Raw genomic sequence first — 259,938 nt, forward strand, 5'->3', positions numbered from 1 at the left:
GAGATGACAGACAAATTCAAAAAGTGCAGTACAATCCTGGGAGAGTCTATCAAGTACAACAGCATGATAAGGTAAGTGACCTAAATGTAGGCGCCTATAAGTGGAAAACCTACTATATAAAACATATATTGAAAAGAGTATCCACTGTTGATGAGAGTGCAAGTAATAGCATCAAATGTAAAGTGCAAGTGCATGCTATATAATATAAGCAAAAGAAAAAATAGCAACTCTCCAATGTGGATCTTTTAAATATATATATGTTCATTCAGCCAGATACAGCAAACAGTAGTGATGAGCGGCAGGTGCCATATTCGATTTCGACGAAATTCGTGAATATTCGATAGAATATTCGTTTTATATTCGTCGAAATCGAATATTCGTCATTATTCTTGTTATCGCGATTAATATGCGATTTAAATAATCGCGTATTGCGATTGTAACTTAAAGGCTACTCTCCTATTGAAATAGCAATGCGATTAATTCAAGTTATAATAATCGAATTTCGATTTTAACTTAAAGGCTACTCTCCTATTGAAATAGCAATGCGATTAATTCAAGTTATAATAATCGAATTTCGATTTTAACTTAGCACTGCTATATTCCATATTCGTTAATTCTAGCCTAATATGGAATATAGCAGTGCTAAGTTAAAATCGAAATTCGATTATTATAACTTGAATTAATTGAATTGCGATTTCAACTTGGACCTGGTTTACTATGGTTGGCTTGGTAGAATTAGCGAATATGACGAATATATTCGTTATATTCCACAAAACGAAGATAACGAAGTATTCTGCATCTTCGTTTTAGCTACCTATTCGTCAACTTCGCTAATTCTAGCAATCATATAGGAAAGTTTACTATAGAGACAGCTAAGTTTAATTTGCTATGCGATTATATGACTGCTTTTAAAAAAAAAAAAAAAAAATAGAATAATTATAATACCTGATAATTATTATAATTATTCTATTTATAAAAAAAAAAGCAAAGTAATATAATCGCATAGCGAATTAAACTTAGCTGTCTCTATAGTAAACTTTACTATATGATTGCTAGAATTAGCGAAGTTGATGAATAGGTAGCTAAAACGAAGATACAGAATACTTCGTTATCTTCGTTTTGTGGAATATGACGAATACATTCGTTATATTCGTTTTGTGAAATATGACGAATACATTCGTCATATTCGCAAATTCTACCAAGCCAACTATAGTAAACCAGGTCCAAGTTGAAATCGCAATTCTATTAATTCAAGTTATAATAATCGAATTTCAATTTTAACTTAGCACTGCTATATTACATATTAGGCTAGAATTAACGAATATGGAATATAGCAGTGCTAAGTTAAAATCGAAATTCGATTATTATAACTTGAATTAATCGCATTGCTATTTCAATAGGAGATTAGCCTTTAAGTTACAATCGCAATACGCGATTATTTAAATCGCATATTAATCGCGATAACAAGAATAATGACGAATATTCGATTTCGACGAATATAAAACGAATATTCTATCGAATATTCGCGAATTTCGTCGAAATCGAATATGGCACCTGCTGCTCTAAAGGCACTGGTTCAGGGCAATCTACCTGCGGAGGATTATTGCACCCAATTCAGAAGGTGGTGTGTCCCCTCAGGATGGAACGAACCAGCCCTGAAGAGTCAGTTCAGGTCAGGTCTGTCTGATAATTTAAAGGATCTTCTGGTCAGTTATCAACTTCCAGAGACCTTAGAGGAGATGATGACCCTTGTTGTCCGACTTGACCGACGGGTTAGAGAGAGACGACAGGAACGACAGTTCTCTTCCCAGATGGTGGTCCAGCCAGAGGCCTATCCCAGAGACAATGCTGAGGTCTCCACCGAGGAACCCATGCAGGTTGGCATGACCCGAGGGAATCTTCGCCGCAGACGTGGAGAATGCTTTTACTGTGGAGATCCTGACCATTGGATCAACCAGTGTCCTAAGAAGATCCTTTCTGTCAAGTCTCCTAAGGCAAGGCAACCTAAAGACCAGGTACACCCTGATTTTTCTAAATGTAAGCTTTTGGTACCCATTACGATTTCTCTGGGGGTAGATAAATGGCCGGGTAAGGCCTTTATTGATTCTGACTCAGCGGCCAGCTTTATTGACTCTGAGTACACTGTAAGATTGGGTATTCCAATGTTTGCTTTACCAACTCCTATCCATGTCATGGCTATTGATGCTACCTCAGAGATTTCTCTAACCGTGGGTGTGTGCCACTCACAGAGATGTTCCCTTTTTGTCCTGGAGAACCTATCGGTTGAGGTGGTACTAGGGTTGCCTTGGCTCCGACTACATAACCCCACTATAGATTGGTCCAAGGGGGGAGTTGGTGAGATGGGGGCCTAAGTGTGACTCATGCTTGTCCGTGGTACAGGCTGGGGTCTCAGTAAAATCTGATACTTTACCCACTGTTATTAGGGAATATTCTGATGTATTCTCATCACCAACCCCGGAGGTTCATAGACCTTATGATTGTACTATAGAGCTAGTAGAGGGGGCCAAGTTTCCTAAGGGGCGAATTTATAATCTTTCTAAGCCCGAACGCAAGGCCATGGAAGATTATATTAAGGAGAGCCTTGGTAAAGGGCATATTAGACCTTCTGTCTCTCCTATGGGGGCAGGGTTTTTCTTCGTTAAGAAAAATGATGGTGGTCTTAGGCCAGTATCGATTACCGGAGATTAAATAAAATCACTGTCCAGAATAGATACTCCCTCCCATTGATTCCGGATTTATTTAAGCAGGTTCTGGGGGCAACCTGGTTTTCCAAGATTGACCTGAAAGGGGCATACAATCTAATCCGAATCAAGGAGGGAGACGAATGGAAGACGGCGTTCAATTCTCCGACAGGACACTTTGAATATCAGGTGATGCCTTTTGGACTCAGCAATGCCCCAGCTGTGTTCCAAAACTTCATGAATGACATTCTTAGAGAGTTCTTAGGTAAATTTGTTATTGTCTATCTTGACGACATTTTGATATTCTCTCCTGACTTCGAATCCCATGTGCCTCATGTTAAACAAGTATTAGAGGTGTTGAGGGAGAATCAGCTATCCGCTAAGCAAGAGAAATGTGTCTTTGGTGTACAGGAGATTCTGTTTCTAGGGCATGTTCTGACTCCTCACGCCTTCAAGATGGATCCTGGTAAGGTACTAGCAATTAAGGAATGGGTAAGACCTTCATCCTTAAAGGCCTTACAACGGTTCTTAGGTTTCGCCAATTACTATCGTAAATTTATTATGAATTTTTCCATAATTGCTAAACCGTTGGCCGACCTTACTATGAAAGGGGCTGATTTGGACAATTGGTCTACTGAGGCCATTTCTTCATTTGAAAAATTTAAAAACGCATTCAGTAGCGCTCCTATTCTGATCCAGCCTGATCAGGAGAGACCTTTTATTGTGAAGGTGGATGCCTCCAAGGACGGCGCAGGAGCAGTCCTTTCACAAGGTCCTGCTAGCCTCACTAACCTGAGTCCATGTGCCTTCTTCTCCAGGAAATTCTTTCCCACTGAGAGAAACTACAACATAGGAAATAGGGAGCTGCTGGCCATTAAATGGGCATTTGAGGAGTGGAGGCATTTTCTGGAGGGGGCAAGGCATTGTGTAACTGTTGTCACTGACCATAATAAACCTTATGTTTCTCGAGTCTGCTAAGAGGTTGAATCCCCGTCAAGCCAGATGGGCTCTGTTTTTTACTCGTTTTGATTTTTCCATTACGTTCAGGCCGGGAAGTAAAAAATGTGAAGGCGGACGCATTATCTCTGAGCTTTCATGCTTTTCAACCTACTGAGGTACCATCTGAATCCATCCTACCAGCAAAAATCTTCATAGCAGCTCTAACCCAGGATCTCTCGGCTCGCATTAGGTCTGAACAACATCTGGCACCGGTATCCACCCCAACAGATAAGTTGTTTGTTCCCGTACAATTTCGTCTCCAGCTGTTGGGTGAGTGTCACGATTAGTGCTTTTGTGGACATCCGAGTGTTGAGGGCACTAAGGATCTGGTTTCTAGATCTTATTGGTGGCCCACTCTAACTAGGGATGTCAAGTTCTACGTGTCAGCCTGTGAGGTTTGTGCCAGGTCCAAGACACCTAGGACTCGCCCTGATGGTAACCTACGACCCCTACCCATTCCCAGTAGACCCTGGTCCCATATCTTGATGGACTTTATAACTGACCTACCGCCGGCGGAGGGTAATACTGTAGTTTGGGTAGTGGTCGATAGGTTTAGCAAGATGGTCCATTTCAATCCCCTGTCTAAACTCCCGAATGCCAAAACCCTGGCATCTATTTTTGTGAAAGAAATTGTTCGATTGCATGGTATCCCAGAAAATATTGTTTCTGACAGGGGTGTGCAGTTTGTGTCCAAATTCTGGAGGGCCTTCTGTCAAAAATGTCAAATTTCATTGTCTTTTTCCTCTGCCTACCACCCTGAGAGTAATGGGCAGACTGAACGCCTTAATCAGTCTGTGGAATAATTCTTGAGGTTGTATGTTGCTGATGACCAGCAATTATGGGTGAAATTTCTTCCATTGGCTGAATTTGCTTTAAATAACTGTGTCAATTCTTCTGCTGAGGTTTCACCTTTCTTTTGTAACCATGGTTTCCATCCCCGTTTTCATTCTGGGTCATCCGTCTCCTCCTCTAACCCTGAGGCAGATAGGCTCTCCTCTGAACTGTGCACAGTTTGTGCCCGGGTTCAATCGAACTTAGAAAAGGCTCAAAGTTCTCAGAAACTCAAGGCCGATAGGAGACGTTCAAGGGGGGTGAATTTTCAGGTTGGGGATAAGGTATGGTTGTCCTCCAAGAATCTCTCTCTTGAGGTAGATTCTAAAAAGTTTGCTCCTCGTTTTATTGGACCATATAAGATCACGGAGGTGATTAACCCGGTATCATTTAGGTTGGAGCTACCCAAGTCATTCCACATTCATAATGTGTTCCATAAATCTCTACTTAAAAAATATTTTGAACCGGTAGTACCATCGAAAGCCTCGCCTCTGCCGGTTCTTGTTAATGATGCTGTTGAGTATGTGGTGTCTAAAATAGTGGATGTCAGGAAGGTGCGTAATTACTTGCAGTACCTGATTCACTGGAAGGGGTATGGACCTGAAGAGAGATCTTGGGTATCTGCCAGGGAGGTTCATGCTCCTAGACTTGTTCGAAAATTTCATTTAGAACACCCTGAAAGGCCATCGCCTGAAGACTTGGGTCCAGTGGCCCCTCGTAAAAGGGGGGTACTGTAACCGGGTGCCGAAGGCGCACTCGGTCTCTCATCAGCCGCAGACCTGCTGCTTAGCTTTGGAAGCGAGGATCTGTGTTTGACCTCGTTCCCAGGGCAGCTTTGCTAGCTGGGAGGCTCCCTGCTCCTAGGTCTGCCTTGAGCACCGAGCTGATCCCTCGGTGCTCGACTGGTCGGTCTGTCGGTCATGTGATGCTGGCCACGTCACATGATCCTCACTCCCCACTATAAATACAGGCAGCCTGCTGGCCACAGTTTGCCTGTTAATTTAGGTTCCTGGCAGTTGTTGGATACCTGTGTACTTACCTGATCCTGTTCCCTGACGATCCTTTGCCTGCTCCTCCTGTACTGTGCATCCTTCCTGGTATATTGACCTCGGCTTCCACCTGACTATTCTTTGCGGACTCCTTTGGTACTTCTCGAGTCTCCTGGTATTTATGACCCCGGCTTCTCCTGACCTTTCTTTGCTTATCCCTCTGTACTGCGTTGTCCTCTTGGTTTTGACCCGGTCCGTTCACTATTATTTGTCTTGTCTGTCCTTCCCGCACGTATTCTAAGTTAGGGACTGCCGTCCAGTTGTCCCCTGTCATAAGGACTCGTGAGGCAAGTAGGCAGGGCCAGGGGTGAGGGTGGAGCGCAGTGGTCACTATCCTCCCCCCTGTGTGTGTGTGTACGTGACCATTACAGTAGCTTACCTCTGAGTAGGCTCCACTACTGGTTTGGGCTCACGATAACTGATGAAAATAACTGATCAAATTACTGAAGTGTGAACTTGGCCTTAGTGTTAAAAAGAGATGCTGTCTTTCTGTGGGTTTTTCAAAAGTTGAGAGGTATGCAGATGCAGTACAGTAGTATTCATACTCAATCTCCGACATTGTAAAATGGAAACTAAAACACATCCAGGATAAAGAGGCTAAAGCAGTGTGTTACATGTAGCAGTCCTCAGCCTATTCAGAACCAAGGCATTATGCAATACATTTTAACTTATTTCATGAAAGTAATCCACAAACTCCCATTGGCCCCTCCCACTACACTGCCATCCACATATACTCCATTTATGTCACAGATGCCCCCAAAAAAGTATTTAGGCCAGTTGCCAAAGATGTGCCTTAGAGTGTTTCACGAAGCATGTGCAATACCCCAGAAAGGTACTTGGAAACAGTTCTGGCTGTGCAATGTTATATAATGTTATGTTGGCGCTAGAGTTCGACACATCACGGATCGGGTTGACAGATTACTGGGAGGGGCTGGAGAAGATTCAGCGGTCATGGTCCATATCGGAACCAATGACAAAGTTAGAGGTAGGTGGAGAGTCCTTAAAAATGATTTCAGGGATTTAGGTCAAAAGCTTAGGGCAAGGATCTCAAAGGTAGTATTTTCCGAAATACTGCCTGTACCATGAGCCACACAAGAAAGGCAGTGGGAGATTAGGGAGATTAACAAGTGGCTCAAGAACTGGTGTAGGAAGGAGGGGTTTGGGTTCCTGGAGAACTGGGCCGACTTCTCTATCGGCTACAGGCTCTATCGTAGGGGCGGGCTGCACCTCAATGGGGAAGGGGCAGCTGTGCTGGGGAGAAAGATGGTTAGAAGGTTGGAGGAGTGTTTAAACTAGGGACTGGGGGGGAAGGAAATTACAATATAGGAGGGGAAGATAGTGCAGATAGAGACCGGGGGCAAGGTAGTTGGACTGGGGGAGGAATGGAAGGAGGGACTAGAACAGTTCAGAGGGAAAGGTGTAGGGTAAAAAATATACATAAACCTCTCAAATGTATGTATACTAATGCCAGAAGCCTGACTAGTAAAACTGGGGAGCTGGAATTAGTAATGTGTGAGGAGAACTATGACAGTGGGAATAACTGAGACATGGCTGGATGATAGCTATGACAGGGCAGTTAATGTACAAGGTTACAGTCTGTTTAGAAAGGATCGTCAAAACCGGAGAGGGGGAGGGGTTTGCCTTTATGTAAAGTCTTGTCTAAAGCCCACACTCCGTGAAGATATAAATGAGGGCCATGAACATGTAAAGTCACTGTGGGTAGAGATATATGGAGCTAAAAACAACAATAAATTACTAATAGGAGTTTACTATAAACCACCTAATATACCAGAGTCCACAAAAAAACTACTACTAAACGAGATAGACGAGGCGGCAAATCATAATGAGGTGGTTATTATGGGGGACTTCAACTACCCAGATATAGACTGGGAAACTGAAACTTGTATATCTCATAAGGGAAACAGGTTCTTGGCAATAACCAAAGACAATTACCTCTCCCAACTGGTTCAGGACTTGACTAGAGGGACGGCCATACTGGACTTAGTATTAACCAATAGGCCTGACAGAACAACAGATGTGCAGGTTGGTGGACACCTGGGAAATAGTGACCATAAAGTAATAACCTTCCAATTATCATTCAAAAGAGCGTTTCTACAGGGAGGAAAAAAATACCAAACTTCAAAAAAGCTAAATTTAGCCAACTAAGAGAGGCCATAGGCCTAACTAACTGGGACAAAGTCCTCAAAAATAAAAATACAGCCACAAAATGGGATATCTTTAAAAGCATCCTAAAATCTCATTGTGAGAGGTACATACCGTATGGGAATAAAAGGTTAAGGAACAAAAAGAAACCAATGTGGATAAATAGAACTGTAAAGAAAGCAATAAATGACAAAAAGAAAGCATATAAATCACTAAATCAGGAGGGTAGCACGGAAGCACTGAAAAACTATAAGGAAAAAATAGAACATGTAAAAAACAAATAAAAGCGTCCAAACTAGAGACCAAGAGATTAATTGCCAAAGAGAGTAAAACTAACCCTAAAATGTTCTTCAATTATATAAATTGAAATATAAATATATAAATATAAATCTGAAGGTGTCGGCCCTTTAAAGAGTAATGAGGGAGGAATCGTAGAGAGCGACGAGGAGAAAGCAAAGCTGTTAAATATTTTTTTCTCCAATGTATTTACTGAGGAAAATAAACTGTCAGATGACATGCAGAATGGAAAAATAAATTCCCCATTAAAAGTGTCCTGTCTGACCCAGGAAGAAGTACATCAGCGACTTAAAAAGATTAAAATAGACAAATCGCCAGGACCGGATGGCATACACCCCCGTATCCTAAGGGAATTAAGTAATGTCATAGCCAGACCCTTATTTCTGATATTTAGGGACTCTATACTGACACGGAATGTCCCACAGGATTGGCGCATTGGCAAATGTGGTGCCAATATTCAAAAAGGGTCCAAAAACAGAGCCTGGAAATAAGCAAATAACGCCATATCAGCATGGCTTCGTGAGGGATCGGTCATGCCAAACTAATTTAATCAGTTTCTATGAGGAGGTAAGTTCTAGACTTGACAGCGGCAAATCAATGGATGTCGTATATCTGGACTTCTCCAAAGCATTTGACACTGTACCACATAAAAGGTTAGTATATAAAATGAGAATGCTCAGACTAGGAGAAAACGTCTGTATGTGGGTAAGTAACTGGCTCAGTGATAGAAAACAGAGGGTGGTTATTAACTGTACACACTCAGATTAGGTCACTGTCACTAGTGGAGTACCTCAGGGGTCAGTATTGGGCCCTATTCTCTTCAATATATTTATTAATGATCTTGTAGAAGGCTTGCATAGTAAAGTATCAATTTTCGCAGATGACACTAAACTGTGTAAAGTAATTTACACTGAAGAGGACAGTATACTACTACAGAGCGATCTGGATAGATTGAAGGCTTAGGCAGATAAGTGGCAGATTAGGTTTAACACTGACAAATGTAAAGTTATGCACATGGGAAGGAATAATGCAAGTCACCCGTACATACTAAATGGTAAAACACTCGGTAACACTGACATGGAAAAGGATCTAGGAATTTTAATAAACAGCAAACTAAGCTGCAAAAAACAGTGTCAGGCAGCTGCTGCCAAGGCCAATAAGATAATGGGTTGCATCAGAAGGGGCATAGATGCCCGTGATAAGAACATAGTCCTACCACTTTACAAATCGCTAGTCAGACCACACATGGAGTTATGGAGTACTGTGTACAGTTCTGGGCTCCTGTAAACAAGGCAGACATAGCAGAGCTGGAGAAGGTCCACAGGAGGACAACTAAAGTAATAACTGCAACGGGGCAACTACAGTACCCTGAAAGATTATCAAAATTAGGGTTATTCACTTTAGAAAAAAGACAACTGAGGGGAGATCTAATTAATATGTATAAATATATCAGGGGTCAGTATAGAGATCTCTCCCATCATCTATTTATCCCCAGGACTGTGACGAGGGGACATCCTCTGCGTCTGGAGGAAAGAAGGTTTGTACACAAACATAGCAAAGGATTCTTTACGGTAAGAGCAGTGAGACTCTGGAACTCTCTGCCTGAGGAGGTGGTGATGGTGAGTACAATAAAGGAATTCAAGAGGGGCCTGGATGTATTTCTGGAGTGTAATAATATTACAGGCTATAGCTACTAGAGAGGGGTCGTTGATCCAGGGAGTTATTCTGATTGCCTGATTGGAATCCGGGAAGGAATTTTTTATTCCCCTAAAGTGGGGGAAATTGGCTTCTACCTCACAGGTTTTTTTTTTTTTGCCTTCCTCTGGATCAATTTGCAGGTTAACAGGCCGAACTGGATGAACAAATGTCTTTTTTCGGCCTTATGTACTATGTTACTATGTAATGCCTTTTAATGTACCAGCATATCTCTGTATGGATAAGTCAGAGTTAATGATCCTGACTCAGCCCTTCAGGAAGTTAGGTGTTGGAATTAGGTCCACCTCTTGCTCAGTCAGTGTTGTGAGTTAGCTGAGGAAGTGAGAGGCAATTAGATGTTCTCACTCCTCAGAGTACTATGCCTAAACTCCAGAGAATCACTGCCACTGAGAAATTTACAGTAAGAAAACTATCTCTACTTCCCAGGTGCAGAATCTGCAAGGTCAAGCATTGAAGTCAGTCAGTAAGGTATTTGCTGTTTAAGTCTGATAGAGACTTTACTGCAGCGAAAGGAACATTGCTAAGACACCCTTCACAATTGGACATGGCCTGACTCACTGTATCTTAATCCTGTACCGATCAGCTCGGAATTACAGCCACCATTGCAAGAATAATATTGCCAGCTGGAAAGAGTACTACTAGCTTATATCCATACATTGCTATCTGGGAATATTTGCACTGTTAACTGTTTGGAACTATGCTTTGATACTATTGGAAGTACTACAACTCCCATTCTGCACCTTAGCAAAGAGCGGCATTTCTTTTCTACAATCAACCTGGTCACTGGCTCCATTATTCACTGGACACTGCACCTACATCTCCTGCCTTGCACCTTCACCAAACCCACAATACCAAGGGCGCCCCAACTATCATCAGACAGGAGCCCCAACATCAGGGTGTGCCCGGAAGGAAGAAAGGTTGTGCCTTCCGATCACTGTCCTGGCCCTAAGGAGCATAGGTGTGAGGAGTGCCACTGTGATTGACTGTTACAGCTAGGGCCTCTACCACTCCCATCTTCCGCTCCCCTCCTCCGGGGCTTACGGCATATGGACAGGGGCTTAACTACCATAGTGGCAGACCATGCGACTGCTATGGGGCCCAGGGCAAGAGGGGGCCCAGTTGGGATCATCTCCTCTTCTACTGGGAGTGAAAATCTGGTCAGGACTTCACCTTTTAAAGAAACAACTTTTAGCAAACAAAGCAGTGGAAAAAATGGCCCAAGGGTCATTAAAACGGGTTTAGGCAAAAACCATTCTGTCCTGGGAGGGGGGGGGGGGAGCTGGTTTTATCCTTGCTATGGGGCCCTTACTTCTCTATGTACACCACTGCATATGGATCCATGTCCAGCTCAAAATGCATCTGTATTCAGTGCTTTCATCTCTTGTTAGTTATCTGTACATAACACTGTAACAACAATTCATAGGTGTGATATTTCCCACAAGGAAAATTATATCCTATTTGTCTCATATATCCCGATTCCAATTGTACTGTATGTGAATAGAAAAGAGGGTAGTGCGCATGATAGGCAGGGCTGCATGAACAAAGAGACAATGGTATGAGCAATGGCAGCTCACCTTCAGCAGCAACCTAAAATGTGATAGTCAGGGTTTTCCTCTGGTTGCCTCTTATTTTCCTAACTGGCCTCAACATTTCTGGTCCAGAGAAGAGATTGTATTGTCCCGGAGTTCCATTACCACTCCTTTTTGGCACCTTGCTACCATCTCCTCTGTGCTAATGTATAACATCTAATGTATTTCATGGTTATGTTCATGTAATTGCCTGGTCTACCAGCAGATGGCGGCAGCATTGGCAGAGATAGTTTCTCTGGAGAGAAACCTTCTGGTTACCCCCAGCCCTCTTTAGAGAGGGAGGAGTTTAGTTAGTCAGGAAGTCAGTCTACCCTACCCCCTCGTGGGTAGAGGTTGTGTAAGGAGTCTTGTCTGACTTAACCCCTGCTAGGGGAAGGCAGCAGGCCTGGTCCTGTCTCGACAGGTTCTGTTAGTCTTACGCCAGCCTTATCACTGGAGGTTGTGCACATCCAAGCTGAAGCTAGAGCTTGAGGTACTCCAAAGCCAGGACAAGAAGTTCCTAAGATTATCTAAAGTAAGAGAAAGGCTACAGCTAAACTAAGTTCAAGCAGAAGAGGAAACGTTCCTATTTACTACAGCTAGCATAGCAGAGCTGGGATTGTTGCAGAGAAGTATTTGCCTGCCAAAGTTAAGCCAATACCTGCTGATGACCAAGATATTGTTTGGAAGCTGCTTGCATTACCAATTCATGCCAAGTAAAAGCAACTGTTCAACGTTACTGCAAAGTCTGGACTCCATTTATTCTACCTATTCCCCATCCAAATTCACCTACCCCTTTTGCACTGCTTCGGACCACGCCACATCTGGGATCCACAGTTATCCAGGTAGGAACACTGTACACGTGTATATAACATCTACAGAGACTGTAGACCACCCTGCACCACTATGGCAATCCTACCCCTGGGTACCAACATTACCATCTACAAAAGGGAGCCTTGTGCTTCCGCTGCTTAACCGCAGCTGGTGTCACGTTTACTTGCTCTATAAGAAGGACATATTTCGTAGAAACCTCCTAAGGGGCAAGGATACCCCAGGCACAGCCTAGTGGTACATCGCAAGATGCAGTGGAAAAAGAAAAAAATAGAATTATAGTATTTGTACAACAAATAAAGCACCATATTGTGAAGTTCTAAATCTTTGCAGGTAGCGCTGCCTTACAGTTCCAGTTTTTACCCTTCCACTCCAATTGTACTATAGGAAGAAACATTAGAATGCTCAGAAGGATGAAATTACAGTTTGTATAGCTATCTTTATGCTGAATTTATTTAGTAGTGCATAGTGCATAGTCTCTACCCTCGGTAACTAGGAGCTGCCACAATGATTTCATTAACAGTAGCCAACAATGGATGACCTCTAGTGAGAAATAAGGAATTTCTGTAACAATGGCAGTGCTGACTTTCCACTTGTTGTTGTAAGTATAACTAATGACTGCGCTATTTATCATAGTCGTAGAAGGTTACGCTGGGAAAAATCCATGTCAAATCTGAAGCAGGTGATAATTGTATTTTAGACATGACCTTCTCTCAAAATAAAACAGACACTTGATTAATGTATATGATACTTAACTGTGTAAGTTTACAGTTAATGATTAAGTCAACCCCATTTATATGGCTTTTGTTTTTTGTTTTTATTATAATGAGTGGACACGTGTCTTTATAATGGGAAATGACAATCTCAGTACATTACCAAATTCCAGTTTTCTGTGGAACCCGGAGACTCTTTTAATTTCAGACTAATTTAAGTTACAGCTGTTTAGAATGTCACCATGTTATTTTAGCAGGTTTTCCTTCTTGTGCTCTGGTTTTATGACGTTCTGAACTTGTTTCCAGGCTGGAATTTTATATCAGTTCATTTTGGCTAAGGTTCCAATTGTTCTACAGTGCAGCAGTGTGCAGTGGACCATGTCTTCTTCTCCTCCCAGCATTCTCCAGCTCTTTTTTGATTTTTCTTCACATTGTTTATTGAACCCTCCTCTCTTCCTCTTGTACAACAAATGTACACAGTTTATTAGTGCGACATGGGTCAGACATGACAGTCTACCAAGCATCCATGGGGTCTCCATGGCAAATGTTGGAGTGAGTTCTCCGAGAGCAAGTGAAACAAATAGATCCTCTTGATTTTTGCGTAATATTAACCATTCCAAGTAGGTTTAATTCAATGTAAGGGCAGCACATTGCAAGATATCCTATTACGTTAGCCAAAATACGCACATAAAATATATATTGTGCTTGTATATTGTAAGCTCTTGTGGGCAGGGTCTTCTCTCCCTCTGTACTTGTTTGTGTCGTACTTGTTTTTGTATTATGTATATAAACATTTTTTCATATTTTAAAAGGGATTTGAAATAATGTTGCTTTAACATAAATCAAGTAAGTCAAATCTATGCTGGCTATTAGTGTTGAGCGAATTAAAGTCCACAGATTGGACTTCGATCCAAATGTCAGTATAAATTTGAATCGCCGTGAAGCTGAATTTCCTCGTGCTGCATGGTAGCGAATTGACTTAACCGGAAATAGTGTAAAAAACAACAAAAATCATACTTTCCTGATCCATTTGCTCGCAACAGGCCAGCCGCTGCCATCTTGCTTGAAGATCTCACACGACATCCCATGCGCGATAACGTATGACCGCGTCGGCCTGCGTCAAGATGTCACCACGGGCCGCGTGAGATTTCGTGCCAGATCTTTAAGCATGATGGTGGAGGGCGACCTGTTGCGAGCAAATGGACAAGGCAAGTATTATTTTTTTATTTTATTTTTTTATTTCACATTCAGATGCCGCGATCATGTATGAAATTCAGCGAAGCAGCCGAATTGAAGTTTTGAATAATTCGCTCATCTTTACTGGCTATATTTGAGTTACAATTCACTTAGTGACATAAATGAAAGTAAATCTGTAGGGTGGTGGATGAACCGGCCTATTCCTACTACCTTCATCCACCTTTCTACCTTAAAAAAGTCTTGAGAAGTGTAGAAAGCTGCTAATTATTGTGCAAATATGGCCTGCTCCATAATTTGTGACTTTTTTCGCCACAAAAGTAGTGTAAAGCCACTATTAAATCTGTCCCATATCTTTGCCTTAGACAATTTTAACTATGGTTTATACCAACCTGCGGCCCATAATGATATTCTGTGCAGCCCCAACCATCTGGACATAGCAATGCTTGTCTGTGTGTGGCTACCCACAAGTAGTTTCCATGCCAGAGAGATAAGGAGTGGCACACATTCAGGAGCAGGGATGAGTAACTACTAATGGTCCATTATGTAGCTGTCTCTGGGTCACCAATACATCAAGAGAATGGGATCACTGTTCCCTACTTGGCACTCCAGAAAAGGAAAATTTGAGTTAGAGGTGACCGTCTATGGATCTGGTTCTCTCCATTGTAGTTTATAGGAGTTGTGAAATGCTAGGAAGTCATCACAACACCCATAATTTATAATGTACGCATGGTCTCTTCCTCTCTGGAATACTGATTAGGCTATGCAATGGGACACCTCTTCTCCTGACTGGTGGGAGTCGTGTAAGTGGAGCCGCCACCTATTAAGACTTTTATGGCAAATATTTCTGATGATGATTCTTCTTTAAGTTTTATTGCGGCCCTTGAAACGGGTTCAATATAACAATGTGGCCCTCGGACCAGAAAATGTTATGCACCCCTGGTTTATTCCAATTAGACTTTTGCCTCAGTTTCTCTTGTTGTCTCACCAAAGTAACATCTTTACAAATATCTTATAGATTATAAGTATCTACTTAGTGATAAAGTAAACTATATAAAAGCATATATAAATGAATAACAAAAATGGGTTATTGTAGTGCAGGTTGCACATAGATTGACGTAGATGTTTGAGTCCTGCTGCACCCACCGAGGGTAAGCACCCTAAGGCCTCTTTCACACGGGCGTCATTTTTTTTGCCCGGATAAGAGCCGGGTGCGTTGCGGGAAAATGCGCAATTTTTTCTGCGCAAGTGCAAAACATTGTCATGCGTTGCACTCGCGTGAGAAAAATCGCGCATGTTTGGTACCCAAACCCGAACTTCTTCATAGAAGTTCGGGCTTGGGATTGATGTTCTGAAGATTGTATTATTTTCCCTTATAACATGGTTATAAGGGAAAATAATAGCATTCTGAATACAGAATGCATAGTAAACCAGCGCTAGAGGGGTTAAAAAAAAAAAAAAAAAATTTAACTCACCTTAGTCCACTTGCTCGCGAAGCTGGCATCTCCTTGTGTCTCCGCTGCTGATGAACAGGACCTGGGGTGAGCTGCTCCATTAAATACAGGTTAAGGACCTTCGATGACGTCACTCCGGTCATCACATGGTACGTCACATGATCTTTTACCATGGTGATTCACCATGGTAAAAGACCATGTGATGACCGGAGTGACGTCATCGAAGGTCCTTAAGCTCTATTTAATGGAGCAGCTCACCCCAGGTCCTGTTCATCAGCAGCGGAGACACAAGGAGATGCCAGCTTCGCGAGCAAGTGGACTAAGGTGAGTTAAATTTTTTTTTATTTTTTTTTAACCCCTCTAGCGCTGGTTTACTATGCATTCTGTATTCAGAATGCTATTATTTTCCCTTATAACCATGTTATAAGGGAAAATAATAATGATCGGGTCTCCATCCCGATGGTCTCCTAGCAACCATGCGTGCAAATCGCACGGCATCCGTACTTGCTTGCGGATGCCATCCGATTTTCACACACCCCATTCACTTCTATGGGGCCTGCGTCACGTCAAAATCGGAAAATATAGAGCATGCTGCGATTTCAACTGAACGCACAAGTGATGCGTTAAAAACATCGCTCATGTGCACAGCCCCATAGAAATGAATGGGTCAGGATTTAGTGCGGGTGCCATACGTTCGCCGCACGGATCGCACCCGAACGGAAAACTCGCCCGTGTGAAAGGGGCCTAACACCTTCACTACCAAACCATCATGTCTACTGTAAACACTAAGGCCCCAATTTATCAACAGGGGACACATTGAAGTTTGTCTTCACATTTGTCTATTTGTGTAAAAGATAATGGTCCGAGTGGCAAAAGTGGCACTCAGTCACATTCTGACTTTTTTTCACCTGCCACAGCTACAGTAGGTGAGCAGTAAACAGTGGGCAGTAAGTGCAGATGAGACAATTTTATGAGACTATTCAAAAAGGTCCAATAATAAATAAGGCCAAAAAACAACATGCTTCATAGGAACAAGCACAAAACTGCTGGATTTTTTAAACTGGCTTAGGCTACTTTCACACTAGCGTTCATGGGTCCGTTCGTGAGCTCCGTTTGAAGGAGCTCACGAGCGGACCCAAACGCCTCCGTCCAGCCCTGATGCAGTCTGAATGGACGCGGATCCGCTCAGACTGCATCAGTCTGGCGGCGTTCAGCCTCCGCTCCGCTCGCCTCCGCACGGACAGGCGGACAGCTGAACGCTGCTTGCAGCGTTCGGGTGTCCGCCTGGCCGTGCGGAGGCGTGCGGATCCGTCCAGACTTACAATGTAAGTCAATGGGAACGGATCCGCTTGAAGATGTCACCATATGGCTCAATCTTCAAGCGGATCCGTCCCCCATTGACTTTACATTGAAAGTCTGAACCGATCTGCTCAGGCTACTTGCGCACTTGCGAAATTTTTCTAAGTTATTAATGCAGACGGATCCGTACTGAACGGAGCCTCCGTCTGCATTAATATGATCGGATCCGTTCAGAACGGATCCGATCAAGCGCAAGTGTGAAAGTAGCCTTAGCAAGTCCAAAAAATAAGATTGGCCTATTAATAAAATTGTCTTACAAGAATGGCTAATTTCACAGTAGCATTAGAGGTCTCCAGGTCTCCCCCATTGACTATAATAAGATCCGGAAGAGATCCACCCACTGCTCGGCATATATGCCTGAATTTGCTTGGACAAAAATTGTTGTGTACAGCCAATGGGGCTGGCGGGCACACAGTAACATCTGGCTATGCCAGATCCCGAGATCCAGACCTATAACACAGATGTGAAAGAAGCCTAAATTGCAAGGAATTTTGCAATTTACTCCAAAAAAGACAAAATCAGTTTGATAAATCAGGGCCTAAGTTTGGTAAATTTACTCCTGTTTTTACCGCAAGGCCATGATCCCCTATCCCATTTGCGTGACGGATGCAGTATCCAACCAGGAGACCACTACAGCTGTCACTCACAGAAGAGGGGAGGGGCTGAGAAAAGATCATTGCAGAAAGCACTTCACAGCAAAGCTCCGCCTCTTTGGCACTTGCAAGAGCAGACACTGGCTGAAAAAAAATTATATTCACACTACTCCTGATAAGAAAAGCTTTACAAAAAGTATGTTTGTACTGCTCTACCAAGTTCCTACCTAGTGCTGTCAACAGTTTTGCGTGGCCAAAACTACTGACAGACTCCCTTTAAGGTCCCTTTCACACGAGCGAGTTTTCCGCGCGGGTGCAATGCGTGATGAGGAAGGCAAAAAAGAAAAACTGTGAGGCAGAAGCCAATTTTCCTCACTTAAGGGGGAAAAAATTCCTTCCTGACTCCAATCAGGCAATCAGATAACTCCCTGGATCAACGACCCCTCTCTAGTAGCTATAGCCTGTAATATTATTACACTCCAGAAATACATCCAGGCCCCTCTTGAATTCCTTTATTGTACTCACCATCACCACCTCCTCAGGCAGAGAGTTCCATAGTCTCACTGCTCTTACCGTAAAGAATCCTCTTCTATGTTTGTGTACAAACCTTCTTTCCTCAAGACGCAGAGGATGTTTTACTATGTAAAAAAACACTGTGGCCAAATGTTTGCTGTTTCTCAATAGGCTGTGGCATTTCCTTAGTGCTGTGACCCCAGTGGTGATTTTAAAGGGGTTTGTACAGAGGGGCCACATTTTTACCGTAGTGTTGAGTGCGAATATTCGAATAGCGAATATTAATCGCGAACATTGCAACTTCGATAATTCGCGAATATTACGAATATGCTGCTATATATTCGTTATATCTAATATTCGCCATTTTTTCCATCTGAACAAATGATTCTTCCCTGCTTGAAATGCTTGTGGTCAATGAGTCATTGGCCCACAAGCAAGAAGCAGGGAGGAATCATGACTTTAGATGTTGAAAAAAGACGAATATTCTAAAAAACTAATATATAGTACTATAGCGAATATATTTGTTTTGACATTTTTTAGAATATTCACCTTTTTTTTCCCCTCCAAACAGTACAGTTAAACCACTTTGGCATACTCCTCCCCACAAGCGTCCCCGTCACCATGGGAACGTCTGGTGGTTAGAATATACCATTGGATCTGAGTTAGATCGTGAAAACTCAAATCCGATGGTATATTCTAACACAAAGGCGTTCCCATGGTGATGGGGATGCTTGAAGTTAGAGTATACCAACAGGCACATACATACTGGCCCCCTGCTGCCTGGCGGCACCTGACCTCTGACAGGGCACTGTGATCCACACAATTAACCCCTCAGGTGCCGTACCTTAGGGGTTAATTGTGCGGATCACAGCACCCTGTCAGAGGTCGGGTGCCGCCGAGCAGCAGTGCCCCCCCCCCCACTATTAAAATCATTCATGGGCAGTGCGCCCTAACCCCCCCCCCTTACCAGTATTACAATCATTGGTGGCCAGTGCAGATCCCCCCCCTCCCCAGTATTAATCATTGCTGGCAGTCCGTCCTCAATCCCCCCCTCCCCAGTATTAATCATTGCTGCCCCCCCATCATTAGTGGCAGCGGCAGTTCCGATCGGAGTCCCAGCGGTGTGGTCTGTGTGGCGCATTGCTATAAGCATACGCCGCACACACCAGTGAGTTTGAGAAGAAGTAGCACCCAGCGGCCCCAGCGCAGGTAAGTACAATGCTGACTAACTGACAATGGCAGCCAGGATTTCAGTGGCGTCCTGGTTGCCATGGTAACCGATCGGAGCCCCAGCATTACACTGCTGGGACTACGATCGGAACTGCTGCTGCCACCAATGATGGGGGGGGGGACACACTGCCAGCAATGATTAATACTGGGGAGAGAGGAGGAATTGAGAGTGCACTGCCAGCAATGATTAATACTGGGGAGGGAGGGGGGATTGAGAGCGCACTGGCCACCAATGATTGTAATACTGGTGAGGGGGGTTAGGGAGCACTGCCCATGAATTATTTTAATAGTCGGGGGGGCTGGGGGGGCGCACTGCTGCCTGGCGGCACCCGACCTCTGACAGGGTGCTGTGATTCGCACAATTAACCCCTAAGGTGCGGCACCTGAGGGGTTAATTGTGTGGATCACAGTGCCCTGTCAGAGGTCAGGTGCCGCCAGGCAGCAGGGGGCCAGTATGTATGCGCCTGTCGGTATACTCTAACTTCAAGTGTCCCCATCACCATGGGAACACCTTTGTGTTAAAATATACCATCGGATTTGAGTTTTCACGATCTAACAGATCCGATGGTAACACCAGGCATTCCCATGGTGACGGGGACGTTTGTGGGGAGGAGTATGCCAAAGGGGTTTAACTGTACTGTTTGGAGAGAAAAAAAAAATTCAAAACGAATATATTCGCTATAGTGCTATATATTTGTTTTTTAGAATATTCGTCTTTTTTCAACATCTAAAGTCATGATTCCTCCCTGCTTCTTGCTTGTGGGCCAATGACTCATTGACCCACAAGTATTTTAAGCAGGGAGGAATCATTTGTTCAGATGGAAAAAATGACGAATATTCTAAAAACTAATATATAGCAGTATATTCTGTAGTGCTATATACTCGTTTTTGACCCACACACTTTTTTCCGCATAAAAATTCACATTATGCCATTTTCTTTTTATTACAATAAAACGAATATCTCGAATACGAATATTCACGAATATATGACGAATATTCTACCATATATTCGCGAAATATCGCAAATTCGAATATTGCCCCTGCAATTCAGATTCTGTGGTCCAAATGAAACATACTACATAATGCTATTATCCATCAGTATTTTTTTTATTAAAATACTGGATGCTGAATTTTGCAATGTAGGAAGCAGTACCATGGAAAGCTATTAAAGAAATCCCAGAAAATGTAACAGGTATGTGCAGGTACATAGTTATAGGGTGCACAGATAGCAGTTCCGTGTCCAAATGCCCCTTTACAAAATACCACATGGCAATATTTGTATGGCACATACCTCCCAACTTTTTGGACTGTTAAAGAGGGATACTTATAGTTGATTGTGGGAAAGATAAATTTTTCCGGTATATATATATAAACACTTTAAAGGGAACCTGTCACCTCAAAAATGCATATACACCCGCCAGCAGTACCTCATAGTAGCCTGCAGCCTGTATAATCATATATTTCATCCTGTTGTCCGATGCTGAGTAAGGTAAAAAAAACGCGGTTTTATTCTCCATCAGCGCTATAGTGCCGAGCAGCTTGAAGTCAAGGGGGCAGCAGCCTCCTTGTTTCAAGTCAAGGTGACCACGCCCCATAACTGGCCCCTCTTGCCTGAGAGTGACAGCCTGCAGTGAGGCTGTGATTCCCCAAGTCTCGCGCATGCGCATTGCGCCCGCTGAAACCCGGCTAACAGCGGCAGCAGGAGATGGGATGGCGCATTACTACAGAGCGCACCGTGCATGCGCGAGACTTGGGGGAATCGCGGCCGCACTGCAGGCTGTGACTCTCAGGCAAGAGGGGACGGTTAGGGGGGTGGTTACCTTGACTTAAAACAAGGAGGCCGCTGCCCCCGTGACTTCAAGCTGGCCGGCACTATAGCGCTGATGGAGAATAAAACAGTGGTTTTTTTAACTTACGTAGCATCGGACAACAGGATGGAACCTATGATTATTAACAGGCTGCGGGCTACTATGAGGTACTGCTGGCGGGTGTAGATGCATTTTTGAGGTGACAGTTTTCTTTAATAGTTTTTGTAGCACACAATAATGCACAAATTATCTGAATATAAAAATTTCTAAAATCCAAATTGCATCAAATAATGAGATAATATACAGATAGGAACCAGATAAAAGCTTTCTGGATCAATATTGTACATCTAATAATAATGCAATTCTATCCTCAGATCAAAAAGAGGGACATTTAAAGAGCAAAGAGGGACAGAGGGACTTGGGTAAAAAATAGGGACTGTCCCTCCAAAAGAGGGACACTTGGGAGGTCTGGTATGGGGATACGTGGCAATCTTGGCTATGACATCCATCGCACAACCAAGGATAGCTGTGTAGCATTGCAAGTATAGAACTGAATGGGGTTGCAGGTTGACTCGCAAGTTGCTGTGTCTGCGACCCTGGAATCACAAAAACATCCCACCTGCAGGATTTTTTGCAGTTCTGAGTAGAGTTGAGCGGACACCTGGATGTTCGGGTTTTACGATGTCGGCCGAACTTCACAAAAAAGATCGAGTTCAGGAGCCGAACTTGACCCCGAACCCCATTGGGTCAATGTCAATGGGGACCTGAACTTTGGAGCACTAAAATGGCTGTAAGAAAAGTCATGGAAAGGGCTAGAGGGCTGGAAATGGCAGCAAAATGTGGTTAAGAGCATGGCAAGTGCTCTGCAAACAAATGTGGATAGGGAAATTACTTTAAAAAAAAAAATGTCAAAAAAAATATGTAAAAAAAATAAATAATATCTTGATCTTGGAGGACGAGGTCCATATGGAGTAGTAGGTTGAGGATGCTGTGGATGTGGCGGTGTAGGTGGAAGCGGCGGTGGAGGAGGTAGCCTACACTGCTTTTTGGTTTTATTTTTAACTTTTTTGTTTTGTTTAAATTAGGGTACACCCCAAAACATTGGGAAATATAACCTGTGATCAGTGGCGTAACTAGAAATTACTGGGCCCCACAGAATATTTTTGAATGGGGCCCCCCTCCCCCAGTAATTTTTTCACAACCTCTTCCTTTCATGCCACCCCCATTCCTGTGACTAGTAAAGATCGCTCTCTCAGACCAGGCCCGGCAGCTGTTCCATCTATTTTGTATACTGTCACTGTATATTATTTCATTGTGTAATACTGTTGAGGGAGCCCTGACAAAATCTTTTAGTCCTCCTCCTATTATTGGAATGATTAATAAAAAATTATAGGCAATGTCACTGGGGTATTTTGGATTTGGAAACGTTAGACAGGAGGGCCCTGCTGCCGCTTTGTTAACTCTAGATAACTTCTTCCTGATCGCACGTCACCGTGACGTCCACAATCCAATTGGATATCTTCTATATCAACTTTCGATGTTCTTTTCTGCACCTACCATTTTGATCACGGTGAGTGGCGAATCAGGGTTCCACGCCGGAGAGGGAGCGTGAGAAAGGGAGATCAATGGCTGCAATGTTATCGAGCGGAAATGTGGGACAAGTTATTAAAGCAGAAGGGCCAATTAAAGACGAATTTTAGAAATTTAAGTCCCTGTCACCTATGCAGAGCAGGGGTTTTTCATCGCCAGAAATGGGTTAATGTCACCTACCAATGGAACAGATGATTTTTAAAAATTCTGGTCCCTGTCACCTATGCAGAGCAGGGGTTTATTCACAGCAAAAATTTTAAAATGTCACCCAAGAATGTAACAGAAAAATTAGTGATATTTATTAACCTGTCTATCAGTCAAAAATTGGTAAATGTCACCCAACTATGTAACAGAAAAATTAGTGAAATTTATTAAGTTGTCCACTAGGTAGAGCAGGGGTATATCACAGCCAAAAATTGGGTGAATGTCACCCAACTATGTAACAGAAAAATTAGTGAAATTTATTAAGTTGTCCACTAGGTAGAGCAGGGGTATATCACAGCCAAAAATTTGTGAATTTTACCCGAAAATGTAACAGACAAATTAGTGAAATGACATAAAATAAAATGGAAAAAATAAATAAAACACGTACAAATTCAAAAAAATATCTTGATGTATGAGGTGGAGGTCCATATGGAGTAGGAGGATGAGGAGGCAGTGGACGTAGTGGTGTAGGTGGAAGCGGCGGTGGAGGAGGATGAGGTAGCCAACACTGGTTTTTAGTTAAAATTATTATTATTATTTTTTTTTAAATTAGGGTACACCCCAAAAGAGTTCAAAATATCCATAATACAACAATGCGCTGTAGTATAACAATGGATGGGTAAGGCCGGTATACATGTCTATTCTGCACAAGGTACTGACAAGTCCTGTGGGATCCATGCCTGGTTCATTTTAATGAACGTGAGCTTGTCCACGTTGGCTGTGGACAGGCGGCTGCGCTTGTCTGTGATAACACCCTCCTGCCGTGCTAAACACACTTTCAGACAATACACTGGCTGCAGGGCGGGCCAGCACCTCCAAGGCGTAAAGGGCAAGCTCAGGCCATGTGCCCAAATTGGAGACCCAGAAGTTGAAGGGGGCAGACCCGTCATTCAGTACGTGTAGGCGTGTGCACACATACTGCTCCACACATGAAATGCTGCCTCCTGCTAAGACGTTCCATATCAGCTGGTGGTGCTGGTTTTTTTGGCGTTCTGACCAAGCTTTTCCACATTTCGGCCATGCTAACCCTGCCTTCTGAGGTGCTGGTGGTGCCCCAGCTGCTTTGGCGACCTCTTCCTCCTCCTCTGCCTTCGCCTTAGGCTTCCACTGTGCCCCCGCTGTCAGGTGGGAATGCCACCAGCAGCATGTCTACCAGCGTGCGCTTGTACTCGCGCATCTTACGATCACGCTCCAGTGACGGAATTAAGGACGTACATTGTCCTTGTAACTGGGATCCAGCAGCATGGCCACCCAGTAATCAGCGCAAGTTAAAATGTGGGCAACTCGGCGGCCGTTGCGGAGACACTGCAGCATGTAATCGCTCATGTGTGCAAGGCTGCCCAGAGGCAACGAAAAGCTGTCCTCTGTGGAAGGTGTATCGTCTGTGTCCTCTGTATCCCCCCAGCCAAGCACCAGTGATGGCCATGAGCTAATTTGGGTGCCATCCTGCTGTGAACATGGTTCCTCCTCCATATCCTCCAGAACTGTGCCCTGGCTGGACAATTGTGTACCTGGCGTTTGTAGGTGCAGGAACCCACCCTCGGAGCCACTTGTGAATGACTGGCCGGAAACCATATGAAATTATCCCTCTTCCTCCTCCTCCTCCTCCTCCTGTGCCACATCCTCTTCCATCATCGCTAGCAGCTAGGGGTGCATCAGGGGGCTTCAAATGGGACATGGGTGTAAAAAAAAACAGTCCGGCAAAACCTGCCTTCCAAAAACCGTATGGCATTCCTTTCCTTCTGCGCCCTGCCGTGTGCCCGTACAGCGGTTTACGACCACATATGGGGTGTTTCTGTAAACTACAGAATCAGGGCCATAAATATTGAGTTTGGTTTGGCTGTTAACCCTTGCTTTGTAATTGGAAAAAAAATATTAAAATGGAAAATCTGCCAAAAAAGTGAAATTTTGAAATTTTATCTCTATTTTCCATTAATTCTTGTGGAACACCTAAAGGGTTAACAAAGTTTGTAAAATCAGTTTTGAATACCTTGAGGAGTGTAGTTTATAGAATGGGGTCATTTTTGGGTGGTTTCTATTATGTAAGCTTTGCAAAGTGACTTCAGACCTGAACTGGTCCTTAAAAATTGGGTTTTTGAAAATTTCTGAAAAATTTCAAGATTTGCTTCTAAACTTCTAAGCCTTGTAACATCCCCAAAAAAAAAAAAAAAATTCCCCAAATGTTCCAAACATGAATTAGACATATAGGGAATGTCAAGTAATAACTATTTTTTGAGGTATTACTATGTATTATAGAAGTAGAAAAATTAAAACTTTGAAATTTGCTATTTTTTACAAATTTTTAGTACATTTTGTATTTTTTTATAAATAAAAATGAAATTTTTTTACTTCATTTTACCAGTGTCATGAAGTACAATATATGATGAAAAAACAATCTCAGAATGGCCTGGATAAGTCAAAGCGTTTTAAAGTTATCAGCACTTAAAGTGACACTGGTTAGATTTGCAGAAATGGCCTGGTCCTTAAGGTGAAATAGGGCTGAGTACTTAAGGGGTTAAAACCCAGAAAATTATTGCAGTATTTCAAGCTTGTATTTAACAATGACAGATGCAGCAAACGCTGCAAAATTAGGATTTTGCCCTAAATGGGTGTTTTTAATAACAGAATATGACAGCAGTATATAACGCTTGTATTTCACACTGACAGATGCAGCAAGGGCTGTAAAATTTTGTATTTTGCCCAAAAATGGCAGTATTTCAAGCTAAAATTGCAGACTGACAAATGCTGCATAGGCCCTAGATGGAGGGTATCGCCAAAAATTGGTGTTTTTTAAACCAAGATAATTATTGCAGTATTTCAAGCTTAAATTGCACACTGACAAATGCTGCAAAGGCCACAGATGTAGGGTCTTGCCAAAAATGGGGGATTTTTTTTAAACCCATATTATAATTGCAGTATTTCAAGCTTCTATTTGACTCTCACAAATGCACATATGCTGTGCTCGTGCACAGAACTTGCATAAAATGGCCGCCAACGCGCACCTAACTAACAGACGGATAAAAGTTATTTTTCTGTGTCACTGGGCTCAGGGCAGGGTAAAAAGATTGTGCACTGCACCCACAAAACAAAATCTATGTAGATCGCTTCAGATTAAAGATTCTGTCCTATTCTCTCCCTCACAGCAGCAGCATCCTATCCCTACACTAATCAGAGCAGAGTGACGTGCAGCGCTACGTGACTCCAGCTTATATAGAGGCTGGGTCACATGGTGCTCTGGCCAATCACAGCCATGCCATTAGTAGGCATAGCTGTGATGGCTTCTAAGGGCACACAAATTAAACGCTTGTTGACTGGCTGCTCTGCCGCCTTTCAAAAAGCATCATTTAATCGCTGAACACCAAACCCGAACCTGAACTTTTACTGAAAAGTTCGGGTTCGGGACCGGGGTCCAAAAATCCTAAAATTCGGGTTTGCTCAACCCTAGTTCTGAGGTCTCGGTCACAGCAATGTGCGAGTCACCTGCAGTTCCCCAGACCAGGGTACTTGCAAACTGTTCTTGTTATATAATGTTATCCAGTGTTATTTAATGCTATTTTATATGTTTGTACCTTGTAATGTACCCAGAATAGCTTTTTTTATGGAAAAGAAGAGGGTAATTACCCTGACTCAGTCTATAGAGCTGGAGGAGGAAGTGAGAGCTGTGACATGTGCTACACAACTCACAGGACTGGACCAAACTTACAGAGAATTACCTTCTCTGAAGATTATCTATTTAAGGACCTTACCATTTTTGTTTTGTATTTTGCTGATAGACTTTACTGCAGTGAGGGAAATTGCTGATACACCCTGCACAATTGGACATGGCCTGGCTGACTATATCTTTGATCTTGTTTCCTTCAGTTAGAAATTACAGCGACCATTACAAAAGTAATTTTGCCAGGCATAGGTTCTGCAGAGAAAGACTCCGGGAAGAGAGAGAAGAAAGAGTACTATAATTTCCTTCCTTACTCAAATCCATACATTGCTATCTGGGAGAATTTGCACTGTGAATTATTTGGAACTGTGTTTTAATACCGTTGGATGTACTACAACTCCCATTCTGCACTTTAGTAAAGGGAGACATTTATTTTCTACAACTGGCCTGGTTACTAACTCCAGCATAATATGCCGGACACTGCATCCTACGCCTCCTGCCTCTCACACGCTCAAAAAGCTAACACCAACTGTATCCCAACTATCATTAGGCAAGATCTCCAATATCAGGGTGGGCACGAATGGAAGAAGGGGTGCGCTCCCCCCTAATGCTGCCCTAGCCCCAACTTATAATTGGCAGAGGCCTGTTCCAGATTTTGCGCTGGGGTTCTAGAAGCTTCATCTTATACTTTTGGCTATACAGGTGAAACTCGAAAAAATTTGAATATCGTGCAAAGTTCATTTATTTCAGTAATACAACTTAAAAGGTGAAACTAACATATGAGACTCATTACAGGCAAAGCGAGATATTTCAAGCCTCTATTTGCTATAATTTGGATGATTATGGCTTACAGCTTATGAAATCCCAAAGTCACAGTTTTGAGGTACCCTTTGCTCAGAGGGTATGGATTAATTAGCTGACACTTTGAGCCTAGAATATTGAACCTTTTCACAAAATTCTAATTTTAAGCTGCATTGATACAATTCCTTTTAAGTTGCATTACTGAAATAAATGGACTTTTGCACGATATTCCAATTTTTCGAGTTTCACCTGTATATGATCATTGCATGTACTAAATTTGCAGATAGAAATGTTAGAAAAGTTACATGTCACAGATTTCAGTGGAATCTGTATCTCTATGTACAGAATACTATACATTTATTTATATATATACACTTACATATGTATTATACCTACAGACAGCACTTTACTTTTCAAACTTTGTATTATGCTGGTGTTTTATCTGTAGACTCTAGCCAGTGCTAGCTTCTATTAACCCAAGTCCTACCAAATGATCTTGCACACATACTTGTGACCTATTCTCAGCTCGTTTTATAGAGCAAATACTGACAGCTAGTGTAAAGAATGCAGGGACTAATCAGCTCTGCCTTATGTAGATGAAGGAAGGTGGGTGGGAGCTAGGACCCTGCAGCCGGCAGCTCCAGTGCCCTGCACCCTCCAGTCTTATCACAAAGCAGTGAACAGCCCTGTGTGAGTGTGTGCACTGCACAGAGTGTGTGTGGGTGCACAAGGACTCCTCCAAGATCCCCTCATCTTACACCCTGGAGATGATTCTCAGGTAAGGAACTTCAACCAGTGCATTAGTAAGGAGCATTGTGTAAACGCCTGCTGCTGCATTATCTGCACTTCTAGAAGTTACATTGTAATGATGTTTCATACTAATATGTAGCCTTCAGGTGTGCTGTGCCCAGAAATGGTACCAGTGCTTGCCTTGACTGTGCCTCCTTCCTGGCATCTTGTAACTGCACCAGTCATTGTATTGCATATCACTAGGCACTTATTGTTGAGGTCCCATTGTATGAACTTCTTTCCTCTGCCTTTGCCCCCACTTTCTGTCCTTTGGGCCCCCCCAGCCCCTACCTCATCTGATACTGAAAAGTAACAGGAGCTTATGTTATGACCCTGCTCATGTCATCCTTGCTGAAGACATTTTCTTCTTGCAGGTGTAAGAAGTTCCTGCTCCTCTATGCAGCATATCTGGCCCTTCTGGTCTCATGCCAAGACAAAGGTAAGGAGAGCTTTCCTCCACGTTGGAGACTTGAGAACAACCCTTCATTCACTGGAGACTTCTTTTTTCCCCCCTGCTTTTGAATGTCTTGTGAAATAAAGTACATTGAAACTTCAAGGAGTTTTTTAAGGATTAGGGGAGGTGATGGTGTGGGACACTGAAAGCAGTAGTGGGGGTGGGGTGACCCTCATGTGATGCCCCCCGCCCCCCCCCTGCTCTGTTCTCTTGCTGGTAAACTCACCACTTCACCTGTTTAGCCGGTTATGTTATTTGTACCTTGTTACATACAAGTTCAATATGTGTGTTAAAATGTAATTGACTTGTATGTCTATGGTGTATTTTTATGACCTTAGTAAAGTAAGTTTTGAGTTCATTTGGTGAAAAGACACCAACCTGAATTTACCATCTTGAAAGTCACCTTGATCAGAGTGATTTGGTAGGTTCTTCTATATCATTTCACTTTTGGTATATTGTTCTGCACATCAGATCCTGTTCTATTTGCAGTGCTTGAATCCATTCTCGGTGATGACACCGAGCCTATCGGCAACTACATGACATATGTTGAAGGAAACCTGTCACCAAAATATTGCAGTGCAACATGTTATAGAGCAGGAGGAGCTGAGCAGGTTGATATATAGATTAGTGGGAATAGACTCAGCAGAACTTGTCATTTACTCATACTTGCTTAGGAGTCATGTGGGCAGGCCTACGAAGTGAGAATGGCGGTCATTCTCACTGCGTAGGACTGCCCACATGACTCCCAAGCAAGTATGAGTAAATGACAAGTTCTGCTGAGTCTATTCCCACTAATCTATATATCAATCTGCTCAGCTCCTCCTGCTCTATAACATGTTGCACTGCAAGCATAACAGGAGTAGAGGTTCAAATTTTATTAACTTATCTATTAAGTTTTACTCAATCTTTCCCCATAAAACTATATACATCAATCTGCTCAGCTCTTCCCGCTCTATAACATGCTGTCTGTAGATTGCACTGCACTTTCATGGTGACTGGTTCCCTTTAAGATAGCAGCTAATAAACCATCCATAAACTCGACCTCATTTATTAGTGGCGTGTTTGGAACATGCTTATTCTTGCCTCTAAAATGCGTTAAACTTGATATTCCATTTTCATTCATAGCCAAGATCCGAGCTCGTGAAAGGCTCTCTGTAGACAGATTACAATACTTTGCTTTTTCTTTCATTATATTCCCGAGCAGTCATGGAAGAGCATGCAGTAACATCCAGTCATGGGCAATTTATTCTATCCTAGATGCCACTTATAATAAAGTCCTGTATGACCAGATTTGGGGCATGATGTTCATAGTCAACCAGTAGGGGGCACCTTGCTTGAATATTGTTGCCGAATTTAATACATGTGGGGAAAAATGAACTAAAAATGACTGCAGTGTTTATTGTCGGGTACAATCCAGGTATTCAACCCGAGAGGCCAAATGGTATCCAGTGGTTAAAGGGCATGACCGTTGTATTATATCAAGTGTAATAAGTACGGTGCATTTCATGACTGAAGGTCTAACTAGGTTTACTGTACACGTTATGTGACCAATAGGTGGCACTTTTCAACAGTCTAATGTATTTATTTGTATGCCTTTGTAACGTGATTATGGCATACAGATATTATTCTATTTAAGAGTACTTTCACACTTGCGTTTTTCTTCTCCGGCACTGAGTTCCGTCAAAAGGGCTCAATGCCGGAAAATAACTGATCAGTTATATCCCTATGCATTCTGAATGGAGAGCAATCCGTTCAGGATGCATCAAGATGTCTTCCGTTATTAGTCATTTTGACTGATCAGGCAAAAGAGAAAACCGCAGCATGCTACTGCCAAAAAAACTGAAGACTTGCCTGAATGCCGGAACCTGCATTTTTTTCCATAGGAATGTATTAGTGCCGGATCCGTCATTCAAAATACCGGAATGCCGGATCCATCCTGCGCAGACCGAAAAAAAGGTGAAAAAAAATAAAAGCAGGATCCATTTTGCAGGATGACACCGGAAAGACGGATCCGGCATTTCAATGCATTTTTCTGACTGATCAGGCATTTTTAAGACTGATCAGGATCCTGATCAGTCTTACAAATGCCATCAGTTGGCATACGTTTTGCCGGAACGGAACTGCTTGCCCGATCACTCTGCCGCAAGTGTGAAAGTAGCCTTAAGCAGGCATTTTTATACTTAAGAGTTTATAAAGTGAAATAATTTTTGGATTTCCGCTATACAATATCCTTTCTGGTTAGATATCCATAAAATATTCCAGAAACCAAGCAGCCACTATGTAGGGCAATGAAAATTCTGATTGCCTGTCTACTAGAAAGGTCCAGTTGACTCCAGGAGTGGTCTAACTTGGCTCCAAAAGTTTATCTGCCCCTGACATACAGATTACATTTTTGTTGCTCAACCTTGCTGGTTGACAAGCCATAAAATGTCTGGTGGAATTTTTGCATATAGGAAAACAATGATCTGGATTTTTTTATTTCAGCTCAATTCTTGTTTTGCCTATTGATAAGTGGCAGGAGAGATGTCTAGCGGTCTTTTAATATCATGTACATTTGGCCAAGTCAAATGCTGAGTCATTAGTTGGATGAATAATTGCACCCACCGATCCTATCGAATCAATCTGTCGAAATAATGAAGAGTATTCAGTGTGTTTTTTTATAGAACTATTTAAGGGTTGTGTCATGTTACTAGATTATTCACTTTGGCAGAACAGAAAGGATTTAGGTAATGTATGTGGGATGAAAGATGTGATCAGATTGTGTATGTGGTTTAATATTTCCTGCAGAATAGGATATAACCAGAAGCACTTTGCAGACTTAAGAATCCATGTAAACCTGACCGATAGATACAGACCATGGTTTACAGTAGGTACAATGTGAGTTGAGGTTTAGTTTTTATTATGTGGCTGTATTTTATTTTTATTGTTTCTCACACTAGTATGTATTATGCTACATTGCATATATGCTATTGTTCAGCATTAGGCTTCATTCACACATCAGTTATGTCTTGCCAGCTGTTTTATGTCTGAGCCAGACAAAACTGTGCCCATAGCTGGTTTTCCTATCTAGCATCACAACATATGCCAACTGATGCCTATCTGATTCCATAGGAAAGTATGTGATTGGTTTTATCATCAATTTCTCTCTGGTGTTTTTGTACTAAGCTGGAGGGAATTATGACAGGGACCAGATATATGTGAAGGGAACCTTAAGCTGTCCATAAACATAGGATGAAGGTTGAGCAGATTTGGCCAGTTTGGACCACCGTTTGCGAATAATACACAAACCATTGCTAGTTATGGTTAATAGCATAGCTATTGTCTGCCAAAAATCTACATGATTGGCCAAATTTGTCACCTTATGTAAGGGTACAGTCACTTGACCGTTAAAAAAAACGGCCACTAAAAAGTAAAAAATGGCCCATTTTTTAATGGCAGTTTTTTTAACAGATGTTTTCCTAGAAACAGCCGTTAAAAATGCCCCCTTCAATTGTATGGAAGCCGTCGGTCCGTGAAAACGGGCAAAATAGGACATTTCCTATTTTTTTTAACTGCTGTTATTTACAGGCCTTTTAAAAAATAGCTATGTGGATATGCCCATAGACTTCCGTTGTTCTGAAAACAGCCGCCACACAGACATTTTCCACTGTCATGTGAATGAAGCCTAAGTGCAAAGGCCCTGATTTGTCAACAGGGGACAATTTGAAGTTGGTCTTCAGATTTGTCTGTTTGTGTTAAGATAATGGAGCTAAATTTAGGAAAGTGGCACACAGTACTTGTTGAATTTAGCATAGGCAAACCATGACATTTTGACTTGGCTTCATTCACACATCCGAGTCCATGATGATATCTGTGACAAAGTGATCAGTGGTTCCTCCATGAAGATGTCCTTGAAGGGTACCTTGTTGGTTCATGTGTCTGTTTTTTGCTCTCCATGTGTCATCCATATTCCATGTCCACTGCTAGTCTGAAAATTTCCAGAGCATCTTCTACCAATAGTCTGTGAAAACCATGGACAAAACATGGATCCATGGTTTTCACGGTTCCGTAGACTAAAATGTGCTTGATGGTTGCATAATCACAGACAAAATAAGGCATGTTTCTGTGGTGTCACCACAGACACATGGTCCCTAGAAACCACTGATGTGTGATTACAAACATTAAAGTCCATAGATACGTGAATGGTCCATGGAGACCACAGACAACCCACGTCTGTGATTCACTCATATGAAAAAGAGGCCTTATTTTTACCTGCTACAGCAGGTCAGAAGTGGAGAGCAATTGACACAATTTTTTGGGATTTTCCCAATGATTAAAAAAAGGCCAAATACCAACACCCACAAACATCTGGATTTCTGAAACTGACTTAGCAGGCACAAAAATAACTATTAATAAATGTGCCTTACAATGAAAACAACAGAAAAGTTTCAATTTACTCAAAAACAAAGACAAAACCAGTTTGATAAATCCAGACTAAAGTGTCTCTCCAATCTCAGTCTGATCTGCCAGTGTAGTCTGTCTGGCATGTTGATGGATCAATAAACAGTTAATTGGCCACATTCTGGCAGATTAGTATCTCTTGTGTATGGCTATCTCTACTTTGTTTAGTTGACGATTGGGTTACGACATGGTGTACATTAACCACCAGTGGAACCATTTTAAAACCAGTGTGCTATAGATCAATGTATATATTTTGGGGCATTTTCTGTTGAAGTCAATGGTCGTTCTTATTAGTGGGCCACCAAATAGGTCACATTTACTTCTGAAAATGGTTTGCCTGATTCCAACAGAAATATTTATCAATGAATATATTAAATTATTAGACATTTAGTAACAAGCTGCTATCATTACATCATAAGCCATTCAGTTCTCGTTTTACTAAAATTTACAACACAGATTTAACCATTCATCCTCAAGATACTACCTTGCGGCTGGGTGACCTAATCCCACCAAAAGTGATGGTAAACTATTTTCAACTCTAGTAGAGGTTGCACATTTCAAGTTTTCATGCCTCCAAAACCTGTTACACTAAATAGTTGCGCCCCAGCGCCTTGTTATAGCTACATCACTGTCTGAATTATAAGCACCAGAACATTTACCATCACATAAAGAAAAGTAATGACTGCTATTTAAGTAGCCTACCGGGCTTGTAGGACGGCACACGCCTTATTGGTTTTAACAAGATTTTTACATTACCAAACAAAAAAGTTGAATGTTTGAAATTGACCTATAAAATGGTTGAACGGGAGCAAAATTGGCACGAAATGAGCAAATGATTTGCAGTACTATACCTTAATCACAGTTTATGAGTTAGCAGTGGATTTAGGGCATACAATAAGAGAAGACAAGTTTAGTGAAGCGTTCCTTCCGGACAATTGCCTGCTCTTCAGTGGAGGAGAAAGTAGCATTTATATCCCCTCCACAGTATGGGGAGGAGCGATCTCTAATGCCATCACTCGTCCTCATACAGACTCATTGTTTCTGGGCAGCAGTGTGCTGTTTAGATGGCATGATCTGTTACCCACAAATGATGATTGAGTTATTCGTCTGAGTGATTGTTTCATCCAATGAACAAGAGTTTCGCTCATTCATCAGGTGATCAGCGGCGCCTTTACACAAGCAGATTATCAGGAACAAGAGTTTATGCAAACGTCCATCCCTGATAATCTACCCAACAATTAGACAGTGTAAAAGAGCCTTTATTCATCAAACGTGTTCTCTGGAAAGAAAGGTAAAAGTGGCAAGTGGTAGAGTTTACTCATCTGGTGTATTTTGCCTTTGTCCGGTCTGTTCCTCTTGAGGGACTTTATTCTATGTTGACTGCAAATTACTTCTTATGTGCTCAATGATGAAGCCACGAAGACAGGATAGACCTCACACAGGGTGCATGGTGTTCGACTTCAAAATGATTTCAGTGCATATTGATTTACAGTAGAGTCAAGCCCTTTAATCTTTTGTATCCAGAATTATCACCGATAGTATTGTATGAAATTGCATATCCTAGATTAATAGATGTTTTAAAGAGGTTGTCCCATTACAACAAGTTATCCCCTATCCACAGGATAGGACATATGTGTCTGATTATTTGGGGTTTGACCATTGGGTCCCTGCAGATCCCAAAAACGATGGCCCATGTTTCCCCGATTTAATGGAGTGGCAAATACGCCGCCGAAAACGACAGATACACAGCATAGAAGAGCCAATCAGTAGACAAGTGAGGGTTAGTCGGTTGATTGACAGACCTTTACTACAGCCATGGATTTGGAATAGACATTCCTTTTGGCCGGTAATTGGCCAGTGCAAAAGGCTCATAACCAAGATGAGATACTGTTTGTAAACCATAATGAGATACAATATAGCATGTAGATTAAAGGGGTTGTCCAAGATTTTGATATTGATGCCCTAGCCTCAGGATAGGTCATCATTATGAGATTGATGGGGATCTGAGTAGCGGTGAGACCATGCTGCTCTTCCTAGGCCAGTGACGTCACGTTCATCGGTCACATGGCCTAGGTGCAGCTTAGTCCCATTCAAGTGAATGGAGCAGAGTTACAATACCAAGCAGAGCCACTATGCAATGGACAATGCTGTGTTTGATGACTGACTGGCTGAGGATAGGTCATCAATATTAATCACCTGGAAAACCTCTTTAATATATTCAGTAAAACAACATGAAGAGATATATACAGCTTTAAATGCAATAGGATGTTGTTAGGTGGTAAAAGTATTAAGTTGCCAAATTTTGTGTAACACTTGGTCCCGGGAATTACCGTTACCAGCTCTACTTGTAGGCATCAGTCCCGTTAAAACCCTGAATTAGCAGGAATTATGGTAATTCCAGGTAGTTATGTATTATGTCTTCCAGTTGTGCAGCTGGATAGTAAACCCAAACACATCAGAGTGTTCAAAGCCTCTGCTAATCTCATAGTCATTGTCTTTGTTCTGACCCTTGCCGTGTAATCATTTGTCCCATATTTATTAGCCACCACTGCTCTGTGCGATTGGAGAGTGGAGGTAAAGACTTTCGGAAATGATTGAGTCCACACACAGATATGCTCACTTGAGAATCTCTTTTGATGTGGTTTTTCCTTTTTTTTGTTAATCTGCAATTATCAAGCTGGATTCCTGAGTAAGCATTCCTGGAGGAGGAACAGGCTGTGACATGGCCTGTGGAGTGAAGAATGTGAAGAATTGTAAACCTGTCCCATCCATACTAAAGGGAGAAGTTTGAAATACAGATAATGGCATCATCTATTTCATCTGTCTTTGTAAAGTATGGCTTTTGTTCTGCCTGTGCTGCTTCTTATTCCCCATTCAGTGCTTTGTATTGTGGCTTCTTATTCGATGGACCCTCTTGTTCGGTATCTTGGAACCTAACAAGTGAGGGTCTGGCTGGACTGCTATTTGAGAGACCATTCCAATTTACAGCCAGAAGAGCACTGCAGATAGAATAGGAGCCTTTCTGAAGTTCAGATCGTTCAGAACGATCATTAATTAAGACATTAGATGGCAATGAGGCGTGTGGGGCAATGTCCAGCCCAAAAACTCTCTTTTAAAGAAGCTTTCTATAAACGTGTACCTTGGATCATCAAGCATGTGTCTTAGGTCTATGCAAATAAGAAAGGGGGCAACTAGACGTTTCTATTGCCTTCTTATCTAATAAGAAATAATAAAGTGAACAAGATTGACCTTTATTTTCCCTGAGAAACACTGGCTCAGGACATCTACTGTGATCTCCTGATCCTACAAAAAACAGCCATTAGGCTGTTAGAAGATACAGTAGTACTTCATTGTTGTATGTTCATTTATTTGTATGAACTAACATATTGAATAAAAGTGTTTTTTAGCGAAAATAAGCGAGTAAGTAGCATTCCAGTATGGGGACTATAATGCAGATCATGGTGTTACTGTTCTATAATGGTCAGTTTAGGTGAAAGACTCCCTTTAAATATACAATGGCACAGGCTTTAATGTACTCTTCACCCAACTCTTTGTTTGAATATTGAGCCCCATTTATCAAAGCTAACAGTAAAACTGTCTTTGTTGCCCAGAACAACCAATCAGAGCTCAGCTTTCATTTCTCAAACTGCTCTTAAAAAATAAAATCTGAGTTCTGATTGGTTGCTATGGGTAACAAAGACAATTATCGATGCTATGGTCAACAGAGAGGGTTTTACTGTTAGACAGTTTTGATAAATGTGTGGCAAGGAGATACTCACACTCCTGGCCCTGTTGTTGATGGCTTGTCATGTATAACACTGTGGTGAAGTTGAAAGATAACCCCCCCTGGAAGGTTGTCAGTTCCAGCAATTGTATGGCACCTCTTCCTGACAAATTAGTTGCTTTGGCATCTGTCCATGGAGCGGCATTAAACTGTAAATGAAGATAAAGGAAGTGTGTTATTAACAGAGAACAATGGGGATGCAAAAAAGTAATTCTCCGCCATCAACTGGGCCTTAGCCAAACCAGGATAAGAACGCAGAGACAGATGAGTCACCGAGACAGAGATCTGTTCATGCAGCTTCGATGCAAATCCATGTTCCCAGGCTTTCAGTCACATTTTTTAGTTTTATTTTTAGCCAGAGTTTTCCATTATTTGAGAAATGTGAATAAAATGTTGTCAAAATCATCTCAGATGGTAAAATGTCCTGCAGTGGTGATATACTTAGAATACATTATTTAGCTCTGATTTGGGTGTGTGCCAGGTGCCTTTCAGTTGTTCGACACTAGAAAACTCTAGCATATACAGTATGGTGAAAATTTTTGTCTTATTATCTGTAAATATATAACCCATGTTCCAAAATAGATAAGGTCTGTAGGTGTTAAAGGGGTGATCCAGTTAAAAAAAATTTAAAGCCCTAAATGCTAACCCCCCTTACAAAAAAAAATAAAACAAGACTACTCTTCAATATCACCATCATTAGTGTTGAGCGAACATGCTCGGCTGAACACCACTCAGTGTATTTAAATCTAATTTAGCCTCTATTTCTTTGCAGAATATCGCTGTACAGTGAGGGAATCCCTCAGTGTGAGTCCGCGGCTTAGGAGTCCCTGCTCTGACTCCATATATAGCTATGTCCATATATGGAGTCAGTGCTTGGGGACACCCAGTGTATTTAAATCTAATTTAGCCTGTATTTCAGAAAAGTTTCTGCTGGGATTTGAACTCACAACCTTTTGCATTAGAGGCAAGGCACTTAACCACTCAGCTATAATAGCTGCATAGCCAGTTACTTAAAAAAAAAAAAAAAAAAACCTACTGTACTGTACTTCTACTGAGACCTATACAGCGATATAGTGTAGTGGTTAAAGTTCTGGGCTGTGATGCAGAACCTATTAGTTCAAATCCTGTCACAAACTTTTTCAGAAATAGAGTTTAAATTAGATTTGTATATTTTATTTTTAGTAATTGTAAAAAATGTATGGCACAAAATAAATGTGTAATTACAAAATGTTATATAAATATATATATATATATATATATATATATATATATATAAAATCACACTTCATATATATTCTAAATATATAATATGTGTAAATATAATATGGCTAAAAACATTTATATATGTTTAAATTAAGTTTAGCCTCTATTTCTGAAAAAGGTTGTGATAGGGTTTTAACTCAGAGCTTCTGCATCACAGCCCAGAACTTTAACTACTACACTATATATAGCTGCATAACCAGTCACTTTAAAAAAATAAAAAAATATGAGACTTCTACTGTATAGGTCTCAGTAGAAGTACAGTACAGTAGAAGTCTATGGCTATGAAGCTATTATACTGAGTGGTTAAGTGCCTTGCCTCTAATACAGGAGGTCGTGAGTTTGAATCCTGACAAAAACTAAAGAGCAGGGGGTGCCTGGGGTTCTTCCTTTGTGCTCGGTAGAACACCAGAGCATTGTGAAGTGTTGCACACGAGCACTTTGGTGCTCGCTTAATACTAACCATCATCCTTTAATTAATCATAGATACTCCAACAGTCCTCTGCTCTTTGTTATAAGCAGCTGGCATGTGTCCACTGCAGCCAATCAGTGGCTTTAGTGGTCTTGTGTAATAATAATGGTATCACTACTCAGTGAGGAGAATCATGATGTCAGGAGTATGACATATGACCACCGATGATTCATTGCCTGCAGTGGTCATATACGCTGGCAGTGGGGGGGCATCGGAGAATGTATGCTGGATCGGCGGAGCATTAAAGTGGTGAGTAGTGTATTTTTTTAGTTTTATTGCATTTGTAGCTCTTTTTATTTTAAGAATTCCCAAACTTTTTTAGTGATCATTGTTTGTGTTACTAAAAAAAATTCCCTATCTGTTCCATCGGTTAAAACATTTATATCACATGCTTCAAAATTTTCAAGTATTCCATTTTTTTATGCTTCAAGCAAAGCAATAAAGATGAAATATTTCCCATGACATGAATGATTTTCCATGAATATCTTTTCACAGAAGGCGTTTTATAAATGTTCTAAAAATGGAAAAAAATCATCGAATGATCATGAAAAAATCTGTAAGTCCACAACTTCATCTTCCTCCCTATTTTAGGAAGGGGATCATTCCACACTTCCTGCACTGATGTAGACGTGTCTATTCTTGTCTGCAATGCGAACAAGAATAGGACATGTTCTATCTGGTTTGCAGTGTTGCAGAATGGACATGCTTTTACTTCCCTATAAAATGAATAGGGCTGCGTGAAAATCGCAAACATCCGCAAGCAAGTGCGGATGCGGTGCGATTTTCACACACGGTTGCGTAGGAGACGATCGAGATAGGGACCCGATCTTTATTATTTTCCCTTATAACATGGTTATAAGGGAAAATAATAGCATTCTGAATACAGAATGCATAGTACAATAGGGCTGGAGGGGTTAAAAAAAAGAAAAATAATTTAACTCACCTTAATCCACTTGTTCGCGCAGCCGGCATCTCTTCTGTCTTTTTCTGTGAGGAATAGGACCTTTGATGACGTCACTACGTTCATCACATGGCCTGTCACATGATCCATCACCATGGTAAAAGATCATGTGATGGACCATGTGATGAGCGCAGTGACGTCACCACAGGTACTTTACCCAGGTCCTGAAGAAAGAAGACAGAAGAGAAGCCGGGCTGCGCAAACAAGTGGATTAAGGTGAGTTAAATTATTTTTTATTCATTTTTTAACCCCTCCAACCCTATTGTACTATGCATTCTGTATTCAGAATGCTATTATTTTCCATTATAACCATGTTATAAGGGAAAATAATACAATCTACAGAACACCGATCCCAAACCCGAACTTCTGTGAAGAAGTTCGGGTTTGGGTACCAAACATGCCGATTTTTTTCACACACGTGCAAAACGCATTACAATATTTTGCACTCGCGCTGAAAAATCGTGCATGTTCCCGCAAAGCACCCACATCTTTTCCCGCAACGCCCGTGTGAAAACAGCTTAACTCTTCCAAATTGGTATTCATACCGATCAAGCAGAATCCAGCATTTACCAAGTAGCAGTTTAGGTAATCATTACTTGGGTCTTAGTGTGCTTCCTTAGACTTAAAGGATAACTGTCACATTTAGACCCTAGCTTCAATTTTAATATATGTAGTTACTAATAACATGATATTCAAGAATCAATTACTATTAGACTGACTTACCCCATATTTAATAAGATTCAGCCCTTAGCAACCAGTCTGCATAAAACTGCAATTTCACTATTCAGCTAAGATGGCCGCCACTGCCCTCACCCTGAGGCTAATCCCGCCTGCCCTCACTAGCCAGTAACAATAGCCCCCCAAAAGTGTCAGTAAACAGAGCCCTCCCCTTAAAGGGTTAATCTCCTGCAGCACAAAGGGGTCCTCTTACCACATGTTGCTTTCATTTATACACTGAGCAGACGGCAGATCTCCCTTCCCTGGTCTGCGCTGCTTCAACTCTGCATTCTCCAGCTCTGCTGAGTGAGGGAGCGTCTGCCAAGCGCAGGGACAGGGAGAAGTGCACACAGCCCAGGCACTGTTATCAGCTGCTGGGGAGGACCTGGCTTTAATCATTTACTTACAGTCCCTGGCTGTCAGTAATGTGACCTTGCACACTGTGTGCTCCGTCCTTCAACAGATAGACGGACCCTGCTAAGCAACCCTATTTTAAGCACAGGTAAAAGTAGGCAGTACAGGGAACAGAAATGTGGAATTAAGGGGTAATTGAATACACAGTGAAAAGTTGAAATAGGGCCACCAAGGAAATATTAATCACCACAATCCAATACTCAAAAAAAAAAAAAAATACAACAGTTATCCTTTACTATTGATATTGAAAGCCCTATAAAATGTCCACCTCATTTCTCAGTAATTCTGATTACATTACTGTTAGAGCAGCCCTTCAAAAAAAATTCCCCTTTTTTTCCACTTCAACTACAGTAATAGATGAGTCCAAATCTCTCTTGCATTTGTATTAGGTATAAAAACAGTAATCATTGGTTATTTACCAAGTATGAAGTATTTGGAACAGTTTAAAGGGACATTTTTAACTCAATTTTTAGAATTTTTGGCTGAATTTATTTTTCTATTTTGGCATTGCTGTAGCATTGCACTTATCAGTGTGATGCTGTAATTGAGTCACTCATCCCCTTCCCTGTATGGTCACAGTGAAGGTCTGACTGAGAAAGTTCAAGGCTGTATGATATGCAAAAGGTCCAGATTAAGAGGAAGTTAAAGAGTCTTGACAGGAAGTAGAATAGAGTAACGTAAAAAAAAATATATATATATATATATATATATATATATATATATAAATTGAGAAAACCATCCACACATTTATTTATTTTTTATTAAAAATGACATAGAATATTAACATAAATGTTTTGAATATGTGATACAAATTTTAGATGGAAGTGTCTCTTTAACAATATGTCTCTACATGTATCAGCAAGTATACTGTATTTTATAAAGTATTGAGAGGTCTTTAGTTCTTGCGACCCCAGATGTTTCTAGTTACTGCTTGCCTCCATATTTTATTTATCAGCTAGAACAGAAAATGCATTAAATATAATTCTACTGTTCATTTACTATATTAGCCAACAAGCTATTGATATGCAGCTTTTTTTACGACAATAAATGAAATCCTTACAAATTGGCTTTGATTCATGGAATATTTCCGGTTAGCTATCTAATTCTTGGCTCTGCTTTATTTGATAAAGGCTTGTAACATAAATGACTTTGTAGATATTTGCTTTCAGATGTTGCAACTAGGCTGTACTTGACCATTATGCCAAACTCCTGACTTCTTAAGCTGCCACACATAAGATAATAGTTGGTGCAAAACTGATGATTTTGAACACTGTGGACCATCATCATTTTAGAATGACGGTATGTCTAAACCAACATTTGTTATGGCCAACAGCAGAATATGTGATCTGTCAGACTGGATTTTTTTCAGTTGTCCAACTGAATACTTCCGATCATTTCCATTTTGTGCAAGGCCATTTGGTTATATTTTTTTAAGGCTATGTTCACATGGCATAATTTTGAAGCAGAAAAATAGGAAGCCTGATACAGAGCTAATTTCAGGAGATAGCAGACTCTGAAATCCAGGCGCCTTTTTGGTGTATTCCTTTTTTCAGCATCATTTTAAACTGTAAACGCCTGCAAAATACCTACCAGAAAGCCAACATTCATATTTGGAGTGCATTTCGGAAAAATCGGCTTCTGAAATGTTTTAAGGAAGTCAAATGAAACTTCCTGATGCGCATTTGAAAACACATGCCTCTGTAAACTGTGGTATGTATTTCTCATGGGAGGCTGTTTTCAAGCAGTATAAATCAATGCGTATTGGCCTCAAAAGATGTAGTCCAGTTTCAGGAGAAATCTGCACAACTCTCAGGATCAGCCGGCAATAAAGAACTGGTAAGTAGCAAGTACTTACCTGGCAGATCCTGGTGCTCCAGTTCTCCTAGGCAGGCTCTGTTTGCACAGAGGCAGTGGTATGCCGCTAAGCCCAGTGACTGGCTGCAGTGGTCATATGTTTACGTGACATCACCACTGCAGCCGGGTAAACAGAGCCCGGTAGGGAGAACCACAGCAATGAAGTGGGATCTACCAGGCACTTACCAGATCTATATTGCAGGTAGGTCCTGAAAGTTGTCTGCTTTCCTCCTGAAACCGGACAACCCCTTTTAATGGTCTTCCCGGTCTGCCAATTTTAGTCCGGCATATTGAAAGTCAGATCAATCATTGGAATGATCTAGTGGGCGACTGTTTGGCCACATACTGGAAACTCATACTCTTATGTTTATGGTCCGCTGTACACCCTCTTCTGGATAAAAAGCTGATAAATGGTTAAAATAATAGATGAGTCATCTATTTGCTAAACTAAGAAAACAAATTCTAGCATACTTAGCAAAGATTTCCTTTACTGATCTAATAAATGCCTGTGGGACTTGGCTAGGAAAGTATAAAGGGCATTACAATGTAGTATGCAAAAAACAGACTCTTAATTTCCTCTTGTAGTTTCCATGACAAATACCGATGTTTGAGGGACCACACACAATGACGACTAGTGCGCCGAGTTCACAAATGACTGGGCAACTTTTCATCAGTCATTTTTTCAGTTTGTATAAAGTTTATATAGCTGGTAGCTGCTGTCGTTATATTTAGAAATGTAGAATTTTTGAATCTGAGAGCTATATTGCTATGCATGACAAATGATAAATCTAGCATACTGGTTGGACTGTTACGGTAGAGCAAAAACAATATTACATTTAGGCATAAATTCATGCCATATATTTTGTGTACTATTCGCATGTATGGCGGCAAAAAGTTCTGATGTATGTCCACGGCCATAGACTTTGGTAAAAGGGTGCTCTTTTGGTATACACTTATCTGGAATCCCACAGTCCCAAATGTATTGAAAAGCATAGTCACCTCCACTACAATACAACTGTATATGATTTTTTGTATTTTTTTTAAAGCATTAGACATACAGTTGCATGCTTCTGTCTATACCTTCAATGAGACTGTTTCAAATGATCCTGCCATCTGCCAATAGAAGTTTTGGCCAACAGTCTAATGTGTGCGGGAAGCTCACGACTCTCCCCCGACAGATGATGTTAAAGGATAGAAGGATCGGGCAATGTGAATATTTTTGCCCAATCCTTTTATTCTCCTAGGAGGTAAACCATTGCCCCAGCAGCCTGGCAGCAGCTTTCTCCCCTCTCACTATTGAATATACATATGCGTTTGGCCGAACTGAACATGTGCGACAGCTATTAAATGTGTCTAGCAGTCTTTACTTTTATCTTGAAAACTCAAGGAGGTCTCTTGCATTCTGCCCATTCCATTTTCCAAAGTCCCATGAGTTATCTTCATTTGTTCCCTGATGACCTTTCAGGACAAACAGTCCTAATTGACATATAATCTGCACTAGAAACAACTCTTAGGGTGCTATTACACTGCTTGGTGTTAGACAGTGCAAACACATCCATCGGCACTCATTTGCATCATCGGCCTGATTACAATGGCTGTTGCAAACAGAATGCTATCGCAGTTGTTCCTCCCTCATTCTGTTCTCCTCATTATCGGCAGGACATCCCTGATTAGACAGAGAGATGTGCTCCCAATAATCGGGCATCTTTCTTTCTGATGAAGGATGCCCATCAGACGATGAACAAACTCGTTCATCGGTTGATTGGCTGCTCGAGTATACGAGCCAGTTATCGCAAACGAGTATTCCCCTGGACACTTGTTCCCCATAATTTTCTGATAATCGTACAACCAATTAGGCCATTAACTGTGTTAGAAGGTCAGTAATGGCATAGTGTAAAACATTCATACAGACACATCCACCTGTAGTTATCACAAATACACATTATCATTTTTAAGCTGGCCATACACATTAAAAAGCTGTTCGATCATTCGGCCAACAGCTATCGCTCTCGTCTCACTCCCGGCTTCCTCATATACGTTCACCTTGGCCGACCATGTCTGTCTATGCTATGGGGAGAGTGGAGAAAACTGCTCCAGACAGTTCTGTCAGCGGCATATCTCCCAGTAGAACAAAAGGATCTGGCAAAATGATTTTCTGACCAATCATTGGTCATATGGCGTTTATACAGATCTTTTGTTATACACACCAACTATTGGTCTGATTGGTCAGATAATTTGTTGGTGTAATACAGCCCTTACACAATGTCATCTGTCGGGGGAGAGTCAGAAGCTCCCCATACACATTAGAGTGTCAACCGAAGCCACCGTTCTTGGTGAGTTTGGCCGATAAAAGTATAATGTGTATGGCCAGCTTTAGTCTAGTGCCGTTCTTCCTTTACGTCTGTTTCAGATCATTTGACTGTCATCCTATTGAGTGGCAGATGCTAATTGAATGTAAACAGTGAGATAGTGATTTGTCACATTTGTTGTAAAAGCAGCAAGACAATGTCCTCAGATCTTAAAGCAATTATTTGCATGGGGTTTTTGCTGTGTGCTTGAGAAGAAAATCTGTCTGGTGTCCCACACATTCCTAATGTTCTTTCTTAGCTGATCTCTAAAGGCTAAAATGAAATAAAATGCATTATGGCTGAATATCCGATGTTGCCAAGTAAAAACAGTACTTGACCTCTCCACGGGGATCCAGATATTAATGTGCTACACATTTTCCCAACCACATATTCTCAAAGAATTTGAAAGGACAAACCCTGGTCAGAAGAAAAAGGTCCTGTTCTGTATTCTGCAAACAGTGGGTGTCTCAAAGCAAGATCCCTTTTGTTTTTGCTTAATGGAGTATTAAAAATGATTTCTCAACATTCTCATTATAAGCCACATGATTTCAGTTATTGACGTATACATGACAGAACGTTCTGTGTCTTTCTCATAATCAGGGCTAGTAACAGAAAACAGTTCTGCCATCTAATCCTGTGATTTAGGCCTCATGCACACACAAAACGGGGTTCCGTTGTTCCGTGATCTGTTTCCATTTTTGTTTCCGTGTGTCTTCCTTGATTTTTGGAGGATCACCAGAAATGAAGGAAAGTGAAAAAAAATCTAAGTCAAGTTTGCCTTGCAAATGATAGGAAAAAAACGGACGCGGACGTGCAGACACGGATGACAATCTTGTGTGCCTCCGTGTTTTTTTTACTGACCCATTGACTTGAATGGGTCCGCGAACCGTTGTCCGTGAAAAAAATAGGACAGGTCTTATTTTTTGGACGAACTGGAAACACGGATCACGACCGCGGATGACAAACGGTGCATTATCCGAGTTTTCAACGGCCCCATTGAAAGTAAAAACTCCCATTTGTAGGGTTGAGAGAAGTCTATATGGAAGTAAGCCTACTAAAGCCTAGATATGGTGATGATGCGTATAAGGACTGTTGATATCTTACAGATTTGCTGCTCATTGCTATAGAAGTGAATAACCCCATATCCCGACTCCCTCATACAAATACAGGATCGGCTCCGCCAAATGTGTATGTATATTCTATGGGGATAGAGCGGAGAAACCCACTGACAGACACTTCCCGGGAGAGCATAAGTATAGGGTGAAAATATTCACTTTGCTTGAACCCTTTGTCTCAATACACATTACAGTGTTGTTGACCAAACCTGCAGTTCTCAACGGTATGTTACATTTATGAACCTTTCATGTTAATAGATAGGGCTTTTCAGGATCAGAATATTGATGGTCTACTCTTAGGATAGGTCATCAGTATCAGATCATGGGGGTGTGACTCTCACCACCTGTGCCGATCAGCTGTTTGGAGAGTTGCAGAGGTGCAGGGCATTGCATGGCATTAAACTGTAATTTCTGGCACCACCCTACTAAGTAAATGGCGTGCAGGTAGACGGACCAATGTAAACAATGAAGAGGCCACATTGCTTAATCTTAAGAATAGGTCATCAATATCCTGTTCCCATTAAACATCTTTAAAGAGAACTGGAGTGGTCACCTTTCCTGACATCAGATAAATCCCAGCAGGCTTACTTGCTTCTTTTTTCATGGTATGCTTTATTTCATCATATAATCCACATCACAGGACGCATTTCGGCCCGTCCAGCCTTCCTCAACTGCAGTTGAGGAAGGCTGGATGGGTCGAAACGCGTCCTGTGATATGGATTATATAATGAAATAAAGCATACCTTGAAAACAGAAACAAGTAAGCCTGCTGGGATTTATCTGATTTTGGAACTGGGAATGATCCCTTCCGTGCAAGCGCTTTCACTAAAGAGTGGTGAGCTGTCTAATTTTGATTGACCTTTCCTGACATGTCTGTTTTTAACATTAACTGTTATATCATTCCTCTATTATTCCAACTTATGACTGAATTGCCAGCAGTTTGCAGTAAAGGTCCAACTGGGTCCAACAGTAAAGGTCCAACAGTTGGGGATGTGTCCCTGCACATTCTGACACTGGAAGCACTGATTGGATAGTGACGGACTGTGCAGGGACACCCCACCCCCCGCCCCCAAACTGGTAACACTCAGCCAGACCTTTATAGCAGACTGCTGGTAATTCATTCATAGATGTCTACTAGGGGAAAAAAAAAGGAACGGCCTAACACACAGTTATATGAAAAGATGGTCCAGAATTATTACATGCGGAATGCAAGTTACTAAAACCGACATGTCAGGCGAGGTGACCTCATATTTCTCATATACATTTGTTTTCCTGTAATGGAAATTTTTAATCAGTAACCAAGCAATTCAATAAGGCTCCGCTCTAAGGATTACAATCTGCCCATTCTAAGTCCGTCTCTGAGTCACTTATCCGTGGTGAGTGAGAGTTAAATAAAATTCTGAGGGTTCATCTCTCCCAATAAGCACCAATGTGCTAATATTCTTCATTCAGCTCCCTCGACATGATGGAAAAGGCGGACATTGTCCTTGCAATGAATGGTGCCTTTGTTTGTTTAGTTGCTGAGTACATGGCAAGTCTGTCTGGTCTCTCTCACAAAAGTTATATTAAAGCAGGTGAAATGACCCCAGTGCCTGCCCCCGGTGCTGCTAGGGCAGATTTCACGTCTTGGGAATGAGACTAAGGGTCAGGACTATGGAGTTAATATGAGGTTAGCAGATGGCATGAAATACTTGTGAAAATATTGTCGGCAAAAGCCAGAAAGTGCCGGTCTCTGGTTAATCAGCTTAAAGTGAAGCTGCTGCTTTGGAGCAACTTTAATAAATTTGTTTGGAAATTGCACGAATAGAAATTCCTCTGTCTAAAGCCTCATGCACATGACCGTTTCGGTTCACAATGAACGAGCACCGACAGTGCGCCCGCCGCCTGAGGACCTATTACCTTGAATAGGATCTGCAACCGATGGTCCGGACCGAAAAAAAATTGTGCATGCACTACTTTTAAAAAAAAATGGAGGCACTGACAGAAAACCCATGGAAGCACCTCTTATACGGCTGGTGCCATGCAGTAAACTAGCGCCAATAAGGGTGGGTTCACACTAGCATTATGGAGTCTGTTATGGCTTTCCGTTATAACGGGGTTATAACGGAACATAACGGAATCCATAAGACGGAAGGACAGATCCGTTTTGCTGCCCATAGACTTGCATTATGACAGAATGCAAAACGGACGCCTTTAATTAAAAGGCATTCCGTTTGCTCTCCGTCCTAATAGAAGTCTATGGGAATCAAAACGGATCCGTCAGGTTCCCGTTATGCAAGACGGAAAACAAAGTCCTGCGGGGAGCGCAGCGGCTCCATGAAACATCAGATGTCATAATGATGACCTACCCTCAGGATAGGTCATCATTATCTTTACCTGGATAACTTGATAACTCATTTAATGAATTTGCTGGGGAACGGCCGGAATATGAATTTTTCTAAGGGTCCTCTTACACAGCTGATGACATGCAATATTGAGCACCAATCAGCGATGTACTCATTGATTGCCGCTTCATACAGCTTGATGCTAAGTGAAAGGAGGATGGATGATCATTCATAACCTATTCACTTTTTAGATTGTCAGCAGGCTCATCCCCTGTTTACCCACACATAGTGAATTTGGGTGTCACATGAAGGATGCGATAACCCAACAAACAAACATCGTTTAACAGTCCAATTATCGGAAACAAGCTTTCATAGGAATATTTGTTCCCTATAATTGGCCCAATCCTTTGGCCAGTGTAATAGGGTCCTAAGAATTGCTACTTTTAGCCTCAGGAGTATTTTATTCGTGAGTAATTTCAGCTTCTATTCTACTAGTGTACAGTGCTTGCACTGCATTGTGGCTCCGCATTTAATTATTTCCCTTCAGTTTGTATTGGAATGTACTACATGGTTGGGAAACAGCGTCTGCATGCAACTTTAGCTAAAACTTTCCACAACAGAAGCAAAGCTATACTGCTGAAATTTAATTGCATGTTTTGGCAAGTTGTGAATCTGCTTTTACAACAATCTCTTTGCTCATGAAACAATGGCCTAAAAATGGCTGGCTGGGATGAGTCAGTGTTGGCGGTATCCTGGTCTTCTTAAACTATCTATTCAGTTCTGTTGATAGATTTTGGGTTGCCATGAGATCATGGGACAAAACAGTTTCAGAAGGTGGTTGGAAAAAAAATTTCAATGTACTCAAAAGAACTGCTAATTAGCAAATGTGTTCCACAGAATAAAGGCCTGTCTACATAATCGTTGCGAATGGTTCACTTCCGAGTGACGGTATGGGTTACTGCCTAGTCAAAATATGCAAAAAAAAAGTTATAAAATTCATCACACGGTTGGAAACCACAACACGTGTGCCGAAAGGAGTTGCACCAATGAAGACATGATGCCTCTTCGTCAATTGGGCCAGGAGGTGTTATAATTTGCATATGGCACACACTTTTGAATGGCACTCCACATCAGTTATTAAATTACAACATACCATCTTTAGAGAGCATCCATCCCTAGTAAATCAGACATACTGCCTGAGAGGGTTGATCATGCTGGGTGCAAGGACCCTTGTCTTGCAGCAATCCCTTGTGTTGTTTTGGAGAACTTAATACTTTCAATTTTGTTATGCTTATGAGGTGTTTGGTGGGCCTAGCCCCTCGGAGCACTGCTTCACCTCCGCCTTTCTGCCTTAGCCACTGCCTCTCTCCCACTGTCATAGCCAGGCATCATCACTGTTCTGATGCCTGGCCTTGAAATCTCGCACATGCATCTCAGAGAGTTTAATCAGCGCATATGTAATTCAGATCTCATGAGCGAGGGCAACCAAAGGAGATTTAAAGCGCGTGTGCAGCGACCTAGTGGTGGGGCAAAGATGAGAAGAGTGGTGGCTGGTTATGATGATGGTAGTATTACTCACAGTTCACAGTAACAATCTTCACCCTGGTTGTCCCTGTACCTTCCCTTGAGGCACTCCCTCACTTTATTGTGTTCCTGTCTGATGGTTGCCTTTGATGTTAGGTGGCAGGCAGGGTGCAAGGTATAAATGCAGGGCCAGCGGATGGATGATGGCCCATTGGTTGCAATAAATAAAGTCTTTCTGTACTAAATTGATGATGAGCATGAGAATATAGCAGCAATTGGTACAGTTCCAAAGTATATCACAGTATAGTTTTCTCCCATTATCTGTGTTAAAATGTATTACTCTCCATTTCCTTGGGGGTACTCAGTTTGAACTTCTTGTCACTAGGGAGTACTTGGTGGGAAAAGGCTCAGAACAACTGGTCTACACTAGACTTTCATGTGCGTACAGGAGGTCAAAGTGTTGCGAAACGCTTTGGTAGTTAAAAAAAAAATTGCCGCTTTGTGTGACCATCTATACTTCATTGGTGGGTTATTTATTTCACTGCTTTTTTTAATAATAGGAAAGTTTCAGAAAGATCCATAAATCAGTTATCTTTAATCAGTGTAAGAGGTTTCTTTGTCATCAAAAATCTGCAGCTGCGATGAAGACTCGGTGGGGCACTAACACCTCCTTGTCATAATCTCAGTCCTCAGGAAAATGTATTGTTTTTGCTTCCTCCTTTTCTTCTTGTCTAGAAATAATATATGAAGTCACGATGATTTCATTAGTCAATTACCTTTATAGCTTGTCAAAACAGTTCATGCCCCTTGTAAACATCCCTTGTCCTTTGGTGAACTAAAACATACCCCTGCAGCTGTGGTAACAGATCTGCCCTTGGGACCTAATGGTCATGACCAGACACATCACTCAGTCTCCTCTTTTCAAACAAATTGCGCCTGCTCTAAACTTCCAAAATTGTAGATGGAAGGTGCGGTACATTTGAATGGAGGAGACATCACATGGAGGTGATGTGTCTGGTCACATGACCCCCCATCAGCAGCCATTTTATGGACAAGACCTCTTTGTGAACAGCACAAAAGAAGACTTGGCAAACAAGGGGACACACTTAGTGAAATATATAAATTGGCACACAAATTGAACAAAGGGTATATTAGTAACTGCCATATAATCATGTTTGAAACACATTGGTCAATAGTAACCAGAAAGTGGCCAACCCCTTAAAGGGGTTATGCCATGATTGATGTAAAAATGAAAACTAGACATCATCTAATACATTGACAAAGCTATAACCAGACCTGTACTTCACACGGAACCAGAGATTTCCCAATTCATTGCTCCTGTTCTGCCAGATTTATTTCAAGCTGTGTGTCCTTTCTCAGGGAGTGTGTCCTTTTTGCTGCAGCTCATGGGGTGTGTGCTTTCTCAGGGAGTGTGTGCTTTCTGCTCTGTAACAGATTCTAACAGAAGATATGGTTGGTGGCAGTTGGTGATTTAAACTGAGCGTGTGTGACCACCTCAGCGAGGTGGACAAGAAATAAGGAAACATACAGACAGCCGGTGGCGCTATACAGATACCGTTTTATAGAATAACTCAGTGGCTATACTAAATTTTTAATTACATGCCATTACAAAAGTATTCAGATCCAGGCGCAGGTTTGAAAAATGTAGAATATGTTTTGTGGCACTACCCTTTTAAGTGGGTTATCTTGTAGTTAGGCCATAGTAAGATAAACACGGCATAGATTTATGGCTTGTCTTTTGCTACCTGACTAGTCTCTCATACATGATCTTTGCTCCTTGCATGAGATTTCTCTTGAATGTGAATGCCATCCTGGCATAGACCATGTAACGGGTGATTCATTCCCTCCTGGCATGTTTCTTAGCCAATGGCACTGCAAGATAACAAATAGCATTTTATTCTCGATTAGCTTGACGTGGGAGCGGAGAAGGAATGCTTGTTAACTTTGTTGTTTAATAAAACTGCTGAAGTAAGCATTGGCTGATTCTTGCGCACATTATCCAGCTGTAAGTGCTCACATGTTACAACTGGTCCTTCAGAAGCAAAGAGAAGTTTGATTATAAGCACCTTGTGTATATAATGTGTCATGGGGATGACTTTACCATGACATATTCTGAGTTGATTACTGACGTTCTTAAAGTCGACCTGTCAGCTTTCCTGGTGGGGCTGCTTTAGTAATTGTGTGTATTCCTAAAAAAAAAAAATTTTTGAAAGCATTATTTCTTAGTAGTCTCCTGTTACTCTGTTGCTCCTCTTGAATATGTATGACTAAATTAACAACAATGCATTACTTTACCCTTTGTCAGTGGGATGAGTTCTTGCATATACAAGCTTTGACTTGAAGACATATCAGGAGAGAAGTTGAGGTTGCTTCCAACTTTTTTTTTTTGCCCGTTGGGAAACACTGAAGTTGTATCACGGTATTAGTGACTTGCAGATAATGTTTGTTCACATGTAGCAGTGATATATTTTGGGCAGCTTTCATCTCTGGATCTTGCTCATAGTGATCAATGGTTAAACTATATGGATGAGTATAGGTACACTGGAAAAGGCCTGCAACCATAGTTTCCAAGATGAACTCTTGAGCTGGCCTTACATATCACATAAATGTCAACTGAACACACCAATTTCAGTGAGACCGGCCAACCCTCTATTGCATAGGAGGCCTCTCGACTCTCCCCCTAGTGGCAGATGTCAGAGATGAGGATTGGTGCTGGATTTCAACTGTCCAGTCCTTTTGTTCTTGGGAACATCAGCTGCTGTCAGAGGTGTTGAACATAGAGGGCTTGCGTATAGGGGGTCAGGAGAGATAGCTGCCTGTGACAGCTATCTAATGTATATGTGTGCACCTTTTAAAATTTGCTGCTCTGTTCCAGCTCTCCCTACTCATTTCCAGATCCCCTCCGTTCCAGCTCCCTTTTGTGGTCTTTCAGTCCCCATCCTATAAACATGCAGGTGGATGGGGTCACGTGTGCCACTGCAACCAATGGCTGGTCACAACGGTGACACATCATTGCAGGGTCACCTGCCCAGGACACATTACCGCTAAGGTCAGTAATTGCAGCAGCGTACATGACCCCATACTTCCAGAAGTTTACAGGATGGGGACCAGAAGGGAGCCAGAATGGAGAGGTGGGGAGCAGGTGAGCATGATTTTTTCAACAGGAATAGCAGGCAGGAGTTGAAAAAGTTAGAAAGCTGGAACCCTCAGCTTCCTTGCACATTCAGCATTCTTGTAGATTCATGTTCTGTAGAACCCTTCTAACACAACCATGTAATAGTATCTCTGGAAGCCTTTGTATAGAACACATTACTAGAAGCTGTACCGTAAGCCGTTGAACTGTTTTCTCTAAGCAGTTTGTAATCAGATCATTTCAGTCTGGTCTCTTGTTGCATTTGATCAGTCCTTCCTTTTCCCTGCACAGATAAAACTACAGTACAGTATGTGTGCTGACTCACAGCGGCTCACTGTCTTCTACAGCACCACTTCTGTTCATGTGCTTAATGGCATGGATCCACGTAGAAGTCATTTAAATGGAAGATAAAACGTGCATCTCTATGTATGTTCAGTATAAGAGTGATCACAACATTACAGCAACATTGCAGATTTTCTCCAGATTTTCCCCCATAGACATTTACAGAGGTCCCTCAAGTTACAATATTAATTGATTCCGGGGTGACCATTGTATGTTGAAACCAATCTATGGAAATCCAGTAATTGGTTCCAAAGCTCAAAAATGCCATCCCAGAATAAGACAAAGTAAGGCTACTTTCACACTAGCGTTAAAGTTTTCCGGTATTGAGTTCGGTCATAGAGGCTTCAGTTTTGTCCCCATTCATTGTCAATGGGGACAAAACTCAACTGAGCAAAACAGAATGCTCCAAAATGCATTCCGTTCCGTTTAGTTGCATTCCTAGACCGGAGAGCAAACCTCAACATGCTTTATTTTGCTTTCCGTCTTCAGAAAAAACGAATCCGTCATGACCCCCAATGCAAGTCAATAAGGATCGTTTTTTCTCTGCCACAATAGAAAACGGATCCGTCCTCCATTGACTTTTAATGGAGTTCAAAACGGATCAGTTTTGGCAATGTTGAAGAAATGTTAAAGATAATACAACCAGATCCGTTCATAACGGATGCAGATGGTTGTATTATCAGTAACGGAAGCGTTTTTGCTGGACCCTGCCGGATCCAGCAAAAACGCTGGTGTGAAAGTAGCCTAAGAAAATAAGCATATAACCAAGACATAAAGCAAGTTCTTAAGTAAAACAGACAGGAAAAGATGCTGGAAGCTGTAGATGACTTTCTATAGTGAGGGCAAGAGCTTCTTCAGAGTCTTGCATAGTTTACCAGTGTACCAGGATAATAAAATGAATTTGCCGCTTAAATGGTATCCAAAGGAGCCTCTCATCTTGGCACAAACATGGGGCAGTGCAGAACATGGACTACCACAGAGGAGTTACTAGACAACAAATAAAGGTGTTTTACCAGTGAAATGGCCATGATTGGTTGGATCGGAGTCAGAAGCTTTGTATGCTCAGTCTAGTTTCAATTTACGATGGCCCAGAAAAGACCATTGTATGTTGAAAATATTGTATCCCGGATCATTGTATAGCATATCTTCCGTTTCCCTAACCCTTTTCTGCTGGATGACTGCTGACCACCATATCCAGGAGTATGAACTGAGAGGTAGGGCTACATAGGGTTGCTTGCCTCCCATAGAGTGGAATGGAGGAAGCCATGTGACAACCTCTTATTTCACTCGTGGTGTCTCTGAGGCGGAATGGCTCTCGGGAATCTCCCACCTATTTGTGGATATACCATCTATGGATATGTCAAAAACGTCTGCGGTGAGAAAACCCCTAAATGGATAGAACAAAGCTGTTTTATTTGATCCTGAGTGGGGAAAAGGGAACATTCTTCTAAGGACAAAGAAATGCTATTCTTTGTGTGCAGGATGAAGGCTGTCTCAGGAATCAGTATACACTGAACTTTATATCCGCTCTGTCAAGAACTTTTAATTGTGAACCTGAAGACTTGGCATTGATGAAACACAGACATGTCAAGTGAAAAAAGAATAATTTTGAGTTCATAATTTTTAACTATTTGCTACTTTGTATTAGTTTTATTAGATTATTAGTTTTATTAGTGATTAAAATAATAAAAAAAAATATAGCTGCCCTCACTGTTGGCAGCTTTTTGCCCCACCGAAGACAGCACACAGGCTCCTCCTGCGGCCATTTGTCTAAAGGCCGAAGATCAGAGACAAACAATATTCATTCCTGTTCATTGCACCATGTAAACTTACCCCCGCTCACCCAACCAATGCTTGTTTGTCAGATGATCTCATATTATATGGAGCAGTAAAAATCATTGTTGTTGGCAGCACATTGCACAGTCTAAACAGGGGATGTGCTGCCGACAAATGAAAAATATGTGTAAGAACAATTGTATTAACGATCATTCATCTCCATACTCATAAGGATTGCCACATGAAAGTGGGACTTAATGAGCTCCGATCAACCCGCTGTCAACTCGAGAAGGGCTTGTTAATGGAAACTTACATGGACTGCTTTTAAAATAAAATAGACCAAGTGAGGGGGATAAAGGGAAGAAGTGCATGGATTTTTGGTGCATTTTCTTAGTTTAGGACCCCTTTAATAATGCCACAAGTTGTTGTGCTCAGCCAGAGACCGTATACGGTGCACTAAAGACTAGTGATGAGCGGCATAGGCAATATTAGTTTTCGCGATATTTTGTGAATTTTTTGCAAAATATTCGCAATAAATTCGCAAATTTTAGAATTTGTGATCTCCACTCATTATTTTCGCGATTGCACAAATCGACACTGATGATGCGCATAACATGCAACTTCACATTTTATCAGGTCTAAGTAGATATTACTGATTGGTGTGTATTGCTGTGACATCACAGCGCTATGTCTGCAGCATGTATGTATGGACAGAACTATATAACACCCTGCACTGGAACCTATCAGCTGCACTATATCACTATCTAACCTACACTGACTATCTCCCACTAATTATCTGTATTTATATATATATATATATATATATATATATATGCTAACTAACTATCTAATGTAATTGGATAAGGAATAGGATCCAGATGAAAGCACAGAGCACAGCAATGGCACTGCTCTCTCTCTCTCTCTCTCTCAGAACTGCAAAAAAGGCTGCTGGGGAGGTTCTTATATAGTAAGGGGGTAGACAACTTTCCTATTGGTTGCTAGGGATGTTGCTAAGCTCTGACAAAGACATTGCAGCCTTCTCATTGGCCCACAAGCAAGAAGGGAGGTTACTGATGAAAAAAAAAATCTAGAATATTCGTGATTATGAATATATAGTACTATATTCTCCATCTTCACAAATTCTCTAAGTGCTGATATTCGCAATAAAAATTTGCGATTAGAATATTTGCGATCAATACTACTAAAGACAGGCCAAAGATAGTATATGGTCCACTACAGATGGCCCATAGAGAGTTTATAGCCAGTGCTGTCTCTGGGCTTTATATGGAAAGCCAATGAGAATTGAAGGAGCTTTTTTCCAGCAATCACTAGGGGTCTCCCCCACATATCACGATTTAGGACTATTTCTAGTGATGGCAGAATGAAGTACTGGTCTTCCACATTCAGGCTCATCGTGGGTCCTCCACAGTCTGTAATCACTGATGCCTATGTCTAATCTGATGTCATTTTTAGCTTATGTCAATTGTCTTTGTGAAGTTATGCAGCTTGTCTTCATGGACTCACAGATAAAGATCTTCACTGTCTTACAAACGTATCTGTCTCACACTTTAATCTGTTATAATAATCTGACGTGCTGTTTAGCTGTCAAAATTGCTCAAATGTTACCTGCCTGAAGGAGAATATCATGATAAATAGGTCATTCTTGATGGCATTCCCAAACTACTTTTGTGATTGACTTTGCTGGATGGAGCTAAAGGGTGATGGAGAGCTGTCTGGTTTATTCAGTCTGCTTACTTGGCCAAGCAGGCATCAAGTATGTGCAGAGATAATCTTTCCATGTTTACCTAATTTAACTTCTGAGAGATATTTCCCCATTGAATAAAACATTGTTGGAAATGTAAATAAGTGAAGGCATCTATTATAGTGTTCTATGGGGTTACCAACCCAGGTCATGGTAGACCCTGAATGGTGTATAAGTGCAGATTGTTGCATTTCTCCCACCATTTCTACTATGCTGTCACATTAGTTCTGGCAGTAATGAAGTTCTGTCATCATATTCATGAGCCAGGCTGTAAAAGGGAATCTGTACCAGGAAATTCACAGTATTTCTGCAAAAATTGGTGGCCATGGCTTGACCGCATGCAGCCAGCTTCACCGTGGAGTTATACCGATAGCAATCTGTTGGAAAAGTTATTTTAGTCCATATGTAAAAGGGCAGTTCAGTGCACTAAGGGCAGGCCCAAGGCACTCTGTGCAGCCTTGCTCCTACAGCTTTCTCTGCCAGCTCTTTCTTCTCCTTCTCGAGAGGGCCAGGTTCCTGCATAAGCATCTCACCTGGCCCTTCTAAGCAAGGAAAGAGCGAGGTTGGCAGAGGAAGCATGAGGAGCAAGGGTGCATAGAGTGGCTTGGACCCATCCTCCGTGCGCTTAACTGCTCATTTGTATAGGGATTAAAGGTACTTTTCTCCAGAATGAGGCAACAGATCACTAAGTAAAACCTATTCTTACATTAATGCAGGGCATTGTGCCTGGAAGAGTGAATTTCCTAATGCCAGGCTGCCTTTAAACATGTGTAAGTCTATAATAAGGCTGATAGAGATATACATGTCTAGAACTCTTCCTGTTGACTGGTGTTACTGAAAATGATGCCACTGTGCCCATGTGAACCAGTCTATTATGGAGCCTTTATATCAATGTCACTTCTTTTGGTGGCCTCTAGCAGGTGCAAATGTCACAGCAGCGTTCATTATATATGGCTCGGCGTCAGTCACAACTGGCTGCACATTCTGTCTTGGTATGAAGTCTATGTTTTCATGTCAGCAGCTGATAGGAGTTTTTGTTCCTTGACTATGACATTCCTAAAATCCAACTCAAAAACCATCCCACACATATCCTGCCCATACATTTATTGTGCCCTGACAGGAACACAAAAGCTGCTATTATGTTATAGGCAACCCTTGAATCGCTATATAATTTTTATTTATTTTTTTACTATGGATCTTCATAAGAGGTTGTTGTCTTCTTATGTTAGCCGGTATACTGGGCGCGTGTACGTGGTCGAAGCCTGCTTTTGGCTGCACCTCCCATCCTGGTAAACCTATGATCCTAGTAAACAGTGTTGGTACAGTCATGTGGGCGCTAGCGGTAAAACTCACCTCTGGTCATGGATGTCTACCTTACATTGACTGATTCACTGCGAAAAGACAAAATGTGGACTCTACACAGAATAGAATTTTTCTGGTGTCAATAGTCGATGAATTTAGTAAAATTCTAATGAAATCTTATTTATGAGTCATAGTAAAATCACGGGGTTTTAGTTATACTGCACGCGTTGAACCTACAGAGATCCAAAATTACTATTTTATCAGTACTGGATACTGGATATCCAAAACTGGAGAGATTGTTGTCATTCTGAAGTTAAAGGGGACCTGTCATGAGGATTGAGGCCCCAAAACCGCCAGTAACCGGTTATCTAGGATAGTGACGGTGACAATGATGGCCTTCTATATTCTCAGGCATTCAGCATAATGCAGAAAAAAATTATTTTGAACGTTGTAGTTAACTGACCTATAAGGAGTCATGGGGGATGAGCCGCTCCTCAGACAAGTCATGCTGGCTGGTGCTCCTCTTGGCCATATAATCACAAACCAACTTCAGTGGCATCAGGGTTATGCCCAATGTGCCAATGAATCCAAGCCCAGTGCACTTTGCTTCATTGTGGATGTGCCAGATCACAGTAGATGTGTACCTACCCTGTGAGATGTCAGGCAAGCCAGGAGGTGGACCAGCCAACATGACTCTTCTGGGAAGACTCCATTACAAGTAATTTTAATAAGTTTAATAAGTTCTTTTTCTTATGGAGATATTCATATAAGAGAGAATACTCCTGTGTTACAACATGTAAGGGAAAAGACCACGATTTTGAGATCTGAGACATTATACAGAGGTACAGTAGGGGCATCTGTATGGGTGCCCTATTACAATTCTGCTCCACACAGCTGTGTGCATGAGGCTTAAACTGTATATAGTATGTAAAATTTTACAAATTAATATACTAACTCTAAATTATTAATGGCTTCTGCCATGACCTACAGTAATGTAAATAGAATCCTAGCATGTAATACATGTAATACATCTATTGCTGAATCCGGAGGAATAGTTATATAGGGTTTTTGCCAAGTTTTAGACACAGATCACTTCAAAGACACAAAAAAGGATAATACAGAATATCACCTGTGCCCTTTGCTCACCTATTACTGGTTAAATATGTATTCACAGCCAACTACAGACCCAGTGGAATACAATGGAGCACTTTAAAGTGCAGCTCTTTACCGGCATGCATGTGTACAAATGGTTTTGTGCTTCCAGTCTGGCATCTTATATTGTGCTTTTTAGGCTTTGAACTTTGTATTTGCTCATGACACACAGCTGAAGGCTTTGTCAGGGACATAGAAAGGAGCACACACTGCCAGATACCTTCATTGGCCAGATTCGTATATTGTTACCGATGATCTACCTTTCGAAACGTGTGTTGGCGTAACAGATGATAATGATGTCATTCTTTAAGCCTACGGCTTTTTCCATACTTTGTGGCTTTTTATGGCGAAGGCAAAAATTAGTCCTATTGCCTCTAATTATATTTAATGAGAAGTAGTTGATTAGCTTCCAATTTGTGCACTTATAGAGGCTCTCCAACTTATTAAAAAAGTTCCCCATGGGTCTTTTAAATGTGTTAAAATAATTAAAAAAAATAGTATACTCACTACATAATCCCCTGCTGTTTCCAGAGCTGCCGCTTGGGTCCTCACCTCTGATCTGTGTTTACAGGCTGCAATGATGACGTAGCCACATACGGCAAGTGACTTCTGTAGCCCAGTCACTGGATTCCGAGGTGTACAGCCAGTGATAAGGGAGATATATCACACTGATTTGTCTTTTTTCAATAAACAATACAAAAAAAATTAAAAATTCCCATAGCTAATTTAAAAAAAAGTTGAACAAAAAGCATATTGTACCTCCACTTACATAAAACTTATAAAAATCTCATAGAAGTGTATTAGAAATTTTCCTAGGCTCCGCCATTCTCACACTGGCTAAGCTCATGATGGCTTCTCTCACCCTGGGTTCACACCTGAGCGTTTCTGAGACGCGCGTTTTACGCGCGTATTTGTCACGCGTTTTTATGCACGTTTTTTGCAATAGTAAACGCACGTTTGACGCGCGTTTGTGTGATTGACTGCAGTGTTGTCCAATGAGTCTATGGGCCAAAACGCGCGACAAACGCCCAAAAAAAGCTCAAGAACTTGTTTATGCGTCGGGCGTTTTACAGCGAGTTCAAACGCGCTGTAAAACGCTCAAGTGTGAACCAGGGCCATAGGGAAGCATTGGTTTTCACGTGTTGAGCGTTTTACAGCGCGTTTGAACGCGCTGTAAAACGTTCAGGTGTGAACTTAGGGTCAGTGATACTTGGGAAAGCTCAAGATTATAATGTACCAAGTGCTAGTAATTTAGAGAGGCTACTCCACCTAGATACATTTTTCTGACCTAATTGTGTATCTAGGCCCCCGGCCAAGGCAAAGTGGCTTGTTAGCATTCCATCTGACACCAGCCGCGTATAGCTATACCCTACAGTTAGAAGAAGTCGATAGGAGTCAGTGCTACTATGTGTAAGTGCTATCTGAATCTTCTAAAGTAAGTTCCATTTTGGCTATGTTGGCCTAAATTGCAATCCTTTGAAAAACCACATGGCATGTTCCATGGTTTCTGATAAAAATTGACTTTTCCATTCACATGGCCGAGGACTTTTTTCCTGCACAGTTAGCACCTTTTGCGGTCATCCCTGCTCCGAGATCTTCACTGCACATGCGCCGATGGTACTGATGTTGGCGCATGTGTAAGATTTCATGGCCAGGAGCAGTGAGGATGCCTAATCCTGTCAATGTCACTGGAAGCGGAAGTGGCGACAGGGAGAGGCGGTGCCCCAAGCACCTCATTTGCTAATAACTAAAAGTAAGAATGTCCCTGTATCGGTAATACTTATGCAGAGAGAAAGGACTCATTTTAGTCATCCTAATCAACCCTAACAGACAGTATGCTTGGTTTAATGGGGTTGATCATACTGACAGATGCTCTTTAAAGGGCATCTTCAGCAGATTTGTACCTATGAAACTGGCTGACATGTTACAGCTGAAGGCATCTGTGTTGGTACCATGTTCCCATGTGCCCGCATTGCCGAGAAATATAATGTGTTAATACATGCAAATAAGCCTCTAGGAGCAACGGGGGCGTTGCTGTTACACCTAGAGGCTCTGCTCTCTCTGCAACTGTTGCACTTTGATTGACAGGAGGAGGTAGTGAAAACATCATCACACCTGGAGAGAGCAGAGCCTCTAGGTGTAACAGCAACGCCCCTATTGCTCCTAGAGGTGCATTTGCATATTTTAAAACATCCCTTTTCTCAGCAATGCAGGCACATATGAACATGGGACCAACACAGATGCCTTCAGCTGCCAAGTGCACATGTAACAGGTCAGCCAATCAGGTTTAGCAAATATAACACTAGCTACACAGAATTCCCGACCTTCGAGCCAAAATGGTCAAGACTTCCTACAGACGCTAGGACTTCGTATACCGCTAATTATTCCAGAGCCAGGTACAGGGAATGTATTCATTTACATCCAGCCCTCCCCTAGTGGAGCTTACAGTCTAATCTCCCTACCACACAGTCACTGTAGGACGCCAATTAACCTGCTAGTAACTTGTTTCTTCTCTGTGGGTGGAAAACAAAAAAAGGAATTGTTCAATAGATGTGAGCTAAAATCTAGAAAAAGAAACGGCTCGAAAAAAACTGCAAAATATTTTAAGCTGAATTTTAAAATCCACACGCTGGAAAATCTTTTTATCTCCGTGACAAAAGAAAGAAAACTTTGAGGTGTTAATTTACTTCCTCTGAACACCGCCTCCTGCCCCCACGTCTGAATGGCTGCCTTGGTGGTGTCATTTACCCTCTCCCTAATCCTTTGTGTGGTCATTCATGGCTCTGTGTGACAGATCTATGGGACCGAGCTTGTGGACTGTCTCCGAGACCCTGAATATGCAGTGTCACATCTCAATGCCCTGATGCTTTAGACTTTTCAGCGTTCCTGTCTATTTACTTATTCTGTCGCCCATCAGTGCAAAACAAATGGACTGTGCCGGCATTCCAGATGGCAAGTTGTTAGGTGGAAGATATAACCGCTGAATCCGTCGCGCACAGATCCGGTCGAGGCAGTGACTAATGGAATAGTATTACCATCCTGCATTCCTGCATTATGCTGTCAGTGCACACGTAGTGGCGCATTTATAGGTAGGAAACAGACGGGTTATAGTCCAAAGCTCAATATGAAACGCTGTAGAAAAATGCAAGGATTGTAAACAGTTGTTACCATGGCATGACACACAATTAAGGAGGACTTGTCACCTACATACCAACAACCAGTGTCTCAAGACACCTGTATTAATAGGGGGTGTTTAATATCGATGGCCTGTCCTCGGGATAAGTCATTAATAACTGATCAGTGGGGCTCCGTCAACTCCACCGATCAGCTTTTTGCAGAGGCTTCTGTGCTCTGCGAGCGCTATGGGCCTCTTCCTAGGCAAGTGATATCACGCTCATTGGTCACATGGCCTAGGCGCCGCTCAGTCCCATTCAAGTGAGACATGACTCGGATATTAAATAAGCCAGCATCCTATCTGTGGGCACCTGTTTCGGGAGGATTGCCCCTCATCAGTGCAGAGCAGTACTGGCTTAACTTAACTTAGCCTCTCACCCAGTTAAGCCAGTACTCTCTGCTCTGCACTGATGAGGGGCAATCACCCTAAAACAGCTATCTGCAGATGAGGTTCTGGCTTATTTAATATCAGAGTCATGTCTCAAGGCCTATTTAAATAGTTGAATATTGACTTATAGGATAGCTGCCTTACATCTGGTGGAATCAGAGGCAAAGCTTGTTAAGGCTGGGTTCACACCCGAGCGTTTTACAGCGCGTTCCTACGCTCTGTAAAACGATCAACAGGCAAAAACCAATAATTCCCTATGGGAATGGTTCTCACCTGAGCGTTTTACAGCGCGTACGATCGTGCTGTAAAACGCCCGACGCCCCAAGAAGTACAGGAGCTTCTTTGGGGCGTCTTGTAGCGCGTTCCCGTACATAGACTTCCGGGAACGCGCGACAATGGGCGTTCGCTTGTTCCGGAGCCGCGATTGTAAACGCGCATACAATCGCGCATACAGAGCGCTCCATCCCGTACGCTCAGGTGTGAACGCAGCATAAGAGTTCATTTGTATCCCTTTCTTCCCGGTAAATTCACAAGTGACTAAAAATTCTGCAGAAAAATCTGGTGCAGTTTTTGCGGTGTTTCCGCAGCAAAAACTGCATGAAAAACCACAACAAAACAGTACATATTACACTCTCTATTGAGACGGGTGAAACCCGCGTGAGGAATCTGCTGTATAAATTGATTTGCCGCACATAAATCGGCAACAGCAAATCAGCAGCTAATAAGTCACATGTGACCCCGGTCCTAATATAGCAGTACTTATATCTCCAAAGTGCAAAGGACTGGCCATAATTTTTATCTGAGCCCCTTTTTCCCGCTTTGCACCTGAAATGTCAGTTTGGGACTGGTCAATACGTTTCAGGTAATAAATGTACTATATTCCATGGGTGCAATCCATGTAAAAAGTGCAGGAGCCACAGTTATTACAGTCGCAAGATCAGCTTTTAGGGGCTTTATTGCTGCACAATGGGGCAGATTTATGAAAACTGGTATAAAGGGAAACTGGCTTAGTCGCCCATAGCAACCAATCAGATTCCACCTTTCATTTTTCTGAGCTCTTTTGGAAAATGAAAGAATCAATCTGATCGGTTGCTATGGGATTCTTACCTAATAGCTTCTAAAAGATGACTTTTCCTGCAGATTCACTTGATATAAAGCGGCGAAATAGAAGAATCTGCAGGGAGTGAGCGCAGGGTTTGAAGGCATGAAAAGTCTCCAGGGCTGATTGGAAGGTCAGCAGGGCAGATTTATTGGAAAAGGAAGATTTAAAGGTTAAAGAAGGTCACGAAAGATCCTAGTCAGGCTTTTTGTGCTACCGTGCACATTTCTAATTAATATATATCTAATATATTCGGAATAAAGATTTATGGTAGAAGCTTAGGAGATGGTAAAACGCCATAAAGATCTCTTCTGAACAATGAACTGCTAAAATATCAGCAACAGGTCTGGTTACGAATCGGTTCATAGGCGCAGCTTGTACATATACATGTAACCAATGCATCCTCATGGGGGTCATTGTCAACTGATGCAGTTCCTGTTGCTAGGACCTCGCATCCCTCTCCATTCTGATAACCCCCAAATAATCATTGATACTATAGAAATGGTCATTTATAACCCCACAGATCTAGTTAAAGGGGTTTTGTCACAAAGCACATTCTACATTTTTCAAACCTGCATCGGGGTCTGAATGCTTTTGTAAATGCATGTAATAAAAAATGTATTATAGCTATTGAGTTATTCAATAAAATCATATCTGTATAGCGCCACCTAATTTTTCTGTCTGCTCACTGAGATGGTAGCACATGCTCAGTTCCAACGTTCAGTTGCCCCCAGCTGCAGAAGAAAGGACATGTCCTCTCAGAAAGGCCCCCCCCCCCCCCCAGCTGGCAATGAATGGGGAGATCTCTGGATCCATGTGAGGTACGGGGCTGGTTGTAGCTTTGTTAGGCCTCATGCACACAACCGTTTTTCAGGTCCGCATTTCACTTTGTGTGCTGTCCGCATCCGTTGCGAGGCCCCGCAAAAAAAATATAGCATGTCCTATTCTTGTCCGTTTTGCGGACAAGAATAGGCATGTCTACAATGGGCCGCCCGTTCCACAAATTGCAGAAGGCACACGGGCGGCTTCCGCTTTTTGTGGAACCGCGGTTTGCGGTCCGCAAAAAACAGCTTGGTCGTGTGCATGAGGCCTTAGAAAGCAGTTTTTGTGACTTTTTTTTCCTGGCAATTCTTGCACAGTCCTTTCTGCTGCAGCTGGTCTACTCCAAAAAAATCTGTTTAAAAACTGGCACAATTTAGCTCATCTAGGGTTTCTACACTTTTTTCCCAACAAGGGGCAGGGCTTGATATAAACGGAAGGAACCACATAGGAAGGGGCAGAGCAAAAAACCCTACCTAAAGAACCAAAACACCAGTAGCAAAAAGCGCTCGAGTGTCTTGTGTTTCATATTTTCCATAGACTTTCAGCTAATATCTGGAGCTGATGGGGGTCATTTATCATTTAATATAATATATGTGGTGTGAGTGTAATGCGGTTTAGGACTCATTCAGACTACTATATGTGTTTTGCAGTCCGCAAACTTCAGAAACGCAAAACACGGATACCGGCGGTGTGCATTCCGCACATGGTAAATGAGCCTTAATAAAGGTTTAAACTCACTTTTAGCTTATAAGCATAGACCACTGTAAAAAGGATCACGAAATGTCGCAAAAATGTCGCAGTTGCCATGACTTCATGATTTCATAAATGACTCTTAATGTTTTTACTGCAAAATACTGCAAAAAATGCTGGTGCAAAAAGCCTCCAGAAAAAGAAAGCTATGTATGGAAGCGCCTTACAGATCCGTGTGATTGATTCTTTGCGCCCATAATGTGCCTCCATGTTTATATAGCTGCATAGAATTTTCCACACGAGTCTGTTCTTCAGTCCATGTCATATTTCAAGAACACAGCAATCTCACGGAGGCCCGGTGAGGCACAGATAATCGATATATACTGTAGTGCTGATGGTCCGTCCTCGCCGTGACTCAACCAGAAACAACTTCTTAGTTTTGAGGTGAAAGATGAAATTCATTGCAATGAGCAGTAAACTAATAAGTACACCCTCGGTAATAAAATATCCTAACTCTTTTCCGGAGGCCTGTATATACAGTATCAGCGTCAGCTACGCTGCCCTTTTATAGAGACGTGTTGGGTAACATTCAGTCGCCAGATAAAGCAGCCCAGGGCTCTGTCTTTCTAACAATTACTCAACATACCGGTTGGAAATACTTTGCCTTGAGAAATAGTATTTGCTACCACACCCAGCAAACAGAAGACTCCTGTCCGAAGCCTTTCTTCTCGCTGTTAATGAGTCACCACTTTAACGCCTTGATTTGCTGTCACCGGTTCACTCTCTAGATCTGTATATCTGCATTGTGCTACAGGACTGTGAAATATATTAGAAACAACACTAAAGGACTAAGGGGGTCATTTTTTTAACTGGTGTAAAGTAGAACTGGCTTAGTTGCCCATAGCAACCAATCAGATTCTTGCTTTCATTTTTCACAGCTCCTTTGGAAAATGAAAGGAGGAATCTGATTGGTTGCTATGGGCAACTAAGTCAGTTCTACTTTACACCAGTTTGATAAATGCCCCCTTAGTCCTTTAGTGTTGTTTCTATAATATTTCATAGTACTGTGACAGTGTAACTTTTTAATACTCACTTTAAGTGCAGCCTGTACTAAATACGCCACAGTATATACAGTATCTCTTTTTACAATAAAACTCAATGGAAGACTCATAGGCACTCTATGTACTGAGGTATGGTGCCAGTCTATAATATGGCATTGGCGGAACATGCCACAATTTTTACATGACCAGTTTCATTATGGTTTCAACCAATGCATAGTCTCCCCACCATTGTACCCAACCGGATAATTATAGACTGGATAATGAATGGAGAACACCTATAAAAGACTGAGGGTTAACCAAAACTCATGTAAAGAAACACTGGCTTAAATGCCCGTAGTAACCAATCAGATTGATCCTTTCATTTTCCAAAGGAGCTCTGGAAAATGAAAGGTGGAAACTGATTGGTTGCTATGGGCACCAGTTTTGATAAATCTCCCTAAGGCCTCTTTCACACTACAGTATGTCCATTTCAGTGTTTTGCGGTCCGTTTTTCACGGATCCGTTGTTCAGTTTTTTGCTTCCGTTGTGGTTCCGTTTCCATTCCGTTGTTCCGTTCCGTTTTTCCGTATGGCATATACAGTATACAGTAATTACATAGAAAAAATTGGGCTGGGCATAACATTTTCAATAGATGGTTCAGAAAAAACGGAACGGAAACGGAAGACATACGGATGCATTTCCGTATGTGTTCCGTTTTTTTTTGCGGACCCATTGACTTGAATGGAGCCACGGACCGTGATTTGCGGGCAATAATAGGACATGTTCTATTTTTCAACGGGACGGAAAAACGGAAATACGGAAAAGGAATGCATACGGAACACATTCCGTTTTTTTGCGGAACCATTGAAATGAATGGTTCCGTATACGGACCTTATACGGAACGCAAAAAACGGACCGCAAAACGGAAAAAAAAAACGGTAGTGTGAAAGAGGCCTAAGTTTTCTCTTTTTTTTTAATTCAGAAGGCATAAAAAAAATAAAAAACGGTGGTAATCCAGCCTTAAGGCCCCATAACCAAATTTTGACAGGACCGGCTGACCGTCTAATATGTATGGGGACCTCCAGACAAAGTGCTCGTTCCTTTTCTCTCCCTAACATCATCTGTTGGGGGAGCAAAGTATGGGGCACTTTTAAATTTATTGGCCAGTTCTTTTTTTCGCCACGTGTCAGTTTTTTTGCCCTCATCCGTATTCCACGGACGCTACTAAGCTGAAAATTCATTTCAAAAGCATTTCCTATTAGTGGTCAGTGAAAAACAGCCATCCATGTTGTGTCCATGATTTTCACTGACCCATAGACTTCAATGTTCAATGTATGAACAGTCACATTAAAATAAATGGGTATGTGTGCTGTCCTTGGAAAATGCAGACTGCACATGTCAGTGAAAAATGGAAATGTGAAGGAGGCTTAATACTACTACAGACGAAGCTCGGGTGCAATGCGTGATGCGAACGCATTGAGCTCGCACGGAATCTGGACCCATTCATTTCAATGGGGCTGTGTACATGTGCGTTGGTTTTAACGCATCACTTGTGCCTTGCGTGAAAATTGCAGCATGTTCTATATTCATGCAGGCTGGCCCCATAGAAGTGAATGGAGCTGCGTGAAAATCGCATAGCAAGTGCAGATGCGAGGCGTTTTTCACGGATGGTTGCTAGGAGATGTTGTTTGTAAACATTCAGTTTTTTATCACGCGAGTGCAAAACGCATTAAATCGCATTGCACCCGCGCGATAAAAACTGAACAACTGATCGCTATCGCAAAAAAAACTGAATGGACTTGCTTGCGAAATCGCACAGTTTTCACTGAACGCATCCGGACCTAATCCGGACACGATCATCTGCAAGGGGCCTCAGTGTTTTGGGCTTGGTAGCTGCTACTGTCTGCACATACAGGTTTACAACTCTGCACATACTGTACCTCAGGGCATTGCCTACCCAAGCTAATTTTTTTAATGACGTGTTAATTGGCAGTCCCAAGGTCTGGTGGCCCCAGAGGGCATGCATTTCTCAGCAGTGGCTTATTGAGATTCAGAATATGCAGACGTATCCAGCATAATCCCAAACGTATCGTCTCTGGGGCTGTTTGTTCTGGGTTCAATAGCTTCTGTTTTACAAATTTCTGGAGAAGAAAAAGAAGTGCTTTGGAGCAAACATCAGTTCCCCTCCCTGAAGTGTCTAAAGTGGCCTGCTCCTGAAGACCCTCTGTCTTCCTCCAAGAAAAGTTGCTGACAGATAAGAAACGAGAATGGAAAAAAAAAAAAGAACAGCTCCACAATCCAAATAGGAAGAGTGCAGTGTGGGTGTCAGCCTGAGCCGCCATGTCCACCAAACATCTGTGTTTGTCATCATAAATTTAAAGACAACTGGAATATCCTAAAACAAACTGAGTCTTTTCATAGGAAATAATGGTAAAAGCCTTTTAATTAGAAAGGAATTGAGTGGTAGTGACAGAGGAAGGGACGGGGACGGACATCTGCCGCTCTATTATGTACATTACACAGCTGTATTGTCTGGTACCGCGGGCCACCTTGGCAACGTTCGCTGCAGTTACTATGTGCAGGCAATTAATGTCTCTCTTCAGTGATGGAGATTGCCCAGTACATGCCAAAATACAGAGACGTATTCAGAGACAGGCCTGCTGCCCCCTCCGCAGTCCACAAAGTTTACCAGACATAACCTACAGGCCGAGACTACCGCACTTCAGTACCGTCTTACAGACCTTCTTACCCCTGGTCTTAATTATATTTTCATTCAACATATATTATATAGAATAGAAGAAATGACTAAATAAATTATCTCAGTCAGCGTTGCAGCCATTGACCCAGCGATAAGCCATGATGGAATGTACATGAGGTGGCATGGCGTGTGGCACTGCGTAGCATGGCTGCGTGGCATGGCTATAGGGGAAGCATTATCAACAGCAGTTCTCCAAATAATAAAGTGGGTTTATTAGAGCGGTTTTCCATGATTTTTTTTATATTTCTTTAACTGATGACCAGAGACGAGCGAAGTTCGATTCGGCTGCTTTGCGAATTTCACAAAACAATTTGCTTCATAATGAATTACTTTGTCATGAAGTGCATTTCTTTGTAAGTAGCGGGCACAATCACTGGGAACAGCAATCGCGCCGCCCCCCCACTGTTATTGAACCCCTAAGATGCCACGTTCAACGCTGATCGCGGCATCTGAGATTAATATTAAGGCCTTTCAGGGGTTAACCATAAAAATAAAAATTAATTGTATTTACCTTATCCTTACCTGATTTGAGCTTAAAGAGGCTGCTACGGCCATCTTGCTTGAAGATCCAGGGAGAAATCTTGCGTGGTGCGTGATGAGATCACGCTAGCTGGCGTGGTGATGTCATTCGTCACCGCGCACAAGATATCGCACGGGATCTTCCATCAAGATGGCCGTAGCGGCCTCTTCGTGCTCAAATGGATGAGGTGAGTATGATTTAATTTTTTTTTACATTTTTACTGCTATTTCAGGGAAAATTTATTAGTTACCACGAGGACATTCGGCTTTGCAGCTAATAAAATTTTCCCTGAAATTCTGATGAAAGTCCACTTCAGATACTTCGATTCGCTCAACACTACTGACGATTTATCCTCCAGCGTCAGTGTCGGACCACTACCCATCAGATACTGATGACCTATCCAGAGAAAAGGTCATCAGTTAAAAAATCCATGAAAAACCTTTTAATCATGTGGTGGTGCGGGGGATTTCTCATGCCATGTAATTCAGAATTCAGGTTTCAAAAAGTTGCAGAAGAGGGCTTTTTGCGACTTTGTGGGCTTTGTTGTGCAAAAATCTGTCACTTTTTGTGTGTGTGTTTTTTTACACCACTCACTCCCGTTTTGAAAAGTGGAAATGATTAGATGTGTTAATGAGCTGTAGGCCAGATTTAAGAAATTAGACATCGGTTGCAGTTGTATGTCTCTTTTTGGTTTTGCTTTTATGGCAATACTTTGCTTTTTGCCATTGTACTTTGTAATACTATGTTTCAGTGTGATCTCATAAAAATGTAATAGAAAACTAAGTGCTGACCCCTGATGCGATAAGGAAATTATTCTTTTGGTCAATAAAAAAAAGGACCCTCCCCTTACATGACAAAACCCCCCTCCCCTTACATGACAAAACCCCCCTCCCCTATCCTATATGGAAAGCCACCCTTTTTATTGGCACTTGTAGTTCCACAGGTTGCATAGCTGCGATTTAAGAAATAGCTAAATCACAATGGAGACAGCAATTTGTTAAAGCTACAAACTCACAAAACTGTGAGCAATATGATTGCAGATGGAGGGTATATATCAAAACTTGCAATAAAGTGAATTTTGGACTTGTCAAAGTGAAATCTAATTGTGGAAACACTGCGGCCTCTGGTGTGACCTCTAGTGGCAAAAATGAGCATTGCACTACAATGTGAAACATTGCTCTGCACGGTCTTGTACCTCCGTTATATATTATTGGTAGTTTTCTTTAGTTTGAGCACATCCTATGCTTCATTCACACGTCAGTGTTTGGTCAGTGATTTCCATCAGTGATTTTGAGCCAAAACCAGGTGCGGCTCTAAACGCAGAACAGGAGCAGATCTTTCCATTATACCTTATCTCTGTGGAGGCTCCATTCCTGGTTTTGTCTCACAATCACTGATGGAAATCACTGACCAGAACACTGACATGTGAATGATACTTTATAATGAACACGTAAATCCCTCCCTGTCCCTCTCCATACACACACGCGTATAGAAGGACTGCAGCTGTTCAGTCCATAAAGTTCATATTCAGATCAGTGTCCATAAAGTCTTTCTGCTTGTTATTTATAAGTGTTTTCTGCGGCTCGGTCTTTCCTTGGCCACGCGGGCCGCTGTATCGCATTACGGCACGGATGTAGCCGCAGCCTACACAAGCCTTCACTTGTCTGCTTGGATCTCTTACCATCGGGATACTCTTCATCTGACAAAGTCATCAGGGAAGCTCTGACTAATAGACGCATTGTTCTACTTGGTGGAAAAAACTGCAAACAGATTTGTCATGTGTCTGTTCATTTATAAAATCGTGCCCATATTTTACAAGATTTTTCTCATGTTACCTATTATAGCGCCAGCATAAGCCGCTGCGCTGTACAGGATTGCACAAGCTTTTGCACACTTATAGGAACTGCGAGAAAGTACTGACTCAAGCCTATGGCTGTAGGGCGGCGGTGATGAATAGCACGTTTCAGTGTTACTCATTATTCTTTAGAATGGTCTAGCCCCCGGTCACTGAAGCGTATGAAATAAAAGAACGGGGTCATAGGTTGCTGGGTCACGGCATTCCTGAGCAACATTTAATACTAGTCTTACAGTAGAGCAGGGGTAATCCCACTCCTTGCATAGCCTACTCAGTGACATCACTATACAGCGGGAGTATCATTTACCGGTAATTACATTGATACCAACGCAACATGGTAGTTTGTTTGGCGCCACCAACGGACGACTAGTTATTAAGTGATCTGTTGAATGGAGTATTTTAATGTACTACAGGTCAATGATAAGCCCAATTAACATATTATAATATTACAGCGCATGCCAGCAGCCTTTCTGTCTAATATCTGCCAACCAGACATACCGTATATTCCTAGCGTTAAAGGGGTGTTCCAAAAGTACAGTATTGATGGCCTATTCTCCGATCGGTGGGGGGGTCCAACTCCCGGCAACCCTGCCGACCAGCAGTTAGAATAGGCCACGCTGTTCCGGTGAGTGCCACAGCCTTCTAACAGTACAGCGCCGGATTTTGTATAGTGGCTGTGCATGGTATTGCAGCCCAGGCCCATTTAATAGAATGGGACTGAGCTGCACATAGGCCTTGTGACCGATGAACGGGACGCCACTGACCTAGGAGAGGCCGCAGTGCTCACGGGAGCACCATGGCCTCTTGAAATAGCTGATCAGCAGGGCGTCCGGGAGTCAGACCCCTACAAATCAGATATTGGTGACCTGTCCTCAGAGTAGGCTCTTAATATTGTACTCCTGGGCAACCCTTTTAAGTTTGGTAGAACTTTAAATAACATATTAAGGAATTTCATTGCAGGAAATTACCTAATTGCATAAGAATCAGTCACTTGACTTGCACAAGTGATTCTGATAATAAGGCCTATTGCACACGACCGTATGGCTTTTTCAGTGTTTTGCGGTCAATTTTTCATGGATCCGTTGTTCCGTTTTTTGTTTCCGTTGTGTTTCCGTTTCTGTTCCGTTTTTCCGTTCCGTTTTTCCGTATGGCATATACAGGATACAGTAATTACATAGATAAAATTGGGCTGGGCATAACATTTTCAATAGATGGTTCAGGAAAAAACGGAACGGAAACGGAAGACATACGGATGCATTTCCGTATGTGTTCCGTTTTTTTTGCGGATCCATTGACTTGAATGGAGCCACGGACTGTGATTTGCGGGCAATAATAGGACATGTTCTATGTTAAAACGGAACGGAAAAACGGAAATACGGAAACGGAATGCATACGGAGTACATTCCGTTTTTTTTGCGGAACCATTGAAATGAATGGTTCCGTATACGGACCGTATACGGAACGCAAAAAACGGCCAGTAAACGGGAAAAAAAAACCGGCCGTGTGCAATAGGCCTAAGCCTGCAGGGACATCTTGTATGTGCCAACAGAGGATATAGTAGCTGTTTGTAGGATCTCTGCAAGCAGTCAATTCACAGTGCACAGACTTCTGTAAATATCACATCTCTTCTGCTAGTGCTGGGCATCTCCATGGCATGTAACGTGCGAGAAGCCCTGCAGGTCTGTTCACGGAATAAATTCCTCTTTTTGAGGAAGCAATTACTATACTTTCTAGAGTGGCTTATAAAGCAGTATCCTAGTATAATATGTTAAAGGTGTATTGAACACCATTTTACAGGGTACAAATAGCTATAATCTACATAAAAAGTTGAATATCATTTTAGCTGACCATGAAAGATCTAAGAATGCCCCCAGAAAGATCATCTGGCCTTCTCCCAGTGTCAGTGAACCTGTATGGCCAGTCAAACGATTGTAGGGCTATGACCACACAGATTGCACCATGGCCGTGCTGCATTCGAGTATCTTGTGGCCGTACGGGCCACAGCAAGCTCTAATTTAATGGACACGTAGCACCTTTAATACCGAGCGGCCATTAACACATTAACAATACAGCACAGTCTCCATTAGTTTAATTAGAGCTTGCTGCAGCCTGTATGACTGTACCGTACTTAGAGCTTGCTGCAGCCTGTATGGCTGTACCTTACTTAGAGCTTGCTGCAGCCTGTATGGCTGTGCAGTACTTAGAGCTTGCTGCAGCCTGTATGGCTGTACCGTACTTAGAGCTTGCTGCAGCCTGTATGGCTGTACCGTACTTAGAGCTTGCTGCAGCCTGTATGGCTGTACCGTACTTAGAGCTTGCTGCAGCCTGTATGGCTGTACCGTACTTAGAGCTTGCTGCAGCCTGTATGGCTGTGCAGTACTTAGAGCTTGCTGCAGCCTGTATGGCTGTACCGTACTTAGAGCTTGCTGCGGTCTGTATGGCTGTACCTTACTTAGAGCTTGCTGCAGCCTGTATGGCTGTACCTTACTTAGAGCTTGCTGCAGCCTGTATGGCTGTACCGTACTTAGAGCTTGCTGCAGCCTGTATGGCTGTACCTTACTTAGAGCTTGCTGCAGCCTGTATGGCTGTGCAGTACTTAGAGCTTGCTGCAGCCTGTATGGCTGTGCAGTACTTAGAGCTTGCTGCAGCCTGTATGGCTGTGCCGTACTTAGAGCTTGCAGCAGCCTGTATGGCTGTGCCGTACTTAGAGCTTTCCGCAGCCTGTATGACTGTGCCGTACTTAGAGCTTTCTGCAGCCTGTATGGCTGTACCGTACGTAGAGCTTTCTGCAGCCTGTATGGCTGTACCGCACTTAGAACTTGCTGCAGCCTGTATGGCTGTACCGTACTTAGAGCTTGCTGCAGCCTGTATGGCTGTGCCGTACTTAGAGCTTGCTGCAGCCTGTATGGCTGTGCCGTACTTAGAGCTTGCTGCAGCCTGTATGGCTGTGCTGTACTTAGAGCTTGCTGCAGCATGTATGGCTGTGCCGTCCTTAGAGCTTGCTGCAGCCTGTATGGCTGTGCTGTACTTAGAGCTTGCTGCAGCCTGTATGGCTGTGCAGTACTTAGAGCTTGCCGCAGCCTGTATGGCTGTACCGTACTTAGAGCTTGCTGCAGCCTGTATGGCTGTGCCGTACTTAGAGCTTGCTGCAGCCTGTATGGCTGTGCCGTACTTAGAGCTTGCTGCAGCCTGTATGGCTGTGCCATCCTTAGAGCTTGCCGCAGCCTGTATGGCTGTGCCGTACTTAGAGCTTGCTGCAGCCTGTATGGCTGTGCCGTACTTAGAGCTTGCTGCAGCCTGTATGGCTGTGCCGTACTTAGAGCTTGCTGCAGCCTGTATGGCTGTGCCGTACTTAGAGCTTGCTGCAGCCTGTATGGCTGTGCCGTACTTAGAGCTTGCTGCAGCCTGTATGGCTGTGCCGTACTTAGAGCTTGCTGCAGCCTGTATGGCTGTGCCGTACTTAGAGCTTGCTGCAGCCTGTATGGCTGTGCCGTACTTAGAGCTTGCTGCAGCCTGTATGGCTGTGCTGTACTTAGAGCTTGCTGCAGCATGTATGGCTGTGCCGTCCTTAGAGCTTGCCGCAGCCTGTATGGCTGTGCCGTACTTAGAGCTTGCTGCAGCCTGTATGGCTGTGCTGTACTTAGAGCTTGCTGCAGCCTGTATGGCTGTGCCGTCCTTAGAGCTTGCCGCAGCCTGTATGGCTGTACCTTACTTAGAGCTTGCTGCAGCCTGTATGGCTGTGCCGTACTTAGAGCTTGCTGCAGCCTGTATGGCTGTGCTGTACTTAGAGCTTGCTGCAGCATGTATGGCTGTGCCGTCCTTAGAGCTTGCCGCAGCCTGTATGGCTGTGCCGTACTTAGAGCTTGCTGCAGCCTGTATGGCTGTGCTGTACTTAGAGCTTGCTGCAGCCTGTATGGCTGTGCCGTCCTTAGAGCTTGCCGCAGCCTGTATGGCTGTACCTTACTTAGAGCTTGCTGCAGCCTGTATGGCTGTGCCGTACTTAGAGCTTGCTGCAGCCTGTATGGCTGTGCCGTACTTAGAGCTTGCCGCAGCCTGTATGGCTGTGCTGTACTTAGAGCTTGCTGCAGCCTGTATGGCTGTGCAGTACTCGAGCAAGGTGTAGCTGCATTGCAAGTGCCACACTACCACTCTGTAGCAAACCCTAATGGGCATTATGTACTAAACTGTGGATGGCTGCAAGGATCGTTCCTCAGACAATCGTTCATTCAATGTTGTTCTGTTCAGTCATTATCCGACTTCTATCTAATAAGTATGGCCACCGTCAGTGTGTAGCCATACTGGACACGGCCGCTCTCACCCATCACTAATAATAATAGTAATCTTTACTTATATAATGCCAACATATTCCACAGCGTTTTACAGTCTGAGGGTTCATGTACAGACAGAATGATACTGTACGTTACATAGCAAGAAACAAGTTAACAAAGGGGCTGTCCGGGAACTTGACATCGATGGCTTATCCTCAGGACAGGCCAGCGACATCAGATCGGCGGGGATCCGACTTCTGGCAACATCAGATCCACAGGGAGATCAAATCAATTTAAATAAATGTTTATTCACTTTTATCATTAGTAAGAGTTAAAGACAGGGAAATGAGCAGCTGCTGAAGTTTCATTAACCAGTAATCTGTAGGGGGTCAGTACAATTTCAGAATGATTGATATTCTATGTGTCCAAGTAATTGATGAATGGAAAGAATGTGAAGCAAATCATTCAGCAGGAGGAGCAGGTGGCACCGAGCCAGTATGTATGGGAAAATACATGGTTTATGCTTCTCCTGGTAGTGTAGGTGGTATTCAAGCATCAGCCGCCAGCATTCACCTTCCAGGTAAACCATCTCCTCAGAGTTTAAGGTAGACTTCATTCCAGATGTTGAGTCCGAGGCTCTCAGCAATTTCCTAGCTATGCTGGGACTTCCATATGAAAGGTGTCAGAGAATGAATTCCAAAGGTATTTATGGTAAAGGACTGAAAGGTTACATTCCAGGCCTATCGCCTGTCTTTTATCTTACAGGCTGACAATTGCAGGGTGTTTGTGATGGCCTGAAGCAAATTGAAGCCAACCGACCTTTTACTTATAATCTTCCGTTTTTTGCATTTTCCCACACGCTACAAGACACTATTATGTAGCAGTTTTCGGTCTAGAATTACAAAAGATGATCAGATGTTACATGGTTGGGTGGAAAGGAGTAGTAAACTGAATGCAGCCTTAATCTGACTTTGTATATAGTTTACATCATGATGCGGGTGGGCCAGACATTAAATCTGTGTATGGCAGCTGAGGGAATTTGTATTACAAGACACATGTAACAGTTTAAAGGGCCCCACTCGTATTTCCCACTTTGAATTTTTTATGATCTAAAGAACTAAAGAAAGCCATTTTATTTTAGGATGTGTCCACATAAAATCTGTATAATACTAATGCATTGCCTGCCAAAATGTGTTCACAGAGCACAGTGTGGTGTCGTTTTTAGTCTTCAAGAGTGATTAAAAATGAATATATTGCGTTCAATGAAGGGTCTTAAAGAGACCTTCTGGGTCAAGAAAAATAAATCTCATTAACTGGGGAGAACACTTACCTGGTAACCTCCTTTTCAACTTTTTAGCAGAATCGGCAATTCATAGGCTCTTCTTCTGTCATCCAACCTGAACTCACAGCTTCTCAGACTGCCTGATGTAAACTGTTCATTTAGTAGTAAAAGACCCTTCCTGACGCCCTCAGATTGGCCACACCACTGCTTATACGAGCAGTTTTGGCCAGTCCGAGGGCAGGGCTGGGGTACAAAATGTAGAGGGTTCATTAGGTAGTCTGAAAATTGGTGCAACCATCTTGGATAATAGAATAAAAGCCTGAGAATCGTCGGATCTGCTGCTGAAAATTTGAAAAGGAGGTCACCAGGTAAGTGTTCTGTTTCTTCCCCAGTTAAAGTTCATTTTCTTCTCTTGAACCAGAGGGTCGCTTTACATATATGGAGATTACTAATTAACGGGAACCCAGGGATCATTTAAAATGGCCACATGTCCTAAAATTTGAGCAGGACTAGTTGCCACCACTTGTAGAGTTGCTTAGGGGAGGTGAGGAGCCTCACTGCAGGGCTCTACAAACGAAGGTAATGATGTGATCCCGTCTATGATATGCCATCATGGCTGAGTAGCCTGACAGGAACACCAATTTGTAGTATATGCAAGTGCCAGAGCGTAGTGTATTAGAATATTGAGGAGCTGCCCATTCATCCCCCCAGGCAGCTCTTCAAGTGTTGGCAATCAGTCTTGCTCACATTCTGGCACATTCTAGGACAAGGACTTCTAGTGCACATCTACCTAGTCGCAGTGACATATACAGCTGGTAAGAATTGCAGTGTATCATGTTCTAAGCATTTATGGTGTTAAAGGACCCCACGCAATATATGCTATTAGCAAAATGAATGTGTACAAATGGATCACTGCATATATATATAATTTAAATTCTTTATTTTATTAACATTTTTAGTCCTTTCATTCAGGTGCATGTAACAGTCCTCCGCTGCCTGACACCTCAACAATAGGCCAATTCTGGAGATAAATGATTACCGCTTAGTGAAGGTGCGAGAAGCTTGCTATTGTTAATCTATGATGAACGTTTTACACGCCCCGGCCCCTCTGTGAACTGCAAATCTCAGCCTTCATATTGACATAGCTAAGCCCTAAAGATGAAAAGCGTGTAATTTAAACAGATCCACATATCTAAAGCGGAGATTGGCCATCTATAGTGGTCTTCACCCATCTGAAGTGTTCTCCTGCTCAGTCTTAATCCTTCTTTTCACAAGTGGTGCATCTGCACTGAAGCAGCTGTCCTCCCTGTCCAAAGTTTTATATTTATTCTAGTCTGGTTGGTAGAGAACAGCATTAATCATTGATAGCGGGGGTATGGGAACATACATGCCGGCAGAGCTAATGGAAAGCAAATGTTTAACCTGGTAAGATGAAAATCCACTTTTTAAATTCAGTAGACTTGTTGATTGAGAGATATGATCAGTCACAAATTAATTTTTATTCTCCGGCTGGGACCTGTAGACTGACACCTTTTTCCTGAGGGATCGGTCATGTTAACATTCATCAGCCTCTTCCTTGCATTTCCCTGACATCTACAGTGAGAGGAAAATTGGGAGGCTCCCATACATATTAGATTGTTAGCTGATCCCAATGAAATCAGATGGGACCGGTCAACATTAAAGAGGTTTTCCCATCTCAGACAATGGAGGCATGTCGCTAGTATATGCCCCCATTGCCTGATAGGTGCACCTACACTGAGAGCGGAGCCCCGAAAGTTATGGAGGGCACACTGTGCATGCGCAGCCGCCCTACGTTCATTTCTATGGGGCCGCCGAAAATTGCTAAGCAGCTATTTATGTCGGCCCCATAAAAATGAATGGGACCGGTGGCCACGCAAGCGCAGTGTCCTCCCATTCACTACTACAGGAAGAGCACTTGGTGGTGGCCAGACCCCAGAAAACCTGAGGTCCTCCGGCCACCACCTTCCCTGCTCCCACCAGACAATGGAGGCATATCCTAGCGATATGCCCCATTGTCTGAGAGGGGAATACCCCTTTAATCTAATGTGTATGTCCAGATTTTATCTTTTTTGTATTCTTCTCCATCCCGTGAAGAGATCTATACTTACCTACTTTCGATCACTCTGTGGTTTCTGGCCTGTCTGTACTGGTCATCTTCCATATGGACAAGCTCATGTGCGCCACTGCATCTAATAACTGACCTCAGCAGCAACTTGTCCCCTAGCTGAATGCAACCCAGCAGTGACTTGTCACTTGGGGGACACGTTACCAATGAGGCCAGTAAATGGCTGCAGTGGTGCACATGGCCCCGTCCATCCAGAAGCATGAGGACCAGAAGTCCAGTGAAAGGAGCCACAGAGCCAGAATGGAGCAGCAGAAGGCTGTGTGTATAGATGTCTTCATGGGTACTGCTGATGGGGGCAGGGGGGAATAAAAAAAAAAGAAAAATCCTGAACAACCAGGGAGCATTCACATATTCGTTTTGCCATCCACAAATTGCGGATCCTCAAAACACGGGCATTCCACATTCTGCAGAAATCAGCATGTCCCGAACTTTGTAAGAAATATTTATTCTTGTCTGCAAAATGTTCATTTTTTTTCGGGGACACAGAACAGACATACATAAATGCTCCGGCTCAGCACCCCCCCCCCCCCCCCCCCAAATAAGCACTGAGACCTGTTGTTCCAGGATCCAGCTGATCGTTGGGGTGGAACTTCTTAAAGGACGCACTTCATTTAAATTAACTGTTACATTCCATAGGAGAACTGCAGTAGAAAATCTCATGTTTGTGCCTGTTCCATTATGGAAAGGGAATTCCCCACTGGGAAAATCCATACGTTCCCATCAGCAAGATCAACTTTCCTGTGTCATCAAAACCGTCATTGTACTGTAAAAGTATGCGAAAACTCTATTATTGTGGGGTTCCTTAACTGTAAATGTCTAGTCTTTGCCTTAGCAACCCGTCATCTCTAATTTAAAGAGACACACCACAGGATAGGTGATAAGTGTATGATCTCTGGCACTCCCACCATCCAGTGTCCTCTGAATGGTGTGACAGTCCCACCTATGGACTGGATATCGCTGTGTTCAAACATGGGACCCCCTCATGATCAGAAGGGTTCCATGAGTGGGGTCCCCAGCAGTTTTAGACTTATCACCTATCCTTTTCAAGCTGGTGTCCCTTTTTCGGGCATTTTTTAGGCGTTTAAGCATTTTTCAGGGCTTGTTGAGGTTTTTTTTGCCTAAAAAGATGCTGAAAAAAGAGTCTGCAGAAGCCTCAAAACTTCTTTACTGTAAGAACTGTGAGGGTCCATTCACACGTCCGCAATTTCGTTCCGCAAATTGCGGACCCATTCCTATGGGGCAGCACGATGTGCTGCCCGGACACAGAATTGCGGACCCGCACTTCCGGGTCCACAATTCTGTCCCCGAAAAAAATAGAACATGTCCTATTCTTGTCCGCAATTGCGGACAAGAATAGGCATATTCTATAGTGCCGGCAATGTGCGGTCCACAAAATGCAGAACGCACATTGCCGTTGTCCGTGTTTCGCGGATCCGCAGCTCCATGGATCCGCAAAACACGTTGCGGACGTGTGAATGGACCCTGGATCTGTGGAATAGACTTCCTCAGGACGTGGTCACAGTAGGAACAGTGGACAGTTTTATAAAGGGGTTAGATGAATTCTTGAAGTAAATTACATAAATGCTTAGGTTACATGCACACAAACGTTGTTTGTTTCTGTGTCTGTTCCGTTTTTTTTGCGGATAGGATGCAGACCCATTCATTTCAATAGGGCCACAAAAAATGCAGACAGTACACTGTGTGCTATCCGCATCCGTATGTCCGTTCCATAGCCCTGCGAAAAAAATAGAACATGTCCTATTCTTGTCCGTTTTAGGCATTATTACAATGGATCCGCAAAAGAAAAGAAAAAAAAAAGATGGCATACGGATGTCATCCGTTTTTTTTGCGGATCCCCAATTTGCGGACCGCATAACACATACGGACATACGGTCGTGTGCATGTAGCCTAATGGAATTGTGTAGAAATCTGAGTCTCACTTCCTTCTGGGATCCACGTCCCCACCTAACCCTTGGTTGAACTGTATGGACGTTTGTCTTTCTTCAACCATATTAACTCTGTAACTATGAAAGCCTGTGAGAAATATTAAACACGCCATACTGAAGTGTTTTTTTGTAGTGGCGTTTTTAGACACTGCATTTTTTGTGGGGTTTAAAATGGTTTTCTAATGATTTTTTAACTGAGTACTTTTCCCAGGTCATCAATATCTGATCGATGGAGGGAGATTTATCAAAACTGGTGTAAAGGCAAACTTTCAGAGGCACAAATCTTTCCATTTTATCTTTTCTGCGCTCATGTTCCACTCCTGGTTTCGGCTTACATACACTAGAGCAGAATCCTGACTGAAATACACTGATGTGAAAGTGACCCAAGACAACTGTTGCAATCCACTTTTCACCACTAGGTGGCAGTGATGTAGAAGATACTCTACAGTAGTCAACTTGGTCTTTAGTTTGTGAAAGCTGTGCTTTAGGATCCAGTGGGATCTTTCTTTCTCTCTCTTTCTTTCTCTTTCTCTCTTTCTCTCTTTCTTTTGTTGTTCAAAAGGTATTTTCGAGATTTTTTTTTTACTGATGAGCTGTCCTCTGGATAGGTCATCGGTATCTGATTAGTGGGGATCATACACCCGAGACCCCCATGATCAGCTGTTTGAGAAGGCACTGGTGCTTCTGTGCGGACTGCGGCCTTCTTGTAGCTCACCGCAGTACATTGTATAGCGGCTGTGCTTAGTATCGTGCTCAGCCCTATTCACTTGAATGAGGCTTAGCTGAAAGTGTCATCACTGGCCTATGAAAAGCAGAAAGAAGGCCGCAAGCATCAGTGCCTTGTCAAACATCTGATCAGTGGGGGTCTCGGGTGTATGATCCCCACTGATCAGATACCGATGAGTTAATCCAGAGGATAGGTCATCAGTATAAAAATCCTGGAAAACATGAATATTTATAGATTTTTCAGGGACCACCATCTGCTTGGTAGGGGTCGACTCCTGGTATCCCTGCCCATCAGCTGTTTGAAGATGCCATGGCTCTCCAGTGAATGCTGCTGCCTCTTCCTAGGCCAGTGACATGATGCTCATTGATCACAAACTCATATCGCCTAGTTGCGACTCAGTTCTATTCAAGTGTTTTGGGCTGAGCTCCAATACCAAACCCAGCCACTATACAAGGGATGGCGCTGTGCTTGGTATGCTGTGAGATTTCGGAGCACCACGGCCTCTTTAAACAGTTGATTGGTGGGAGTTCTGGGTGTCGGACCCCACTGGATCAGATATTGATGACCTAGCCTGAGGGCATCAATACTGAATTCCTGGAAAAAAACCTCTTAACCCCCTTAATGGTCTCTTAGTGAGGCTATAATGTATAAGGTTTATTCGCATTGAACGTTTTTTCATAAGAATGATAGTCGGGGCAGTCGTGACAGAAATTATATTATTAGGTGCAGTAGAGTCAAGTTTTCCACTTGGCATAACTTATTGTGATAATTTATATTTTACTTTTGGTTTTAGGGTGGGTTCACACGGGCGTTGCGGGAAAAGATGCGGGTGCGTTGCAGGAAAATGCCTGATTTTTTTCCACGCCAGTGCAAAGCGTTTTAATGCGTTTTGCACACGCGTGAGAAATATCGGCATGTTTGGTACCCAGACCCGAACCCGGACTTCTTCACAGAAGTTCGGGTTTGGAATCGGTGTTGTGTAGATTTTATTATTTTAATAATAATACCATAATAGTTTGCATTCTTAATACAGAACGCTAAGTAAATTAGGGACGGAGGGGATAAAAAAAAATTAAAGGACCTTTGGTGACGTCACTGCGCTCATCACATGGTCCATCACATGATCCATCACTATGGTGATGGATCATGTGATGGACCATGTGATGAGCGCAGTGACGTCACCAAAGGTCCTTTTCTCGGGCTGCGCGAGCAAGTGGATGAGGTGAGTTTAATTTTAATTTTATTTTTTTAACCCCTCCATCCCTAATTTACTTAGCATTCTGTATTAAGAATGCTATTATTTTCCCTTATAACCATGTTATAAGGGAAAATAATAAAGATCGGATCCCCATCCCGATCGTCACCGCATCCGCACTTGCTTGTGGATGCTTGCGATTTTCACGCAGCTCCATTCACTTCTATGGGGCCTGCGTTGTGTGAAAAACGCACAATATAGAGCATGCTGCGATTTTCACACAACGCACAAGTGATGCGTAAAAATCACCGCTCATGTGCACAGCCCCATTTAAATGAATGGGTCTGGATTCAGTGCGGGTGCACCCGCGTGGAAAAACGCCCGTGTGAAAGAGGCCTTACACAGGACTGCCTGTAGACATGCTACATAATCTTTACTCACAAAGTGTTCTGTCCCAAAGAGTAAAATGACAAATTCACTAAGAACTATATCTATGATCTCCCAACTCAGCTGTCTCCCCTCTCAGGAGGTGTCGTCCAGTATTATAGCTCATGCACACAAACGTGTTTTCTTTCCGCTTCCGTTCGGGGTTTTTTTGCAGACCGTATGCGGAATCATTCACTTCAATGGGGCTGTAGAAAATACAGAAGTTACTCCGTGTGCATTCCGTTTTCGTTTGTCCGCATGGCCGTTCCACAAAAAAGTAGTGCATGTCCTTTTATTGTCCGCAAATCACGGTCCGAGGCCCCATTCAAGTCAATAGGTCCGCAAAAAATACGGAACGCACACGGAACACATCCGTATGTCATCCGTATTTTGTGGATCCATACTGTAGAAATGCTATGCCCAGCCCATATTGCTCATGTGTTTGGTGATTAATAGGTTACTGTTTCTGTACACGATCCGCAAACAATGGATCAAATACCAATGTTTTGTGCAATAACGGAAAGAAAGAGGTCTTAAAAATCAGAGGGGGAAAAACTCAGATACGGAACAACGGATCAGATAGTAAAAAACGGACCTCAAAACAACAACGTTCGTGTGCATGAGCCCTTACATGAAGTAGATATGGCTGGCTGCTTGTTACTATGTCTTTTATGATGTTGCTGCACCTTATAGCACTATTCAAAGGTGCTCCAAGTAGGCTGGGCTCACACCACATTTTTGTCATACGTATACTTTTTTTTTTTTTGCAGGACTCTGCAGGTTGGGAAAGCGTAGCACACCACGTTTTTCCATCCTGCATAGTCCAGCAAAATAGCGTATTCGTTAATGTATAAGTTTTTTTTACTATGGAACTTTATGGTGACGGATGCCACAGACAGATGACATACATTAAACGTATGGCAAAAACGTTAGGCCTGCAGCTACAAGAAGCAGACCATCATGAAAGGCAGAAACAAGAAGATGGGCAATATCTACTTTGTGTAATATTGGACAACACCTCCTGGAAGATGAGAGGGAGAACTCCACAGGATAGGGGATAACTAATAGATTGGTGGGGATCCTACTCTTCGGACACCCACGAATCACGAGAACAGAGTCCCCGTACCCCCTGCAGTCAGTCTGCTGCTGTGTGAGGAGGTAATATTAAATGCATCCATATGGAGGGCCCCAAAAATAAATTTTATTGGGGGGCGCTAGGCACCCCAATCCGACACTGCCTGCAGCCCCCTAAAATGAAGAAAGCAGCTGGTCGGGCATCTGTGTGGGTGCTCCACTCATTTCTATAGGAGCCCCAGAGATAGCCGAGTACAGCGCTCACCTTTCTTCGGAACTCCCATAGAGATGAATGGAGCGGAAGCACGCATGCCCGACCGGCTACTCCATTCATTTCATGGTGGCTGCAGGGGATACGAGGCTTCTGTTCTCATGATTGGTAGGGGTCCCAGCAGTAGAACCCCCACCGAGCTAATAATTATCTTCCCTCTAATTTCTGTCATAGGGTCTGTCATTTAACTAGACAAAATCGCACGGCATGCTCGTCTATTTTGCCTGGGATTTTTACGAACCTGCAGCAGAGACCCCTAACACAGCCTTTAACTATTGTTAATGAAGCCGACCTCAAGTGGATTTTGCGGCAGGTTCGTCGTGGAGTCTCCGCACCAAAATACGTCCCATGTGGCCATACCCATACATGTCAAATGTAATACGTGGTCGCATTGAGCTTGGCAGACTCTTCACAATGGCCTTCTGCTCTGGTGGAGACAGGGAAGTCTATGATGGCTATACACCCTGGCAGGGCCTGTTGAAAGAGACTGTCCACCTGGAACAACCCCATTTAAAGGGGTTTCTGGTTTCTCTCAGAGGATAGGTCATCAATATTAAATTGTGGGGGTCCGGCACACAGCACCCTCACCGATTATCTGTTTTACGAAGCCAACAGAGCAAGAAACAACACAGGGGATGGAGCTGGAAGCAGAAAGATCTGTCCACTGTGTGGTGGTCGTATCGGCTTACTGCTCATCTCCCCTTCAAGTGAATGACTGGGCTGCAGTACACTGGCACAAGCCTCTACACCGTGGACGGCACTTTCTGCTTCTGACTCTGTCCACTGTGTTATTTCTGGTGCCAGCGGGGGTGTCAGACCTACAGTATACTAAAGATAGGTCATCAATATCTAGAAACGGAGTATCTTTCTTGAGCATCCCTCTGTAGTTAATGCGCCCATGCTGTTCCTGTATAGCGGTGTCTGCTCCGACATGCTGATTTCAGTACTATCTGGCGAGGACAGTAAAGAATAGACAATGCAACGTTTTCTTTTCTTTTTCTTTCATTATTTTTATAAGAAGAAATTTGGTCTTCTGTATTTTATATGTTTTTCTTCACATTCTGTAAATGTTTTTTTAATCCAAAGTCCAATACAAAACAAGCAGTTATTCTGCACAGCTGCTGAGATGCAGAAAGCTTCCCATTCATAGTCTTTGCAAGGCAGAACTTGTTTCATTGCAGTCATTGAGGTTTGCCTGCTGTAACATGAATGACCTTGATGGAGGATTTGGGGTTGATCTATACCTCCGCTTTCTAGCTGTCAAGCTTTAGCTGATGATGGCTCTGGTGCCCACACCCAACGTTTTAGCTTTGTTTGTGGAGCCGCAGATTCACTCAGTGGATAATAGTAGTACATTTGCCAGTGCCCCCACCTTAACTGCAGTTCTGCATATTTGTGCCTTTAATATGTATATATATTACATACATGGCATGTAAAATGACATACCATGCTTGTTTTCAGGCCTAAAATAGGTATAGGAACCTGAGCTATGGGTCCTATGGTGACTGCTCACGTTGGCCTGGGGTGGACATACCATTCAGGTCAGCAACCTCTTTTGTTTGGTTGAGGTTATTTAGTAACCATAGTGGACATAAAGGGGCGCTCTATGATGAGATATGGAATAACAAGTAGCCCCTATAGTGTTCTGCTAATACAGTCCTGATACAGCCAGTGATTGGCTGCAGCAGTCTCACGTCCTTGTATCGGGACATCATTGCTGCATAAACAGCAAGGGCCAAGTAGTGTTATGGTGTCAATGTGGTGAGAGTGCCTTTTTTTAATTTATGTACAGTATGCTGAGATGTTTTTTTTTTTTTTTTTTTTTTTTTTTTTTTATTTCATGCCATTCACCCCAGTTCCGTCGTCGGGGCTCTATGCCGGAAGAATCCTGATCAGTTTTAGCCTAATGCGTTCTGAATGGAGAGAAATCCGTTCAGGATGCATCAGGATGTCTTCAGTTCAGGACCGGAACGTTTTTTGGCCGGAGAAAATACTGCAGCATGCTGCGCTTTTTGCTCCGGCCAAAAATCCTGAAGACTTGCCGCAAGGCCGGATCCGGAATTAATGCCCATTGAAAGGCATTGATCCGGATCCGGCCTTAAGCTAAACGTCGTTTCGGCGCATTGCCGGATCCGACGTTTAGCTTTTTCTGAATGGTTACCATGGTAAAGTGTAGTGGGGAGCGGGGGAGCAGCATACTTACCATCCGTGCGGCTCCCGGGGCGCTCCAGAGTGACGTCAGGGCGCCCCAAGCGCATGGATCACGTGATCGCATGGCACGTCATCCATGCGCATGGGGCACTCTGACGTCATTCTGGAGCGCCCCGGGAGCAGCACGGACTGTAAGTATACCGCTCCCCCGCTCCCCACTACTACTCTGGCAACCAGGACTTTAATAGCGTCCTGGCTGCCATAGTAACACTGAACGCATTTTGAAGACGGATCCGTCTTCAAATGCTTTCAGTTCACTTGCATTTTTCCGGATCCGGCGTGTAATTCCGGCAAGTGGAGTACACGCCGGATCCGGACAACGCAAGTGTGAAAGAGCCCTAAGACATCATGCCTGCTTTAACAGTGAATTTTCTGGTGACAGAAGCCCTATAAAGAATGTACAAGCCCTTTAACACAAAATGGATTTATTGACATGCAGCACATTCTTTACCTGCACCTTTCCTGTTTTTGTCAGTGGGGTTTCCAGCACATGCTGCAGAAACCACATAATTCAGGTGAGCGGGAAAGGTTTTTCAGCTGCCAAAATTTCTCTTACAAATCTGCCATATGTGAACATACTCTAACCAGTTCTTTTTGCTCAGAATAAAGGGTCAGGTTGTTAGACATTCTAGATTAATGGATGGATGCTCTAACACCCCGGACCGGCGGGAGTGCCGATCCTGGCTGTTTAACAGTTTACATGCCGCGAGCAATGGCGCCCGCCGCATGTAAAGTGCTGACAGAGGCAGCGGACTTCCTCTGTCTCCCATCGGCACCCCGAAAATGCGATCATGGGGTGCCGATGTGTGTGAAGGCTACCTGGTGTCTGATGTAGGTCCCAGACCAGCCTTGAGTAATTTCCAGCGCCTCTCTGGTGCAGCCTGCTGGTCAATATCAGAATAGCGTTGCCATTAAAATGCAATGCATTATAGGGTTAGTGCATTGCATTTTAAAAGCAATCAAAAAGCTGTCTGTTATAGTCCCCTTGTGGGACTATTAAGTGGTAAAAAAAAGTTTAAAAAAAATAATTTATTCATTGAAAATACGCTTTTCAATGAAAAAAATGCAAAGAAAAAATTCTTCCCCATATGTTTGGTATTGCCGCGTCTGTAACGACCCGGACTACATAAATATCACATAAATTGTCCCCTGAGGTAAACGTCATAAAAAATAAATAAAAAAAAGACAGAATTGCTAATTTAAAGAAATATATAAAGAAAAAGAAAAAAGTTATGGGTCTTGGGAAGTTGCAAATGGCAATGCAAGTTTTTTCTTAAAAAAAGGGGGTTTATTGCAAAAAAGTAGTAAAACATAAAAAAAAAAACTATATGTAAAGATATTATGTTATTTATACCGAAAAATGAACGCCGTAAAATGTATAATATAAAAACGCAGTGGCAGTATTGCTGTTTTTCCCATCTCCCTCCCAGAAAGAGTTAATAATATTTAATCAGAAAGTTATGTGTACCCCAAAATGGCGCCATTAAAAACTACAACTTGTCCCGCAAAAAACAAGCCCTCATAAAGCTATATAGACGGAAAAATTTTATAGCTCTTGGAACGCGACGATGAAAAAAGGAAGAAAAACGCTTGGTCAGTAAGGCCCCTTTTACACGAGCCAGTATTCCGCGCGGGTGCAATGCGTCAAATGCATTCATTTCAATGGGGCTGTGTACATGTGCGTTGGTTTTCACGCATCATTTGTGCATTGCGTGAAAATCACAGCATGTTCAATATTCTGCATTTTTCATACAATGCTGACAACTATAAATGGACCTGCGTGAAAATCGCATCCGCAAGCAAGTGCGAATGGGATGCGTTTTTCACGGATGGTTGCTAAGAGATGTTGTTTGTATTCGGTTTTTTTCCACGGGCGTGCAAAATGCATCAAAACGCATTGCACCCGCGCGATAACTGAATGACTGCCTGCAAAATCACGCATTTTTCACTTTTCACTTATGGTGACTAGAACAAGCAGTTGCCACAATGTATTTTTATTCTGCCTGTTTTTATGAATTTGTATCTCTGCCACAACATCTGCATGGAACATCAAGAGTTACGTTCCGGAAACTCCTACTCAACAGCAAAGCACCATGGGAAATTGTGCTGAAACGATGGCAGCTGTGGGAGTCCTCCTCCTGTTTCATGGCTTGAAATAACTATCTTTATTTCTCATGAGAATTTGTGTTTGACCTTTTAAGGTTTACTAATAAAAAGAAGATTGTGTCTACAGTCCGTTAGGCTTTTTTGAGTTACATGGCAAAGCAATGGCAAATTGGAAGACCTTTCTGCAATCACAACTAAGTCCCTTCCACATTTCATCAGTGTGTATGGAGCCTACATGACTATCTCAACCGCAAAACCCATCACCTAATGGATGTGCAACGGATGCCGCAGCCAAGATCGCTTTGTAGCCCCAGCCTTAAAAGGGGTTGTCCCACGAAAAATATTCTACAGTTTTCAAGGCAGCACCTAGATCTGAATACTTCTGTAATTTCATGTAATTTAAAATGTATGAGTTCTTCACTGAAATCTTTCTGTATTGCACCCCCCCCCCCCCCCCAATATAAAAAAAAAAGGTGACCGCTTGAAATACTGTAGGTTTAGCAGAGCAATTTAAGCATTGAATAGGGAGATCTCTGGATCCTTGTGGAGTACAGGGCTGGTTCTAGCTTTGTCGGAAAGATGTTGTGTACTAGATGATGTCCGATTTTCATTTGTTACATTATTCATGGGGTATAACTCTTATGGTATACAGTTTGTAGCAAAATCTAAGGAAGAGCACAACTCAAGAATTTCCTTTTGAAATTTTTGGCTGACACCGTAAATACGGTCATTGCTCATGAATTTTACTATATATTCAGTGTGATACATCTACCACTATCCCAGCTGGGAGGCTGGTGACAACTTCTGTAAAAGCTGTGAGGGTGGCCATGTTGATGGTCAGCCATCTTTACCAGATGTGTCTGTTGTCATGCACAACATAAATAACCTCTTTCTTCACCACGCGCCAGCAATTCTCCTAATATTCACCTTGTAGCCCAGGATATTCGCGCCGAATGTCTGCTAAATTCCATGAAATTACATGCTGTCAAATCGCTCAGTGCCAACCACTCCCGTGACATCTAGAACTGAGACAGAAAGATAATGAGTACATGGACCTCATGGGGAGAGGAGGTTACAAGAGCAACAAAGGTTGACGGGCCATGAAGAGCTTTTGGTCATATGATAATGTAACAAGGTGGAAAGATTGATAGATGTAGAAACAATTGTGCTATTTTTTCTACTACAGATATGCAGTGCCCTATGTGTCTAACCCACCTATATCAAATATCCATAAGAGTATATGCAGTGGCGTACATAGAGAAGTAAGGGCTTCATAGCAAGGATCAAACCAGGCCCCACACACAGGACAGAAGGGTTTCTGCCTAAACCCTTTTCAATGACCCTTGGGCCATTTTTCTGCTTCATTTGCTAAAAGTTGTTCCTTTAGAGGGTAGAGTTGTTACCAAGTTTTCACCTCCAGTAGAAGAGAAGATAATCCTAAGACTGGGCCCCCTCTTGCCTTGGGCCCCATAGCAGTCACATGGTCTGTAGCTATGGTATATGCTATATATTAGTTCAAAAGGTCTGTCTGGGTGTAACCAGTTGGAGGTGTGTCCCTGCACAGTCTGACACTGGAAACACTGATTGGATAGTGTTTGACTTTGTAGGGACACAATCCCAACTGGGCCTTCACTGCAAACTACTGGAAATTCATAAAGAAACTTCTAGTAGGACTATAGAAGAACGGCAGAACATAGTTATAGGAAAATTTGCTCCAGAATTGGTATTACATGGGGAAAATGCAAGTAGATACTAAAACAGACTTGTCAGGAGAGGTGGTAGGTCCTCCTTCACATGCACTTTTAAAGGGGTTGTCCCATCTTGGACATTGGGAGCATATTGCTAGGATATGCCCCCAATGTCTGATAGGTTGGACTTGCACTTGTCCTTAGAATGGAGCCTGCAAAGTGCAGGAGGGCACCCCGCGCATGTGGGGCCAACCTCCATTTCTATGCAAGTGCTAAAAATAGCCGACCGGTGCACTCGGCTATTTTCGGAAGTCCCATAGAAATGAATGGGAAGCACACCACGCAAGAGCGGCCACTGCTCCATTCACTTCTATAGGGCTTACGGAAATAGCCGAGCCAGCGGTTGGTTATTTCCGGCAGTCCCATTGAAATGAATAGAGGGCGGCTGCACATGGGCAATGTGGGCTCAGTTCTAAGGATGGGTGCAGGTCCCAGGACTCATTGCTTAGAGCAGTTGTTTGTTAGACCACTCCTGTAGGTCTATGGCCAGCTTCATTTCAGCCTTATATACGTAGAAGACTATCAGTTCCTTTTCATGATAGGTTTGCGCTTCTAGGATTTTTGGCATATTTATGATGATAAATTGAATGTGAATACTGGATACAAAAACAGTTTTCTGCTAGCCATGTGTCGTACATGTAGATAGGTCCATGAGATTAATCATCTAATAAATAGCTGAGCAGCGATGTCACCCCCCTCAGCAAAGTACCTTGAGGGAATCAAAATATAGCCTTGGACACTCCCGACACATTCCCTTCAACACTTTTTACATATTTGGTTGAAGGATAACGTCAGGTCTCCGTCCTGCTCACAAGTTCCTGCCTGTGAAGCATGCTTTCTGAATGGTATATGTAAGACTTACTTCCAGATGTTGCTCCTCATACCTTACATACCTGAGAAAAGGAAGCAGAAATATGATAGTTGAGAAGGTTAAATATTTTACAAAAATTCCATGCACCACTACTGTCTGAGGTAGGTGTCCATGTACCCCAACTTACTGGGGCACAATTCCCTGTATGAGTGCATGGGAGTTGCCTCTTTATTTTTTCAGTCGTGTTGCTGTGAAGAACATAAGCTCTGCATGCACTAACTTAATGCTGAGCTTCTGTTAATCGGGTGCTTATACACAGCAACCGGTGTGCAGTGTAAAGCATGGTAGAGGAACAGAGAGGTAGGCCTCTTTCACATGGGCGTCATGTTTTTGGCCCGGATAAGATGCGGGTGCGTCGCGGGAAAATGCAGGATTTTTCTTCTGCGTAAGTGCAAAACATTGTAATGCGTTTAGCACGCACGTGAGAAAAATCGGCATGTTTGGTACCCAGACCCGAACCCGGACTTCTTCACAGAAGTTCAGGTTTGGGTTAGGTCTTGTGTAGATTTTATTACTTTCCCTTATAACATGGTTATAAGGGAAAATAATAGCAAAAAATTTTTTTACTTACCTTAATCCACTTGTTCGCGCAGTCGGCATCTCTTCTGTCTTCATCTTTGCTGTGCAGTAGGGATAGGACCTTTGATGACATCACTACGCTCATCACATGGTCCATCACCATGGTGATGGATCATGTGACGGACCATATGATGAGCGCAGTGACATCACCACAGGTCCTTTTCCTGTGCACAGCAAAGATGAAGACAGAAGAGAAGCCGGGCTGCGCGAACAAGTGGATTAAGGTGAGTTAAATTTTATTTTTATTTTTTTAACCCCTCCAGCCCTATTGTACTAAGCATTCTGTATTAAGGATGCTATTATTTTCCCTTATAACCATGTTATAAGGGAAAATAATAATGATCGGGTCTCCATCCCGATTGTTTCCTAGCAACCGTGCGTGAAAATTGCACCGCATCTGCACATGTTTGCGGATGCTTGCGATTTTCACGCAGCCCCATTCACTTCTGTGGGGCCTGCGTTGCGTGGAAAACGCACAAAGAGGAGCATGCTGTGATTTTGACGCAACGCACAAGTGATGAGTGAAAATCACTGCTCATCTGCACAGCCCCATAGAAATGAATGGGTCCGGATTCAGTGCGGGTGCAATGCGTTCACCTCACGCATCGCACCCGCGCCGAAATCTCGGCCGTCTGAGAGAGGCTGTAGTCTGTGATGAGTCAGGTTGATCTCAGATTAGTTAAAGGGATTGTCCCATGAAAAATATTCAACAGTTTTCAATCCAGCACCTGCATCTGAATACTTTTGTAATTGCATGTAATTAAAAATGTAGGATAGCTCTTGAGTAATTCTATAAAATGTATCTGTATAGCGCCACCTGCAGTTAGTTTTTTCTTATTTCTTTGTCCTGCTTACTGAGAAGGCCGCACATGCTCAGTTTCATCCTTCAACTGCCTCCTTAACTGTGATAGGTAGAGCTGAGACACGCCCCCCTTAGCTGCAGCAGAAAAGACACTCCCCTTGACCTGTTGGCTTGATATGAATCTAGCAGAGCAATGAGGTTGTCATTTGCTTTATACGTCTGCTTTTCATTTTTTACATTAGTCATGGGATAACCCCTTTAAAGGGATTGAACAGAGCTCACCATCCACCTCCCCTCTCATGTCGGAATGGTCAATATGTGTTACAGACAATATAATAATAAAAATGGATTGAATATGGTGCCTTTCAGGAATTTCAGGGGGCAGTGTTTTCTATAGTCTGCCATAACGAAATAAGCAGAACACCATTCTAGAGAACATAGGGACAGTAATGCATAGAGGCCTCCCGGACACACTCCCGCTGTTAAAGACTTGCATACATAATACATACTAGATGTCGGGTACTATATACTTTAGTCTCGCACTGTAAAAGGGGGGGGGGGGGGGGTCAGGAGGGTAATATTTGAAGTCAGTTTTGCTTGAGTCTGCTCCAGTAATTTAAGACAGATTTAGGCCCCATTCCCACGACCGTAATTTTGGTCCACATCCAATCCACATTTTTTACGGATTGGATGCAGAGTTGCAGACCTATACATTTCAATGTATCTCTGTTCCGCAGTTCCGTAATTAAGATAGAACATGTCCTATACTTGTCCGTTTTGCAGACAAGAATAACAAGAATGGGCATTGTTACAGTGGGTCTGCAAAAAAAAAACGATGCCACATGGACATCATCTATATGCAAACAATCCCGTGAATGCACCCTAATTAAACCTAACACTTTTTTCTAGAAATGCTGATGCAGAAAGTAAAGTTACAACATTTTTGCACAAGTTGCAAAATCCCTATTTTGCAATCTTTTGAAGCCAGAATTTTGGAGGGCAAGGTGGGATAAATTCCACCTAATATCTTATGTAACTGTGTCTTGGGATATTACATTCCTACAGCTATTGTGGCCAAACACCATCAGCAGCATGAAATCCCGACAGGGACCTCTAGAGCTAGGGTTTACCCTAAAGGGCTGCGACATTTCAGAGAAAACGTAGGAGTACTTTAGCAATGGCTTTACACCGGAAAATCGGTTTCATTTGGTAAAATATTAGAGTATGCCTCTGTTATTACATTGTTATATTGGTTATCACATCCACATATTTGCTATCTTGTGTAGGATGTCTATTGTGGTACTTGTAGTCCGCTGCGGGCATCTTCCACTGTATGCATTTTTGCTGGGGATCGCCATTAGCAACGGGCCACAAGTGCAGGATTTGCTCCCCTGTATATACATGCACAACTGCATGTGGGTTTGGGCACTTCCTGCCTGTTCAACACCATGCCATTTTTTCTGTTGGTAGGCCTCATTTACACATACACAAAAAAAATATTATGGGGGGAATTTATCAAACTAAAGTAAAGTAGAACTGGCTTAGTTGCCCATAGCAACCAGATTCCTCCTTTCATTTTGGACAGCTCCTTTCGAAAATGAAAGGAAGAATCTTATTGGTTGCTATGGGCAACTAAGACAGTTCTACTTTATACCAATTTGATAAATGACCCCCTATGACTTTTGACTACTTTACAGGGATGTAGATCTCCGGGGGCTCTATCCCTGTTTGGCACGAACGAGCTCCCGTTAGACTTCAGGGCCAAGCTTGAGTGCATCTTCACCACCTGGCCCTGTCAGTTAGTGGTGGGGGCGTGGCTTGAAGGGCAGGGAGCGGAGCCTCTGGGAGCAATGAGGTGCAATGGCACTGCCCTTGTTGCTCCTTGGGGCTCATTTGCATATTATAAAACATCCATTTTCTCAAGAATGCGGGCACCTAGGAAGATGGAACCCCAACCATGATGTTCAACTGTTAAGCGCAAATGTCTCAGGTGAGATGGTTTTATTGCGACGTATCTGATGACAGATTTAGTATTTACTTAAGAATATTTCATCAGTTCATTACTACATGAGAAGTTATGAAACCCCCTATAGATTACATTCTCTGTCAGTACTGTACATAGACGAGTGTACTGTGTCCAAATCCCATTTATTCCACTTCTTTTATATTATGCCAATTACTGTCTCGCCTGGCAGAGCCTGTCTGCACTCGAAGCCTCACAAGACCTTGTGGGTGAAGGAAAAGCTATAAAGTTGGTGATTATTTACGGCACCTGAAATATAATAAGCACTTTCATTAATGCTCATGTGGCCTCTTTGTTTCATGTGGGCAAGAAATATGCCAATTAATTCCGCTAAACGTTTTTAATGATGGATTTAACTCTTAGGCTACTGGAAGAATAGGGATTCCCCAAAGCAACGTACTATATGTTAGGCCCCGTTCACAGTTGCGTTTGAATCAGAGATCGGCTGGGGATTGGTGGAGATCCGGGTGCTTCACAGAGCGTTTTTTGTCCGGATGATTCCCGGCGTATTTGCCAGAGAGCAGCTGGACCCCATTATAGTCAATGTGGATCAGACGGTGCACGGTCCTATCCGGCAATACCAGATATGGTGATCTCTAGTAGCCTGATCTCCAGCCAGGCTACCAGAATTCAAACGCAACTGTGAACAGGGCCGAATATAGCTAACAGAGTGGCACTCAGAGGCCTGGTTGATAATTTATGAAGAGAAAAAAGACAGAATAGCATAACAAAATTCTAAAATAGTGATACTTCACCAATGCCCCCCATGTCTCTGATTCCTGCCCCCTCCCCCACCCCTTTTTTATTTTATTTTTGTACTTTGGTAAAATGTGTAAAACTAAAAATATCTCCCGGACAACCCCTTTAATTATTAGAGTAATATTTATTCCCAGTGACTGAATTTATTCCCGGTGAATGTTGATGACTCTGAGCTTAAGCCCTCAAGTGCCACTGTCAATACTGACAGCAGCATCTGTGGGGTTTGACAGAGGAAGGGGGCTCCATCTGCCCTCCAATTGAAGACCCCTCGGATAAATTGTGGAGCCTAGATTGCATACTATCACAGTTTGGGGTCTTGTGAAGGCTATCATGCGGGCTGCCTGAGAAGCCAAGCCTGAGGCACAGCCTGACAGGCAGCCACTGAAAATCCCATAGACCGCAATAGTATTCTATTGCAGTCTATGGCACAAGCGATCAGAAGTCCCCTAAGGGGACTAAACATTACAATAAAAAGTGAAAAGTTTAAAAAAATAGGAAAAAAAACTAAAATGTTAAAAATTCTAATTACCCCCTTCCCAATTTTACACATAAAAAATAAACAATTAAAAAAACATAATTGAAATCGCTCTGTCTGAAAAATGCCGGAACTTTTAAAATATAACAATATTTATCATGTGCAGTGAATTCCTTAACAGACAAAAAATTAAAATAGCCAGTTTGCTATTTTTAGTCACATTATCCACCCACTAAAAACAAATTACAAAAAGTGATGAAAAAGTCATATGTACCCTAAAATGGTACCAATACAAACTACATCTTGCCCCACAAAAAATTAGTCCTCACACAGTTCTACAGGCGGAAAAATAAAAAAAGTTATGGTTGTCAGAATATGGCAATGTAAAGTGCCAATAAAAAAGACAACTTTTCCTGCAAAAAATAAGTACGGTATGTCTTTGGAATGTGGGAGGAAACCGGAATACCTGGAGGAAACCTAAACAAACATAGAACATAACTCCATGCAGATTCAAACCTAGGACCCCAGAGCTGCATTGCTAACCACTGAGCCATTGTGCTGCCCTTAATAAAATATGAATAAGTGTAAATGAAACAACATTCAGATAATTATGTTCTGTATTAAGAGCTTGCTGTGTTTAGTGTTTTTACTCTTTTAGGTTTTCTGTACAACCCAATTGCTTATATTCTATGTCAAACAGATGTTGACTTTGCGCAATCATTTGTCATTGTGACCCCACAGAGCGCATTTTGCGGTCTATACCTGGTTGTTATTCCGGTGGGGGAGATTCACAGATGACTGCCAGCTTGTTCCAATCTTTTAACGCTTTATTTTTCTTTCTTTAATTTGTTTGTGCAGAATCAGGATGTTTCAATAAATGTTGTGGTTTGGGCTAGGAGCACATCTGCTGCATCTGGTCTTGTTGGCCTCGCTCTACACACAAGCTTGGGATGTCTGGAGCGTCCTATTTACTCTGACAGTCAACAACTGTGCAAACTGCACAAAGAGAAGCAGATCCTTTTATGAACACATCTATGTCTAGAGGAACATAATTTCTCATGGAAAGACCATTGGAGATGGCAGCACAGGATTAATAAGACCACATACATACTTCATGTTGGTGCTAGGATTTGCCGGTTGGCTGCATAACATGGCCACCCACAATGGATCAAATATGATTAACGCTGTCCACACACTCTGCGATCCTAGTATTCAGTCTGACTGTCAATATCTATGGCACTGTTCACACCATGATTTTTTTTCTCTAATTATCTCCATTTAAGTTATACGCTGAGAACACCTCCTGATGTATCCATTAAAAGTAGGCTATGACAGATGCCTAACAGTGGCACCCATAGGCTATGATGGCTTTTGTCAGTTCTGTTAAACATAAGTCATTATAGTCTGGGGGAGATAAATGCTACTGTTACCCATCGAGAGGGGTGGGTGGCCATAGACCCTACAGGGAAATTTCCTGGTGGGCCAATCACAGGGGGCTGCCCAAGCCCCCCTCAGACAGGTAGATACAGATCTAATCCTCTCAACATTAATTACTGGAGGAGCATCAGGCTCTTATGCACCTGGCCAGTGGCACAGACTCCCCCCGGATTCAACTGTATTGCTGTCCATAGGTTTGGTGTTTGGTTTTGCAGAGGCAGTCAGTTTGGAGCCATAGGGCCACGTTATTTTTTTTCCAGGGCCACTTTATGGGCTCTTTTTCACGAGCAGATGCCGTGCGTGGAATCCGCTGCGTGAAAGAATGCCAAACCCCGCTCTGGACAGCAGAGACAAGGAGCATTAACATATATCAGCCAGAGAGCGACCAAAAAGACGCTTGTTAGGTCTCCATCTTCCGAATGGAGCTGTATGACCAAGTCAGGCATGATCCCAACATGCCGATTAAACATGAATAGATTTCACCATCCATGGAAGTGGCTACCTAGGATGAGTTCTGGTTAATATGGCCTTTGGTCCAAGCATGTTGATCTCTTCTACTATTGGAAAGGCTTTCTTGTGTGCTCCAGAAGTCCCATTGAAATGAATGGGAAGCGTACTGCTTTAATTCACTACTATGGGGCTGACGGAAATAGCGAAGCCAGAAGCTTTATTCTCAAGATAGGTGCAGGTCCCAGAGGTGGGATCTGCACCTATCAGACATTGGGGGGCATATCCTAGCAATATGCCCCCAATGTATGTGATGGGCCAACCCCTTTAAGGCAGTCACCAAATAATTGAATAATTGCAAACTATACAGGGACAGGCGATTGTACTAGTGATCATTCTTCCCCCGTGCCGTTTGCATTAGTCCATGTTAAAGGGACTCTGTCACCAGTTTCTGACCCCCACTTTTAAAAATATGGTTCTGTGCATGGAGCCCTTGTGATTCCTATTGTGGTCTTATAAGCTAAATTTGCAGGCTCATTTAGTTAAAAAAAACGTTTTATCTAACCTGTCAGTCATCTTGTTAAGGTGCCCAGGGCGTTGCTCATGGCTTGAAGATGCCGCCCGCCGCCGCCGCCGTTCGTGCCCAGCTCCTCCTCTGTTCTCATCAGCGCCGCCTGAAAATACTTAGATACGCCTCCGGCTCTCCCTCACTCCCCCCTCCTTCTTTTCTAAGATCCCGCGCGTGTGCACAGGCCTGTGCCTGATGCGCCCGTGCGGACTTTTCCGTTCAGCCTCATTGAGCGAAGTGCGCATGCGCGGGCACTTCGCTCAACCTCCCGATAACGCGAACACTGCCGCACGCGCGGGATCTTAGAAAAGAAGGAGGGGGGAATGAGGGAGAGCCGGAGGCGTATCTAAGTATTTTCAGGCGGCGCTGATGAGAACAGAGGAGGAGCTGGGCACGAACGGAGGCGGCGGGCGGCATCTTCAAGCCATGAGCAACGCCCTGGGCACCTTAACAAGATGACTGACAGGTTAGATAAAACGTTTTTTTAACTAAATGAGCCTGCAGATTTAGCTTATAAGACCACAATAGGAATCACAAGGGCTCCATGGACAGAACCATATTTTTAAAAGTGGGGGTCAGAAACTGGTGACAGAGTCCCTTTAAGGGCCTTTTAAACATGCGCCAGTCAACTTCTCATAGATCAGTGCTCATTATGGCCCCACTGTGGGCTGTGAAAAGGGACCCAAAGTTCTGTTTGAGCTATTTTACGCCCTGGATAGGTTTTATTTGTGTTGCCAGAACAATTTTATTACACTCTGACAGAAGATTTTATTTTAATATCATAGGTTAACGGCTGTATTACACAGCCTGATTCTGCAGGCAATTATTGGGAGGGAAGCGTTCCTTCCCAGCAATCGCCTGCTCGGTACTATTACATGCAGAGATCTGCTCCACAGAATGAGGAGGAGCGATCGTTATGCCATCTCTCTTCCCCATGCCATCTAGTTGTTTGCCGGCAGCAGACCGTGACTAGACAGCACAATCTGCTGACGTCAAATCGTGATATTTCAGCATGCCTAAAGATTACGATTGCCCGATGAATGAGTTTGCTGAGTTTTCGTAAAATCACTGGTGAGCACCTCTAGCGCGTCCCAAGTGCTGTATTGCACATGCTCAGTAGTCCTCATATTTAGTTCTTGTCTGCCCTGCCCCCATTGCTGATGGGCAGCTTTCTCCCTATATACCATATAGAAAGAAAGCTGTCAGTTATCCCCTGGAAGACGTAGGGAGCCTATACTCATGAATATGAGGACTGTAGTGCTCAGGTCTTGCTGGGGTTTTTCACTATTGATTTATGGAAAACGATTGGCCAAAAAATAGTAATTAACCCTACGTTCTACTCAGGTTTATTGCCACCCTCAAATAGGCCAGCATAAAACTGGTGACTGATATCCTTAGAAAGAATCTAATTGACATCTGGACCCGTTCAACTAGCAAGCCCATTATATTTTGTTAATTCCTGCTCGTTTTCATGCTTTGTACATATCTGTAATTTTCCTTTAAATGTATAATAAGAAATGGTTATGGCCTTTTTGCCCTAGGTTCAATGTTGGACTGTTGAATGGATGCCCGTAGGGACATTGCCCGCATTCAGTGGGTGGAGTATAGTAAATTCTCAGCCGTAAAGAGCAGAATAAGTAAAGATTTATTGCACGTGTTCCACTTGGTAACTGTTGAATGTAAATGATCGCTTAGCTGCAATTCCAGTCCTTTCAGAATTTCATTAGTGGAACAAGACGTGGAGAATAACTTTCCTGGGAGACTTGGGAAAGAATTTTTTACTTACTGGTTCAGAGAACAGTAAAACCTAAAAAGCCTGTTTGTAGTTAAGCTTTGCTCGCTGATCTGCAACCAAACACACTCGGTGTGTTACAAATTACACGTATCTCGGAGTTAGATATGGCACAATACCTCATGCCTGGCTCCAGCTATAACGTGCCGTCTAGACTAAAATTGGCGCATTGCATTCTCCAAGGAGACATTGAACGTGATTGTAATCAATGTTGAAAAAAACTTAAAGGGACACTACCATAAAAAAAATCACATTAAGGGTCCATTCAGACGTCCGTAGTGCATTGCGGATCCGCAATAAACCCAGCCTGCACCCCCATAGTACTGCCTATTCTTGTCCGCAATTGCGGACAAGAATAGGACATGTTCTATTTTTTTCCTGAGCCGCGGACCGTAAGATCGGGGGCGCGCTCTGGAAATGCGGATGCGGAGAGCACATAGTGTGCTCTCCGTATTCATTTCGTCCCCATAGAGAATGAATAGGTCCGCACCCGTTCCGCAATTTGCAGAACGGATGTGGACCCTATACGGACGTGTGAATGGAGCCTAAAAGCCTATATACGATTTTAATTTTTTTCCCCATGTTTTTCTGGATATAATCTTTTGAAGTCACCCCATGTATTCTACTTCCTGTCCTGGCTCTTTGACTTCCTTATTTCTCAGACAGACCAGTCACTGTGACTGAAATAGAGCATCACCCATTTCACTCATCAGTACAGTGCTCTTCTGTGGACATCTTTATCTAGACCTGTCAAGAGAACAATAGAGGTGTCATACAATTATCCCAATTCTACAATCTACTACTATACTAGCAGATAACATATTCTTCCCACATCAGCAGGAAACTAAATAATGGTTTATCTATCTATATAGAAGTTTTATCTCTTTGTGTTGACTGCTAGAGAAGGAAAACATGTTGTCTTTCATTTTCAGTGGTATAGTACTGCTGAAATGGAAAAACAGCCAAAAATCCCCCAAAAATGGTTTTCTATGAATATTGGGCCAGATTTACTAATTCTAGAAATGACATAAACTTAGACATGCTGTCTAGACCTGCACCAGATTACAGGGGTTCAGGCTGTATGATAAATGTGGTTCAGGGATAGACACTTTGTTCTGACTCTGTACCAACTATTGGTAGGCTTACTTTGCACCACATTTCTGGGGGGAAATTCTGTCAATTTTGACTCTCCCATTCCATGAAGGCCTCACCTGCTTGTCAAGCAAGTCTAAATAAAGTGTAGAAATCCTACTTGTGCAAAATTGCGCCAATTTTAGATGTATAATGGACTGCTACTTCTACCATGGAGAAAGGTTAAAGAGGACCTTTCATCGGTCCAAACATTGTAAGATAATTATTAGTCTACATACAGCAGCGCCCAGGGATCCAACTGCACTTACTATTATCCCTGGGCGCCGCTCCATATACCCGCTGTGGCCCCCGGTATCTTGACTGAATTGGTTCTACTAGGCGGAGTATGCCCTGTTTCACCCTGGGCGTTCCTTCTCCCAGGCTGTGAGCTCTGCACTGCGATTGGGAGAAGGGTGAAACAGGGCAGACTCCGCCTAGTAGAACCAATTCAGTGAAGATACCGGAGGACACAGCGGGCGAACGGAGCGGCGCCCATGGAAAATAGTAAGTGCAGTGAGATCCCTGGGCGCCGTTGTATGTAGTCTGATAATTATCTTTTCAATGGACCGATGAAAGGTCCTCTTTAAGCCTGTATTACACTGGCAGATTTTCTGCCAGATGATCGCTAACCAGCATTCGTAGTAACGCTCGTTAGCGATCATCTGGCAGTGTAATACTGCTGCTGATCACCCGATGAATGCTAGTTCATCAGGCAATCGTGATCTTTCAGCATGCTTTTGCTGTCTAATCACGATCTGCTGCCGGTAAACAACTAGACAGCATGGAAACGAGCAATGGCATAACGATCTCTGCTCCCCATGCTGTGGAGAAGATCGCTGCATGTAATAGCAGCGGTCTCCTCCGTTAATAGGCAGGCGATTGCAGGGAAGGAACTCTTCCTTCCAGACAGTCGCCTGCAGAATCGGGCTGTGTAATACAGCCTTAAGTTGATCCATTTATCTTCCAGTTGTACAAAAGATTTTGTACGCTAGAATCCAACATGCTAGAATCCAAGCAGATGCTGAGGAACCCTCTTACGCATGAAATTGTTTTTGGGTCCTGTTGTCATCAGTTGGATCCACTAGCTTAGGTTAAGTCTCATGATACTGTTATAAAACGAGGGAACCTCCATTATTATATTTATTTTTTCTCCACCAGTCTTGATCTGGACCCTGACTAGGTATAAACATTGTGGCATAAAGGCAGGCAACCTCTATATTTTCCATAGCTATAGGACTGCATGTACTTTACTCCATTAGTCGTTTGTTATTGGTTAGCCTTGTCAGAAAGCGAAGAATAAGTCCTTTGTGTACCTTGACTATTCGGATTATTTCTTGCTGCCCTCTTTTGCAGCCGCCTGTTAATTTTAGTCATATGATACCACGCTGTGACTCATACACCATTGCCTACACATGTCTTATTGGTAAATCTAGCCCTGCGACTTTCTATTAATTTTCACTTGTGCCATGCGAAATGTACAGTAAACTTCTGCATATTACTCAGACCTGGAACACAAATGGGTCATTTTGTACACCCCACCATGAAAATTTGGATGTCTATTATATGAACAAAGGTATTGGCACAGTCCCATTCTAAATCCATAGGCATTGACAGGGAGTTAGTCCTTCTTTTGCAGCTAAAACAGCTTCCACTCTTGTGAGATAGGATTTCTACAAGATTTTGCAGTGTGTCTGGGGAAATTTTACCCATCCATCCAACCGTTGTGTGGTCATGATGTTGGATGGGAGGGCCTGGCTCTGCAATCTCCGTTCTAGTTAATCTCAAAGGTGTTTGATGAGGTTGAGGTCAGGGCTTTGTGCAGGCAGTCAGGTTCTACCACACCAAACTCACCCAACCATGCCTTTGTGGACCTTGCTTTGTGTACTGGAGCACAGTCATAGGCATAGTTAGGGGTGAAGACAAGTCTCTGGGAGCTTATACAAAACAGATAAAGAATAAAGAGAACCATGAATGTGAGAAATTCCAAGAAAATGTTGTTATTGGCAAATCCAGTGTGCCAATGACCTCAAGTTTGAAACACTGACCAGAGCGAGGAGATATGGACAGATTCACAGAACCAGTTTATTAAGAAAATATAAACTGAATTATTCACATTTTTGTATTCAATTCTGTCGTTATAAAGCCCCTTTTCATTTCACAGGAAACAATATTATGTTGATTTTTTTTAAATATAAAAAAAATTATGAAAAATAAATTCCATAAAATACTATTGAGATTTGCTGAAATCGGTATGCTTTCAGGGCATTTAGTCAGGTGACCTTTGAAGGGTCTGTTTTTACAATCTCTATTTGTAGAAGAGTTTCCGAAAACAAATCTGAACAAAGGGTGTCTGGGAGCCCCAGAGATTAACTGTAATCTGCACGGGAACATGATGTTCAATTTCACTGCAGCACCTCCAGAGGGGAAATGAGGCATTGCATGGTGCCTATTAAAATCAATAAAATCAATGTATTTGTGAGATACATAGATGTGCTGGGTCCTTCCGAGAGAAGGAGAGAGAGATGGTTTCTGATGTGGCTGATTGATGGATAGGGGGCGCAAATGAGAGACCTTCCTCTATTAAAAGGTTAATCTAATTTCTAAAACTTATAACTTATCCACCAGGGGAATAGCAGGACTGTGGCTCAGTGGTTAGCACTGGTGCTTTGCAGCCAGGTGTCCTAGGCTCAAATACAATCATGGACAACATGTGCATGGGGTTTGTATGTTCTCTCCGGGGTTTCCTCCGGGTACTTTGGTTTCCTCCAACACTCCAAAGACATACTGATATGAAATTTAGATTGTGAGCTCCACTGGGGTCAGTAAGTGATGACAGTGTTTGTAAGGCTACTCTCACACTTGCGTTTTGGCTTTCCGTTTGTGAGATCCGTTCAGGGCTCTCACAAGCGGTCCAAAACAGATCAGTTTTTTTTGCCCTAATGCATTCTGAATGGAAAAGGATCCGCTCAGAATGCATCAGTTTGCCTCCGGTCAGTCTCCATTCCGCTCTAGAACCGAACACCAAAACGCTGCCTGCACAGTTTGCTGTCCCCTTGACGAAACTGAGCCAAACGGATCCGTCCTGGCACATAATGTAAGTCAATGGGGACAGCAATCTGGCACAATAGAAAATGGATCCGTCTCCCATTGACTTTCAATGGAGTTCATGACGGATCCGTCTTGGCTGTGTTACAGATAATACAAACGGATCCGTTCATGACTGATGCATGCGGTTGTATTATTGTAATATATCCGTTTTTGCAGATCCATGACGGATCCACCCAAAACGCGAATGTGAAGCTATCCTAAGTCAATGGGGACGGATCTGTTTTCACTGACACAATATGGCACAATACAAAATTGATCCGTCCCCCATTGACTTTTAATGGTGTTCAAGACGGATCCATTTTGGCCATGTTAAAGATAATACAAACTGATCCGTTCTTAATGGATGCATGCGGTTGTATTATCTGAATGGATGCGTTTGTGCAGATCCATCAGGGATCCGCACCCAACGCGAGTGTGAAAGTAGACTTACATTGTTTGTCAGGACGGATCGGTTTGGCTCAGTTTCGTCAGACGGACACCAAAACGCCGCAAGCAGCGTTTTGGTGTCCGCCTCCAAAGCAGAATGGAGACTGATCAGAGCCAAACAGAGCCAAACTGATGGATTCTGAGCAGATCCTTATCCATTCAGAATGCATTAGGGCAAAACTGATCCCTTTTGGACCGCTTGTGAGAGCCCTGAACGGATCTCACAAACGGAAACCAAAACGCCAGAGTGAAAGTAGCCTAATTCATAATAATAACTAACTGATCAGTGGGGTTCCCTCCGATCCTGACACTAAAGGTCCTGTTCCCCCATCCTAGTGCAGTGGCAGGTCAATCATATATCCTGCCCCACATTCATTCTCTATGGGACCATCGCAGATAGTTGACTACAGTAATTGCCACAGACCCCCACTATCATGTTTATAGGGGATAACTTGCAATAACCAGACTTTCACTAAGAATTTCCTAACAGTCTATGTCAGTATGGTTTTCTAACAATAGTTGGGTACTAGAGAGTTCCCTCTAGAAGACATAATCGAGTACAATGTGATGTTTGTGGAGCACAATCCTACAGTCATCTGGTGGTCTAATGTCCACCTTTGTGCTAATTTCATGATCTTTTTTATTGTTGTGTTTGGTATGTTGTATGTAGGAGCTCAGCATCAAGAAACAAAAGTCTCACAGTGTTGTCAGCGTTATCTCTTCTGCCAAAAATGCACTAAATGCCGACTGATTTTTCTACTACATTCTGTGTGGTCCCAGAAGAAAGACCCCATTAATGTATTGCAAGTCTGCCTCTTCTCTCTCGTGCGCTCCGAGGCTACGCACGCTGTTGGCAGGAGATATTTGGAAACATGTCTCGGATAGAAGAACTCAGCTTGAAATTTAGAATTTTTGTCACCTTTACAAACATTCAGGTCTGTGTATATATAAAGGGGATGGCCATCTTTTTTTTTGAGGGGGAAACCATACTTACCTGCTCCCTGCCTCTGGGTCGCTTCCTGGTCTCGGCTGCCTTGTAAACATCCACTTTGATGCTGCTGCAGTGGTGACCTGCCCCCTTTGCGTCATGTGACCTGTCGACATGACACAAGGGAAGTAGGAGAGGAGGATGAGGCAGCTCTTTAGCTCAGTGTTGTGAAGTAATTTGTCCTGTGTGATTAGGACAGGCTTTGTGTGTACTAATAGGGCGGTCGCAATTTTATTTCTCCTAATGATTGCTCCCTAGACAAAACGAGCCATTATAACTAGTGATGAGAGAACTTCAGTTTTGTAAGTTCGAGTTTGGGTATGTGCTGAATTGCGTTATGGATTCCGTTACCACGGACCATAACACAATTCCATGACGGAATACATAACGTAATGGTTTTAGAGGCATTCTGTTATGCATTCCGTCATAACAGAAGTGTATGACCAGCAAAACGGATTCGTCCGGTTTCCGTTATGCAGGAGCCCGTCGTGGAATTGCATTATGGTCTGTGGTAACGGAATTCAGCACAAACTCGAACTTACAAAACTGAAGCTCATCCCTAATTATAACTAATGGAAGGTATTTGGGAATCTATTTATAATAAAGTAAAATTTTGGTGTTTTCATTTTCTTTAATTCCCAGAGAACCCCTTTAAAGGGAGTGTGTCATCAGAAAATAACCGATTGCTTAAATCAAGTTTTTATGTTAAACCTTTTTTTTGGTGATTTTTTTTTCTATATCTCTGTTCATACACTGAACAAAAATATAAATGCAACACTTTCGGTTTTGCTCCCATTTTGCATGAGCTGAACTGAAAGATCTGAAACATTTTCTACATACACAAAAGACCCATTACTCTCAAATATTGTTCACAAATCTGTCTAAATCTGTGTTAGTGAGCACTTCGCCTTTGCCGAGATAATCCATCCCACCTCACAGGTGTGGCATATCAAGGTGCTGATTAGACACCATGAATATTGCTCAGGTGTGCCTTAGACTTCCCACAATAAAAGACCACTCTGAAATGTGCAAAGTTTTGCCTTACTGGGGGGGGGGAAATTGTGTACAGATACTTACAATATGGGGCCGTGCATTATCATGGTGCAACATGAGGTGATGGCAGGGCCGGACTGGGACAAAAAATAGGCCCGGGCATTTTTGACTGAGCAGCCCAATCACATGACCCCAACAGGCCCCACCCCCTTGCAGTCTAGGGGCGGAGCCAAACCCGGAAGCACAATTGAGGGGCAGGGCCAGCCACCAGTAAGATAGGAAGGCTTCAGCCAACACACAAGCTTTGCAACAATATAGGAAGCTACAGAAAAGTCTTATAATATCCTCAGTGGATCTCAACCTCCCCATCCTCCACACCCTGTACAGGTCAGTGCCCCCGAAATTGCACTCACAGTTCTCCGGCAACTCTGGCAAATACCACCTATTCCGTACAGGGTGGGTTTACATCTGCGTTATGCCATTCCGTTATAGGTTCCGTTTCAAACGGAATATAACGGAATGGCCAGATGGAATGCAAAACGGAAACCTTTAAGGGTCCATTCACACGTCCGTTGTTTCTTTCCTGATCTGTTCCGTGTTTTTTGCGGAACAGATCTGGACCAGTTCTGCACCCATTCATTTTCAATAAGTCCTGAAAAAAAATCAGACATTGAGCTGTCCGATTTTTTTCAGGACCCATTGAAAATGAATGGGTCCAGATCTGTTCCGCAAAAAACGTAACAGATCAGGAAAGAAACAACGGACGTGTGAATGGACCCTAAGAGGCATTCCGTTTTGCTCTGTCCTAATAGAAGTTTATGAGAAAGCATAACAGATCAGTCTGGGTCCCCTTATGCAAGACGGACTTTGTTTTCCGTCTTGCATAACAGGAACCAGATGGATCCGTTTTGATTCCCATAGACTTTTAAGAGGACGGAGAGCAAACGGAAAGCCTCTTGCAGAGTCTGCACTGTATGAGAGGTAGCAGTGGCTGTGAAGGGAAAAGTTCCAGAGCACAATGACAGCCCCAGAGCCTTTCTGCTGCCTGACCAACCGTATGCTGCCACAGCGCCAGCCTGCAGGACATCAGAGAGGCCTGGGGTCCACATTATAGCACCACTACATTTACTTATTATCAAAAAGCATCATACATAACCAAGCAAAAGCCAGAATATAATAAAAGACAAAAACATTAAACTACATTTATAATAAAACAATTTAGTTACAAAAGAAGCTATTCAGTCGTCTGCTGTGCCGTCCTCTGCTTGCTTCCACTGATTATGTGCCCTCCTTTCTGTCTCTCCTCAGTGCGCAGGCGCACTGTTATGGGGGATCTGTGGATGACAGTATGACACACTGTTATGGGGGATCTGTGGATGACAGTATGACGCACTGTTATGGGGGATCTGTGGGTGACACACTGTTATGGGGGATCTGTGGGTGACGCACTGTTATGGGGGATCTGTGGATGACACACTGTTATGGGGGATCTGTGGATGACACACTGTTATGGGGGACCTGTGGATGACACACTGTTATGGGGGATCTGTGGATGACAGTATGACACACTGTTATGGGGGATCTGTGGATGACAGTATGACGCACTGTTATGGAGGATCTGTGGATGACACACTGTTATGGGGGATCTGTGGATGACGCACTGTTATGGGGGATCTGTGGATGACACACTGTTATGGGGGATCTGTGGATGACACACTGTTATGGGGGACCTGTGGATGACACACTGTTATGGGGGACCTGTGGATGACACACTGTTATGGGGGACCTGTGGATGACACACGGTTATGGGGGCATCTGTGGATGACGTACTGTTATGGGGGATCTGTGAATTACACTATTAATGGGGCATCTGTGGATGACACTATTATGGGGGCATCAGTGGATGACGCACTGTTATGGGCATCTGTGGAGGACACTCAAGTGTTATGGGCATCAGTGGATGACACACAGTTATGGGGACATCTGTGGATGATGTACTGTTATTAACAGTGCATCATCCACAGACCCCACCCCATAAGTGTCATCCACAGATATCCCCTTAATAGACTGTTAAGGGGATATCTGTGGATTGCATGGCACTGTTATGGCGGCATCTGTGGATGACACTGTTATGGGTGGCCGGGGGGATCTGTGGATGACACACATATATGACAGCGCAAGCATCTTGTGCTATATATATGTGTCATCATCCACATGATCCACAGATATCTCCCCCCCCCCCCCATAACAGTGTCCCTCCCTATTGTAAGACAGACCCCGCCGTTCCTTATGTAAGTGAGCTATTGAGCTTGTAAATAAACTTGTGCAAAGTATATGAGTAGTTAGTAAATACTCATATACTTTGCACAAGTTTATTTACAAGCTCAATAGCTCACTTACATAAGTTACTATCTAATAATCTATCAATCACTATCATCACTAACTTACTACCTTGGTCCAAGGTCCTTGGACAGTCAGTGGGCAGGTGGCAGCTGGTGGGTGGCTCCAGTCCCGCTCTTCAAGTTCAAACTAGGCGGCCGGCGGCAGCGTAACGTGACGTGACGTCACTGACTACGTAACGCTGCACGCGCATGCTCCTCCCACTTTATTAATGAAGGCAGAGCAGGCGCGTGACGTCGGAGTGAGCGACGTTACGCTGCCGGCTGCCGGAAGATGGGAGGCAGAGCACGGAGGCGGAGCACAGGAGGCGGAGCACAGGAGGCGGAGCAGTCACAGTCAGTATCTCTATGTGTCTGTGGGCTGGCAGGAGGCGGAGCAGTCACAGTGACAGGGGTGTGATTAGGCCATACCCGGCCGGCAGTCACGGCACACCCACTCGAGCCCTGAGGCGGCCCCCCTGAGGCGGCCCGGCCCACCGGGCAAATGCCCGGTCTGCCCTATGGCCAGACCGGCCCTGGGTGATGGTCGTTGATGAATGGCACAACAATGGGCCTCAGGATCTCGTCACGGTATCTGTGCATTCAAAATGCCATCAATAAAATGCACCTGTGTTCGTTGTCCATAACATACGCCTGCCCAAACCATAACCCCACCACCACCATGGGCCACTCGATCCACAACATTGACGTCAGCAAACCGCTCACCCACATGACGCCACACATGCTGTATGCCATCTGCCCTGAACAGTGAAAACCGGGACTCATCCATGAACAGAACGCCCCTCTAACGTGCCAGATGCCATCGAATGTGAGCATTTGCCCACTCAAGTTGGTTATGACGACGAACTGCAGTCAGGTCCAGACCCCGATGAGGACGACAAGCATGCAGATGAGCTTCCCTGAGACGGTTTCTGACAGTTTGTGCAGAAATTCTTTGGTTATGTAAACCAATTGTAGCTGCAGTTGTCCGGGTGGCTGTTCTCAGACGATCATGGAGGTGAACATGCTGGATGTGGAGGTCCTGGGCTGGTGTGGTTACACATGGTCTGCGGTTGTGATGCCTGTTGGATGTACTGCCAAATTCTCTGAAACGCCTTTGGAGATGGCTTATGGTAGAGAAATGAACATTCATTGCACGGGCAACAGCTCTGGTAGACCTTCCTGCAGTCAGCATGCCAATTGCACGCTCCCTCAAATGTTGTGACATCTGTGGCATTGTGCTGTGTGATCAAACTGCACATTTCCGAGTGGCCTTTTATTGTGGGCAGTCTAAGGCACACATGTGCAATATTCATGATGTCTAATCAGCACCTTGATATGCCACACCTGTGAGGTGGGATAAATTATCTCAGCAAAGGAGAAGTGTTTGAAGAAGTATTTGAGAGTAATGGGTCCTTTGTGTATGTAGAAAATGTTTCAGATCTCTGAATTCAGCTCATGCAAAATGGGAGCAAAACCAAAAGTGTTGCGTTTATATTCTTGTTCAGTGTATTTGTCCTGCAGGTTTTATACTAGTTGTCACCTAAAGCCTAAATATTTCACACACACACACACAATGGACAGGAGCTGATTGATTTCTATGGGAGAGTTTTCTAGGCATGCTCTGTGACCTGTGCAGAGATCAGGAGGGAGCAGATAAGCTGTGATATCACCTGTTGTAATTGGTAGATCCTGTGTTATCTATACAGAGGTGATATTTGTCATTGTAATCTTGCCTGTGATGATAATGCAACGGCTACTGAAAAGTTACCTGTATAAATCAGTAAGTCTCAATGTATTTTTAGGCCTAAATATAGATAGAGACATGGAAACCAGAAATTCTGAAATGTTTTTACCATAAAAACGTGAATGAAACAAAAGGTCATTTTTCAACTACACATTCCCTTTAAATTATGCTGCATAAATAGAAGGCTTTTTAGGAGGTAATCTCAATAAGACAAACCATGTGCAAATGTCCTAATAGTGTATATGGATGTCATAGAGGTATTTTCTCTGATCATGATTCTTATTCCATGAGTCAGATGATAGAATTACTCTGTAACAGCAGTTCCTACTCTACCAGACTCAAGACATGGATGACCATTCAGATCAATTGCCGCCGTGTAATAATAGATTTCGCCATCAGTAGTGGAAATGTCTGGCTGGCCATGGAGCAAATCTCTTAACCAACTGATCGCCGTCCTATATGAAAAGGGTTTTTGCTGTATAATTCAACCTTTGCAAAATTATCCCATATAAACCTTGCCTTGTTCGGCTGGGCTCCTGTGATATAGAGACCCCAGGGGTTCTTGCTGTGTACTTCCTCCAGATCTTAAGACATCTTTACAGAGTTATGTTAGTTTCTTGATTGACCTCGTTATAGAAAAATAAATTGCCTCCCGGTGATAATCACGGGCTCTTGTTTTCCATGGAGTAACAAATTCCAGTGCATTGTTCCTGGTCTGTTTAACAAGCAGGGAACCAGAGATACAGTTTGTATTTGTAATCCAGAGCTGCATTTACAACTCTGCAAGTTACAAAGTTCACATGTCCTAGCATTGATTGCTGATTGAGTGTCTGTAGAGAGCTTGTTCAGGTAATAACTGCCTTCTGGGAAATGCAAATTTTATTATTTTCTTTTTATACTGATTACCTATCCTCAGGATCTGACATCATTATTTGATCTGTGGGGATCTGACATCCGGGACCCCCACCAATCAGCTGGTTGAGGAGCCCCTGCCACTCCAGTGACACAGCCTAGGCAGGCACAGCTAAGTCCCATTCGAGTCAACAGGGCCGAGCTAAGACACCAAGCACATCCTCTATCCAATGGATGACACTGTCCTTGGTAAGTTGCGAGTATCTGATCAGAAATTGATGAGCTATTCTTAGGATATATCATCAGTATAAAACACTCTGGAAAACCCCTTTAAGATCTTGCGCTGTGTAGTGATCTGATATAGGAAACACTGCCTTTTCACTACATTGTAGAGGCTCGGCTAAGCTTTTAGGAATGTGCAAGTTAAATAATGCACTGCATATCCAGCCATATGTGGTTGGTAGATAAAAAATGTTTTAAGTACCTTTGGCACTTGTGATGAATACCACGCCTCGTGCCCGCTTGACGTCACCTACGTTGAGCTCACGAGACGCGGTATTGTCGCGGGTTATCAAAGCGTGACGTTACGCCCTCCTTAGGAGCAGGTAAGGTCAGCTTGGTACAGTTTACACAGACACCTCCTGTCCATGCAGGCACAGAGAGGCAACGAGCTGAGAGCCTTTTCACTGCCGCCGAGAAACAGCGCCTTCTCAGCCCGGGTATACTGCCACCAGCTTCTCGTTTGATATAAGCCCGGTCCGCTAACGGGATTATATAGGGTGAGAAACCAACCCGCGGCAGCTTATAACTAGGCCGAAACACGGACGTGGGGATTCGTGATCGAGATACAAGATAGCACAAGATTAAATTATATATTTAATCGCCTTAAGGGGTAGATATAACACAATATACACAGAGAATATATACAGTGGTCTGAGGCTACAGATACAGGTTATATGGGTACAACAGGGTTAAGCAGAGCAAAAGTCAGTTACCGGGTAAGATGAAAGTTCCTATGGGTTATAATGGTGGAATAGTCACGTGGGGGCACTGATGTCAGCTGGTTCCCGGTCTCTCCAAACACATTGGCATGATGTGACCCCCTTCAGAAAAGACCCCTCCCGCTGGCTTGCATGGGCTTATAACCTGTAGCCGGCCCTCCTCCCCACCCCCGCCTATGGGTAGGGTCCACCCCTACTTCTCTGGTGCTGGCAGCAAATAACCCCCAAAAAAACTTAGGGCTCATAGCCCCAGACCAGAATGCTGCAGGAAGATGGTTCCGGGCCCAATTGATCCGCCTGGGTTCCGGCTACACCTAGAGTCCAAACATGATGCTGCTATGTGGTTTCTGTGGGGAGATATGTATATCTCCCCTGCCGGGCATCCTAGCCTCAAGCCAGGACCACGTGGACGTTTGGCTTTTCCCCAGAATCGCAAAAAGATAACAAAATTATGCCTGGGACGGACGGACGGTTCATAATTCCTTATGAAATGTAGGTGCCAACATGTCTGGGAGGTATCATTGATCCTGGTCCTGGACAAGGGCTGAGCCCTCCTGCTGGGGTTTTTCCTACAAGATTAGCTTGCCTCCAAACTGGCTGATTGAGGTGTGACGTTATCCACCTGGGGCCTCCTTGAAGCCTGGACCCCTGGGGCTTCCTCCCTTGCTAGCTGAATCAGATGGCTAGGGGGTGAGAACTTATTTTGCATGTACACTGACTGTGTACATGCCAAAAGGTGAATCAAATGACAATCAGGGCTGCCAATAAATGATAATCCGTATTCCTCATAGCACTTCATAAGACCTTCCTTACACTATAGGTTAAGAACAGTATTATGGCTCTAGAAGCTACCATACCATATATCAGTGTTGTTCCTGCTTTCAGACACAGTAGTTACAGTGGCGGAAATAATTATTTGACCCCTCACTGATTTTGTAAGTTTGTCCAATGACAAAGAAATGAAAAGTCTCAGAACAGTATCATTTCAATGGTAGGTTTATTGTAACAGTGGCAGATAGCACATCAAAAGGAAAATCGAAAAAATAACTTTAAATAAAAGATAGCAACTGATTTGCATTTCATTGAGTGAAATAAGTATTTGAACCCTCTAACAAAAAAAGACTTAATACTTGGTGGAAAAACCCTTGTTTGCAAGCACAGAGGTCAAACGTTTCTTGTAATTGATGACCAAGTTTGCGCACATTTTAGGAGGAATGTTGGTCCACTCCTCTTTGCAGATCATCTCTAAATCCCTAAGGTTTCGAGGCTGTCTCTGTGCAACTCTGAGCTTGAGCTCCCTCCATAGGTTTTCGATTGGATTAAGGTCCGGAGACTGACTAGGCCACTCCATGACCTTAATGTGCTTCTTCTTGAGCCACTCCTTTGTTGCCTTTGCTGTATGTTTTGGGTCATTGTCGTGCTGGAACACCCATCCACGACCCATTTTCAGTTTCCTGGCAGAGGGAAGGAGGTTGTCGCTCAGGATTTCACGATACATGGCTCCGTCCATTTTCCCGTTTATGCGAATAAGTTGTCCTGTGCCCTTAGCAGAAAAACACCCCCAAAGCAAAATGTTTCCACCCCCATGCTTGACGGTGGGGACGGTGTTTTGGGGGTCATAGGCAGCATTTTTCTTCCTCCAAACACAGCGAGTTGAGTTAATGCCAAAGAGCTCTATTTTGGTCTCATCAGACCACAGCACCTTCTCCCAGTCACTCTCTGAATCATTCAGGTGTTCATTGGCAAACTTCAGACGGGCCTGCACATGTGCCTTCCTGAGCAGGGGGACCTTGCGAGCCCTGCAGGATTTTAATCCATTGCGGTGTAATGTGTTTCCAATGGTTTTCTTGGTGACTGTGGTCCCTGCTAATTTGAGGTCATTAACTAACTCCTCCCGTGTAGTTCTAGGATGCTTTTTCACCTTTCTCAGAACCATTGACACCCCACGAGGTGAGATCTTGCGTGGAGCCCCAGAGCGAGGTCGATTGATGGTCATTTTGTGCTCCTTCCATTTTCGAACAATCGCACCAACAGTTGTCACCTTCTCTCCCAGCTTCTTGCTAATGGTTTTGTAGCCCATTCCAGCCTTGTGCAGGTCTACAATTTTGTCTCTGACATCCTTGGACAGCTCTTTGGTCTTTCCCATGTTGGAGAGTTTGGAGTCTGCTTGATTGATTGATTCTGTGGACAGGTGTCTTTTATACAGGTGACTAGTTAAGACAGGTGTCCTTAATGAGGGTGACTAATTGAGTAGAAGTGTCTAACCACTCTGTGGGAGCCAGAACTCTTAATGGTTGGTAGGGGTTCAAATACTTATTTCACTCAATGAAATGCAAATCAGTTGCTATCTTTTATTTAAAGTTATTTTTTCGATTTTCCTTTTGATGTGCTATCTGCCACTGTTACAATAAACCTACCATTGAAATGATACTGTTCTGAGACTTTTCATTTCTTTGTCATTGGACAAACTTACAAAATCAGTGAGGGGTCAAATAATTATTTCCGCCACTGTATGTCATGGCTGTTAAATCTTAATTTGGTGCTCTAATATTTTGTATTCTGATCCTCAGGGAAAAATCTATTTAAAGGGTTTTACTCACTGCCCCCTTTCTAAATTATGTTTCCTTGCTGCTGAAATCGCTGTCCACAGGTGACCGTTTAAATGAATGTAGAACCATATAATATATTGCTCAACAGGAGCCACTTTTTTCCGCGGCTTCCCTTTCTAGCTTAAAGGGACACTGACAGGCCCAATAACCATAATTAGCTGTACATATCCATGCACAGGTCTTCTAATGTGCATTAAAAACATATAAGTATCCCCCCGTCCACATTATGAATACAGTAAACTCACGTTTTATAACCTGAACTAATCGCTGTTCTTTCTGCCCAAGGGGCGGCGTTTCAGCTTCTCTTGCGCCCAGCCAGCATCAGCCCAACCGCCGTTTTTGAAGCGCCGCCCAGCTCATCAATATTCACTTAGCAGTCCCCGACCTTCCGAGATCCGGCGCATGCCCAATAGAAAGCTATGGGTGCCGGGCGCATGCGCAGAAGCTGAAAGCGAGTCCGATGCCCATAGCTTTCTATTGGGCATGCGCCGAGCCCAGTGACGTCCGATGCTCGCTCTTCCCTCAGTCTCCAGCAAATCGCACTGGCGCAGCCCTCAGTGGGTACTGCGTCTGCGCGAGACTTCGCTCGGCCGTCAGGGAGGGGGAGGAGAGGGATGAGACGCTGTGGGCCGTTAGGGATTCAGGAGGAAGGCGTTTTGGGCACTGCAGGGGGGCGTTACTGGGCACACAAAGTGGAACATAACGCCCCTCTGGGCACCTTCAGGATTAATTAGCATAATTATAAAAGTCGTTTTTCAGCAAAACTACTGGACGGATTACAGTATAGAACAGCAAAGCCGATTCAAGGTAATCTGTGGAGCATGACTGGTTTAAAATCTGAATTTGTGTTATGAGAGGTGAGAGAATCCCTTTAATGAGTTCCAAGAGGAGAACTCCCATATGATGATGTCAATATGCCCTAACAGGACATGTAAAATGATTTTTTTTATTTTGCAGCTAGTCATATGCATAACAATAAACATAGAAAAAAAACATAAAAAATATAAAAATCTCATGACTTCCTTAAATTATTCTTCTCCTTTCCTTTGATCCCAATTTTGATCCCTTTGAAAGGCAGTAAGTAGTGTTGAGTGAACTTGTGTTTTCAAGTTTGGCGTACAAGGTCCGGGTTATCTAAGAATTCCCTTATGGATTCCGCTACCACGGACCATAAGTTATGATCCATTGTAGCGGAATCCATAACGGAATTCTAAGATAACCCGAACCTTGTACGCCAAACTTGAAAACGCAAGTTCGCTCATCCCTAGCAGTAAGACAGCTGGTTACAGCAGCATCCCCCCCACACACACAAAGATGGAACAGTTCAGCAGAAGATTAACCCTGTGTGCTCTGTAGGCTTTTTGCAAGACAGTTTGTTTCAGGAACTTGCATAAAATGATGCACACTGACGAACGGTGAGGCTGTCTATAGCTCATGTTTATTCATTTCTAGGCTGACCTGTTCCTGTAAAGATTTGGCTGTAACAATAACATGCATTTAGTGCCCAATGATAGGAATTAAATGAACCACTCAATTCAAAAGGTTATATATCCGACAACCTGACACTAGCTAAGTATCTGATATACAGTACCTCTGGATACGTCAGAGGTGAAACATCCTAATCTAGAGTTAAGATAAACATCCATCATTGAATACAAGGGCTTAGCCGAAAGTCTCTACAGATTCTGAAATTTCACTGCTCTTTGCTCTAGTAATGTCAGCTGGGAACTTGTAAAAACTTGGGAATTTCAATTACAGGCTGCAGTGACAATGGGGCAAACTGCGTCTGCTGGGAGTTGCCAAAGCATCTGGATAATTTTCTTTGTGGTTTATTTTCCCATGAAACTTGAATCTCCCAGTGCCCGGAGGAGTCGCTGATTCTGAAATGGGTCTAAGAAGTTCTAACATGTGGGATTTGTCAGAATCCGGTTTTCCACTTACTATTTCAGTCCTACCAGTGGGGATCCCTGTATCCCAAATGGCTAAATGACGTAATCATAAAGTTCTCCTGACAGCCATAATGAGTTTGAGCTGAGAACATCAGTTTTCAGTTCCTCTGAGGGTATCTCAATGCTAATAAATCTTAACATTTTGTAAACCTGGAAGAATTTATATGTTCCCATTTCCTGTGCAATTAAATCACATGACCTTCTGGGGCCACAATTACCAACCCAACATGTTACCAGTCATAACACATGTATTGTTCATATCAAGTATTCTTCATTGACAAGACCAAGTGTCAGTAATCCATGTATGAAAGATGTATGAGCCTGATACTGCAGTATGGAATTGCTGCATGATCAGATTCATGTTTCTCTGCATGCTTAAAGGGGGTTTCCAAAAAATACATAAATCATTGATCCACTGGATAGGTGATAAATTTATGGTCTCTGGGGGCCCCAAGATCATTAGAATGTGTGTTGTAATCAGCTCTCTCTCTCTCGGCACATGTGTGACCACCACTCCATTAAGACTCCTGCTCACAGCTGCATGGTGAGCAGGAAGGGGGAATTTGGGACCCACGCTCTTGTGATTAGTCCAAATGTTAGGGGCACCTAGTGATTAGACGCTTATATGATTTGCTGCGATTGTCCTTAATTTTCTGAGACAATCCTGGCAAGTTATGCCTGTCCTGTACTGGAAATGGGTGAGACTTATGAAAACCCTACCCAAAAGTGGGCATTTCTTGGGCAGGGCTTAAAGGGAACCTGTCACCGGGATTTTGGGTATAGAGCTTAGGACATGGGTTGCTAGATATCCACTAGCACATCCGCAATACCCAGTCCCCATAGCTCTGTGTGCTTTTATTGTGTATAAAAACCGATTTGAAACATATGCAAATTACCCTGAGATGAGTCAGAGCTTGAAAATATGACTCTTCTCTGGTCACACAAGTAAGATATGACTCTTTTATGTTAATTTGCATATGTATCAAATCGTTTTTTCCCACAATAAAAGCACACAGAGCTATGGGGACTGGGTATTGCGGATGTGCTAGTGGCCATCCAGCAACCCATGTCCTCAGCTCTATACCCAAAATCCCGGTGACAGGTTCCCTTTAAATGCCTAGAATTTACCAACACAGATGTTATTTAATATGCATGTGATGAGCACAAAGATGCATGGCTGGTTACAATGGAGAGCTCTGATAACTACTATACCTGTATGGAGCTAGGTACTGGAGGGATCATCACATGTCCAAAACGGATTTCTGGCCTTTGGAAGAAACAAAGGAGGGAAGGAAATTGTGCTGGAACATATAAAGTAACATATGGCTTCCTGATATTATAACTACATATTTTTTCTAAACTACTAAATTATGCAGCCACCAGTTTATAAATATGGGATAACACTGACAGATCTGCAGCTTGCTATGCTTCGGCCTTCCTCCATGCCACTGGGGGATGGCATTCCTGTGCCACTTTCTTCAGTGCACACTGTGAGACTCCCGCTCCTCCTGCCTTTTGTCTTTACTTCTACCCTACTGCAGCCGCCTTTCCCTGACTTAAAACCTTGGCAGGTAGGTGCGAGCAAACCATGTGGGCTCGCCCCAAAGATGGCACTTGTATCAGGGCCCCTCCTGTTGTTCAAAAAGTGTGACATGCTACGTGTGCCATTGCCTACATAACCACTGTTCTTCTACCACATCAAGTCATCCAGTGGCGGGTGCTATCAGAGTGACAGTGCTGCTTGGTTCTTAAAGGGTGATGTCCTCGTTGTTATTAAGGTGGAGTTCAGCCACGCAAGTGTTGCCAGAACTTCGATTGCCTGCTCTATCGTTAATTTTTTAGATTTTGTTGGTGCATTCATATTTTTGCAACGCCTTTCACTGCTCTACCCAGCTACAACCGCCACTTCCTGTGGAAGCTCTCATTTCCACCGAGAGATTTTCATAATAAATGTTGAATGAGGCAGAGCTGCAGTACCACACACAGCCTATGGACATAAGTGGTGCTTTTTCAGAAAGAAGACATGTTCTTCTACTTTCATACAACCCTTATTTATTTTATGCTTTTATATAGCGCTACTATATTCTGCAGCACTTTAGAGACATTATCGTGAAGCTGTCCCCCATGGAGCTCACAATCTAAGTTTTCCTATCAGTATGTCTTTGGAGTGTGGGAGGAAACCCACACAAACATGACGGAGATTCATACAAACTACATACAGATGTTGTCCTTGGAGGGATTGAAACCTAGGACCCTAGTGCTACAAGACACCAGTACTAACCACGAGAAGTCAGTTACCTGAACTAATGACTCGTTGCAAGAACACCCATCTTTCAGGATTTGAAGGAAATCTTTTTATGAAATCCATCCTTCAGAGCTGCAAGCATCTACTCCTATCCGCACATCTCACCTGTTGTCAGGTGCCAACTTTTTGCTGTCCTCTTTTTTTTTTTTTTTTTTATGTGATTGGCTTTTAGTCAAACCCTAAAAACAAGACCAAACACTGGGAATTCCTAACATTTGTTCCAGTCTTGTGTAGGCAAGTTTTCCCAAACTTTCATTAGAAAAAACACAAAGGGGAAGCAGGTAACTCTGACAAAGAAGAATAAAGAAAGGCAAAGTCTGTATGAACTCTGGCTGGATTCTTATCTAATGCTTTGGGAATTTCAGATCTGTCTCACCTCATGCCCAGCTCTGTAAAAGGATACTATGAATGACAGGAGTTGGAAGCCACATCTTCAAAACCAACTAAAAGAATGCAAATACAATATAACATTGAATTAGAAGTGAATATCAAATAATAACTCTCCTTTCACTTTACAGTCATGACACTTTATGGAAGGTTGTAAAATTAGCCCTTGAATGTGACTAGTGAATTGAGCAATTAAAAGTCAATCTAAATTCTCTATTCTTTTCCCCTTCAAATGGTTAAGGGCACAGCTTGAGATGCTGTGAGCAGTGGAGCAGAAGAGACCTTTGACCCACATGCTATCTCCCTCTACTAGCTATTAACTTTTACTTTAGATCTTACATAATTTTAATTTGGAATAGATTTGTAACTCCTATGGATCCCAGACCTTAGTAAATGTTTCAAGGACCCCCATTGTATGAGTTGCCACCACGTGTAGTTTGAAGCATCGATAGATTAAACAGTAAAGTAGCATTTTCATCTGAATAGAGTATTTCTTTGCAGAGTTATGATAAATATATAGCTCTTTCATGTCTTTATCTGTGCCGAGCAGAGGGATCCTCCTTACACTTGCATGCATGCTATCTCTTTGGCTTCGCAAGTAACAATCTGCCCTTTGTTGACTTTTTTTTTCCATAATTTCTGTCAAGAGTGAGGTCAATTGTAAAGTTCTGTGCAGTTGTTTCAGCTTTTCCACACTCGATGAGGGCTGGCGTCTGATAAGGAGGCTTGGTTTGGTATTTCTGTAGCCACACCTCTGCTAGTTCTGCTTCTTGTTTGAAGGGTAATGTGTAGTTTACGAGAGCTTTAGAGGACAAATCAATGTGAACAAGCATAGTTCCTGAAAGGTATCAGAGCCTCACTGCCATGGCTGTGACATGGGTCTGGGCTGTGGTTGCTGTCCTGATGGTGACTTCACCTGCACCATCACATGCACAGATGTTTAATTGGTTTGGATGGGGAGCAAAGCCAACAACTGCTTCCACCACAATTCCCACCACGAACCCTGCAGTTTTGACTACATCTGAAGCAGCTCTTCTACCTGATGCATCACCAGCTGAACAAAAAAGTCTTCCTGAAGCAGTAACCGTTACAGACCAGAAGACCTTTTATACAGATACAAATCAGATGTCACCTTCTACATTGCTGCCTGATCTCACAACTTCAGTATCTTCATCATCACAGCTAGCAGCTACAGAATCTTCACCTGCAGTGAGTAAACCTCCACAGTCTAATAAGACCTTCACCCAAGCATCTCCAAGCAAGCTGACCACACCAGCACAGCATCCCTTACCAGCCTCCTTGAAAAATCACAAGCATATGACAGAATCTTCTCTGAGAAATCCTCCTGAAGAAAACTTATTCAGCATTTTTCAGGTAGAGATAAATGGTGAGTCTGTTGTTGAGATTACAGCACCTACATCTAAGGATGTATCCACCTCTGTGTCTGAAGCTTCAACTGCTCAGAACCTGGACAAGGAGAACATTGCTGGTGTGGGGGCTGAAATCCTAAATGTTGCTGAAAATATTCGAAGCTTAATGAATGTTTGGTTAGAAAAACCTGAAAATGATTTGCACACCTCTACTGGTCCTACACCTGATCAACAAGAGATGACAAATGTGAGTACCTCAGCTGTTCAGATAAATGGGACAGATAACTTAAATCTGCCTGGTTCTAGGAAGAATGACGAAAACATGACTGAGACCCACACATACATTCATCTTTCTGGTTCCAGTAATCAGACTTTTAACATCAGTGCAAGAAATCAAGAAATGGCCAATGCAATTGCCCCGACTGTTCAGATAAGCGAAATGGACAACTTAAATCTGCCTGGCTCGGAGCAGAAAGAAGAAAGCACCATTAAGACCCACACATACAATCAGTCTTCCGGTTCCGGTAGTCAGACTTTTAACATCAGTGCAAGGAATCTTACGTCACCAGGTATTTCCTCTTTTCCAGTCTATGCAGCAGTGGACTCTCGGGCTACACCATCACCCAACAAATCTCTTTCAGGAACCACCCAAATGGGAGACCAAAATATAGAGCCATTGCTCCGCTCAGAATTAGAAGGACCATCACTGTATTCCACCCCACTGGACTCACAGACCATACACACTGGTCACGTGGGCAGCATGCGCACTGCTGCTCCGATGAGTATAACCAGCTCGCTCGCCAGTGGCCTATCCCATTATGTGCTAAATTCTTCAGAGTCATTGTTGCATACGAAAAATAATAGATCTGCTGATGTCAATCAGACAGATGAGAGAATTGGCCTTCATAAACATTCTGGGATAGTTGCCACTGCTGACAAAATTCATGCTCCTAATACACATGTAGTATATTCAGAGGGACATCATAATGCCAATACTTCTGATCATGATTTACTAACCAGCACTAAAGCTTCTACCGCTACAGCTTTTAGAAATAATCTCACAGAGACTGCTTTTCATTTGCCCATATTGACTCCATCCGATGCTCAATGCTTGCCTGTCCCCATCAACCTGCCATTCTGCCGCAAATTGGGAATTCAAACTTTTACGCTTCCAAATTATTTGAATCATACCAGTGTGTCGGAAATTCAGGCCGCTTTGCATGATTGGGAGGGGCTTCTTAAATCTCGCTGCCACCGTTACCTGGAGTGGTTTTTCTGTTTACTACTGGTTCCAAGGTGTAGTCCTTCCTCCTCAGTGTCACCACCAGGCCCATGCCGGGGGTTTTGTAAGGTTCTACAGGATGCCTGCTGGGACCTTCTGAAGGGAGCAGATCTTCCCGTGTCATGTGACTTGCTCCCTGAGGAGGATTCTGGGGTTCCATGTGTGTATATTGATTTTTCCGCAGGTTCGGAGACAATTGAAGTTTCTAATTGCTCTGAGCGGTCAGGTAAGTGACCTAATACTAGTCAGTTGTCAGCAGAAAAAGTAACTTTGGTTTTACTTTGAATAGCACCTTTAGGATGGCTTGTGAGGTTTTCTGTAAAAGTCGTCTAATTAAAATTTCAATAGTTCTAATTAAAGGCAACGACAGTATTCTGAAGACCATTAATGTTCTCACAGATGTAATTTCTGTAGATATTTTATGTTGTTCAGATTTTCCTATTGTAAGCTTCCTGTCTTGTTTCATGTACAAAACCAGATACTAAGGCTAGGGCAGAACGACAGCTTTGGTTGCATGACAAGGAGGTTGCAATGTCGCATTGTGACGTTGCATCTGATGGTTGTCAACGTGGTGACGTTGCGTCTGATGGTTGTCAACGTGGTCACATTGCATCACGTGTCCTGACGCAACTGTGAAACTACTGTTGCCAAACTTCTATACCTGCTGGATTCCTGATCCCAGGTCACAAGTCGCACATAACATTGCCATCATAGATCGCAATGTGAGTCATGTGCAACTTTGCCTCGACTGTAACCTGCTCTCAAATAGTCGCATGATGAAATGTCGCAGAAAAATCACACTATGTATTTTTTTTGTCACGTGACCTGGTGTTATCTTGGTGAAAATCATGGTGACAATTTTGAATTAGTGTTAATCAATCCAACAACATCTTCCAGCATTGCAGATACATCTATTACTGAAGGTTATTGGGTAATTCGCGGAGGGAATATAGTCTATAGCAGGGATGCCCAACCTGCAGCCCTCCAGCTGTTGCAAAACTACAACTCCAAGCATGCCCAGACAGCCTACAGTTATCAGGGCATGCTGGGAGTTGTAGTTTTGCAACAGCTGGAGGGCCACAATTTGGGCATCCCTGGTCTATGGTTAAGGCCTCTTTCACACTACAGTTTTTTGCGTTCCGTATACGGTCCGTTTTTTGCGTTCCGTATACGGTCCGTATACGGAACCATTCATTTCAATGGTTCCGCAAAAAAACGGAATGTGTTCCGTATGCATTCCGTTTCCGTATTTCCGTTTTTCCGTTCCGTTGAAAAGATAGAACATGTCCTATATTTGGCCGAGAATCACAGTCCGTGGCTCCATTCAAGTCAATGGGGCCGCAAAAAAAACGGAACACATACGGAAATGCATCCGTATGTCTTCCGTATCTGTTCAGTTTTTTGCGGAACCATCAATTGAAAATGTTATGCCCAGCCCAATTTTTAATATGAAATTACTGTATACTGTATTTGCCATACGGAAAAACGGAACGGAACAACGGAACAGAAACGGAACCACAACAGAAGCAAAAAACGGAACAACGGATCCGTGAAAAACGGAACGCAAAACACTGAATGCAACATACTGTAGTGTGAAAGAGGCCTAAGAAGAATGTGTGACGTTGGAAAAAAATATCTTTTTTCATTTATTTATTTAGAAACGAGCTGTGTCCCAGTATTGCAGTTCAGATTTATTCACTTGAATGGGCTGCAGGACCAGACACAGCCTATAAACAAGAGTGGTGCCATTTCTACGGAAAAAAAAACGCTCGCACACAACCACCTTGAAGTCTTAAGGGGTTGTCTCACTTCAGCAAATGGCATTTTCATGTGGAGAAAGTTAATACAAGGCTCTTACTAATGTATTGTTATTGTCTATATCGTCTCCTTTGCTGGCTTGATTCATTTTCCCATCACATTATACACTGCTTGTTCCATCACATTATACATTGCTGAAGTGAGACAAGCCCTTTAACTATCCACTATCAAGCTCAAATTTTAGTCCAGTATCCAAACGCATTTCATCTCTGCATTCAATTTAATAGGATGTGATACAATAGATCTTTAGGAAACATATTGATTCTCTTGAAAATAATAGAATTTGGGGTTTTAAGGTGCATTCCTCTGAAAATTTTAACTAGTCCTTGATGAATTAATAGGTCAACCCAGACACTGCGGTCAGTGAGTAGCAGCCGCCCGTCTCTTGTTAAAATTTGGTGTTCTTACTCGTGTTTGAAAGAAAAGTGCCGTATTGATATGTGTCTCCATCACTTCTGGCCCAGAGGGCCAAAATGGAAAAGGGTAGGTATAACTGTTTTAATGGTACTGATAATCGCCCTGCACATGGGCAGTATGGGCATGCTAGGCGCCCAAGCGACACACCGCCAATCCTGAACAACAGCAATGGCAGTGTACTTGTAGCAAAATTCATAAAGCTACCAAGCTGGCCAAGTCAGCTTCACCTTCTACCCAATGTCACCATTGTACTAGTGAGCATGCAGTTTGTCCATAGGTATGGGATAGGTGATAAGGACGCCCTTGACTATTCATTAACACTTTAGATGTTTCTGCCTTATGTGCATCAGAATACCAGTGATGTGATTGTGAAGGATCTCATACAGTGACATTGGGATGGACGGTAGATTAGTCAGCTGATGCTGCTCCAGTGGTTTGACCCTTCCGATAATAAGCTGGCACATGATTAAATAAGACTAAAAAGGGATTGACCTTGGGCCACGTGCATCATGTTTGCTCATGTTCTCTGCCAAAACCTCTGCTTATCTGTACAAACAGCAGGTCTTCCTGGAGGAAATCTTGTTATTTTTGTGCCTACCGATGTTGGCATGGCGGTAGTACAAAGTCATTCGTGTTTGCTTCATTTCCACAGTTCAAATTAGGTGCTAAGCGACATTTCCTCTATTGCAATGACTCTAAAAAGTAATAAGTCTGCATAAATACCAATTCCCAAATATTAAGAGGTGTGGCACTATGTAGGGCAGAGGCAGGGAATGTAAAATTCCTCTTAAGTGTGTCCATAATAACTCCGGGTCAATGAAGCAGCGTGAGCCACTGACAAGATGAGAGGTGGGTTAATGACTACTTCAGACTCACTCCAGATGGGCATTTACAGATTCCTTATCAATTGATAATAACTATTGTTTGGCGAATCAAAGTATCCTACGTGTACTTTGATCCCAATTTCAGAGAAAGTTCAATTCTCCTTGAAGCCGCATTTGCTTGTGCTTCGTGCTAACGAATCAATTTTCCCTGAAATGGTGCTAAACATTTAAAAAAATCATACTTACCTTATCCATTTGAGTGCAAAAAGGCCACCGGGGCCATCATACTTGAAGATCAAACGCTAAGTCTTCAAGCAAGATGGCTGCAGCCGCCTCCTCGCGCTCAAATGGATAAGGTAAGTATGATTTCATATTTTTTTTTTATTATTGACCCCTGAATGGCCTTAATATTAATGTCAGATGCCATGATCACCGATGAACACAGCATCTGAGGGGTTCAATGATGGGAGGTGGTCTAATCACCGTTCCCCGTCATTGCACCCGCTACTTACAAAGAAATGCTCTTCATGACGAAGTCATTCGGGAAAGCAGCTGCATTGAAATTTCAAGAACTTCGCTCATCTCTAATAATAACAACCCAGTTTTGACCCATTTTTTTCATCTCCAGCAACAGATGTGCCATAATCATGGGCGGACTGAGAACTTAAAATGGCCCTGGAAAAAAGCCTAAAAGAAGCCACATGTCCAAATTGACAAAAGGCAGGATAGCACAAGTAGGCATGGCCTGCAATACTGTAGTGCAGGACAAAATATCACCCCTCCAGAACCAAATAGGACAGTGCAGCGCAAAATAGTGCCGCCTTCACCACAGTATTCAACTGTATCACCATCCTGAGGATGGTGATGCAGTTGAGTTAAGGAGGGCACCTACAGGCTTTGGCCAGGTGCATAAGTACCTAATGCTCGTAGAATTAATGAATGCTTAGAGCATTAGATCATTATATACCCGGCCAGTGGCTAGGAGGAGGGCTTGGGCGGCCCCCTGGGCATCGGCCCACTGGGAAATTTCCATGTCCGCCCCTGGCCATAATTACCATTATTTTGTTTGGTATGGGGGGAAAAAACAACAATCAGTTTCCTGGCATAGAAACGTTCTAGTCTTTGTAGATGCTGCTTGTTATTTATAATAATAAGGAAAGAGAAGTCAGCTTCATGGATTAGTGCAGGAAGCCCTTCCTTCCTAAAAAAAAAAAAAAAAAACAGCAGCATTCACAGTATTAAAAGTCACTTAACATGCTGCTCAGGGAGAAGACTAGAATCCAGAATGATGGTCGGTCACTTCCCCCTACCCTTTCTTGAATTTCATTATAAAGTCAATGTTGTGGGCCTCTGGTGTAATTCACTCACTGTGTCCAGGAATCTTAAATTCTCACTAGCATTTGTCACCCGCGTTAATAAAACATAGCTGCGTTAGATTCAGCAGATGTGGTTACAAGCATATACCGGCCTCATGGACATGTAGCACCAAATCTAATTCTGGTGTAATTCGCTCAAAGGATGTGATATCATTACTTGGTTCCTGGGTCATCAGACACTATCACTGTAAGCTGAAACCAGATTAAAACCTATATCCTAAGAATATATAGTATTCCAGCTCTTCTTAAAATCAAAAACCTTTATTGCATATCCATAAAAACAAGAGATACAGTCCAACATCTGGGCATTTTTGAACCATGTGGGTTTCTGAATTAAAAGAGCTCCAACTGACCAGAAAATTTGTGTATGAGACTCTGAGGTCTCCTAGGATGCATATTCCTTATCTCTTCTTTCTTGCTTAAACATTTTTTTTAGATTAATGATTTTGTTTGTTTTCTCTTTACCTGAATCAAATCATTAAAAGTTCAGATATCGGTCCCCCTCAAATTTTTACAAAATTTGGGTCGAATCTGATTAGTTTAGAACTGATTCACTTATCTCTACTGTGCAAGTGTCGAAAGGTGTCCTTTATTGCCAAGCAGATGCCTTATTTTTCCAAAAATCACAGCTGTTTGAATCAGGGAGGTGGTAATGCTGTGAAGTGAAGCTCACCAGGTGTCCAAATCCCAACCTGTCCATTGTGATTGGCATCCCTGAAAATATAAACACCATCAGCAGCTGGCTTTGTGTGCTTGTGCAGTTGTATTCTACTGTTTGAGCATGGACAGTGCAGTGGGGCGTACCTGTCCTGGCTTGCAGCAATCCTCTGGCAATTCGGGCTCTTGTTGCCTATAGAGAGCACAACTGAAGCTAGGGCAAGAACATCCTGCTTTTACTGCGCATGCGCTGAGATTAAAAGAGATCTTGGCAAGACTGCTGATGCCATTCCCTGTCCTCAGAGGAGATGGGATTTGGTCTCCTCCATCACTTCTTTGACTTCAAGGAGGTTTGCATACTACAGGTGTGATTAAAGTTGTTTTTTTGGAGGGGGGAATGAGGAATCTGTTTGGGCAATAAAGGACACGTCTCGACACTTGGTGGTTCAGAGGGCAATAGCCACCTGATGCGTTCACCTTAAGTGGGTTGTACAGGATAAGAAAAAAAGGCTACTTTCTTATAAAAACAGGACCACACTTGTTGTATGTTGTAATACAGCTCATCCTCCTTCACTAGACACCACCCATGGGTAGATGTGGCACCTTTTTAGAAGAAAGCAGCCATGTTTTCTAAATGTGTCCAACTACTATAAATGGTTGGAGATCTCTTTCCTATGGTACTGGGCCTGGTTCCAGCTAGAACCTTGCAATAGTCGCCATTCCTTACTTTATAAAGTAAGTGTTGTTTCGACTGGTCTGGAACTCCTCAGTTCTCAGGCTGCTATCAGCTGCAGGCTTTATCGCGTGGAAATTGGCATTCAGTGCCAGATACTGAGCAGCACAAGATGGCAAGATGCTTTAAAATGGATTGTGTTGCAGTGCATTCCACTGATATGATCCGCTATTAATATAATAAATTTGGCTCGAAGGGTAATACTAGCCCAATTCTTCTAGTGCTGCACGCATCATTAGATATACTGTACGTACAGTCCATGTATCCTTCGCTCAAGGGGGAAGCACTTGTTCCCGCACTAAGCAGCTTTGTCTTCTCATTCCAGGCAGCTGTTTCCTCATCTTCACAGCGATTAGTTGAGTTGTCGATACAGTCTGTATGTGCGGGATGTTATGCATTGCTGACATCTGTAGACCGCTGTACTTCACAGAGCAGTATTGTAGTCTCAAATCTCTGAAATTTGCATTCTGGAGTGTGAATTCTGAGCACGCAGCCAGGGAATGATAAGGACTTTCTCAGTCACGTTAATGCATTTATGTGTTCACTATGTGATGAGATATCCTTTAGCAGATGGGCCAAAGTACAACATTTGCACAGCTTCTTCTCTTGTGTCTATGTATACAAAATTGTGCTTCTTTATTTTGAGAGTAACAATATAAATACTATTGCATTCTGTAACTAGCAAGCTCTCAATATCTGTAGGGTAATGGACCAGCTGTTGTAGATTATAGGGATGTAAGGACTCACAAGTGAGTTCCTGGACCAAAAAAAGCACAAGGCTGCAGGTCACGGTAATCGAGGGGACTTTTAATATACTTTAGATTTTATTAGAGGATTGTTATTTATGCAGTGCACTTTAGATATTGTCATTATTATTTCAATGGCCTTAACCCTTTTAAAGAGGTTTTCCGAGACTTTTATACCAATGACTTATACTCTGGATAGGTCATCAGTATCTTATCGTTGGGGGTCTGACAACCTGGAGCTCCGCGGATCAGCTGTTTGAGAAGGCATCGTTGCTCGCGGTAGCGCCATGGCCTTCTCACGGCTTAGCTGGGCGGAGCTCCAGGTTGTCGGACCCCCAACGATAAGATACTGATGACCTATCCAGAGTATAAGTCATTGGTATAAAAGTCTCGCTAGGCCATGTGAGATCACGGTTATTGGTCACATGCTTCTAGGCACAGCTCAGCTTCATTGAAATGAATGGGGACAAGATGTAGTACCAAGCACAGCCACTATACAATGACGGCGCTGTGTTTGGTTAGCTGCTACACTACTACAAGTGCCGATGCAGCCTCAAATAGCTGTTCGGCGGGGTCCCGGGTGTTGAACCAACCCAGTGATCAGATACTGATAGCTTATCCAGAGGATATCTCATCAGTAAAAAAGTCTCGGAAAAACCCTTTAGTATATGAGAAGGAAGTAGCATATATACAGGTAGTGGCATCCATATTTATTAGTTTGTCACAGTCATTTCAAAGGTGTATTCTCCAGGATATCCCATAACGGTCTGATAGGTGCTGGCCTCGGAGAATAGAGCCCATCTCATGGTTGCTCTGAATGTAAAGGTGGCCACACATGCACGGCTCTCTCCATTTACTTCTATGGGAGTTCTAAAAGAGCCAAGTATACTGTAGTTACCCATCTATTTTTGGAACTCCCATAGAATTGAATGGGGAGAGCCTTGCATTCACAGAGCATGAGATGGAACCCCACTCTTTGGGACCTGCAGCTATCAGACATATTGTAATTGGTAGATCCTGTGAATATACTGTACCATGAATGTTGAGGTGGGAATACCCCATCCCCGTGTTTAGGATATCAGTAGGGTTCCTTCACTAGATAAAAGCCAAAAGAGTAACACTTATGGTTTCCATCGTCATACCTCTTTTCAGCTGTATAGGAAAATACAGCCAACTGTATGTTTTAATACAGTGGGCCATGATAAAAACTGTATACTGCACAATATACAGCAATCAAAGGGTGACGTGTGCCACTGTATGTCTAGAGGATGGCTTACATTGGGGCCTTCCTTCAAAGGTACACCTCCTATGGGAGGATAGAACACAGTGTGCACAGAGCCATACTTTAGGTTGGTAAGTAATGAGTACTTTAGGAACACCATGTTTTCATATTTAGTGTATTGTGCCCCTGGCACAGGGGAGGGTACAGCTGTGGAAAAGTAAAATGGCCACAACCCTACTCCTACTCAAGTATTTTCCCATCAAGACCATTCCATTAAATAATAAGTGTAATTTATCTTGAGAACTTGTAAAGGGGATGAGGCTTTGTGGATGATTTACCTAGTGTTTTAGATGTCAGGAACCAATTCTCAAAACAGATGTTTTATATATGGGAAAATATTTCAGTTGGGGTAGTGCACATACCATTAGATTTAGAGGCCTGTAGGGGAAACTCTTACAGAGCTGACCCTGGGACTGTTAATTTAAAGCATATAGTATACTAGTAGAAGGACCCGGCTTTGCACGGGTATATTTAATTTATTTCATTTAATGCTTGTGTGTGTCGTTAAAAGATATCGACAGTCCCCCCTATAGCAGTGACCTCTACAGCACCCCGCCCCTTTAACAGTGAACTCTACAGTCCCCCACCCCTTAACACTGACCCCCCCACAGTGCCCCACCACTTTAAAATGGGACCTCCAAAGCAGCTCATCCCCTTAACAGTGACCTGTACAGTACCCCACTGCCTTAACAGTGACCTCCACAGCAGTTGCCCCTTTAACAGTGGCCCCTGCCCCCTTAACAGTGACCTCCACAGTGTCCGCCCCTTTAACAGTGACCTCCACAGCTGCCTGCACCCTTAACAGTAACATCCACAGCGCCCTGCCCCTTTAACAGTGACCTCCACAGTGCCCCACCTCTTTAACAGTGTCCTCCACAGCGCCCCCTTTTAACAGTGACCTCCACAGCGCCCCCCTTTAACAGTGACCTCCACAGTGCCCGCCCCTTTAACAGTGACCTTCACAGCGCCCTGCCCCTTTAATACTAGGGCTACACGACGACAGCATACTGTAGGGACATTTCCACAAAAACATTTTCAGTCTGACGAGTAAAAAAATTCAGGGTCATAATTGCAATAAGGAAGTCCCTATTGCAAAGACTCAGGACTTTCTTCTAATCACAATAATTAGCCAAAAATACATATTTTAGCTCCATACTTGTGTGCCTAGGTTGGACACTGATCTGGCGTCTTGGTGCTTCCACCATACCGCAGTAGTGGACACTGTAAGGCATCTAAACAAAGACCATTAATGATGCCAACTCCTTTCTGGATGGAAGATTAGAATAGCTTGGCACCAACGTATGAGCATAGGCAGCTGTGATAGCCTGGCTTGAGATATGTTGGCATCTCATTTAGAAATTGCTGAGTGGTTACAGTAAGAGGACGATTTGTTGTGGATGTACAGAGTCCATCTGGACCAGTAAAAGACTCTTTATGCACAGTTAAGTTGCATTTAGTTATGAGAGTCTATAAAATGTCAGCTGTCTCTCTGGCTGAGCAGTTTTCCCATGAAAGCCTTGTAAGTGGCGCATCTCCTGGGACACGCTGGAAAGAAATCTAGGAAAGATCTTGCTGGGAAAAGATGCATCTGTCCGTGTTTTCTGCTGTCTCTGCCATTCACAATTAGTATTGCTTGAGATACTGAACTATACTGTAAAGTTACTGGATACACTAATACAGTCAGTGTAACCTCAGGACAGACAGACTTAACTGCGCCAGATTTATCAGAGTGGCTGATAAATCTGTTGCAGGGAAGGATTTAAACACAAGGCAATTTCTGTACTTCATTCCACAATCAATGGATTTTTTTATTGTATTTATTTTACTCTTATATAGCACTGACATATACCACAGCCCTTCAGTGCCATTATCATCAATGGATCCGCAAAATATAGACACCTTCCGTGTGCACTATGCATTTTTCTCTCTCCCATCAATAGAAAGGACTATTTTTTTCCTTAATTTGGAAAGAATAGGACGTGTTCTATAATTTGCAGATTGGCCACAAGTTGTTTTTTTTCTGGATAACATGGGTTACAACTAGAGTTGAGCGAACACCTGGATGTTCGGGTTCGAGAAGTTCGGCCGAACATCCCGGAAATGTTCGGGTTCGGGATCCGAACCCGATCCGAACTTCGTCCCGAACCCGAACCCCATTGAAGTCAATGGGGACCCGAACTTTTCGGCACTAAAAAGGCTGTAAAACAGCCCAGGAAAGAGCTAGAGGGCTGCAAAAGGCAGCAACATGTAGGTAAATCCCCTGCAAACAAATGTGGATAGGGAAATGAATTAAAATAAAAATTAAATAAATAAAAATTAACCAAAATCAATTGGAGAGAGGTTCCATAGCAGAGAATCTGGCTTCCCGTCACCCACCACTGGAACAGTCCATTCTCAGATATTTAGGCCCCGGAACCCAGGCAGAGGAGAGAGGTCCCGTAACAGAGAATCTGGCTTCATGTCAGCAGAGAATTAGTCTGCATGTCATAGCAGAGAATGAGGCTTCACGTCAGCCACCACTGCAACAGTCCATTGGCATATATTTAGGCCCAGCACACACACAGGCAGAGGAGAGAGGTCCCGTAACAGAGAATCTGGCTTCATGTCAGCAGAGAGAGAATCAGTCTGCATGTCATAGCAGAGAATGAGGCTTCACGTCAGCCACCACTGCAACAGTCCATTGGCATATATTTAGGCCCAGCACACACACAGGCAGAGGAGAGAGGTCCCGTAACAGAGAATCTGGCTTCATGTCAGCAGAGAATCAGTCTGCATGTCATAGCAGAGAATGAGGCTTCACGTCAGCCACCACTGCAACAGTCCATTGTCATAAATTTAGGCCCAGCACTAGTGTTGAGCGGCATGTCCCATATTCGAATTCGCGAAATTTTGTGAATATTCAAAAGAATATTCGTAAAATATTCGCGATTATTCAAATTCGTTATTATTTCGCATATGCGATAATTCGAATTATCGCATAATACATATGCTATGCAAAATTCACATGTGCGCTAATGAAATCGCCTTACGAAGATTCGCAACTCAATTCAATCACTAATGTATGAATGCAATGCCCTTTGCCTCTGTTCTGGGACAAGTGTAGATATTCGCATGTGCGCTAATAAAATCGCCTTACGAAGATTCGCACCTCAATCACTTTCTAGGGAATGTGAGACTTTTGGGAATCAATCGAGATACAGTGGGGGGTGATGACAGTAGTTGACAGAGTACAGATCAATGTAATCTGTAAGGTGGAAAGTAAAATAAAAAATACGAATATTCGTAAATCGAATTTTACGAAGTTCTACGTATTCGCGAATATGGTGCTATACTATATGAATGCACAGGCCTTTGCCTCTCTGTTCTGGGGACAAGTGTAGATATTTGCATTTGCGTTAATAAAATCGCCTTACGAAGATTCGCAGCTCAATTCAATCACTAATGTATGAATGCAAAGCCCTTTGCCTCTGTTCTGGGACAAGTGTAGATATTCGCATGTGCGCTAATAAAATCGCCTTACGAAGATTCGCAACTCAATTCACTAATGTATGAATGCAAAGCCCTTTGCCTCTGTTCTGGGACGTGCCGATATTCGCATGTGCGCTAATAAAATCGCCTTACGAAGATTCGCAACTCAATTCACTAATGTATGAATGCAAAGCCCTTTGCCTCTGTTCTGGGACGTGCCGATATTCGCATGTGCGCTAATAAAATCGCCTTACGAAGATTCGCAACTCAATTCACTAATGTATGAATGCAAAGCCCTTTGCCTCTGTTCTGGGACGTGCCGATATTCGCATGTGCGCTAATAACATCGCCTTACGAAGATTCGCGCCTCAATCACTTTCTAGGCAATGTGAGTAAGATCTGAGCTGTTGGACCTTTGGGAAACAATCAATTATATGTGTACTGTAATTTTGTGGGGGGGGGAAAAAAACAAAAAACGAATATTCGTTTTTACGAATATATAGCACTATATTCGAAATATTCGCGAAATCGCGAAGTTGCGATATTCGCGAAAAAAATTTGCTTTTCGAATATTCGCGCTCAACACTACCCAGCACCCAGGCAGAGGAGAGAGGTCCCGTAACAGACAATCTGGCTTCATGTCAGCAGAGAATCAGTCTGCATGTCATAGCAGAGAATGAGGCTTCACGTCAGCCACCACTGCAACAGTCCATTGGCATATATTTAGGCCCAGCACCCAGGCAGAGGAGAGAGGTCCCGTAACAGACAATCTGGCTTCATGTCAGCAGAGAATCAGTCTTCATATCATAGCAGAGAATCAGGCTTCACGTCACCCACCACTGTAAGAGTCCATTTTCATAAATTTAGGCCCAGCACACAGGCAGAGGAGAGAGGTCCCGTAACAGAGGATCTGGCTTCATGTCAGCAGAGAATCAGTCTGCATGTCATAGCAGAGAATCAGGCTTCACGTCACCCAACATTGGAACAGTCCATTGGCATATATTTAGGCCCCGGCACCCAGACAGAGGAGAGGTTCATTCAACTTTGGGTAGCCTCGCAATATAATGGTAAAATGAAAATAAAAATAGGATTGAATGAGGAAGTGCCCTGGAGTCCAATAATATATGGTTAAGGGGAGGTAGTTAATGTCTAATCTGGACAAGGGACGGACAGATCCTGTGGGATCCATGCCTGGTTCATTTTTATGAACGTCAGCTTGTCCACATTGGCTGTAGACAGGCGGCTGCGTTTGAGGCCTAGTATTTAGGCGCTGGGTGACCGGTATGGATTTAGTGACAGAATTAGACTTGGAAATGCACAGTAGCGTGTGTGTGAAGTTATTCTGAATGACCCTATGTGCACCTTGAATATTATATACCCTTTTAGGGATAGATTTCAAATAGCTCTGATATAGCAGAAACCACTAAATTATGAAATTGCTAAATTGGGAATTGTATTTCAACCCAGAACAAGAAATGTGCTTGAACGGACACTAAATAACTCGCCCAGCTACAGCACTAACGACAGATTTAGCTGGATATGAATTTGAGGCCTAGTATTTAGGCGCTGGGTGACAGGTATGGGTTTAGTGACAGAATTAGACTTGGAAATGCACAGTAGCGGGTGTGTGAAGTTATTCTGAATGACCCTATGTGCACCTTGAATATTATATACCCTTTTAGGGATAGATTTCAAATAGCTCTGATACAGCAGAAACCACTAAATTTTTAAATTGCTAAATTGGGAATTGTATTTCAACCCAGAACAAAAAATGTGCTTTGACGGACACTAAATAACTTTCCCAGCCACAACAGGACAGCGTTAACGAGAGATTTAGCAGGATATAAATTTGAGGCCTAGTATTTAGGCGCTGGGTGACAGGTATGGGTTTAGTGCCAGAATTAGACTTGGAAATACACAGTAGCGGGTGTGTGTGAAGTTATTCTGAATGACCCAATGTGCACCTTGAATATTATATACCCTTTTAGGGATAGATTTCAAATAGCTCTGATATAGCAGAAACCACTAAATTATGAAATTGCTAAATTGGGAATTGTATTTCAACCCAGAACAAGAAATGTGCTTGAACGGACACTAAATAACTCGCCCAGCTACAGCACTAAGGACAGATTTAGCGGGATATAAATTTGAGGCCTAGTATTTAGGCGCTGGGTGACAGGTATGGGTTTAGTGCCAGAATTAGACTTGGAAATACACAGTAGCGGGTGTGTGTGAAGTTATTCTGAATGACCCAATGTGCACCTTGAATATTATATACCCTTTTAGGGATAGATTTCAAATAGCTCTGATATAGCAGAAACCACTAAATTATGAAATTGCTAAATTGGGAATTGTATTTCAACCCAGAACAAAAAATGTGCTTTGACGGACACTAAATATCTTGCCCAGCAACAACAGTACAGCGGTAACGAGAGATTTAGCAGGATATAAATTTGAGGCCTAGTATTTAGGCGCTGGGTGACAGGTATGGGTTTAGTGACAGAATTAGACTTGGAAATACACAGTAGCGGGTGTGTGTGAAGTTATTCTGAATGACCCAATGTGCACCTTGAATATTATATACCCTTTTAGGGATAGATTTCAAATAGCTCTGATATAGCAGAAACCACTAAATTATGAAATTGCTAAATTGGGAATTGTACTTCAACCCAGAACAAAAAATGTGCTTTGACGGACACTAAATAACTTTCCCAGCTACAACAGGACAGCGGTAACGAGAGATTTAGCGGGATATAAATTTGAGGCCTAGTATTTAGGCGCTGGGTGACAGGTATGGGTTTAGTGACAGAATTAGACTTGGAAATACACAGTAGCGGGTGTGTGTGAAGTTATTCTGAATGACCCTATGTGCACCTTCAATATGATCTACCCTTTTAGGGATAGATTTCAAATAGCTCTGATATAGCAGAAACCACTAAATTATGAAATTGCTAAATTGGGAATTGTATTTCAACCCAGAACAAAAAATGTGCTTTGACGGACACTAAATAACTTTCCCAGCTACAACAGGACAGCGGTAACGAGAGATTTAGCAGGATATAAATTTGAGGCCTAGTATTTAGGCGCTGGGTGACAGGTATGGGTTTAGTGACAGAATTAGACTTGAAAATACACAGTAGCGGGTGTGTGTGAAGTTATTCTGAATGACCCAATGTGCACCTTGAATATTATATACCCTTTTAGGGATAGATTTCAAATAGCTCTGATATAGCAGAAACCACTAAATTATGAAATTGCTAAATTGGGAATTGTACTTCAACCCAGAACAAAAAATGTGCTTTGACGGACACTAAATAACTTTCCCAGCTACAACAGGACAGCGGTAACGAGAGATTTAGCAGGATATAAATTTGAGGCCTAGTATTTAGGCGCTGGGTGACAGGTATGGGTTTAGTGACAGAATTAGACTTGAAAATACACAGTAGCGGGTGTGTGTGAAGTTATTCTGAATGACCCAATGTGCACCTTGAATATTATATACCCTTTTAGGGATAGATTTCAAATAGCTCTGATATAGCAGAAACCACTAAATTATGAAATTGCTAAATTGGGAATTGTACTTCAACCCAGAACAAAAAATGTGCTTTGACGGACACTAAATAACTTTCCCAGCTACAACAGGACAGCGGTAACGAGAGATTTAGCAGGATATAAATTTGAGGCCTAGTATTTAGGCGCTGGGTGACAGGTATGGGTTTAGTGACAGAATTAGACTTGAAAATACACAGTAGCGGGTGTGTGTGAAGTTATTCTGAATGACCCAATGTGCACCTTGAATATTATATACCCTTTTAGGGATAGATTTCAAATAGCTCTGATATAGCAGAAACCACTAAATTATGAAATTGCTAAATTGGGAATTGTACTTCAACCCAGAACAAAAAATGTGCTTTGACGGACACTAAATAACTTTCCCAGCTACAACAGGACAGCGGTAACGAGAGATTTAGCGGGATATAAATTTGAGGCCTAGTATTTAGGCGCTGGGTGACCGGTATGGATTTAGTGACAGAATTAGACTGGGATATGGCCAAAAAATAACCACACTATTGCTGGTTAAATGCACTTGGTGACGGGCGCAGCTTGCCCCTGATGTAGTATATGGCCAAAAAATGAACAGACTATTGCTGGTTAAATGCACTTGGTGTCACAGCTTGACCAACCACACTACTGAGGGTTAAATGCACTTGGTGACGGGCGCAGCTTGCCCCTGATGTAGTATATGGCCAAAAAATAAACAGACTATTGCTGGTTAAATGCACTTGGTGTGACAGCTTCACCCTGATGTAGGCTTTAGCCAGAAAACAACCACACCATTGAGGGTTAAATGCACTTGGTGACAGGCGCAGCTTGCCCCTGATTTTGTATATGGCCAAAAAATGAACAGACTATTGCTGGTTAAATGCACTTGGTGTGACAGCTTCACCCTGATGTAGGCTTTAGCCAAAAAACAACCACACCATTGAGGGTTAAATGCACTTGGTGACAGGCGCAGCTTGCCCCTGATTTTGTATATGGCCAAAAAATGAACAGACTATTGCTGGTTAAATGCACTTGGTGTGACAGCTTCACCCTGATGTAGGCTTTAGCCAAAAAACAACCACACCATTGAGGGTTAAATGCACTTGGTGACAGGCGCAGCTTGCCCCTGATTTTGTATATGGCCAAAAAATGAACAGACTATTGCTGGTTAAATGCACTTGGTGTGACAGCTTCACCCTGATGTAGGCTTTAGCCAAAAAACAACCACACCATTGAGGGTTAAATGCACTTGGTCGCAGCTTGTGCTGGCGCACCACAAGACACAAAATGGCCGCCGATCACCCCAGAAAAATGTGACTGACAAACGGTCTGGGCAGCCTAAAAACAGTGAGCAATTGAGGATCAGCAGCTCAATGATCCACAGCTGCAGATCGATCAGTTAATCAAGTCCTTTGGAGGAGTTAATCTGCCTAATCTCGCCCTACTGTCGCAGCCGCAACCTCTCCCTACGCTAATCAGAGCAGAGTGACGGGCGGCGCTATGTGACTCCAGCTTAAATAGAGGCTGGGTCACATGGTGCTCTGGCCAATCACAGCCATGCCAATAGTAGGCATGGCTGTGATGGCCTCTTGGGGCAAGTAGTATGACGCTTGTTGATTGGCTGCTTTGCAGCCTTTCAAAAAGCGCCAAGAAAGCGTCACAAAAGCGCCAAGAAAGCGACGAACACCGAACCCGAACCCGGACTTTTACGAAAATGTCCGGGTTCGGGTCCGTGTCACGGACACCCCAAAATTCGGTACGAACCCGAACTATACAGTTCGAGTTCGCTCATCCCTAGTTACAACCAAAATGACCACCATTCCAGCACAGATGCTGTTTCTGGTAAAAAGCAAACCCTTTTCCTAACCTCAAATAACCGTTCTTACAAGAGAAGACCAAAATGACATTTTTAGGTGCTTTTATTTTCATTTTAGGGGGAAACGCTGTGTACGAATTATATTTAAAAAGTTTATAAATATAGGAATTATTTGGATGATAAGCCAATTCAAAACCTAAAATTCGGGTATGACCTCGGTTAACTCCATTATCCCACTCCTCTTCAGGTCTAACACTTGGCAGTCCATGAAGCTGAGATATGGGGAGTTGTTTTACATGGTCTTCACACTGGATAGCTGGTGATCACTGATTCTTTCTAATTCGGGTTTTTTATAAACTTTGCTTCCACTAAAGCCATTAATTACAATCTGGGAGAGCACATATGTGTGACCTGGTTTTCTCTGAAGAACAGCCAGTTCTCAGGATAATGGCGATCCCTCCCAGTGGTTGGAACATGGTAATCAGTGTTTTTTAACCCTCAGCTTCGAACTACAATGGATTTATATGGGACTGTAGTACATGTGGTTTGGTTTGTCAAAGAAAGACTATCATCATCAGCCAATTCATAATTGGAATATACCAACCACCTATATTTTTTAGTAATTAAAACCAGATAAAAATATCAATTTTCATAGCATACATGTAGTTTGTTACTCTAGGTTTTGTACATAATTATGGGGGTGTCCATCTTGCCTCAGCCACAGGGACCACAGAAACCTGTAGTCTGGAGAGTCTATGGTAGAGTGTTGTGGGCACTCTCTGTGCCAAGGTCATTCAGGAGGGAGGGCGGTGAGCTGTGACCATCACTTCTTATCAGTGTTGTATTCTTTTATTGTCTGGATATAAGTGAAAGACAGTTGAGGCTGAGTACAGCATATGTCTTCCAATCAAGTTTGAGAAAAGTTCCATAATTTTGTTTTTGGATTGCTTAGAAATAAATAAATCTTTTTCCAATTGAACTTTGGTAGGCTGAGCTATCTTCTGTACCTGTTAAAAGTACAGCTAGGTTTTGGGGATGAAAGTTCTGGAAAACAAAATTTTTGGGAATATTGACCTTTTTTAGATACACAGTCTAAAATTGATCAAAATACACGATTTCAACAAAACGATTGTTTGTGAAGTGAAATTTAACTACGAACGATCATTTTAGCTGAAGGATGATGGACCGTTATCATCAGAAAAGAAGCCGACCATGTTTAATATTTTCGTTTGATAGTTGGACGAAAGATCTTTTGTTCAAGAAAATATTTTTTGTGGATGAAAAAATTTTCTTTGAAAGAACGTTCCCAGAAAGATCTTTCGTCCATTGCCCAGTTTCATTGAACGTGTATAAACAGGGATCAATTGTAACGGCCAATGTGGACTAGAATGTGTATGGCTCTGTCTGTGAAACGAACGTTCACCATAATGTTTGATAGTCAACTGTTAATCAACTTCAATTTAATGCGTATTGCCACCTTTTAGGTAGTGTAGATCTATGTCATGAATACTGATTGCTGTAAACTAGTTGATTTTTGTATTGCATAGCTTTGTGTTGTACATTTGCATGCCTGTATCTATTTTTATGTTCTTTGTAAAATGTGGTGTTTCAGTGGTGGTATTTCATGCGCAATACAGTTTGCTGTGAAATTGAATTCCAAAAGCAACATTTAAAAGACCATGCAACTGGCCTTTATGAATGTATTCTGTTGCGTTATCTTTTCTTGAAATTTTCTCTTCTCCTTTATGTTATTTTTACAGGCCGTGCAACTGTAGAGGTTGGTCTCTTACAACTCATCGGAGATCCACCGCCAGAACAGATCACCAAGATCTTTGGTCCTGATAAGAACCCCGGCTATGTATTTGGAGAAGAGGCCAACACAGGCCAAGTGGCCCAATACCATCTCCCCAACCCCTTATTTAGAGACTTTTCTATTCTGTTTCACATCCAACCAACAACTAACAAGGCTGGGATGCTGTTCTCTATCACTGATACCTCACAATCCATTGTCTACATTGGGGTGAAGTTGACTGAGGTCAAAGCTGGTAAGCAGCAGATTATTTTTTACTACACAGAGCCTGGATCACCAGTATCTTTCCCTGCCGCCACCTTCACTATTGGAGCACTGACTAACCTATGGACACGCTTTGCCATTGGTGTGGAGGATGAGGAAGTTGTGTTATTCATGAATTGTGATGAAGTGGAGAGGACTCGGTTTGAGAGATCTCCTGATGAGATGGAGCTGGAAGAGGGTTCTGGACTTTTTGTTGCCCAGGCTGGAGGCGCAGATCCTGATCGCTACCAGGTAAATACCTTAGCTTCTTAGGGCAAGGTTAGAAACTGATTACCTATTGAATAGTCAGTTGTGCACTTGGTAATAATGTATTAGCTGAGAAACCTGTTGGCACCTATGTAGAGAATAGAGATTCCCTGTCCCCTTTCAGTCAGATGCTGGTCACTGTAGCCAGGCTGTGATTAAGGTCACATTAAAATCTTTGGTGAACGTTTCCGGACGGCTGTTCCAGAGAACAGCCTGCCCGAGTTCATCTGATCAGGCATTGCCGGATTTTACTGATCTTCTTATTGAATGTAATGGGATCCGGCTGTTATCCGGCTTCTTTCCGGCATAAATGCCGGGCTTTGGCTGGATAAAAAACGTTGCATGCAGTGGTTTTTGGTCCGACAGCCGGCATTTGTGCTGGATCAGGCAGTTAGATCCTCTTGCCACTGATGCAAAGACGGCCTTAATGCAAAGGTGATGAGGATTATGGAAACAGCCGAGCTCTCTGTGCTGTTCATGCATATACTGAATTGTATTTTACCATCATCTGATATAACCAGGTTTTAAGTGCCTTCACCTGAAATTGGGCTATTACCAGTAATTGGAATCGCCTGGGCTCCAGTGCCAAATCTGTAACCGCCCCTCCATCCAACTGCCATGATCCATTTATAATACTATTGTCTCCTTATGTGGCCATTAAGTTTCCTCAACCACCAGGGCTTGGGTGGAACTGGTACTTTTCAAGTAGATAAGCCACAGATCTCACTCATTTGACATTCTCACCTTATATAGCCCTGCTTCATACTTAATAAAACTTGGATCTGGCCAGTGATTGTGTTATGCTCGCTAATACTGAAACCACTAGATTATTTTCAGATCAATGTTCTGTCACTTGAAAATATTGGAAATGATTGTATGTCATAATACACACACATCGTGACAGGCTGCGAGGTGGAACTTTGTCATTCACTTCACCTGTGATCTTGGATGTGACTGTAAGTGGGTACTGTGCTTCCACCTTCGCTTTCACACTCAACGCATTAGGCTACAAAGATGTTTTCAATCATACTGTATATCCAATCATATTTTTACCAAGCTAGGGATATCAAACGTGCATATGACATAGGAAGAATCGGAACCAACATTTGATTCTCAGGTTCCCCAAGGCCAAAACTCCCAGGACACCAGACTGGAGAAGCGATTCTCCTGATTCTGAATATCTCAGTGAATTATTCAATACATGAATTATGGCTGTGGGTTTTCAAATATCATTTGTTATTTTGTCCTGTTGAGAGGGCCTAGACCTTATTCACTCCTGTGGTTTGGACGGATGTCCCGTATCCCTATTGTTAGGGCGGCCCTCACAAAGGAACCTTTTGGTCCTGTTGTTTATCCGGATTATTAAATTACCATCTTGGAAAATGAATTAGAATACCTCTTTGCAGGAATGTGTAGTGGGGTCTGAATTTATACAAATAAAACGGGGGACAGTACGATTCATTACACAATTTACACAAATAAGATATAACTCATACAGGACATAGGACGATTCATAAGGCCTCTTACACAGTTTGGGAATCATGGACAGCACACATATCCATTAACTTTAACGTGTTTATCCACACATCAGTCGTTTTCCCCTGACCATGGGTCTGTGGTGACACCATAGAAGCATGCCCTATTTTTGTCCATGAAAACCACAGACACAACATGGATGCCATTCGTGGTCTGTGGTTTTTACAGAACGTTGCAAGGATATGCTCTGGAAATTTGTTTTTAGCCTAGCAGTGTCCGAGGAATACGGGTGGTACGCGGAGAGAGAAAAAATGGACACATGGACCAAACACGAATCCTTTAAGGGCATCTTCAAGGATGAACCACTGACCATCTTGTCACAGATGTGAATGATGCATGTATAAGTGTATTATGAACATATGGTGAATATGAATGCAGGCAGAAAGTTTAATCTCCCTTTAAAAAAGTTTTTAGCTTTAGCTTGTTGAGTTCACAAAATTTCTCAGGTAAAATGAATTCAGTGCTGGAAATGGAGTATTAAAATACTGTAAATACTATACACTGGTGCCTTGGATGGTGCCTTGGATGGTCTTTCGTTGTGTCTACATAGCCTCATCGATGCACTGTCCATTTTGTTTGCGTGACAGTTGAAATCTGCGACTAAGTCCTGGGGGTGTACTTAAAACAGCTCTGAGTAATATTCTTGGAATCCACTGTCTTCCATGTGTGGACAAAGCCGACATTTTGACCCTTTGGAAATTGAGGAGATGCTTAGACAAAGGCGAAATTGAGCATTGAGAAAGGGAAAATATGTGTGTGATAATTGCTGTACTGGGGAGGTTGCTGAACAGCTGAAGGGATGGCAAGTCATTTGGCTTCATGGTGGGAGAAATCCTTGCCAACAGGATAAGAGAGGTCATTATTACTGCCCCTGCAAGCTGCACAGCGCAGAGCGAGCGTGCAACTATACACGGACCTTGCGGATACAGATAGAATGGGATTTATATCCTCTGATAGGTTCAGGAAAGGGAATAATCCTTGAAAATTTACTGAGATAAAGTTCATATAAATAATGACTTTTAAAAGTCTCTCGAAAAGCTTTTATGGCAGGATCGTTTTACATCTATCTCCATAGCTAATCCACCCTGACACTGCTAGGAAGTTACTCTCCTATAATCACCAAACAGAAGGATATCCGGTCCAATAAATGTGGTTCACCTTCTCTTCCTATGCACTGTGCATGGATTTATTGCTCATTGTTTATATAGTATTACCATATTTACCTGTGCTTTATAGAATAAGCTACCCTTGTGCTCAGCGGAACTCACAAACTAGTTTCCATTACGAAGCCTAATTTGTATGATACACAAATATTTATCCTCCCCATATGCATGCCTTCCAGATTTTTACAGAGAAAGACTAACTGGGTCATTTTTCTCACTTAAAGACATACAGTAATTTTCAATTCTTCTGCAATGTCCAGTAGTCTCCCGGACTGCTGGAAATGTTGGTAAGTCTCTTGGGCACCACAGAAGCCTCCTGGAACCTAACTATAAGTAGCACTGAATATTTCACTCTATGCAGATGGAGTTCATAGGGCATTGTGCTATATTATATGGTACTTCTACGGTACTTGAGCAGCCCCTGTTATGGAGACACATAGACCACCCAGTTATTGACATTGGCATACTTACCTACTTTGTTGGTAAATTCAGGACAAATAAGGTCTGCCGCTACACTGGGAGAGACCGTCCCTTGTCCTGGGAGAGGCCGGGACAACCCAAATTTGCAGGGACTGTCTATAGAAATTTGGGTCAGTCCCTGCAAAGTCAGAACTTTTGGCAACCGTGCATTGGGTGTCATTTCAGAGACTCAGCTTTGTGAGGAGAGTGGACTGTAGCCAGACTGAAAAACAGAGGCTTTAAGAGACCTCCATGACATGCGGTAGGTTGTGGTTGAGATAAAATGGACAGTCGTTATCTGGGCCATAGTTGGGAGAGTATCAGGAAGTATAAGGGTGGTATATTTTGTGGACTGCAGGGCTTGAAATTCTGTTTTGTGGGTGTTTTCGGTCAACTCTAATTAGGAGGTCTGTGGATGATGTATTGGCAAGTAAGTTATTTTGGGGTTTAATAAACAGCAAATTTTTTGGTGGGTTATTTGAGGGGGGAACCCTAGAGTTTTGGTGTAAAGAGGCTGTGGTTCAGATGTAGACAAGGGGTAACCGGAAAAGCAACAATGGAATAGGAGGAACATTGGGGGTGTTTTATATGTAAGGCACCACCAATAAAAAGGGGTATTTCCTGTAAGCGGGGGTTGGATTATGCCCCCCCCCCCCCCAAAAAAAAATGGACCTAAAAAATCTCCCAGAAGAAAATTTGCAAAGGCTGGTAAGTATGATTAAAGGGGTTGTCTCATAATCCTTGTCCATATTCTCTATCAGAACATGTGGGGACTCCACCTTGGGTACAAATTCTCTGCAATGAGCGCTCCTTGCTCTGAAGGAGTCAACACCACCGTGCTTTACATTATCTCCCATTCATTAGAATGGGTCACATGTAGTCCCATATTTTTCCTACAGTTGTGCTAGCCTCATAATACTCAAAGGACTGCAAGCCAAACAGTAATCTTAGGACATTTGTAAGGGTTTAACATTAACGTCAACCATATCCCTACTTCTGTAGTAGTGCCATATGATGTGTATATGGTACATTTAGATGGTACTAATATAATATATGTATGTGTATAGTATGTGTGGTGTTGGGCTCAGTATTCAGAGTAATATTAATTCCTCTTAATTGAAGGGTTAAAATCTCATAGCAAGATCAGCTAAGTCAATGTTTGTATTGTAGGCCGATTTGTTGATTTTTGTTTTGTACTTGCTGTCCAAGCGTTATTAGGAAATGCGTTGTATTTTCTTAAAACTCCACATTACCGTAAATTGGCAAGAATCTGGGTTTACAGATTAGCTGGAGTGCAAATATTAAGATGTGAGTCCATGCTAGTTAAGATTTTTTCCCCCACTATGTTCCCATTACAACAGAGAATATTTTCTTCTTTACCATTATTAGGACTGGACAATAACATATCTTAAATTTTAAAAAAAATATCTATTGACTTTAGCAAGCAATTTCTAAAGGGGGCATAAAAGGTGAATGGTTTTATTTTGCTATCTCAGCGCCCCCTTGTGGTGGCTCAGCCTAATTCATGCTGATTGATTTATACATGACTGCGCTGTAACAACAGCAACAACTCGGATTGATATTCTAGCTATTTATATTGCAACGGAATGATCTTGGAGGGTTATTTAAAAGAAAATGATAATTTCTAAGAATTAAATACATATAAATATGGCAAATGATGCATTTTTTTTCCTTGTTTAGTACAACATCCATTAGTACATACAATCTTTAAGGCCATATTCACAAGTGGCAAATTTGTTTCAGAAATCAGTTCCACTGGGCTGAATGGGGTTGGTCCTGCAGCATGCATGTGGATTTCTGTAAGCCCCATTCAGATGACTAGAACAGCAGCAGAAATATCTGCAACATATCTGCTGCGTGTGACTATACCCTAACTGTAATAATCTGGAATTGGGCAAAAGTTGGTTAAAGGAACACCAAACCTAGAAATGAATGCTAAAAGTAAATAAGATATAGCATTATCCCCACTGTGTTTGACTGCAGCATTTCTGACACAAACATCCTTGTAGATATACTACAGATAAAACAAGGGTTATTCTCCCGATGATCTTCTCCATTTACAACTAATGACTGATAGATGGGGTGAGGCTTAGTCAAAGGGTGGGACTTAACAATCTTTGTGTCCTATTGTAGGCAGAGCAGAGGGGGGAGGCTCCTGCTGCAGCAAGTTATCTTACAGCCTGACACAGGACAGTGAGGGGGAGCAGGTGGGCATGACTGAGCTCCAGGGACACAGAGGGGGGGGGGAGGCTCCTGCTGCAGTAAGTTATCTTACAGCCTGACACAGGATAGTGAGGGGGAGGAGGTGGGCATGACTGAGCTCCAGGAACACAGAGGGGGGAGGTTCCTGCTGCAGCAAGTTATCTTACAGCCTGACACAGGACAGTGAGGGGGAGCAGGTGGGCATGACTGAGCTCCAGGGACGGACACAGAGGGGGGAGGTTCCTGCTGCAGCAAGTTATCTTACAGCCTGACACAGGACAGTGAGGGGGAGGAGGTGGGCATGACTGAGCTCCAGGGACACAGAGGGGGGGGGGGAGGCTCCTGCTGCAGTAAGTTATCTTACAGCCTGACACAGGATAGTGAGGGGGAGGAGGTGGGCATGACTGAGCTCCAGGAACACAGAGGGGGGAGGTTCCTGCTGCAGCAAGTTATCTTACAGCCTGACACAGGATAGTGAGGGGGAGGAGGTGGGCATGACTGAGCTCCAGGAACACAGAGGGGGGAGGTTCCTGCTGCAGCAAGTTATCTTACAGCCTGACACAGGATAGTGAGGGGGAGGAGGTGGGCATGACTGAGCTCCAGGAACACAGAGGGGGGAGGTTCCTGCTGCAGCAAGTTATCTTACAGCCTGACACAGGATAGTGGGGGGGAGGAGGTGGGCATGACTGAGCTCCAGGGACACAGAGGGGGGAGGTTCCTGCTGCAGCAAGTTATCTTACAGCCTGACACAGGATAGTGAGGGGGAGGAGGTGGGCATGACTGAGCTCCAGGGACACAGAGGGGGGAGGTTCCTGCTGCAGCAAGTTATCTTACAGCCTGACACAGGACAGTGGGGGGGGGGGGCATGACTGAGCTCTAGGGACGGACACAGAGAGGGGAGGTTCCTGCTGCAGCAAGTTATCTTACAGCCTGACACAGGACAGTGGGGGGGGGGGGGCATGACTGAGCTCCAGGGACTGACACAGAGGGGGAGGTTCCTGCTGCAGCAAGTTATCTTACAGCCTGACACAGGACAGTGAGGGGGTCTGAGTTCCTGGGACATAATTGGATTATGAGACAATAGGATCAAAGGAAAATAGCTGATTACTAGATTACTGCATTATGTTCATGTTTCATTAGTTCAGATTTTTTTTGTTTCCATTAATAGTGTCTGTCATTTTTATAAGGATAAAACGCAGGCTGCACTATTCTTTCCAGCAAATACCAGTATAACGGACCATCATTGAAGCAGAGAATCTAAAAGAATGGAGTGCTGGAAATGTCATCTGACAGACACTGATAGTCCTGGACAGAGCCCACTGAATTATAGTGGGGTCTACTACTTTCCATAGCTGTGTTCGTCATTTTGATGGGATAAATAACACTGGACGCTGCACTATTCTTCCTATCAAATATGAATATATCAGATTGAGGAACATGATGAAGCTCAAGCGACAATTGTGAACAGAGCCTTATACGACAGATCTATGTGTGGATAGATAGATAGATAGATAGATAGAGATATGTTTGTAACGTTTCTTTCATGCTACAATTTTTTTTATTTTTAGGGAGTCATTGCCGAACTAAAGATCATAAATGATCCCAGAGCGGCAGAAATGCAATGTGATGAGGATGGAGATGATTCTGATGTGGTGAGTCTATTTTTATGGTGTTTGTCTGCATTTTCGTTTCTGCATCAGTAGTAAGCCATATAGAAGATAGGTTTAAGTCAGACTCTAATATAGAGACAGAGAATTACCAAATTAAAATTATTTTTGGAATTTCTGCACGTAGCAGCAGGATCCATCACCCATAGACTATAATGGAATCTGTTTAATGAATACATCATAAAAAGTGATTGACAAGCTCATGATGTATACAGTTAATGGATGCTTTTGACAGATGCCATACTGTGGAATCCTACCATGTTTTAGAAAAAAAAAAACAGGTACTTACGGGAGAGCAACTTAATTGGACTGAGGATGCTTATAGACCATATATGCTTCTCTGGAATTCCAGAGGAGCATGTATGGCGTATAAGACTCCTCTCGCCTATTAAGGCGGTCTCCATAAAGAGAGATAGTACCCCCCTAAATCCTGACCTAGGCCTCTCACCCAGTTAAGCCAGTACTCTTTGCTCTGCACTGATGAGGGGCAATCACCCTGAAACAGCTGTCTGCAGATGAGATGCTGGCTTAGTTATTATTCAAGTCATGTCTCAAGGCCTATTTAAAGGGTTGAACATTGACTTAGAGGATATCTGGCTTACACATGGTAGCCTTAGAGGGCTTGTTAAAAGCTCATTTGCATCCCTTTTTCTTAAAAAAAACAAGGTACACCTTTTTTTTTTTTTATATAGACTTTATTGAGTGGGATAGCAAAGTCTTCCATGCTATTCCATACTTTTTTTTTTTGGCGTATACTGATGTGTACGGGCCAGACAGAGGCCAAAAGGACACTCTTCTTGGCATCTATCTGACTCATAGACCCCTGTGGACACATTTACTCTGTATATCGGTGTACAAACTACGGTAAATGTAAATAATGTGAATGGGGCCTTAGTGCTGTAGTAATAACTTACAAGACCTCATAAAGGAAAGGGGTTTTCCTACTATAGTAAGTGATTGCATATCACTAGGATTTTTCCATGCTTACGGATTGTGGAGTTCCAACTCCTAGGAACCCACTGATCGTCAGAATGAAGGTGCAGCAGCTTTGGTTCAAGACCTTTATCGATCTTTCCTGCACAGCTAAGTTCCCAGCCACCCGCTGTTTACAGAATAAGATAACGGGACCTTCCATTCCTTCCTATAGAGGTTGGGCCCCCATTGATCCTGCTGTTTTGACATATCTCAGTGCCATGGCATTAGAAGTAACAGTTCTTGAGTCTTGTTATCAGAATATTCGGGGGAGACTTCAAATAATAAATTATATTAGGAAATAGTTCTTTGATGATAAATGCCATTAGCTGAAGTGAGAAAACCCCTTTTAAGGTTTGTCTGTAAAAAAATTAAAATTCTTAAGAACAGTTTGGTACCATATTAATAATGGCATTCTAAACACCTGAATTTTTCTATTCAAGCCATGTATCAGGTCAGCTGATAGAGTTTTATAGCACTACTCACAGAATTGTAGTTTTTTCACTTATGACATTTTTATAACTGTATAGAAGACTCAAAATTTTACTCAACGGTACATTAACAATTTGCAGGCTGCTGCCATCTAGTGGTTGATGTCAGTGTTTAGTATTCTTGCCGCCATCTAGTGGTCATTTTGTAAACTTATTTCTATATTTAATGCTACAGATTTCTGGAGACTTTGGCAGTGGCATCCCAGAGAGAGAGATTGTGGAGGTAAGATGAAAGTCAAGGCACTGGACAGATACAACCATATAGCTGAAGTGAAATCTCAGCTCACATGCTTTAGAGTTTGTTTTTATCCCAGTATAATCTCAAATCAAAGGAATTATCCCACGAATAGGTGATAAATGTATGATCAATGGAGACCCCACCATTGGGACCCCAATCATTATTAGAATAGGGGTGGTTGAACCCCCATTCCAGAAGAACTTGAATGGAGTAGTGGTCACACACACATTATGCCTCTCTGCTCAATGTCTATGGGATTGATGGAGACGGCTCACTATTCGGCTACCTCCATCAGTCCTATAGTCTTTAAATGATGCGGCACTGCACATACGTGATCAGCTTGCCATTAAAATTCCTCTGGAAAGAAGGCCAGAGACCCCTTTTTTAATGTCCGGTGGGGTTCCTAACCTTGGTACCACCGGCAATCATACATTTATAATCCAGTGGATATGTGATAATGATATTTTTTGTGGGATAACCCCATAACAATAGAATTGGTCTACCATAGTCATTACCATGATCTAACAGTGGCCTAATCCAAAGCCTTGTACTGAGAGTATATGAGCATAATTTCAGTGTCTACATTCTCTGTTGTGGGGACAGATGTAGATCGACTACTTCCAGGAGTAGGAGATATCCAGCATAAGTGGTTGGCACACAAAAACTAATGATTTTCCATTATGCACATTGGGAGTGCGAAAATGAATGCAATTATAAAATGTATTTTAGGTGGTGACCAAGGCTCCAACAAGACTCAAGGAACAAGCTCCCATCACAGTACCTCCCATACAGAGACCATCTTTGGAAAAAGAGACTATTGTACAGAGAGTGAAAGTAGAAGGTCAGAAATTACAAGACCAAAGTGAATGTTATGTGCAAAACCACATCAGAGCATTTGTATCTAGAATTATATACCTCCTGCTGTAATTTACATAGAATATTAGAAGTCACCAAGGAGCTCCATGACTATATAAAAATAATCATGGAACTCCAAGGTGATGTCTAATATTCTTTATACAGTTATAGCAGAATCTCTTTAAGGCTCTGTTAAGGGGTTATGCCATGGTTAATGTAAAAAAAAATGTCTGTTCTTTACATGGATCTAGAGATCTCCCCATCTACTGCTCCAATTGCTCTTCAAGGTTCATTTGAGGTTGGCAGCTCAGGTGCATGATCTTTTTGTTACAGTTTTCTCCCTATCGCAGCTCAGGGGACATGTCCTTTATGCTGCATCAGAAAGGAGAAGGATAGACTGAAACTTCTTTTTTCATCCACTTCTGTTTTGGGCTAAAAAAACTGCATTAAATACTGCATGAAAACCAGAATGTGTGATTCCAGCCTCATGGTGCTGAAACACATTTTAAATTCATGCATTTTTACAAGAGTTTTTGGGTTGGCACTGGAGAAAGGCATGTAGAAAACTACATCTGTTCAGGAGTGAGATATATTAGGCAGCAAGTGAACACTCAGTTCTTGAAGTTGATGTTCTGGAATCAGAACAAAAGGGTAATGGGACGAACACACAGTCAGGTTTCTTGATGCAGTGTTAGAAGCCAAAACCAGGAGTGAATTCAAAAAAGTAGATAAGTTGTATCTGTATCTGCATCAGGAAACCTAACCACGTGCCTGAACCCTTAGGATTTGAGGGGCTTTGGTAAGTTCCCAATTATGATGAATCGACAACTGGGTCAGAGCATCTATAAAAAGCAGGTCTTGTGTGATGTCCTTGGTACGCAGTGGTTAGTACCTACCAAAAGTTGTTGACCAGTGACAGAGTGCCAAAGACTCATTGATGCCTGAGGAGCGTGAAGGCTAGCCTGTCTGATCTGATCTGAGAGATGAGCCACTATAGCACAAGATGCTGAACAGTACATCACAGCTTGCTGTGTAGCCACAGACTGGTTAGAGTGCCCATGACTTGGCCTACAAATATGCCAGATCTTCATTTAATCGAGCATCTGTGGGATGTGCTGGATTAACAAGTCTGGTCCATGGAGGCCTTGCATTGGAACTTCCAAGACTTTAAGTAACATCTTGCTGCCAGATACCACAGGACACTTTTAGAGGTGTTGAGGAGTCCACACTTCGACGGATCAGGTGGTTTTTATATTATGACTGATTAATCAGACATAATATTGAATTACTTCCCATGTACTGATCCTAAATTACAGCCTGATATATACTCCTGCTGAATCCATAATTCTATAGGCTTTAGAGCTGAAAACTTCCAGCATTCCTTACTTTGTCTGTATCCGCTTTAAATAAGGTCCTTTACAGTAATTTCACTGCATTACAACAGTGATGTGTCTGATGACAGCTTGGAGTATTTCCATTGACAGCCGGTAGGATTATGAATGCAGCTCTGAAGTACAATACATACTGTAACTCAGGTTTGGAATAGAAATACAAAGTTAATAATCTTCTACACAGATTATTTTTATATATAAACTACATAGTAGTATTCGAAGAAAAAAAACACCTTTAACAACTCAATATCAGTAAAAGACTGTTTTGCTCACTTATAGTGTAGTTCTGTGCTCTCAGAGACCTGTATTAATGCTATGACTTTTATTGCAGGTCAGCCAGCCCAGAACGGACAGAAAGGAGACCGAGGCGAGAAGGGTGATAGAGGTCCTGAAGGTCCAAAAGGTGGAAGTGGTACCAGTACAAGCTCAGGTGTTGTCACTAAAGGAGAAAAGGTAAGGCTGATGGTGGCTGGAATATTTGCATTGGTTTTGTCTGGAGATAAGAAGATATGGTTCTTTCAGTCAGTCTTTATGTGCTCATACCATTTACTTAAAGTGATGCTAAAATTAAAGGAATTTAAAGGAATAGGGTCCCAAGATTTCCATTCTTCCTCACCTCACGATCGAGAAGTTCAAATGGAGTGGTGGTTGAGCTTACTCCCTGTTGCTTCATATAAGACTATAGGACTAGTGGAGATAGCCATATATCACCTCTCCACTCCAACTCCTCATTCACCTCCTTCCGTGCTTGTGCATATGAAACATTAAACTTTGGAAAACTGGGAGGGCCTTATAGAATTCTGTCTCTGGCGGGAGAGAGCTTGTTACAACAGCAACCTTCCCAGCTCTGCAATACTGAATCTACAACAGAAACCTTCCTAACATCCCCTTCTGCAATATCGAATCTACAACAGAAACCTTCCCGACGTCCCCTTCTGCAATATCAAATCTACAACAGAAACCTTCCCGACGTCCCCTTCTGCAATACTGGATCTACAACAGAAACCTTCCCAACATCCTCTTCTGCAATATCGAATCTACAACAGAAACCTTCCCAACATCCCCTTATGCAGTATCGAATCTACAACGGAAACCTTCCCAACATCCCTTTCTGTAATACCGACTACAACAGAAACCTTCCCAATATCCCCTTTTGCAGTATCAGATCTACAACAGAAACTTTTCCTATACAAAGACAAGGAGCAGGAAAAGATGGATACCTACAAGTTTCTGTAAGACTTCTTATTTCAGGAGCTCCAGAATAGCTTTTCATTCTTTTAAACATGTCACCAGATTAAGGACTTATTTGCCTATGTTTTACCAATAGGTATTATGCATGTCTATTTGCATTCTGCTGTATTGTAAACAAGTAACATGACATTATAACTACTTTATTTTTACTTTTTTAGGGCCAGAAAGGAGAAGCTGGACTTAAAGTAGGTATCTCCGGTCTACATGGGATTGTTTTAAGTTTACTTATTGGTTGTCCACAAGTTAAAATCCAATTACGGTATCTTTTTACAGGGTAGTGCAGGATTTGCATATCCAGGAACAAAGGGAGACAAAGGAGACTCTGGATCCCCTGGTGTAGCCGGGCCACCTGGTCCTCCAGGGCAACCAGTATTACAGAGCAGAGAAGGCAGCACTGTACAGCAAGTTCCAGGACCTCGGGGACCTCCTGGTCCACAGGGACCTCCAGGAGCAGACGGAGAGCCTGTAAGTGACATTTTCACAAGGTCATGTAGCATGCAAAAAATAGACAATGACATATGTTTATTTAATTAACATGGTTATGAAAAGATGTATGCCATATGTTAAGTCAAGATGTGTAAAACTTACATTGATAGACACATACAGGGAATGCATCATAAATTTTTGCCACAGGTACTGTCTTGCACCAAAAATTTAGACTTTTTGCACTTTTACATCACCTTCACCACTTTTACAAAAAGTGGGAGTGACATGACAGGGAGAAAGTGGCCACGGGTGGGTTCCCTGCTTCCTGACCCATTTAACAACCCATGCACCAGAAAAATGGTGCACATTAGACCATAAATCTATGCCAGTTCCCTGACGATGGCTCAGAATAATTACCTCTTAATTCTGGGGCATTGTATGCCAGAGGGGTTTGCTATTAAGACTAGTGCAAGAAACAGCAGCCTTAAAGGGGTTGTTTCACCTGGAACATCAGTGGTATATTTCTAGCATATGTCACCAATGTTGGATAGGTGCGGGTCCCAGCTCTGAGACCCACACCTATTTCTGGAGCGGAACGCCCAAAGTTCATGAGAGAGCACAGTGCATGTGTGACTGCCCTCCGTTCATTTCTATGGGAGTGTGGAAATTATTTTGAAAGTCCCATAGAAATATGGAAATATTTTTGGAAGGCCCATAGAAATTAATGGAGAGCGCACTGCGCAAGCACAGCCAATGCTCCATTCACTTCTGTGGAACTGCTGAAAATAGCCTAGCCAGCACTTGGCTATTTTCTGCACTGCCACTAAACCACAAGTGGGCTGTTGTGTAGCTGGGGTTTAGGGTCCAAAGTTCAGTAAATGAAAATGTAACTTACCAGGAGATGAGTCCGGGGCACAGTGCACATTCCCCTGATGCGGGTGGAGATTAGGCTCAGATTCATTTCCCGGTAAGTTACATCTTCTGTTACTGAACGTAGCAGGGCCGGACAGGTTTGACATGGGCAGATATGAAACCCTAAACCCCAGCTGCACAATGGCATTGGTATTCTGCTATTTGATACAAGTTGATGGTCATAACATTAGGAAGATTGTGACTGGGTGTTCACAATATTTGAGGTTTTCTACTGTTCCTGGTGGCTGCTTTGCCTCCATATTCGGAAGAGCTGTATACAACCAGTTGTGTTACCTGGTGTGAGGTATATTACTTTTACTAGTGTTATTTCTTTACTTTGTGTATGCCAGATGTCTTACTAGGAACTAAACCCTTTGTCTGATTTCAGGGTGACCCTGGAGAAGATGGCAAAGCTGTAAGTAATTTGTATTATTACTGTATTATCACCTAGTCCTGCGCTCAGCTGACATCTGTAGTGGAATGATGTGCAGCTGATGTATTTAGCTCACAGAGCCTGGCAAGATTGTGTACAGTTGTATGCATTTCTCAACAGAGAGAAATAGCTATGGACTAGTTTGCTGCCTCTGAAAGTAAAAAAGTGTTCTCATTCCCTGACAGCAACCAAAATATCTTGAAAATGTAGACAGTTGTAGAATATACAGTGAATACGCATTATTTACTTTAAATCTCCTGGCAGTTCCTACTTATTGTGCCACCAATGTACATGAGAGAAGTCTCTGATGTGTGAGTGGCAATCTTTTGTACAAGCAGTGGAAGATAATGAATTTGCTATAATAATTCCCCTAGCAACACCAGTTGCATGTAGAATTCCAGTGAGGGAGATGCAATGGATATACCCTTTAAGCAATTTATTGAATGTACCTTGAGAAATTAAGATAGAGGTAAAAGGAAAAACCTCTCTTCAGCTCTGTGATGCATGTCTGACAAACAGGAGCAGACTACAGGAAGCAGAATGTGAGCTCACAGAAGAGGATCAGTTAAAAGATGAATTACATAATGAAATACAACCATAGATAACTTATATAAAACCAAGTATACCAGTGGCCACTAGATGGGAGCAAAGTACACTAAGGATAGTGGATAAATATAACACAGAATACAATAATATGAATTCTATTTCAGAAGCCATAGCTGGGGCAGCACATTATTTGTTCAGTATCTGTACAAGTACCAAAAAATATAAAAATAGGCAACACTTTAAAGCTTTACTTAAAAACTGTTGATGTTTTACTAACCCATATGTGCAGTGTTCTTAGCCCACAAGCCTTATGCCTTTTTGAAGCTTGGAGAAGGCCCAAGTATAGTTGGCTGAAACATTTCAGAAATGGGTCAATAACACGTCCATGTTTTTTAGATGAAGTGTTGGAGTGCTGACTATTTTGATATTTTGTATATTGATGGGTCAGGGTCTTGAGGCTTGCACCCTCAATATCAATCTGTTCCACTTCTCCTGCTCTATAAAATGCCGCCTGCAGATTGCACTGAATTTAGTGGTGACATATTTTTTATCTTTCTATTCCAAAATAAAACAGTCATGTGGCATGCATAGAACACTATTGCAAATGCTTCCATCTCCCATTATAGATGTCCCTGTGCCTTAAAAAGTGATAGCACCCACAGTTAGTTACCTATTGCATCTGCTGCAGGGCCATGTGCCACATTGTATAGTTACATAGGTTAGAGAAAGACACAGGTCCATCAAGTTCAGCCTTTCACAGATCAATTATACATTACTTGTTAATTAATAATTTGGGGAGGAATTCTCTAGAAAGGGCTCAAAGTGGAATACAATAAAAAAGGGATATTCACCCTTACTGAACCTACTTTGAGACTTTGCTAAATATCCCTCCCGCCCAGACAAACCCCATAAAATCAGTAAGAAAACAGCATATAAATCTACTGCTTCCAGGTCTGCTGATTGATCGCAATCTACTGTAAGACTTCCATTGCTTTACACTAATTAGTTACTAAAATTCTGATGTTATATAATGGATGTCCCCATGTATATCTGTATATGTTTGTTACTCACAGGGTGAAATTGGACCTCAGGGATTCCCAGGAACACCAGGAGATCCTGGTCTGAAGGGAGAAAAGGTAATTCTTCTGCAGTTACATCCACTAAAGAGGTTTTCTGGGAGTAGAATATTGATGACCCTCTGTCAGGATAGGTCATCCATATCTGATTGGTGGAGGTCTGACACCACATCAGTATCTATATAAGAGCTCTTATCATTTGTGTTGACAGCTACAGAAGGATATTGGGCTTCATTTATCAAAACTGTCTGAAGGTCCCTTTACACTGCTCAACTGAGCAGACGATTGTCAGGAAGAAAGCGTACCTTCCTGACAATCGCCAGCTCGTCAGTGCAGGTGACCTCTGCAGTGCAGATCTCATACAGCGATCTCCTCCGCAGTATGGGGAGAAGTGATCACTAATGCCACCGCTCGTCCTCATACAGAATCATTGTTTGCCGGAGCAGAGTGCTATTTAGACGGCATGATCTGCTGCCAGCAATCATCGATTTAGGTGACCACACCAATTATCTATTTTGCTCATTCATCGGGTAATCGGCGGCACCTTTACCCTGGTAGATCATCGCTAACAGGTTTTCCTACGAACACTTGTTAGAGATTATCTGTCCAATGCCCAAGCAGTTCAAAGGGGCCTTTACAGTAAAACTGTAAATCAGAACTCACCTTTCATTTCTTAAAGTGTTCTAAAAAAAAGAAGATCTGATTGATTGCTATGGGCAAATAAATGAGGCCCAATATTTTGTATTTCAGTTTTAATGGCATAGTACTGCTAAAATGAAAAAGAAAAATCAAACAATTTATCTTTAAATATTGAGTTAAAAAAATAGCCCTTTATGATGGAAGTGTCCCTTTGAGCATACGTAAATGTAGACGTATTAATAAGGTATTGCAGTGCTACATAGCAATTAAAAAGAAATATGTTTTGGAAAAGTTAGAAATACTAGAATGAGGATTTTATAAGAAAAGCTTACACATTAAGGCTACTTTCACACTAGCGTTCGTCGGTCCGCTCGTGAGCTCCGTTTGAAGGGGCTCACGAGCGGACCCGAACGCAGCCGTCCAGCCCTGATGCAGTCTGAATGGAGCGGATCCGCTCAGACTGCATCAGTCTGGCGGCGTTCAGCCTCCGCTCCGCTCGCCTCCGCACGGACAGGCGGACAGCTGAACGCTGCTTGCAGCGTTCGGGTGTCCGCCTGGCCGTGCGGAGGCGTGCGGATCCGTGCGGATCCGTCCAGACTTACAATGTAAGTCAATGGGGACGGATCCGTTTGAAGATGCCACAATATGGCTCAATCTTCAGGCGGATCCGTCCCCCATTGACTTTACATTGAAAGTCTGGACGGATCCGTACGAGGCTATTTTCACACTTAGCTGTTATATGCTAAAATAATGCAGACGGATCCGTTCTGAACGGAGCCTCCGTCTGCATTATTATGATCAGATCCGTTCAGAACGGATCCGATCGAACGCTAGTGTGAAAGTAGCCTTACATAAAATAGACATGTGGATTTGACATTTTTCTCTCAAAATTTGCTTGCCTTTTCTTTTAGGGTGATCCAGGAGTTAGTATTAGAGGTCTACCAGGACCACCAGGACCTCCAGGCCCAGCTGGCCCAGCCACCAAAATGGATAAATTGGTAAGATTGCATAAAATAAAATAAATAGAACATTTTCATAAATTAGAGTATAAAATGGACCATAGATCATCGGTGGACAGTGGAAAAATTTCTAGGAATGTTATATGATCAATTTTAACTTTAGGAAGGAAAAACTTCTGTCTACCTACCCGTGGTTTCATACACAGTGGGGGACATTTATGAAAACTGGTGCTTAGTTGCCCAAAGCAACTAAACCAGATTGATCCTTTCATTTTCCAAAGGAGCTGTGAAAAATGAAACCTGGAATCTTGTCGGTTGCTATGGGCAACTAAGCCAGTTTCCAGTTTAGAAAAATCTCCCCCAATGTTTTTTGGGTGGAAAATCTGCAGTTTTTGTGGCAGTTTTTTCAGCCAAAGCCAGAAGTGGATTCAAAGGGTAGAGAAAAGGAAGGACTTTTACTTTTAATTCAGTTCTGGTTTTGGCTGTTCAAAAACAGCAGTGATGTAAAAAAAAAAAAAGTAATGTCTGAACCCACCTTTGAGGCAACTGGACATTTCTCCAGATTAACCCAAATTAGTTTTAGTGAATAAAAAAATAATTTACTTTGATTACGATATATTGGTTGGGAAATTTGGAGGAAATACTTCATTGGAAAAATCAAACCCAGGTTTCAATCTCATCATTTTCAAGACATACCTGTCATATGCACTTTACAGGCCAAACAGGAATAAATGATACCTGAAAGGCAAAAAAAGGAAAGCTAAAAAAACAAAACCTTCTAAAAATGTACAATAAATCATAGCAGATATCGAAAAGTCTAATATACAGACGTGGACAAAATTGTTGGTACCCTTTGGTCAATGAAAGAAAAAGTCACAATGGTCACAGAAATAACTTTAATCTGACAAAAGTAATAATAAATTAAAATTCTATAAATGTTAACCAATGAAAGTCAGACATTGTTTTTCAACCATGCTTCAACAGAATTATGTAAAAAAATAAACTCATGAAACAGGCATGGACAAAAATGATGGTACCCCTAGAAAACACAGAACATAATGTGACCAAAGGGACATGTTAATTCAAGGTGTGTCCACTAATTAGCATCACAGGTGTCTACAACCTTGTAATCAGCCATTGGGCCTATATATATGGCTCCAGGTAATCACTGTGTTGTTTGGTGATATGGTGTGTACCACACTCGACATGGACCAGAGGAAGCAAAGGAAAGAGCTGTCTCAAGAGATCAGAAAGAAAATTATAGACAAGCATGTTAAAGGTAAAGGCTATAAGACCATCTCCAAGCAACTAGATGTTCCTGTGAGTACAGTTGCACATATTATTCATAAGTTTAAGATCCATGGGACTGTAGCCAACCTCCCTGGACGTGGCCGCAGGAGGAAAATTGATGACAAATCTAAGAGACGGATAATCCGAATGGTAACAAAAGAGCCTAGAAAGACTTCTAAAGAGATTCAAGGTGAACTTCATGCTCAAGGAACATCAGTGTCAGATCGCACCATCCGTCGTTGTTTGAGCCAAAGTGGACTACATGGGAGACGACCAAGGAGGACACCATTGTTGAAAACGAATCATAAAAAAGCAAGACTGGAATATGCCAAACTACATGTTGACAAGCCACAAAGCTTCTGGGAGAATGTCCTGTGGACAGATGAGACAAAAATCGAAGTTTTTGCCAAGGCACATCAGCTGTATGTTCACAGACGAAAAAATGAAGCATATCAAGAAAAGAACACTGTCCCTACTGTGAAACATGGAGGAGGCTCTGTTATGTTCTGGGGCTGCTTTGCTGCGTCTGGCACAGGGTGTCTTGAATCTGTGCAGGGTACAATGAAATCTCAAGACTATCAAGGAATTCTAGAGAGAAATGTACTAGCCAGTGTCAGAAAGCTTGGTCTCAGTCGCAGGTCATGGGTCTTGCAACAGGACAATGACCCAAAACACACCGCTAAAAACACCCAAGAATGGCTAAGAGGAAAAAATTGGACTATTCTAAAGTGGCCTTCTATGAGCCCTGACCTCAATCCTATTGAGCATCTTTGGAAGGAGCTGAAACATGCAGTCTGGAAAAGGCACCCTTCAAACCGGACACAACTGGAGCAGTTTGCTCATGAGGAGTGGGCCAAAATACCTGCTGAGAGGTGCAGATGTCTCATTGACAGTTACAGGAAGCGTTTGATTGCAGTGATTGCCTCAAAAGGTTGCGCAACAAAATATTAAGTTAGGGGTACCATCATTTTTGTCCATGCCTGTTTCATGAGTTTATTTTTTTACATAATTCTGTTGAAGCATGGTTGAAAAACAATGTCTGACTTTCATTGGTTAACATTTATAGAATTTTAATTTATTATTACTTTTGTCAGATTAAAGTTATTTCTGTGACCATTGTGACTTTTTCTTTCATTGACCAAAGGGTACCAACAATTTTGTCCACGTCTGTATATTGATGCATATTTTGTCACCCAAGCAAAAGCAAAGATGGAAGTCTGATGGCCCAAACAGTACTAAAACTGTGCCATTTGGTTCATCGTAGCATACAAAGCATACAGTAGACTCATACTGTCCACTGTATTCATGAGAGGAGTACTCCCCCTACACCCGTGCCACTATCACCAGTAACTCGTGGTCCATGTGTATGTATACATACCAGCCATTAGTCAATGGGCATTAGGAAAATTCACATTAAAGGCTACTGGACACATTCAAAGCAATCCCTTTGGGCTAAAATTCAAACTGATAAGAATATGGCTTCAATAAGTGTTTATGAGGTCAGGAGATCAGAGATAAGAGCTACACATGACTCCTTAGATGACAAGATTCAAAGAGAACAGAAAGTGACAGATTGCAACTAGACTGATTTTAACCCCTGTATCTTAGAAATGGCTGTACATTTTAAATAAAGACCAGATGAAAAATGATTTTTAGCCCAAAATGTGTAAAATGTAATAGTAAAAAAATGCCCCGTAGGTGTATATAGCCTTTAAAGGGAACCTATAACATTGAACATGCAGTTCAACTTGAATGTATCATGTTATAGAGCAGACGGAGTTCAGCAGATTCAGGTTTAGTTTTTTGGGAAAATATTTTGTATAATTTATAATCTTTTAAATCTTAATTATCGCTACTCATTCTAGGAGTCCAGTAGGAGGTCCTACTCACCATATGCACCCTACAGAAAGGCTGTCAGTCCTAAGCTTAGAATGAGCAGAGATTTCCATGAATAAAATACAGGGTTTTTAGCTCCTCCTCTATAACTACTACCTACAGATCAGAGTTCATGTTAAATGGGACAGGTTTCCTTTAACTTTGAGTCCGCTGTATTTTTTTTTACCAGTCTTTACTAGCCAAATGGTGCAATATGATTATATGCTGTTTTGGCTAATAATGTAGTGGACCTGTCTCCCAGCAATGTTGCCCTTAAAGGGCATCTGTCAGCAGATTTGTCCCTATGACACTGGCTGACTTGTTACATGTGCACTTGGCAGCTGAAGACATTGCATTGCTGAGAAAAATTATGTTTTAATATATGCAAATGAGCCTCTAGGAGCAATGGGGGCGTTGTCATTACACCTAGAAGCTCTCCTCTCTCTACAACTGCTGCGCCCTCTGCACTTTGATTGACAGGGCCAGACATGATGATGTTTACACAGCCAAGCCCTGTCAATTAAAGTGCAGGGGGTGTGGCAGTTGCAGAGAGAACAGAGGCTCTAAGTGTAATGGCAACGCCCTCGTTGCTCCTAGAAGCTCATTTGCATATATTAAAAATTCATTTTCCTCAGCAATGCGGACACATATGAACATGGGACCAACACAGATGCCTTCAGCTGCCAAGCGCACATGTAACAGGTCAGCCAGTGTCATAGGTACAGATCTGCTGACAGATGCCTTTTAAACTGAAGAGCATAGTATGACAGATCTGCTATTAAGATGTATATTCTGTTCACATGCATGATATTTAAGTGGGTAAATGTGAGATAAGCAGATGGCAGACAGTACTGGTGCAGCTTATCTCAAGACAATAGAAGTAGACAGAGCCAACTTGCCCATCTGACAACCCCATTCACATTAGACGTCAGGTCTTCTGGAATATTACTGACTTTGTACTTTTGTTTTAGACATTCATTGACATGGAAGGTTCTGGATCTGGGTCAGGTGTAGAAAACATCAGAGTAAGTCTATACTTATGTCATAGATTTGTTCATCTAGAAGACTTAAAACGTTTCTTCGTCAAATAATTACAAAACAATTTCCATACATTTTGTAGTGTATATTTTTGGTTGGAACGGTAAAATATTATACTAATTATGTTGTAGGATAATATCTCTTTAAAGGGAACCTGTTGTCTCCTTTATGCCTTAATGAGGGCAGGATTAATATTGATGGCTTGATCGTAGGATAGGCCATCAGTATCTGATTGGTGGAGATCTGACTCCCAGCTCCTCTGCCAATCAACTGTTTGAAGATATTGGCCACAGCCTCTTCCTAGGTCAGTGATGCCATGTTCATCAGTCACATGCATTGCCTAGGAGCAGATCAAGTGACTGGGCCTAGGCTTCAATACCAAGCAGAGCCATTAGACAATGTATATTGCTGTGCTCGGTAGGCTGTGAAGAGGCTGCTGTGCTGGGTGTTGGAACTGACCTATCCAAAGGATATTAAACACGTCCGTGTGTGTTTTGCGGACCCACAGATTCTTGAATCCGCAAAACACAGACATCGCCGGCACTTTATAGAAAATGCCTATTCTTGTCCGCAATTGCAGACAAGTATAGGACATGTTCTATTTTTTTCGGGATCGGAATTGCGAATCCGCACTTCCGGATCCAGGCAGCACATGGTGCTGCCCCATAGAAATGAATGGGTCCGCAATTCCGTTCCGCAAAATGCGGAATGAAATTGCAGACGTGTGAATGGACCCTAAGTGATTTTGGAGAACTTGCTGTTCATTCCTTTCAGCGTGCACCCTGAGAAGATTCATAATTATACAGGGGCTGACCGTTTATTGATCGTTTTCTTTCGAAAGTAACATTAGGGAGAAAACTGTTAATCAGCAGCAGGTGGGCAGGGAGAGCAGCAGCTCATGAATAATCGCCAAATGACCTGGACATACAGCATCACAGGAATCTCTGATGTTAGCACTGCAAGCATGGAGAGCCGCAGGTTAAGGACCACTCATACAGTACCACTCATGAGATCTATGATGTAGGGAGGTTAGTGTGAAGATAAGCTCTAGAAATTGGAAACAAACATCTTCTAATATCATTTGGAAAAGTCATATCTGAGGAATCCAGGTTAAATATAAAGTACTACATATAAGGGTGCAGACGCAGGTAGGAAAGAAGCCAAGAAGAGAATTGGCCCAAGTGCTTTATTCGGGAATGGTTGCCAGTGCATTTAATCTGGAAATGAAAACAGTTACCATGAATTATGTTGCAATGACTCATATCATATCTTTGGGTCAAATAATTCTCCAGTTTGTTACCCTACTTTCCATTTGCATTATAATTTGCCTGAGTTTATAATAAATATCTGCATTCCTGCAGTAAAAAATTAACTGTTACCAACCAAAAATATGTAGTTCCCACGTAGGAGATTAAAATGACTATGACATTTGTTTACCTTTTAACATGGATGTGCCAACTTTATGTATGCCAAAAATGTAATTAATAGAATAAATTGAATGGCCTCAGAAAGAGCCACATTTATTGTATCCACTGCACTGACCAATCTACCTAATATTGACTTTACATAGGGTGCATGTATAGGTACCATATTGGCAGCCTCCTTTACTGCTATGAGACCTCAAAAGATGGGAGCCCCAACAGACCCCTCTCCATAGACACAGCAATATCACATGGGGGCAAAAGGAGCACAGAGGAGCAAAATTAGGGATCAAGCTCTGCTGCTCTGATACAAGAGATTGAAAGAAGGATGTCCTTGGATGAGACTAGCTTTAGGTTGTGTAAATATGCCAAGAAGAAGGTCTCAATATTTTATTTTAGCTGTGCAGCTAATTAGAAGACTTGTGAGCATTTACAAATCAGTAGAGAAACACATAAAAGTGATCACAAGACAGTATAAAAGGAGGTACTTTCCTCTTCCATCCAGGCAGTTTACCATGTTATTAAGTGCCTCATCTTAAACTTCTAAAGCTAGCACTTTTAGCCATGTCTCACTTGTGTCTTCCTATTCCTTTTGCAGGGACCACCTGGTCCACCCGGGCCTCCCGGTGTACCTGGATTGCCAGGAGTACCAGGACAGTTTGGAACGAACACCACAGGAATACCTGGCCCCCCTGGCCTACCTGGTAACCCTGGACAAAATGGAATGCACGGCCCCCCTGGTCCTCCGGTAATGTTTTGAGCTGTAATAGTGTATATTATTGTATTATTTCTATAATGCAATACAAAAAAAGACAAAAGTGTCAGTGCGAAGGATAATAGAGGTACCATGCAGTAGTCATGGGTGGACAGGGTAAACTATATTACACCTGTCATTGGCAGAAAAATCTAAGGCAGTGGTGGGTTGTTCCATGTCACTGCCAGATCTCTTGTAATGCCCAATGGTCCAACATTGTTTAAACCTACGATGCATTATACCTTAGAAGTTAGTGCTCATAGTCTTGGAAAAGGTCTTTCAGAGGTCCCTGGTGATCCATGGTGTTGAATACGACAGTCTTATATACTCCTAGAATAACCTCCAAGAGCAAGAACACAAAATAAGTTGATTTGCTTTTCGTCCCTAGTCTGATTTACAACCAGAATCCAGTAGCTGCATGTTCTGAATAGTCGCTGTTTGCTTTGTATAACATAGGGACCCCCAGGAAAAGATGGAATCCCAGGGATTTCCGGACTTGCTGGTGAGAGGGTAAGTTTTTAATATAGTAATTATGTATCCTGGCAGCTCTTTGACTTATAGCACTCAACACAGATGGGGAGGGAATAAGGAGATGATGGAAAGATGAGATGTAATGCTGAGAAGAACATCACTTTTGTCACATCAGAAATTTATGGCATACTCGAAGAATTAATGCAAAAGTGAGATTTATAAATCATGGTATGTGTCAGGCAAAAGTGAAATGACAAATATTCCATCTAGTGAAACACTTTGTCCATAATTGGTGCAGAAAAAACCCGACATTTCGAGCCGTCCTGGACCTTTATCTGGAAGGATGCTTGGCATGTGTGAAGGTAGCATACACTGCTAAGATGTCTGGATGGTGATGACTTTGTTTGACATATTGTGATTAATACATTAGATTTTATATGCATCAATTCTTTGAGTTTGCCATGGATCCTGTTTCTTCATATACTTGGGATTGAAGAAGCCATACATAGCGTACCCATGTGGATGCTTTTGTGCTACCATTGTATATACATAAAAAGTTAAAGAAATCAGCAGCCAACATGAAGTCTTACTATTCAGCTTCCACTGCACCAGCTCCAACCTCTTCTCTACAGATGATTTGTATCAGCTCAGATTGCCATGATTCTCTATTAGTAAAGAGAAAACATTTCCAGAGATAAACCATATGTGTAGCCATAATTGAGACTTGCCCATGGAAACACAACAGAAGATTATAAATCGTGCTTTCAATGTCCATCAGTTACCGTATTCTGTTTGTTCCCATCCAGGGTATAGACGGTGAAATTGGGCTTCCAGGAGCTCCTGGACCAAAAGTAAGTTGATCAATTATATTTATTTATTTTAGCAATTTCAGTCCCTCAATTTTTTTATTTTCTTGGAACTATTTTCGATGTCTCATAGAGCACCTTGTCTCCAGTCTCCTTGTATCTGAGGGAGATTCTCTCTCGTATTTCCCTTGAATCAGAGATCCAGGTAACAAGTGGCAAACTCCCGGCATGCCTTGTGTTATGGTTCAAGTGCTTGATTCTACCAGCATGGCATGTAAGGCCTCTATCACACATCAGTGATTGCAGTATGTGTGCTGTCTGTGGTCTCCACATACAGTAACTATTGACTTTAGTTAGTGTTGAGCAAAGGGAGCTTCAGATCATACATCCGAAGTTGCTTCGGTACAAAACGGCGTTGGAGATTCGTCTACAGCAGGCATGCTCAACCTGCGGCCCTCCAGCTGTTGCAAAACTACAACTCCCATCAGCCTACAGAAGGGCATGGTGGGAGTTTGTAGTTTTACAACAGCTGGAGGGCCGCAGGTTGAGCATGCCTGGTCTACAGCATTCAAATGTATGGGCTCCTGTGAGGCGAAGTGAGTTATCACCGAAGTCTTGCGGGACTTCGGTGAATAGCTTTGGGATTTGATTCTTAAACTTTAAAACCATTTTAAAAGATCGATCCGAAGTCGGCTTCGTTACCAAGGTCGACCTTGGATCTATGTTTTAAAATGGTCTGACGGGTCTCCGTACAGCATTAAAATAAAGTTTGGAACAAATCGACTTCGGATCTCAGTTCGCTCAACGCTAACTTTAATGTGTGTATTCACACATCAGTGGCTTTCCATGGACCGCGGACACCCTGGAAGCACGCCCTATTTTGTCAGTGAATACAGATGCCTCAATCACATTAAAGTCTATGGGTCCTCTGACAACCAGGGACATAATACGGAAGGCATTCATTTTTGGTCCATGGTTTTCACAGATCATTGGTAGGAGATTCTCTGGAAATGGATTTTCAGTCTAGCAGTGTCTGTGGAATACAATACACAGACAGTAAAAAACGATACCTGGACCAAACACTGGTTGTTCACAGATGAACCACTGACCGTCTTGTCACGGATGCCATCACAGACACAGACGCGTGAAAGAGGCCTAAGAAGTTGCTACAGACATTCATCCAGCATGCGGTGGAGATTGACCCTTGTGTGTACTACTTGTAGGACTGCCGCCATAATATTTAAACAGGACCTGTCCGCTCCTCCTGGAAAAGTAGGAATATAGTGAAAATGGTATCACTAGTAAGTTTGTCGGTGGGACATGTCCCTACACGCTCTGATACTAACCAATCAGTTCTGACAATATATCGGAACATAAAGGGACACATCCCATTGACAAAAGGAAGGTTAACATTCAGTTTTCAATGTAGTCTTACATTTCCAGCAAGATCAATGGGATAGGTGCAACCCACAGTTCTAACAAGAATTGCTTTTGCATTGGTATTTGATGGGTACTATAAGTAGTTATAAAAACAGACATGTTGGGAAAGCTCTCGGGTCCTCTTTAATGTACGCCTTTGGCTGCCATAGACATCCAGGCATGTAGTGGACATGTATGTAGCTTGTGGTATTTCATGAAATGCTGTGTTTTAGTGATTTCAATTGCGTGAAAGGTGCAGCCAGAGTAATAAACTCAAATATTTTTACAACAAAAAAAATATATTTTTTAGATGTGTTAATAGTATTTACTACTCCGAAAAATAAAGGTATACACCAAATGAGCAAGGAAGTGTTGAAGAAAAATGTGATGGGGCATCAGTGTAGAGCAGAAGATGTTCTTCTCAAGCACAGAGATCCACTTTGTCTACAGCCTTATCTCCCTCAGGACTCTAGGTGGCAGTAGCTTCACAAGGAGATTTAGCCAAATCTGGTTTACACTTTGTGTTGTGCTGCAAAAAGAGCACGATTGCATACTCCACATTTTGCTACAGTTACTTTTCATGTTAAAGATCTTGTTGGCTGACCAAAAAGAAAGTACAACATTATAGAAAAAAGATGCCCTCTTGAGAAACATACAGCAGCAATTTCACATATGTATAGTAGATAGAACAGGTTACCATGAATAAAGTTTGTCAGAAGTGAGTCATTAAAAATAGGACTAATGTGTACATAGAAGGTGCATGTCATATTGGATGAAAACAATTGGATAACTGTGTATGCAAGCTCTTGTGTAACCACGACCGCCCTCGTAACATTTTTTTTAATGGAACATTTTAATAATCCTCATATATGAAGTCATTGAAACAATACAATAGCATGTGTTTCTGACAACTTCAGATAAAACATACCTATACTTAAAAAAAATATATCAAATTTGCCTTTTTATAGGGAAAAGATGGGGATCCTGGAATTCCAGGAACTCCTGGAGAAATGGGCTTAGCAGGACTTCCTGGACCAATAGGACCACGTGGAATACCTGGACCCCCAGGGCCTCCTGGTCCCGCTGGACCTGGATTAGGTGTTGGATTTGTAAGTAATTTGATAAAAAATATGTATAAAAATAGCTCCACAGAAGGAATCTATATACTGTATAGGGAAAAAAGAGTAGAAGAATTGTGCAAGACACAGAAATGGGACCTTCAGATGGCTTGTCATCAGTGGTTAGCAATTTGCTGCATATTACAGGGGCGTAGCTATAGGGGAAGCGGCTGCTTTGGGACCCCAACTCAGAAGGGGTCCACTCAGGAAGACAACTAAAAGATTTTATTGTCAAGGCCCCCTCAACAGTATTATACAATGATATTATATAGAGTGACAGTATATACAGTGTAGGAAATGGATGGAGCAGCTGCCGGGCCTGGTCTGAGATAGCGATCTTTACTAGCCACAGGAGTGGGGGTTGCATGAAAGGAGTGGGTTGCGAAGAAGTTACTGGGGGAAGGGGGGGGGCCCCATTCAAAAATACTGCTTATTTATCATGTAGTCATCACGTTTTAGGCCACGTTCAGTTAGTGGATGGATATATTTGATGGAAGGATTAAGTTGAATGCAGCTAGAATGCCTAGGACACTACATAGATATCATGCTATCTAGGTTGATTTACGGTTGAAAAATTCTTTTAACACATTGGCCTCTTTTTTAAGGATGATATGGAAGGTTCTGGATTTGGTTTTGGTGGTCGTGGAGTTGCGGGCCCACAGGTAATAACCGCAGTGATACAATTGTTGGTGCACTTACTGATGAAACCTATAAGGCCTCATGCACACGACCGTATGGTCTGCAACCGTGTACACGTCTTTTTATTACCTCCTGTAGAAATGTCCTATTTTTGTCCATAAAACTGAGCCACGTAATGGGCATATGGATGCTGACAGGACACGGTGTGCTGTCCACATTTTTTGCTGCCCTGGTGAAATAAATGGGTCCAATGCAAAAAATGTGCTTGTGTGCATGGGGTCTTATTGTATGACTTGTCTGAACTGACAGTGTTGGTAAGTGACAGGCTGCCAGTTCTTGACACTATTCACACATACATTAGGATAGATTTACCAATCCTGTCTAAGCTTTCGTCAGTGTAAACATAGACTAGGCAGTCTAATTATGTGCCAGATTTATCACAGCGGCTGATGCTAGACGTTAAATCTGGTACACCTTTAGGCTATCTAGTCCTGACTAAGCAGGCAATTATCAGGAAGGCACCGTTCCTTCCCGATAACTGCCTGCTCATCAGTGGAGGAAGGACCTGCAATTTCCTCCACTGTATGGGGATGAGAGATTGCTACCGCCATTGCTCGTCCTCATACAGAATTATTGATTCAGCAGATCGCTATTTACATAGGATGATCTACTGCCCAGAAATGACGATTTAGGTGTTCGCAAAAATGATGATTTCATTTGATGAATGCCTGTTTTCTATATTCACTTGGTGATCTACAGCACATTTACACCGGCCAGTTATCGGCAACGGACGTTCAAAGTAATGGCCCTACAGTTGTGCAGTGTAAATCCGCCTTAGGTTTATACCGCCCATCAATTGACTTATTTTTGGGCAGAATTTTGCGCCAAACTTCTGTTGTCATTTTGACTCAAGGGGGGAGATTTATCAAAACTGGTATAAAGGAAAACTTATGGCTTAGTTGGCCATAACAACCAATCAGATTAAACCCTTCATTTTTCAGAGCTTCTTTTGAAAGATGAAAAGTGGAATCTGTCTCTGCTATGGGCAACTAAGCCAGTGTTGATACATCTGCCCCATAGTGGGCCACAACTTAAGCAAAGCGCGAAAAGCCAGTAGTTCACAACCTTTCATCTGGGAATCAATGAAACACGTTCCATTTCATAGAAACCCCTATTAAGACTTCGCCATTCCTGCCGTTGATGTTTTGCTGTGGTTTTCTGGGGAATATCTATCCAGAACTCTATGGAACCCTGGTAAACCATGTTTTTCTAGGTGCAAGGCCTGAGGTGGTGATACGTGGCTTGTGCCACCCTGTCAGTCCTTGCACCAGGCATAACGCAGTGTATCCATTTTGCCTGGACAGTTACTTTAAGTTAGCCTCTTGGTTCGTGTTACTGTTCTGCACCTTTCACTTCCTTTTTCTCTTTATAGGGACAAACAGGGAAACCAGGACTTCCAGGCTCAAAGGTAACAATTTATTACAGAGTGACATTATACAAAATCTCCCTTCAATGAAACCTATAAAACATCCTCCATAGTACTTGCATGTGTTCTCAGTGGGGAGAGGGGAAGCTAGTGCCGTACAACTCTGACGGCCATATCCTGCCAGAACAAAGGGGCCGGTCGTTGAAATTCAACATGCCTGATCTTTCTTTCCAAATCATCTGCCGCGGGAGAGTCGGCACAGTCCAATACGCATAACGTAGTTGGCCAGTCCAAGAGGTTCGGCTAACTTTATTCTTATGTGTCTAGGCTCCTTTATACCAGTGGTTGTCAGATATTAGGCATAGTCAGGTGTAAATCACCTTTGCATTGACCAGTGTTGAGGGAGACAACTGGAGCCACTGCAAATATGGCTATAACCTTTAGAAAGTTTGCGCACTTAAAAAAAAAATTTTTTATTAATAATATTAAAGGAAATGTGTCACCTACATTTTTTTCTGCCAGTTAAAACCAGATACCAGCACACATCCTTTTCTTCTAATCAGTTTTTATTTTCTGATTGCAGATGTATTTTTATCCTATTGTCTGAACATGATTAGGGGGCGGCCATCTTGTCTGAGCTGTTCTTAACAGCATTTAGAAAGCATTGCCTTACTTCAGCCACATGGGCCATAGACACGATGGTCAGGAGGGGATCTCATTGGAAAGAATAGAGAAGCTTTGACAATCACCTATTGTTAATGGTGGATCCTGTCTTATCTGTACGCAGAGGTGATATATTTGCAGGCAGGATTAGAATAACAGATAAGCAGGTAACTACAGGAAAAGTGATCTGTACAGAGTCAGACCAAGAAGTGGTGCCTACTATTAGGCCTAGTGTCCGGTGCGAAAAATGCAGGATTTTATAGTTTTTGTTTAAATTCTTTAAAATATGTGAAATATTAAAAATGTGATTTAAACATTTTCTGATGACACATTCCCTTTAAAGGGGTCCTCAGTGCTTTTTTAACAAACCAGTCTTTTCTTCTGTCCTGTGTAAGAAGGGACTGATTTCCTAAAAAGCCTGGAGGACTCCTTTAATAAGTGACTATTGGTACTTCACCCATTTCAGCAGTCTTATGGTTTTCTGTATTGTAATCAAAATAGGAGTAACTATATAGTTCTCTGCTGTCTAGCAGATAAAATTATATCAATGTAAATTATATATAATTATGTCCCACTTGTCCTTATTTTAGGGAGATCGTGGAATTCCAGGTTTGGATGGAAGACCTGGACTTGATGGATTCCCTGGTCCTGAGGTAAGTACACTTTTGCATTCACACACATCAGACTTTGCGGTGCATGTATTTAACGATGAGCCATTTCTTGCAGCACCCAGTTAATGTACCTTTATTTACTCGCCCATGCCCCCCATGTCTATCTGCATTTAGAAGCCACCCACCAAAGCAAATGGAAAACTAACAAACACATTTTCTCTTTGACTCCAGGGTCCAAGGGGAGAAAAGGGGGATACAGGAGAAAGGGTAAGTGTGATGAGACTGATGCAAGAAGCCGTTGGCCCATATCCTTTAGATATAGGACAAGTATCTCACAGGCTTGTCCAGGATTTCAACTAGTAACAGTAACAGAGGCAAATGTGATAAAATAAGAAAATAAAATTGGCCACCTTCTAAGTCCACCACTGCTCCAAAACAGATGTCCCAATCGTCCTCACCTGTGTTTGTGTACTCCTACTGCAACTATGGCATCATGTACATTCAGGTGACTACATCGATGTACAGCACGTCATTGCTGCGGTAAAGTTTGGGCTCATGCACACGACCGTGGTTTTGGTCTGCCTCCGATCCGCATTTTTTGTGGATCATATGTGGACCCATTCAGCTCAGTGGGGCCGCAAGAGACGCGGACAGCTCACCCATGTGCTGTCCGCATCCGTAACTCTATTCCGCGGTCAAAAAAATAGAACATGTCTTATTCTTGTCCATATTACGGACAAGGATAAGACATTTGTGAAGGAGTGAAAAAAAAATGGTGGTAGGCTCTCGGCCACTATCCGTGTTTTGCAGATCCATGATTTGAGGACCGCAAAAAGGCACTGACGGTGTGCATGAGCCCTTGGTCGAATGGTCCAAGATAAAAAATTATTTTATACTTGCCTTTTTTCTCCACCATTCTCTGCTGCCACTGCTTTTTTAAGGACTACGGCAGATGACCGCTGCAGCCTTGAGGTGCACAGTGGCATGTACATATTTGGCTTGTGACCCCTGCAGCCAATTACTGTCCTCAGTGGTAGACTGCTGAGGACCGTGATTGGCTGCAGCAGTCATGTGCTGTAAACAAGCAGCGGCAGGAGGACTGGGCCGGCGGCAATGTAAAAAGAGGTATTACTTAATTAGTTTTTACTATAGGCTATCCTGGGGCTTGTCTGAATTTTTAAGTTATCTCTGATAACCCCTTTAACGGGTGAGTTATGTTTTTTTATTTTTATTTGATCACATTTGCCATAAGAGTAATTTTTTTTAACTCTTTAACAGACCCCTTTAAGACTGATACAGTATTATGTGATATTAAGGGTTTTATACTGTATTACTCTTTTGTTATAGTATGACCACAAAAAGCTCCAAATACTGTACATTCTATATTCCCTTTATTCTACGTGGCAGTGATAAACAGATGTGACTATAACATGGAATCCTGTTTGTAGGGAGAACCTGGTCGTGATGGCATTGGACTTCCTGGACCACCTGGACCTCCCGGTCAAATCATTTACAGCGATAGCAGGGTAAGCCGGCTGACTTTTTACTTTATATACAAACTGCTTTATTAGTTCATTGTCTTGATGCTTGTTTATGAATTGTTACATTTGAAAGTCAAATGATTCCATGATGAACTTCTTTTTCAGGCGATTGCTGGAGGAATAGAGAGAGAAGAGGTAAGAACAGCCACTGCACCAGTACTGCGAGGTTCCCATTCAGAGGCTTCACCATATCAAATATCAGTCAGTGGCAATAAATGAAATGTGGTATTGTGTAGATAATACCCTTTCTGAGCGGGACGTTGACAGTCAATGCATCACTGAAGAGCTACTAAACATTTGGAATGGGACTTTTGTGGCCCTTGATGTATTTTTGCAGTCTTTGCCATGTTCAAAAGCTGCGCTCACATCTGCGGCGACAGCTCTCTCAGGAAATGCGCTATTTTTTCAGTAAAATGATGTAACCCAATAAACCCCATTATAAGTAACTGTGGTCTGTTGGGTGCCATTGGTGTCTGTCATGTGATGGATCTGTTCCAGCTTCAGTTCCGTTTTCCTGCTCCCATGACAGAACAGAAAAATTGATTTCACAATCAAGATGTGAACGCTGAGATTTATGAACTTTTTAAGGGTTGTCTGAAATTAGCAAAAATTGGGGCGCAGACAGGGGATGGTGTAAAATGGAATAGTATTTACCTGTTGAATTGCCTAATCCATTCCAGACCGCCTTGCCTGTCTTTGTTTACAGGACTGCAGCGCTAATATCACATCAGCAACATGTGACCACTTCAGTGTTGTCCAAGTGGACCTTTGAGGCCAGTGATTGCCTACAGCCATCATATGTTGTCAATGTGACGTTAGTGCAGCCGCCCTGTTAACAATCAACAAAACGGAGTGGTGGGGGATCCAACAGATAAGTACTGTACTCCCGTTTTGTTATTTATATACACCATCCCACGTTTGTGCCACAGCTTTCATTAATCTCAGACCACCCCTTTAAAGGGGTTATCCAAGACTAAGCTTTTTTAACTAACCTCTTCAGAGTGGCTGGACCTGCGGGGAGTTCATACTGACCTGGTCCCTGCTCCTGGATTCCAGCTGCATCGATCCATGGCCATCTCCACAGGTCCCAGGCCACTGGGAATCAACATCCTGTTGACAGGCATCAAGTGACCACTGAAGCCAATCACTGGCCACAGCGGTGACCTGTCACCCATGCAGTGCGTCACTGGGTCACGTGCCACAGGGCGGAAAGGTCTTCACTGCAGCCATTGATTGGCTGCAGCAGTCATGTGATACCTGTCAGGATGTTGATTCCAAGAATCCCGGGACTGGTGGAGGTGGTCATAGAGCGTTGCAGCTGGAATCCAGTGGCGAGACAAGGCAAGTATAAACCCCACCGCGGATCCAGCCAGGTCTGTTAAAAAAAAAAAAGTTTAGTTTTGGATAACCCCTTTAAGGATATGTCCACAAGGGATATGCGTATTTGAAGCAAAATCCACATGTTTTACGTAGTGTGTGGAATGATCTAAGTACATTTACTATTCTGGATAGAGAGAGTGTCCAGCGAATAAGGATGATGATTCTGTGATGTAGTTACAAACAAAGACAAAACATTTGTCAATAAAATTAAATCTTATATCCATCTCTTTACAGGCTAGAGACATTGGGCCCCAAGTAAGTTGCTTTTTTAACCATATAAATATTTATATATATATATATATATATATATATATATATATATACACACAGTAAATATATATATAAAAAAATGTAAAAATGGGCAGCACTCCGGAAAATAAAAAATTACAAAAATACTTTATTTACCCAAAAGGCATGTGACGTTTCGGCTCTATACAGGAGCCTTCCTCAAGGCTTGAGGAAGGCTCCTGTATAGAGCCGAAACGTTGCATGCCTTTTGGGTAAATAAAGTATTTTTGTAATTTTTTATTTTCCGGAGTGCTGCCCATTTTTACATTTTTTGTCTATTTGGATTGGCTTATATCCATATTGGGCCAGTTGCACCCTATTGTTTGCACCAGGGACGGTGCTGCCACTCTGTTTTCTTTTTTCTATATATATATATTATATATAGTTTTAATCAGGGGCATAGCTAAAAGCTCATGGGCCCTGGTGCAAGAGTTCAGCTTGGGCCACCGTCCCTCAGTGCTTGTTGGCAAGGGGCAGGGGAGTACCCCCTCCATGCCAAATTCTTAACCTAACCCCTTCCCTCCAGCCAGAGGTGTAAATTGACCAGTATGCACTTTCGATAATGCCAGTGTCTTATGTGGCACAAGGGTCTTTGGCCCCCCTCAGGCTCCTGGGCTCCTGCATCCCCTATAGCTACGCCCCTGGTTTTAATTATACAGTTACACCCATTTTCTACTCCTCTACAATATATAATTCATGTTTCAGGGACCCAGGGGATACAAAGGTGAACAAGGTGATCAAGGTTATCCAGGACTGCCCGGAATTAAGGTGAGGGCATGCATAATCAGCATGATAAATCGATTGCGCCCTCAAGAAACATTGTAAATATTCTTTGGCAACTTGTTATGATCTTATGATAATGGTTATACATTGGCGAAGATACATCAGCGACAAGATTTTGGGGTTGAACCTCAAGACGTTTAATTAACTCCTTCCCATTTCCCCAGTCTGCGGCTTCTTTTTTGACTCTCTGCCTTCTGTTTATTCCTCCATTCACATAGCTGTGCGAGGGCTTGTGTTTTTGTAGGACAAGTTGTGCTTTCTAATGACATCATTTAATATGTGCATTAAAAGTGACACTTGACCTTTATTCTGCAGGTCAATATGATTACTGTGATGCCAAATCTATATAGTTATATCACCATTATTTGGACACTAACCTTTTTATATTTCTGTCTATGGAGCTGTGTAAGGGTGCTTTTTTTCTGGTTGAGCTCTAATTTCTATGTTGGGCATCTGTGCGGCTTTATCACTTTTTATTCTTATTTTTATTGATAGGCGAAGTGAAAAAAAAACAGCAATTTGGGCACTTGTTTACAGTATGGCATAAAAGCTGTTCTGGCATTTTCAGACATGGTTACAGATGTAGAATTTATTTTTTATTTTTATTTTTTTGCAAAGTGCTTTTTACTTTATTTTTTTACCCCATGTGATATCATTGGATCACTTCTACCAAAGACTCTGATAAATTACTATTGGGGTCTATGGCAATAATACTATGCCCCATTAACCCCTACCTGAGGGCTTAATAGAAACTTTACAGTGGCAGGCCTGGGAGCCTTCACAAAGCTCTAGGCTGCCAAAGTAACCGCAGAGCCCCGTTCCTCCAAACAATCTCTCAATATTGACTGGCAGGATCTCACAATTGACCACAACATTTGAGTGGTAAAATGCGAGTGATTGAAGTTGTCTCTGATCATGGACACTATTGAAGGATGGATAAAACTTCAGGCACATGCTAGCTAGCTGTGGCGCCAGCTCATGTTTAAGCACCCGACATCTGCCTTAATTTACTGCTTGGAACGTCCCAACTATTGCCTTTACCCAAGTCTATTCTTTATTCCAAATGTGGCATAATGGACTGTGCATCTTGTTTCTAGGGAGAGAAAGGTGACCCAGCAATGATTATGGGACCTGATGGCACCCTACTTGTGGATAGCCCGAGAATATTGAAGGTAAGAACATGGCACAGGTGGCCGAGAAGTAAAGATCTGTGCCTGCATACCATAGAGATAAACCATGCATCTACTATGAAGCCTCTGGTCCAGCTCAGGTTGGCCTAACGATCTGATCCAAATACTGTGAACCATAGCATCCCAAATGATTTTGGAAAGGCGATTGGTGGCAAGCAAGCACTGTTCTGTACCAATGGGATTTTAGGCTTTTTACTGTTGAAGTGATCTATGGTACTAGCAACACTAATGTTACTGTTTATTCTCATTTAGGGAGACCCAGGACCAAGAGGTCCACAAGGACCAATGGGACCTGAAGTAAGTATGATTCCATATGAACATGATAACCAGCATTTCATTGGTATAATTAAAGAAAAAGATGTTATTATCTGTTATATACTAATATATCATTATATTGTCATAGGGCCAACCAGGACAGAAAGGTGAAATTGGATTCCCAGGAAGGGCCGTAAGTTTACTACTCCTCTTATATTTGTGTCATATGTTTCTCCCTACATCAGTCTTTTCTTTGTCTGATTTAGCTCTTTTTAGTCATTATTGTTAATTCTGTTCTTGGGTTACGTGTGTGACCTCTATCCGTCTCCGATACCGTTAGTCATTATTGTTAATTCTGTTCTTGGGTTACGTGTGTGACCTCTATCCGTCTCCGATACCGTTAAATATACAAGAGCTCCAATGTTATCCAACTGTTCCTGTAAGGATCTCCTTTCTGACTTTAGTTCCTGTTTCCACATTGACGTTTTGTCCTGCATGTAGTTTCTTGTAATAGCACCCGCAGTACAAGGGGAGCAGACTATTTGTGTACTCTATTGCTCTACTGGTGTTATTGCACCTTAAAGTGTTGTCCCATCTGGATATTTATCCACAGGATATGCTATAAATATCTGAGTTTCTGGGATCCACTGACATCTCAAGAACGGGGTCCCCTTTAACACTGCTGGAAATTGAGAGCTCACTCCATGCACTGCTGTGTGATTTCAGCTACATTCAGAACTCCCATAGCAGTAAATGGAGAGACCTGTGCATGCGCTGCCTCCTCTCCCTTCCCCGGAGCATGTTCTTGAGACAGTAGCAAGTTCTTGAGGTGGGACCTACATTTATAACATATCCTATGTATAGTCCATTAAAAAAAAACTTCATTGTGTATGTCATCTATATACTGTGTATTCCTCGCTGTAGGCACTAGCTAAACCATGTATTTTTAAGTCATATAATTCAATGTTAAAAACTTGGAAACAATTAACTTGTCTCAAGCCTTAGCTAATTGTTCATAGCAGTGGCAGATTCTGGTTTAGGCACAGCCCTTTTCTCTAAAGCTGTGCCTACATTTTACATTAATATTGATGGTTCCCAACAAAATAGATAGGATCCACTAATGGCCTAATGTGCGTGGGGGCCTCTAAACTGTCCCCTGATGGAAGATATCAGGGACAATGAGTATCAGACATGTTGGATTTCAACAGTCTGCTACTTTGTTGTGAAAAAACAGTCCCACATATATCCACTAGTGAGGTACATAATTTTCCCAAATGGAATAAACCTGCAAAAATGTGGCGAACATGCCTATCTATGGAGAGGTTGTGAACTGGTATCCAAAAACTCAACAACAGTTATCGTACTGTATATTAGTCAACACACATAACTAATTCTAAATTAAACCACCCATCTTTTACATTAGATCTTTAAACCACATTCTTCAAATATGATAAATATATTTTACCAGAGCCCGAAGACAGGCAGAACAAGCACTAATTCGGAAGGAGATATCCCCCAACACTACTCCATAGGCAGAAAAATAAATCTTGTTATCATGTCAACCTGGGGGTTGGAGTTCCACAGACTTTACAGTTTCAGACCAATTCAACGCTGCCCTACCTTGTTCATGTGCTCTCTGTAAGATAGCATAGTGCAACATCACTAGATAGATGAATCGCCTAAAGTGTTTTACTAATCATAAACTAATAATCACAAGACAAAACAAAGTCAATGCATATAACAAACAACATCATGCAGTATGCCTGGGGCAAGAAGGTTGGCATGCCATATGATATTTGCTGTAGGATAGATGGAAGGTGTGTGACTGGATTGTTCTTGGACATTAGAAGATCTGCTGCTATGATCTAACAATGTTTTTGTAGTACTGTAAAGTTCAGATAATTCTGCAACCTTTTGTTGTGCAATTCACTGGAAAAGGATATGACAATTATTTTTATATATATATATATATATATATATATATATATATATACACACACTGGCGATCAAAATTAGAGAACAATTTATGAACAATAGATTTTTTCAGAAATAATGTAATCTACATTGATCATCATTTGAAGGATTTTTTGTAAGCGGTACACCATGCCATTAGAACAGTGTTTTCCAAAATAACCAAAGTCATATCAACATAAAACCTTTATTTTTCAATAATTAGAGAACAGCAATGACTGTAGCACAGAGAAAGATTCTAAGTACATTTTCTGAAGGTTACACAAGTCACCAATCAGTAGAAGTGTACAGGCCCTTGCTTTGAATGACTTCAGCACGCCTGCGGCCACAGGACATCACTCGTCTCTCACACTGCTCTGGTGGGATTTTGCTCCACTCTTCTTCCAGTCTCTTCAACACTTCTGTGACTGTTGTGGGTTTCTTGACCATAACTTTGTCACCAAGGATTTTCCAGAGGTTTTCTATTAGGTTTAGATCAGGACTCTGGGCCGGCCATTTCATTGTTTTAATGAACTGCTTTACCCGTTTTGCTGTGTAACAGGGGGCATTGTCCTGCATGGAAATTGCTGAGTGATGAACGCAAGGAAGAAACCAAAATTGCTGGATTTTTTGTACATTACACCTCATACAGTTCTGTGGACCCACACATTTTTTTTTAAATGTATATACTGTGCAAAGTAATACATAAGAAAATGGTATAAATTTGGGTATCTTTATCATACTGACCACAGAATAAAGTTACCATGTCATTTATACAGCACGGCACATGCAGTACAATAAAAAAAAATCTAAAAAGACAACGCAATAATTGCAGTTTTTTTTGTTAATTCTGCCTTCTAAAAACGGAATAAAACATGATCAAAATATGACATTCCAGGGGCTATGGATCCAGTTTTTCTTAAGCTCATTTGTGAAATCTTACCTTAACGGAGGCACATTATTACAACAAAATTGCTTTTTTATTTTTTTATGTAGGGTCGTCCTGGTATGAATGGACTGAAAGGAGAGAAAGGTGATCCTGCAGATCCTACTGGTTTTGGAAGGGTAAGTTTTACATAATAGTTTTTTAAAACTAAATATTAGCAGATTAGATTTCTCTGCAGCAGAGCAAGAAAGCAAAGTAGAAGTAGAGGAATCTGATTGTAAAACGCCGAGTACTGTATATTATATTCTCAAATGTTCTGCAAGGGCATCATAAAGAGAACTGAACTGCAGTTTTCGGGGGTTAAGACCCCGATCACATAAGAGAAAAGTCGGATGAATCTGCAAATCTCAGCCGTGCCGTCCGACTATCTTATTTGTATGGGTGGCCTCCCGACTTTCTTCCCCAACAGATGATGTTGGGAGTAAAGAAGGGTTGGACATGCTGAATTATTTCAACATGTTCAATCCTTTTGTTTATGGCAGCGGCGGCTTACTTAGCACATGCCCACTCAGCTGGAGTGAGCATGTATGTGTATGGAGGGGTCAGGAGAAATACTGACGGCTCAACGAGTACTCAGACGATAATTATTGAACGTATATGGGAGCCAATTTACCCTTTAATACATTTAAATGTTCACATCTAAGAAGGCTGTATCGGTTGCATTATATGACAATAGTATTTTCCTCTTTCGTAGGGAGCACCAGGACCTCCTGGACCACCTGGTCCTCCAGGGAACAATGTAAGTAGCCTTAATGTACGGAGAATATCTCATACACACACATGCAATATTTATATGTGCAGGGAATGCACCCGTAAAATCCTATCTTTGTTTCAGATCAGACTATAAAAAATTCTGTTTAAAAAAAAAACTGTATTAGCCCACATTGACTTTTATATGATATCTGCTGTGTTTCAGGTATACAGTGATCAGGGGGCTGTTGGGCCACAAGGATATCCAGGTACTGTAACCTGAGGTTTGTTATGTGCGTGATTTCTAGAGGATTTAGAAAAAAATTGAACTGGGCATTTTCCTGAACATATACTTAAGGATTCATCCTTGAAAATACTTTCTATGACATGAATGGTGATACCTCTGTGAATACTTATATTGTTTTTATGATTATATTATTGTAGGTCAGAAAGGGGAGCGAGGATTTCCAGGATCAAAAGGTGATCAGGGAGATGTTGGCCCTGCTGGCCCACCAGGTAAGTCAGTGTAAGAAAGAAACGTAGTAAGATGACAATATCAAATGATATAAAAAACATCTATTGGCAGGGAAATAGTGGAAGGTGCTAGTCTGAACAAAAGCTACAAAAATGGGAAAAAGATGTGACCACCATTAAGAGGGGTTTATTGCATACTATGTTATTATTGATTTTAATGTATAACCAGTATGCAGTGAGTGCCTAAGCCCCCTCTAGTGGTAAGTGCGGATAGTCTGAATTTTAGCATTTTACTCTATGTTTATGCCGGGAATTTAGAGCATAGTATAAGAAAAACTATTCTCAATCTACTATAAAGATAAATTATTAAATTAAGGAGTTGTACAAAAAAAAAAAGCTTAACTCACCTGCTAAAGGTCCCTCTGCTCCAGCACTGCTGGTCTGGTACTCCAGTCCCTATCAGACCAGAAGTGATGATGTCACTGGCATTGTTCCCAAGACTTAGCCAATCACTGGCCTCAGCAATCACATGCTGGATAGGGGGTAACTATTAGATCGGTGGTGGTCCTACCGCTTGGACTTCCATCAATCTCGAGAGCGGGATCCCTGTATCGTGGCCCCCCTGAAATGAATAGAGAGGACAGTTGCCCATGCACATGGCCGCTCTATACATTTTTATGGGAATTCCAGAGATAGCCGAGTACAGCACGCGACTACCTCCAGAATTCCCATAGAAATGAATGGAACGGCCACATCCATGCCCGATTGGCCACTCTGTTCATTTCAGGAGGGCTGCAGGGAATACGGGGCCCCGTTTTCAAGATCATGGGGGTCCCAGCGGTAGGATCCTCACTGAGCTAATACTCATCCCCTATTTTGTGGATAAGGGATAACTTCTAACAACCGGAATACCCCTTTAAGCTTTTTATCTTTCTTTGAAAGGGCTGCCAGCTCCCTTAAGAATTAAAAAAGAAAACGGTCAGTCAATTCTTTTTAGTTAAATCACATTTATATTGAGACTTCAAGATAAATCAACAAAGAGTACAATCCAAGTACTAGAAATATGAAAGAAACCTTAATCCTTGTCTGGTCAAACAAATATTGCCGGATAATTATAAAAACAGCAATTTCAAGAGTCCAGTAACCAAATGGAGAAACACTTGGACAACACAGCACACATTGGAGAGGGTTCTCTTGCATCTATACTATAGCAACTAGTTTGAAGAATGTGATGGGTAAATCATAATAGTATTGGGCTGTAGTTGAAAACTTGTTTAGGCTGGTGGACCACCTTCAATCCAAATGTGATACATCTGAGAATCAAGGGAGCCACAAAGATAGGAAAGATTGATAATTACCCTCTTCCGATGCAATCATATCCTCCATTTGCATAATTCTTTGGAAGTTCGTCAACCCATCTCACCCTGGAGGGGGATACAATTGATTTCCAAAACCTCGAAATGACCATTCTCAACTATGGAAAATGTTCTTTCTAATGTGATAGCTGGGACTAGGGAACATGAACAGTAGGGCCATTTCAAAAGAGATTGGTGTAGATACATGGAATAAAACATTGTGTAAGTTGGTAATATCAACCTACAATTGTTTAATCTGAAAACAGTGCCACCATACATGTTCCTTGGTCCCCACCTCACTTTGACATTTCCAACAAAGATCAGAACACGTAGGGGACATTTGATAAGGCGAGAAGACGTCAAATACCATCTAGTCAGAATTTTATAACTTTTGTTGAATACTGCAAGTCAGGGACAATTTGTGAGTTAGGTAAAATGATTTGTCCCACTCAGAGGTAGTATATGGTGTAACTCTGGTCTTCACCCAAGAGGTAATGAATGAAGGTACTTTGGAAGCTGTCTCCCCCAGAAGCAACCCGTACACTGCAGAGATCAAGTGAGAGGGAGGAGGCCTAGATATACATAGTTGTTCAAATGTCCATAAGGAACGAGACAACCCCTCTTGTGAAAGAGAGGAGCTAATCCTAACCCAACTACACGGCTGACTGTGGGCATACAAGAGCTTTTATAACCAGGATATAAAGCAGAGGGGATAATGGGAATCCCTGACGGGTCCTGTTCTTGATAATTTCCCATTAAGGCTACTTTCACACTCACGTTTTGTGTAGATCCGTTCAGATAATACAACTGTCTGCATCCATTCAGAACGGACCTGTTTGTATTATCTGTAACATATCCAAGACGGAGCCGTCTTGAACACCATTGAAAGTCAATGAAGGACGGATCCGTTTTCTATTGTGCCAGATTGTGTCAGTGAAAACGGATCCGTCCCCATTGACTTACATTGTGTGCCAGGATGGATCAGTTTCATCAGACGGACACCAAAACTCTGCAAGCAGCGTTTTGGTGTCTGTCTCTAAAGCGGAATGGAGACTGAACTGATGCAAACTGATGCATTCTGAGCGGATCCTTTTCCATTCGATGCATTAGGGCCCATGATGGATCTCACAAACAGAAAGCCAAAACGCGAGTGTGAAAGTAGACTAACCCGTACTTCTGCTGCTGGGCCTTTCTATAGTGCCAGAATCTGTCGTAGCAAAACTGAGACCAAACCTATCTTCTTGAGGGTCGCCTCCAGGAAATCCCACCCAACCCTATTAAATGCCTTTTTAGCATCTACTGTAAGAAGTCATGGAAGGACTCCCTGGAGATGAACCTGAGATATCACAGACATTGTTCTGATAGTATTATCCCTTGCCTCATACCCTAATAGTCAAACAAACCTCTTAACCAGGATGGGAGTTTGATTCTGTTTAGGTTATAAAAACAAAATGTATTTAAGGGTGGGCATTCACTTTAATGACATATGCATACAAAAATAAGGCACGTTTAAAAAAAATCCTATATTGGATTTAATAGGGCACACATAAAAGTGTTCAGTAGCTTCTTCTTTAGGTTTAGATTTGTAAACAGCCATAAAGTCAAACAATTTATGAATTAACATTTCCATAATTTCCAAATAAACTGATTTGTACATGTTTAGATGAATGTATCTATCCAATTGTCCATATGTACTGGTATGAGCTCCTCACCTTCAACTGTCCTAATCATGTTGTGATGACCAATGGAGTCTAAAGTCATCAGATGTTTGGATCAAATGGACAACTACATAGAAGTGAGTGATTTGCAGACTTTTATTAAAATGACTTTTCTCTATTTTAGGAAGTTTCCCATATGATTTGAGAGATATAGCAAATTGGGTGAGTGTCTGTATAAGGATGAGCATGCTAATCTGTATTTATGGTAATCAGATGCATTTTCAGTTGACTATGGAGAAATTTAATTTAAATAATGATCACTGGCTGTAAGGCAATAAAGTTGGCAAAAGCTTCAGCCAAATGCAGCTTGACCCCTCATGAATATGCAAGCGCTTCTTGGCCAAGCATGTGTATTTCAATAGGAAGAGGCAGATAAAGGGGCCCTGGGAAATAAATCAGCAGCAAATTAAAATTCAAGGTGGCCAGTTGTTCTTTTTCAATACTACATGTCAGGGCATAGTCCGGAGAGCCCCATACACATATTGTCACCTGATCCCACCATAAAAAATCATCCAATATGTATATCAAACCCTATGAGGGGTTGTGTGGGATTTTTATATCTTCAGGATAGACCATCAATATCAGATTGGTGAGGTCTGGCACCCAGTCCCCCAATCAGCTGTTATTGTACACCAATACACTGCTAAAACATTTGCGGTGTACAAGTGCGCAGATTCCAAATTGCTATAGACATCTAAACTCCAGATGCCTATTAAGTCACTAAAACAGTAAAATAAGTACACAAAGTACATAAAAAAAAATAATGAATTATGGCTCATTTAGAATCATTTTTAATAAAATAATTCAAAAGGTTAGATACATTAACAATTTTTTTGTCCTACGGCACACAAAGCAGAGAAAGAGGGCTCCTGCAGCAGCCGCCAGTCCGCCCACAGGACTGTGAGGAGGCTGACTTCCTGGTACACAGAGAAAATGTTTTTTTTACATATTTTTAGCTTTAATTATAATTTTAGACAAGATAGGATTTAAATTATTATATATTTTTTTTAAGGAATTTTAATTTAGGGAGAAAAGGGAAAGAGTGTTAACATAACTTTGTTAAAGGGAGTTTATCACCTCTTTTTTGCCAATTAAAACCAGATAGAGACATACATTCTTTTTTAAATCATTTTAAATTTTTTAATTGTAGATATTTTTATTCTATTCTCTATGCAAGCTTATGGGGGCTGCCGTCTTCCCTGAGCTGCTGTTAACAGTATTTAGAGATGCGATCTACAACTGCCACTGGACGGAACTCATTGACAGGATTGCTCTGTGACCTGTGCAAATGTCGTTGTGCAAGGAAGAAGTAGATAACCTGTGACTGTCACCCACTGTGAATGGTGGATCCAGTGTTATTTATACATTGGTGTTATCAGTCATTGTAATCCTACCTCTGATTATAAGGAAATTACTTTTGAAAACTGATTTGTATAGAACAGGATTTTAGGATTATTGTTAAAATATAGATAGATGGAAAAATTTAAAAAATCTGCAAAAAGTTCTACACAGAAAAATGTGTTTAACAAATAATTAGCATTTCACTTTCTGATTACACATTTCCTTTAAGAGTAAAATTTGGATCAAATTCTTTACTCTTAGGCATTAAAGGGAGAGAAAGGAGAACCTGCAGGAGGATATGACCAAGGAATACCAGGTCCTCCAGGTAATCCTGGATATCCAGGACTGCCGGTAAGTGAACAATATGAAGTACAATATGAAGTCTATATTATGTAGATAACTAATATTTACTCCAGAGATTTAACACATATATATATATATGCCATTGTTAATCATAAAACAATTCAAATCATATTTGCATTTCCAGGGCGCTAAAGGAGACAGCATCCAAGGTCCTCCAGGTCCACAGGGTCCTCCAGGACCTCCTGGCGTGGGATACGATGGAAGACAGGGATCACCTGGACCCCCAGGACCACCAGGACCTCCTGGACCTCAGTCATATCCTGGACCCAACAGACCAGGTCAGTAGCGCGGTCAAACATTTCCAGCTTGGTTGATCAACCAACACGGAATACAGATTCGTAAAGCAATTATGAGTTATCACTAGTTTAGCACTGACTAAACATTTGATATGTATGAAATGTAGAAGACAAAATCCATGAACATAACATGTAACTATTTTCCAAAATAGCAAGATTATTCATTTGATTTATATTTTTAGCTTTAAGCATTCCAGGACCACCAGGACCTCCAGGGCCACCCGGATCTCCAGGAGGGTCAGGTGGATATTCTACAGTAAGTAGTAAAGATTAACCAAAACTCCTAATCCACCATGAAGTTAAAAAATGTCGTTGGACAGGAACACTTCTGTGCTCTGAAATGAACTTCAGTCCTTTGATTAAAACTAGATTTGCAACTTGTCATTGGTGAAATGTGAGATATTTTCATAAATATAGCTCAAGTCCCATAATTGCTCAACTTTTGTTCTTGCTGTCTGCTGCACAGAAAGTCAATGCCTAAACTTTTATTTTCTTTCTAGGTCATAAAACCCTATTTTTTAGTTATGGCTAATGTTTTTGTAAATAATCTTCCATTTTTTTTATTAGGCTACAGTACTGCATACTTTCCAGACTATGCTTCACCTGGGCCAGACTTTGCAGGAAGGGACCATTATACTGGTGCTGGACCAATCAGAACTATATGTGCGAGTCAGGAATGGATTCCGAAAAATACTTGTAAGTTTCAAAATACTGGATAAATGACCATACGCTGATCACAATGTGCCCCCGTGCTGGGACCCCCAGCAGTCAGCTGTAAGCTGTAGAGAAACATAGTAGTGTCCAGTTTTCCAGCAGCACCACAACAGGAAATGTTAGTAAAACACAGTGCTAATTCAAATCAAAGGGTTGTCTTTGTAACGCAGAACAGGATAGGTCATCCAGAATGAGAGCCACTTAACAGATTACCCCCCCCCCCATTAATTCAGAGTTTCCATATTGAGTACAAAATGGAGGCAATTCTAATCTAGATTTCTCTTAGTCCACACTCCTTATGTTTGATACCAGAAGTGGGGTAAATGTGTTATTTTGAAAACCTGTGCTAACCATAAATTTTGTTTTCACAGCTTGGTGACTATGTAACACTGAATGGTAACGGCCAGGTATGACCACTAATCCTTTCTCTGACAAGGTTTTTAGACCTCTGTTTGCATCTCTGTTAGCCAGGACAATTTTCACAGTTTTGACAAGTACAATTAAAACCTAAATTACAATGCATTTGGAAAGTCTTCAGGCCATTTTTTTTTTACATTTTGTTATGTTGCAGCCTTGCGATAAAGTGAAAAAAAAATTACGTTTTTTTCCCATCATTTTGCATGCAAATCCCATAATGAAAGTGAAAACAGAACGTTTAGCACAAAGTGCAACAACAAAATTGGAAAAAAGTGAAGGGGTCTGAAGACTTTTCAAATGCACTGTATAAAATAAAAAAATTATACTAAATGCCACATACCTCTATATTTTCTGAAGGCAGATACCGTCTTGCCACAGATTCTCAGTGGGATTTAGGTCTGGAGTTTGACTGGGACATTCTAACACATAAATATGCTTTGATCTAAACCATTCCATTGTAGCTCTGGCTGTGTGTTTAGGGCCGTTGTCCTGCTGAAAGGTGAACATCTGCTCCAGTCTCAAGTCTTTAGCAGCCTCTACCAGGTTTTCCTCCAGGATTGCCCTGTATTTAGCGCCATTCATCTTTCCATCAACTCTGACCAACTTCTCTGTCTCTACTGAAGAAAAGCATCCCCACAGCATGATGCTGCTACCACCATGTGTTCAGGGTGATGTGCAGTGTTACTTTACCGCCAAAGAGATCAACTTTGGCCTCCTCTGATCAGAGCACCTTCTTTTGCATGTTTGCTGTGTCCCCTACATGGCTTGTGGCAAACTTCTTATGTCTTGCTTTAAAAAATTGGTTTCTTCTTGCCACTGTTTCATAAAGATCAGATTTGTGGAGTACACGAGTAATAGTTGTCCTGTGAACAGATTCTCCCACCTGAGCAGTGGATCTCTGCAGCTTCTCCAGTGACCATGGGCCTCTTGGCTGCTTCTCTAATTAGTGCTTTCCTTGCCTGGGCTGTCAGTTTAGGTGGATGGCCATGTCATTCTAAGTTTGCAGTTGTGCCATACTCCTTCTATTCTCGGATGATGGATTGAACAGTGCTCTGTGATATGTTCAGAGCTTGGAATATTTTTTAATAACCTAACCCTGCTTTAAATTTCTCCATAACTTTAACCCTGACCTGTCTGGTGTGTTCCTTGGTTTTCATGATGCTGTTTGATCACTAATGTTCACTAACAAACCTCTGAGGTCTTCACAGAAAAACAGAGAATAAATTACACACAGGTGGACTCTATTTACTAATTAGGTGATTTCTGAAGGCAATTGGTCACACTAGATTTTAGGGTTATCAGAGTACAGAGGGCTGAATACAAATGCAAACCACTTCCATATTTTTATTTATAAAAAAAATTGATAACCATGTATAATTTTCTTTTCACTTCACACATACTTGCTACTTTGTATTGGTCACATAAAATCCCAATAAAATACATTTAAGTTTGTGGGTGTAACTTGAAAAATTGTGGAAAGGTTTAAGGGGTATGAATACTTTTGGAAGGCATTGTATAGTGTACACTGCATACCTTGGATTTATCTGAGAAAGCAAATAGCGAGTTCTGTATCTAAATATAAGTTGAAGGGGTTCTCTATGCTACAGATATTGTTGACTCAGTATCAGATTGGTGGTGGTCAGACACCCAACAGTCCCATTGATCAGCTGTTTTTGACTGCCGCAGTGTAGTGACCATTCCGGGTGGTGCAGAGTTTCAGGACATTGGCACTATACTGCGTACAAAGTCTGCTGCTTCCACTCTGTACAGAGGTGAGGGTGCTGGGTGTTGAATCCCTTACCTGAGGATAGGTCATCAATATCTGTAGCCCAGAGAACCGCTTTAATAACTGATAAACAACCACCTTTACACAACTTTGCCGGGATTTTAGTAAAAAACAGTGACTATAGCAAAAAAAATAATACAGAAAAATTCAAATTTGTGACTAAAAGCTTACTTGAGCAGACCCCTTATAAAAACTAAATGTACTATGCAAAAAACGGTATAATGGGAAGTAGGGATGAGCGAATTGACTTCGGATGAAACATCCAAAGTCGATTTGCATAAAACTTTGTTTCAATACTGTACAGAGCGAGTACTCTGTACAGTATTAGAATGTATTGGTCCAATGAGCCAAAGTTATTACTTCATCAAATGATTTCTACTGTAAAAAAACATTTCCCAAACACGGGTTCGGTTCCAACAAGTTAAGTGAATGCTATACCAATGGATGGCGCTGTGCTTGGGAAGTTGCAAGGAGGCTGTGATCTCCTCACACAGCTGATCAGCACCCTGCTGGTCTAATATTGATGACCTATCCTGACGATAGGTCGTCAATATTATAAACACCCAGAAAACCTCTTTAAGTGTATACATTTTGTTGATATTTATGTGTGTTAGATCGTACCTCCATATCACAGTTTCTGTAACTAGTCACTGAATGGATCCTCTTCTGTGCAGGGTAATGAAGTTGCTGCGGAACAACCACCTGTTATTCATTATCCTTCTGGCAACAGAGATTCAGGATATTATCAGTCTACAGATGAGCATGTTCCTCCACCTCACCCTCCACGACCTGAGCCACCACCTCAAGTCTTTCCCAGACCCGCAGAGCCAGAGAGAAATGTCCCTGCCGTCCACACACACCAAGAGTACCAAGCAGCGGTAAGCATAACAGTTATACAGCGAGACATACTTTCATGTTGCTTTTTGGATAGATTATTTCATATCTTTTCTTCTTGCGTTTCAGTTACATCTTGTGGCATTAAATGCCCCACTAAGTGGCAGCATGCGTTCCATCCGCGGGGTTGACTTCCAGTGCTTTGAGCAGGCGCGTAAAGCTGGACTTCATGGAACATTCCGGGCATTCCTATCATCACGGCTACAGGACTTGTACAGCATAGTCCGTAAAGCTGACAGACTCAACGTGCCCATTGTCAATCTTAGGGTGAGTGTGGCACTTTACTGGAGATCAGGCACCTAGACTACAATCTACTACTTGTATTTGTATAACAGAACGTATTCAAGGATTTTACTATTAATGGCTTATCCTTAGAATAGGCCATCAATATCCGAGTGGTGGGGATCTAAAACCACACACTCCCACTGATCAGCTGTTCTGCAGTAGCTCCGGTGCCAGAACTAAAAAGCCCTGTCCATTTTTTTAGCGGATGGAATTGGTTATTGTAGTGCTGCTTCCATTCTCTTCCACAGGAGCAGTACTTCAGTAACCACCTCCATCTACTATGACAATGGATGTAGATGTGTAAGTTCTGGTGGCAGCTTCCAATGCCAGAGCTACTGCTTGAAGCTATGAGTAGTAAAATCTTGGAATACTCCTTTAAATAGACACTCGAGAAGAGGGACAATGTCCTCCTTCAAATCTGTAGTACAAAAAACAAAACCCACCCCTATAACACTTGGGTCCTCACTGCCACTGCCTTAGAGACCTATTATCCAGAGTTGTCTACTGTACATATCATTGCAGTATCTCTTGCTAAGCAGCAGCCTGAATATATTTAAGACCAAGCTTTACAAATGCAATAACTGGGAAATAATTTATTACAATGAAATCTCAGATTAGTTAGTTTTTTTTTCGGATGATTCACACCACATTTCTCCAAATTGGGCAATGAAGCGACAATGAGTTAAAGCGCTTATCCCACAAAAATTATTTTTGAAAATGAACGGATTGTGGGGAGTCCGACCACTTGGATGTGCCCCGATCTCAAGAATGGGGTGTCCTCTCTCTGAATGGAGTGGTACTACACATGTTGTCCACGGCATTCATTTCTAAATGACAAATGGAGCGATGTCTACGTCAGCACCATAGAGGTGAATGGAACTGTGGATCGGCCTGCGCATTACCACTCCATTCAGAGAGAGGAGTCTGGCATCCCTCATCCTTGGGATTGGGTGGGTCTCATTGGTTGGATCCCCTGTTCTCCTTTAATTTTCACTTATCCTATGGATAGGTGTTAAATATTTTTCTTGTGTTGTCCAGACGGTAAATTTTATTTGTAAAACTGGTTCAAAATAGCATGAAAAAAAGACGTCCTATATGCCTTACCAATCCACTGTCACTTCTGTGCTGATGATTTCTGGGTCTCCACTGGTCTCTACTTGATGTGTCCCTCTCGACACACAGGAAATGACAACCCAGTCAATCACTGGATAGTCATTACCCGTGTGTCAAGATGGAATAGAAAGTAGAGACCAAAGAGGACCTGAAAAGCATCGGAACAGGAGCAGAGGGGATTGGTAAGGTTTTATATTTTTATGGCATTTTTTATTATTGGTTAGAAAACCCCTTTAATATGGACATATTTGTAGACAAATAAGAAAAGCAACAATTCAACTAGTAACAACTTACAGGGTCATTTATTAAGACCAGCGTTTTAGACGCCAGTCTAAATAACTCCTATATCTGGCGGTGGATGCATTGAAGTTATGGAGAGGCGCCAGCCTCTACATAACTTCGACGTATCCAGTGACAGTCTAAATGTAAGACGCCTTCCTTGCTGGCTTACATGTAGAACATTTCCTACACCTAAAAAAGCATAGAAAATGACAAATGAGACGGGCCTGCCGGTCCACCCCTTTCCCCTCTCACACCATGCCCACTTTTTTTTAGACCTGGTGTGAGCAGGTATAAGTCGCAGATTGCGGTGCAAATAACCTTTGCACCGCAATCTGCGACAGAAATGCGCCTAATGTAGGCGCATTTCTGGGTAGTAAATGACTTCCTTAGTGTCGCATTTGACGCTTGATATAGATTTCTCTAATTACTGTTGTTACTAATATACCCTTATTTTTAGTATTGCAATCTGACGTCAATTAATGTGCTGTGTGACTGTGTTCTAGGACGAGACACTGCTTGACAGCTGGGAATCACTATTTTCGGTTTCTGAGGGACAGATGAAGCCTGGGGCTCGAATCTATTCATTTGATGGACGGGATGTTGTAACAGATTCTACTTGGTAGGTCAAGCTACAATATATTTACATATTTGAATAGGAAATTATTGCCGGAATGTGTGTTACGTGTACATAAATTAAACATAAGCCATTTTTGCCGTTTTCCAGTGCAAAATAATACAGTATTTACAGCCATAAGAATAAATAGTAATCTAATTAAAAAATATACTCAAATCAGCCACATTACAACCACTGATAAGAAGTTAACAACGTTGATTACCAAGTGACATTGGCACCTGACCAGGGGTGGAATATATTAGCCAAAAAGTGAATAGTCAGTTCTTGAACTTGGATGTATTGGAAGCAGGAAAAATGGGCAAGCATAAGGATCTGAGTAATTTGACTAGAGACAAATTGTGCTAACTGGGTCACAGCAGGTCTTGTGGGGTGTTTCCAGTATGATGTGGTTTAAGGTGGTCCAAGGACAAATAACTAGTAAACTGGCCACAGAGGCATGGATGTCTCATCCCCACTGTACCAGTCTGGTAATAAGTTAGTGCTTATTTTGCTTTATATTGTGTATGTATACTCCCATTTAGATGTAAAACACCTTGGTATTAATGGTGCTTTAAAATAAATAATTTTAGACCGTTGTCTGCTACTCACATAGTCACCACCACTTATACCTCTAGTCTTTTGAGGACAACAGGTGTCCTCTCCAAGCAAGGAGCAGTGCAAAGAAGTTTATGGAGCATCAGCAGTAAGGTTCTTGATCTTAGAAGTTTAATATGGAACGTAAAAGAGCTAGATATGATAATAATTGCTTAAATGTGTTAAATGCCAAGCCAGGACGTAGCCCTAAAATGGTGCAGATCTGACATAAAAGCCTCCAAAACACCTTAAAGGGAGTGTGTCATCAGAAAATGACATATTGTTTAAATCACATTTTTAGGTTTAACATATTTTTAAAGAATTTTTGATGATGTTATTTTTAATTTTCCATTTCAATATCTATATTTAAACAAAAAACATAAAATTCTGCAGTTTTCATACTGGCAGGTAAACCTAATAATAGGAGCCATTTCCTGGTCTGTATAGATCACTTTATCGTAGTTACCTGCTTATCTGTTATTCTAATCCTGCCTGTAATGATATCACCGCTGTGTACAGATAAGACAGGATCCACCATCCACCATTTAAAATAGGTGATTGTCAAAGCTTATCTGTTCTTTCCTGGTACAATCACCTCTGCACAGAGCATGCCTAGAAGACTCTCCCATAGAAGTCAGCTCCAGACCATTGTGTCTATGGCCCATGGGGCTGCTGTAAAGCAATTTTCATGCTTTCTAAATGCTGTTAAGAACAGCTCGGGCAAGATGGCCACCCCCCCATAATCCTATTCAGAAAATAGAATTAAAAAAAAAAACCTGTAAGAAAATAAAATTAGATGAGAAAAAAAGGAAATGTGTTACCATCTGGTTTTAACTGGCAGATAAAAATTTTTGGTGACACCTTTCCTTTAATTAGAATTGGCTAAAGTTGGCAGTGAAAAAAGTTTGCACAATTCTATTTAGTTTTTTTTCATTGCAGTACATGACTAAAAGCCAAAAGTATTACATGTAATGCTCTGACTTGATCTCTTTTAGGCCACAGAAGATGATCTGGCATGGGTCAGACACCAAAGGTCGCCGTCTCGCTGAGAACTACTGTGAAACCTGGCGTACAGATGAGAGCATAGTGACCGGCCAAGCGTCATCTCTATTAAGTGGGAAACTCCTAGAGCAGCGTTCTCAGAGCTGCAACAAGAACTTTATTGTCCTGTGCATTGAAAACAGCTTCACGTTCACAGGCCAGAAATAAGAGCACACCGAACAGCCAAAGTGGCGCCTATCCTGGCAGAAGCTGCACATGGACTTCCCGAGATTTCTTCTTGCCTCCAGAGACCAAAGAGTCGGAAGCTGCTCTTCTCTGAACACTAATGTGCAGTGTTACTGTCCCGTTCTTATGGGGCCACATCACTTGGATACAACGGTTGAGCTATTCCATGCCTCAGCTCAACACACTCACTTTTAGTTTTGCATTGTGAAAGAGGCTGCAATTCCAAAAATTGAAAATCCAGCTGAGATCATATTGATTCTAGTTGTGCCAACCTCTACTGAAAATCCAGTCTTCCCGGGAGCACAGGGTTCTTTGCAACCAAGCTGTCCTAAGAGGGAGCTCGCCTATGATAGTAAAAGAGTTGTGCAAAGCTTATGGGTGCATATTTGCACCACCTTTGGAATAGTCTCTGTTTTATTCTGTAATATTTAACCACTTTTAGTTACAGACACACACGTACGTCTGCATTAATCCCTTGTGAATGTCTGTTTCCTAGTTCTCTCTATGACAAATACCCGGTGACTACCACTATATTTATTAGAGTACTCTTTAAGAAAAAAAAAAAAAGATAGGACAACCTAAATGTTTTGGAGCTACAGTGCATATTAAGCTATTGTCAGCCTACTGAATCATTCCTGTTATTCTTCTTCACTTTGGTCTTTAGGGTGGCAGATGCCCAGTAAACACTGTACTCCCTGGATCGAGGCTGCTCTGTACTTGATCTGCCCAGCTTGACGAGGTCATGTTTTACTACTTGGGACCGTTGTAATTTTTAATCGCAGATGTTATGTTAGTCATATTTTTGTTTTATATCTAGTTATTCACGTTTACTTGTTTGGATGAGACAAATAGAAGGAGAAACACTAGTCCATGGAACCCTGAACATTCCCAGCTCTGCTAGGTGTGTACACAATGAAGCTTATCGTGATAGTGCTTGCACCTAAAGTCACGTCAAACAATTATTAATTGCCACCTGAACCAGAACCACTAGGGGACCCTCTATAGCAGGGATGTCAAACTCGTGATCCTCCACCTTTTGCAGAAACTACAACTCCCAGCGTGCCCTAATAGCTGTAGGCTGTCCTGGCATGAGGGAAGTTGTAGTTTTGCAACAGCTTGAGGGCCACGAGGTTGGTATCCCTGCACTACAGCCTAGAACGGTCTTTCCTGAACTTAGGAAAACCTCCAAATATTGGAGAATAGTGAGTCACGGAGTGTCAAGTAAACTTCAATGTGCATATACAATTTAAAGAAGATGACCTGTACAGTTCCATGCATGTATGATCCATCAGGGGTGGGCAACCTACGGCACTCCAGCTGTTGTAAAACTACAATTCCCAGCATGCTCCATTTATTTCTATAAGAGGTCAGAGAAGAGCAGAGCAAGTACGCATGCTGGGTGTTGTAGTTTCACAACAGCTGGAGTGCCGCAGGTTTCCCACCCCTAATCTAGGAAGAATGGTGCACTGGAAGGCCTACAGGTTAGCACATCCTACTCTCATTTGTGTACATACCACATGTAAACCTTGTGCAGCTGGGAATGGACTCAGGTGTATGGTACAGCAAAGTCACCAGTGAGTATATGAAATCCTCATGTGTCTAAAAGGTGCTAAAAAATCTTTATTTTTCTAAATGCTTTTAGAATATTTTAAGACAGGAAACAGATGGAAGATGTCTACCGTAATCTTTGTATTTTAAAACAAAAAAAAATCAAACCTGTGGATATTCATTTCTATAAATACTTCCTAGGACTAATATCTTGTGTGTCTATATATTTTTTGTACGTTTGTTGAAGGGAAGTGGCTCCTGGGAATGGTGGCAAAAAAGAAAAGAAAATGGGGCCCGAAGTGATCCACTGGGCTTTTTCTACAAAATATCTGTGTGGACCAAAAGCTTTACAGTCACAATTTAATTTCAAGCTACTATATAAAGCCACCTGCACGCGTTGCGGAATACGCATGGTTTTTCAGTGAGAAAAAAAATGAGGCGTAGTACAGCACCAGCAAAGTGTGAGATTACACAAGTCTCATATACACTTTTTGGGTTGTTTCCACACAGAAATTGACATGCAGTGCGAATTTCCAAATCCGTATCATGTTTACGGTTTTAGCTGCAGGTTTCACCCTTTGTTTTATCACCCGTATCATGTACAGACGGCCTAAGTGTGTTTAGTATTTACGGAAGCAAGTTTAAAAAGGTACAGAACCCCTTTAAAATGACGATTCCGTAGCTAAACGCTGTAGACTGTGCAAAATGACTCAACATACCGGTAGCTTCTGAAAATGGCTAAGCACATTCCAAGACCATTTGCACATTATTGCCCTAGAATTATGAACCAGGTAAGAAAAATGGTATCTGAAGGCAGTTACCAGTACAATTGTTAAAGCTTTAAGCCTCATTCACAAGTCAGTGTTTTGGTCAGTCATTGTGAGCCGAAACCCGGATTGGAGCCTCCGCAGACATAAGGTATATGGCAGTGGTGGAGAACCTCCAGGCTGTGGGACACATACGGCTCCCTGCCCCCTGTCAGAGCATATAGTCTGAATGCTAATTACCGCTTGCATTATAAAAGTGATCATTAGCATGCGAGAAGCACTGGAAGGTGATAACAGCGCTGCACTGGCTGTACTCGCCTTCCCTGGTCTTCTTCCAAGCCCCGCTCTGTGTCCTGTGATACGTACAGCGCTAGGACGTAGTGCACGTGGGCACGCACTATGACCCGACACTGTGCGCCATCAGGTCACAGTACAGCGCGGCAAGAAGACCAGGGAAGGGTGAGTGAATCTGTCAAGTGGCAGCGCAATTCCGAGCTGGAGAAGTAAGTTTATTTTCTTTTTTTTTAAATGAAGGATTGGGGGTCCCATCTAAAGAAAGTGCAGGCTGGGGGGTCTATTTGGAGGCTGGGCACTGTATTGAGGCTTATTGAGGGTTTGTTGGGGCTGATCTGAGGTTATTGTAGGCTGGGGAGGCTCTGATCTGAGGCTGATGGTGGCTGGGGGTCTGATGGAGGTGGAGCGGCTGATCTGAGGCTGAGAAAGGGACAGAGGCAGGGATCAGTGATGGTCAGTTCGCAGTGTTCGCCAGCGAACACATGCGGGCTGCCATCTTTAGTAAGGTAGATTCACCCGTCCGGCGATGCACAGATAAGCCCTTACCTGTACCTGTGCCGGGAGCCGGTCTCTAATCAAATTCAGTCACGGGAGCAGGCAGTTCCGAGAACAGCCGCCGGGGGCCTTCATCGGGCTGTTCTCGGAACTGCCTGCTCCCGGTGACTGCGTTTGATTTTAGACCGGCTCCCTACACAGGTAAGGGCTTACCTGTGCATCGCCGGACGGGTGAGTCTACCTTACTAAGGATGGCATCCCGCATGTGTTTGCTGGCGAACACTGCGAACTGACCATCACTGGCAGGGAGAATGGAAGATTCCCTCTCTGGAATGATCTTGGCTACTATTAATGCCAAATAAAGATATAAACAAAAATATAATATTCTCAGCTTAAAAATTAGACTGTTATATTTGGCCAAAATGGTGCCTGCACTAAATATTCTATATATAGTGCATAGGATAAAGGGTGTAGCAGCACTGAAGTGTATACTGGCCTTAATGTGGTGGTGCACGCGGTGTTGAACACCAGTCCGTAGCGTCCCTCCAAGCCGGCAACCAAAAATAGTAAAACCGCAGCACTCTCTTGTCTCATTAATTCCTTTATTCCATTAAATCCATGCGACGTTTCGACCTGGACGGTCTTGAAAAAGACCGTCCAGGTCGAAACGTCGCATGGATTTGATGGAATAAAGGAATTAATGAGACAAGAGAGTGCTGCGGTTTTACTATTTTTGGTTTCTTATATATAGTGCAGGCGCCATTTTGTGCTGCAAGAATAAAGCGCTCTGGATTTTTTTTTGTTGAACCACAATTTCTGTAACTTATACCGTACTTAAGTCAATTATATGTTTGACCAAATATAGCAGTAAAATTTTTAAGTTGAGAATATTGTATGGCCCATGAATGATGTTACAAATATCCAAATAGCCCTCGGCAGCAAAAAGGTTCCCCACACCAGGTAAAAGGGAAAGATCTGCACCTGGTCTGTGTTTAGAGCTGCACCTGGCTTTGGCTCACAACCACTGACGTGGTCCGCAAAAAATACGGATGCCGTCTGTGTGCATTCCGTATTTTGTGGAACGGAACAACTGGCCTCTAACAGAACAGTCCTATCTGTCCGTAATGTGGGCAATAATTTGGCGGAACAAAAATCTGGAAACTGAATGCACATGGAGTAACTTCGGGGACCCATTGAAATGAATGGTTCTGCATACGAAAAAAAAAAAAAAAGTATGAGCCCTAAATCTGCTGCAGAAGCAGAAAAATCCTCATGTGTCAAATTATGTGCAGATTCTGTTGCAGATATTTTTTTTTTAAATACCAGTAATACACAATTTTTAAATGAGCAAAAAAATGCCACCTTAATGGACAAAAATGCCAGGATTAAAAATAAAATAAAAAACTTGTGTGGCCAGCGTTACATATTTCTCATAAAGGCTCACAAAAGGCTAATTAAGCCAAATCTGGTTTACGTCACCTATAAAAATGTATTTTTACTGCAAATCGGGGATGCTAAAATGAAAACAAAAAATCTTTATTAGTTATCTTTAAGAATTAAAATAGGAAGGGATGTGCTAAACATTTGTTCATGTGTTGATCAATGTGCAGAAATGGGGTTTAAGTGTGGAGTTGAGATGAACCAGCTCGATTAGACTGGCTAATTGCCTCCACAACCCAAAACCCGTAGGGCTCTTTCACACGAGCGGATGCCGTGCGGATAATCCGCTGCGTGAAAGAGTGCCAAGCCACGCTCCGGAAAGCAGATACACGGAGCAGTAACATGATTGATAATGCTCTGTGCCTCTCTGTGATCTTTTTACTACAAAATCACGGGGACAACTTTATCTCACTGGGATTTTGTAGTAAAAAGATCACAGAGAGGCACAGAGCGTTATCAATCATGTTAATGCTCCGTGTATCTGCTTTCCGGAGCGTGGCTTGGCACTCTTTCACGCAGCGGATTATCCGCACGGCATATGCTCGTGTGAAAGGGCCCTTACAGTCTGCACCATTAATACTTAGCTACAGCATCTACTGGGTATGATGATAAAACCCCAGTTGAACGCTACATGCCTATCTACAAGTCACCTGACTGGCTACAATGTATCCACGGTGATCCTTAATAGCTTTTCATTGTATCACACACAAGGCTAGACTATCCACACACTTGCCTATTCAGGTAGCTGGAGTCAGCCAAAACACCCTTTGCAGTCAGCCAGGGATTGTTTGAACCAGTTACTGCCGCTACATGCTCATGTGAAAAAAACTTGCTAAACTATGCTAATTGCTCACTCTGCCTTAGCTCGAAGCGTTTCTTAGTCCCAAATATCCTCAGGAGCATAGTATAATACACAAATATCAGAGCGACATAGCGCTGCCCTCCACTATGTAGAGGCAGCGCTCCGGCACTAGTGCGGCCGGCAAAACCGCAAGTATTTAAACTTAAAACCCCTCCCATAATTGACAAGGCAACACCCACCCAGCGTCACATGATTGGAGCGATGTGAAATATCCATAAGCGCTCCCGCATAACGAAGTTGGCTCAAAAGGTGGGGGACCTAGAAGAGGGGACAATTCCCCCCATATGACTAGGGATCATAAAGGCGAATATTAAATTGGCTTAAAATAATTATACTATAAGGAGGGACCAGTGAGGATAAACCTGCATTTAAATAAAGGGTGGTCATCGGCAGTAGTGCCATAGGACTACTGCTCTACAGAGTGGAGTATAAGGCCCCTTTCACACGGGCGAGTTTTCCGTGCGGGTGCGATGCGTGCGGTGAACGCACTGCACCCGCACTGAATCCTGACCCATTCATTTCTATGGGGCTGTGCACACGAGCGGTGATTTTCACGCATCACTTGTGCGTTGCGTGAAAATCGCAGCATGCTCCTCTTTGTGCGTTTTTCACGTAACGCAGGCCCTATAGAAATGAATGGGGTTGCGTGAAAATCGCATGCATCCGCAAGCAAGTGCGGATGCGGTGCGATTTTCACGCATGGGTTCTAGGTGACAGTCTATTCACTGTATTATTTTCCCTTATAACATGGTTATAAGGGAAAATAATAGCATTCTGACTACAGAATGCAGAGTATAATAGTGCTGGAAGGGTTAAAAATAATAAAAAAGTTAACTCACCTTCTCCTCTTGTTAGCGTAGATCCCGGTCTGTTCTTTAGCTGTGGGCTAAAGGACCTTTGATGACGTCAGATCACATGCTCCATCACCACGGTGATGGACCATGTGATTGGAGCATGTGATCTGACGTCACCACAGGTCATTCAGTCCACAGCTAAAGAACAGACCGGGATCTACGCTAACAAGAGGAGAAGGTGAGTTAACTTTTTTATTATTTTTAACCCTTCCAGCACTATTATACTAAGCATTCTGTATATAGAATGCTATTATTTTCCCTTATAACCATGTTATAAGGGAAAATAATACAATCTTCAGAACATCAATCCCAAGCCCGAACTTCTGTGAAGAAGTTCGGGTTTGGGTACCAAACATGCGCGATTTTTCTCACGCGAGTGCAAAACGCATGACAATGTTTTGCACTCGCGCGGAAAAATCATGCATTTTCCCGCAACGCACCCGGCTCTTATCCGGGCAAAAAACATGACGCCCGTGTGAAAGAGGCCTTAATGATATTACGATATTATATGATGTTACAATCCTTATATAATAATCAGGTAATGTTAACAACTAGTGTATCACACAGTTAATATCAAGCTTATTGATATTTTAGATGTTATAAATAAGGTCCAAATAAGGGGGATTACATTAACCCCTTTCCATATCCACATTAATGCATGATCAATTATCATGCTGTTAGATGGGGCATCCGACCTAACATATAATATCAGTTAGTGTACCACCAGGTTGACACCATAACTAGAGATGAGCGAATTTTTCAAAAATTCGATTGGCCGGTCCGCCGAATTTTTCGGAAAAATTCGGTTTGATCCGAATATATTCACGACAAATTACGTTAAAAAATGGCTATTTCCTGGCTGCAGAGAGCCTGTATAGTGGTGTAGAACACTGTGCCTTGCAGTAACACGCATAGGGAGTCTGCTGTGGTAGTGAAATAATACTGTGAGTCATTATGACATGCAGATGACAGAAGTCGCTCTTAGAATCACTGCACACTTCACTTATTAGGGCAGTCACTGGGCCAAAACTGACCAAATAACTCAAGTATGAACTCAGCCTTACAGGTCGATGTTAGCGCCAATAACAAGCGCACTCCTTTTACACCGTCGCCAGCTGATTCCACATAGATGTCTACAGAACCTGTTCTATTAAACGCTTATATAAGTATAGCCCCCCGACAGAGTGGAGAGGGTGTCATCAGAATGTTTGTGTTGATGTCACTGATTCATTTTCCCTTCCTCCGATCCGTCAGAACAATAACACCCAAAAAACGGATCCTGTCTGTGGAGCATCCGCCTTCACTCGGTCAGCATTTGCTCAATAATCCATCAGTATTGCTAAAGCAAAAAAAAAAAAACAGGAGTGGATCCAAAACAGAGATGACACGTTTTGTACCCACTCCTGCTTTTGGCCACCAAATCATAAGCCAATTCTGATGGGACCATGCAGGCCTTACAGCTGCTACACAGACAGGATCCGCTGTGCGTCTCATTTTTCCTTCCTTCTGACAGATAAGAAGAAAGGTCAAATAAATGATGATGTCAACCAGGCCGAAAGGCAAAATAGTGGCCAAGTCATAAAGTGGGGAGGGTGTGAACAGCATGAGAAGTCCACAAAGTGGACCTATGACATAGTGGTGGAAGTAGCATGAGAAGACCACAGAGTAGCATGACGACCCTGGGCAAGAATGTACTTGGGCCCCCTGGATCCTGCATTCCCACACCCTAGCAAGTGGCCACTAGAGGTGTTCCTTGGCAGTAATGTAAATACTGCCTTTTTTTCTGAAAAAGCAGTGTTTACATTAAAAAGCTTGCAGAGACATGCTATAGACACCAGAACTACTACGTGTAGCTGTTGTGGTTCTGATGACTATAGTGTCCCTTAATATAGAGAAAAAAAAGAATCAACACAAAAGTATCAAATAAAATGGCTGTATCATTATTCCAAAAATTAAAGAAGCACAACTTCTGACACAAAAACATAGTATTTTGCAGATTATATAATTTTTTTTACAATGTGCAGATAGTACTGTACTACTGACCCCTCCATCCACCCCTCCCTTCCCCTTTTCCATTCACACCCCGTCTCCAACCACCCAGCACCCTTAGGCCTCTTTCACACGGCCGTATGGCTTTTTCAGTGCTTTGCAGTCTGTTTTAAGCAGATCTGTTGTTCCGTTTTTTGTTTCTGTTGTGTTTCCGTTTCCGTTCCATTTTTCCGTATGGCATATACAGTAATTACATAGAAAAAATTGGGCTGGGCATAAAAATTTCAATAGATGATTCCGCAAAAAACTGGATGGATACGGAAGACATATGGATGCATTTCCGTATACCTTTTTTTTTGTGGACCCATTGACTTGAATAGAGCCACGGAACGTGATTTGCGGGCAATAATAGGACATGTTTTATCTTTCAACGGAACGGAAAAACGGAAACGGAATGCATACGGAGGTCAGGAGGAGGAGCAAGCAAGTACCGTATTTTTCTCCCTATAAGACGCAGGGTTTTAGAGGGGGACAATAAGAAAAAAATATTTTTCATTATACCTCAGGTCAGACCACCACTCAGACCCCCAATGTTAATCAGGCCTCAGTTAACAGCCCCAATAAGGTCCCCAATGTTAATAAGACCCCAATAAGTCCTAAAATCAGACCTCAGCTCAGACCCCAGTATGAATGACCCCCAATCAGACCTCAGATAAGAGCCCCATGCCTCTCATCAGCCCCCAGTAGCCTCATAGCAGCCCCCAGCAGCCTCTCCATCAGACCCCAGAAGTGTCAATCAGCTTCATAAAATAAAACACTTACCTCTCCTGCTCCTGGACGCCGCCGCTCCTCTCCTCCAGCGCGATCTGCATCCTCCTGCTGTCGGCTGTGCTGTGAAGGCTGCGCACAGCGTGATGTCACAGTGCCTCGAGCTGTTCGCAGCCCTGCACAGCCAACAGCTGAGGACAAGGAAGTGGTGAGTACAAAGCCTTCACCGCTTCTAGGTCCTCTGGACGATGTAATTGAATTTGTGGGCAGAGGCAGCTGCCTTGGGCCCCCGAGGAGCAACTGGGCCCGGGCAGCTACCCCTTTTGCCCCACGTTAAAGATGGCCCTGATGACGACGAGAGATGGTGGAGATGGCAGCAACATGAGGAGGCCAGAGTGGCACAAAGACAAAGTGTGGAGGTGTCAGCAGCATAAGGAGGCCAGAGTAGCACGACGAGAGATTGTGGAGGTGGCAGCAGCATGAAGAGGCCACAGAGTGGCACCACGACAAAGTGTGGAGGTGTCAGCAGTATGAGGAGGCCACCGAGTGGCACACTGACAGAGACTGAAGTTGGCAGCAGTATTAGGAGGCCACTGAGTGGCACAATGACCGAGTCTGGAGTTTGTAGCAGTATGAGGAGGCCACCGAGTGGCACAATGACAGAGTCTGTAGTTGGCAGTAGCATGAGGAGACCACAGAGTGGCCCAATAACAGAGTGTGGAGGTGGTGGCAGCAGCAGCATTAGGAGAAGGCCAAAGAGTGGCACAATGACAGAGTCTGGAGGTGGCGACAGCAGCAGCATCAGGAGGATACCACAGAGTGGCAAGGTGACATAGTGTGGAGATGGCAGTAGAAGCATCAGCATCAGGAGGATACCACAGAGTGGCAAGGTGACATAGTGTGGAGACAGCAGTAGCAGCAGCATCAGGAGGATTCCACAGAGTGGCAAAGTGACCAAGTGTAGAGATGGCAGTAGCAGCAGCAGACGCATCAGGAGGATACCACAGAGTGGCAAGGTGACATAGTATGGAGATGGCAGTAGCAGCAGCAGCATACCACATATGTCCACTGCATATCCAGTGTGGAAATGGCCATTCTCTACCATGAATCTGCTTCCATCTGCAAAATACTCAAAATCAGGGTTATCAAGGGGGTTTTCATGGAAATGATTAAATCCTGACGTTTCTTGTTGCATTAATTGTACACAGTCATGGGGATTACAGTTGTGTTCAAAATAATAGCAGTCAGACAATTAGAAGAAGCCTATGTGAAGCCAAGCTATCTGCAAAAAGTCCCTGCAAAGTCCCACTGTTAAAAAAAAAGACATGTGTTGAAGAGGTTACAAAGAGCACATTGACTGGCCTAAAGAGACATTTTGTGGACTGATGAAAGTAAGATTGTTCTTTTTGGGTCTAGTGGCCGGAGACAGTTTGTCAGACGACCCCCCAAACACTGAATGCAAGCCACAGAAAACTGTGAAGACAGTGAAGCATGGTGGGCAAGCATCATGATATGGGGATGTTTCTCATACTACGGTGTTGGGCCTATTTATCGCATACCAGGGATCATGGATCAGTCTGAATACATCAGAATACTTGAAGAGGTCATGCTGCCTTATGCTGAAGAGGAAATGCCATTGAAATGGGTGTTCCAACAAGACAACGACCCCAAACACACCAGTAAACGTGCAACATCTTGGTTCCAGACCAACAAGATTGACGTTATGGAGTGGCCAGCCCAATCCCCGGATCTTAATCCAATAGAAAACTTGTGGGGTGACATCAAAAATGCAGTTTCTGTGGCAAAACCAAGAAATAGGGAAGAACTGTGGAATGTAGTCCAATCATCCTGGGCTGGAATACCTGTTCACAGGGGCCAGAAGTTGGTTGACTCCATTATGTACAGCAGTTCTCAGAAACAGTGGTTATACAACTAAATATTAGTGAAGTGATTCAAAGGAAAGCAAAATCTTCATTTTTCGGTTTATATAGTGAATGTTTGAGTTTGTAAAGAAGAATACAAACACTGCTAACGTCTAATATTCACATTTCTTAATTTTTTTTTTAGAGGAACAACACAAATTTTATATATTTCTCCAAGTTTTGATTTGGAATAGAATGTGTAGTGTTCCCAATGCATTTGTGTGTACGGAAATAAAAGCTATTAGAAGGATTTTGAGCTTTATTCACTTTTTAAACACACTGCTATTATTTTGAACACAACTGTACAACTGCCATAGGTAGGAGTATATGAATTTGTCCTTGTGTGTGTGGCTCTCTATTAAGGGTGGCCGGAAGCCTTCCCAGTAGCAAAGGCAAATGCAAAGAATACAGCAAAAAAGCTGGCCAGTGAACTGGTGTGCAGGTATGGTGTCCCTGAAGTTATTGAATCAGACAGGGGTTCCCACTTCACAGGAGAAGTAATGATAGAAGTGATGCAGGCCATCCCCATTTGAAATTCTGTTTGGAAGCGCCCCCAGATTAGGATTGCATTTTCCACAACAGTTGCAAATGAACTAAGATAGCCTAACAAGCTACATGCGGGCCCTCACAAAGAGGCTTGAGCACACCCATAAACCAGTGTTTACTTCCCTTCCAGATCCAGGAGAAGGAACACACAGTCTGCAACCAGGAAACTGGGTGGTGATAAAAAGACGTGAGAAAAGGCCTGGATCCTAGATTTTACTGCCCTTTCCTGTTGACTACTTATACAGCAGTAAGGCCCCTTGCAGACGAGCGTTCCTCCAGCAGCGAGTCCGCAATGCAACTCCCGGCCTGAGCAGGGTGGGTGGAGGCTCCCTGGTGGCAAGAGAAACAATAATGCAAGTAGTGTTGATTATAATAGTAGTATATGCTGTGATTAAGCTTATGTTTACGTGCACCAACAGGTTTTGTACCAAAAGGAGAAACTACCAGGATTATTGAGAGGTCTTGGGAACTGCATCAATACCTGAAAGGGAATCTGGCCTTCGGCTGCCGGTTGGACCTATCCCAACTGAATTACCTCTGGGTTAAAATGTCAGTTGCAAGATATCTCAAAATGGGGGAATTGTGAGGGATGAGAATCCATTTTGTATAAACAAGTCCTTCATCTTGGTCATAGGTGTAAAAAAAAAAAAATGAATGAGCCAGCTGGCAGGATGTAGGTAGTTGAAATGTGTTGTAGCTACAAGGCCAAGGTAATCAGCCCCCTCACTTCCTTATCGAAGTCTGACAGACAAGAGAGAGTTATGCTCCTGGTTAATTTGGGAAGTACTACTGAACAATGTCAGCTTTGAGATAAGATGCTACAGAAATTTCTTAGTCTACTTTCACACTCGTGTTTTGGCTTTCCATTTGGGAGATCCGTTCAGGGCTCTCACAAGTGATCCAAAACGGATTAGTTTGCATTCTAATGCATTCTGAATGGAAAAGGATCCGCTCAGAATGCATCAGTTCAGTCTTCATTCCGCTTTGGAGACGGACACCAAAACACTGCTTGCATCGTTTTGGTGTCCGTCTGATGAAACTGAGCCAAACGGATCCGTCCTGGCACACAATGTAAGTCAATGGGGACGGATCTGTTTACACTGACGTAATCTGGCACAATAGAAAATGGATCCGTCCTCCATTCGTTTTGGCTATGTTAAAGATAATACAAACGGATCCGTTCTGAACGCATGCAGACGGTTGTATTATCTGAATGAATCCGCACAAAATGCGAGTGTGAAAGTAGCCTGAATTAGTAGAATTTTGTTAGTATGGTACGGAAGTATTGCCTTTTATGAATAACCAATCAAATCATTCGTTTCAATGTCCACCCCCTTGGTGGTGTGCCAGATTTGTCTGTTGTTATCTATAGTGTTATAAAAATGTATGCTTTTTATGGAATAAAGAGAGGATTTGATTCGGCACGTGTGTCAGCTCTCTTATGAGCGCTCATAAACAAAACTTCAATTTGGAATCCAGACAATCATAGAGGTGGGGGCTTTGCCCCAACATGACCAACACATGAACAAATGTTTAGCACATCCCTTCCTATTTTAATTCTTGAAGATAAGTAATAAAGATTTCTTGTTTTCATTTTAGCGTCCCCGATTTACAGTAAAAATATTTCTCATAGACCTTCAGCTAACATCTGGAGCTGCCATTTTTACAACAAAAACAAAAAACACTAAAAACTACATGTGAAATCAGCCATAAGAAGATCTGCAAACTTTAGCTCCTGATCTGCTTAAAAGATCAACAAACTACAAGGTACAAAACAGGAATTATAACACAAGCTTATTAATACATTCATACACTGAAAAGCCAACAACTAAAAAACCACAGGTGCCCAGTGGGCATGTACTGACAAGACTTTTCACACATATTATTGAGCTGTGTCAATTTCATAACCGCTTAAAGGCACCTGTCCCTAGATTTATGTTTAAACCAGGCACATCAGCTGAATGTAGCGATACCTTTCACTTGGTGATCTGATACTTCGCTCTGTAGAAAAAGTACTTTTAATACATATGCAAATAAGCTGTCGAGTGCACAGAGGGTGGACCCAAGCTACTCTGTACACCCCTGCACCTCCACCTCCTCTGCCGCCAGCCTCTTCCTCTTGAATGACAGGGCCAGGTGAGATGACGATGTGGAAAACTGATCACCATGATGACTTCTTCCAGCCATGATTGGTCTCTGTAGCTTTCCATGCAGACAGCTAAGGTTCCAACTCTTACATTCTACCCACCTCATTACAAAACTCATCCAAGGAAATGTAACAGTGGCCGCTGTGCGCCGCTGTTCCCCTGCTTACCGCCGCGGTCCCAGGGGCCGTGTTCAGTGGTGATCTGCTGCCAGTGCTTCCCCATTCACCGCTGCAGTCCTGGGCTCTGTCCGTGTAGGTACTGTTGTTCTGGGATCCGCTTCAAAGTTTCGTTTCAGCCCTGGCCACAGTATGCTTGCTGCCTGTTCCCTGCAGCACTTCCTTAAGGGCCGGCATGCGTCACTTCCTGTGCTTTATGGGTTAGATCTGTGCCCTCGCTGACCAATCCTAGCCCTCCTGCATGTATATAAGTGGCTCAGCCCCCTTCCCAGATGCCTCAGTGTCAAGGTCCTTGTGTCCTGCTAAGGCTGCTGTGATCTCTGCTTGTCTTTCTTGACTCCGCTACCTGTTTGATCCCTGCCTGCTTGCCTTGACTCTCGTGTTGCTGATCTGGATTGCCTGACCTGTGCCCGGACCTATTGCTTGACTTCTCCTCAGCCTCATCCTTCGGTCCTGCACTGTTGCTCCTGGTTACGACTCCGCCTGCGGACTACGTCTGTACCTTGCTCAGGTACCTCCTGGTCCGCCTGGACCAGCTGCCTCGTGTGCCAATCCTCCTCAAGAGGTAGCGACCTGGCATTCCTCTCGGGAAAGCCTATCCCCACCATCAGGGGTACTGTGAAGAACAAGGGGTTCACTTAGACAACGCCCTTGGAGGAGGTAGGACATGTGGCACAGTGGGTTCACTCCCACTGGTTTGTGACAGGTGGTGCTCATCTTTTAATTGTTCTGATTTAAATGAACGTAAATATATATTATGTAACAAACATTTTATTAAATTTTTCCTAAATTCCCCCAAAATCCAAAAAGGCAATTTATTATGAAATACATTTTCTTGCCCAAGCATTAACGTAATGACTACACTTATTAGGTATCTACACAACTGTAAAGAATTAGTTGAACAGTGTGTAATGTACACAGTCTAAACTATAAACCAAAAATTGGCAAAAACATTTTTTTCCCCCCTAATTCTACATTGCAAAAATTAATAGAAATTACATAACATTTTACATGTACCGCCAGACAGCGACTTCCCCTGCATAAAACAGGACCTCAAATAGGCATGTCAGTGAAAATTTTTAAAAAGTGTTATAGCTGATGAAAAAACAAAAAATTAACCTGATCATTAAGAGGTTAGAGGCACGTTAAAGGGGTTATCCCATGACTTATTTTAAAAAATGAAAAATCAGACATCATATAGTACATGATAACCTCTTTCTACCAAAGCTAGAACAAGCCCTGTACCTAACATGGATCCAGAAATATCCCCATTAATTGTTCTACTAGCATTATATCAAAGGGAGTGTCTTTTCTGCTGCAGCTAAGGGTGTGTCCCCATGCTTTCCCTTTCACAACTCAGGAGGCAGTTGAAGGATGAAACTGAGCATGTGCGGCCTTCTCAGTGAGCAGGTCAAAGAAACAAAAGAGGAACAAACAGCAGGTGGCGCTATATAGATACATTTTATTGATTATTTTTCGTGGGACAACCCCTTTAGGCCTCTTTCACACGGGCGAGAGTTCCGCGCGGGTGCAATGCGTGAGGTGAACGCATTGCACCTGCACTGAATCCGGACCCATTCATTTCTATGGGGCTGTGCACATGAGCAGTGATTTTCACGCATCACTTTTGCGTTACGTGAAAATCGCAGCATGTTCTATATTGTGCGTTTTTCACGCAACGCAGGCCCCATGGAAGTGAATGGGGCTGCGTCAAAATCGCAAGCAAGTGCGGATGCGGTGTGATTTTTCACGCACGGTTGCTAGGAGACGATCGGGATGGGGACCCGATCTTTATTATTTTCCCATATAACATGGTTATAAAGGGAAAATAATAGCATTCTAAATACAGAATGCATAGTACAATAGGGCTGGAGGGGTTAAAAAAATAATAATTTAACTCACCTTAATCCACTTGTTCGCGCAGCCGGCATCTCTTCTGTCATCTTCTTTGAGGAATAGGACCTTTGATGACGTCACTACGCTCATCACATGGTCCATCACCATGGTAAAAGACCATGTGATGGACCATGTGATGAGCGCAGTGACGTGAAGAAGTTCAGGTCTGGGTACCACATTCAGTTTTTTATCACGCGCGTGCAAAACACATTGCACCCGCGCGATAAAAACTGAACAACGGGACGCAATCGCAGTCAAAACTGACTGCAATTAGGTACCTACTCGCGCGGGTTTGCCGCAACGCATCCGGACGCGCTCGTGTGAAAGAGGCCTTAAAGGGTTGGCATGGGAAGAGGAGGAGAACATTGTTATGAGTGCTAAGTTAGAAGGTCATGGTGGCAGTGATTTCATCTGTCATCTGGAGTTCTTTATATCACCCTTGTGGTGATTTTTTTGGGCCAATGTGTGTTGTTTTTTTTCAAATAGCAGTAACCCCAGTCTGGTGCTTTTTGTTTTGTTTTTCCTTCACTGCCTATCAGCAAACTCTCAGTGTGCAAAGATGCTTGGTTGAATCTATACCTGTAGAGTATAAAATATGATCTGGTGTCAAGTGGGAAAAAGTTTTTGACAGAGTAGAACATGGACATTCCAGATATTCAGACGGTGTTTAGGACATCCTGTAGAGATTTAGAGAAGTTTACTGCCAATTGATATGTTGTGTAATTTAAGGCAGTTAAGGAACCATCAGCGAAGGTACTTTACGCTTCGTCTTTTTTTTTTTTTTTTTTCCCAAAACTGTTTTTTTCAGTTTTTTTATGCTTTTGAAGGGTTTTGCAGTTTTTGTTGGTTGCATTTTCTTTGGCAAAAAACCCCCCACTAGTTACAGATATTGCATGGAACTCTATGAAGAATATTAAATGCAGGATAAACCGGTGTATGCTGTAGTGGCATTTTTTTCACCCTTGAGGTGTTTTATTGGGTCAATAGTGCCCCCCCCCCCCTTCAAAAAGCAGCAACTGCTGAGTCTGGTGGTCTTTTTTCCCCCTCAGTGCCCATCAGCACACTGTCTTTAGATGCTTGGTATGATCTGGTATCAGTGGGGAAAAAAAGGTTAGTGAAATGTCACAGCGTTCGCTCAAAACTAAACACAGTAGAATTGTTTTTTTAACAACCGAAATTGGATCCTGGGAGGTGTAGTACAATAACTGACGTCCATAAGAAAGGAAGTGGCTAGCTTCTCTGCGTACTAGACATATAGAAGAGATTGATACAATCTGCCGTCGGTGGTCTCCACGGACCGCTCATGTATCCATTGACGTTACTGTGTGTATTCACACATCACTGGTTTTTTGTGGGTCTGTGGCGATACCAAGGGGGAATGCCCTATTTTCTCTGTGATTACTGATCCCTCACGCACATTATAGTCTGTGGGTTAGTGAAAATCACGGACACAACATGGATGCCATTCACATTTGGTCTTCAGTTTTCACGGATCATTGCTAGGAGATGTTCTGGAAACCAATTTTCACCCTAGTTTGGGTGGAATAAGGATGACTAAAAACAGAAACATGAACCAAACACGGATTCTTCACAGATGAATCCCTGACGATCTTGTTGCAAAGGTAATGTGAATGAGGCCTAAGGCTTTGTACATACCTGCGTTAGTTGTTTTCCATAAAATTGATCTATTATAAGTTAATGGAGAGAAGAAAATTATTTTATCATGGTTTAGGGAAAACCAGATATCATTCATGACGTCAACGTGAACAGAGTCTAATGGTCTTCTAGTAGTTGTATAGTCTACCCCGAATGGTTTCCCAGTAGATATAAGCTAAAAATAAAGGTCTACAAATCATCATAAGACAAATCTCTTTTTTGTGTTTATTTTGGTCCAAAATTACAGCAGGTATGCAAATGACGTGTGGAGCACATTGCACCAAAACCAGTGTCATCATATCAACTCTTAATATATACAAACAGCAATAAAAATTGTAAGTGCACTTTTACACCCAAAGAGTGAGTCCATTACCCCTAACACTGTACATAATAGAGAAGAAACACTTCCCTTCAAACCATTTCTAGTGGGTGTAGGTCTATATCTGATTTGTTGTCCTTGGAGGTTCACATATATGCCAAGTCATCATCAACTATAGCAGGATCAGAACAGAGCTTCTTGTATCACTAGTTTTTCACTTATGTTAATAGTGTCAAATTCTAGTAATTTAAAAAAGTAATTCACAGTGATGGTGGGACAGGCAATGAAGTGATTGTTTCTAATAGAAGAACTTAATTCACTTGAAATCCAAGATCAAAAAACCTCTGTATTTTGGCAACGCAAAATCCCTGAGATTCTTACTCCTAAGCCGCACTCAGCAGAAGATTTCATTCTTCCAAGACTCAGAGCAGCCTTGTTCACACACAACTCTCGCACCAATGTAGTGCAAGAGGGCAACATCTCACAGCATGTACTTACAATCTGCACCTAGGCACTAGCACAGCTAAGTCTCATCATACCTACAGAACGCCTCCTAATTGCGGAAGCCCTGCACACAGGACAGGCCGGTGCCCAGTATGTGCCAATATCGGAATACTGTTCACCTAGATTTGACCACAGGTGGAATTCAAGCATGAGACTCTATAGTAGATTTCTCTGTCGCCACCTTCTGTTCGGTGGTTGCTTCTGGCTTGCTTGCTTCATTTCCTTCCACAGGCTCCTCTTTTTTGTACCTGATGATAACCCAGGCAGCACCAACGAGGTACAGGACTGCCAAAATTGTGAAGTAGCCAAAATACACATAGAACTGGAAGACAAAACATAGTTTCATAAAAACAGTTTATATAATTATAGTATGGCCATCACTTGTAAATTCATGATTTAATTCCTCTGTCCATCACTGAATACTCAATTTGACATCCTCAAACACATAGGTATTGACTGCCACAATATTACATATGTAAAAAAAAAACAAAAAAAAACAAGGCTATGCTGCTTCTCTGACAGTAAGCGTAGAATTGGGATAACAGTATGACAGCTCTATTGTTCTCCTGATAGGCCTAGATAAAGATGGCTATCGAAGAGCACTGAATTGATCAGTTGTGTGGAAAGGTTTTTTCTTAAATAAAATATATATTTCTTGTAATGTAGTGAGTTAGGGATAGTTAGTTAACATATACAAAGCCATTGTTGGGTGTCAGATGACCAGCAGGCCACATTCCAGTGTGGTTAACTCACAAGACATGCGTGCCACACACTGGACATCCTTAGGAGGAGGGGCTGAAAGGTATAAAGCTTTGTGCACAAAGACAAAGAACTGAGCTCCAATGAGAAGATCATCCAGGTAGGATGTTGTAGGGCACCATCTCTCTCTTGTATTACCATGGAACGTATGCTATGTGCTATGTAGGTGGCGTTACAACGGTGGCTCCCCCACTGTGTTGGTGGCCAGATGATTAATATTTATTCTGTGTGTAATTTGTCTGTTTAACCTTACAAATATATTTAATCACACACAGTAAACTTTTTTTTTTATCACTTAGCCTGTGTTAGCCTATTTATTCACAAATCTTTGAATTCACATTAAAACGTTAGTTTAATGTATGATGCTGTAATTTAGTTATTTATCCCCTTCTGTCTGATGGCCCGAGTCAGAAATAAGTGAGATTGTCCAAACAAAAGAGGACTCTATAGAGTGACTTCAAAAAACTATACCCAGAAAACCATCCACCCTTTTTTCTTATTAAATAAAATACAAATGATATTCACATTGATAAAAAAAAATGATGGGAGTGTCCTTTTAACATGGAAAAACACATTCAGTGCCAACTCCCTTCTGGTACTCTACTATTAGACTTCATGCACATGACCGTATTTTTCACCCGTGTGCTATCCATATTTTTTGCGGACAGCACACTGACCTATTAATTTCTATGCATACGTCCATATATTTTTTGTGGATCTGTGTGGCCATTCTGCAAATTATAGAACATGTCCTATTCTTCTTCATCCTGGAGACTCTAATAGGCCTTTCTATTGATAGGAGTGAGAAAAATGTGGAATCCATCTGTATTTTGTGGATGCCTTTTTTGGGGACCGAAATATGGACACTGCCATGCACATGAAGCCTTACACCTAAACTTTTTGTAGCATTTTTAATTGGCGGCATACAAGTCAATTTACTGCTTTGGACTACAGCTGCCGATCAACAGTTAAAATATATCAAAAGTATTGCCTTAGGGCAATTTCACATGAGCATATTCAGTGCTGAATATACGCTCCGTGTCGCTGCAGTATTTCCCGCACTAAACAGCGTTCCTGTGACACAAACTCACAGCATTGTAATGACTTATAATGCTAAGTGTTTCTGCCAGTCCGGGGCTATACGGAATTGTACTGACAGCATTAGGCAAGTACAACTCAGTACAGCGCAGTATGTATAGAAGCCCCAACTCCTGCTACAAGTAAGCAAACATATTCCGATGCTACCCGACAGGGCACGCTGTTATTTCATGAGGAATATGAATATACTAAAACAGACATGTCAGGGGAGGTGACGGTCCCTTTTAGGCTGGGTTCACACTTGAGCGTTGCGCAAACGCGCGTTTTACGCGCGTTTTTGACGCGCATTTTTATGAGCGTTTTTGTAATAGTAAACGCGCGTTTGACGCGCGTTTGTGTGATTCACTACAGTGTCCTATGGCCACAAACGCCCCAAAAGTCGCTCATGTACTTTTTGGAGCGTCGGGCGTTTTACAGCGCGATCGTACGCGCTGTAAAACGCCCAAGTGTGAACCATTCCCATAGGGAATCATTGGTTTCTCCTTGTTGAGCATTTTACAGCGCGTAGGAACGCTCTGTAAAACGCTCAGGTGTGAACCCAGCCTTAAGGTCCCATTCACAGGACTGTGTTTTTGGTGCACATCCGATATGCATTTGTGGACTCCATAGAAAGAGCATTCCAAAAATAAGCATTGTTACAATGGATCCACAGGACAGATACGGGTGTGTGAATGTGCTGGCTGCCTCCAGCCTGCACTAGCTGGGGCATCGGAGCACTCTACTGGGTTATAACCGAGTTCATTGCATAAGAGCACACAGTTAGCTTTTGAGACATGATCACACCTACTCTTCTTGTGGAATTGTCATACATTACCTGAGGGTGCACAGAAAGAGCCAAGCCTCTCTTGTCAGCAATAATAATGGTGATGACTGTTTTCAATATCGTAGCAAAGAAGGTGTTGATTCCAAACACCAATGCACACAGTTCTTTGGACATAGAGCTGGCAATCTGGAAACTGAAAAAAAAACACATAGAATTTCTTGGCGATCATATGTAACAAGTGGCAAATTAGAGCAAAAACATATGAGCTACTTACATGGCAATGGGAACTAAGAACTGGTATGAACTGCGGAAAAGGATATAAGCCACGTAGCACACCCAGATATTTGAAGTTGTATTCATGAGCATTAGGAGACCTGCCTGGAAAGCGGTGACCACCCCAATAACCAACTCTGACCACAGACTCCAGCGGATCTTAATGTGCCCCGCAGCAAATGAGGTGATCGCTCCTGGAGACCAAACAGAAATCACATTATTAGCACCAATACTGCTCCAGGCCTATACACTCAGTGCGCACCAAAACCATCAGCACAATGAGACATTAGTAAAGTGGTTGTCCGGGTTCAGAGCTGAATATGTTCAGACAGCCCCACTAAGATGAGCTTCGGAAAATCTCATGCTTCAATGTTCTCCTTTGCCCTGTGCTGAATCGCGTAGGGCAAAGGCATTTTCAGGAGATCCGGTGACATACCGGGTTCTCCACAGGGCTGCCAGGCAGAGGCTTCCACCCAGCAGTGAACCCGGTGACGTCACCGGCACTGATAGGCGATATTTAGCATTGCCCTAGCCTGTAAAACAGCTAGGGCAGTGCTAAAGCCGGCCCATCAGAGCCGGTGACGTCACCGAACACACTGCCGGGCGGAAGACTCCGCCAAGCAGTGTGTCATTACAAATAAAAAAGCCCTTGCCTTGCGCAGGATCAAGAGAGAGCATTATGCTCTGAACCCGGACAACCCCTTCAACTGTACCACCTTCACATAAGGCTACTTTCACACTAGCGTTCAGAGCGGATCCGCTCATATAATGCAGACGGTGGCTCCGTTCAGAACGGATCCGTCTGCATTATATTGTAAAAAAAATTCTAAAGTGTGAAAGTAGCCTGAACGGATCCGTCCAGACTTTTACATTGAAAGTCAATGGGGGACGGATCCGTTTGAAGATTGAGCCATAGTGTGTCATCTTCAAACGGATCCGTCCCCATTGACTTACATTGTAAGTCTGGACGGATCCGCACGCCTCCGCACGGCCAGGCGGACACCCGAACGCTGCAAGCAGCGTTCAGGTGTCCGCCTGCTGAGCGGAGCGGAGGACAAACTGTGCCAGACTGATGCATTCTGAGCGGATCCGCGTCCACTCAGAATGCATTAGTGCTGGACGGATGCGTTTGGGGCCGCTTGTGAGAGCCTTCAAACGGAGCTCACGAGCGGACACCCGAACGCTAGTGTGAAAGTAGCCTAAGATGGCACAAACCATAGTTCGTTGGACAGAAATAAAATGTGTATAAAATGTAAATGTAATGTTTTAACCTAATGGCATGCCATCAAAATAGTCCAAAAATCTGCGCTTTATTCATAAAAATCCATACATAGCAAGTAGTTGCAAAAAGATCCAAAGCCTACGCATTTCAGACAGTTACTGTGGTGATAGAAGAATCCATATATTAAAATTATTGTTAGGAGTAGGCAACCCTTCCCTTTACATGCCTGTAGGGGGTCATCACCTCTTCCATGTCCGTCCAGGCCGGAGATTGCATCAATAAACATCAGTAAGAAAGCAGACCCCCATCATAAAGTGTGAAGATGTCAGATACCAGCGCAATACAGACCAGAACCGGAGGGGTCAGGAGAAGGCTAGTGTCCTTTCCACTGAGGTCACACATGAAACCCCTATCTTGCACTAGACATGGAAGAAATAAGTGGACAAATCCATATTTGAGCCACATGCTTCCTCCTGAGAACTCAGGCCATGTACTGTATATGCTTTCATGGTATTAAAACCAGATCTCAGCTCAGTAACAGGGAGCAATTAGATAACACAGCCGTCCTGCCATTACCCCCGCCACGTTTAGTATGCACATGTGCGGGATATTCAGACAGAGTGGATGGAGGTAATATGAAATAGCTAATGTGAATATCCAAAAAGATATTTCGATACAAAGATTTTGAGGCAGACTTGGTTTCCAGCAAGTGGTCGTAAAAACGGTCATAAAGGGTCACTACCATATTACCTGGCCTCCTCTGACATCACAGGTGGGGGGGGGGGGTATTGATGAGGAGGATACTGACCCTTTTTAACACATGCAGGGAGAAAGAAGCAAACTGTCATTTCTTTGGGGATCACTAGCCGATGGACTGGCCTAAATTTCTGCTTCCCCAGGCAACTGGACTTAACCGTCGCGTAACGTATTAAGTTCTGTTTTTATCCCTTTTATTTTACAAACTGTTATTTTGCACTGTATGTCTATGTCTGTGTATTTTATTTGGTCTTTTCTCTGATAACACAATTGTTTATACGCATTGTCCTTTTTTAATATTAAAACTATTAAGCCTTCTTGTGTTCTAACGATTCAATGATCTTCGAAAAAGCGTTTCCTATATTGAGTTATTAACCCTGTGAATACTTAGGTGATATTTCATGCAAAGGTGTCTCGTCTGCCTGATATGACGAGTGGTGGCAGCTAAGATTGATTCGTTTCAGGAAGGAGTGCTGAGAGAGGGAGGTCCAGCGGGACCCTGCAGGCTCCCCTCCTAAAGCTAAGTCCGCAGATCTTGACGGTTACCATGTCCTTACTCAAGGCAGGACGAGCAGACGGAGGGGGGAGCTGGTTACAAACCATTTTCTTTATCCCATCACCTTAAAATAGGAAATATTAAAATAAAAGGTCAGCAAGGTCTACATGTCAGAAATCAAGATATGACTGATCACTACCGATACCACACCCTGAGCATGCCCAATCAGAAGTCATATGTACAAAAAAAGAAATCCACTGCACTGGTTGTATGATGCGAATTAGTTCATAATTTTATTAACCCATTCCTGATATATGATAATATATACATACACACACATATACACATATACATACACACACACAATCAAATGGCATGGTGGAGAATAACAGAGAAAGGAAAAACCCCAAGCATTTAGATATCTATTATAAAATAGCATTACTATTAATTTCCACCCTAAACCTGACCCCCCTACCCTCATCCCACGGCTGTCATCGCAGGGGAGACAGCACCCCCCCCCCCCCCCCCCAAAAGGTCTACAACATTAGCACCATCAATGCCAAAAAGCCCGATGTTAGTTCTTTAAAGATGGCGCCCGCTTAGAAGCGCCTGTTGTTTTACAAACTTTTAACTTTTAGCCCTTTGTGACCCCAGCATCTGAGCGGTTGCTGCACGCCCAGAGACCGACCGGCTTCCCCCATGCCAAGATCTAGGGAGCTGTGCAGTTGCTATGGCGGCCTAGGGACTTCTGATGGCTTTGAGACCTGTGGCAGGCCTTGATAAGAATCCTGTGATTTTTCCATAGACTGTAATGGTATGGGAAAATCAATCACATGTTCAAGTCCAATATAGGCGACAAAAAATAAATGTAAGGAAAAAAATAATCATTTTAAAATCACCTTTTTCCCCAATTTAAAAATAAACAGTAAAAAATGAAAGATTATAAATGGATTTATTCCATAATAGAAAAATAAATCAAAATGGCCGATTCAAAGTGTTTTTGGTTGCTTCACCTCCCCCAAAAAGTTATCAAAAACAAAAAAAAAAAACACAACAAAATCAGTAGAAACTACAGATCGCCCCACAAAAAAGGAGTTCTCACACAGCTCCTTAAACGCAAATACTAAAAAATGATGGGGGTCAGAATCTGGCAATCAATGAAAAAAATCTTTTCAAAGTTTTAGTATTAATACACAGGAAAACTATAAAAATGTGGTATCGCTGTAATTATACTGAAAAGCACAATGAAGTTTAACAGGTCAGTTTTACTGTATAGGGAACAGCATTTTTTTTCCAGCTTCCCATGCTAAATCACATGCAATATTAAACTGCTGCATTAGAAAGTACAATTTGTCCCGCAAAAATCAGGCCTTTAAACGGCTATGTGTATGGAAAAATAAAAAACAGTTATGGCTCAGTTATGGTTCTGAGAAGGCAGGGAGTAAAAAACAAAATTTTTTTTTTTTTTATGCAGGAGAGTCCGTGGCTGTCTGTGGCATAGAGGGAGAGTGAAGTGCTGCTGCCTGGATCATACTGTATGATAAAGTATGATCCCGGCAGCAGCACCTCACTCGCCCTCTATGCCACTGAAGGTACTGATGGACCCGAAACGTCTGGTTATGCGATTTAGTGGTATTATATACTACGTGCACTTACCTGAATCTCTTTTAGAATATACAGTCATATTAAGAAAATTATGAACTAATTTGCATCATACAAACCCTCAAACCCTCACGTGAATGGGGACTTGTACTTGCTGTGTCGAACCTCTTCGGTTTCAGCGTTTCTTGGCTGAAGTTATGACATCCGTATACTGCATGTGACCACTGTAGGGTTGGGCGATATACCAGTGTCTACGAAATACTTCGGTATTAAGAAACTGCTATATCACCATTTCTTAAATTACTGCTGTATTTAAGTGACCTCGCTCTGTATGTCAGTCCGGACTCAAAACTTGTAATGGAAGACATGTAATGGGGCTGGCAAACACATAGACTGTGTCACGGCGACATCACCTAGCGTATGGGAGCTGCGGCTGACTTCACAGAGACTGCCAGTGTGGAGCTGCGGCTGATGCGCTTGCGCTGACTCTCCTGCTGCCAGGCTGCTGAGTGGGGCCTTCGTCTGCATCAGTCAATGCCCCAGGCCTTCCAGCTGCTGCCCTCAGCCCCAGCCTGCCTCAACTGCCTGGTGACTGGTGTGAGGGACTGATGGTGGCACATGCTTCCCAGGTAATATAATGCAGAAAGAAAAAAAAAAAATATATATATATATGTACTAGTAATGTGATGTACCAATAGACGCAGAGAATACTAGTACATCCCATTAGTAGCAAATTACATGACATGTCACAAGACATATACATAGTATGTAATAGCGTGTGTATATATATATATTACACATATTAGGCCACTGCACTCACGTCACGTTAAAGAGGTTGTCTGGGCTACAGATCTTCACGATAGGTCATCAGTATCAGATCAGTGGGGATGTCTGACTCCAGGCAGCTTAGCCCCACAGAAGTGAATAGGGTTGAACTGCCATACAATGTACGGCCGCTATACAATGTACAGCGCTGTGCTTGGAGAGCTGCAAGCTTCTAAAACAGCTGATCAGTTTGGGTCCCGGGTGTCGGAGCCCCACTAATCAGATACGGATGACCTATCCAAAGGATAGGTCATCAGTTATACAATCTCGGAAAACCCTTTTAAAGAAACGGGGGCTGGGCTGCAGTACACCGGCGGGCGGAACTATACAGTGTACAGAACCTTCTGCAGCCATTGGTGGAGGTGCTGGGTGTCATACCCCTACTGGTCTGATACTGATGACCTACACTCAGGATAGGTCTTTAATATCGGTTACCCGGGAAACCACTTTAAATGTCTGTCAAAAATGTACTGTGCTTCACTGTGGTGTTTGGTTCTGCTGGGGCAATATGTTGTGCTGCACTATGGTATTGCTGGCCCCACCTTCTAACAACTTGATCCCATCTACAACATGGGGCCACTTTTAGTTAGTTTTTTCCCAGGGCCACTTACTTTAAGTTCTCAGTTCGCCCCTAGTCCTGAGTTCATATCTCCTTCGTTCCAAAACCTTTTGTCAGATTTTACAATTTAAGACCTGAAACGCGAGTACGTGTTTTCAGTGTTTTTTCTTTTAAATAGGTATTTATCACAATCTATACCGGTACCATTATCGCTGTAAATTTCTTAATATTGTTATAGAGGGATATCGCCCACCCCTAGACCACTGCAGACAATACTGGTCTCAGCGGTACACAGCACAAAACTACAGAGGCCTCTGACTGTCTGCAGTGGTCACATGCGGTAAACGCAGTTCTGTAAATAGAACCTGGGGTAGGATTGCAGCGGTGGCGCTGGATAGGAGGGGTACAGTCAGTATACGATTTTTTTTAATTTTTTTATTGCTTTAACAAACTCTCTGCTTTTTGTAATTTGTATCACTTTAAACCCTTTGTACTCTGTGAGGTACTATTATATTCAGACAACTATTAGCTGCAGATCCTTATGGTGTGTACAGCGAGTAACCATTTCGGAACAGCGTGCAGATTTAGGCTACTTTCACACTAGCGTTCGGCTGTCCGCTCGTGAGCTCCGTTTGAAGGGGCTCACGAGCGGACCCGAACGCTTCCGTCCAGCCCTGATGCAGTCTGAGTGGACGCGGATCCGCTCAGAATGCATCAGTCTGGCGGCGTTCAGCCTCCGCTCCGCTCGCCTCCGCACGGACAGGCGGACAGCTGAACGCTGCTTGCAGTGTTCGGGTGTCCGCCTGGCCGTGCGGAGGCGTGCGGATCCGTCCAGACTTACAATGTAAGTCAATGGGGACGGATCCGTTTGAAGATGACACAATATGGCTCAATCTTCAAACGGATCCGTCCCCCATTGACTTTCAATGTGAAAGTCTGGACGGATCCGTTCAGGCTAATTTCACACCTAGACATTTTTTGACAATATAATGCAGACGGATCCGTACTGAACGGAGCCTCCGTCTGCATTAATATGATCGGATCCGTTCAGAACGGATCCGATCGAACGCTAGTGTGAAAGTAGCCTTAACTGTGGGTTGCTGTAGAACCACGTGGTGTTGTATAGTGAGTACCGTATTTTTCGCCGTATAAGACGCACTTTTTCCCCCCCAAAAGTGGGGGGGAAATAGCAGTGCGTCTTATACGGCGAATGTAGCCGATTTTGCTTAGTTTTCAATGATACACCCGCCGCGATGCCGTGCGGCGGGTATATCAGCTGTGAGGGAGGAGGGGCTGGGGGCGGCATCTGCATTTATAATGACAGCGGGGCCCGTGCAGTGACTGTATTCTACTACACGGGCCCCGCTTACTGTACAATCATATCCCTAATACCGTAGTTAATTGTTGTGTGCACTGCATGTAAAAGCATAATGAGCGATGATGAGCGCTATTACTTACAATTAGAAGCGCTTGCCGTTAATGCACGGGCCCCGCTGTCATTATAAATGCAGATGCGACCCCCACCCCCACTATAAAAGCAAATGCGACCCCCACACTTATGGAGGGGATCTGTGGATGATCCCCATAACAGTGCGTCATCCACAGATCCCCATAACAGTGCATCACCCACAGACCACAATTAGTTCAAAATATTTTTTTTCTTATTTTCCTCCCCAAAAACCTAGGTGCGTCTTATACGCCGGTGCGTCTTATACGGCGAAAAATACGGTAATTCCTTTGACACATCTTTTGCTCTTGAAAACTCTGTTTGACTCAATCAAAAGTACCATGCCAGGTAAAGTGGGAGAATATTTTTAATATTGCGGATATCTTATTGTGGACTAAACTATTATTAGGCATTAGATGGACCGGACTCTGTTAGATATAGAAGGGACATTTGTTACAGTCTGTCAGGGCATCTAGCTGGTATTTTATTATTTTGCTATCCCATTTTAATCGTGTTTTATGTACTTTATACGTATGTAGGAGGTCTACGATAAATCAACTATTTTAATTTCCCATTATGCAGTATTATATACCTTGAGAGCCAACATATCTACTCTATTGTATTTTTGCCTTGGAGTTAGTGTACTCCGTACCATACTTCATTTTTGATATGTTTGTATGGTGACCTGCCTAACATTTTATCACGTACTTTTATACCACAACGCACACGTAGGTAACAACTGCACGAACAGTACATCACAGCAGATGCTGGGCCCACACCATTTCTAGTGGGTGCCAACAATATAATACAGCTCTCACTGATGGGATGAGAAAGGATTTCAATCCTGGCAGTTTAACCTCTTTGATGCTCAGTAAGTAGCAACTGCAGCATTTGAGAGTAAAAAAAAAAAAAGGAGGACCCAGCCCCTGTCCGAACAGCACCGCACAAAACGCAATCCCAGGGTGCCTTCTAAAAAGGCCAAGGACTGCAACTTCCCAGCCACGATTACATCCTGCCTTTCAGTTAGAATAACTATGCACTGTAATACATAAATATATAAAAATAATTATAACCCAATTATCCCATAATGAACACAGTTTTTTAAAAAAAACACTGGAATTGCTGTTTTTTAGTCACGTATCCACAAAAAATGTATTAAATTATTTTTAAAAAAGGTCTAATATACCCCCAAATTAAATCAATAAAAACTAGAGATTGCCCCTACAAAAAATGAATTTCTACAAAAGGACTTAAAAAAATAATAATTAAGTAGTAAAACATAACAATAAACTGACCATCACCATGGTGACGGATCATGTAAAGGCAGGGGCGTAGCTATAGGGGGTGCAGAGGTAGCAATCGCTACCGGGCCCAGGAGCCCCAAAGACCCTTGTGCCACATAAGAAGACACCGGTATTATATAAAGCGCATGCTGGTCAAGTCACACCTTTGGCTGGAGGAAATGGGTTAGGTCAAGAATTTGGCATGGGGAGGGTTGCCGTTTCAATTTTTGCCTCAGGCAGCAGGAAGGCTATGTGCTTACCTGCCCCCGGCCACAAAGCACAGAGGGAAGGGGGCCCAGGATGAACTCTTGCACCAGGGCCCATGACCTTTTAGCTACGCCCCTGTGTAAAGGACCATGTGATGAGCGCAGTCACGTCACCACAGGTCCTTTTCCTCACAGATGAAGACAGAAGAGATGCCGGCTGCGCGAACAAGTGGATTAAAGTGAGTTAAATTATTATTTATTTTTAACCCCTCCAGCCCTATTGTACTATGCATTCTGTATTCAGAATGCTATCATTTTCCCTTATAATCATGTTATAAGGGAAAATAATACACTCCACACAACACCTAACCCAAACTTCTGTGAAGAGGTTCGGGTTTCGGTACCAAACATGCCGATTTTTCTCACGCGCCTGCAAAATGCATTACAGTGTTTTGCACTCGCGCATGTTCCCGCAACGCACCTGCATCTTTTCCCGCAATGCCCATGTGAAACCAGCCTTAGGGGTCTGATCTGAGGTCTGATGAGAAATGATGGTCTGATCTGAGGTCTGATGAGGAATGATGGTCTGATCTGAGGTCTGATGAGGAATGATGGTCTGATCTGAGGTCTGATGAGGAATGATGGTCTGATCTGAGGTCTGATGAGGAATGATGGTCTGATCTGAGGTCTGATGAGGAATAATGGTCTGATCTGAGGTCTGATGAGGAATGATGGTCTGATCTGAAGTCTGATGAGAAATGATGGTCTGATCTGAGGTCTGATGAGGAATGATGGTCTGATCTGAGGTCTGATGAGGAATGATGGTCTGATCTGAGGTCTGATGAGGAATGATGGTCTGATCTGAGGTCTGATGAGGAATGATGGTCTGATCTGAAGTCTGATGAGAAATGATGGTCTGATCTGCGGTCTGATGAGAAATAATGGTCTGATCTGCGGTCTGATGAGAAATGATGGTCTGATCTGAGGTCTGATGAGGAATGATGGTCTGATCTGAGGTCTGATGAGGATTGGGGGTCTGATGAGGATTGGGGGGTCTGATGAAAAATATTTTAATCCTATTTACCCCCTCTTAAACCTAGCTGTGTCTTATGGTGCAAACTTAATATATTTTTTAAATTGTAAAAAATGTAAAAGTTGGAAGTTATACAATTCAGTAGAGGTATCCAAAGTTGTGACACATAAATCAAGCCCTCATTTGGCTATGTTATTGGGAAAATAAAAAAGGTACAGCTTTTGAAAGTTTGTGCACCTTTGGGACCCACATGTCACTGGGCCTGTAGAAGCAAGCACCTAATCCCCACCACTGGTTCCATCATGTGACCCACTGACATGACGCCTGGGGGACATGCGACCTATCAAACATGAAGCTTACCAGCGAAAACAGGAAATCTGCAGCAGCGCCGGGGGGACCGAAGGAGCTAAAACCCAGCAACAGGAAGTAGGTAAGTATGCTTCCCTCCACAGGTCTGGCAATGTGGCAAGATCTGGCAGAAAGGTCCACAAAGGCATCCCTTTAATTACCAAACTGGGCTGCATCCTTAAAGAGCTGAATCTGTCTTCAAAGTGTAAAAATTGTCATCTATTTTGTCTACTGTCTCACAGTTAAAGCCAGTTCTGCATCTGGATCTTATGTGTGCACAGATCTACCATATTTTTCACCCTTTAAGACACACTTTTCCCCCCCAAAAGTGTGTGTGTGTGTGTGGGGGGGGAGGGGGGGGGGGGGGCAGGGGAGAATGGCAGTGAGCTCCCCGTGCTGGCTCTGTACTCATCGCTCCCTGGTCTTCACCTGTGACCTGCACATAGCATGAGGACGTCAGCCCGCTCAGTGATCTGATGCAGTGTGACGTCATGTCACAGCGCGGCAGGAAGAGTGCTGGATCTCCCAGGTGGTGGTGGCCTCCGAAGCAGGAGAGGTGAGTTGATGGAGGGTCTGGGGGTCAGATATGAGGTCTGAGTAACACTAGGGGTCTGAACGGAGGTCTGATGAAAAATATTTTCTTTCTTATTTTCCTCCTCTCAAACCTAGGTGCGTCTTACAGGGCAAAAAAAATGGTATATAGTAACTCAATTTAACTGCTTTATAGAAGGGTAAAAGGATGACAGCCCCAACTGATTCTCCAAGTTCATGGCCTTGGCTTAGTTTTCTAATGAATGTGTCAAAAGAGCAAACAGTGAACATTTTAAGGGGAATTTGTCAACAGAAAATTACCTATTGACCTAGGTTTTTATATTAAACATATATATTTTTTCCATTTCCCTATTTATATTAAAAAATTATCTTAAAATCCTGCAGTTTTCACACTGGCCACTAGGCCCAAAATATTTCAAGACTTCCAGTAGTTTAAGAGCAGCTACGTAGGCCATAAACACAAGGGACAGGAGGGGACCCTATAGACTTCTATAGGAGAGTTTTCTAGGATGGTCTGTGACCTGTTCAGAGGTCAGGAGGGAGCAGATAAGCTGTGATATCGCCTACTGTGAATGTTGGATTCTATCTTATCTATACAAAAGTGATATAGATCATTGTAATTCTGCCTGTGATGATAATGTGATGGCTACTGAAAAGTTACCTGTAAGGCTACTTTCACACTTGCAGAAGAGGAATCCGGCAAAACACATGCAGTTCCGGCAAAATACATGCAAAGTGATTGCATTTTAAGGCCTCTTTCACACTTGCGTTGTCCGGATCCGGCGTGTACTCCACTTGCCGGAATTACACGCCGGATCCGGAAAAACGCAAGTGTACTGAAAGCATTTGAAGACGGATCCGTCTTCAAAATGCGTTCAGTGTTACTATGGCAGCCAGGACGCTATTAAAGTCCTGGTTGCCATAGTAGTAGCGGGGAGCGGTATACTTACAGTCCGTGTGGCTCCCGGGGTGCTCCAGAATGACGTCAGAGCGCCCCATGCGCATGGATGACGTGCCATGCGATCACGTCATCCATGCGTGTGGGGCGCCCTGACGTCACTCTGGAGCGCCCCGGGAGCCGCACGGGTGGTAAGTATACTGCTCCCCCGCTCCCCACTACACTTTACCATGGCTGCCAGGACTTTAGCGTCCCGGCAGCCATGGTAACCATTGAGAAAAAGCTAAACGTCGGATCCGGCAATGCGCCAAAACAACGTTTAGCTTAAGGCCGGATCCGGATTAATGCCTTTCAATGGGCATTAATTCCGGATCCGGCCTTGCAGCAAGTCTTGCAGCATACTGCGGTATTTTCTCCGGCCAAAAAACGTTCCGGTCCGGAACTGAAGACATCCTGATGCATCCTGAACGGATTTCTCTCCATTCAGAATGCATTAGGATAAAACTGATCAGGATTCTTCCGGCATAGAGCCCCGACGACGGAACTCTATGCCGGAAGAAAAGAACGCAGGTGTGAAAGAGCCCTAAGACTGATCAGGATCCTGATCCGTCCTAAAAATGCATTGCAAGAACAGATCCATTCGTCTGTGATACAGACAAACTGATCCGTTTAGATTTTTTTTTTTTTACATTTTTACCGGTCTGCGAAGTACGGATCTGGCATTCCGGTATTTTGAATGCCGGATCCGGCACTAATACATTCCTATGGAAAAAACTGCCAGATCCGGCATTCAGGCAAGTCTTCAATTTTTGGGCCGGAGATAAAACTGTAGCATGCTGCGGTTTTATCTTTTGCCTGATCAGTCAAAAAGACTGAACTGAAGACCTCCTGATGCAGATTACTCTCCATTCAGAATGCATGGGGATAAAACTGATCAGTTCTTTTACGGTATAGAGCCCCTAGGACGGAACTCACTGCCGGAAAAGAAAAAAACGCAAGTGTGAAAGTACCCTAAGGCTACTTTCACACTAGCGTTTAAGTTTTCCGGTATTGAGATCCATCATAGGGGCTCAATACCGGAAAAAAAAGCTTCAGTTTTGTCCCCATTCATTGTCAATTAGGACAAAACTGAACTAAACAGAACGGAATGCTCCAAAATGGATTCCGTTCCGTTTAGTTGCATTCCCATACCGGAGAGCAAACCGCAACATGTTGTATTTTGCTTTCCGTCCTGGGATGCGGAGCAAAACTGATCTGGCGTTACCCCCAATGCAAATCAATGGGGATAGATCAGTTTTCTCTGCCACAATCGAAAACTACTTTCAATGGAGTTCATGACTGATCCGTCTTGGCAATGTTAAAGATAATACAGACGGATCCGTTCATAACGGATGCAGACTGTTGTATTATCAGTAACGGAAGCGTTTTTGCTGAACCCTGCCAGATCCAGAAAAACACTAGTGTGAAAGTAGCCTAAAGAATAGGATGTTTCAACACACAATTTTAGCAAGAAAATTTAGACTAAAACCTTCAGGATCATAGGTGGATATCCGTTAAGCAAACATAATAGACTGGACACGCCCGTCTACCTGGGACTTCTGAGCAGAATATGTTTGGAGCTGGTTCCTACACTGCCCTGAATATTGGAGGCTTAAGCAAGTCCAAAGTGAGGCAGTATATTTAGTGATAGGGACCAGTCTGCGGAAGCCACCTTGACGCCTGGTAGATGGGCCCGACGCGTATGTGCGCTGAGCTTCCATTATTCATGTATACTCATTTATAGTCGGTATTGTACCACTTTTATCTAGAATGACCCCCATTTCTTAGCTCTATTGTTTGTATATATAATGGTGTGCAGCCATTTAGTTTTTTGTAACACACAATTTTAGTTCTTTTTTAAAATAAAGTGACATGGAAAATAAAACAAAAATCACCCAAAAAAAATAAATAAAATAAAATAAAAAATGTGTATATATATATATATATATATATATATATATATATATATATATATATATATATATATATCTGTTTAACATGAGAATGTGATTTTTCTCCATAATTCCTGTCAAACAGGATTTTTATGAATTTCCATCTTCGGTAGACTAGGACTAGGTCTACCGGCGAGTTCGGCTGCGACACCAATCACACAGTCATAGTTCACAGTTTGGCGCCGACTACAGTATATCACAACTAATGAAAAAGACTGGGGTTGCCTTGCAAGTAATTTAAGCCCGCGATTTAACCTGCAGAACATGGGCCTATTCACGTTCATTAGTTGAGGCGCCGGTTGTGATAACACTGCGACGTGTCATGGCCAGAGATTCAAAATAGAAAACTACTACACATACACATACTACTACACATCGAAGACAACATGGCTACATTGACTTACCACTATAACAGTTATGAAACTGGTGCAACGGACAAAAGTTCTATACACTTTCTCTAGGAATCTTACCAAGAAGTGTAGAAGCAGCATCGACACCCCCATTGTATACCCTGCGGTTGTTTGTGGTAGGGTAGATCTCATTCCACAGAATCTGCACGTAGTACAGCATAAGGTAATACCCAGCAGAATTAAAGATCCACCACAGTGACCAGATACGGAGCCTGGGATGACGTACTGTTCCTTTCAGTTCTAGGAGCATGCGGAGAAACACAGAGTCCTTCCACCCCGTGAACCACCCCCCTTTGGCTTCGGGATTCATCTTTTGTAGTTCGGACTGGTGAACCCCATTTTCTTGCGTGGAAATGCTTTTATTGAAGAAAAGACTTTTCTTGGGGCGTTTCAGAAAGACACTGAGGAACAGTCCAAACATCATGAAACCCAGCGAGATGTAATTAAGAGTCATAAAGGGGACACCGGCCACGGTGACGAACAGCTGTCCTAACACAGAGCTTAAAAATACCCCCATGAGTACAGAAGAGCGGGAGTACCCGGCGGCCCTTTGATACTTGGTAGGAGAAACCAGTGAGAAAATGTATGAAGAATATGCAACTCTGGCTGCCATAGTGATGCCATAGAAGAACTCCATAAACTGCAGCGCGATGACATCTGTTCCAAAGATGAGCAGTAACCAGACGCAGATGTGACTGAGGCACTGGAGGATCAGCACTGGTTTATAACGCAGGTAATCCGTCAGAAGAAACACTGGTACCAGCACTGCCATGTAGGAGTAGCTCAGCACTGGCGTTATCTCATTGGTGACCTACAAAGAAAAGAGGAAAGGGGTCAAACACTGGTAACCAGTAAGGTCAAAGATAACGATGGAAGACGCAGTCCGTCACCGCATTTCAAGAGCCATAACATTATCTATTTTGATGACTTTTCGTTTAAAGTGTAAATATTTTTTTGGGTATATTTTTTTAATGTGAAAACTATTTTATTTTGTCATTTTTATTCTCGTGGATTATTTTTCTTTCTGTTCTCCAAACATCTCAGAATGTGCGTTATTATTATTATTAGTATTATATTGCACGGGTTGTAATGATTAAGTGGATGTATAATATACCTATTTCTTATGTCTTTTGTTTCCTACAAACATTTTTATTTATATTTTTTTGTACCACAGGGGGACTTTCCATAATAATGAATTGGCATATCTACTTTTGCCTACTATTACATATCTACTCTATGCATTACAATATACCTATGACTGCCTGAAAATGGAAAACGCACAGGCAGAGGATATGGCATATTTCAGATACAGGGAAGCCCTCCGGGCATCCGTCAGGCTCACGGCTGTCCGAAAGCTGACAGTCAGGTAACAAATAGAGCCCTCCAATTGTGATGCCCTCTGAGCATCACAACTGCTATATGGCTAAGAGTGGTCTCAAATCCTGACAGTTGTCGTGGGGTGGCTACTGTTAATTGACAATATAATCGAAGTGTGCTAAAAGGTGCTCTTAAAGGGATATTTCAGTCTACAGCATATTTCACCTATTCACTGGACCAATCACTTGGACCCCCACGAACACTAAAACAGGGCACCCCAGTCCCATAATCCTCCCCCAGACACATGACAATGGCTAAGACCACCTTCAAGAAAGCGGTGGTCGACCGTCCACCCTGCAACTCCATTTAAAATGTAAGGCACTGACATGAAACAGTAAAGTGCTATATTTGTGGAATTGTAACTGTGCCAGAATGGTGGACCCGTTTCCCCAGCCTCAAGACAGCAGTTTGGAGGGATTTGAAAAGAGTAGTGGTCAAACATGCGCCCTGCCGCTGTACACAAAGTCTGCGGCACTGACCAAAACTGCCAAGCGCTTTCAGACTGCTTTTCCTTTCTAAATGTATTGAATGATGGAGCGCTTTGTGTAATGGGCATTGCTGTATTCCCCCAGGAACATGTGTATACAGCTGTGTCACTCCAGGCCAGGGGTCAGCAATCTTCGGCACCCCAGCTCCTGTCAAACTACAATTCCCAGCATGCTCCATTCATTTCTAGGTGAGTTCTGAGAATAGCAAAGCAATTATGCATGCTGGGAGTTGTAGTTCCACAACAGCTGGAGTGCCAGAGGTTGCCTACACCTGCTCTAGGCTATTCAGAGACAATGTCTCAGGTATACGGGTCTCAACAAATAATGAAAGAACCGGTTGTAGTGAATAAAAGCACCCGATATGTGCGGAATATTCATCTAGAGGATTTATATACGGTTTCTGGTAGTTCTCCATTAACAAGGGTCTCAGAGAACATTACAACAGGTTGCCAATAGTACTACAGCTGCTTTCACCGTGCGTTTTGCATTGTCTGCTTGCTCCAGGAAAGCTTCTGGCACATATGACCAAGATATCAATATGCCCTTATTAACCTAGGGGGGGTCAAAAGTGTGTCCTTCAGGCCTCCACATGGCTGGTTCACATTGTTATACCTTTTTTCTGCTGCGTCATTTTATACAAAGACATTCAATAAAAATAAAAATAATTAAACCACTCACTAAACTGGGGCATGGAGCCTATGAGCGACGATGGCCAGTGTATGCGCAGATAGTGGCATCCGTAGGAGGTATGTGTCGGGAAACCTTCCCAAAGTATTCCTCCAAGGGACAATGCAAAAAACAGTGCGAAAATTCACCAACAGAGATTCGAGGGGTTGACTATCACTAGCAGGGTGTCGCACCCCCGCCGATCATCTGTTCTGTCGCCAGAACTACACTGCACCATCAACATTGTAGTGGGCAGCGCTGTAGTGACGAGCACTGTCGATTACAATGCTGTCCCTGGCACAGACCTCGGACAACAGAGCTACACAGAACCTGGATCTGAGGGGGTGCCAAACCCCTGTCGATCAGCTAGTGATGACCTGTCCTAAGGACTTAAAAAGGCTGGATAACCCCTTTAATACAAAGAGGACAAAAAAAAAAAAAATGTGTTTTTCTTCAGGGTTATAAGCAGTCCACTACACGATAATCTCTTACCCTTCAATTTCTGAAAGCCTCATTTGCCTCTATCCCACAATGATGAAAATTTGGGGTTCAATCAGATTTTTCTGGGGCATGATTACAGGGAAGAGCCAACACTGGCTGTTAGAACATCTGCACAATAAATACTCCTGTGTATAGGAAATCTGACAGCAGTTTTAACCATACTAAACTGATGACAGCACTAGGTAGGGGCTGGGGAGAGCAGGACAAACATATTTTACCAGGAGTAATGAGAATATGAAGTTTTATTCTGCCAGATGCTGCTTAGTGCTCTCTGCAATAAGCTGCTCCACAGCCCCTAACCTCTGCTCTGAGTGACAGCTGTAGTGGTCTCCTGGATGGATGCTACAGCTGTCACTCAGAGCGGAGGCTGTGAAGTAGCTCAATGAAGGGAACTCTTTATGGTGAAGACTCGTATATCTTTGTAGGTTGTATACTTGATTGTTATACGCGTCGTTTAATGTATAACTCCTTTTGGGAAACAATTTTTTGGTTCTTTATGGTGAAGGCCTGCTCTGCAAACTTGCAGAGGCAGAATCTGGCAGAATAAAACTTCATATTCACACTACTCCCAATGATAAATGCTCCTGCTCTCCCCAGACCCTATCTAGTCCTGTCAACGGTTTGGCAAGGTCAAAACTGCTGACAGACTCCATTTAAAGAGGACCTTTCATTGGTTGGAGTATTATAAACTGGTATGCCTACCAGATAGGTGAACGCCTCCACATGTAAATCCTTTTTTTTTTTGTTTTCTTCGTTCCGTGGGAACGCTGTGCCCCTTGCTATTTTTGGTGCCTCATATGTTAATTTTTAATATCAATACAGGGAGAAGGAGACTCCAGCGTTTCTCAATGGGCGTCTCCTTCTCCCTACCTGTGACGCCGTCCAATCGCATCGGATCGCGTTACAGCCAGGTAGAAGGTGAGCCGTTTCTTATCCCTGGCTGTGACACGCTCCACTGCCATTGGATGTCGCTTCCTCCCTGTACTGATGGTTGAAATTAACATATGAGGCGCCAGAAATAGCGGGGGGACACCGTCCCATGGAGTGCCATTTTTTAAAAGAAAAAGCATTCACATGTGGATGTGTTCACCTATCTGGTAGGCAGACCAGTTTATAGTACTCAAACTAATGAAAGGTCCTCAGAAGGGGTAGGTCTTAAAAAACAGCCCATGACAGGTTAGTAGTCAGACCTTGCAGAAGAGATTATCCCAGATAACTTTAAAATTACAGGATTTCAAGGGGCGACAGAGTAGACCATTTCCGAAATTACACTTGACAAAAAAGCTAAAATAACGTTTGATAAAACGTTATTTTAACCAGGTAGCAGGTTCTCTTTAACAAACAGCGAGTGCTGAATCTTACACCTTTAAGCTTCAGTCTCGGTTTAAGGAATGGACAAAGGTTACAGTTCACATGCTTTCACAGCAGTTTGTCGCTTACCACATTCCTCAGTCAGTAAATCTTAGGTGAAAATCCCTAAGCACTGCTCCGAACTTTTATTACAAGAGTAAACTGATGAATCATTGTGCATTAGGAGGCGTAGACTTAAGCCTCGCCGTAGTGTCCGCATTATAAGCGGGATTAAGGTGCCTCCAGATATCTCTGAAGTCGTGACCAAAGGTTTGCTAACCTGCTGACTAATATGATAATATGTGAGGGAAATGACCCAAGGTTCAGCCAAGGATGAAAGCAGCACTTGTGTAAAATACCGTATACGTCTTCACGCACTGACCTATGACCTAGCATTTCTATGGGGCCAAGCACATATCAGTGTTTTGGGCAGATCCGTTTTTCCGTACCTCACATTATGTCCTATTCTTGCCCGTATTGCAAATGAAAATAGCTCATTCTATTGAAGGGAGTGAGAGAAAAAGGAGAATCCACGCTGAAGGTATTTGTATTTTGTAGATGTTTTTTTTTTTTTTGTGAACTATAATATGGACACAACCTCTGGCCTCTTTCACACGTCAGTGTCCACAATGATGTCCGGGACCATGGACTTCAATGGGAGTGTTTGGTCAGCATCACGCGCCAAGGTAGTGCATGTCTCCCATGTGTGACTAAATTCATTAAAATCCATGGATATGTCTGCTGTCCGCGGCGAACACAGACGGCATACATCCGTGATCACTGACGTGTCAATAAGGCATTAAACTGTTTTTTTTTTTTTTTTTTCAGTTATTTATTTCCTGTTGCTTATACAGCCCTAGGAATCTGCTTGGCCATTTAAGGTCATATTCACATGATCGTATTTTTGGTCCGCATCCGATCCACATTTTTTGCAGATAGGATGCGGATCCATTTGTTTTAATGGGGCTGCAAAAAAATGTTTGTCCGCATCCGTATGTCCATTCCATAGCCCAGCAAAAAAGACAGAACATTTCCTATTCTTGTCCATTTTGTGGACAAGGATAGGCATTGTTACAATGGATCCACATAAAAAAATGGAAGCAACACGGACGTCATCTGTATTTTTTGCGGCCCGCAAAATACATAAGGTTGTGGTAATGTAGCCTTATTAACAACGAAATAAGCTTCTAATGTATCTTTCTAAAAACTGTCCCATGTATTACCTCTTCTATTGGATTCTGGCTGCTCACAAACACGTTTTTATATTGCAGCCACGGTTTAACTCGTACATGGCTACTCCTCGTACATTGGACATGTGACAAGGCATGCTTTTTTTACTGCACATCTGGATGCCGATATAGCTGCATCACGCAACTACTGACTTCAATTTTAAAGGGAACCTTTCACCTCTACTATGCTGTCCTCACTGAGGGCAGTCTAGTAGAGTGACAAAACCATTGACTTCAGCAGTCTGTCACAGTACTGACATGAAGAACCTGACACTGCACGCCAGCGCTGCGATGGAGGTGGGTCTGATGAGACTCGTTGGCGTTGCCCTCCCCCATCTCCTCACCATGACTAGCCAGTTTCTTTCCTACATGTAAAAGTAAAGAAACCTGACCGTCATGGACAGGGGGCAGGGGAGGGCGAGGCCGATGAGCCCTTATGGCACTATTAAGCCGCTTTCAGACGAGCGGGTGTCGTGGCAGCGCAGCACCCATCCTGAACTTCCAGCACTGCCAGGTTTGCATAGCATTATATTGATTTATTATGCTAAGTAACCCTTACAGTTCTGGAATGTATTGGATAACACTGACAGCATTATGTCAGTGTTATCCAGTACATTCATAGAAACAGACTGTGTCGGCAGATGAGAACCATTTGGCCCATCTAGTCTGCCCAATATACTGAATACTATGAAAAGCCCCTGGAAGTCTATTCCAGACTTCTAAGGGTTAAATAGCATTATATTGATTTATGATGCTATGTGACCCCGGCAGTGCTGGAGGTTCAGGACGGGTGCTGCGCTGCCAGTCCGGAGCGTGACACTCGCTCGTCTGAAAGTGGCCTTAAAGTACAGACTGCCTGCTCAGAAGTGGCAGACCGCTAAAGTCATGGGTGTGTCACTATAATATGCTGCCCTCAGTGAGGGCACCATAGTAGGGGTGACAAGTTCCCTTTAAAAATATATATAATATACACCTGTATGTTGTGTTTTGACACTGACTTCCTTACCTGCTCTTTGGTAAAATTCCTTTCTGTACTGAGAAGGAATGGAGTTATAAAGCTTTCTCCTGGCCGCAGCTGAGTCATGAACCCATAGAAGCACAGGTAGAAAAGCAGAAACTTCCACCCTTTGATTTCCTCTGTGGCTGCTGGCGGCTCCTCAGAAGGGGATGATGGTTCTTCCTCAGGAGGCTCAGAAAGGGATGGTGTTTCTTCCCCTGGAGGTTCCAGCTTCTCATCTTTTTCACTATCTGGATCCATCTTGAGGTTATACCCTGCGGGTCAACAAACATGGTTGTGTTATAACTAATAACAAAGAGAAGACATATCCTCAGGGAAATATTCAGGTCAGATAACAAAAAAAATAAAAATCAGACGAGGCGACAAAGAAGGCTAGAGGTTGTCGGAGACACCTGCAGAGGCCCAGCTAAGAGAAGAAGCCTCGAGTTTATAAAATGTTCCGCTAGGACAACCACATGTATAATAGTATTATAATACTTCGACAGTGTAATCGAGCGCCAGCTAAGTAGGGGAGATTTTCAAAATCTCATCTACACGGTGCAGGAACCGACCTGAGGTGTGGATTCTGAAATCCGCAGAATGTCGATTGTTCATGTGGATTTTCAGTGCAGAGGTTACCCTAAGGGCTCATTCAGACGGCCGTATGCTGTCCGCAAAAATGTGGATCCGTTTTTTTGCAGATTAGATGCTATTCCATTCACTTCTATAGGGCACTTTTCTTCCATTGTACGGCTCAGCAAAAAAATGAAACATGTCCTATACTGATCAGTGAAAATCAGGAAATGGCCCTATTGAAGTCTGAGGAAGAGCAAAAAAACTGAATGCTATCTGTTTTTTGCGGACATGCTGAGCTGTCCGCAAAAAAAGGATCCGCATTTTTGCGTACAGCATATGGCCGTCTGAATAAGCCCTTAGGGTGTAGGCACACGGCCGTGTAGTTTATGTGGATTTTTGCGTGGTTTTTGCTGCACTTCCGCACGTGTTTCTTGCTCAATTGGTTATGGAAATCCAGGTTAACAATTGAAATGCTGTGGAATGTAAACTCTGCCCCGTGTGCATGAGATTTTCAAGATCTCACCTCCTTAGCTGGTACTGCATTTACACGAAACTGGGGCTCCGCAAAACACATACACCGGCCATGTGCGCCCTGCATTGCAGTTCAGACCCACTGACAACAAGGGGTCCGCAATCCACATGTTGCGGCCAGAGACAGGACAAGTTCTACATTTTGCAGAGCGGCCGCTCGGACCCAGAAGCACATGGATGCGGTTGTGTAAATGCACCCTTACGCTGCACATAATCTGCACGCACTATGCACCGTGGGCATATACCCTAACCTTTTTCATTACAAGGATATGCCGTGTGGTATTGCGGCAGTAGAGCTGACGAAGTCCCTTTAAAGCTGGGGTCGGAGCTGGGGTGTCAGCGCTTCTATTACGTTTGATCTAATTCTAGGTTTGCTATAGTAACTAACTAAACGTGGAGAGAAGCCAGGAGGTCAGCAGAGTCTGCAATGTGACCTCTCACCTGATTTCTCATGTTGGCACAATGGGAGGACAACAATGTAGGACACAGGAATCTAATGTCCATGGCAGTCAGGGCCTAGCAGGACCTCTCTTTTTTACATGCCCTGTCTATTCTTTTCATATTGACCAGGTATCCTCAAACTGCGGCCCTCCAGCTGTTGTAAAACTACAACTCCCACAATGCCCTGTTGTAGGCTGACACCGGTCGGCTGTTCGGGAATGCTGGGAGTTGTAGTTTTGCAACAGCTGGAGGGCCGCAGTTTGAGGATGCCCGATATAGACCCTCACTAGTCCGTGACTGGAGACAACCCCTCGTCTTTGCCCCTATGTCAGGCCCACACAAGTCCTTCCAGGTAGCTGATATTGATATATGAGGGGTTTGGTAGAGACCCTCACGCCGTACAGTTGCTGTAACTATCTCTATGTGTGGCAGGGACAAGGAGGGAAAGACGGTCATTTTTCTTTGCACAAAAAATAGTGGCTCCGAAGAATCGAGAAATCAAGAGACAAGAAACTACTGGCTACAATCCCTTGTCTGTGGATCTGGGCAATGGAGCCCACACATCTGCCTTATGGGGAGACAAGGGTCAGCGGGTTGGATTTTAACCTACTCCCCCCTTTAAGGCATAAGCAAATAAGTGTCGGCAGACAAGTAGGATCTACCAATGCCGGAGAACAAGGCTGCGACGATGACATTCGCCATGACCAATCATTGTAGGGGGGGGAGACATAGACTGAAAGAACTGCGACCTCAGGCACGCTGGCATGCATGGTTGGCATCAAGCAATCTGATGCCTACTGGGTAGCCATGCTTTTAGATCCCCTTTATCAAAGAAAAATGGTGGAGCGTTTTCCTGAAGCCGAACGGGAGGCAAAATTGTTGTATTACCACAGGGGGCCGCAGCTTTCACCCATCAGACGCCTGCTACCTACGGAGCCCCTCTGCGTCCACCGCTAAGTCATCCACCTCCTGTGGTCTCCCCGGCAGCAGCCAATGCAGCTTGACAAACATGATGGAGCATTTTCCTCATGTGCGCGTGTAACGCGTTTCATGCAGATTTTCTGTTTATGTTAATGGGGTTTTCCGAGCATTTACTACTGGTGACCTATCCACTGGATAGCTTATTGGTATCTGATCAGGGGGGGTCCTGGGTGTCGGATCAGCTGCTTGAGAAGGAGCTGGGGCTCCTGCGAGCCATGCGGCCTTGCTTGCAGCTTTCTCAAAGCCAGTGACAACACGTTCATCACTCACGTGGTCATAGGCGCAGCTCTAGCTGCGATACCAAGCACAGCCATTATACACTGTATGGCGCTGTTCTTGATAAGCAGTAAGGAGGCAGCGGTGCTCAAAATCTCGGGGAAACCCTTTTAACAACAACCTCATTGCAGTCTATGGGAAATCCCTTTACATAAGGTGCCAAATCGCATGCAATTGACACGCTGAGGATTTTAAAATCCGCACAACAGGTCAATTTGTGCAAGGAAGAAAAAGAAACAAAGGGCGGTATTTTAGTGTCACTGCTGATGTTGGTAATTTTTTTTTACCAGCAATATTAGGGTACTTTCACACTAACATTTTTCTTTTCAAGCATTGAGTTCTGTCCTAGGGGCTCAATACCAGAAAAGAACTGATCAGTTTTATCCTAATGCATTCTGAATGGAGAGCAATCCGTTCAGGATGCATCAGGATGTCTGCAGTTCAGTCACTGAACAGTCGCATGCTGCGGTATTACCTCTGTCCAAAATTCCGGATCAATTGCCGGATCCGGCATTAATTTACATTGAAATGTATTAGTGCCGGATATAGAAAAAACGTAAAGCCGGATCTGTCCTTCCGGTCTGCGCTTGCGCAGATCAGTAAAAAAAAAATATATAACTGATCAGTTTCTCCGGATGACATCCGGAGAGACGGATCTGTTCTTGCAATGCATTTGTAAGACGGATCCGCATCTGGATCAGTCTACAAATGCTGTCCTTTTACATGCAGATTGCAGAATCCGGCAGGCAGTTCCAGCGACAGAACTGCTTGCCGGATCACTCTGCCGCAAGTGTGAAAGTAGCCTTAATTGCCGGTATTTTCCTGTGTAGACTGTTACTAATGAACTGTTCCATTGTGGAGCGCTCATTAGTGCAGCCTTAACCCCCCCCCCCCCCCCCCTTTGTATTAAGAGAGAAAAAAAAAAAAAAGCACTCGCCTCCTCCATTGATGGCACCGCTGTGAACACTCGCTGCTGACTGGAGGACAAGACCTGCGAGATGCTGGAGCACAGGTGATCACAGCGGTGCCATCAATGGAGGAGAAGGGGCAATAACAGGGGCATTACTCTTACTGGGGACATTATAAATTCTGGGGCCCACTAACGGAGGCATTACTATTAGTGGGGGCCACTAACGGAGGCATTACTATTAGTGGGGGCCACTAACGGAGGCATTACTATTAGTGGGGGCCACTAACGGAGGCATTACTATTAGTGGGGGCCACTAACGGAGGCATTACTATTAGTGGGGGCCACTAACGGAGGCATTACTATTAGTGGGGGCCACTAACGGAGGCATTACTATTAGTGGGGGCCACTAACGGAGGCATTACTATTAGTGGGGGCCACTAACGGAGGCATTACTATTAGTGGGGGCCACTAACGGAGGCATTACTATTAGTGGGGGCCACTAACGGAGGCATTACTATTAGTGGGGGCCACTAACGGAGGCATTACTATTAGTGGGGGCCACTAACGGAGGCATTACTATTAGTGGGGGCCACTAACGGAGGCATTACTATTAGTGGGGGCCACTAACGGAGGCATTACTATTAGTGGGGGCCACTAACGGAGGCATTACTATTAGTGGGGGCCACTAACGGAGGCATTACTATTAGTGGGGGCCACTAACGGAGGCATTACTATTAGTGGGGGCCACTAACGGAGGCATTACTATTACTGGGGGCCACTAACGGAGGCATTACTATTACTGGGGGCCACTAACGGAGGCATTACTATTAGTGGGGGCCACTAACGGAGGCATTACTATTAGTGGGGGCCACTAACGGAGGCATTACTATTACTGGGGGCCACTAACGGAGGCATTACTATTACTGGGGGCCACTAACGGAGGCATTACTATTACTGGGGGCCACTAACGGAGGCATTACTAAAACTGGGGGGCACTAACGGAGGCATTACTATTACTGGGGGCCACTAACGGAGGCATTACTATTACAGGGAGCCACTAACGGAGGCATTACTATTACAGGGAGCCACTAACGGAGGCATTACTATTACTGGGGGCCACTAACGGAGGCATTACTATTACTGGGGGCCACTAACGGAGGCATTACTATTACTGGGGGCCACTAACGGAGGCATTACTAAAACTGGGGGGCACTAACGGAGCCTCGGAGACATTACTATTACAGAGATCCACATTATGATAGTGACTTAGCGCCCCGTGTGGCTTAACCTGGCCGGTATTTTTTTGTTGGGAAAGGTGCAACCCTATGTACATGTGATTTGACAAATCTCATTCACTTTGCTGATACTGTATTACATTTTCTGCACTGTCTGCAGGTGGCCCAACATCACGCAGCGTGCCAGTGCACCCACAGCCTCTGGCATGGAGCTCTACAATGCCACAACACTAGCAGACAACATCCTGGGCGGCTCGTTGCCCAGCACGTTACCTATACCCAGGTGGCACCATCTCTATAACCAGGCAATGACATGATGGGACAAGTCACCCTCCGAGTAACATCCCAACCACAAGAACCCGGGCAAACAGCACAAGAATGAAATAATGCCGCCACTTTGTGCCACACCACATGGGTGACACTGCCCGCTTGGCACAGATGCCAGGGGTCGCTGCACCCAGTCACAGGGGCTGAAACATAACAGTCAACCAGCTGAAATCACAGCCAAGTTGCCTCATGTGGCTCTAGTCCAATGCAGAGCCAGTCTCATGACATCTATGAGGGCACTGGAGACTGGCACATTGCCACGTGCCTCCTGTGCAGGGGCAGCGCGTGGTTGCTGCTCCCCCTGTGCCCACACATAGTTACCTGTGTGCAGCCGCCCGTCCTGTCAGTGGCGCAGCCCGGAGCTCTGTCACTGCATGCAGCCGTCCTTGTCACACACACTTGTCCCTTCTACACTCAGTCCGCTGCACATTGTAACTACATTACCCGGCATGCCGCGTCTGACTACATTTCCCAGCATGCATCGCAAATACGTAAATAAATAATTGAAGACGTCACCCAGACGCTAGAGCGCCCTCTAGCGGCTCCGAAGTAACATTACACCCCGCCCTGGATTTCACCCTGTTTCCTGTTCTGTGCTGTGTGACAAGTCTTTGCTGGGATATCCAGAGCTATAGTCTCTATCTATAAACTTTCACACTTGCGTTTGTTTTTCCGGTATTGAGTTCCGTCCTAGGGGCTCAATACCGGAAAAAAACTGACCAGTTTTAGGGTACTTTTCACACTTGCGGCCGAGGATTCTGGCAGGCAGTTCCGGCGATGCTGATCCGTCTCACAAATGCGTTGCAATACCAGATCCGTCTCTCCAGTGTCATCCGCAAAAACGGATCCGGTATTAATATTTTTTGCATTTTTAAAGGCCTGAGCATGCGCAGACTGGAAAGCCGGATCCGTTTTGCCAGAACACTTAATGCCGGATCCAGTGTTCTGCCGAAAGTCTATAGTTTGCCGAAAGTCTATAGCGGAAGTCACGTGGTGCGCTGCGCAAGCGCACAAGTGTACTTCCGCGAATCTTTCCTGCAGCCTCCACTGCAGTAGTTTGGCATTTAGTAAAACTGACTCTGTGCTGCCATTGCAAATGGATGGTAAAGAAAGAGCTGGTCTCTTTCTTTACCATCCATTTCCTTATTTACTATCAATGGCGGCATAGAGTCAGTTTTACTAAATGCCGAGCCCGATGCGTGGCGAGCGAAGCGAGCCTGCAAGGGTACAAATTAATGTAGATGCTGTATTTTACTGGAGATGACTGTCACTTTAAGACGATGATTACGATGATTCGTGGAAGTGCGCTTGCGCAGCGCACCACGTGACTTTCGCTATAGACTTTCGTCAAACTATAGACTTTCGGCAGAACACCGACACTAATACACTTCAATGTAAATTATTGCCGGCAAGTGTTCAGTATTCTTGGCCAGAGAGAAAACTGCAGCATGCTGCAGTATTTTCTCTGTCCAAAAAACGTAAGAGGGTCTGAACTGATGCATCCTGAACGGATTGCTCTCCATTCAGAATGCATTAGGATAAAACCGATCAGTTTTTTTCCGGTATTAAGTCCCGAGGACGAAACTCCATACCGGAAAACTTTAAAGCAGGGCTGGCCAACCTGCGGCTCTCCAGCTGTTGCAAAACTACAACTCCCAGCATGCCCAGTCTTCCTACAGCTATCAGCCTACAGCAGGGAATGATGGGAGTTGTAGTTTTACAGCAGCTGGAGAGCCGCAGGTTGGCCAGTCCTGCTTTAAAGGGAGTCAGTCACCACTATATGACCATATACAGCACTTACATGGCGTTGTAGCACACCTATACATGATTCTAATGGTACTTTTGTTATTTTCTCTAGACATCCAGAAGCAGGAAAAACAATGTTTATTTCATATGCAAATGAGCCCTCGCAAGTGCCCAGGGGCGGTGTTCCGTGTGTAGGTGCCCAGGCTGCTCTGCTTTTTTAACTGTTACTCCTCCCCCAGCATCTTTCTTTGCCCACCCTCCTATTCCCTTGTATCATCCCTAGGTCCGGCCGAGATCCCGCGCCTGAGCACTGCTTCGCCGGGCCGGGGCATGCACACTGCAATGCCCATTTTGGGTACGGCATCAATTCAACTAGTGTGCATGTGCCAGCCAGCGAAGCAGTGCGTAGGAGCGGGATCTCGGCCGGACCTAGGGATGATACAAGGGAATAGGAGGGTGGGCAAAGGAAGAGGCTGGGGGAGGAGTAATGGTTAAAAAGGCAGAGCAGCCTGGGCACCGACACACGGAACACCGCCCCTGGGCACTGGCGGGTGCTCATTTGCATATGAAATAAACATAGTTTTTCCTGCTTCGGGATGTCTAAAGAAAATAACAAAGGTACCATTAGAATCATGTATAGGTGTGCTACAGCACCATGTAAGTGCTGTATATGGTCATATAGTGGTAACAGACTCCCTTTTACGCAAGTGTGAAAGTACCCTTACCCTAATGCCTTCTGAATGGAGAGCAATCTGTTCAGGATGCATCAGTTCAGTCCCTATTACGTTTTTTTGCCAGAGAAAATACCGCAGCATGCTGCAGTTTGCACTTGCACTTGCCGGAATGCCGGATCATTTCCATTGAAATGCATTAATGCCGGATCCGGCCCCAAGTGTTCTGGCAAAACGGATCCATTCTTTCCGTCCGGTCATGTGCAGACCATTAAATCTGTGGAAAAAATAAATACCGGATCAATTTTTCCGGATGACAAACCGGAAAGACAGATCCGGTATTGCAATGCATTTGTGAGACGGAACTGCCTGCCGGAATCCTCTGCCGCAAGTCTGAAAGTGCCCTTATGTACACACTGAAAATACAGGGGGGCCGTGACCTCCATCATTAGCTCCTATGCAAGGCGGGCTTCTTCTCAAACACATGATGGTAGAGATTTATCAAAACTGGTGTAAAGAAAAACTGGTTTAGTTGCCCATAGCAACCAATCAGATTCCACCTTTCATTTGTCAGAGCTTCTTCAGAAATTGAAAGGTGGAATATTATTGGTTGCTATGGGCAACTAAGCCAGTTCTGCTTTACATCATTTTTGATAAATGACCCCCATGATACTCATGCCCATATGTCAGACACAGTACCCGGCATTGGCTACGACATCAGTTACCAAGAGTAATGCAGCCATGGCCTAACGATATGTCCACACACTTACCTTAATTGCTGCAGGTCCTTTGGCCAGATTTGCAGGCCTTCAATCCTCCTATATGAAAAGGATATAAGGAGGACCCGGATCGCGGTGTCACCAAACAAAGTGATGATGGGAAGGACGAGGTCAGGTTAATGGTAAGTCCTTTATTGCCATCTGTAAAGCGTTGCGGGGAACACAGAATCCCCTTCCTCAGACAATATTGTCTGAAGAAGAGGATTATTGTCAGAAGAGGGGATTCTGCGTACCGCAAAACGCCTTACAGATCGCAATAAAGGATACTAACCTTTACACTGCATTGCATTTAGTAGGGAAGCATGGTGGCTCAGTGGCTAGCACTGGTGCCTTGCAGTGCTGGGGTCCAAGGTCAACATGTAAAGCGCTGCGGAATATGTCAGCGCTATATAAGTGCATAAAATAGATACATTTACTGCACAATACTGGAGTTTGGGCCTCCTGGATATTTCCAGCATGCCCTTAAGGCCGAATGCACACGGACGTGAACGGTCCGTGGTATCCCGGCCTGGCATCCTGCTGACGGGATTGGTTGCTATGACGCCGTGCGCTTCATGCCGCCGCTGCACTACAGTAATGCACAAGGACGGGATACCACGGACCGCTCACGGCCGCGTGCATTTGGGCTAAAAGAGTTGTCTACCCTTGAGGTGAAAACCCCTGGGGTCCTCCTCTGAACAAAAAAAAAACACTCAGCTGTCTGCAGTCCCACCGATGCGCTGTTCCCGCCACCTCTGGTCCCTGCAGGTCCTGTGACCAATCAGAGGCCTCAGTGGCATGAACTCTATGTTACTGTCCATGCTGCTGTGACCACTGAGGGCTGTGATTGGAAGCAGGGATCTCCGGGGCGTCTTCCTGGTCCTGTGGGGAGCAGCACAAACAGGTGAGTTTTTTGTTTTATGTTCAGAGGGACATGGGAGGACCCCAAGAGTTTTCGACAACCCTTTAACCTCCATACACTATTAATGATGTTCACTTGCGCAACTAAACAAGGTGAGCTAGTGTTCTCCGGTCTCGGCCAGGTTGGAATACTTCTGTGGATCTATTGCCCTGTCAGGCTCTCTTTGCTTTTGTTTTCAGTCTAACTCTGACAATCCACAGAGGAACACAGCAGCTGCAACGTAATAAATCACATCCATTCTGCTTGGAAATTAACCTGCCGCGCAGAATTCCAACTACACAGCATGTCAACTGTGTTTGTGGTTTTAGCTTTGGATTTCAAATGAAGGGTGAGATCTGCTGCAAAAGTGCATCAAATTAAATTAGAAACTGCGGGTTGGATACAGAAACGCATAGAAATCTGCACAAATCTTTTGCAGATTTACCCGTGTACAGTTACTCAATGGCTGATGCAACTGCAGCGTTCCACTCCTGTACGTGGGCACTGCAGATCTTGTTATATTGTATGTTGTACCATGTTGAATTGCACTTTTGTATAAAGATCTCTGTTAACAGGCTGTTAGGTGCATTACACATATTCCACCACTAGATGGGGATAGCACCACAGTATATATACCTCAGTTCAGGCCTAGGAGTGGAGAGTTGGAGTTGGTGAGAGGTAGTAGAAGGAGTAGTGAGGAGCAGGGGGAAGGAGAGGAGCCCCCTCCTCTCAGCTCTCTGGAGCTCCATGGCCCAGATTAGCCCAGACCTATCTCAGTTATCAAAAGCCAAGGAATAGGCAAATAGGTGGGACCTTGCTTCCCAATAGCCATTTTACTAGGCTTCAGGCACCTTTGTACCAAGGTGAAGGATTCATTAGCTTCCGGCAGCCTCACCGTTTATTATTACAAGTACAGAAAGGCCATCTGTAGCAACACTGAAGAAGAAGATTAGGATCCTAAATCCACTGTCACTGAGACCAGGACCGGATTCAGGACTAAATCCCTGTGAGTAGACAACCTCCTACCATAGCCTGAGATATAGCCACATATACAGCCTGTTACCTGGATTTACCACATCCAACCTCCATGTTCATAAGAGACTGTTCATATCTGGATGTAAATTGATGTCAAGACCCTGTTTACAGTAAAGTTCTTAGTTGGATTTAAACCCTGCCTCATTCTTCTATCTCCATACTACAACCACTCTCATCATTTTGCACCACCAAGGTGCTGGCGACACGACATTACCTAATTCAGGGGCCCAGCCGCACAAGCACCCAGAAAAGCCAATCACTATCAAGGGCACCTCGATCACCACCTGGCCGGTGTCCCCTGTAATAGAGTGTGCCCCGGATAATTTGGTGCTGTTCTCCCCTTCATTGCACTGCTGGCCCAGGGAGCATCGAAACTGTGACTAAAGAACTGTTATTATTCCTCGGTACACCGTCACCTCACAAGTTATCCCCCTGCGGTCCCGACTCACTGCATAAATTGGCGTCACAAACAGGATCCAAATCCTTTGTGCCTTATAGAACAGGATCCAAATCCTTTGTGCCTTATGTAAATGAGTCCCATTTGTTTGACCGTTTTATTGGGCTAAAGAACTGTTCAAACTACTTGAAAAAAGCATAAATGTGCTGTGCCAGTTGTCTACTTTAAAGAAAACCTGTCACCAGGATTTTTTGCATAGAGCTGGGGACATGGGTTGCTAGATGGCCACTAGCACATCTGCAATACCCAGTCCCCATAACTCTCTGTGCTTTTATTGTGTTAAAAAAAGTTTTGATCGATATGCAAATGAACCTGATATGTGTCCTGTATCCAGAGATGAGTCCAGCGGAAAGGAGCCCAGCACCGCCCCGCGTCCTCCGAATCTCCTCCTTGCTGGCTGACGTCACAGAGCTGAAGCGCCGAAACCTCGCGATGCGCGAGCTAGCGCATGCGCAGTGTCGGCATCAGCACAGGGAACGAACTACGCATGCGCTAGCTCGCACATCGCGAGATTTCGGTGCTCCAGCTCTGTGACGTCAGCCAGCAAGGAGGAGATTCGGAGGACGCGGGGAGGTGCTGGGCTCCTTTCCGCTGGAAAGGAGGGACGCCTGAGCCCACGCCAACCACGAGGGACGCCCGAGCCCACGCCAACTACGACAGGATCATCAACACCACTACCAGTCAGGACGCAACTCCACCTCAGACCACTATTAGTGACCCAACTCCGTCTCCTCATTCTCCGCAATTCAACATCTCAACATACAGCGATTCAGATTCCAATTCTGAACTGGAGCCTTTTTCAGCTTTACCACTCAATCTATCCGAGAACCCTCCACTAAATCAACTCTCTCCAACTCCAACTCCATCACGGTCCATACTCTCAAGTATTCAACTCCTCACACCCCTACTATCACAAAACATGGTAGTCCGATCCAAAATACCCATTCCATCACATGTACGCCCCCAAGAAAAAAATCACCCATTTTTACTGTCCAGTAACCACACCGAAACAAACCAAAAGGAAGGGAAGAGCAACGGAGAAGACGAGGATGTAGAGGAGGACAAAAGTGATCACGCCTCCAAAAAAGCAAAACCCTGCCTAGCCTGACCTCCATCAACTCCCCCAATACTCTGAAATCCAAGGGTATTTTCATCCTATCAAATCATATGCTCCAAAGAGAAGAAATAGAAGTCCTTAGCAAGGGCCTCTCCTTTTGCCACAACAGTGGACCAGATGTATTTGAACTATTTGTAGATTTGAACCGCTTTATTCGTAATTTAACCCTACAGCGACACTATACTGCTAAATACCACCGTTGTCCACAACTCTCCAATAGTCTTTTGACTACACCCTCAGACACTGATACGCTGATAGTGGATAATCCGGATCTGGAGGATCAGGACATTAAACTTCTCGTTGACGAAATAATCAACGCCCCAATCTCATCCTCACTTAGACCTAAATCCACTTTCTATCCCTTAGACAGTAAAGGACCACATCTTGAGACCTTTTATAATCTGGTCCTTAATGATCTAAAAGCCACCTTTTCTCCTACAAATAGTGAACTAACCCCCACTTATATCAGCTTAGGTTGATTACCTTTTGCAAAAATATGTTTTCAACCTACCAGCCTACCTCAGAGACTCCAGTCACCTCATCACATTAATAGATCCACTGGTCAAGCGATATGTTCTGGGTCACCCTAGATGTATCAGCACTATACAGTAACATCATCCATGAGCTGGGCATGGATGCAGTTGATGGATTTCTTTCGGTAGATCCTTTTATGCCCTTGACACAGAGGAACTTCATTTTAGACTCTATCACATTTATCCTCAACAACAACTATTTTAAAGGGAACCTGTCACCAGTTTTATGGTGTCCTAACTAAGGGCAACATAAATAAGTGACTTATTCTCTTAGCAAAATGCTGGGTCACTTTCTTTAATTGACCCAGTCAATCTGCCAACATGTATTGAAAAGCTCCAGCTCATAATGATGAGTCCTGAATATTCATGAGCTCCTGACTCTCCCCGCCTACCTGCTGCTGATTGACAGTTATTTTCCATATGAATCAGCAGCAGGTGGGCAGGGAGTGGCTATAGCTCTGAATAAAAAATACGCTGGAATATGACATTGTACCTGTATTATTTTCTATTGATGAAAATTAATAAAACAAACAATTATATTTTAAAAAAATACGCTGGACTCACTGACATCACGCTGGACTCAAATCAGCTCATTAGCATGTGGCATGTGGCATCTTTGTGTGTATATCATGAGGTAACCATCTGTCACACCAGTAAGTGAATACATCTAAGGTACTTTTTAGTAGTTAATGATTGTATATAATTAGTTAGATTATAATCAAATATCCACATGATAGGTTCCCTTTAAATATGATCACGTATTTTATATTCAACAAAGAGGCACCGTGATGGGGACGAAATTCACCCCATCCTACGCAAATCTCTTCATGGGAGCCTTTGAAGAGACAATTGGTCTCCTACACCATCCTAATATTCTATTTTACAAACGTTTCATCGACGACATAATTTTCATCTGGAAAGGTGAACGCAATGCTCTAGACCAGTGATAGGCAAACTGCGGCTCTGCAGCTGTTGCAAAACTACAACTCCCACCATGCCCTGCTGTAGGCAGTCTTTGCATGCTGGGAGTTGTAGTTCTGCAACAGCTGGAGAGCCGCAGTTTGCCTATCACTGCTCTAGACCAATGCGTCCTGAATCTCAATTCCAATAACTAGAATTTGGCTTTCACTGTCCACATAAACCCCAATCAGGCTACCTTCTTAGATCTGGAATTAACGATACAAGGGAACCGAATCGAAACGAGTACACACTTCAAAACAGTAGATGCAAACAGTTACCTTGACTACAAAAGTTGTCACTACTATAAATGGAAACTGAATATTCTGTATGGTCAAATGAGAAGAATAAGAAGGAACTGTTCCAATAACCAGGTGATGCGGAAACAACTAGAAACCCTACAAACGAGATTTCTAGAGAAAGGTTACCCCAAAGGCTTAATTGAGGACTCATTTAGAAAAATAGAAAAAGAAAATCAATCCAATTGTTTGTAAACGATCTAAAAGCAAAGACCCGCCTACAACATCACAAACAGGGGATGAGAACAAATGCGAATACAATTTCATAACTCGCTATATTTCAGCACACCATTAAATTAGGGAAATACGAAACCGCCATTGGTTCATTCTACAGAAAGACCCCATGTTAGGTGGAACTGTGGCCACCCAACCACACCTTACCTTCTGTAGAGCAAGGTCTTAAAAGAGATATTGGCACCATCAAGTCCCAAACTCAGCCTATCCACCAACATCACCACCACTACCATCAATAAAACTAGGGGTTTTTTCAAATGCAGGCATAAACACTGTAAATGCTGTTCAATAATTAGTGATGGGCTGAAAGAAGTGGAGATTACCACCTCAGGGGAAAAAAAAAATCACACTTCGCAGCCACATGGACTGTGGCACATCCAATGTGGTGTATGTGCTGCAGTGCCCATGCAGACTTCAATACGTGGGCCACACCACCCAGAATCTGAGGACCGGATAAACTCCCATTGCTCTAACATCACAAAGAAATATATAAAACATAGTGTGTATAGACATTTCGCAGAAATCCACTCCGGCGATGCATCCCTTTTGAGGTTAACCCCTGTAGAATGGGTCCCCAACTCCTTTCAACAATTTTGCCGAAAAGAAATGTATTGGCTCTTCTGTTTTAATTCCCTCACTCCCTTTGGTCTTAATGAATGCTGTGGGGGGTTAGCTCTTCTCCGGGGGAGATTCACACAAGTATCTTTGCCAGACACCAAGTTTAAGGTCCAAACATCGCTTTTATTTGGCACCTTAGCAAAACAAACATAAATCATACAAAATAAACACCTGCCCGGCTGGGCTCTAACTAAACAAAGTACATCCCTGACTCACCTGAAGCATCGTTCACACACGGTTATAACATGCAGCTTTCCCAGCCCAATGTCCATCAGCCTCCTGGCTATACAGAGCACCATTCACACACGGTCTCAAGTCCAGTACCTTTATGGGGGAGTGTGGCCCAGTAGTCCTCCAGAATCCGGCCTCGTGATCCTTGCGCCCAGGCGTCACAGCGTCCCCCAATGTTCCGGATAGCACCTAGCCCCGTGGCCCCTCAGCCAGCCCACCTGAGACCACTCGTACAGAGCCTCCAGCAGGACTCTGTTTCACAAAGACTCTGTCTCCTTCCCCTAGACTGGGAGACACACCCAAGTCCAGCAACAGGATTAAATAGCATCCCTGGACATGGACATATTTCAAAATCCCGGACTGGAGCATGGGGAACAGGCACCCACCCAACACATTGCCTGTTCCCAGTAAAAGCCCACCCCGGACTAGCTGAAGCCAGCTAAGCTAACTATTTTGGTCTCCACCAACTAACTTGGTGGCCACCTATATCTAGGGCCTTTACTCCACCAAGGCCGGGCCCCTTGGTGACACGCTCCTGGTGCAAACAACACCCCTTTTTCATGCTTCCCTGGGACTTTACTGCACCCATCAATATTCACATTGCCACAATGCCTAGAACATAACAACTATTAATGAGCCCTCCGTCTGAGTCCCGTCACCCACTACACAGAGGAAAAACTTCCTAACCCCCCTTGGATTTATAGTTTAAGCTAATGCGGCCCTTTTTAATATATATTAACGTCTATCAGGGGTCCTTTTATATGTATTTTTTTATATGCATTTCCATATGCATTATATGCTTTCTTTCATATGCGTGTGCATACCTCTACATATTCAATAGATATGCACTTCCTTTTAGGATGTACCCCCATATACATATATACACTACCATACGCATGAGCATGCCTTGGCTTATTTACTGGATATATTTATTCCCCTTTACCATTTGTTATTACTTTTATATACACGTATTTATATACTTTATATACCCGTTTATCACATAACGTGCCATCAGATTAGTTTAATTGCCTATGGGGTGTACCACTCAATGACTAAGAAAGGTGGTCGCTCATATGAATTGGTGATATTTTATATTGTGTCCAGTATATACACATATTTGTCAGAACTAATTGGTCTATCTATTTATTTATTTATTTACTAACCAGTGCGATTTTATATTGTGCCTATTGTATTTATATATTTGTCAGATCTGATCTGTTGATTTATCTATATATTTATTTATATATTTATTTATTTGTCTTCAGACCATATAGGTCAATGATTAAGTGATCTCATGCCCATTATACATTTTATTTGCCCACTTTACACACTCATTCGCCCCCCCTGAACAATAGCATCCACCATCATGTCTGTCCTGGTGCCCATGCGTTCCACCTTGGAGCGCGGCAGACTCCGCCCCCCTCGCCACATGTTGCGTTCCACAGTGGAACGCTATGCAACTCTACCGTCGGCTCCTCAAACTCCACGAAAACGCAGCAGGCACTTCCGCTCCAGGCCACACACCCCGGAGCCCAGCGTATGCGTTCCACTGTGGAACGCATCAGGGTTTATCGGGGCTGGACAGAGCTCCTCTGACCGGCAATCCTTGCAATTTAATACAATCACCACCCACCACCATATTGCAGTATTTATTACATATATTTATACACATTTTTTGTATATTCTGGGCATCAGACAAAGTTCGGAGGACAGGTCCCCGCCAGAATTCCCAGCCAATTGATGCCTAATTGACAAATCAACACACATAAATATACCTGGCACAAGTGCATCCCTTTGTTATGTGTTATAAGGGGGAGATACCCCGAAACGCGTTTAGCTTTTTGACCTAATGAAGAACTTTCCATTTGGAACCTTGGCTATTATTCTTTTGGGACGTGGAGACAAGTTCATAACATCTGATGAGCGATCTCGGTGGGGGAGGGGAGGGTATAGGTGTTTTATGCTTATTCTATACCTCCCTCCCTGGTGAAGTAAGTCCCCCATTCATTTTATCATTTTAAATACCCCTACATAATTATAGCTATTTATTTAATGTATTTAATTTATATACCTATGCTCCACCATATGTCCACATTATAAAATAGTTCTGGTACTGACCCAAAATGGTTTACCTTCAGTTACACCCATCCTATGAACCATATTGCTACCTTGGCGCCCCTGTGCTACTCCCTTCCCTCCTCTCTCACCATCTGAGCCATTTAGGGGAGCACTAGCGCCTCCTTTAGCTTTTTTCTGATTTCTGCACATACCTTGAAGTGTACTCACGTACACTGCTATATAAAAAGGGCGCAGCCTCGGTAACGATCCCCAACCACCTCTATCAACCTCCCTTAAACATCCCCATGCTTGCCAATAGTCTCCCTGGTGCTTCTCAATCCATTCCTTTACTTTTTTCTCACTACCCTCATTTTTCTCTCCCTCATCAATATTATAATGTTCAAGGCATGTACCCAGAGGGACATTTTCTGTGTTTGTTTTTAAATAATGCTTATGTTTACAAGTCAACAGACTTTTGCACTTTAATTGTTATGCTTCACTAAAAAGTTTTTATATTCTTAAGACTTGGTTGGACTTTGCCATGGACTTTATACTATGCTTGTGAAATGAACACCCATTTGTGTCACCAGCAAGTTCAGAAGTAACTCCGCCCAGTGTCCCTTTTGCGTCGTGATCCACATAATTTATGGTGTTTTCATAATGTGTATTTTCCTACTGTTTGTTGTATTTATATCAGTATACTTGATTGCATGCTTTCCCCTTTATATTTTTCAGGAGACTTCGTCATGTCCTGAATGTGTCAAGGCCGACACATGTTAATCAATGGGGGTATTCAGCGTCCCACTCCTGTACGTGGGCACTGCAGATCTTGTTATATTGTATGTTGTACCATGTTGAATTGCGCTTTTGTATAAAGATCCCTGTTACCAGGCTGTTAGGTGCATTACACATATTCCACCACTAGATGGGGATAGCACCACAGTATATATACCTCAGTTCAGGCCTAGGAGTGGAGAGTTGGTGAAATGTAGTACAAGGAGTAGTGAGGAGCAGGGGGGAGGAGAGGAGCCCCTCCTCTCAGCTGTCTGGAGCTCCATGGCCCAGAGCTATCTCAGTTATCAAAAGCCAAGGAATAGGCAAAAAGGTGGGACCTTGCTTCTACGGTACACTCTTCCGGGGTGCCCAGTGAAAGATTATTTTCTATTTAAAGACAAAGGCAGGACAATAGCCATTTTACTAGGCTTCAGGCACCTTTGTACCAAGGTGAAGGATTCATTAGCTTCCGGCAGCCTCACCGTTTATTATTACAAGTACGGAAGGGCCATCTGTAGCAACACTGAAGATTAGGATCCTAAAACCACCGTCACTGAGACCAGGACTGGATTCAGGACTAAATACTTGTGAGTAGACAACTCCTACCATAGCCTGAGATATAGCCACATATACAGCCTGTTACCTGGATTTACCACATCTAACCTCCATGTTCATAAGAGATGTAAATTGATGTCAAGACCCTGTTTACAGTAAAGTTCTTAGTTGGATTCAAACCCTGCCTCATTCTTTTATCTCCATACTACAATCACTCTCACCATTTTGCACCACCAAGGTGCTGGCGTTACGACATTATGTAAGTCAGGGGCCCAGCCGCACAAGCACCCAGAAAAGCCAATCACCATCAAGGGCACCTCGATCACCACCTGGCCGGTGTCCCCAGTAATAGAGTGTGCCCCGGAGAATTTGGTGCTGTTCTCCCCTTCACTGCAGCCCGGGCCAGGGAGCATCAAAACTGTGAGTAAAGAACTGTTATCATTCCTCGGTACACCGTCACCTCACAAGTTATCCCCCTGCGGTCCCAGCTCACTGCACAACTGCTGCTCCTGCGCCACCCATGCGCTGTAACTGTACGTCGAGGTGCGGGAAGTAAGCCCTCGCTTTGAGGTACAGTTGCATCAAGCTGCGGGAAAGACTTAAATGATCTGCATAGTTTATGGCTTTTCTTTCTTTAGTACATATTGAATTCTGAGAAGTATAGAGATACAGCAACCGCAAGAAGCTCCGTCCCGGCTGCACAATTAGAGGTAGCGCACAACAAACATATATGAGCCATAAAATAACGTTTGAATGACGGCTTCTGAAATCTGTTGCGAATAGCCCTCGCTGTTGCTTTATGTCCTGCAATTTCTGCAGACAAGATATAAGCAGGTCAGCTAGTGAGCGGGTCACAATCTACAGAGCCAGACATCTTCTACCCCCACGTAAGCCTTCGCTCTTCTCCCCCTCCACCCCCTCCTTCCCATCTGTCTCCCTACTGTCATATCCTTTTTAACTCCTACTCGATCTGTCACATAGGACTGGCTCATGCCCAATTATAGCTATAATACCGGACTATTTCATGTGATGATTTCAATGTCTCATTTGTTTTATATATAATATAATGTAGTGAGACTTCTTATAGAAAGATATATAGAAAGGCATTCTTATAACCACCATTAACCAATATATTACAGTAACATTTCTTCCTATTATTAGTATTTTTGTATATAATATGTTTTAGCCCATATCAAAAGGACACCCCAAATGATTCCCATCATAGCACAATAGACCCCCGCTGTGCAAACTGTGTTTTAACATTATCAATGTCATTAATACTGTCTATACATATATACTCATTCATTTTACATATATGGAATATCTCTATTAAAGGTTTTTTTCTGGGATTTTGATACTGATGAACTATACTCAGGATAGGTCATCAATATCGGATCGCTGGGGTTCGACACACAGGACCCCCGCCGATCAGCTGTTTGAGAACAGACTGCTACTTCTGTGAGGGCCATGGCCTTCTTGCAGCTTACCACGCACAGCGCCGTACACTGTATAGCGGTTGTGCTTGTGTATCCTGCTTAGCCCCATTGAAGTGAATGGGGCTGAGCGCGATACCAAGCACAACCGCTATACAGTGTGGGGCGCTGTGCTTGGTAAGGTGTGATAAGGCCATGGCGCTCACAGGTGTACCAATGCGTACTCAAACAGCTGATCGGCAGGGATCCCGGGTGTCGGACCCCCAGCGATCAGATACTGATGACCTATCCTGAGTATAGTTCATCAGTATCAAAATCCCAGAAAACCCCTTTAAAAGGATGAGCAATTCTGCAAGAATCAAATTTATTATGAATCTCCCCGAAAAATTAGGACTTTTGAAGCTGTTAGTATTCATCCCAGACTAATTGCTCAAAATGGCAGCCTCTGTTCTACAGTTCAGAAGACAGAGAAGGGAGTTTTGGATCTTTTTTTAACAAAAATTCCAGGTATGTTGTGAAATAAGCTGTTTGCTACCACTGGCTACCATCCGATTACCCATAGGCTACCATAAGTACGTCGCTGTCATGTTGACATTACAAATGGTGTTAAAGAGCTTGAAAGTTGGATACAGTTAGTCCTAGGAAACCTCGGAATGTCATTCATGACTTTTCAGGTCAATCAAATCAGACTGTCAATTGAACCAAGTCGGACATCAAATAAGTTTGAGGAAATTCGTTTATCTCTCATGACTATCATGCAACATTATCAGTCGTCTTAAAGGGCTTCTGTCACCCCCCAAAAGTCATATTTTTTTTTAGGCTAATTAAAATCCTTATACTGCGATTTTTCAATATATAGGGCTCTTACCCTTTTCTGTTGGCTAGTTTCTTTAAAAACGGCACTTTTATAATATGTAAATTACCTCTCTACCAGCAAGTAGGGCGGTTAATTGCTGGTAGCCGCCGCATCCTCCTTTAAAAAAAAACCCCTCCTCCTGCTGATTGACAGGGCCAGCGAGCGCTCTCCTCCTCTGGCGCTGAAAGAGAGATTCTCTTTCGGGTTTAGAGGTGACGTCATTGGCGCAGGCGCACTGAGGGAGTGCTGAGGAAGCGAGCGTCCTTCTCTCAGAGCGCCTGTGCCGAATGAGGTGCAGGCGCGGGATTTGAATTGCAGACAGGGCCAGCCGGAGGAGGAGAGCGCTCGCTGGCCCTGTCAATCAGCAGGAGGAGGGGGCGTTTTTTTGAAAGGAGGATGCGGCGGCTACCAGCAATTAACCGCCCTACTTGCTGGTAGAGAGGTAATTTACATATTATAAAAGTGCAGTTTTTAAAGAAACTAGACAACAGAAAAGGGTAAGAGCACTATATATTGAAAAATCGCAGTATAAGGATTTTAATTAGCCTAAAAAAAAAAAGACTTTTGGGGGGTGACAGAAGCCCTTTAAAAGAAAAGTTGTAAATCAAGAGGAGCAAAACGCTTGACGATGTGGAGGGTTGTGGGGCATGAGCATCGATGGCTGCTCATTACCCAACATCCACTAGTGTTAGTTTTCATATGAACCAAATTAATGTCTCTGTACATTTTTGATTTGTGAGAGGCTACTGTGGGATCTTAAGAACCAGGAAGAAACCCACACAAATTCAGGGAGGACATATAAACTCAATGCAGATGTCCTCGGTCAGATTTGAACCCAGGATCCCAGCACTTCTAGCTGGGCCTTAGCCAGGCTTTTCTTCACGCAAGGAAAGATTCAGGCCCTAGCCTTGTATCTAAATACCCTCAGCAGGTCAAATTGGCTTGTTGGCACCTCCCTTGGCACCCAGCAACTGAAATACATGTCCTAATTACCCTCCCTTACTACATCTCTGGCTGCAAGGCAACAAAGCTAACCACTGGGCCAACATGCCGCCTCAGAAATAGTAAAGATTTTATTGATTCATAAACATGTAACCATAACCCCATCCAAAGCAAAATACAGAGCCCAGAAAACTGTTAAACCAACACAATGATGACATGTATTTATTGGATAAAATGAGAACCGATAAAAGGATAACTGGTAAAAGAAGCTTACAATCATTCCCCTAGTAGCTAAAATGACACAGTTCCATACAGAATCTGCAGGTCTTAAGGGTCCATACACACGTCCATGAATGTGTCCGCACCCGTTCCACAATTCTGCGGAACGGGTGCAGACCCATTCATTCTCTATGGGGCAGGAATGGATGTGGACAGCACACAGCATGCTGTCCACATCCGCATTTCCTGAGCGCGCCCCCGATCTTCCGGGCCGCGGCTCCGGAAAAAAAAAGAACATGTCCTATTTTTGTCCACAATTGTGTACAAGAAATAGGCAGTTCTATGGGGGTGCCGGCCGGGTGTATTGCGGATCCGCAATACACTACGGACGTGTGAATAGACCCTTATTATGACTCCTTTACTTGAACACTGAGGAACCTTTTAGTCCCAGAAAATCTCGAAAAAAAATCTAATTTCAGTGATTCTGTAACTAATGTAATACTTATGTAACTTGAGAAATGCTACTATTTCACAGACCAGAAGACAGAGAAGAAGGCATCTGCCACTATAAAGGGATCATTTTTTGGACAGTTTTTTAATAAAAAAATAACATGTCAGTGCCGTGTGTTAAGGTGGGTTTACACTGCCCGATATTCGGGCAGATATTTGGGAATGAACGTTCCTGCAAATGGAACGTTCCCAACCATCTGCCAGTGTAAATGTGCTGCTGATCACCCGATGAACAAGCGAAATGCTCATTCATGAGGTGATCCTGTTGTTCGTACAGGCACCACCAATTATTGTTTCTGGGCAGCAGAACGTTTGGTCCAAACAGCGATCTGCTGCTCATAAACAATGCAGCTGTATGAGGACGGGCAATTGCAATATCGATCCCTCGTGATCATACTGTGAAGGATATCGCTGCATGTAAATGTTGGGTGGAACGCTTCTCAACTATCGGCTGTTACATCAGGACATGTAACTAAACCTTTATGAAACAATCTGTTTCCTACCACCTGCTACCCTCCGTTTACCCATAGCCATATATGTCACTGTCACTTTGACAATACTAATGCTGTCTTGGCATTAATGAGCTTGAAAGGGGTTGGATATAGTCCTAGGAGACTCCAACTTCAGGGCAATTGGGGAACTTTTGGTTCTAGTCAAATTTACTTGGGCTGAGTTGAATCTGACAGCCAAATTGACTGAATCAGACCTGAAACTAATTTCGGGAAATTCACCCATCTCTGTTATATAATACCAGGTCACAGAATATCCTGATGAGAGACCCATAAACTTGTCCTCTATGATCACATCCTATTCAGCTCAGTTTCTCATTTCTCAGCATGGTATTTTAATTGATGCACGCTCATTACATGCTAATTGTTGGTATGCCATGAAAAGTTAATCACTGGGAACATTGTCATGTATTTCTATAAGTACTGCATTGTTA

At 42.9% G+C, this 259,938-nt stretch overlaps 2 protein-coding genes across 4 annotated transcripts; one reads left to right on the plus strand and one right to left on the minus strand.

The window, feature by feature from the left end:
* Window positions 1-27,920: 27,920 nt before the first annotated feature.
* COL18A1 (collagen type XVIII alpha 1 chain) lies at window positions 27,921-197,257 on the plus strand. Of its 3 annotated transcripts, XM_044304709.1 has the most exons (42): window positions 27,921-28,048; window positions 28,434-28,498; window positions 141,680-142,224; window positions 149,189-149,272; window positions 150,926-150,973; window positions 151,718-151,829; window positions 153,566-153,687; window positions 154,644-154,670; window positions 154,759-154,950; window positions 156,212-156,238; window positions 157,876-157,938; window positions 159,429-159,515; window positions 163,613-163,666; window positions 165,699-165,848; window positions 166,311-166,364; window positions 167,132-167,176; window positions 169,519-169,659; window positions 170,274-170,330; window positions 171,740-171,775; window positions 172,987-173,049; window positions 173,239-173,274; window positions 174,456-174,533; window positions 174,654-174,683; window positions 176,163-176,183; window positions 176,922-176,984; window positions 178,097-178,171; window positions 178,442-178,486; window positions 178,593-178,637; window positions 181,391-181,459; window positions 182,035-182,079; window positions 182,257-182,299; window positions 182,475-182,546; window positions 185,702-185,739; window positions 187,180-187,269; window positions 187,406-187,559; window positions 187,760-187,833; window positions 188,145-188,273; window positions 188,663-188,698; window positions 191,169-191,372; window positions 191,458-191,655; window positions 193,572-193,687; window positions 195,271-197,257. In XM_044304709.1, exons 1-42 carry the CDS (start codon window positions 28,038-28,040, stop codon window positions 195,482-195,484), a joined length of 3,858 nt encoding a protein of 1,285 aa, XP_044160644.1. In that variant the 5' UTR covers window positions 27,921-28,037; the 3' UTR covers window positions 195,485-197,257. The 3 variants fall into 3 exon arrangements, with proteins under 3 accessions (XP_044160644.1, XP_044160642.1, XP_044160643.1); XM_044304707.1 differs by lacking the exons at window positions 27,921-28,048; window positions 28,434-28,498 and adding an exon at window positions 121,380-122,526; XM_044304708.1 differs by lacking the exons at window positions 27,921-28,048; window positions 28,434-28,498 and adding an exon at window positions 122,540-123,465.
* A 15,816-nt stretch (window positions 197,258-213,073) lies between these two features.
* Window positions 213,074-242,550, minus strand: SLC19A1 (solute carrier family 19 member 1). Its single transcript, XM_044303252.1, has 6 exons — window positions 242,413-242,550; window positions 236,824-237,089; window positions 230,267-231,017; window positions 216,580-216,772; window positions 216,357-216,498; window positions 213,074-214,007 (listed from the first exon to the last, which is right to left on the minus strand). Exons 2-6 carry the CDS (start codon window positions 237,073-237,075, stop codon window positions 213,828-213,830), a joined length of 1,518 nt encoding a protein of 505 aa, XP_044159187.1. The 5' UTR covers window positions 237,076-237,089; window positions 242,413-242,550; the 3' UTR covers window positions 213,074-213,827.
* Window positions 242,551-259,938: the final 17,388 nt, after the last annotated feature.

This window comes from Bufo gargarizans, chromosome 8 (assembly GCF_014858855.1).
Source record: "Bufo gargarizans isolate SCDJY-AF-19 chromosome 8, ASM1485885v1, whole genome shotgun sequence".
NCBI lineage: Eukaryota > Metazoa > Chordata > Amphibia > Anura > Bufonidae > Bufo > Bufo gargarizans.

Bases quoted from the DNA above. Each gene is read 5' to 3' on its own strand.
- SLC19A1 (XM_044303252.1), bottom strand. From the start codon at position 237,075: ATGGATCCAGATAGTGAAAAAGATGAGAAGCTGGAACCTCCAGGGGAA. The intron at 231,018-236,823 runs GTAAGGAAGTCA...TTTTCTTTGTAG, and splicing joins GGAATTTTACCAAAGAGCAG to GTCACCAATGAGATAACGCC. The intron at 216,499-216,579 runs GTAAGTAGCTCA...TTTTTTTTTCAG, and splicing joins TTCTTAGTTCCCATTGCCAT to TTTCCAGATTGCCAGCTCTA.
- COL18A1 (XM_044304707.1), top strand. From the start codon at position 121,452: ATGGCTGTGACATGGGTCTGGGCTGTGGTTGCTGTCCTGATGGTGACT. The intron at 149,273-150,925 runs GTGAGTCTATTT...TTAATGCTACAG, and splicing joins ATGGAGATGATTCTGATGTG to ATTTCTGGAGACTTTGGCAG. The intron at 178,172-178,441 runs GTAAGAACATGG...ATTCTCATTTAG, and splicing joins ATAGCCCGAGAATATTGAAG to GGAGACCCAGGACCAAGAGG.